Source organism: Lynx canadensis, chromosome F1 (genome assembly GCF_007474595.2).
Source record: "Lynx canadensis isolate LIC74 chromosome F1, mLynCan4.pri.v2, whole genome shotgun sequence".
NCBI classification, from domain to species: Eukaryota; Metazoa; Chordata; class Mammalia; order Carnivora; family Felidae; genus Lynx; species Lynx canadensis.
In genome coordinates, this window is record NC_044319.2 from 23,724,416 (window position 1) to 23,970,262 (window position 245,847).

General features: G+C 41.5%; 3 long non-coding RNA genes across 4 annotated transcripts; all 3 read right to left on the reverse strand.

Moving 5' to 3' along the window:
* Positions 1-96,930: 96,930 nt before the first annotated feature.
* Positions 96,931-120,809, reverse strand: LOC116737855. Its single transcript, XR_004343135.1, has 4 exons — positions 119,995-120,809; positions 111,258-111,388; positions 97,319-97,503; positions 96,931-96,993 (listed from the first exon to the last, which is right to left on the reverse strand). It is a non-coding gene; the product is annotated as an uncharacterized LOC116737855 (long non-coding RNA).
* A 4,281-nt stretch (positions 120,810-125,090) lies between these two features.
* Positions 125,091-149,740, reverse strand: LOC116737852. Of its 2 annotated transcripts, none has more exons than XR_004343130.1 (4): positions 149,701-149,740; positions 148,709-148,800; positions 133,261-133,445; positions 125,091-126,578 (listed from the first exon to the last, which is right to left on the reverse strand). It is a non-coding gene; the product is annotated as an uncharacterized LOC116737852 (long non-coding RNA). The 2 variants fall into 2 exon arrangements; XR_004343131.1 differs by lacking the exons at positions 125,091-126,578; positions 133,261-133,445 and adding exons at positions 139,721-140,195; positions 140,919-141,023.
* A 4,775-nt stretch (positions 149,741-154,515) lies between these two features.
* LOC115505134 lies at positions 154,516-219,794 on the reverse strand. The gene is made up of 10 exons (XR_004343109.1): positions 219,622-219,794; positions 217,967-218,063; positions 216,384-216,497; positions 192,388-192,463; positions 185,257-185,410; positions 183,425-183,488; positions 180,187-180,271; positions 179,385-179,681; positions 159,586-159,694; positions 154,516-156,125 (listed from the first exon to the last, which is right to left on the reverse strand). It is a non-coding gene; the product is annotated as an uncharacterized LOC115505134 (long non-coding RNA).
* Positions 219,795-245,847: the final 26,053 nt, after the last annotated feature.

Sequence of the window (245,847 nt, forward strand, 5' to 3'; positions counted from 1 at the left end):
CAAACATTCTAACTATAATTTTGAAAGAAAAAGGATATCCTTTTTGCTCAGAAAAGTTCATTTTTAAACTTCAAACTCATTGCTATTATAATTAATTTTCTTTCATTCCTAAAGTTTTAACTTCTAAATTCTTGGCACCAAAGGGTCATTCATAACAAGTTAAGTTTGAATTTTTTGTTTCCTATTTTTCTTTTAAGTAGATTGAATGTTTGCAATCCCCAAATTCCTATGTTGAAGCCCTAACCCTAATGTTGATGCTATTAGGAGGATGTAGACCTTTGAGAGATGATATAATGAGGGTGAGGTCCTCATGATGAGATTGGTGCCCTGACAAGAAGAGAATTCAGAGCTCTCCCCCACAGCACTCCCCCCCCCCCCCCCCAGGACACAGCTATCTGGAAATGGGAGCCATGAAAAAGGCCATCACCAAGAACTTGACCGTGCTGGCACCCTGATCTCAGACTTCAGCTTCCAGAACTGTGAGGACTAAATTTCTGGTGTTCAAGTCACCCAGTCTGTAGTATTTTGTTATAGCAGCCCAAGCTGACTAAAAATACGGGTTCCCTTTCTTATTGACTATCAAAAGGAAACCAAGGAAAATGCAGATTGATTGAAAAAAAAAAAAGTAGTGCATGCTACATATACCACCTCCTATAATTTCTTATCTTGATCTACATAAATTCATTTCGTGGGATTTGTTTTTAAAAGGTACTACTCTGAAATGTGCTTTCTTTGTATTTGCTCTGCTCAATAACAGCTAGCACTGATTGCTGTGTATTAACATAGCATCATGTAATTCATAATGTATGTGAACTCAGTTCATCTTCCCCGACAATGCAATCAGATAGACACTACTGTTCTCATCTTTCCCACGCAGATGTGGAAATGGGAGCACAGAGGGGTAAAGTGATGAATACAAGGCCAAGTGGTAGAGCCAAGATTGGCTCTCACTAGTCAGATGCCAGAGCCCACACTCTGTTAGAAATAGGTTTTCTCTTCAATCTCCTCCACTTTTTTGCTTCAATTTTACTCATCCTTCAAGGCAAGGCTCCAAGTCTAACTCCTAAAGGGAGGCCTATTTGAGTAGTCCCAGCCTCTGAGTCTGAACTTTTGTAGTATCCATAGTCTTCCTCGCATTTTTTTTTTACAACGTTATGCTATTGAGGACCTTCCACATCTTTTATGTTAGCTCCACCATCAAGATCAGTAGCTAGTGGTTTGAGACTAGGTGTGTGTGTGTGTGTGTGTGTGTGTGTGTGTGTGTGTGTGTGTATTTAAACTTCCTTTGGGGAGGGACCACAATGCAAACACAGGTAAAGCACCCAGCAAGCAGTTGTGGATTGAGGGTTATTTATAAACAGGTATGTTTATAATGGTTAATTCCAATGACACCACACAGCCTCTTCTGAAAGGCTGGGGCTACATCAGAGCAGGTAGTTTACAGTCAGTGCTAACAACTTGCTAATGGTTCTAATTGGTCTCTCAGTGATGTGTGAATTACTCTGAGTAACTTGCTTTTCTAGATCTGAAAATTATGACCTGACTTACATCTATTTATTTCTTCCCTGGGTTTCTCCTTAGGGTATGTATTTTCTTTGATCCCACTTTCCAAAGCTAGGTAGATAGAAGATAAAAACGAGGAACACAGTCACTTGAAGCAAGGAGTGTTAAGAACCCATAAACAAGGAGAGAGACTCAGCCCCATATAAAAGAGAAGAATGAAGGGGTTGGCAGGGATCTCAGACACCAGGAGGGGGTCAGCGAAGCCCCCCAGATTGTCTGCTTCCTCTCCTCATTTCACTGCCTTGCCCAGATATTGTAAGGTAGCTTTCTAGCATGGAGCCCCTTTTTCCAGGCCACACAACAGCTCCGGCTCGGTGGGTGTACCAAACGAATCCGTAGACACTCAAGTCACCCAGTTCTTACTGGTATCTGCTTAGAATATCATCCTACTTCCAGCCTATAATGTGTTCATGGTATTGTTATTTCACATGTTGGTCTTATCTCTCCAACGGATTATAAGCTGAGGGAACAGGAGGTCTGGCTTTCTAGATTTCTGCATCATGCACACAAAACCTTCCATAATTTGGGCCCTGCCTACCTTTGAAGATTAGGTCCCAGTTCCGGTCGCTAACTGGAGGCATGGCCCAGCTACCTGGCTCTTTGCTGGTTCCCATCCACATTCCACTATTACTGTCCTTAGGCCCTTGCACATGTTGTTCCCTCTGTGTAGACTACCCAGACCTCTACATATTGCAAGAGCTTGCCTGTCAACCGATCCTACTCTTTCTCTGCCATTCACCAGCTCTGTGGCCGTGGGCAAGCCATCTTGACCTCTCTGAACCTCAGGGTCTTCGTTTGCAACAAAGGGACCATCCTGTCTATACAGAGAATTAAAAATAAAGGCCTGGCATTTGGCACATTTAAAGAGCAGATGGGGATGCTTCGTGCAGGGCTGTTACTATGTTATCCCTGGTTCTTTATGGCCTGCCCTAAATGTCATTTGTTCTGAGAAGCTTTCCAAAATCTCTGTTGTCAGAATTGAGCTCTTCCTCCCCCACCTCCTGTTGAAGTTTTGAGCTTTCTTCAAGCCTTTGAGATTTGGGTTGTTTGTTACAGTACTTAACCAACTCTGACTAACACATGACAGATACGTATTTTGTAAATTGTACAATTTGGTTGTTTTTCGTATAATCAAATGACTGTATCACCATCACCACCATCTCATTCTGAAACATTTTTATCACCTCAAAGAATAGGAGGGTTTCCATTTTTTTCACATCTTCACAGATACTTGTTATCACAGGTCTGTTTTGTTGTAGCTTTCCTAGTGGGTGCCAAGGGGTCTCTCACTGTAGTTTGGGCTTGCATTTCCCTAATGACTAATCACGCGGAACACTTTTTCATGTGCTCTGTTGAAGTTTGCTTGTAATTCTGTGATGGCAGCTGAAACATCCAGCACTTGGTTACTCTCCACATTTCCTACAACCCTCTGCTTAAAACTTTGTAAATTGTGGCGCTGAACAAGTGTTTATTGACTGAGTTATTTAAACATTTTTATTTATTATTTTTGAGAGACAGAGCATGAGTGGGGGCAGGGCAGAGGGAGAGGGAGACACAGAATCTGAAGCAGGCTCCAGGCTCTGCGCTGTCAGCACAGAGCCCCACGGGGGACTCATACTCGTGAACAGTGAGGTCATGATCTGAGCCGAGGTCGGATACTTAACCAACTGAGCCACCCAGGCACCCCTATTTGACTAGTTATTCGTTGCTGATATCACCCAGTAGGCATCCTGATGTGAACTGACTATAAGAGAGAAGAATGGAGAAAAGAATAGACCAAAATATCGAAGAATCTGATGCCTATGATTCTGACAGTATACAAATATATGTTGAATAATGCTTTACAGCTATTAAAGATATCCTGGTATTTCTCCCAGCTGATCTGCTTTCATTGTATTTTTTTTCCGTGATTACTTGGGAGGATTCAATAAAGAAGTATCATGTAAAAATTAGGACTTTTTTGTTTTAAATGAGAAAAAAAAGAATTAAACAGGAAAATGTAATTTTCAGCTCATGATGGTAATTGGAGCACAAGGACTTTAGTAAAGCCCTTCATGCTCCTCCAAAGGCATTTTAAAAACAAGAGCAAACCTGTAACTATTGGAGACACTCAAAGTGCTACCACATTCTAGAAAATCTAAAAAATATATTTGTTAGACACTTTCTGTAAACAAAGTAAGACTCATTTGAAAGAAAGGAAAGACAATCTCTAATTCATGAAATGTGAAAGCAAGACTCAAGGAGCAAGGAAAAGGGGTTGGCAGTGAAGTCTCAGTGTTAGCCATGCTGGAGAGCTGAAGCTACTGTAGCCAGGGAGGAGTGAACTGATCCCTAGAGAACCTCCTGGAGGTGAACTAACAGCAATGCTCAGAGTTAGATCCCACTGCAGTGCTCAGAACCAGCTGCTTAGGGGGACTGTTGCACAGAGGGCCCAACCTAACTAACAGTGGACTACTTCATAACTGGAAAACCCAGCCACTTTCCAAGGCCGCAACACTCCCTTAGAGATCTGTGTTCGAGTTTCACGTCTTCCTCCTCAGGCTACTGATCTGATGTGAACTAGTGCCCTCGTCCAGCATGTGCATGGTGTTTCAGTTAGGCTTTATTGATTCTAAGGAATAGAGACTTAATTATACTAGCTTGAGTCAGAGGAACCAGGGAGAATTACTGCAAGACTCTCTAAAACATTGTGAGAAACAGTCCTTCTGGAAATTCAAGAACAAGAACCCTAGAATGACCAGACCTCCAATGTAAAGATGTGGTTGGGGCGCCTGAGGTGGCTCAGTTGGTTAAGCCTCCGACTCTTGGTTTTGGCTCAGGTCATGATCTCCCGGCTTTGCGGGTTCAAGCCCTGCATTGGACTCTGTGCTGGCAGTGAGGAACCTGCTAGGGATTCTCTCTCTTTCCCTCTCTGTCTGCCCACCCCCCCAAACTTGTGCTGTCTCTCTCAAAATAAATAAATAAACTTAAAAAAAAATAAACAATAAAGATGTGGTTCCACATAGCTTCTACCTGTCTGTCCCACCCTAAAGAATTGTAATGCCCCCTAGGCCTTCTCATAACAGGGGAAGAAAAAAAAAAAAAATATATATATATATATATATATATATATATTTTTATCTGTAATGATGGATGTTAACTAAAGTTATTGTGGTAATTATTTCACAATGTATGCAAGTCAACTTACTATGCCTTAAACTTATACACTACTATATGTCAATTATACCTCAATAAAACTAGAAAAAAAAGAAGTATAACACCAATGAATGAGAAAGATATTAGTATTGATATATCAGATGGACTCTAATTCATATATACATCAATCACAAGTTTAAATATTTTATTAGCAGTAAAAATTTACTTTGCAATGCACCATGTCATATTGACCTCATCTTGATAACAATGCAGGAAAACTGGAAATGAATAAAAAGGAGATTTGTTTTAATTTTTTTAACATTTATTCATTTTTGAGAGTGAGAGAGACAGAGCATGAGCAGGGGAGGGGCAGAGAGAGAGGGAGACACAGAATCCAAAGCAGGCTCCAGGCTCCGAGCTGCCAGCACAGGGCCTGATGCGGGACTTGAGCTCATGGACTGCGAGATCATGACCTGAGCTGAAGTCGGACGGTCAACCGACTGAGCCACCCAGGCACCCCAAAAAGGAGATTTTTTAAACACACAGAAAAACTTAAAATACTCTCCTTGTACATAGTAAAAATGAAAATTCAAATAAGTGGGAATAGATAGATTATGCCATCAGTAGTGTTGGGACAAACTGATAGCAGTATGTAAAATAACAAAAGTGAATTCCTACCTTGAGCAATATAGAAAAATAAATCCCAGATAGATGACATATATATTTATATTTTCTGCCTCAATGTCTTCATCTTTATTTTGTTATTTTTTAATCTTTTCTTATTGGAGTATAGTTGACATAGGATAACATATTTAAATGTGAAAAGTAAAGCCACCTTTATTTTCTCTTCAGTACAAAAAAAAACATAGGTTTAAAATTTTGTATAAACATTTTATACAAATAAGCAAGGCTTAACTAAGCAGAAATCATAAATGAAAAGATTGCTAGTTTTGAATGCATAAAACAATTGTATATCATAAAAACCTCATAAACAAACCGAAAAGTAAATGACACACTGAGATAATACTTGCAATATAGTTGATAGATAAAGGATTGGGCCATCAGTATGTAAAGAGTCCTATGAACCAATAAGAAAAGATGCAAATTCAATAGAAAGCTGATCAAAGATAAGACAAAATAATTCACAAAAGAGGAAATACAAACTTAATAGTTTGTATAAAAATTTTGTATAAAACAAATATAAAAGTTCAATGTTACTAGTGTTTAAAGAAAATAAATATGCTGCCATTTTCTCCATATCTGACTGGCAAAGATTTTTTAAAATTACTATCTCTAGGGTTGAGGAAAGTTTAGGGAAACAGACACTCTCATGAACTGCTGATAGAGTAATGTATCAATATATATCAAAACCATTAGAAGTTTGTATGCCCTTTGCCCTAGCAATTACTAGCCTTTTAGGAATTTATCATAAAGAGGCATGCAGAATGTATAGTATATACCATGCTAAGGCATTTTTAATGATATGGGGAAATGTATATGCTACATTATACTATAAAAGGAGATTATAAGAAGGTTAAAATATATACACATGTGCTTTGAAAAATATTAAATGTCAATAATGGTGGTTTCTGTGGTGGAATTTGGGGTAATTACTTTTTAAAATATATTTTTTCAAAAAAATTTTTTTCTTCCACTTTTCAAAGAGCCTAATTTATTATAGTTACAGAAAAAGGCTATTGAAAAAAGAGTCTACTCCTTTAAGAGTCAATTAGAGAAGTACAGCTATTGAGATTGGAAGTCACCTTTAAGATTTTTTAATTCAAACCCCCATTATGCTCCCTGCTAGACTATCAGCACTTCAACTCATGCTATAAAGAATATATATATTTTGGGGATGCTCTTTTATATCTATACACACACACACACACACACACACACACACACATTTGTTTATGTAACATTTTCAAAGGAGAATCATACAAATAATTCAAGGATCAGAACACAAGTCCTATGTGAACAGGTAAAGATGCTGGCATTCTAAGGATGAAAAAAAGGAGTGGCTATTTTAAGTCTTTGCTCTCTTGCAGCAAATATTTTGGCCATGCCTTTTCTAGGTTGACTAAGAGCCTGTAAGATACCAGAGCTGGCTTCTGTTGCAGTCCTGAAAATGCACTAGGAGACCTTCAACTAGAGAGAACACTATTAACCAAGGGCCCTGGCTCGCTGTGCTCTGAAACCTATTGCTGCGTTTGTGTGGAGGCCAAGCTTGTCTGAAATCTGGTGGTTTCAGACTATGGTTTTCCAGTGGCTGTTCCAAGCCAGTGACCAAATGCAGCAGGGATACTACAGTAGACCCATTCCTGAGAGACCCAGGACTCCTTGTACCCCTGACCTTGCCCCCAGTACACTCTGCTATTTGCTGAAACATCCTCAGGCTCCATAGCAGCAGCAAGGGACAGTTCCCCCAACCTTTAGTCCCTCCCGCCTCCTCTTCTGTTCTGACTTGCTCTCCCAGGCTTCTCTGGGTCCCTCCCTATTTTTTTCTCACTCAAGTATTTTCCCTTACAAAATCCTTGCATATTTAATCCCATCTTGGCTGTTTGCTTCTCAGAGCACCTAAGCAAACAACACTTCCCAGCAGAATTGAAATCCCAAGCTTTGCTGCCTCCCCTCCCCCTCCTTCTCACAGTCAGTCACCATTAACGTCCCCAGTGCATGCCAGTGAAGCAGAAGGGAAAGAGTCAGAATAGGATTAACGGACAGACAGCCTGTTGCAGTTTCAGGCTCTATGAGGTAATAGACATAGATTTAGTCACATCTCATCCATTCAGATCCATCTTCCATTTCCATTACTGTGCATTTTTCGTCCCAACTTCTTGGAGTCTGAATAAATTTCTGCTGAACACATTCACCAACGAGACCAGGGCTGTTCAATAGAAATATAACGTGAACCACATGGGTAATTTTAAATTTTCTAATAGCTGCACTGGAAAATAAAAAGAAACAGGTGAAATCACTTCTAATAATAAATTTTATTTAACTCATTTTGTCAAAACATTATCATTTCAACCTGTAATCAATATAAAAATTACTAATGATACATTTTACTTTTTCTTGTAGAATATCTTTAAAATACACTGTGTGTTTTATATTTACAGCACATCTCAATTCAGACTAAGTACATTTCAAATGCTCAGTAGTGCCACATGATTAAAGGCTGTTCGGGCAGTACAGAACCAGACTATAAATGCTGTTGATATGGGAGTGATTTTTTTCCTTGTCTTCTTGTCTTACAAGAGCAACTCGGACTGGAACGGGCATTTGGTAGATGCTTCATAAATACCTGGTTGATTATTGTGGAACAAATATAAATAAGTAGTTGTTTGTTGTGACATGAATGGTATAGAATGTGTGTGATATAAGGGTCTCTTACTCACTTGGCTGTAAGGGCTAGGGAGTAACTTGGATGATGGCCACAGATGAGGTGGGGACTGAGTCGTGTGGGGGTGCCTTTCACCTCCAGGTGGTTATTGACATCTGTGGAGGTGACTTTTTTGTACTTTATCAGGAGAGAACAGAAATCTGATTTTCCATGTGAAATCTTTCTGTTTTTAATGCCAGCAATCAATTCAAATTTAAAACGCGCATGGGTCAGTGTTAGCTTGTGGAACACAATGTTTGTGACTAGTACTCTCCATTATATGTACGTCCTTTGAAGGCAGACAAAATATAGTCACAGGTTAATTGGCATTAGCAAGAAAATTAAACAAAAAAATTCTAAAAGCTGCCATATTGCTTTTTGTGGGGAAAGGAGGGTGTCATATGTTCTTCAAAGCTTGGGTTAGCCTATGTCAGACATATTAAAATCCTGTGGTTTCAGCTATGGTTCTTCATCTCTCTCTAAGTGTGTACATATAGCTAGATATTTCTTCAACATTTCCCTGTAGAAATATAATTAGATGGGACACAACAGCTTTAAATACTTGATATCACCACTGCTAACTGAATGCAAGGGGCAGAAAATGCTTATTTAAATGAGACAATGTCCAAGTCCTTCCCACTCTCAACTACAAAAGAGCTTCAATCTTTTGTTGGTAGAGAAAGCCTGGCGGGAAGTCACTTTGTGATGTACTATTTTTGCACCACACCGCAGCTGTAACCCACGCTCCTCAGAATTTGCCTGAGGTTCAGAGTGGCCAACAGGCTGAGGCCCCATCCTACCGTAGTGTCACCTCTAGTGAAGGTTGAGGAGAGCATATGTAGTAAGAGATAACTCCCTCGATCGTGAGGAGTAGGCTCTGATTTGAAATATGTGCTAGTTCTCCTAATAAATACCTGTGCATCATCTAAGTTGACTGCCGCATCCATGTGGGTAGGAGATTAAGCACTGATTCTGTAGATCTGGGCTCCAAATGGGCGGAGTTGCCATTTCTACTGGAGGTAATTCCTCTGAAGACAGACATAACGCAGTGGCAAACCTCTGTGAGAAGGGTGAGAACCAACATTCCCTTCATCACCGGTACTGACCTGCTGTCACTCCCCCACTGGGTCTTAGGCAGAAGAGGCCATAGAGCAAGTCAAGAGAATAATTCAGGCTTTAACCCCAGGATCTTCTGATTCCAAGGCTTTTATTCTTCCATGATCCTCCCTGGTTACTGATGTTCATATATTGCCCTCATTGCTCTCTGTTGTGCCACAGTCTTGAAGCTGTTTTAGATCTAACTGGACTTTGCCATTGGATATAGAGGTGGAATACCAATGGTTGCAAAAGCTCATACATATTGAGGCTTTCAGTCCAGCACTAATGGTTTGACTTGAATCATTTCCGTTGGATCTTCATGGCATCTGCATGAAGAAGATGCTACTATTATGCGCACTGAACAGACATAGAAAGACACAGAAGCTCATGGAGTTTAGGTCACTTAATCAAAGTTGCAAAGCTAGTAAATGGTGATCCAGATTTGAACCTGGGTTTATTTCTTTACATTTATTTGTTATCTCATACCCTTCTGAAAGTATTTGAGGTTGGTATCATGAGCAGTAATGAATCATAGAATATACTTTTGTAAGAGGAAAAGATTCTAGTGGAAAGTGAGGGTGGGAGGGAAAATTCAGGGCAGGCTCAACCAAACCATCTTATACAGGGGGTGATACATCTAGACTAGTCTGTGTCTAAGACTAATTTAATTTAGGTTGTTAACTGGACATTGAGGTAATATTTTACTGGGCTGTCCATGCTTGGAGCCATCAATCACTCCTCTCTGTTCTACACCTATTCAATCCGTTAGGACTGAATCTCCTCAGATTTGTCTCTTCTCTGCCCTCACTGCTGCTCCCCAGTTCAGGTCCTCATCATCTCTTACTGAATATCAAAGTAGTTTCCCAACACATCTCCCTCCCCTTTTTTTCTCTCACCAAAATCTGGTTGCTTTTACTTCCTAAATAAGTCTTCTTTCCATCTCTTCTCCGTTTTTTCCAGTTCAGACCCTACCATCTCTTGCCTGGATATTGTGGTCATCTAACCTGTCTCCCCTGCCCCCTGGCCTTGCCCCATTCAAATCCACACTCCACACACCAACTGGAAAATATCAATTCTCTGTTTAAAATTACTTAATGCCCTTTTGTGCATCAAAGGACAATATCAAAAAAGCAAAATGGCAACCCAAGGAGTGGGAGAAAATCTTTGCAAATAACATGTCTGATAAGCAATTAATATCCAGCATATATAAAGAACTCCTGCAATCCTACAACAAAAAAAACAAATGAAATGACTCAGTTAAAAAATAGGCAAATAGTGGGAATGCAAGCTGGTGCAGCCACTCTGGAAAACAGTATGGAGGTTCCTCAAAAAACTAAAAATAGAACTACCCTACGACCCAGCAATTGCACTACTAGGCATTTATCCAAGGGATACAGGTGTGCTGTTTCGAAGGGACACATGCACCGCCATGTTTATAGCAACACTATCAACAATAGCCAAAATATGGAAAGAGCCCAAATGTCCATCGATGGATAAATGGATAAAGAAGTTGTGGTATATATATACAATGGAGTATTACTCGGCAGTCAAAAAGAATGAAATCTTGCCATTTGCAACTATGTGGATGGAACTGGAGGGTATTATGCTAAGTGAAATCAGTCAGTCAGAGAAAGACAAAAATCATATGTCTTGACTCATATGAGGACTTTAAGAGACAAAACAGATGAACATAAGGGAAGGGAAACAAAAATAATATAAAAACAGGGAGGGGACAAAACAGAAGAGACTCGTAAATATGCAGAACAAATTGAGGGTTGCTGGATGGGTTCTGGGAGGGGAGATGGGCTAAATGAGTAAGGGGCACTAAGGAATCTACTCCTGAAATCATTGTTGCACTATATGCTAACTAATTTGGATGTAAACTAAAAAAAATAAAAACTAAAATTAAAAAAAATTGAAGGTGAAAAAAATAGGCAAATAGGAAGATAGATATTTTCTCCAGAGAAGATATGCAAATAGCCCATGAGCACATGAAAAGATGCTCAACATCACTAATTGTTAGGGAAATGGAAATCAAAACCACAATGAGATACCACTTCACACCCATTAGAATGGCTACTATCAGACAAAAATACTAGAAAATAACAAATGTTGGTGAGGATATGGGAAACCGGAGCTCTTGAACATTGCTGATGTAAAATGGAACAGCTGCTGTGAAAAAGAGTTCAATGGTTCCTCAGAAAGCTAAACATAGACTTATCATATGATACAATAATTCCACTTCTAGGTATCTACCCCCAAAAATTAAAAACAGGGACTCACATAGATACTTGTCTACCAACGTTTGTAGCAGTATTATTCATAATAGCCAAAAGGTTGAAACATCCCAGATGTCTATTAACAGATAAATGCATTAACAAAATGTAGTGTGTGTGTGTGTGTGTGTGTGTGTGTGTAATTCAGCCTTAAAAAATGAAAACATGATACATGCTACAATTGGATGAACTTCGAAAACATTATGCTAAGTGAACTGACACAAAAGGACAAATATCATATAATTCCACTTCTATGAGGTACCTAGAGTAGGCAAATTCATAGAGATAGAAAGTAGAGGGGTGCCTGGGTGGCTCAGCTGATTAAGCATCTGACTCTTGGTTTCAGCTCAGGTCATGATCTCATGGGTGGTGAGTTTCAGCCCTGCATCAGGCTCTGTGCTGACAGTGAGGAGCCTGCTTGGGATTCTCTCTCTCTCCCCACCTCTCTCTGCCCCTCCCCCGCTCACTCTCTGTCTCTCTCAAAATAGATAAACTTAAAAAAAAAGAGTACAATAGTGGTTGGAAGTAGACTGAGGGTGGAGCAGGGGGAAGTGGGGAATTAATGTTAATGAATAGAGTTTCTGTTTGAGATGATGAAAAGTTCTGCGAATGGACAGTGCTATTGTACAACGTTGTAAATACACTTAATGCCACTGAATTGCCTACTTAAGAAATGGTTAAAATGGTAAATTTTATGTTGTGCATAAAATTTTATTTTACTACATTATTTTACCACAATAAAAAAATATTTACCGTCAATGGAATAAAGTCTCCTTAGCATGGCCAATAAAACCTTTCATGACATCACCTCAGGTTCAGTACCCCAGGTTCATCTCTTGCAGGTCTCCCTGGCCATGATAAGGTATTGAACTGTCCCTCCTTGCACCATGGGGTTCCATGCTCTCCTGCTTCATTCAAATCTCAACTCTGACTTCTTCCACCAGGAAGTCCCTCCCTCCCCTTGACTCCTCATGCTTCACTCAGCACCCCTCCCTGTACTTTACATATTGCTGAAACACACAAACTTCTACTCATTGCTTAACATGGAGTTTCATTGCAGTCCTTCTGGGAAAGCCCTCTTCCCTTTCTCTGGCAGGGTGGCTTCTTCCAGCATCATATTCCTGAATCTCTCAATGTTCTCTTCCCTTTGTGTGGCAATCATTAGTTCACTCATCTGTCTCTCTCACTAGCCCTGAAGCTTCTCCAAGGAGGAGCACCTCAACACACAGCAATATAATGGAGCAAAATTACCACTCAGAAACCCTTTGGTGCACATTTGAATGTCTATGAATGGCCACACTTCAAGACTTTGAAATTTGGACATGAGAAGAAAAGGCCTTTGTTGTCTTGGGAAATAGAGGGAGAACTTAACTGTACTTTCCCCATAAAAACCATAGACGGTCTTGTTTGCAACTTATGAGAAAATGGACTCTTAAAGACATCCATGGTTTGATTTCATTTTTGGTTGGTTGGTTCGTTTTTAGTTCTAAGGATATACCATGAAGATCAAAAGTTGACATTAATTCTAGCTTTAAGAAGAAGAAAAATACCAGGAGAAAAATAAATAAATAAATAAATAAATAAATAAATAAATAAATATTTAATAACTTCTCAAAAATGTGGTATTTTTCTCAAGCCATGTAACATACCCTCACTTTAAGTGCCATGTCTTCATATTTTTATTCTGACTTGTATTAGCCAATCTCTGCCTTCCTAACATAAATCATGATATCATCACTCCCTATAGTTTTCAGTTGTCTCGTCCAAAATCAAATGTTTAACTGAAGCCAAAGTTGTTCCTTTTTTAAAAAATAATTTAATTTTTTAAAAAAATTTTTTGAGAGAGATAGAGGGAGTACATGCACACACACAAGCACGGGAGAGGCAAAGAGAGGGAGGGAGAGACTTTCAACTAGTCTCCACGTTCAGTGCAGAGCCTGACACGATCTCACAATTGTGAGATCATGACCTGAGCAAAAATCAAGAGCTGGAGGCTTAACCGACTGAGCCACCCAGACACCCCAGCACAAGTCATTCTTGAATGTAAACTTCCATGAAAGTCTAGTACAGAAAGAAAGAATAATAAGTACAGATTCTGAATACCTATTACATATGCACTGCCCTCTGTTCACGCCGCCCCTGTGGGTTTGCTAGGGCTCCCGTAACAAGGTACCACCAACAGAGTGGATCTGAACAACAACAAGTTGTTGTCTCACAGTTTCAGAGGCTAGAAGCCCAAGACTAAGGTGTTCACAGGGTTGGTTCTTTGGAGGGCTTAGAGAAAGAATCTGTTCCATGCCTCGAGCATCTGTTGGTTTGCTGGCAATCTTTGTTATTTTTGCATGTAGAAATATTACCCTAGTTGCTGCCTTCAGCCTCACATGGTGTTTTCCCGGAGTGTGTGTGTGTGTGTGTGTGTGTATCCTTTTTTTTTTTAATGTTTGTTTTTGAGAGAGAAACAGACAGACAGAGCATGAGTGAGGGAGGAGCAGAGAGAGAGGGAGACAGAATCTGAAGCAGGCTGCAGGTTCTGAGCTGTCAGCACAGAGCCCGATGCAGGGCTTGAACTCATGAAGCGTGAGATCGTGACCTGAGACGAAATCAGATGCTTAACCGACTGAGCCACCCAGGCACCCCTAAATTTCTCTTTTTTTTAAGGAAACCAGTCACGTTGGATTAGGAGCCCACCCTAGGGCAGTATGACCTGATCTTAACTAATTATGTCTACGGTGACCCTCTTTCCAAATTATGTCACATTCAAGGAGTTAGGACTTCAATAACATGAATTCTGAGGGGCCATAATCAACCCACACCACTTCATTTAATCTTCCCAACAGCCCACTGAAGAAATGTGTCGCTATCCTCGTATCACAGAGGCTCGGTGAGATTGAGTAACTAACTCAAAGGAGAACAACCAGTGAGTTGCAAAGCTGGGGTCTGAAAGGTTGTCTTTCTGATTACAAATCACAATGACTTCTCATATAAGCAAAGTACCATTGCTTACAGTCTCAGCCTGATTTCTTCTAGGCTTAGTAACTACCTGTCAACTCAGTGAGCCTGAGCCTTTTCACTATTACACAATGATTTAGTTCCATTTCAAAATATTTACTGAGTGCTTGCTACTGTAAGTATTTCAGACACTGGGTTTAAAGGCGCTTAAAATGTAATGAAAGAGACAGACGTATAGGCAAGTCACCATTTCATAAGGAAAGCTTAACTGTTAGGTAGAGATTCAGACTGTTAAGGGATTAATACTGCTGTGGAGGGATTAATACTAATCAATAGGATTCAGCCAATAATTTTTATATCCTTGCGCAGATGACAAGGGACTGAGGGAAGCACATTTAACCCACACGTTTCCTATGCTCTAGTATGCTCTCCCCTCCTTCATGGGACGATTTGAGAAGGGCTATGCACCGAGGAATTCATTTCCGAAGCAGAATTAGCTTCAGAGAAGCCTGGTCTCAGCACGATATTCCTTTCTTTCCCTTGAGGTCATTCAATCTCTCTCAGTGAAGATGATCTGGTTCTTGAGACATTTAATCTTAGCATGAAGCAGTTTCCCTTCTTTGAGACAGATGATGACGTTTCCACAAGAAAACAAGAGGGCGTTTTCCTCCTTGCGCAGGCTCAACCTGAATGTCACAAATCGGCCCTTTTCTGGGGGAAAGGGCACAGGAGGTTGAATGAAACCCATCTTTTCTCTACTCTAGCTACCGGAGTCAGTCTGATGGATGAAATAGTTCCAATGAAGGAGCTTCTTCAAAGCGATGTTACGGTCCCTTGCCCTTGAAGTCATCCAAATAAACTAGTTACTATAGAACAGACACAAGTGCATGTGCCTCTCAAAATGCATGCCGTACTCCAGTATGTCACAGACGCTCAACGAGCAATGACGGAATTCTTCGGGCTCCAATAATAATCTTCTTGTGGACATGAAAATACCTGTTTTAAAATTTTTCATAGGACCAGATCGCTTAAGGTTCTGAAACTTCCAAACAGAGCAAGTAAAAGCAAGAGCAAGAGAAAGGGGGGGGGGGCACTTCATTCCTAAAAGGGGAGCTATAATACTTCCCACTCTGGTTTTAGCTAGATGTCGCAGAAAGAGGCTAGTTAGTATTTGGGTTTTGGCCTCAAAAATAGAGCCTCAAATATCTTCAATTCTCTAAATCCTCCTTGATGTGATATTTACAAATAATTAGAGTTTATTCATGCATTCATCCAAATAAACATTTATTGAATGACAATTATGTATCAAGCACCGAACTATAGAGAGAAGGTTTTGAGGAACTCAGACTCAGGATTACGGTATTGTCAATGTCAATGTTAACAACCACAAGCGGATAAAAATGTCAGCTGTTCTGTGGTAAGGACTATCCTTCATTGTGTCTGTGCCTGGGGTGGATGGGATTACCATTCTGTTGTAGGTTGAGGCAGTATCAAAGTTAAGGGCTCACTCAGGTCTTCATGAATAACAGCGGTATGGCACAAAAACAGACACACAGACCAATGGAATAGAATAGAAACCCCAGAACTAGACCCACAAACGTATGGCCAACTCATCTTTGACAAAGCAGGAAAGAACATCCAATGGAAAAAAGACAGCCTCTTTAACAAATGGTGCTGGGAGAACTGGACAGCAACATGCAGAAGGTTGAAACTAGACCACTTTCTCACACCATTTACAAAAATAAACTCAAAATGGATAAAGGACCTAAATGTGAGACAGGAAACCATCAGAACCTTAGAGGAGAAAGCAGGAAAAGACCTCTCTGACCTCAGCCGTAGCAATCTCTTACTCGACACATCCCCAAAGGCAAGGGAATTAAAAGCAAAAGTGAATTACTGGGACCTTATGAAGATAAAAAGCTTCTGCACAGCAAAGGAAACAACCAACAAAACTAAAAGGCAACCAACGGAATGGGAAAAGATATTTGCAAATGACATATCGGACAAAGGGCTAGTATCTAAAATCTATAAAGAGCTCACCAAACTCCACACCCGAAAAACAAATAACCCAGTGAAGAAATGGGCAGAAAACATGAATAGACACTTCTCTAAAGAAGACATCCAGATGGCCAACAGGCACATGAAAAGATGTTCAGCGTCGCTCCTTATCAGGGAAATACAAATCAAAACCACACTCAGGTATCACCTCACGCCAGTCAGAGTGGCCAAAATGAACAAATCAGGAGACTATAGATGCTGGAGAGGATGTGGAGAAACGGGAACCCTCTTGCACTGTTGGTGGGAATGCAAATTGGTGCAGCCGCTCTGGAAAGCAGTGTGGAGGTTCCTCAGAAAATTAAAAATAGACCTTCCCTATGACCCAGCAATAGCACTGCTAGGAATTTATCCAAGGGATACAGGAGTACTGATGCATAGGAGCACTTGTACCCCAATGTTCATAGCAGCACTCTCAACAATAGCCAAATTATGGAAAGAGCCTAAATGTCCATCAACTGATGAATGGATAAAGAAATTGTGGTATATATACACAATGGAATACTACGTGGCAATGAGAAAAAATGAAATATGGCCTTTTGTAGCAACGTGGATGGAACTGGAGAGTGTAATGCTAAGTGAAATAAGCCATACAGAGAAAGACAGATACCATATGGTTTCACTCTTATGTGGATCCTGAGAAACTTAACAGGAACCCATGGGGGAGGGGAAGGAAAAAAAAAAAAAAAAAGAGGTTAGAGTGGGAGAGAGCCAAAGCATAAGAGACTGTTAAAAACTGAGAACAAACTGAGGGTTGATGGGGGGTGGGAGGGAGGGGAGGGTGGGTGATGGGTATTGAGGAGGGCACCTTTTGGGATGAGCACTGGGTGTTGTATGGAAACCAATTTGTCAATAAATTTCATATTAAAAAAAAAAAAAGAATAACAGCGGTAGATATAAAGTACTCAGTGAGACATAGCTTTGTGTTGGAAACAAGAGAAAACTAAGAAAGGAATGAGTAAAAAAATGTTTCTCCCAACAGAAAAATCGCCAGTACTAATAGGTATGTTCTTGGAGTAAGCAGACACTAAGTATAACACAAGATTCTTTCAGATCTGATTATATGACTAACACAGATGTATTAATTAGGATGCTTTTGGCTATAAGAACAGACAACCTACCCAAAGTGGCTTAGATAATAAGGATACTTATTATCTTACATGACAATGAAATCTGGAGGTCAGGTGATATCTGAGTTCTTTAATTCAGTAGCTAACGAGCTCATTGTGGAGGCCAGATTCTTTCTATCTTTTTATTACATCATTCTCACTGTGTTGGCTTTTGGCTCCAGATGTATCCCCTCATGGTTGCAAGATGGCCATGGCAGTTCTAAGCATCATATCCTCACAAAACCGTATCCAAAGGCCTAAGAAGAAACATCTTCCTTTGCATGTTTTCACAGCATTTTGCACAGCAAGGAGAACCTTCCAAAAGCTCCCTCTGCGGTCTTCCTCTCAAATCTCATTGGCCAGAATTATGAATCACAAGCTTATTCCTAACTCAATCACTGACAAAGGAAATGAAATTACTATGATTAGCCTAAATGGTCAAGAGTTAGCCCCTGGGTCTGGAGAGGAGGCCAGGTTCCTCCCTTGAGGAACATGGCTATCTGACTCTTGAACAACATGGGAACACCTACAGCAGAGAAGACAGGCAAGGGTGGTAGGAGGGAATAGGTATAAGGTAGGCAACCAAAGGGACCACCACAGAAGAGTTACAAAGCAGAAGCACCTCTAGGCAAGGAGTGATTCCATTAAGTGAACCTTTTCTAATGACCACTGGGCTTGACCTTGCTTCACGGGTGAGCTTCTTTTACAGGAATGAGTTTTGCTGATCTTTAGGATAGCTGCTAAGGACACACTGTGCTGTATATTCTGCTGGTTCATATTACACCACCTTGACCTGAAGCCAAATTACGCATAAGAGTTCTAAAATGGTTTATGGCTACGGCAGGCTAGCTGATGTCATTTGTCAAATGTGGCACTCTAGAATTATCTTACCAATATAAAACCGTACAAAGACTTTTCCACAGAATATTTACAGGAAAATGTGATTTTGCAACAAGAATAAAACACCCTACAGCTTACTTGATGTGGAATAATGGAGCAATGGGTGCGGCCCATTGGAGTAACGGTGAAGAGAGAGTGGAATTAGTGACAAATGAAGATGTTTCAGGTTGAAACTCAGTGACGAAGGAAATATGGGCAGTGATTCTTGAGCTGTTCTTTCCTTGTAAAACTGAATTATGAGCTTTTTGAAATTGAGACGTTTGCTTTATATATGCAAATTATTCAAAGGTGGAAAGGACCATATTAATATACTTCTTTTATATCCCCAGTGTCTAGTGCTTTATATGCAGTACTGAATAGCTATCTTGATGAACTGATTGTAGTTAAGATTCCTTCAAGAAATTGTCAAAACAAGAAAAGACCCCATAGTATTGAATCCCTTGGCAATATTAGTATTAAGTCTTTCTTTGCAGATGCAAAGCCTCCCCCTCAGCTCTATACAATGGGCTTCCAGCTGCAAATGCACATTGATTCACCTGCAGGGCTTTCAACACCTATGGTTCCACCCACAGAGTTCCTGGTTCGGTATAGAGTGAAGCCTGGGTATTGAAATGTTTTCAAGCCCTCTAGGTGATTCTAACATGCAGTCAAGGGTGAACATCTACATTAAAATCACCTGGATGGTTTACTAAAACACAGATTCCTCTGTCCGCTTTCAGAGTTTCTGATTCACTGGGTCTGAGGTAGGGTCCAAGAATTTGCATTAATGAGTTCCTGGGAGGTGCTGATGCCACTGGTGGGGCTCACTTTAAGAACCCTGACTCTAGGGGCGCCTGGGTGGCGCAGTCAGTTAAGCGTCCGACTTCAGCCAGGTCATGATCTCACGGTCTGTGAGTTCGAGCCCCGCGTCAGGCTCTGGGCTGATGGCTCAGAGCCTGGAGCCTGTTTCTGATTCTGTGTCTCCCTCTCTCTCTGCCCCTCCCCCGTTCATGCTCTGTCTCTGTCCCAAAAATAAATAAAAAAGTTGAAAAAAAAAATTAAAAAAAAAAAAAAAAAGAACCCTGACTCTAGAGCATGGTATAGCCAACCCCTAAACCCATATGGGTCATGTGTCCAATCTGGACTGCTTTTTGATAGCCTGTGAGCTAAGAACGGCATCACGTTTTAAAAGGGTTGTAAAGAAACAAAAGCAAAACAACAAAAACAAAGAACATGGAACAAGGACTGTGAAATCTAAAGATATCCAATATCTGGCTTTTTCTAGAAAACTGCTCCCTCTCGAGACTACTGCTCTAGAGCATCAGGAAACCCTGATGGGAAAAAACAATAAGAATCTTAAAAGATAAGAGAAAAACTGGTGGGAAAAATTGTTCTAGTAGGTACGGGGGAAACTGTAAACATAGCTAAAAGATTATTAATCCCCTACTATGTGCCAAAAGAATGGCATACTTTTCATTTATCGTGACCACATCGTATACATTATTACTACTCCCATTTTATAAAAGATTAGGACATTGAGGCTTAAGAGACATTAGCTTACTAGGATATAAAGCTAGTAACTGACACAAATATGATTCAAAGATTTCTACCAACCACACTATGTCATAGAAAATGTTTATAATTCTGCTTAGAAGTGGCGGGAACTCCCAGAGTGAGTCTAAAAATATAATAAGTATTTAGAGCGGTATTTTTCCCCCCAGTGGCTCAACTCCATTCATTATTGACAGTTTTTCAAGCACTGTGCTATATAAAAAAAAAAACATAAAACATTACTCCTGCTCTCAAGGAACTTACTGTCTAGTGAAAGAAGCAGACATGGGAGGAAACCCATACAAAGTCCGATGAGGGCTTGAAGGACAGAGTGGTCAGGCAAGGCTTCACAGAGCAGGGCCCTTTAAGGATGTTAGTTGTCGAGATGGAAAAGCTCAGGAAGATTTCCAGAGGAAGTCTGAGGAAACAGTATTTTTATTAAGTTCATTTATTTAGAGAGAGAGAGAGAGAGAGAGCTAGCAGAGAGATGGAGAGAGAGAATCCCAACACAGGGCTTGATCTCATGAACCATTCGATCATGACCCGAACGGAGATCGAGAGTCAGATGCTTAACTGAGTGAGACACCCAGGCGCCCCAGAGAAAATACTATTGATAATCCAGTATAGGCAAATCCCAAAGGGAAGAATTTTACTAGCTTGCAGAGCCCCCCTGGATTCCTGCAGCCCATAGAGCTCACCATAGCCTCAGCCTCTGTCTATACCAATATGACAGCTAGGCAGCTAACAGAGAAGAGACCCTTGGCTTGCAAGGCTAGGAACAGACAGTGACCACAGCAGTGAGTGTGCAACAGTAAATGTTGGTCCAATTTCAGTAAAATGAGAAGCTTTCAATTCTGTTTCATGGTTTTGGGCAGTCATTTCCAAGCAAAGTTATTGAAAGAAGGGCTTATTTCAGTTAATGATTAGTCTGTTGATGGACGGGGAGAGTTGTAAGTGAGCATGTGATAATGATACAAGGCTTGGGTTTCATATACCACTTCTGGCCAGAACAATCTGAAACCACTAATTTTATATGTGCCCGATTTGCTGTGCTGAGTTGAGAAAGCAAGCAGGATTGAGTATCATTCCCTGATCTTGGCTTCAAGAGACTAATATTTTCACTTCTTATTTGAATTTGTTTTTAAAGGTCGAGGTGCAGATGAAGCCACTAGATAAGAAGTACTATTCTGATTGACTAGTACTGCGTTCTGAGGCTACAGAGATGAGTAAAATGGGAGACATGTGCACAAGGAATTTGCAGCCAGGGCAGGGAGGGAAGAAAGGCACAGAAAAAGATGATCTCATTAAGGCAGTAAATGCTGAGGACAAGCCAGAGCAACACCAGAAGCTAGAAGAGGAACCCCGAACCCTCCAGGGATTCAAGGAAGGCTCCTGGGGGAAGTGTACTGGGCAGAAAGCTTGCTTCTAAAGTCTGACGGGGATGCCTTTGACTATTTCTTTGTGACATTCTTTTTCTTTTTCCTAATTACAAGGCACATCTGACCCATCAGATTTGACCTGGCTTTTAGTAATTAAGGTATACTCTTAGAGAAACTGTATCATCCAATCACGGAAGTGCACCTGCCCCCTGGGGAGGTAAGTTGAGAACAGCTTAAGGACATGAAACATCAAAATGCAGAACCCAGAAAAAGTGCTAGGAGAATACTCATCTAATTTTTTTTTAATGTTTATTTATTTTTGAGAGAGACAGAGACAGAGTGTGAGCAGGGAAGGGGCAAAGAGAAAGGAAAACAGAATCCAGAGCAGGCTCCAGGCTCTGAGCAAGCTGTCAGCACAGAGCCCGACGCGGGGCTCGAACTCACAAACTGCAAGATCATGACCTGAGCCGAAGTCAGACGCCCAACCAACTGAGCCACCCAGGCACCCCCGGGGAGAATACTCATCTAGAAAAAGCTGAATGTTTATATGGAAGCATTCTAGAATTTTTCAGTTAGATCAGGCATTTCATTTTTTATTTCATGTGCTGCTTTTTAAAACTTGGGAGAATAATTTACGATCACTATGGAAAATTTTGGAAAATAAGGGGAAAATACAACGAAGAAAAAATTAGTTAATTAGCAAAACATAGATTAATGTTTTGGTATATTTGCTTCTAAACTTTTTCTATGCATATACAGATATATTGGTTTTAGGTAACTGAAACTACACTGTGTATATGTCTCTGCACACAGGTTTTTTTTTTTTTTTGTCATTAAACCTTATTTCACAAATTTTCTCATGATTTCACAATTTCATCAAAAATTTTCTCCATTACATGGTTTACTTATTTTAACCATTCCTTTTCTCTTTAGCCATCTAGATTCCCCCCCCCCCCACCGCCGCTGCCCCCATATCTTGGCCATTATAAATAATGTAATAAAATAATGTGATACATACAACCTTGTCCTCGTTTGCCTGGGAGCCTTAAAGGTTTTTGGCACATATTGCCAAAATGCTTTCCAGAAAAACTGTACCTTTGCCAGTATTAAATATTATTATTATTGTGGAAATATATACTAAAGTGATAGATCAGACTGAGTATCTCATTTTAATTTCCATTTATTATTATTAGTGTTGGCCATTTAAAAATGTTTTTAATGGTTATTTTTATTTTTTCTTATTAAAACTGTCAGTGTCCTTTGCCAATCTTTCTATTGAGAAATTACTTTTCTTACTGATTGTATGAGTACTTTATAAATGAAGGCTATTAAATCTTTACCTATTCATGAAAATATATTCTTACTTTCTATTTGCCTTTAGATTTTTTGTGTGTAGAAGTTTAACTTTCAGGTAATAAAATCTACCATTTTTTATTAATGTTTTTATGTTTAGATTCCTTTTTTAAACTCTGGGGAAAATAAATATTCATCTAAATTTTCTTTTAATTTTTGCTTTATGTATTAATGTGTTCAAGTTTATTTATTTATTTTGAGAGAGAGCAAGCATGAGCAGAGGAGGGGCAGAGAGAAAGCGCGAGAGAGAATCAGAAGCAGGCTCTGTGCACAGTCAGGATGGAGCCCTATGTGGAGCTTGATCACATGAACTGAGAGATCATGACCTGAGCTGAAATCAAGAGTCTGCCGCCTAACCGACCGAGCCACCGCTCAACTGGCTGAGCCACTCAGGTGCCCCTAAATTTTCTTTTAATTTTTAAAAAATCATTTCACTTTCTGCATATACCTCTTAAATTCCTCTAGAATTTAGTCTGGTTTATGGTATGTGGTAAGGATCATGCATATATCATTGAAAGAAGGTCCCAAATAAAGGCAACATTTTAAGACCAGGAGGTGTCTTTCACTCTATCTAAGTGAAGTTCAGTAAGAATCAAATATCACAAAACATTCAGAATTAACAAGGCCAGAGTTATATCACCCTGATCTGAACATGCAAATTTATCATTATTCAAATGCAAATTGTTTACTGGACAAACTTTCAAAACCTAAAGCCTGTTGGAGAAACTAACATAAAAGGGTTCTTGAGATTCATTTATTCAATGAATATTTATTGAGCACCTAGATGTACTAGGAACTGTTCTTAATTGGGAAGCATCTGGAATTACAATTGCTATGTTTGGGCACACAGCACCAGCGTGTGCTACACTATGGTGTAGAAAAACATGGTCAAGTTAATATGTTTCATATGTTCCCAAGAAGCAACTCTTCCAAAATCTAACTAATTCAGAAACGCCTTATTCTAGGACATAGCAATGTTATGAGAGAATACAATGACAGAAGTCTCTGGCGAACTCTAAAAATTACTTAAAAGGGAGAGAGGAAGAGTGTTATTTTATAAGGGCTTACTCAAGGATGATACTATTTTTTAGTATCACGGTCATTAGGAAGTTATACTATGTAGTGGGTTGGCAGTTGTATCCCAAATGTAGAAAATATTCTGCAAAACCATCAAATTCCTTCTGGGATTATTCACCCACACTTCTTAGTAGCCTATGTTCTTTTTTTGGTATCAAATTAGAGCACATTATCTTGGCCCACTATGAAACTGTCTTCACTGAATTATGCCTAAGGCTCATGCCCTTGGCATTTACTGAGGAATAGCCTTATGAAGTTCATTGCTGCATGTGTCATTGAAATAGGGACACTGCCTAACAAATCACTCATCCCTCATATGACATTCCATCCAAAAGATGTCCTTCCTCCCTCCTACCCTTCCTCTCTTCCTTCTTTTCTTCCCTCCTCCCTTCTTTCATTTCTCTTTCTTAACTTCTGAATCCAGTTAATTTATATTAAGTTCTAACAACATTAACTACATAAAGCCATGCCCCTCCCCTAGCTTGACTTCCTACTCCTTTTTATAATTCCTTAGTTCTGATTTATTTTTGTTTGTGTCATTTTATTTTCTAATTGTATTTTTTTGCTAACAGATCATTTGCTCTGATTCCATTATTGCCAATTCTAATAATTTTTTACTTCCTAGGTACCTTGGTATCAGGAAGGACAGCAACGGCATCAAGGTTTATGTTGTAAACCAGCACAGATCAAGAGCAATGGTTGCCTGGAGTGCTGTGTTAAGAAGGAAAGGAGCTCTACGCTCAATTAGCAATGTCTGCTCTGAGCATGGTATTAGAAACTGTTAGCACTTCTACCGGATATTTGACATTTATGTCTTAAGTAGAATACAGGAATACTGTAATAACAAAAAGGCATAAACAAGTTAATAAATTACTTTCTGATTTATGAGCCAATGATTTATAAGTTTCATTAGCCCAAATTCATTCCCCAAAAGCATGAATATACCTGTATAAAATGAAAAAAATTGGGCTTCTAAACTTGACATAGAAATGGGATCTTTTTTAGGGCACCTGGTTGCTCAGTCGGTTGAGCAAATGACTCTTGGTTTTGACTCATGATTTCACGGCTGTGAGATCGAGCCCTAAGTTGGGCTCTGTGCTGACCTTGGAGCCTGCTTGAGATTCTCTCTCTCTCCCTCTGCCCCTCTCCCTTGCTCACACTCTCACTCAAAAGAAAGAAAGAAAGAAAGAAAGAACAAAAGAAAAGAGAAAGAAATGGGGTCTTTTTCATAAATCTTACTAGCACTGGCTTCATGACTAGGTAAAATGGGCTCCTTCCTAGAAGGGAAGATTTAAGAAAACTGATCCCTAAATATCTCCTACTGACTTTTCAATATATGAATATTTACAATTGGCAATTCATTTCTGTAGATTCTAAAATCTAGCTTTTTAAATTTTTATTTCCTTTAAGTTTATTTATTTATTTTGAGAGAGAGAGAGAGGGGTGGGGAAGAGCAGAGAGAGAGGGAGAGAGAGAGAGAGTATCTCAAGCAGTCTCTCCATGCTGTCAGAGCCTGATGGGTGGCTCAGTCCTATAAACCATGAGATCATGACCTTAGTTGAAACCAAGAGTGGTGCTTTAACTGACTGATTCACCCAGTCACCCCTAAAATCTAGTTCTTTTTTTTTTTTTTAATTTTTTTTTTAACATTTATTTATTTTTGAGACAGAGAGAGAGACAGAGCATGAACAGGGGAGGGGCGGAGAGAGAGGGAGACACAGAATCTGAAACAGGCTCCAGGCTCTGAGCTGTCAGCACAGAGCCCGATGCGGGGCTCAAACTCACGGACCGTGAGATCATGACCTGAGCCGAAGTCGGACACTTAACCGACCGAGCCACCCAGGCGCCCCTAAAATCTAGTTCTTAATGACTCCTTTACTGAAAGACGAATAGTCCTATGGAGGGGTAATACTTTAGTTCTTACTAGCTAATGAATTGGTTGGCTGCTAGTTAGGAAGGAACTGGGAGAGTGGGAGTAGGGAGGTAGGTTAGGAAGATATGTACACCATAAAAAGAAGGGACAACAGAGCAATATTTTTCTTATTTCAGTCTTGTCTAGCTTAGTCTAACAGCTCACTTGAGGTAAGCACTGACTATGCTTATTATAGATGCATTTTTTAAAGTAAGCCCAACGTGGGGCTTGAACTCACGAGCCTGAGATCAAGAGTCGCATGCTACACTGACCGAGCCAGCCAGACACCCCTGTAGTTGTTTTATTATTGGCCATAAATAATGAGGCATGCAGTCATTCTCTAACAAGAAGTTGAAAGAACTATACAGGCAACCATTAATGACATAAATAACAAGTTAGCATATGCAGATGGAGAATTCTCAAATTTTTCAGTAAATACTTCTCCCAAATCCAACAAACATATGTCTGAGAGAAGCTTATTTTTTTTAAACTGGCATGTTAGAAGAAACGGGCACTACCATTCATTCATTCATTCACTGCATTCTGTGCATAAATGGACAAATGTTCCTTCTGCGCTTACAGGTGCACATTCAGTATGCGAAAGTAATGGAAGACACAGTTCCTGCCTCTGGGGAGGTTACATCTCGGTTGGGAGATGAGTGATATGTACATGAAACAACTGGGGAAAAATACCAGGCTGCGTAGGATCAAGTGTTAGAATGTTTAGTTCAGATTGCAAGCAGTGCAGAAATTCAAAAGCAAGAAAGATCGCACGAGGAGAGAAATCAAAGAGCAGTCACTCTGAAAGGGATTGCAAGAGGCTGGTCTTCATGTCTCAGGTGTCTCAGGTGGCAAATTGTGGCTCTTATCATCCTAAAACAACTGAAATCAAGCCTGTGTGATATTCCACACCTGCCCTGGACAATTCCAGCACATCTCACTCTGAGCACAGCCTACTAACCACCCACAGAAGGAACTCACCCATGGACCCTTGAAAGTTTTAGAATAGTTCAAAATTGGAAAAGCAAACAATTCCTATTCTTGGCGTACAAGTTCTTTTTGCTGAATTTTTTCTCCATTATTTATTTCTCTCCATTCAGGAGAAAGCAGCAAGCATGAGCTATGGGTATGGAGATAACAGGTATAAATCTCAATCTGCAAAGTTACACTCATTTTTTGTTCAAATTTAGGAAGATACTGATACAATCCCATAATCTAATATGCAATACATATTTGAATGTGTAGGCCAGCTGTTCGGTAGAATGTTCCTCAATTTCAATTTTTCCAATTGTTCCCTCATAATTAGTCATTTCATGTTTTATAACTCAACTTAATTTCTGTGTTATGCCCCCATCAGACCAGTCCCTTGCGTATGGCAACTGAAACTCCCATTTCAGGTCCTAGCTTGAAGGATTTATCAGGAGGCATTGCACTTCTTTCATGTTTTCTAAGCATCACTGAAATTAAATTTCAAAATTTCTGTCTTTAAAAATATCCCAAAGAGCCTATGAAAGATGCTAACAGCATGGACCCTTTCAACTGCACTATGTTGGTTGTATCTCCCCAGATCCTTCACTCTTTCAGGGATGGCCTTGGCCTCATTCCTACATGGTGGTGGAAACAATCTAGGTCCATTTAGAGATTCCACCACTCTTCCTCAGTTCATGACTGAGTTCTGGAGGCTTATGAGGCACTAGGTGTCAGGGTAGGAGGAGCCAATCTTCTCTATGAATTCAATTCTTCACACAGGTATAGATTGACACGCCATCATCGTGGTTGGTCCTTGGGCCTTGGTTCAAGAAGGCCACTTTGAAGATTGTCTGCCTGGCCCTTTGTGGACTTCTGTCTCTTTCTACTGCTTTCCTACAACATGTGGACAGCAGAAAACTCAGTGAGTGAAACTAAAGCCCTGCCTGCCCGTATTTTGCTGCCTCCCCAGAGCCCAAAGCGGGCAGAACCTTTCTCTGTATAAATCCTGGACATGTCTATGTGGTCTTCACTTCTCCTCCCCACTCCCAGCTCCCCAACTCCTCAGCCCAGAAAATCTTTTTTTCTAATCTGGAGCCAAGGAAGTCTTGCATTTACTCAAGACCAGTAGTTCTCATAGTGGTCCCAGGACCAACAGCATCAATATCACCTAGGAACATATTAGAATGAAAATTGTCTTCCCTTCTAGCTAACCCTACTGAATCAGAAACTCTTAGAGCAGGCTCTAGTGATCTTTGTTTTAATAAGCTTTCCAGGTGATTCTGATGCAGGATAAAGTTGGAGAACTACTGATCTGTACCTTGAGTTCTTTTTCTGCCCCTAGTGCTATCAGTTCTCAAATTTTAACATAGATAAGAATTACCTAGAGGGCTTGTTAAAATGGACTGTTGGGTCTTGCTCGCAAAATTCCTGATTCAGTAGGACTGGGGAGAGGTCTGAGACTCTGCATTTCCGCCCACTTCCTAGGTGATGCTGATGCTGTTGGTGTGGGGACCACATTTCAGAGAATCATTTCCCCAGAGGTCTTAGCTCCATAATTGTCAATCCTCCTCCTTCTATCATTCCTAGTAGGATTTATCTAATTATTATTGTCAATGTAATAAAATATATTTTGTAGAATCTGCTTATATATTGTTATTTCCAATTCAGGACCATGGATCACCAATTTGACATAGGCATATACTAACGTTTTTCAAAGCCAAGGTCTGATGTTAGGTCAAAAGTGCTTAAGATTTTTCACTCCTGGTGCCTCTCCAATTCAAAGGCTCCCATAGCTAGTCTACCTGTAAGATATCCCACAAGATTCAGAAAGAGAAAAAAACACTGTTCACCTTGTAAGCTCTGCTTTTCAAAAAACAGATCAGAGTTCCATTGGCTTCTTCCCAGAATCCAGAGATTGAGCAAAATATGGTTCTTGAGGAATACAGAGGAGTCAGAGAAAAGGAGTTGGACAAGAAGGTCAGAGGCAAATGAGTGAGAAAGTGCTTTGAATGTCAGCTACTGTTTCTTTAAGGTGAAGACTTTCTGTCACGGTTTGGGGCTGTAGAGAGAAGCAATTTAACCCTATGAAACCTTGTAGTAATTTTTGCTTTCAATATCCCCAGACTTACAGAGAAGAGAAGGTGACCACTACCTCTACTTTAAGTCTGCAGGACACAGCCACGTTCTCAGCTAGACAAGGAGCCATTCTGCCACTCTAGAGATCTGTGCTTATCCTACATTTGGTCTTTTTTTTTTTTTTTTTTTCAGGTGGCCCACATGGTTCTGGATGAAACTACCTATACCAAAGAACATGCTGAATATTTGTTAGCATAATTATTTGGATGGTTTGGCATCATTTATTAATACTTCCTGGCATTGCTATTATTAGGATAGTCCTGAGGGTTCCCAGAACATAAATAAGACTATTTCACATAAGCAAAGTTGCAAAGACTTTTCTGCTGAAACAGGGCTCTTGTGGCCATCATGGTGGTGGGTGCGGATTTCTTTCCTTACGCTTGTGTTCCAACAGAATGGGATTACTTGTGTTCTTCAAATACTTGCTGTGATTTTCTACCCCCATCTTTTTACCCTCCCTAACACTAAACACAGCATCTTACACTTTATAAGCACTCAAAAAATATTTACTGAGTTGAATTAAATTAAAATAATTAAGTAGAGATTGAAAAAAAATTTTTTAATGTTTATTTATTTGTAAGAGAGAGAAAGAGACAGAGTGCGAGCAGGGAAGGGGCAGAGAGAGAGATGGAGACACAGAATCCGAAGCAGGCTCCAGGCTCTGAGCTGTCAGCACAGAGCCTGACATGGGGCTTGAACCCACGAACTGTGAGATCATGACCTGAGCCAAAGTCAGATGCTTAATCAACTGAGCCACCCAGGTGCTCCAATAGTAGAGACTTTTTAAAAGTAGGCTTCACACCCAGAGTGGAGCCCAACAACAGGCTTGAACTCATGACCTTGAGATCAAGACCTAAGCTGAGGGGGCACCTGGGTGGCTCAGTAGGTTAAGCACCTGACTCTTAGTTTCCACTTAGGTCATGACCTCATGGTTCGTGAGTTTGAGCCCAGAGTAGGAGCTCCATCTCTAAATAAATAAATAAAACTTAAAAAAAAAAAAAGACCCAAGCTGAAATCAAGAGTCAGACCCTTAACCAACTGAGCCACCCAGGTGCCTAGAAACTTCTAATTAAAAATTGGAATGAAGACTTTTTCTATTCCACTCTTCTCTGTGAGCCCAACAATAACAAACCACAGAGAAGAACATGAAATAAAGCAACAGCAATGTCAGGGAACAAGTCTATTTGAATAGCTGTCAAATATAGTATTATGTGGACCAAACACAGGAGCACAGCAAGAATGGGCACATACCTTGACAGACCTTGAGCAGCACATGGGTTTCCTCGAAGTAGTTGGCCCTAGCTGAGGGCCAAACCATTATTCACTTTCTCGAATCAGTAGGTCTGACAGGGTGAAGGTGGGGTTTGGGAGCATCCCAAGCATGGTTTAGCAACATAGAGAAGCAGAAGATGAGGGGCTGAATAGTAAGACTTCTCATCTCTGCAAGAAGCTATCAATTCGATGGGATAGATGAATGAAGGTAGGTGATAATCAGCCCAACTGCAGCTTATAGATAAAGAAGACACCCAGGAACAAGAGTCACTAAATCACCACTTAAAAAAAAACATTGCATATAAGAGATAGGTGAACTTTCTGCTTACCCCAAAGGTAGCTCCAGAACGTTAGAATTTGAGAGCTTGCAGTATTGACAGCATGTGGCAGGAAAGTGTGAGAAAGTCCTAAGTCCAAGCTACCTTGTCTCTACTCAGTTTCTGAACCTTTCCCATGCAAACTTTTGTGAGTAATTGGTCTAGAGTTGGTCCCTCTCAATGTTGACTAATAATCAGAAAGTGGCCACAAAGAAAAAGGTACATGAGAAACAAAAATCCGATAAAAAGACATATGCCACAGACTATGTTTCCTCCCGATAGCAAGTAAATTAAAGAAAATGTGGTCTCTAGAAATATGATATTGAAGGGGAGATAAAAGTTCAAATGTAAGGTGAAAGAAGATGAACAGTGAATAGTAAAAACTTTGGAAAGAATGGAAGTAATATAAAGCCATTATAGATACAGAAGCTACAAGAGAAGCAGCATGAGTTAATAAGGGAAAGGAAGACAGGAGAGAGCCAGATAGAAAATAAAAATGTAAAAGAACATATTTAAGGAGACCCTGAGACAAAACACACACACACACACACACACACACACACACACACAGAAGACAATGGAAAGTTATTCTTGCTCTATTAGAAGAAAAGAGCAAATTAAATAGAAAAGAGAAAAGTGCTAACTGCACAGTCCTGCTTTTGTGGACAGCAGACTCGGATCTCCTCACCTCCCTTTCTTCAGGTCTCTGCTCAAATTTCACGGCACCTGTAAGGTTTTTCCCTGGTCGCCATATTGAAAATATCCACCCAGAGTCTATCTTTCTTCCCTACTTTATTTTTTTCCGGTGTCATACTGGACATAAAATTACAAGGAATGGGATTAACAGCAGTTGGTCACCAAAAAGACCAAGCCATGATTAGAAGCTTGGGATTTCCAGCCCCACCCCCCATTCTCCAGAGAGGGGAGAGGGGCTGGAAATGGAGTTAATGATTGATTACACCTATGTGATGAAGCTCCCATAAAAATCCCACAAGGGTGGGATTTAAAGAACTTCACATTTGGTAAAGATATGGAGGTAGAGAGGGAGGGGTGCACCTGGAGAGAGCACGGAAGCCCCGCGAGCCTTCCCCAGACCTTTCCCTCTGCATCTCCTCCATCTAGATGTTCATCTGTATCCTTTATCATGTCCTTTTACAAGGAAGTGGCAAATGAAGCGGTGAACAGTAACTAAACTGTCTTCCTAAGTTCTGTGAGCCACCCTAGCACATTAACTGAACCCAAGGAGGGGGTCCTCGGAACCTCTGATTTATGGCCAATCAGGAGCACAGGTGGCCACCTGAACTTGGGACAGGCATCTGAATAACTGTCAAATATAGTATATACATCAAATATAGGAGGTGGTGGTCTCATGGGACTGAGCCCTTAACCTGCGAGATCCAATGCTATCTGCAGAACCAAGTTAAATGGTAGGACACCCAGGTGGTGTCACAGAATTGCTTGTTATGGGGACGCCCCCACATCTGGTGTCAGAGGCATTGTGAGTGGAGTGTGGCAGTGGGGTCAAAGGGAAGGAGACACAGGGGGAGAGGTGGGTGTGTTTACATGTATTGTGAGGTTTATAACATACATAGAAAGAATGAAAATGTAGGCCAACAAGGTATTTGAGGGGAGAAGTTGGGAGTACACTTTTGTAAGGTTCTTAAAGTACATGAGAAATGTTATAAAATTATTTGAAGGGAGACTGTGATGAGATGAAGATATCTATTACCAACTGCCAAGCAACTACAAAAGAAAAAGAGGTGTGCCTAATACACAGTAGTGGGTGAAGTGGAATACTAAAAAAATTTTTTTTGGAAAGCAGGTAAAAGGGGGAAAAAAGAACAAAGGAGAGATGGGGCAAATAGGAAACGGATAGCAAAAGGGTAGATTTAAACCTAACCCTAGTCCATTTGTGTAAATGACACAAAAGAAATCCACCTTTCACCTAAAGACGTAAATATGTTACAAGTAAAAAGATAAAAAGCACTGAGCTAAAGAATGTTGACATGGCTATATGAGTATCAGAAAAAGAGATTTCACAACAAGGACTGTAACGCTTTTCAACTTGTGCATGCTTTGGTTAATTTTTAGAATTTGAAATGATTGTGGTTTTTTTTTTTTCAACAATTTTGTCCAGTTTTATCATTGGTTTTCTGGGACAGTATTTGCTGAGCTCCTCACTCAGCCTTTCTGGAAGTCCTGCCCCTTACCTGGAGTGTCACAGGAATGATTGTTGAATTTATTAAATGCCTTTTTAGTACGTGTGATAGGACACATTTTGGCCTTGTTGCTCTAAAGAATTACTTTGATAGACTTCCTAATGTACAACTACCTTTGTATTCCTTGAATAAATCTTAATTATTTACGTTGTTTTATTCTTTCATTAAAGGCTAGATACTATTTGCCTTTTTTAAAAAAATTTTTTTAATGTTTATTTTTTTGAGAGAGACAGAGACAGAATGCAAGTGGGTTAGGGGCAGAGAGAGGGAGACACAGAATCCGAAGCAAGCTCCAGGCTCTGAGCCGTCAACACAGAGCCCGATGTGGGGCACGAACCCACAGAGCTGTGAGATCATGACCTGAGCCAAAGTCAGGTGCTCAACCGACTGAGCCACCCAAGCGCCCCACTATTTGTCTTTTTAAAAAGAAAATTTTGGAGATGCCTGGGTGGCTCAGTTGATTAAGCGTCTGACTTGGGCTCAGGTCATGATCTCATGGTTCGTGAGTTCCAGCCCCGCAATAGGCTCTGTGCTGACAGCTCAGAGCCTGGAGCCTGCTTCAGTTTCTGTGTCTCCCTCTCTCTCTGCCCTCCCCCGTTTGTGCTCTCTCTCTCTCTCTCTTTCTCTCTCAAAAATAAATAAACATTAAAAAAAAGAAAAATAAAAATTTACATTTATGTACATAAGCAAGATTGCAGTTATCTATTTCTATACCTTCTTTACAAAGTTTTGGTATTAAAGTTGTTCAGGTTTTGTAAAATCAATAAGGAGCTTCTGCATTTTTTTCTATGGCCTAGAATCATTTAAATAACATTGGAACTAGCTGTTCTTTAAAGGTTAGGTAGATTTCAGCTATGAAACCAGTAGGTAACATTTTTAGTGAAAGATCTTTTTGACCTTTCTAGTGTCCTCTGTGATAATTAGCCTATTCAAAGTTTTTCATGTCTTCTTCTGTGGTTAATTTTGGTCATTTATATTTTACTGAGAAATTACCTATCTCCTCTATATCTGCAGATTTGTGGCCAAGGAGTTGGGTGTAGTTTCATTTTATAATTTTAAAAAAATTGCTATATTGTAGTTTGTCTCTTTTTCCATTAGTAATCTTTTCTACCTTTCTCTCTTATTTCCTTAAGAAAGTTTGCAATGGGTTATGCCTATTACTGATTCTTTTGAGATACTAGCATTTGGATTCATTTATTGTTCTACTAAATTTTGTTTCTCATTTGGTTAGGTTCAATTTTTATCTCTATAAATTCTCTCTTCCTAAATAGCAAAAAAAAAAAAAACAAAACTTTTCCTATTCATTTTCTAAAATCCTAGGTAGATACCAAATTTCTTCATCTTTCAGCTTATTTATTTATTTAAAGATTTTATTTTATTAAAAAAAAATTTAACATTTATTTATTTTTGAAAGTCCGAGACAGAGCATGAGCAGGGGGAGGGCCAGAGAGAGGAGACACAGGATCCACAGCAGGCTCCAGGCTCTGAGCTCTCAGCACAGAGCCCAACGTGGGGCTTGAACCCACGAACCATGAGGTCAGGACCTGAGCCAAGGTCAGATGCTTAACCGACTGAGCCACCCAGATGCCCCCTTAAGGATTTTATTTTTATAATCTCTACACTCAACGTGGGCCTCAAATTTACAATGCCAAGATCAAGAGTCACATGCTCTGCCGATAGAGCCAATCACGTGCCCCTCATCTTTCTTGCTTAAAATAATAAGGGCATTATGACTGTTTTTAAAGCTCTGAGTACACCTTTGGCTGTGTCAAGTAAGTTCATGCATGACATGTTCTCCCTTTTCATTACTTTCTATACAGAATTAATGATTTTAGCTTTGAGAACTTATTGATCTAATGGCTATTTAGAAATATGTGTGTGTGTGTTTTAAAATAAGCTCTATGCCCAACACGGGGCTTGAACTCAAGAACCCAGAGATCAAGAGTCACATGCTCTACTGACTGAGCCAGCCAGGCATCCCTAAAAGTATGTTTCTTAATTTTCATGTAGTCAATGCTTTTTACTTCTGGTCAATATTTTATTATTATTCTTAATTTTGATGGGTTATTTATAATCTCACTTTATAAAGTTTTCTTTATGAATATGTATATTATTGATTTCTGTAAATATTTTATGGTTTATGAAAATTGTATATTTTCCCCTAGAGCTTTTTAAAATCAATCTAAAATTTTATTAATTTGTATTTTTTGATATGCTGTTTAGTCCCTCTTGTCCTTATTTTGACTCGAGTACCAGATTCTCTGATTCTGAAGGAAGTATCCTGACATCTTTCACTCTGATTGCACTTTAAATAGGTTCTAATAGGTTTGCTTTATGTATTAAGCTCCTATGTTATTTGGCATAAGCAAGTTTATGACTATTGTAACTTCTTTATAAATATTGTGCTTTTTACAATTTTTTAAAATGTTTATTCATTGTTGAGAAAGAGAGAGAGGGAGAGAGAGAACGAGCAAAGGAGGGGCAGAAAGAGAGGGAGACACAGAATCTGATGCAGACTCCAGGCTCTGAGCTGTCAGCACAGAGCCCAACGTGGGCTTGAACCCACGAACCGTGAGATCATGACCTGAGTAGAAGTTGGATGTTTAACTGACTGAGACACCCAGGCGCCCCTGATTTTCAATTTCTTGAAATCGCTTTGTATGAGATGTTCTTATAACGGGATACGTATAAGGCTTTTAGGTATAGCACTGTGATAGTTGCTATCTCTTTTGAATCTGTTTTATTAAAGTGTATTATACACATAGGAAAGTACACAAATCATAACTACAAATAGTTCATTGCATTTTATGAAATGAACCAATCTTTATAACCACTACTGATTTGTGATAACCACTACAGATCAAGATATAGACCATCATTAGTACCCTAGAATGCTTCCAGTCCCCGACTCCCACAAAGTTAACCATTATTCTGATTTTCATAATCATAATTTAGTTTTGCCTTTATTGAATTTTATATAAATCAAATCATATAGTATGTACTCAGTTGTGTCTGGTATCTTTGGCCCAACATTATGTTTGTGCATTTTATCCATGTTTTTGTGTGTGGCAGTAGTTTGTTCTTTTATTGCTGTATAACATTCTATGGTATAAACATAATAACATTTCCTTGTCTCTTCTACCATTGATGAACGCTTAAGTTATTGTCACTTTTGGCAATTATAATGTTGGTGTGATAATTTTGGTACGTATGTGTTTCTGTACATACATAGGTTTGATCCACCAAGTCTATTCCTAGGTATGTACCTCACAGAAACTCATAGAGCTATATGCCTATGATCTGTACTCCTCCGTGTGTATGCTATATTACAATTTAATGTTGGCATAATAAAAGATAATAGAGGGGAATGCGAATAAAAAAATGAAAAAGCAGAAATAATGTCAGTCTCAATCAAGATTTTAAAAAATAATAAAAGAGTATTATAATACCGGAAAATCTATATGTAATGGAGAAATGCCAAGAAATTACAAGATGTCAGAGTTAGCACAAGAAGAAATGGAGAACTTAAATACATCAGCAAACACCAGTCATCATCTGCTGAAATGAAAATAATTACCTGCTCAAAGAAAAACCATCTCCCCAAATCTCAGATGGATTTACACATTAGTATTAACTAACATTTGAAGAGACAGCCAATATCTGTTTTATACAAATATTACAGAATAGGAAATGAATTGCCCAGACCATTCTGTGAGGTAAGCGTAATCTTGACTTCACAGGTATTTTAGGATAGCGCGAAAAACACATAGACAAAGAAAGTGATAGGCTTATCACACTTACAGCCGTACACGCAAAAATCCTCAATAAGAGATTAGTTATCCCTTTTATCCCTGGAATGGAGGGATGGTTTAACATCAGAAAATCTGTCAATATAATTTACCACATTAGTAGAGTGTTGTAAAAATATTATTAAAATATTAAATATTTATTAACTTATTATTAAAACATTTTAAAACAGAATTTTATTAACATATTAAAATATTTATATTTATTAACATATTATTAATCTCAAATGATGTAGAAAAGCATTTAATCAACCACAAATAAGTCAATACCTATTTATGCTAAGCCTATCAGGAAACAAGGAACTGAAGGGACTCACTTTAACTGATAACCCACAACAAAAACTGTACTCCTGGAAAACCTCAAGAGGTACCTCTTGGTAGATTGGGAACAAGAAAAGGGTACTCAGTATCATTGCCAGTGTGTTCCATAACACTGGAGGTCTTTTCCAAGCTGTCAGAAGGGGAAAAAAGAGGTGCACACATTGGAAGGGAAAAACAAGAAGCCTTTATTATTTGCACCTTGGTGGTGAGAAAGTACTGCTTAAAAATATTCAGAAGTGCTAACAATTAATTTTATCAAAGCAGAGACTTGCTATTCGAATAAGGAATAACACTGATACAGTTGACAGATGATAGCTTGGGAGAAAATATTTTCATTGTTTACATCAATCAGGGAACATTTATAAGCATTTACAAGAAAGTCTTGCAAAATCAGCAAGAAAAATCAATAACCCTGGTGGAAAAAACAGGCAAAAGCCATGATCAGGCAAATCCCAGAAGAGGAAGCCAAAAGGGCACACAAAAGATGCTCAAATTCATTAGCTGTCATAAACGTCCCACCTATTTGAGTGGCAAAATTCAGAAGGCTGGATAATGCTTAATGCTGGCAGGGACATTGGCAGGGGGAGATATTGGCCCCGTTATGCACTACTGGGGGGAACGGAGGCTGTAGGCATTCGGGAGAGCAATCTAGCAGTACATTTCAAATTAAATATACAAGATTACCCAGCAATTTCACTCTGGTATGTATCGCAAAATAATTCTCACGCAAGTCCACAGAAGTGTGACATTTACCGCTTATGGTGCCGAGGAGCGGGAGCCAGTGTAACTTGGGTGTCTGTCTATCCATCAGGGTGCAGATAGTCTAAGGTGGCGGATGCGCCGGAGAGTTCTATGGAGCAGCCAGAAGACTCAGACTAGAGGCGACACGCAACTTGCAGCAGGGAGGGATCTCCACAATACGACACTGAGTGAAAAAAGTCAGAAGCCGAATGTGATTTACTCCACAGTATCATTTATATAAGTTAAAAACGTGGGTATATAAAGCCATCAACAAACAACTTATAATAACATGTGTAAAACACATTAGAATGGTTGCTCACATTACGGGGAGGAAATGCAGGTGGGGAATTTGGATCAAAGGACATAAACAGGCCAACCGACTAACAAACAAAGCGAGCGGGGGGGTCTCATGTGGACGAAAGATGTTAATGTACCAACTGAAGAGTATGATTGACACAACTCCTTGCTTTTGAGTTCCTTTTCCCAGACAACAACGGCAACAATAACAAAAAGCCAATACTAAACAATGAGAGGTTGAGAACTGGCGGGGATTGTTATCCTAAGTGTAGCGGGAAGAAGCCACTGGAGGTTTATAAGGAGTGAGTGAACACTCTTCACAAAGACCGTTACGGCCACTGTCTGATGAACGCCTGAGAGGAAGCAGGTGGCCAATTAGGAGACTCTTGGCTCAGGTAGGAGACTGACGATGGCCCAGATTAGTCCAGAAGAAATGAGATGAGAGAAATGGGCATATTCAGGCTATATTTTGGAAAGAAACCTGACAGGAGCTGCTGAGAAACTGAGTGTTGGTGGGGAGGGAAGGAGAGAAATGCAGGACACCTAAGCTTTTGTCTTCAGCAACTGTGTGCTGCCAGTGAAATTGGGAAAGTGGGGGGGAAAAAGAGGAAATCAAAACTTCTGGTCACTTAGCATGTTCAGTTCGAGATGCCTACTAGAGATTCAAGTGGAGATACCGATAAGACAGCTGGATGTATGGTCTGAATTCAGGGAAGATATGCATTTGGGAGTTGAATCAGTATGCAGAGAGTTACGTATTTGGCTCCAACACTCAGTAGTTATGTCACCTTGGCCAATTCGTGTAATTTCTGGGTCTTAATTTATCTATAAAATGACAATAATATTGTCTCTTTCCTAGCGCTGTTATGAATTTTAATCAGATAATGCCTCTAAGGAATTTGGCACAATGCCTGGCACATAATAAGTGCTGAATAAAAGGCCCCTATGACCAGGGAATAGTGAAGGGAAAGACAACGGCAGGTGAAAGAGGTTGACAGTGGAGTGATCACGTCAGAAGTTTTAGGCACAGTAGATAATGTTCAGTAAGTGGCTATTAGGGGCCTTTATGCAAGGAGTGATGTGACCCGGCATCGCTAACAATATCGACAGATTATTTAAGTATTCACAGTCGATATTGTTTTGTCAGACTGTAGATAAACAGTCTGGGTTGTTGTAAACACAAACACACACATTTTAAAAACCCTGATTATATGAAAATGCGCTTAGAAATGATAACAAATGAAAACATTTTTATCTGAAAGGTATTAGGCTAGACGTGACAGTTCCTGAATCTGCAGTATTGTGAGGGCTTCTCTGCTAGTCTGTGCGTAGCTCTATTTTGTACGTTGACTGTTCTTGAGGAGTAAGCAACGGGAGCTTGGGGACAGCTGGCACTTTGTAGCGAAGCAGAGTTCCGGGCCCATAAAGTGAAGCATTGGTGCTTTGTATTTCTCATGCTGCATTAACACAGATGCTGAAGTCAGATGTTGCCCAACATTTCAGAAAATATCTTCATTCCGATGTAGCCAATGGCTTACATGTAGCCAGGAGATGATTCAGTTTCAGAAAAGTTACTTTTCGTAGAAGAACTATATAAATATCTAGTTATCACACAAAATCTTGAGCTTGTTTGCTTTTCGGGTTAGGTGTGCTACCGATCATCTATACTTTCCTTACCATCGGCAGGCCCTGATGAGGTAACTGAGCAGAGGACCCTGGTGCTTCTGCTTTCCCATTTCTCTTTATTTATAGACTTGATGTAACGAGTGATGATGGGCCTCCACAATTCTTTCAGCTGTTCTTATTAAGCCCACGAGTGGGACAATTATAGTGTCACATCTGGAACACTACAGGGGAAGGTTTCCATGAAGCGCTGAAAAATCCCAGTGGCTACAGAAATGGGAATGCCCTATGATCAGTTTTCCAGTTAACTACTGCTGCGTGACAAAGTACCTCAAACCTTGGGGTTTTAAAACAGCAACCTTTTTATCATCGCTCACGATACTGTGGGTAAGGAGTTCAGGCCGGGGTCAGCTGGGCGAGTCGTATGATGCAGATGTGCCTGTACCGTGTGATGTTGTGTGGGGTCATTCAGTGGTGTTCACCCAGCAGTTGTCTGGTCTGGAAGGTCTAGGACATTTCCACTCACATACTTGGTGTCTTTTGGAGACTGGCAAGAAGGTGGGTGGGGCCAGCTGGACTGTCACCTCCTCTATGGAGTGTTAGGGCCTCTCCACGTGGTCTCTCAAGCAGGGTGGTTTGACCTTGTAAGGCATCCCAGGGCCCCAAGAAACCAATATAGTAGCTTCCAGTCTCTTAAAGGCTATCCCAGAACTGGGATAGTGCCATTTCTGGTTTACTCAATTGATTGAAGTGCTCACAGACCAACCCAAATTCACAGGAAGGAGAACTAGACTCCATCCCTTGATGAGAGGTGTGTCAAAAGATTTTAACCCACACAATTAGGGACAACGATTTGGATTTAATAGTGACCAAATCGTATGATAGGTGGCATTACCTGTGGTGAGAACACAGACTCTAGAGTTGGACTATCTTATAACTTCAGCTGTAGGACTTCATACATTTTTAAAAAATCAATATATGGAGATATAATTCATATGCAATGAAATGTATTCACATTAAGTGTTCGTTTTGGTGAGTTTTGACAAATGTATATACTTGTATAACCACCAACACTATCAAGATAAAGAACATTTCCATTATCCTAAAATGCTCCCTTGAAGTTGTTTCCAGTTCACCTAGAAATCTCCAACCCAAGCAACTACTGATTTGCTTTCTATCATTATAGGTTAGATTAGTCTCTTCTAGAGTTTTCTACAAATGGAATCATACAGTGTGCATTCTTTTGTGTCTGACTTCTTTCACTCAGCATTTTTTTTTTTTTAATTTTTGAGAGAGAGACAGAGCGCAAGTGGGGGAGGTGTAGAGAGAGAGACAGAGACACAGAATCCGAAGCAGGCTCCAGGCTCCGAGCTGTCAGCACAGAGTCCGACGCGGGGCTCAAACTCACGGACAGCTAGATCATGGCCTGAGCCGAAGTCGGACGCTCAACTGACTGAACCACCCAGGTGCCCCATCACTCAGCATATTTTTAAGATTCATCCATTTTTTATATGTTTCACTGTTCCTTTTTATTGTTCAGAAGTATTCTATTATATGGGTATCTCAAAATTCCTAGCAAATAGTGTACTAGTTTACTATGGCAGCTACAACACATTGACAGAAACATAGAGGCATAGACAACACATATTTATTGTCTTCCCGTTCTGTAGGTCAAATGCTCGACATGGGTTTCACTGGGTTAAAATTGAATTATCGACAAGACTGTGTTCTTTTCTGGAGACTCTGGTCATGGGGAGGCTCTGTTCTCTTTCCTTTTCTAGCTTCTACAGGGCATTCACATTCTTGGCTTATGGGCACCCTTCTTCCATCTTCAAAGCCAACAACAGTGTATCTCTCTGTGTCTTCTATAGTCACATCTCCTTTTGACTGTTTCCTCTTTTCTACTTCCCTCTTCCACTTTCAAGGAATCTTGTGATGATACTGGGCCCACCCAAATAGTCCATGATAATCTCCCTAGCAGATTGGCTGATTAGCAAACCTAATTCCATCTGTACTTTTAATTTTTCTTTGCCATGTATCATAACAGATTCACAGGTACCAGGGATTAGGCCATGGACACCTTTGGGGGCCATTATTCTGCATACCATACATAGTAAGTGTTATAAAAGTGTTAGCCTTTCTTGGTATTAATATTACCATTACTACTAAATATCCTTAGAGTTAAAGACTTGCATTCAAATCCTGGCTTTTTCACTTATCAGCTTGGGCAAGTTAAGCCTTTTCTGAATTTCCATTCCCTTAGCTGTGAAATTTCAGACAATCGTATCAGCCATATTTACAGAATGTTTGTGAGGAACACCTGAGACAGGATGAGTGAGCATGCCGATATCCCACCTAAAGCAAACACATCTGATTTCCAGTTAAAACAGTAAAGTAAACATACCAAATTATCTTATCTCCCTATGGGAATCCCACTAAAGTGAAGTAAAGGAATAAAAACATGAGCAAAAAATACCAGCAAATTGTTGATAGAGGACAAAGGAGTCAACAAAACGATGACCTACGTCCTAGCGGAATGAATACCACTGAGAAATGCGCTCATTTGCCTGGCAGGCATCTGGGAAGGAGAACGCTAACAGGATCGGGCTGCAGAAGGTGTGGATAAAGCCCCAGGCTGGAAATAGGGGACTGATGGAAAATCTGCTAAACGTCTAGGCTTTTCTCAGAAGACCAGCAGTTTATTCCCTGGAGAAATGGAACCAGAGAGGTGCTTGGTGGAGGGCAAGGGAAAGAATTATTAATGGAAAACCCAAAGGGCCAGCAGTCAGGTACACTACGTCCACCCCCACTACACACAAGAATACAAATTTAAAGAATTTTTCTCTGCAGAAACCAAGTGTCCCCAGAGAAGACACTTTAAGATACTGACATACGGGGCACCTGGGTGATCATTCAGTTAAGCCTCTGACTTCAGCTCAGGTCATGACCTCGAGGTTCGTGAGTTCGAGCCCCACATCAGACTCTCAGGTTGGATCCTCTGTCTCCCTCTGTCCCCATCCCTCCCTCGCCTTGTGTACTCTCTTTCTCAAAAATAAATAAACATTAAAAAATTTTTTTAAAGATGCTTCCTCATAAAATTTCCAACTGGCCTTATTACTCTGCAGTGCTAAGAACTGCCAGCCAACTTTTTAGTGCCTCACTCAGACATGAACAGTCAAGGATCGTGGACTTTTAGAGAAAGTCTTCAACATGAAGGACAGAGAAGGAAGCAAATAAACAAGAAGAAAGAACTTGGACGAAACAGAGGCAAGGCAGGAGCAGAGTAAAACTGAAAATAATCGTACATTCTCAGAGAAAGAAGATATTGCATTGATTAGGAAGAACGATATAGTGTAAAAGCGTAAAGCCAAAGAACAAAAAAGTTCTTGGGTATTCAAAATATAATTGCTGAAAATCAAACGAAACCCTTACCTATAATTGGAAAGCAATAGATGATGTCAAAGTTTATAAATCGGTAGATGACAGTATACTATAAGCATGTTATTTGGAAATATGCAGCAAATATTCAAATAATCAGTTTCCCCCAAATCAAAGTTTTAACTGGACACTTTTGGACTAGAGAACTGGGAGCTACAGATCAGTGTGACAGGGGTCAGATACTGTATCACATTTCAACTTCAAAGATTTTTACTTCCATTTGTGTTTTTTTTTTCAAGTAGGCTTCATGCCTAGTGCAGAGTCCAATGCTGGGCTTGAACTCACAAGCCTGAGATCAAGACTTGAGCTGAGATCAAGAGTCGAATGCTTAACCAACTGAGCCATCCAGACACCCTTCCATTTGTCTTTGTTAAAAATTATTACAGGGGCACCTGGGTGGCTCAGTCGGTTAAGCTTCCTACTTTGGCTCAGGTCATGATCTTGAGGTTCCTGAGTTCGAGCCCTGCATCAGGCTTTGTGCTGACAGCTCGGAGCCTGGAGCCTGCTTCGGATTCTGTGTCTCCCTCTCTCTCTGCCCCTGCCCCGCTCATGCTCTGTCTTTCTCTCCCAAAAATAAACATTAAAAAAATTAAAAAAAATTATTACAGTAAAATACACATCATGTAAAATTTACCATTAATAATATTTACCACATTCACAAGGTTGTGCAACCACCACCATTATCTCATCTCCAGAATATTTTCATCAATCCAAAAGGAAATCTTGTAACCTATTAAGCAGTCACTCCCCATTCCTCATTCCTCCCAGCACCTGGAAATCACAAATCTGTTTCCTGCCCCTATGAATTTGTGAACTCTAGATATTTCATACATATGGAATCAAACAATATATGGACTTTTGTAAGTTGCTTCTGTCACTTACCATAATGTTTTCAAGGTTTAACCACACTGTAGCATATAGTAGTACTTCATTTCTTTTTATGACTGAATAATAGTCCATTGTATGGATATACCACATTTTCTTTATCCATTCACCAGTGTATGGACATTTAGGTTTGTTTCTACCTGTTAGCTATTGTGAATAGCACTGCTGTGAACATTTGTGTACAGGTTTTTGTTTGAACACCTGTTTGCAGTATTTTAGAGTATATACCCAGAAGTGGAACTCCTGGGTCACTTGATGATTCCATGTTTAACTTAATGTGAACCCACCAAACTTTTCCTTGGTGGCTATACCATTTTACATTCCAACCAGCAATGTACAAGAGGTCCAATTTCTTTACATTCTCATCCACACTTGTCCATTTGTCTTTTAATGAAATAAAAAACTTATGGAACTCTAATATTTATTTATTTATTTATTTATTTATTTATTTATTTAGAGAAAGAATCCCAAGTAGGCTCAATCTCATGACCATGGGATCATGACCTGAGCTGAAATCAAGAGTTGGATGATTGAACTACTGAGCCACCCAGGTGCCCCTTGGAACTCTTAATAGAGCTAAAAGCTATGTGTATGTAGCAATGTGACAGATTATAATTATTAAAATAAAACAATGAGGTACCACTAAGAGACAATGATGAGAGGAAAATTGGGGGACTACCAGGGCCTTACCAGATGTATTAATTTCCTGTTGCTTTTATAAGAAACTACCACGATCTTAATGGCATAAACGAATAGAAACTTATCCTCTGCAGGTCAGAAGTATGAAAGGGGTCCCACTGGATTAAAATCAAGACGTTGGTAAGGCTGTGTTCCTTTCTAGAGGCTTTGGGGAGAACCCATCTTCATGCCATGACTTCCTTGTTCACTTGGAGGGATTGCCAACGCTCCTTGACTTGGGGTCTGTTCCTCCATATTCAGAGGCAGAAGCGCAGCATCTTGTCTCCTCTCTGACCTCTGCTTCCATCCTTATTTCTCCTCTCTCTAACTCTGATCCTCATGCCTCCCTCTTACAAGGACCCTATGATTGTATTAAGCTCACATGAATGTCCAGAATAATTTCCCCGTGTCAAAACCCCTAACTTAATCACATCTGCAAAATCACTTTTGCCATGTAAGGTTACATATTCACAGGTTCTGGGGGTTTGGATGTGACATCTTTGGAAGGCTATTATTCAGCCTACCACACCGTGAAAACCACCGTAGACTAGTCTTACTCCTGGAGAAGCAGCCAGAAAAGGCCATGTCAAGTAGGAAGTGGCAAAGTGACTTGAGAAGTGTTCAACCTCCCAAGCTTTAATTTTCTGTTTTGTAAAGGGATAAACATGCTATCTAATGTACATGTTGGGAAAATAAAATAAGAAAAACACATACTTATGCTACTCATATTTCCAAGAACCCTTACTGCTCTTAGCAAGCTATGGGCAAAGCTCATAGCTGCAAATTTTAGATATGACATTCCTTTGAAGTCTCATGTTTTATCTGAGAAATTCATGTGAATTATGCATTATAGTTAATAATAGATGTGTTTGTTTTAATACAAAGTAACATTTTAAATGTCTCACCAGCAGGAACAATAAATGGATGCTCTTTATTCTTTGATCTTGTATACCCCTGTCACATCTCTGACGATCTCTGTTTGACAAACAACATTATATAAAAGAAAGCACCTTATAAGCTATCGTGGACAAAGAAAACTCATATTGTTAGATTCAAATATCAAATATTGAAAACATCACATTGGCCTTAGCTCCACATACTGAATCTTAAGAGATAAAAGGGCATTCTTCTCCCCCCGCCCTCAAAAGTTAGGCAAAGCAGAACTCTACAAAATATATGATTCCTAGAATTTACCTTTTATTAGTACAGAATGACTTGTTCTTGACTGTAGTGTGGTAGGTTTCTTCAGTTTGGCTGATTGTCAGAGAGGTGTGTGTGGGGTTATTATCAAGGAGAAATACATGAAGGGGAATAAATGCCAGTGTATGTGAGTTTGGGGGATACTGGGATGTCTACCCCTCCCATAATCTCCATGAACTTCTTGAAAATAATTCATTGAGATGGCCAACTGATGTTTTCTTTATCTTCTCTGGAAATTTGTGCAGCTTCAAAAAACATCACTTTCCCTATCCAGATCACTACTGTCTTTAGAAATTCCAGAGCCGTCATTTTTTTTTTCTTAATTTTGGAAAGAGAGAGAGAGAGAGACAGAGCATGAGTCAGGGAGAGGGGTGAGGGAGAAAGAGAATCTTAAGCAGGCTCCACATTCGGCACAGAATCTGACACAGGGCTTGATCCCTCGACCCTGGGACCATGCACTGAGCTGAAATCAAGTGTTGGACGGTCAGCTGACTGAGCCACCCAGGCACCCTCAGTACCATCATTTTTTTTAACATTTATTTATTTTTGAGACAGAGAGAGACAGAGCATGAACGGGGGAGGGTCAGAGAAAGAGGGAGACACAGAATCTGAAACAGGCTCCAGGCTCTGAGCTGTCAGCATATATAGCCCGACGCAGGGCTCGAACTCACGGACTGCGAGATCATGACCTGAGCTGAAGTCTGCCGCTTAACCGACTGAGCCACCCAGGTGCCCCAGTACCATCATTTTTAAATCAATAAGATCAGTATCCACAAGGGTGCCGTGAAAAGAGAATCTGGGGTCCCCAAGACCTCTTGCAAAATGGCAAAGAATTGGATGTCTAGGACTGCTAGAAACCTTCCCAGAGAGATCCGTGGGACTTGTGTGTGTTTCCTTCATTTGGTCTTAAAGTGGCTTTGGATCTAGTCACCTGATTAGCCAGAGAAAGAAGCAAAAGGAGCAGATTTCATCAGGGACCCCAGAAATCATTTCCATAATAAATACCACTAGAGGAATATTTCATCTGCTTGCAACTTCTTTTTAATCTCATTTATTTCTTTTAGACTGTATAAGAAGGACTTGGAACATGACCCCTTCTGAAGAAATCCTTAAAGAAAGCAACCCCCACCTCTGCTGTCCAGCAATTGTAAAATGCATAGTAACATTGCTCTTAGAAGGATATTGTTTTAGCACATTAAATGATAGAGATATATCACAACAATTGTATCTTTTATTGAGAAAATTACCATCTAATTTTGGGAAATAGATGAGCTAGATAATATTCTAAAATGTGTAGTCAGGGTTTAAATGGCTGAAAAATTGAAGTCTAATGAGGATTTGTTACTGGAGGAAAGGAGGAGCTTGGACAGGGCACACAGAATTGCTAACGGCCAGTGTCAAAACAAGCATTCACAAGGGCTGATTGAGAATCCGCAGAATAAAACAAGCAGACACAGGCCTTTGTGAGTTCCTGTGATTAAACAGCTATAGGGGAGTCGGGTCTGCCTGCCTAAGAAGGCGAAAATGAGTGGCTTACAGCAGGAATTTCAAAATAATATTCCTGCCAAATAGCCCTTTTTGATTATTTTCCAAAACACGAAAAATGTTGCATGTTTTTATTTATGCCATGTGGGAAAATAAATCCCAATTCCTTTGCCTTCTACTCTGTAATAAATGATCAGTTTGCTTTTGCTTCTTTTTGGTAAAATGGACGAGTCCTAAAATGCTCTTAACTCCATTCTCATTCAAACTCTGTTCTCAAGCAAGATAAACTCGTTCCCTCTTTGTCCTCCAATAACCCGACCAGTGTTCTATTTTTACCTCTTAGCCCTAGAATGAATTCAGCTCTCAATCTGAATTTTCCTCACCTTGCCCATGTTCTCAGGAAACTCGGAGACTTACGCGTTTCGTTCACTAGACGCAGTACAATTCCCACTAACTGGTCACTGCTTTGAGCTTCACCTCGGGTTTCCATTATTCATACATCAAATTGCTTCTAGGGGTATGACACTTTGGACGTGATTGGAAGGCCAAGTGAAAAATATTTAGCAGTGTCACATGACAAGGCCACTTGGACAAAAGGACTTTGTACATGTGACTTCACACAATGGAAAATCATGAACTTTTTCTCACCCTGTGAGTGGCGTTGTGCCAGAATAAACTTAGAAGCTACCCTCTGGCATGATTCTGGAAATCTTTGCAGTTCTGATATGTGGAGTTTTTATACTAAAATATAAATTAACATTGGGAAGAACTTAATTATTTTCTATGGATTAAAACTATATAAGCTCCTAAATCTTGTTCAAGAACACTACCCTCTTATAGGCTAGAAATTTTATTCATTACTAACATTTTATTTATGTGGTATTTTTTTCACATTTGGGAATATATGTAAAAGATAAGAGCATAATATAGCAATAAGAATGGAAAAAACAAAAGAGCAGATTTTATAAATTTTAATTTCTCTCTCTTTTTCTTCTCTCTTCTGGTTGTTTTTTTAATCAGGCTTTCTTTTACTATATTCTTTTTGCACTTTTTCTGTATCTTCTTCTTCTTTATCTTCCTCTCTCTCTTTCTGGATTAAGCCCTATAAATTCTTTGATTCTCTGCCTGGTCTTTCTAACCACCCCTATCGTTTTCTCTCTTAGTTTGGGATAAGGTTTCCTCCCCTCCCCTCTCCTTTTCCTCCTTTCCAGGATTACTTTAAGGAACAAATCAAAGCACACCTGGCGGGAGGTCCAATCCACCACCGCAAGTAGTGAGATAAAGCAGCCAGGACGCAACAGCAGAGTGCATGTAACACCCTCCAAAAACATTTTTCTGAAGTGCCAGGCCTTGGACAGTGTGTGACCCCTTTTTAATACAGTCGTGCTGGCAAGGGCAGGACACATAAGAAGATATTAAAACATGTGCAGGACAGAAAACTAGCCAAAATGAGGAGATGGAAGAATTCTCCTAAAAAGACATTCCAGGAAGAAATGACAGCCAGAGAACTGCTCAAAACAGATATAAACTATATTTCTGATCAAGAATTTAGAATAATAGTCCTGAGACTAATAGGCGGGCTTGAAGAAAGCATAGAAGACAGCAGAGACTCTATTGCTGCAGAGATCAAGGAACTAAGAAGTAGTCACAATGGATTAAGAAATGCTGTAGGGGCGCCTGTGTGGCTCAGTTGGTTAAGTGTCCGACTTTGGCTCAGGTCATGATCTCATGATTCGTAAGTTTGAGCCCCGCATCGGTCTCTGTGCTGACAGCTGGGAGCCTGGAGCCTGCTTCAGATTCTGTGACCCCCTCTCTCTCTGCCCCTCCCCTGCTCATGTGCTCTCTTTCTCTCTGTCTCTCAAAGATAAATAAACATTAAAATTTTTTTTAAAAGAAATGTTGTAAATGAGATACAAAATAAACTAGATGCAGTGACATCAAGGATGAGAGAAACAGAGGAGAAAATAGGTGAAATAAAAGATAAAATTATGGAAAATGATGAAGCTGAGAAAAGGAGAGAAAGAAAATTACCAGACCACAAGGGGAGAATCAGAGACCTAAGTGATTCAATGAAACAAAATAATATTCGTATCATAGGAGTTCCAGAAGAGGAAGAGAGAGAGAAAGGGGCAGAAGGTTTATTTGAACAAATTATAGCTGAGAACTTCCCCGGTCTGGGGAGGGAAACAGGCATCTAAGTCCAGCAGGCACAGAGAACTCCTGTCAGAATCAATAAAAACAGATCAACACCTCGACATATCATAGTGAAACTGGCAAAATACAAAGATTTTTTTTTATTTTAGTTTTTAAAAACTGTTTATTTATTTTTGAGAGAGAGTGAGCATGAGCTGGGAGGAGGCAGACAGAAATGGGGACAGAGGATCCAAAGCAGGATCTGCACCCATGCGGGGCTTGAACTCATGAACTGTGAGATCGTGACCTGAATTGAGATTGGAGGCTCAACTGACTGAGCCACCCAGGTGCCCCACGAGAGTAGATTTAAATTCACTGTTCATTTAAATGAATGTTGTCTTTTCAGAAAACAACCTTTTCCAGTTAAAGATGTATTTCTGGAGCCCCCACTGTATGCTCTGAACTGGGTTGGGTATTATGGAGAATACAGGGGACTAAAACAACCTAGATCCTACTTTCAAGATTAGTTTTGTAGAAAGAGGCATGCAATAAAATTAAGGAAAAAAACAGGAAACCTACAGTTAAATTTAGTACATGCCAGATACTTTATATACTTTGTCTTTTATCTTCACAGCAATCGTGCAAAGATATTATCCTTCTCAATTTATAAATAAGAAACATGGTTTAGGAAAGTGAAGTAGCTTCCCTGAGGTCACTCAGCTGATAAGTTGCTAAAGCAGGATTCACATTCAGATGTTTCTAACTTCAGAGAACCAACTGCTTTTCACTATACCCAACCACCCCTATTTCGAACATACCAGTTTGCTTCCTGGAATGAGTCACTCTATCATTCCATGTATTAATTTCTTAGACTATAAAATGAAGAGGTTTCTTTCCTGGAGTGGAAATAGATTCTATTGTCTTTAGACTAACCCATGAAGCACCAAGAGACCAATATCAGACGGGATGTCTAGGTGGGGTCCCCAACCTCCACACTCAGGATGAGGGCCATTAGTAAAGGGAACACACAAATTCTTGGTAAGTGAATTAGTAATATCTGAGAGGCATGTAGATTCACTCAATATTCCAGGAGGGTTAATGAATTTGTCCTGAGCTACCCACTAGCCCCTGTTTCTCTTAGGAAAGCTCTTTTGCGCTTCTACCTGTGAGAGAGGGTCCTGACTGAGGGTACCATGTTGGATTGTGAATGTCATTCCTCTGAGAGGGTGGAATGACTGGCCTCATTCAGGGGCTCAGCCTGGTGCAGGCCTGATGATGGCCATGCTCTAGCCAGCTTAGCTGAAGGATATGTGTGCGAGCATAACCACTCAGTAGCATAAAGTACCACTGTTCAAGCTATCACAAGAACCATCATCTACTAATCGTCACAAGAACTAGGTGTAAGACATTTTGTCCTTTGGGATTACCGCAATGCAAAGGAAGCCACAAACCCTCAAAAACACAAGCAAATTAGGTTGATGAACTGTAATATAAATGAATAGTAGTTATCCAAGGCAACATTTAAATACAGCTGTGAAGGAAACAGATCCAAGCCCTGCGCTCATGGAGCTTACATTATAGTGGTAAAAGACAAATAACAAGTAAACATCAACAAAAAAAGAATCTTTTTTCAAAAGATAAGGTCAGTTATCTCAGTATATTACTGACTTTGCCCAAGGTTTTAAAAGCCTCCTCTGCCATTATCAAGTTTCCATATATATGCAGGTCTACAAATGAAATATCTATTCTGTTCCCTAGTTCTATTTACCCATCTCTGCTTACACTCTTGAATACTCTCTAGCTTTGGAGTAAAATTTGATATATGTTATAGCAAGACTCCAAAATCATTTTTCTACAAAAGTGGCTTAGCTGTCTTTATTCCATATTCCTCAATATAAATTTCAGAGTCAACTCCCTGTTGGGTTTTGATCAGAACTGCATTGCATTTATAGAGCATTTGGCAAGAAATGCTTTCTCAATGATAATGAGTCTTCTCACAGGATAATGGTGAATCTTTCTGTTCTTAGGTTTTCTCTAACATCTTTCATTACATTTTTGTTATTTTCTTCATAAGTTCTTGCACATCTTTTATTAAATTTATTCTAATTTTTATTGCTATTGTTGATGTTCTTTGTTCTAAAACTACTTTCTCTAAGTGTTTATACTGTATATGGTATTCCCACTACATAGGAATGTAATTTTTTAAAATACTGATTTTATATGTATCAATTAAACCTGGTGAACTCAAATACTAATTCTGATACTTTTGGAGCAGATTCTCTGAGATTTTCTATGTGGATAATCATATTATCTTAGAGCAGTAGTTCATTCCTGGGGGTGATTTTGTTCACGAGGGGACAGTTGGGCATGTCTGGAGACATTTTTGGTTGTCACAACAGGGGTGTCACAATTTTATAATCATTGACTCCATAATTATTTAGTGAAGTCCTATTGTGTGTCAGGCCCTATTTGAGGAGTTGAGTATTCAAAACAAGTATGTTCCTATCCACAGCAAATTTAGTGTTTAGTTTATAGCTTGCAAGCAGAAAACATAACTTCCTTCAAAGCACTCATGGAAATATAGAAAGTACAGAAAGTAACCGTATAATAGACCAAAAGAAAAACTGACAATGTTCCGAAGGGCAGAAATTATATAAAATACATTCTTTTGCCACTATTAATAATAAATGTTTAAGAAAGCAAACAACCCCTTGACAATCAGAGATCATGTGTCCTTAAACACTGTATGTATTTTTTTTAAAAAGAATAAAAAGAAGTAAACCTAGGATATAACTGAATAAATTAGAAAAAGAATAAAAAAGGAACCACAAACATGACAGAAAAAAATCCATTAAGATTAAAGCAGACATTAACTACTTATTAAGCAACAGAACAAAGCAAAGCAAACAAAACCAGTGGAATGAACAAATTTTAAAAGCTCCTTATTTGAAAAACACCAAAGGAAGGAAATGGAGTATCTTTATGGTGGAGAAACTGGCAAACATGACCTCAGCTAGGTGACCAAGGTCAATATCAATGGTGATAAGTCATGTTGACAATATGCATCTTTGACATGATGCGATCAAGATGGTCTTTATCCTTGTGGTCCTCATCCCCCAAACCCATGATCCCAGCCTGGTCATGAGAAATCCCAACTGTGGAACATTCTAAACAATGTCTGGTCAGTATTCTTCAAATTGTCAAGGTCATCAAAACATGTGAGAAACTGTCACAGCCGTGAGGTGCCTAAGGAGACATGACTACTAATTGTGATGTGATATCTTGGAATCCAAATCTAAAACAGAAAAAAGACATTTGTAAAACTAAGAGAATATGAGTAAAGTATGGATTTAGTTAACAGTAACCTATCAGTATTGGTTCATTGATTGTGACAAATGTATCATACTCATGCAAGATAGTAACAATAGAGGGAACTGGGTATGGAGTAAATGGAAATTCTGTACTATCCTTGCAACTCTTCTGTCCATCTAAAACTATTTGCACCAGTTTCCCATTGCTGCTGTAACAAATTACCACAGATTTATTGGTTTAAAATAACACAACTGATTCTCTTACAGTTCTGGAGGTCAGAAGTCCAAAATGAGTCTTAGGGACTAAAGTCCAGGTGCTGACAGGGCTGGTTCCTTCTGGAGGCTCCAGAGGAAATTCCATCCCTTGTGTTTTCTAGTTTCTAGAGGCTGCCCACATGCCTTTACTTGTGGCTACATCTCTCTAATCTGTCTTTCTGGGATCATAATGCTTTGTCCTCTGTCTGACCTTCCCATGTCCCTCTTATAAGGAGCCTGGGATCACAGAGGACCCACCTGGATAATTCAGAATAACCTCCCCAACATAAAATCCCTAATTTAATCACATCTGCAGATAATCTATTGCCATACAAGATAGCATTTACCGGTTCTGGAGATTAGGACATGGACACTTTGGGGACCATTGTTCAGCTTGTTCTAAAAGAAATAGACTATTCTAAAAGAAAAAGGTTATTAAAAGAAAACAATAGACAAATGTTTAGAAAATCGAGTTGAGACAAAAGGGGGCACACAAGTAAATACCAAAGACCAAGGAAGATATAAAAACAAACATAGAGATTTTAAGACTATCAGAGAATAATACATATGACTGAAATAATACATTTCATCGTCTACATGAAATGCTTGCCTTCCTGGGGCAATAGGGTGTTATGGAAAAACATTAGAAAAAGACCCAGGTGTAAGTGGAAAATGTTGTCAAAGAAGGCTTGGGGACAAGACTTTTTATAATGACCATAATTCCTATTTATTGAGTGGTACTAAGTAATGGACAGAGCTGGAATTCAAACCAGCATTTTTCTGGATTCAAAGCCCATGTATTTTCACAGCATGATTTTGCCTCCTGTATGCATACGGATCAGTCTTTTCATTATTTCAAGGAACAGATTTTTCCTATTGTGTGTATTCTCTTTCAGAGCATGGAAAACTACCCAACTCATATTTAACTCTCCAGAACTATGCAGTACAAGCTGCAGAGACAGGCTTCTCTCTCCAGCTGTGTGATCCTAGCCTCAGTTAAGAACCTCTTTGGGCTTTAGTTCCTTATCTGTAAAATATAGATAATGCTATATCTAATTTTTAAATGTTGTAAAAATCATAACGACAAAATGCAGTGTTTGGAATGTGGTAAGCACTTGCAAAATGATCACAACTGCCATTATTATTACCAGTAGGAAAGCCTAACAAAGATAGGATAAAAAGAAACGAACTAATTTTTTAAAAATTGTACTGATATTTATTGATATTTTTTATTTTTATTTTTTTGAAAGAGAGAGGGCAAAAGTGAGTGAGTGGCAGAAAGAGAGGGAGAGAGAGAATCCCACGAGGGACAGAAAGAAAGAGAGAGAGAGGGAGAAGGAGAGAAGCGGGGCTCACCTGTCACGGGGCTCAAACTCAGGAACCAACCGTGAGATCATGACCTGAGCCGAAGCAGGACACTTAACTGACTAAGCCACCCAGGCACCCCTGAACTAATATATTTTAAAATTCTAAATGATTTAACAACCAACTGAAGTATAAAAAAAATTTGAAAAAAATAATCCACCACAACCAAATAGAAAATGCCAGTTTAGTTTAATATTAGGAAATGTATTGTTATAACATATTGATAGGTCACAAAGAAAACCCATATGATCATTAAATTTTGAAAGACATTGGTAAAGTCATTTCTGATGGAAAAAATCTCTTGGTTACCTATAAATAAAAGAATCATTCCTTAAAACATTAAAGAATATTTTACACTGGTAGCTCATATCATTATTTACGTGAAAACAGCAATAGAGACATTTCCATTAACATCAGGAATAAAGCAAGAATGTCTTCTATCTTCCCTATTGTTTAATAGTAGAAAGCAGAAATAAGAAGTGTGATTCCTGGAAAGGAGGAAACAAAGTTACCATTATTTGCAGATGATATGATCATATATCTAGAAAAACCCTAGAGAATCAGCTACAAAATAATTAGAAGTGAGTTCAGCAAGATGAATGAATATAAGTATCAATGGCTGTCAAACACATCAGCCACAGTCAGAAAATATGAGAAAAAAAATCTCTTTCACAATAGTAGCAGAAATATAAAACACCTAGAAATATAAGCTTAATAAGAAATGTGTCAGACCTTTGTGGAAAATATCGCAGTACAACTTCAAGAAACAGAAAATAAGGCTTGAACGAAGAAAGGCATACAGCGTGTCTGTGTGGACTGTTAGAAATGTATCAGTTTTTCTCACATTAATTTTTAGGTTTAATGCACTCCAATACACTTTGGATGGAGTTTTTCTTTGGGAGATTTGCTGGAAGAATAAACAGATGAGAACAGCAAAAGAAAATTTGGAAAGGAAAGCAAATGAGGAGGGGTGAATTTGTTCTACCAGACAGTTGATACATATGGTAAGCAGTGGTATCGTCACAAGCAGGGATCAAGAGAATAGCCCTCAAAAAAAGAAATCACCCTGTTAGACAGAATGATTTGAGACACTGTAAAGGTGACATTACAAAGCAAGAGCAGGGAAGGATTACTCAATAAATGGATTATGGGAAATATCTAGCTGGATCCTTACCTTGCGCCGTATGTCACACGTGGTGATCAGTTCCAGCCACGTCCCTGTAACACAGCGTATGTCACAAATAAAACAACACAAAGAGTGGAGGAAAGTAAGGATTGCTCTCAGAAGAAGGATTTTTTGAACAAGGAAAAGATGAATAGATTTGATGAAAGAAAGTTTTTAACACTGTATATCAAAACTATCACTCCTTAAACTAAAAAGAAAATGTCACAGAAAACATTAAGTGACAACCTTGGAGAAATGCTTGCCACTGATGGCAGGCAAAGAGTTGGCAACATTTTTTGCTCAGTTTTTATGAATCTGTAAGAAAAATACTAGCACTTTAGGAAAAAAAATGTAGAAGAGGGCAGAGGCAATTTATGGAGGAATTATAAATAGTTTTAAAAAAGGAGAGAAAGTTAAATGTCCCTAATACCCTCACAAATCCAAACATCACCTCTCACCGAATTGTCAAGTCAGGGATAGAGAGGGTCAGCAGGTGGACAGTGTCAGGTAACCCTGGGGCAGGGAGTGTCCCATGGTGCCATCTCTCCTGGGGAGATATTCAGCAGTGTGTTTTAGGAGCCTCAAAACCCCTGGTCCTTTGGCCCAAGGATTCTTCGACAATTCTGTCATTAGAAATGAATAAGAGGGGTGCCTGGCTGGCTTCGTCAGTAAAGTGCGCGACTCTTGATCTCTGGTTGTGAGTTGGACCCCCATGTTGGTGTCGAGTTTACATAAAAATAAAATCATTTAAAAAAAAGGAATGAAAAAAGAAATGTGGACAATCCTTTTTGCAGAGGAATGTTCTTTATATTCTACTTATAATATCAAAAACTGGAAAGAAATTAAGTGAGAAATTGTATTGGCGTGGTTAGGCTATGGTCCATTGATGGTTCTGAAAAAAAAATCCGATTTTGAAGAACTTAAATGATATGATAGTGTTTGCAACATAATTTTTAAGTAAAAGTGTAGAACTCAAAATTGCATCCTAGAGAAGTTATCTTTAGAATTTAGGGTAGGGCATTTTTTGCTGGAGACTTTATTTGCATTTTTAATACTGGAATGTTTCTAGAAGTAGATGCATTGCTTCCAGAACTGAAGAAATAGTGTATGTGGGTCTATGTGTACTTAAGATGCAGTGTGTATACTCAGTCAGGAATTAGTCGAACTTTGAAAATTGGATGTGGATTTCATTGACATTTCAGGATGTTTTCTGTTTTATTTTGAAATATACACTCTTCTCTCTTTCCAGGCCTATTCTGCTTTCTCTAAGAAACATGGTCCTATATGCAGCCCTTTATACTTATCCCCGCACTTTTTTCTTTAAGAGAAAGGAATATATTTAAGTTTGGATTTTCTTTTACAAGTTTATTAAAAGATTTTGAGATTTCACTTTGCTAAAAATGAAAAAATGTTAGAGAAAAAAAACGCATACTTTGTTGCCTAGGTAGCGGAAATGCTAATGCCATCAAATGTAAGATTTCTAAATAAACCTATGCCTAAATTAAAGTGATATTTCCAGATGGTTAAAGAGTTAAAAGGACATGGAGAACACTGGAGAGTAGAATCAGGTAGTGACTTGGAATGAAGAGGAAGAACTGAATCAATATCCACATGAAAGCAGTTCACTGGAGACGGCAAACACGGGGATAATCCTCACTAGAGCATCTGGGAAACGTATTCCGTTAACTTTTAGACTTTTACAAATTTCTATAATAAACGGAAAAAACTGAAAGGTACAGGAAAATACAAAGATAAAAACTCATCACCAACAACCCTATCGTCTGTTTAGGTGGAGTTACTTCCGATTTCTCTTCTCTTTCTCTTTCCACATCCTCCCCCCACACATTATTTTAAAATTATTTACTTGTAACTCTGAATAAAATTTTGTTATCTGAATTGTTTTTCAGAATGAACTCTTTGAGGAGAAGTTGGGTGTAAATTCTTTAATCTCTCATCTGAGAGGCCCCGGTTTAATGGCCAGCTCTCCTCATGTCCAGCTGCCTTAACTCAATCACTCAGTCTGAAGTGAAATCTGACAGTTGACAAGCCCTACACATGCAGAGGGAGTTTTTATTGCCTCTTCCTTGAATATGAAATAAAGATTTATTTAACAAAGATTTATTAAATACCTGCTAGGACCCAGATAGTGTTCTGGGCACACAATGGTGAAGAAAAAAGATCAAACTCCCTGTCCTCTTACATTCTAGTGATGGAAGAGGAAAAAAAAGTAAGTGAATTATTTTGTTTTATTTTTTAATTTATTTTAGAAAGAAAGAGAGAGAGAGAGAGAGAGCATAGTGGGGAGGGGCAGAGGGAGGGGAAGAGAAAGAATTCAGAGCAGACCCCACACTCAGCCTGGAACCTGATGTGGAGCTCGATCCCATGACCCTGGGATCATGACCTGAGCTGAAACCAAGAGTCCAATGCTTAGTCGACTAAACCACCTGGACACACCAATTATGCAGTGGTTTAGAGACTGGTGTGTGCTCTGAATAAAAATAAAGCAAGGAAGGAAGAGAGACTGAGCACTGGGCATTTCTACAACTTTATCTGGGTGGTCGAGGAAGATCTCCCTCTGATGTTGGCATTTGTCACTAGAGAATCACTATAAATTAAGTAGTGAAATATATAAATTCCTACAAAAAAAGGACCTACCTGATGACAAGAAGGCTTAGTGAATGTTTGTACACACCTAGACATAACAGCGTGGAATTTGGGTTGTGGGAAAATAGCATTTCCAGACATAGGGGCAGGATTGGAGGGTGGGGGAAAGGTCAAATGGATGACATCCAGATTGGCAGCAAATTTTTCAACAGTAACAGTGAATGATAAAAGAAAATGGATGAATATCTTTGAAGTATGAAAGCAAATGTCTTTGATTCAAAATATAATGCTCAGCCACATGATCAATCCAATAATAAAACATTCGGATATACAAGTGCTTTAAAAATCTACCTTCCCATGTAGATTTTCAGGAAGTTACCTGATGATGTGCTCCTCAACAAATTGAGGGTATAAGCTAAGAAAGAGTACTGATGGAAAAGGAAGTTTAGGTAGATTCAACAGAGGAAATAAAAATAAGTACTGTATTAGTCAGAGTCCTCCAGAGAAACAGACCCAATGAAATGTGTCTATATAGCTAGAGATTTATTATGTGGTATTGGTTCACCCAATTACGGAGGAGTCCCACCATCTGATGCGTGTAAGCTGGAGAACTGGGCCAGCTGGTGGTGTTATCTGAAGGCCTGAGAACCAGGAGATAAAGGGCAGGATAGATGTCCTATACCAAGCAGTCAGGCAGAAGGAAGGCAGTCCAAACTTCCTTTGCCTTTTTGTTCTATTATAGGCCCTCAGTGTCTTGGATTATACCACCCCAAAGGGGGAAGACTGTCTACTTTTCTCAATTCACTAGTTCAAATGCTAATCTCTTCTAGAAACACCCTCATAGATACACCCAGAACTAATGTTTAATCAGATATCTGGATATCCCATGGCCCAGTTGACACATAAAACTAACCATCACAAGTACATAGGGAAAAAGAGGGGTCAGAGGTAATTTTTTTTAAGTTTATTTATTTTGAAAGAGAGAGAGCATGAGCTGGGGAGGGGCAGAGAGAGAGGGAGAGAGAAATCCCAAGCAAGCCCCACACCATCAGCACAGAGCCTGACATGGGGCTCAATCTCATGAACCATGAGATCATGACCTGAGCTGAAATCAAGAGTCAGACGCTTAACTGACTGAGCCACCCAGGTGCCCCAAGGGATAAGAGGTAAATTATGGACTTGCTTCAGCAGAAAGCCAATAACTAATCTAATGCTAATGTTGATCAGTCAAGAAATAATGGAAATAAGCTGAGAGATCATGGTTACTATCTCCATCTACGACGGTGATGATGTTCTTGTCAATGGAAACTGTAGAGAAATACTTCACCATCCACCTGGCAGTCAACAGTGAGGAGCTAGGTGAAGAAGGAGAACACAGCATAGTGATAAAGCAGAAAATGTGGAAGTGATATCAGGGCTATATGGTTTGAACTTTAGTAGAGCTGAGAGTATTTCCTGAACTAAAAGGGCGAGTACTTACAAAAACCTTCCATGGAGAGTGGGGGGCCTAGGCAAGGAAAGAGGGCTTGAGGGCATTTTCCCTGCCAGCCTATCATGCTGACACAAATATAGACAAGATAAAATACACTCACACAGTTTTCTTTTGCTTGTAGTTTAAATTTACACAATACTGTGAAAGCTAATTTATCAGCATTTCACTCATTAATTCAGGGATTTTTATGCCCACTATATATCAGGTGCTATTGAATTGATGGAACAATAAAGATAAAAAGTCTCTTCCAGCAAAGATAAAAGTAATCATGTTAGGGACTCTGGTGAGGGGAGATAGGCATGTAATGATTAAATTGTATAAAATGTTATAGATGCTGGGACAAAATATGTTCAGGGTCCAAAACAGACACTAAGATAGAAATGGTTCCATTCTGTTTGTGGGAAGAGAAGTTCACGAACTGCCTGATAGATGTGAGAATTGTGCTGCCTTGAAAAAGAGCCCACCTGGGGCGCCTGGGTGGCGCAGTCGGTTGAGCGTCCGACTTCAGCCAGGTCACGATCTCGCGGTCCGTGAGTTCGAGCCCCGCGTCAGGCTCTGGGCTGATGGCTCAGAGCCTGGAGCCTGTTTCCGATTCTGTGTCTCCCTCTCTCTCTGCCCCTCCCCCGTTCATGCTCTGTCTCTCTCTGTCCCCCCCAAAAAAATAAATAAATAAACGTTGAAAAAGAGCCCACCTTCATGTCTTTGCAAATATAATTATTCTTTTATGACTCTAGCCTAAGGATGTAATCTTAAATAAAGAAAAAGAATTAGGCAAAAACAAAGCAAACTAAAACAAACAAAAACCTTTCTTGGTGAGTCAGCTTTAAAAATATCCTATAGCACTTACTCTAAGATTAATACTCACTATTAAAATTTTTTTAATGTTTATTTATTTTTGAGAGAGAGAGAAACTGGGAGAGTACCAATTGGGGGAGGAGCAGAGAGAGAGGGAGACACAGAATCCAAGGCAGGCTCCAGGTTCTGAACTGTCAGCACAGTCTGATGCAGGACTTGAACCCACAAACTGAGAGATCGTGACCTGAGCTGAAGTTGGACACTCAACCAACTGAACCACCCAGGTGCCCCAATTAATCCCCCCCATTGAATAACATTTGAGCTAGTGCGGTTTCTTCATCAGTATATTGGAGAGAACAATGCCTATTCTAAGGATTATGGTGAAAAGTAGAAAAAATATACAGATAGTTCTTAGCATATAACCGATACTCTGAAAGTTTCTGGGATGATGATGATGACAAAAATTTGTCTATAAATCTTCAGTGGTGCATAAATGTCAGGTGAACTCAGCATTCCACATAAGAACCCTTCAGGGAATCACAGAACCTGGGAAGGCTGGAGCTGGCACGTGACTTAAAGACCAGTCAGTGTTTCTAATTGTGTGTGTGTGCGTGTGTGTGTGTGCGTGTGTAGGAAACTGAGAGACACAGAAGTTTAATAGTTTGCCAGAGAAATCTGCATGGAGCCTCAGAATGTTACATTCAAGACCTTGAAAAAAGACTTCTGTGTTTTGAAGCAAGAGACGCTGGTGAATTTGAGAGCCCTTCACTTTTTCCAAATTATTCCAATAATGTGTCAGTAAAGTCCTGTTTGCAAATCACAGACACAATGTATTTCAGGAATCTTTTATTTTCCTTTGAAATCAGTTGTTGACCCATCAGTCATGTACCAATTGTTCTAGGAGCTGAAATGAGAATACTCAAAGCTCACATCTTGGGATAGAAGCACTGCTTGGATCAAAGTGATGTTTTCCTCTTTAGCATTACATCCTCGTTCTAGGCCGTTTCCTACTGTGTCTGCAACTGACTATGTCCTGCAGTTGGTAAGGGGTTAAAGGAGACATTAGTGGTATAAAATAACTTATAGAAAGGAAAACATTATAAATTCTATTTTCTTTTGTCATATCTGACAAATAAGGAAGAAATTGACCTCAGTCACTATTAACCAGGGTCTATGTAACTCGTGGGCAGAGCTGTGATCTCTTCCCTGTAGAACTGTAGTCAAAGGTAGGAAGCATTTAATACACTTCAGCCTATCACATGCATCCTTTTTGCCCTGGGTCCCCCTCAAGAGGAATTCTGCCTCTCTTATTTACACCTCCTTTCTCCAATGTGCTAAAAACACAGGAGTTCACATTCTTTGAACTTCAGTTTCCTCAACTCTATATATGGGATATTAATATCTTCATTGGTATTTTGTTGAGATAATTTAATTAACCTGAATAGTAAAAACTATTGGATATATGTATCTATGTGAGAGAGAGAGATAGAGGGAGAGATAGATAGATAGATAGATAGGACAAATACTACTTACTTTTCTGTCCCTCCTTCTCTGCTTCTTTCCTCCCTCCTTAATCCCCTCTGCTCTCCCCCCCCCTTCCTCCTCCCTCTTTCGCTTTCTTTCCTCCACCTTCATGCTGCCCAAATGCATTGATTCCACTACCCAGCATCCTGCAATGATCACACCAGCCATAGTCCCCACACTTGTGGGGCTATGTCTCCCACTTTGTAAACTGGAAGAGAAGCATCTGTTTAGAGGCTTGGACCAAGACCCTTCCATCTCTAAACTTCTACAATTCTTTTTTTTTTTTTAATTTTTTTTTCAACGTTTATTTATTTTTGGGACAGAGAGAGACGAGCATGAACGGGCGAGGGGCAGAGAGAGAGGGAGACACAGAATCGGAAACAGGCTCCAGGCTCTGAGCCATCAGCCCAGAGCCCGACGCGGGGCTCGAACCCACGGACCGCGAGATCGTGACCTGGCTGAAGTCGGACGCTTAACCGACTGCGCCACCCAGGCGCCCCTACACTTCTTTTTTTAAGGCACCAAGCAATCCACTGTTAATGGTGGGAACGTTACCAGGGACACTTTGGTTATGAACATTTTTGCTTTGGGATTTGGGCTTTAAACAGCTTCTGCTTAGAATCATTCATTCCATTTTTTTTTTTTTTTTTTTAACGTTTATTTATTTTTGGGACAGAGAGAGACAGAGCATGAACGGGGGAGGGGCAGAGAGAGAGGGAGACACAGAATCGGAAACAGGCTCCAGGCTCTGAGCCATCAGCCCAGAGCCTGACATGGGGCTCGAACTCACGGACCGCGAGATCGTGACCTGGCTGAAGTCGGAGGCTTAACCGACTGCGCCACCCAGGCGCCCCTCATTCCATTTTTTAAAAAGAGAATTAGAAATCTGCCTAGGTGGGAAAGAGCATACATTTCCAATGGTGATTTTTCACATTGTTCTGAAGGCAAGAAACTAAGATTGATTTGTATTTTTTTCATTTTCTAAAAAGAAGGGTGGACGTTCCATGTGCTCTTTTTATCTACAGTGGATTTGGGGTTGAAACAATTCTTCAAAAAGATAATATCTTGAGAACTAACCCGAAAGTTTGGTGTAAGTGGATTGTATTTGTACTAGACTTTTCATTATTTCAAATTCCCATTAAACTATACAACATTGCTCTGTGGTATTTAGTGTTTCACTATTCTTTTCCTCCTAAGATTTGGGGACCTGGATTTACAAAACAAAATGAACAAATAAAGGGAGCATTTCTTGGGAATATTTTTGAAGTAGAAAGTTATTTACTTAGGTGAATACTGTGTTTCATTGCACCTATTTCAGGGAAAGAATATAGACTCAAATATATCATGACAGCAAAAGAGCTATCATGAGTATGGGAAATGAAAATGGGGTGTTAAGAAGAAAAAATTTTCCTTTACGCTCCAAGCTTGCCTAGGAATTAAATCCACATGAGACAGATTAACACAAGAAAATCAAATTTAATTATGTACATATGGGGAATTCACATAAACATGAAAGATTCCAAAGACGGGCAAAATGAAATATATACGTCACTCTGAACTAAGGAGAAGGGAGTAGGGTCCTGGGGTTTCAAAACGAAGGAAGACAATTCACACGGAAAATGGAAAGAGTAAATATTTGGTAATCAAGTGTTTGTTGGGCCATCCAGAGACAATGGGACACAGAGGAATTTTAGCAAACCGTCTTTGCTAGGTTCCTCCCTGTCTACCACACCTAATTCAGGGTATCCTATGGTTATCTGTGGTGATAGCTTCCTTCCTGGAACAGGTACTCTCTCTAAATTCTTTTAGGCAGTTAGGGGGAGAGGAAGGTCAAAAAGAAAAACTTCTCGAGTCTTCTGTTTCTTAAAAATAATCAGCCTCAAATAATGCCCATGCCAAAGAGACACATTTTGGGGTGGCAAGTTTTGCTCTCCTGCAGGGGCAAGGGAGAAGACAGAGAGGGAGGCGAGCAGGGAAACAAAAGACAGCGATGAATGAAAACAGATTCTTTCCTAACCTCACAGGCCTGGCAACCCTCAACCTTCCATATCCAAGTTTTGCCTAAGGAAGATTTTAAAATTCACAGTAGATATTATTTACCTTCTCCTCACACTGGGTGATTGCCTGACTTAATGTCAGGATGAAAGCTTGGGTTTAAGGTTTGGGCCAGGCCCTTGCTACTTGAATGATACAGAAGGAAAAGTGCTGGATCACAGAGAGGAAGAAGTGAGAAGGTGATGAGTACAATAAAGCTTTGTCCACCCAGCGCTAAGTTTTCCTGGGGGGTCCTCTGTTCCTCAACCTCAAACCCCGGAAGGAGCTTCTGAAGGAAGATGGTCTCAGTTATATTTTTGCCCAGGCATCTACACAATCAAAATGATCTGCCCAGATGAATATATAAGCAAAATGTGCTTTGCACATGTGACAGAACATTATTCAGCCTTTAAAAGGAAGGAAATGATGGCACGCGCTACCACACGGATGAACCTTGAGGACATCATGCCGAGTAAGATAAACCAGTCACAGAAGGACACAGATTGTATGATTCCACTTATATGAGGTACCCAGAGTAATCCAATTCATAGACACAGAGAGTAGGGTGGGGGTTGTCAGGGACTGGGGGAGGAGGAAATGGGGAGTTATTGTTTAATGGGTACAGAGGTCTAGCTTGGGAAGATGAAAAAGTTCCCGAGACAGACAGTGGTGATGATTGCATAACAGTGTGAATATACTTGGAACTGCTGAACTGTTCACTTAAAAGTATTACAATAGTAAATTTTATGTTTTGTGAGTTTTACCACAATGAAAACAGCAACAACAACAACACCAATAATAAATAATTACTTTTTCAGGACAGAAAAAGTAGCAATGGAGAAAAGTTCTTTACAGAAATAAGTTGCCTCCAGATGAACTAATGCAAGGAAGTGAAGAGAAAGAGAATGATTTTTACTGTAAAAGTCTCCTGCTATTTCAAATATTATGTTCATGTTATCACACTCAGCAAAAACTCTGTAGGACAAATATCATCAGGAAACCGAGGCTCAGAGGTTACTAGCCTGCCTATTCTTACAGTGTGGGGGTGGGCCACGTAAGGAATTCGATGCCAAGCCTGCCTGTGACAAAGCCCACACTTTTCTTGTGCACTGCACTTTCTTTAAAGGGCTAATTTTCGTCGAGTTTGAAATACTGAAGATCGTAACTCCATATGTAGGAACATTTAAGAAGATGCAGACATTGCTGGGATATGGAAAGCAAGGCAAGAAGAAAGAACCCCTCACAAAATGAGAGAGATGGCTAGTCTATGGCAGCATAAGAAAGTCCCTGGTAACTTCTAGAGATCGTTTTGGGTTTTTTACCTCTCTTGACTTCTTTTTCTTTACAATTTTTTTTCTTAGCATTTTACTTTATTTTTGAGAGACAGAGTGCAAGTGGGGGAGGGGCAGAGAGAGAGGGAGACACAGAATCTGAAGCAGGCTCCAGCCTCTGAGCTGCCAGCACAGAGCCCCACACAGGGCTCAAACTCACCATGACCTGAGCCGAAGTCGGACGCTTAACCGACTGAGCCACCCAGGTGCCCCATCTTACTCTCTTGACTTCTGAATTTGAAAGTTCCATAGCACATATGTCTACTTTTTTCCCCTAATCTGACAAAAGGTGAGCTGGCCTTTTCTGGATGTTTTAATGATAATGGGGGGTTTGGCATTAGTTTTGATTTTGAGAGAAGAGAGGACCAATTCAAACAAAAGACAGCACAGCTCAGAACTGAATTAAAAACTTAGGGATAAGGCCTTATCTTAATATCAGCTATCTTCCCAATGGTCTTCATAAAATGAGTAAATTGGTCGGTGACAGAGCGCTGGCACTGGAATCACAGAAGGATTTGTCTGTCATTAGATGCTCTCCAGTTGTGTCACTTTGAACTCTTCTCTTAACCTCTGTGAGCCCCAGTTTCCTAATACATAAAATGGGAATAATTCTGCCTGATTTGCAAGACTGTTGAAGGACTGAATCACGTGAAAGAAGATGGTATGTGTTGAAGTGCTTGGCACATTTTGATTTAATGTAAAGTGGTTGATAATTCAGCAGGCAAAAGATAATTTATTTTTCAAGCCAGTGGTCTTCTGGGTATTAGAATAAGGGTAGGCAAGCTCAGCCCTCCCTAGATCTCAGATAAAGTTACTGATGTGAAAGGGAAAGTTTATTTATTTATTTATTTATTTATTTATTTATTTCTAATGTCTACACCCCCAGTGGGGCTCAATCTCATAAACCTGAGATCAAGAGTCACATGCTCTCCTGATTGAACCAGCCAGGAGCCCCAGGGATATGTTTACTAAAAAAAAATTAAGCCTTTTTATATTCTGAAGCAAAAAGGTAACCTGAAGAATATTAACACCAAATGCAGATCCAACATACAAAATTAGATGGTGTCCTGCCACCATATTGTACTTTAGGCTGGTTATCTTTTTTAAATGTTTATTTATTTTTGAGAGAGAGAGAGAGAGAGGGGGAACAGGGAAGGGGCAGAGAGAGAGGGGAACAGAGGACCTGAAGCAGGCTTTGCAGTGACAGCAGAGGGCCCCATGTGGGGCTTGAACTCACAAACCGGGAGATCATGACCTGAGCCCCGAAAGAGTCAGATGCTTAACTGGCTGAGTCACCCAGGTTGGTTATTTTAAAAAATCTCCCCATCTTTTTTTTTATGTTTATTTATTTATTTTGAGAGAGAAAGAGAGAGCATGAGCAGGGGAGGGGCAGAGAGAGAGAGAGAGAGAGAGAGAGAGAAAGAGAGAATCCCAAGCAGGCTCCATACTGCTAATGGAGAGCCAGATGCAAAGCTCCATCCCAGAAACCATGAGATCATGATCTGCGCCTAAATCAAAGTCAGATGCTCAACTGACTGAGCCACCTGGGCACCCCTAAAAATCTCCCCACCTTAAATCTTTAGGAAAACTGAGGAATACTTTATAGCACAAATATTATATTTATTAGCGTTTCACATGCTAATGTTCACAAAAGGAATAGTTCACTTGACTTGAGCCAACAAGTAGCTGGGCAGATTTAGAACCCATCTGTTCAAAGTGAGATTAATCATTAAAATATAAAGCCACCACTTCTTTTTAAGGTACAATCATTGGCTTCAGCAGAGTGAAAATTCTCCAAGCAACTGGGCTTTACAGTCTCTCATCAATTGCTTTGCAGTAAATGAGGGTGGTTTATAAAACTAGTTTTGCACTCCTGGTCAGAGCTAGTTGGTCAGTGTCAATTGCCTGAAATGAGCCAGGAAATGGAAAGGTTGATGCGTTTGGTTTTTTTTTTAATTTCTGTTAAAGTGTTCTGTATCTGTATTCTTAATGTGTACATGAGCATTAAGATAGGCAGAACTGCAGACTCCATCCAGCATGACAGAGATCTTCCACATCACTAATTGCCCATCCTACTTCATGGAGGGGGAGTCACGGCCGGCTAGGAAAATCCTAACAAACCTGTAGAGAAACGAGAAAATGGATACCAGCTCCATAAGTGCACAGCTGTTAGCATGCTTATGATCATGGAAATCATTAGCTCTTTACTGGCAATGTGTTTTGTTTTATTGCTCTCTTGGAAGACAGTAATGTTACAGAATATTGTAAGTGTGGGGCAAAGCCGGCTTGCCAGCATTTTTAAGAAAGAAGAAGCAGGACTGTGTCCTGCTTATTCATATGAAAATTCAGCCACATTGGACTTCTGGGTTAGCCCGTTAACATTCCTAAAAGACAAAAGAGCAGAAGATCTTATTTTTTCCTCTTTCATCAATGAATATTTAGAATGGTGCCAATTACAGGGAATAAATGTAGAGGTGGCAAATGTGCCTCTCTATGGAGTATGGTGAAATTGTGATTTATTTGTTTATTGATGACAACAGCAGTTGAGATCAACTGGAAATCTGGTAACATAGCACCAGCTATTTTTTATGAAAATATCTTCGTTATTCTCAGTTTTGACATTCATACTTTTAGGAGTCACAGGGAGGGAAGAATGCAAGCCAAAAATCAAGATTATAGGCATCCCCCCACCCATGTCAAAATGTTCCTGATAAAATCAGGTCCCTCTCTTTTTCCCTCACTCCCTGCCTGCTTCATGCCCAGAGGTGGGTGATAATAGTTCAGGACCTGAGCTGAATTTGACATCTTAATTGGATCACCCAAGTCATTTGGAATCTGCTGAGTGCCAAAATTCCAGTGATGATTTGGCATGTGTTAAAAAGTCACTAAATAAGGACATAATTTCATCTCACTTCCTGTCCTCTCTTTTTGCTCAAGCGGATACTCCACTGCTGGGTGCTCATCTGTTCCATTCTAAGACCCAAGAGCCACACCTTGACCCCACCTCTCTGGGATCTCCTTCTCTTCTCTGGTTCCTTTACATTTAAACAGACTTCAATGATCCCCTTCTACATCTCTGAAAGAGTTTGTGTTTTTAACTAGATGCCAAATGATGGAACTTAATGGCACCAGCTTTTTTTTTCCCCCTACTGTTAACTGCTCATTCCTTATTGTAGTTTGATATTGTTATTCAACTACTGTAAATAAATGCTAATTAACAAAATGTCAATTGACTTTCAAAGCAGCTGCAGATGGCTTTTACTTCTCAAGAAACAGTTTCATCTTTATCAGCAACAGATGAAGACCCGCCATATCTGACAACGCAGTGATCCATTATGGCTCCAACATATGCATTTTAAATTAGGCTCAATACAATGTCTACTGAATGATATATTTTAATTGATTAATAATGCCTAATGCGATTTTAATAAATGGGCCTCATTGGGTGGATTCTAAATATAGTTAAAAGATATTTTTTTAAGGCGTTACCAAGAAAAGGGAGGGATAGCAATGACCGTAAGAACAGACTTACATAGAGTTGTCTCATAGTTTCTTCATTTTGAAAAAAGGATGGACTCAAAAAGGAAAGGGCCAAGAAGTTATTGGGGCCAAGTAAATGTTTGCAGAATAAATAAGGAAACTCCACTTCTGAAAAGCAGGAAGAGCCTCACTAAATTTGAGAAATTTAGAAATTTGCAGACTAACCTAAAACTTGAAAACACAGATTAAGGAAATGTGTCTTCCCAGACATTGGACTAGAAGCTTACACCACAGGCAACATGCAACAGCCAGGTTCTCTTACTTCAAGGTCCAGACATATTCAGAAGTGTGATCTGGGTAGGCTTAGCCCTAAAGTAATGAAGCCTGAAGACCTTTAAGTAGCGTTGGAAGAAGATTCTCACGCATCTGAGAAGGAATCTAGAATGAAAATTTTTCTTGTTCCTGACAAAAGAAGAAAGAGTAGAGCAGAAAGATAAACATTTTGTGTTTCTATTTTAGGAAGCTCACCCTACTTCTCGTTAGAAGGGAGGATCTCATAGGCCACGTCTCCTGTTGAAGACACCCAGGAAATCCGTATAAAACACAAAATACACATTTTTCTAAGACATCGAAGAGCAGCCAAGGTATCTAGGACTTGAAGGGTGTGAAGATCCATGAAAGGGAGAGGCTCATTAAGGTGAGTCCAACACTCCCTGTGCCACATTCAGGAAATGTGACAATTTTCGGCCTGAAAGGAAAGGCAGTGATGCTAAGAGGCAGAGAACTTAGCAGAGATTTCAGTGGTCTTGTGCAGCTAGAGGGACACAAACTGGAGTTCACAGCTGCTGAGGCCGACAGGACCTGAGGAGCCAAGATTGTCTGACAGGAGAGGAGGAGAACCTTTCACCTGGAGGCATTTGTTAAACTCTTAAGGTGTGCAGGCACGAAGCCAAAGAGGAAAGCAGGCAGAAAGCAAAAAGGAGTTTGAGGCAGTGTCATGAGGGTGAGGAGATTAAAAATCGGAGCTCAGCAATTTGCCAAGGAGGAGGAGCTCTAGCAAATACCGCAGGCTCTCGGTTGATATGCCAGAGGTATACAAAACCTTAGTAAGATTACAAGTTACTTGAATCATCTCACTTTTTGGGGTTTACTATAGCTGTCCATCAGAGGATAGGATAAATCTCCCCGGAGAAACATGACATCGTCCTGAACATCTACAGTTTTCCATAAACAGTGTTGTATATTCCATAAAATATTACTAGAAATACGAAGAAACAGAATTAAAAACAAAACTGACAATTGAAGCAGACCCACAGTTAACCTAGGTATAGGATTAGGAGACATGGACTTAAAAAAACTGATTAATGTGTTCAAGAGACATAGATGTCAAGAGGGAGAATTTTATCAGAAAACTGAATTCTGTAAAAGAATCAAATGGAACTTCTACAACTAAAGAATGTAATAACTGAAATTAGGATCTTAATAAAGGGTTTAACTGCATATTGGACATAACAAAAAAGAGGATGTGTTAACTGGTTGATAGGTCAGTTAGAATATTCAGACTGAAGTACACAGCAGAAAAGGATGAAGAACACAGAAAGTCACAGAAGTGATACGTGGACCTTGGAGGAAAGATCCAACATACATATAATTGGAGTCACAGAAACCCTGGGGAGAGATAATAGATCAGAAGCAGTAGCTCAAAAAATAACAGCTGGGATCTTTTCCAAAATTAATGAAATATATCAAAGAAGTGTTACAAACTCCAAGCTGTATAAATACAAAGCAAATCACCATGATTAAGCTCATAACTGTAAAGCTTCTGCAAACCAAAGTCTTAAAAGCATTCAGAGAAAATAGACACATTACCTTTAAAGGACCATTAATCAGACTGATAGCTATTTTCTCAAAAGAGAAATAAAAGCCAGAAAGCAATGTGATGATATCTTCAAAGTGCCAAAAGAAAAAACAAAAATGTCATGCTGGAATTGTTTATCCAGTAAAAATACCTTTCAAATATATTTTCAAATACATTTCTAGACAAATTCAAGCAGAGAATTCCTCACCAGGAGACCTGCACTAAGAGAAATGCTAAAGGGAATTCTTTTCTGGGAAAGTTATCCCAGAAATCCAAGAAGGAATGAAGACCAGTAGAAAGACTAGATGGTAAGTGTAACGTGTACTGATTGTCTTATGGGACTTAAAATATAGACGGAATTAACATTCATGAAAAGCGTAACAGAAAATTAGGGCAGAGGTTTCAATTGGACTATATTATAGGAAGCAAAAAAAAAAAAAAAAAAAAAAAAAAAAAGAATCCTATTGAATTGGTCAAGTCCTGAGGGTCCGTGTGAAGGCATCTGTACAGAGTTCAATCACTGTGAAGTTAGTTACTAACGCGGTTGGGGGACCTTGGGAGCGTCAAGCTAAGGGCAGAGTATGGGGCTGTTTGAGGAGCACGATTGTGCAGCCCTCTCTCTGAGCAGTGGGACTACCAGGGGAGCTAATATTCTCATGTACAGACTTTTCAATAGTTTTAGATGAAGAAATATATTTATTAGCACTTCTTTCATTGTTTTTTCCTCTACTCTCAACTTTGTTCCTGTTTGGTTATTAACCACAAGGACTCTTTGATCAAAGTAGCAGGCTGTTCTTTCTTCATTTCATTATCTAGAGCAAACTGAAACTCAAGGGAAGAATTGGAATTCCACTGCGGCAGATCAAGTGGATGTGGTCATAGATCAAAATTCCTGGACAGGACAAAGACATCAGTGTCCTAGTGGCGTGGTGAGGAATATGTAGTCAGGGGGCAGAACGTGGCATCAAAACTGGGTTAGAGATTGTCAGTTTGATGTGGAGACGGGGTGAATTTTCCTCTTTCCCTTAGCAATACAAACACCTATGACCACCAAGTTGGCCACAGATTGAAAAGTTTGTGGGACTTTAGGTTCCAAAGAAATAAATTTATCTTTTTGGGTACCTACTACCAGTGGAATATTGGCCACCTTCCCCCCCACCCCAAAAATGGGGCTTCTAATATCTAATTATCTCCTTTGGTGTGTCTAGTCTGCTGTTAAAAACTTGTATTAAGTTTAAACTTTTGGTTATTTCATTTTCCCTTCTTATAAGTTCATTGGTTCTTTAAAGAAAAATTTACACTGTCATTTTTTTATGGCTTTCTGCTATCATGCCTGTTCTTTTTTTTTCCCTTTAAGAATAGTAAACACTCTTGCTCTGTAACCTGTATCTGATAACTCTACCAGCTAAATATTTGCAAATCTGTTTTAGTTGACTTCACGGTGCTTTGTTTAATTGTAACCTTACGTTTTTGACTATATGCTAAGTCCTTGTGCTTGGAAAATCATTTATAGGAGTAATTTGAGGCCCAGGATGAATTATATATACCTTCCTCCAAAAAGAATTTATTATTTGTTTCTGAAAGATGTCTGGAGGAACTACCTCCTTAAACCAAATTTCAAGGCTTGAGGGTCCTTGACCTACCTGGGGATATGAAATCCACCTGTTTCTTTGCAGGAAGGCTGCTTCACTTCTGGCTCTTTTACCCCAGGGGTTATTTCTTTGAGGTTCAACTTTATCATAGGGGTGATTTATTGGTAGACGTGGTAGCTCATACAGTCTCTAGGCTTTGATTTCTGTCCTGATCACTCCATAAAGTCACCAAAAGTTCCATTTTGCCGGGATCAGCAGATAGTATCAAGGCAGAAGTTGCTTCTGTGCTTTCTTACTCATTTCCCTCCATTTAGGTCTGCTAGTCCCTTTCTAATGTGTTAGTTTTGGGGTGCTTTTAAGTAGGTGCTTTTCGTATTGTATTTAGCATTTTTGGTTGTTTTTATTGGGATGGCTGGTCTGGATAACTCACCTGCTTATTCCCAGAAACTTAAAGCCCGTGATAAAAAATAATCTGCGATATGAAGATATTATCCCACAGAATTTGCAGTTCAAGTAGTTAATATGCACTTTATAAGCTGACAATAGCTGTTAAATTGTCAGTTATTATTGCTAGAAAGTGGAAGACAGGGGACCCAGTTATTATGTGCTGGCGGCCATGTGGGGGCGTGTCATCCCCTCGGAATGACTTTGGTTTTGCAAGCTCCCACTCACTATTTGGCCAAAGAAGAAAACTTACTATGGCTTTACTACAAAGCAGAGATCGCCAGACTATGACCGATGAGTCAAATCTGGTCTGTGGCCTGTTTTTATAAATAAAGTTTTGTTGGAACCCGGACACCCTCATCCATTTGCATGTCGGCTGTATCAGTGTTCCTGTTATAAGGACACAATTGAAGAGTCGAAGCAAAGCCTGCATGGCCCACAAAACATACAATACTTATTCTTTGGCCCCCTGCAGGAAAAGCTTGCTGGAAGTAGTAAGTTTTGCTGCGAAGCATTATTCCTCGGAAGTCTGCCTGACCAGTTTACGTGCTGGGGGCAGGTCAACACTACCCACTTATTTTCTGCATTATCTCCCTGCAATTTTAATTCCGGGAAGCTCGGACTCGATATAATAGAGCGTTCAGTCATACTGAGAAATTTAAATAGAAAAGCACAATAAGAGCAAAATATAAAGTATATCTTCAAATAAGTAACACAGAAATGAAATCATTACTCTTTAAAAAAACTTTTTTAACGTTTTATTTATTTTAGAGAGACAGAGTGCAAGCGGGGGAAGGGCAGAAAGCAAGGGAGACACAGAATCGGAAGCAGCGTGCAGGCCCCCGAACCCGTGAGATCCTGACCTGAGCCCACGTCGGATGGTGCTTTGTTCAACTGTAACCTTCAGTTTTTAACCCACTGAGCCACCCAGGCACCCCTGAAATCATTACTCTTAAGCAGGTTCAGAAGAACTTTCTTTTCCTCGCACAGGTATTAGTTCACTTAGTTTTTTAGCATTTGTTTTTAGAAAATGCATTTCCCTCTTCATTTATAAGTTGGATTCTTTGCTTTTTCATGGCTCTACTTCTCTGGGCTGTGTGGAATAGAGAAGGCTTAGAGGAGACGGGAATTCACAAGCAGCAAGGAAAGACAAAGGCAGGCCCCGATCGTTTGTGATGGTGTGGATTTTACAGCTCTTTGTGAGGCAGGGGATCCAGCAGGCATTAACAGCAAAGAGCAGTGTACTCTCTGAGACAGTTCCTGCCTCTCAGGAGTAACAGGAGAGACCTTAGCAGAAACATCAAAGAAAGAGAAACTGGAAGAGGAAGTTATAATCAAAGCCCAGCACTGCGTTTCTCTTTTCCTCAGCACCAGCTCCAATGAACAGATTCGCTGATCCCGTGTATGATGTCAATTAAGCTACCGCTTCGGCTCCTAATTGCGCATAGGCTTTCTATACATAGACAGTGGTGATGTCATCCGTGCTACCGATGTTAAGACGCAGAACTGTCTTTCTGAGGAATCTTGGTTTAACAGTGACTGCCACCGAGTCAAGAAGATGACCGGGTTGAGATGCATCTTTCTGAACTGAATCAGGAGTCTCGGAAAATGCACTACCCCACGGGGAAAGTGTTTGTGTTGCTAGATCAAAAATAAGGAACGTGATAATTTCGCCCAACCCAGGGGCCTGTTGGCCAGACGCCTTCCAAGACGTGGAGAAGAGTGGATCCTAGGCAGTGGATCCAGAAGTGAGGAATAAAGAAAAAAAAAAATGAAATCATTTCTTTATAGAGAATCGGCTGCCTTACATGCTTGCCACTTTGTTTATTAATCCATCCGAAATTCCCTGGGGATTTGGAGCTGGCTCTTTGCCTGCTGATGAGTCTGTAACTCTGCGACAATTAACTGTAATGGCTTGGAGACAGACCCTTCTAAATCACCGCCTGGTCCTGGGCTGCCAAAAGCCGTCTGCACCTGGGTGGCTGGCTAACAGCACCCCCATTTTATTCCATTTTCCATGTGGAATTTACTGTCCTCCGTCTTCGCTGGAGAGCCAAGACTGCTCTAAATTCCCTTCTGTGATGTGGAGGGGCAGGAAAGGGGAGGCTGCAGCCCGAGAGGGGTGGGAGGGGGTGGCTATGTGGGAAAAGCTAAGGGGCTCTCTTCTCTAGGACCAGGACACAAAAAGCCCCTCTGTTCCCGACCACCTGGGCTCACCAGGCTCGTTATGTGGGAATCCGAGGCTGGCCCAGGCAGTCAGAGGACCCAGGAGCGTCAGAGAAGGGAGTTCCTATGCCGCCAATTCCCGGTGGTGCCGGTGCCGGGTGGGAACTGCGTGAGGCCGCTGGTAATTTTCCGGGCACTCAGCATGCCCCGCGGTGCCCGGCACAGGAGCGCGAACACAATGGCCACGTGGCCGGGAAGCCAGATGGGCCCTATTTTAGGCAAAGGCAGAGAAGGGACCGCAGGGTCTGGATTTGCTTAGCTCCTTAGCCTTGCTGCTCTCCCTCTGTCTTCCCACGCTGGGTTTACCTTTCAGTGATCCCCAAAGGGAGGGCACATCCCAGCAGGTCCCCTGGAAGCTGTAGATGTGCTGATTTGCACCCTACTTGTGCATATTTTTATGTGGGCTGGGAAAACAGATGGCTCCATCCAAGTCGCTGAAAACCCAGCTGGTTACTGCTGCACTAGAATGACCTGAGTTTGGGGATCTGAGTTTTCCCTGCCAGAGCCCTGGGCAAGCTGGGAAATGTGTCTTTCTGAATTGAGCACAGATGAGGTCTGAATCACTGTGTCCCACCCTCTCCTGTGTGCTCTGGGGAGCACAGGCACGGTGACATTAAGCACAGCACATTACACCCAGCATCCCTGCTCCCTTACATCCTTTTTTTGAATTAGGTGGGTTAAAAATTAATTTTAAAATAACAAACCAACAACAGTCATGTTCCTTTCTTTCCTATTTCTTCTTTTTTTCTTTTTATTATTTTTAAAATGTTTTATTTATTTACTTTGAGAGAGAGCGTGAGCAGGGGCAGGACAGAGAGACAGAGAGACAGAGAGAGAGACAGACAGAGAGGGAGAGAGAATCCCAAACAGGTTCCATGCTCCCAGCGCAGAGCCCAACACGGGGCTCGATCTCAAGAACCACAAGATCATGACCTGAGCTGAAATCGAGAGTTGACCGCTCAACCCACTAGGCCACCCAGCTGCCCCTCTTTCCCACTTTTTAAACCAAACCTGCACCCCATCCCCCTTTCTAGGTAATGACATAGACTTCCATAAGAGAAATTCAGAAATCATTTCAACCCAACATTTACTGAGCTCCTATTTTATTCCAGGAATTATGGTAGGCACTGGAAATACAAACTTGAATAATACATGGCCTCTGTAATGGGAAAGCTGCAAGTCTAGCTGGAAGAGATATGTGTGAAAAGAAGACAGCTTTTAAATAAGATATAAGTGCTCTCATAGAAATAGGTAGAGAGTGGCATGGGAACATAAAGAAGGACAGATTTTTTTCCCCTTGGGACGAGTAGAACGAGCCCTGGATGGGCGACGGGTGAGGGAAAGTAAGACTTTGTCTGCGGCAGTCACGCCTGTGAATATGCACTCCTGCTTAGACCCTACTGGCTGTCACAGCATCGGTGCCCCAGCTCTTCCTATCTAACCTCCATGTCTTCTGGTGGTGACCTCTGCTAACATGATCCTGGGGAAGCTGACCCCATCTCAGCTTCAGGGGCAGATCCCAATAAGTCTAAGACAGTCATGGCAGCCATGTTCCCGTGAAGGTTGGATTTAGAAATGGGTACAGGACCAAACTCTGATCAATGACACATGACATCTCCTGTGGGGTATCTAGGAAAGCTTCCTCTCTCCTAAGAAAACAATATGTGAAGACATGGCCCCCCTCTCTTCCCACAGATGTTGCCTTGCTTCAGCTAAGCAAAGGGAGGGTGTTCGACAAATCAAATCAATATAGTTTGTGGGTTCAAGTGTAGCCAGAGCAGGAAGTCCCACTGCGAGGTGGCTGGAAATACCTGCTGAAGGGCCTTGGATGCATCAGGGGTTCTACTTCCCAGGGGGCAATGGGGTCATCTCTGCAGCGATGGCCATGGCATAACAACAAGGAAACGTCTTAACTCAGGCTGATCTTGTGCTGGGGTAAAAAAATGGTGCAGGCAGGTGAGATAGTGCAGCTCTAAAAACACAGGTGGCTCCTTGTTAGCAAAGATTGTGGCCAAATGACACCCTCCATGGAAATCCTGAAGCTTCACACTAGCCTTTTTTAAAACAGTGTATTTATTAATTTTGATAGAGAGAGATAGAGAATGAGCAGGAGAGCGGCAGAGAGAGAGAGAGAGAGGGAGTGAGAGAGTCCCAAGCAGGGTCCACTGCTGTCAGTGCAGAGCCCGACTCAGGGATCACGAGATCATGAGATCATGACCTGAGCCGAAATCAAGAGTCAGATACTCAACCAACTGAGCCACCCAGGTGCCCCTGCACACTAGCCTTTTCAGCCACTTTTGTTATCATCATCCACCATTAAAATAATATACATAAGGTGCTTGGTAGAGTTTCACAAACACGGCAAGTGCTCAGTACGTGTTAGCTGCCAGCGTTATCACAGATAGCAAAGGATCCTTTCTGGATGCCAAGGACAGCAGAATAATTTACAAAAATAATCCTGGGGGTTCTGTCTCCCCTTCTCTGCCAGTTGGGAAGTCGGTTTGCCTTGTTGCATTGTTGCTTCATTTACAACGTTTGTCTTCTGTGAGTTCTTCCCCCTACCGTTGGGCCAACTGGAGTGGTGTCACCGCATGCGGGGCCCCGGCTGCCGGCTGCATTTGGCCTTTATTGGTCCAAATCCACAAATTTAGGTTGTCGATCACACAAGTGCGAACCTCTTGGCTCTGTGTCTGGGCCTCTCTGCTTTCGGTTAGACAGGAAACCAGCGTTGGGCAAACCTCCAAGGTTTCAGATGGGCCTTCTGTTCAGATAAGCTTCCAAGGATGTTTCTGCTTGGGAACAGTAACAGCTCAAGTTCTTTCCTGGGTTTTGTGCCTCTGTGACATACCAACAGATTTAGAACTGACGTTATAATCGGAGTGAAAATGCCCACATGTGACTTGAATTAAACAGACCTCTGTGGATCAGAGACACAAGGCTAACTAATCTCAGGGTGTTAAGCTAAAATTCTCTGAGAGGCACCAAGCATCTACCCTGTCAGAGATAAGTCCTTGGCCTATGTGCTTATTTTTAATTGAGTTCAGTTTCACTTTGGGATACAGAGAGCAGTTTCCTTAGTGCCTTTGAGAAGCAGGGTAGGGAAATACGTTTTGGGTCCCTCTGCCCTGAGTTCAGATCCTTGCTCCAGCCCTTATTTGGTGTGGCCAAGTTATTTAATTTCTTTGATCCTCAGTTTCTAGTACCTTTCTCATAGGATTATTATGAGGACGAAATTAACTATGTGTCAAATGCCCAGAAAATGATAGACGTTCAACGAGTGGTAGGTATTGTTTCTAGGTCCCAAAGGAGAGGAGATTGCGGTTGTACAAATTTATTTTACAAATTCAGAAAAAAATCATGCGAATAAAAGTAATGGGATCTAGAATTGAGAACTTGCTACACGCTAGGCTTTCTTCTACACATTTACATGTTATGACTCATTGAATCCTCATAACACTCTTTATTATCCCTGTTTCATAGATGGAGAAGCTCAGGCAGTGAGAGTTATAGATTGTGCCTCTGTGATGATTATTCAAAATAGGTTATTAGTGCTTTTGATGGGCCAATTTGCTCAAGAGAACACATTTTTTTCAGACATTCTCATCATACTTGGTTCTTTCTGGGTCTTTCTTATTGGTTACCCAGTTTTAAGAATTTCTCATTGTCCCCTAGAAGCAATATATTAGGGACAAGTTCTTTCAAGCATTGCTAAAGCTAATAATAGTGATTTTCGCTCAGTTTGGAAGAATGAACATACCCTTGAGGAAAGGAAGTTCCTACTCTACCTTTGCAATAGATTTGGTTTTATCAAAAGCGCAAGAAAACAAACTGACATTAAAAAACAAACAGAAATCAACAAAGAGAGAATCTCTGCCAGCATCCAACGCTTGCCCCTTTTAGAAACAGCCCTGACTAGGTGTGGCCAAGTTATTTAATTTCTCTGATCCTCAGTTTCTAGTACCTTTCCCATAGGATGATTATGAGGACCAAATTAACTATGTGACAAATGCCCAGAAAATGATAGATGCTCAATAAGTGGCAGGTACCCTAGGCAGACAATGAGATCTTTTCATCCAGGTTCAGATTCACTGAAATATGTGAAGTTGCAGTATCTGTGAGGATTTGCTCAGTGGATGCTCTTTTTTTAAAATTTTTTTTTAATGTTTATTTATTTTTGAGAGAGACAGAGACAGAATGCGATTGGGTTAGGGGCAGAGAGAGAGGGAGACATAGAAGCAGAAGCAGGCTCCAGGCTCTGAGCCGTCAGCACAGAGCCTGACGTGGGGTTCCAACTCATGAGCCGTGAGATCATGACCTGAGCCGAAGCCGGACGCTCAGCCGACTGAGCCACCCAGGCGCCCCGCTCAGGGGATGCTCTTTGAACACCTACTATGTGCTCAATTTGAAGGGTTCAGAGATTGTAGACAGAGCATGTGTCTTTGGTCAGATTTGAACTTGAAGGATTCTAAAGTGAGGCCTTTCCAGCCAAGAATCTGAAAATTGAGATTCAAGAATGCCCAATTCCAAGAAGCACCATGCAACTGGACTCCAGAACATGACCTTGAGCCATCAAGAGGGCCACTTCTCATCCATTCTTTCGCTTCTCCTTGCCCTGGTGGGGTCCTTCAATTTTGTTTTCACTTATCAATTATCTGAAAAATGGCTCTCAAAATATAATTCATGGGACTCCAGTTGGTAAGACCAGTTTCTTAAAGTGTTTATGCTTAAAATCGAACAATAACAATACACTTCTCCACATATAATTGCTTATTTTGTCCTATGCTTTCAAATCCCATGCAGTTGGCTCCTTTTAGCATTATTACTCTTACCCCACCTTTTTCTTCATTCCCCAATACTCTACAAGGTCCTACCTCTTCCTGTCAAAGTTCTGTATCTTATATCAAGGCCCTGATACCAGGAGCATTTCCATAAACCATAGCTGAAATAAATTAAAAAATTTTTTACCATTATAATATTATTGTATTCACCCCACCAAAGCAGTTGAGGTGCTGAAATGCTTTTGAGGGCGAGTAGTTGATTGGTAGCATCCCTTCTCTGTCAAATCTGCCTGAGGATGGAAACCACTAAGAACAAGTGGTCTAATGACCTCCACCTGCCAGGACTGTCTTGGGTCACTGCCATCCAGTGGGTTTCTGTGAAATGCCACAATGGAGCTGTGATGCCATTATTGCTAAACCTGTTGCCCTAGTTGATATCTGGGAATGGCTGGCGTTGTTTATGCCTCAGATGACCACATTTTAATGATCCAAGAAAATGAGCACAAGTTGCCACTTCCAGTAAATACTAATTATAATAACTAAGTGCAAATGGAATTGTCGGTGAAAATGAACTCCTTTTGATTGCAGCCTCCCTGATTTACTTTTGCTGCAGTGGGAACTCTTGCTAAAGGCTGAAAGAACAGCTCATGTTACAGACGACAGCCACCTTTCACCTCCCATCAACTCTGGAAGGTGCGAGCGTATCCTGGTCAGGGCTCTGGACTTCCAGCCTCCCAAATGAAAGTACATTCTGTACTAGCCAGGAAACACCAGAGATCTGCATCCTCAAAAACATGCCATTTGTTTCTATGACAACACTGGAAACATGCAAATATTATGCATTTAGCAAAATCCCACATGTTAGAGAGCAAACTCCTGGCTGTCTGAGATGTTTGACAGGGTTCAGTTTTACTTGTCATATTTCTTTCAAGTCTAGCATTTCAAGCAAAAAGGATATTGGTTGCCTTAGGTCAAGCTTTGACTTCTCCAACATCCTAAAGGGAATTATGTCACAAAGTTCTCCAAGAATTTGCTATCAGGACTTTGTTCAAAAACTCTCAATGGCTTCTTTTTTCTTTTCCTTTTTCTTTTTCTTTTTTCTTTCTTTCTTTTTTTTTTTTTTTTTTTCATGCAAAGTCCAAACCCTTGAGGACTGTGCAACCTGGGACAAGGAACCTTTCTACCCTTCTGTATGTTCTCCATTCCTGCCCTTTTCTCAATACCTAACACTCCAACTAAATGGTGTATAAATGACTTTTCTCTAAAAAACTTTTGTACTTTTGCATCCCATGCAGTTTGCTCCTCTTAGCACTATTACTCTATTCTACACTTCCCCTAATCCCTCAATTCCCTCCCTCCCTGATTCTACCCTCTCCTGTTAAAACTCCTGCATCCTGAATCAAGGCTCTGATTCTATGAGTCCTTCCACAAGCCAGAATACATTTGAAAAATTTACCACTATTATAATAAGAACCTGGTGTTATCACCTGCTTACAGTTTATTCACTTTTGAAATCTTTTGAACTTCTTCATCCTGGAGCTGGCACATAGTATACACTCATTAAATGCTCTAATGTGTGCTGGGTTGAATTAAAATAATGGTTCTGGTTTACTATGACTATCATTATTAGCATTACCAAAGTAAGTGTTCTAACAAGTATCTTAATTCTATCCAAAATAGATGTACACATGACCCTTTTGCATGGACCAATTTTATTTTTCCTAGATGAATCCAAAGCTTGTTTCTTGTCATTTTCTACTCTTTCAATCCAGCATCCCATAACATTCCTATCAGTCACAGTGAGTAAGGCGTATCTTTCTTCTTAAGAGGTATCAACAAGTTTGTTGGATGCACTGCAATAGGTAAGGTGAGAAGCACAAAAGAAATATTATACATTGTCTCAGGAGCTTACAGTCAAGTTGGGGAAAAGATACTAAAACATATGCATTGTTTAGGGAATACCGAGCGGTCACGGTATCAGCTAATAATGTAAAAGGAAACCAGGGAAAGAAGAGTTAAGCGGGGACAGCGGTGGTGGGGTTAGACATTCTCGAGAGATGATATTGACATGAGCCTTGACAATAGGTAGGATACGAGGCATACATTGGAGGTGAAGGCGTTGTCTGCTGACAGAGAAACCGTACAGAGCCACACAGCTGGAGGGAGTGGGGTGGGAGGGCTGTGGGTATGTTGATGGCATAGGAAAGGACACATCCCACTGAACTGGAGTGGAAAATCTTTGTTGACTGGGTGGAACAAGGAGGGTAGCAAACAGATTTAGGATAAGTAGTTGAGATGAGTCAGATAATGAATAAAATAAGGATTTTAGGGGAAAAAAGAAACACAAATAGGGAGCCATTATAGATTCTTGAACAAGTGCTAGGAAAAAGCAAGTCTTTCCCTTTATGGACATTAGTGTGGAAGCAGATTGCAAAATTGGTTGGAGGTGAGAGAGACTACCAAAGGGGAAGCAGGTGAGGAGGCCAATACTGCCTTGTAAGAGGGAGGTGAGGAGGTCAAGGCCTAGGATGGCAGGGGACCGCATGCAGAGTTGAGAAGGACCACAAGGGATTCCAGAAGAAGAAAGGACTCACTCTAGGAAGGGAAGGAGTCAAAGAGGAACCACCATTCTGGCTTGGCAGCTTTTGTAGCAAAGGATAGTGATTTGCTTTTTTCTTTAGGGAATACTGAGAAATTCTGTCTCAAAACAATATTTTTGGATGATGGTTGCACAATTATATATTAAGTATTGATCAAAACTTATCAAGTGTCTATAACCTTCTAAGTTCTGTGAATGCAGAGGCAATTGAGCATACATTTCTGTCCTCAAGGAGTCCAAACTTAGTGGTAGCTGTGGTCATAGGAAGGAAGAGTGGATATTATCAGGATACCTATCAGAAGGCTTTCTGAAAGAGGTTCCTTGAAGAATGACCAGGATATGATGAGGCAAAGAGGGTGGTTATGAATGGAGCCTCCAAGTTGAGATAGAAGCTTGAGCAAAGATGAATAGAGCTGAGAAACAGGGGTTCTACAAGGGTACTGATGATTGACATAATAGGTTTTGCAATCCGCATGCCAGCATGATGCTTTGATAGATTGGACTCTTGCCCCATCCATCATCCCGCACCTACCAGGAGAACAGCAAAGGAATGTCGAACAACAGCAGCAGCAACAAGAACACCAGCAACAACAACAACTCAGGTATAGGTGGAAGCAAAGAATCCACCTCTGAAATTTGCCATAAACAGTGAAAGAGTTTGCTGTTTATTCCTGCTGCAACTGATCTTGAGCTATTTAATGATGCATCTACAGACAAGGGGAAAACATTCTGCAGTGAGAATACAAATGTGAGCCCTTTGTCTGGCAGATGAGGTAGGGCAGGAAAACTGTAGTTGGAAGTGAAATTCTGTAAATCTATACTACAGCCAGTAGCCCCTATGGATATGGAAATTGATTTAGTGCTACTAACCTTCTTGGTTCTGAATACATTACCCAAATACCATCTAAGCATCTAGTGGGCTAAGTGAATGTTAAGACTGATCTGCAAACAATTTTTTTTTTGCAGACAACTCATTGAGGGCAGATGTTCCTTGGTTACGTCAGATAATCAAAGCTAATGAAAGGACATTGCATAAAAGCATGCTTATCATAGGCGTGAACAAACACATCATCTCGGCAAGAAGACGGCTTTTCAAGGAGTGTTATCTATGTTAGGGACATGGTATTATAAGCTGGAGTTTTCCTATTCCCTTGTGATTCTTCTGATGTTTTGTGCGTTTTAAGTTGATTTGCTACTGGAAGCATATAGTGGTTCATGGTATGGTCTGTAGTGTAAGGAAATTCCTCCTGAAATCCCAGAGATCCTGATGATGTGATTCATCTTAGACGAGGTCTGGACATCAGTATTTTTTTTTAAGCCTGAACTTCTTTTTTTAAATGTTTATTTATTTTTTAGAGACAGAGAGGGACAGAGCACTAGGCAGGGGCGGGGGGGGGGCAGAGAGGGAGACACAGAATCTGAAGCAGGCTTCAGGTTCTGAGCTGTCAGCACAGAGCCTGATGCGGGACTCGAACTCACGAACTGTGAGATCGTGATCTGAGCCAAATTCAACTGCTTCACCAACTGAGCCACCCAGGCTCAGTATTTTTTTAAAAAGTATTTTTAAAATACTGGACATCAGTATTTTTTTCAAAAGCTCCCCAGCTGACTGCAAAGTGCAGCCAGGGTGAAGAGCCGGTTCTGACCAAGAGGACCCCTGGAAGGTGGACATTTGGACCTAGGGTGTTAGCCTAGCCTACAGGTGAAATCCGCACAGCTGTTCCTGGGCTCCCACACTCCATGCAACATGACACTGTGCCCCTAAACCCTGCTGAGTCACTCCCACCCAGGCAGTGACGAATGGGAGCCGCAGGCTCGAGAGTTCCTTTTTCCAGTTATTATCTCCTACTTTTGCTCCCGATCTGTGGCTCCTACAGAGAAAAGGTGCAGGATGGAGAGATGGGGGGCTGGGGGGTGGCAGTGTGGGGGGTGATGAGGGTGGGGGTTGGGTGGAACTCTGAGGCTAGTAGCCTCAGGGGTGAGTCAGTCATTGGAGCTTTTTGGAGACAGGCTGACTGCAGCTGGCAGGGAGCCTCTGAGGAAGCACCATTGCTGGGAGGGGGAGCTTTTTTGGTGAGTACTTCTCCCCTTCCCATTTTGTACATGGATCTCCTGCCCTAAGGTGACTTGTGGCCAGTGCATATAGGGACAGACTGCTGACATCTCCTCAGGAGAAGATGAATTATCATTCCTATCTCACCTGATCCCAGTGGAAGAAACAAGTGTGCAGGACAGCACGGGTGGGGCGAAGGGGAAAGGGCTCCAGGTGGGAGAGTGGGCTTGTAATTTATGAAGATAGAGACCTGAAATATCATTTTAAACAAAAACTTTAGAGGTTCGCTTCATTTGCTTTTCTGAATTCTGCTCTGCTTGGGAAAAGCTTTCTAGTGCATTCCTTTTGCTTCAGCAAAATATCTTAATCTTCAGTCTCAGCCTTTTTTTCTCTTATTCTGTCTCCCTTAAGGAAGACAGAGATTCGTAACAGATAGGCGTATAATTAAAATGAATGACACAGTTACTGCCTGGCTTCCTCTCCTTCTGGATTATAAAAATACTGTGAGACCTGGGAGGACCCGAGGGCTCAGCCAGGCCTCTGTCCTCATTTTACAGACCAGGGAACGGAGCTCCTCAGAGTTGAGGTTACTTGTCTAAAGTCACATAGCTAGTTGGTGCCAGACATGTCTCCTTTAACCTCCCTTCATAGGTATTCTTTTCCATCCCTTCAATCATCTTGACAACTTTCCTCTGAAAGTTGCCCTTCTCAGCTGAAGCTCCTGGAATTAGACACACGATCCCAGAGGGGCTGATTTTATCTGAGTAGAAAGAGAAGATTGCTCTGGTGTTCCTACATTCAAGTCTGCATTCCAATACCACACCAGCTCCAGCGGTTATTTCTGACAATGACCCTCTGGTCTATTTCTGACGTGCTTGAACACACTTTCCCCTCTCACGTGTCCCGGGTCTGGTTTTTCTGCCCCAAGTATAACGTTGCCCTTATTGAGTCACGTTGTGCAAGGGATAAAGCCTCAGATGTTCAAAACTGCTTTCTTTCTGGAAACACAAAGCACCTTTCCGAACTACCAGCCTCCTCGATGCTTCGGTAAGGGAGGGTAGGCTGCCAAATTCCAGCTTGGTGGACAGACAGATTGAAGCCTAAGGTTGAATTGATTTAGCCTGAATGACGCATGGAGATGGCTGAAAATTAGTCTGGAAAGCAGTGAGATGTCTTAATCTCTCATCAGCACTGAGCCCACGAGTCCACACTTAGGGCGACCCTCCCCCTCCCTCCCTGCCCTCAATTCTAGCAAATGCCTCTTGCTTTATTATTACAGTGGCTCTCCTGTATTCAGTGTACATGTTTTCCATTCCATGGCAGATATGACACAAAGCAAATCAAAGATGCTGAAGCCTTGCCCTTGCAGGAGTTTACAACTCAGGAATTTTTAAATAATTGGGGGACCTGTTAATTTTAGACCCCATCAAGCTACATTCCTATACATAGGATGATGTGCCACCTCCACGGTGCTCCCTGAGCATTTTGTACATTATTTTCTGTCCCTGCACGTATCCCACTGTCTTGGACCTGCTTACCAGTCTCTCCCGCTGCCATCCGCACCCCCGCCCCCCGGAAAGCCTGGGAGCTACAGCCAGCAAGGTTTGCCTGCAGGGACGGTCCGTGCATGTTTGTGGAATGGGTGTATGCCCCAGAAAGGTGCCTCTGCAGGCCTTGCCCTCATCTCCGGGTGCCACAGTTCTGCTCTCTTGGCTGTGTCCCACGATGACAGAAAAGCACTCCCCATATTGAGCTTGTGAGTTCTGCTGAGGAGTTTGGATTCTGCTTCATCCTCAAGCCCACGAACTGGTGGCTGACTTCCAGGGAGTGGCTGTCTCTGACACTTAGGGCTGATACCTGTCCCTGTTGTCTCATGTCAAAGGGTCACAGGGTGGATATTAAGCAACTATGACCCGGAGTAGAGCAAGGAGTAAATGACTGCCAAGCTGACTCCATGAATTGGATGATTTTGGTACCCAGCAAAACTGCCTTGGAGAGAAGACGTATCCAATCAGTGTTCCCTGACAATTGTGATTATAATCTCTTCATTGTCTCCTTAGAGGTCTCCTGAGGAAGTCTCCTGTCTTCTGCAGTTTCTCTTGCTTCATAAAGTCTAAACCAGACCGCTGAGGACACAGCATTCTAAACACTGAGCTCTCTTGGGATGGTGCCCAGAGCAAGGTTCTGGGAACACAAAATATTTCCCTAATCCCTAGGGTGAGGCTACTGATGGCAGCAGCCGAGGTGAAATCTCAGCATGGGGCTGTGATTACCCTCTTCTGTCCTCTTTCTTCCAGCAGGGTTGTAAGTAAAGCCAGTGGCCAGCCCTCTGCAGCTCCTCCCCAAAGGGACAAGTGGCCATTACTGTTGGCCAAAGCCATGCCCCGGTGCTCAGAACTGCTGCACGTGTACGTGTGAGAAGATGATGTCACTGAAATAATCCTACAACTAGCTGGCATTCATCGAGCAATTTTTTTGTTTTGTTTTTTAAGAGAGAGAGAGATTGCATGCAAGTGGGGCAGAGGGAGAGGGAGAGAGAGAATCTTAAGCAGACTCCACAGCCAGCACCAAGCCTGATGCAGGGCTCGATCCCATGACTGTAAGAAATCAAGAGAAATCAAGATTTCTGAGCCAAAATCAAGAGTTGGACGCTCAACCGACTGAGCCACCCAGGAGCCCCAAGCAGTTGTTATGAGCGGGGCTCCTCGGATGGGTTATCTGATTTAATGCAACCCTCTGAAATGGGTACTTTTTTGTCTGAGTCACAGATGAGGAGGGTACGTGGATTTCCCACTGTCACACAGTTGAATACACTGCAGAATTGGGAATTCTAGCCAGTATAGGCAAGGTGCTCATGGGCCATCCTGTTTCCATCTCATGGCACTGCTTCTCCGATGGTTGGCAAGGTAACCTTGGGAGGATCAGGTCTAGAGAATTACCAAGGCAGCAGGATGGAAAAGCAGCAGAGTCAAGAGTTCATCTGGGGAAAACTGGAAAGGTAGCATGCATGCTTTATCCAACAGATAAAGCTCCCACACGGTGACTCGATACTGACTAAGGTTCTTAAACAAAAAGTTCTGTCGGGGAGGCCCAGGGATGAGGTGCACGGCCTGGCAGCCTTTCTAGGAATCTCAGATGCATGAGTGTGTGCCTGTGTGTGCATAGACACACATTCAACATGAAACAGTTCACGAACATCAAAGGCACAGACAGCCTTCTGTTCCCTTCGGTTTTCTGGATTTCTGACGATCTGCGGTGTATCCAGACAGAATTCAACAGACTGAAATTGCAGATGGGAAGTCAGTGGCAAGACTCAGAGAGGAAGCTTCAGGCAAGAAACTCTTTGCCATTTATCTGGAAAGTACCTCAAGAGAAACACAGAGCCTTTTCTTTCAAGCCATGTGAACCAAACTGAGAGCCAGTGAGCCACTAGGCAACATGGAACACTGGATATGGGAAAGGATTCGCCAGCTATAAGGAGCCACACCGCAACTTACTCCCTCCATCTTAGAGCTGACCACTGCTTCCTTGGCCCCCGCTGCAGCTTATACATTCCTTTTAAGTGACTCCTATAATACTTTATTGCATCTACTTGTTAATATTCCATCTCCCCTTTTAAACTGCAAGCTACTTCAGGGGTGAGTTTTTGCCTCACCCCTTGGTGACTATGAAACATGGAAACTCAGTAGTTATTTGAGGACCTTGTATTTTGGGGTGTTGTTTTCGTTTTTGTTTTTGTTTTATTTTGGTCTTTTGTCAACCAAGCCAGACAGAACATTCTGCTTCTTCCTATACCTGAAATCTGTATTTCAGTCATCGTGAACTTGAACTGATGTGAACCTAGAAGGTCTTCGTTCAAGGTGGTCAGAAAATGAGCCCAGGCTTGGAAGTCAGACAACACTCGGTTTGGGCTTAATTCCTGGCTCTGCTACTCACTTAAAGGTTACTTGATTTTTCCACCCTTCAGCTTCTTGTTTGTAAAATGGAATTTCCAGGAACCTCAGAGAACTATTGCAAGGTGAAGTATTATTAACACAACAATCATAGGGATTCTTTAAATTTTTTTTTAATGTTTATTTATTTTTGAGAGAGACAGGGACAGAACGTGAGTGGGCTAGGGGGAGAGAGAGAGAGAGAGGGAGACACAGGAGCAGAAGCGGGCTCCAGGCTCTGAGCTGTCAGCACAGAGCCCGACGCGGGGCTTGAACTCATGAGCTGTGAGATCATGACCTGAGCCGAAGTCGGACGCTTCACCGACTGAGCCACCCAGGCCCCCCTGGGATTCTTTAAAAATGTACATTAGACCATGCCACCTGTCTGCTCAAATCTGTGCAATGATTTATTATTTCACTCAGAGTAAACTCTTTCCATTGACCTGCCAGGCCGTGCAGGAACTGGCCCCCATTACTGCTCTCCTCTTCTCAGCCATGCTGGCCTCCATTTTCCAGCGAACACTCCAAGGACACATTTCCTTATGGCCTTGTCATCGGCTGTTCCTTCTGCATGGAGCCCTCTTCTGCAAGATACCCATGTGGCCAATATCTTCAGCTGTGTCAAGTGTCACCTTCTTCTCAGTGAGGCCTCCCACCATCATCACCTGATTTCAAATTGCAACCTGACCCTCATCCCCACAGTCCTGATCCACTGGGCTCTGATCTATTATTTTTCCAAAGGACTTACCCCTTCGAACATCGTCCCCACTTCCCTATGTGTGTGCGTGTTGTCCAGTGCCACTCTCACCCCCAAATATGATTTCACAGGGGCCAGGATTTGTGTGGGCTTTGTACACGGATATGTCCCAAGTTCCTAGAACGGTTCCCGGCACACAGTGTGGGCATTCGGTAAATGACTTTTGAATGAATAATAGTTGAGTGAAGATAGTATAGAGCCTGGCGCATAGAAAATCTCCATAACCGAAGTCGTCATCCCCACCGCCTCCGTGGTCATTGTGATCATACTCATCCTCATCTTCATCATCACTGAAACCCCAGTGACTTTCTTAAAGGGCCCTGAAGAGAATGAAAGAGTGAGGGCATATAATGCGTCTGGCACCAGGCTGATATACAAGTACTTGGTAAATGTTACTTCCTTTCCTCTTCTCTTTTGTAGCTTGTTATGTTGCTGCTTTTTTATGGAGGACCCCCAGGACGGAGTTGTAAAGCAAAATCAACTACCCAGTCCACAAAGAAGTGTCACGTAGGGCCATTTACAGAGTACTTGGGAACTTTTTTATCGCTATGATTAGCTGAGCATCAAAATTGACTTTATGTGACTTTGCATTCTCTTGATCATGATTCTCTATATTAAGCACACTTAATAACTACTCCTTTTTCTAGAAGTGACAAAGAAGGAGGAGGAGGAGAAAGAGAAGGAAACACTACATTTTTGTTTTCAGAATGTCTGGGATTACACATATACCGGGGGGAAATATGCCTATAGAACAAGAAAATTAAATTATCAGTTTAAGGTTGAGCATTCTCAGGGCGCCTGGGTGGCTCAGTCGGTTGAGCATCCGACTTTGGCTCAGGTCATGATCTCGCGGTTCGTGAGTTTGAGCCCCGCATCAGGCTCTGTGCCGACAGCCCAGAGCCTGGAGCCTACTTCGGATTCTGTGTCCCCCTCTCTCTCCGCCCCACCCCTGCTTCTGCTCTGTCTCTGTCTTTCAAAAATGAATAAACATAAAAAAATTTTTTAAATAAATAAATAAATAAAATTGAGCATTCTCTAGAAAGTTCTAGAAGCATAAAATCATACTGAGGAATACAAAATTTTCATCCAAGTAGCTAGAAATATCAGGCTACAGATGTTTCTGAGCCAGCGAGATAGTCACTTTTTGTTTTACATTGTTTTTTTTCCTTCTCTTTCCTATGTCAGTGTGGGGGGAATTATTTCGAATGTTAAGCACGTGCTGATGTGCAAATTCTGCCCATTGATAGTTAACATAAAATCCAGTAATGACATCTCCGTCTCTTGGAAGTTGCCGAGGATGCACTGAAAATGCAGAGATCTTGGGCAGGACAGGCATCAGCAAGACGACCTCCCTCCGGCTGTCAAATCCAATGTTCACTTTAGGCTGGAAATGCACCCCCACTGCCCTTCTTTCCTTAAAACTCCAGACAGTAGTGTATGGCTCGTTCATCCTTACACTTTCATATAACTTATTTTCTTTCTTTCTTTCTTTCTTTCTTTCTTTCTTTCTTTCTTTCTTTCTTTCTCTCTTTCTTTCTTTCCAAATCAAGCAACCTCAAATGCTGCATGGAACAGCTCCAGCAGTTGTTCACGGAATTGTCTTTGCTGTCAGCCTGGTGTTGTGCCATTTTGTTTTTCTGTAAAATGCTTTTACAAGAAGGCATGCTTATCATGTCACATTAGAAAATCAAATGGCTCTTTTATAAATTCGATACTTCTCTGGTTGAAAATCATGCCCAGATGCCGAGTCTTTTATCATGTCAGTAAATATATCTTCTGCATAACATGTGAATTATCTTAATTTCCTACCTGCCAACTTTTCTCCAGTTTAGGGGCTATCCAGATATCCAAGGTTGATATCCAAGTGATAGCCAAGTGTATTTTGTTAGGGGTGGTTTTCTGGTGACAAAGCTAGGGTGGGATTCATACCCACATTTAAGTACAAAATTCAAATGGTAAACAGATGCAAACATTAGTCCTAAAGGTCAGAGGCTGGGCTGAAGTTAGAATCCTAAAGCCAGGAGTGAGACTTAGATAGAACTACAGCAAACCAAGAACAAAGGTGTGGCCTGGAGGGATAATTATCTCAGAAGCCAGAGAATGCAAAAGCTAGTAAATGAGTGGGTTAGGTTATCCTAAAGGGCAAGAAGCAAGGCAGAGGTGAAGGCAAAACCCATTGGGCAGTGTTTAAGACTGAAAATAGTTTTTAGTTTGTTTTTGTTTTTGTTTTTAAATAGAGCTTATTGGGGCACCTGGGTGGCGCAGTCGGTTAAGCGTCTGACTTCAGCCAGGTCACGATCTCGCGGTCCGGGAGTTCGAGCCCCGCGTCAGGCTCTGGGCTGACGGCTCAGAGCCTGGAGCCTGTTTCCGATTCTGTGTCTCCCTCTCTCTCTGCCCCTCCCCCGTTCATGCTCTGTCTCTCTCTGTCCCAAAAATAAATAAACGTTGAAAAAAAAATTTAATAAAAAAATAAAATAAAATAAAATAAAATAAAAAACACCTAAATCAGCCTACACTCCTGGGAAATGCCTTCCTGTTTAAAAAAAAAAAAAGAAAAAGAAAAAATAAATAGAGCTTATTGAACACCATACAAAATGGATTAAAGACTTAAATGTAAGAATGAAACTCCTGGAAGAAAACGTAAGGGGGAAACTTCAAGACATTGGTCTTGGCAATGATTTCTTGGATATGATGCCAAAAGCACAGACAACAAACGCAAAAACAAACAAGGGGAACTAAGTCAAACTAAAAAGTTTCTGCACAGCAAAACAAACAATGTAGCAGAGTAAAAAGACAATTTATGGAATGGGAGAAAATATTTGCAAGCCATATAGCTGATAAGAGGTTAACATCCAGAATACATAAGGAACTCCTTTAATTCAAAAGCAGAAAACAAATGACATGATTTAAAAATGAGCAAAGGACTTGAACAGACGTTTTTCCAAAGAAGATATAAATGGCCAACAGGTAAGTGAAAGACATTTAACACACTAATCTTCAGGGAAATGTAAATCAATACCTCAGTGAGATATCAACTGATACCTATCAGGGGGGCTAGTATCAAAAAAACAAAAGATAACAAGTTTATGAGGATGCAGAGAAAAGGGAACCTTTGTACATTGTTGGTGGGAATATGAAACGGTGCAACCACTATGGAAAACACAGGTGTCCCTAAAAAAAATTAAAGTAGCAATAGCATTATGATCCAGCAATTCCATTTCTGAGTATTTATCCATAAGAATTGAAATCAGGATGTAAAGAGGTATTTGCATTCCCATATTCATTGCAACATTATTCTCAATAGCCAAGATACGGAAACAATCTAAGTGTCCCACCAACAGATGAACGCACAAAGAAAATGTGGTATATACACACATACAAAGGAATATTATTCAGCCTTAAAAATGAAGGCAATTCTGCTCATGTGGAACAACAAGGATGTACCTTAAGGACATTATGGTAAGTGAAATAAACCAATCACAGAAGGACAAACACTATAAAATAGTCAAGCATGTAGAAACAAAGAATAGAATGCTGGTTGCTAAAGTTGGTGGGGGAGAGGTAAGAGAGGGTACTTGCTACTCATTGCATATACAGTTTCAGCCATGTAAGATTATGAACGGATCTGTTGTACATCATGATACCTATAGATAACAATACTGTATTGTGCCCTTAAAATTTTGTCAAGAGGGTAGATCTCATGTTAAGTGTTCTTGCCACTTACAAAAAAAAACCTTACTGATTTTCTCCATATACCTGCATGATCTTTATAGAATATTTGCAAGACATTTTAAGCACGATAAAGAAAATACAAATCATCCTCAATCCTACCAGTAATTCCAATCACCAGAAAAACCCACACATGCCATTTTAAAAATTGTATGTTTCTAGACAGCAGCATGACACTGATTATCGCCATGATTTATTGAACACTTACTATGTGGTGGACACTGATTTAATGGCTTCGCATGTAATTACTTCACTTAATTCTCAAAACACTCCTGTGAGGTAGGAACTACTATTAACCGCACTTTGCGCATGAGGAAACACAGGCACTGAATTTAGAAACCTTATAAGACTACCCAGCTAATAAATGGTGGAGTCCGGGATCAGAATGAGATTGATTCTACTGTACCCACATCAAAGAATTCAATTTTAGATAAACATATTTCATAAATCAAAAAAAATGTTAAAAAGTATATAATAAAAGTATCACTCCCATCTTTGTCTCCATGTGCCCCATGTCCCCACTGTCACAGGTAACCACTTTTATCAGTTTTTGGAATAGTATTTAAAAGTTTCTTATGCACATACAACCAAATACAAATACATTGTTTATTTTGTTTATTTTTGCTTTGCTTTTTAAAAATAAACTTTATTTTATTTTATTTATTTGAACCTTATTTTATTTTAAGTTTATTTATCTATTTTGAGAGGGTTGGGGAGGGGCAGAGAGAGAGAGGGAAAGAGAGAATCCCAAGCAGGTTCTGCGCTGACAGTGTGGAGCCCAACGGGGGGCTCGATCTCACAAACCATGATCCTGAGATTCTGGAATAGCCTTCAAGAGTGAGATGCTTAATGCACCGAGCCACCGGGTGCCCCCTAAATAGACTTTATTTTTTAGAGTTTTAGGTTCACAGCAAAATTGAGTGGAGAGTACAGACAGTTCCCATATACTGCCTGTTCTCTCATATGAACAGCCTCTCCCATTGTCAACAACCCCTACCACTGTGGTACATTTGTTGCAATTGATGAATCAACATTGACACATCATTATCAACCAAAGTCCATAGTTGACCTTAGGGTTCACTCTTGGTGTTGAATGTTTGATGGGTTTGGATGAATTTATAATGACATATATCCATTACAATAGTACCACACAGAATAGTTTCACTGCCCCCCAAATTCCCTGTGCCCTGCCTAGTCGTTCCTCCCTTCCCCCAACCCTGATATTTTTATTGTCACCATGGATACCCCTTTTCTAGAATGTCATATAGTTAGGATCATACAGTATGCAGTTTTTTGAGATTGGTTTCTTTCACTTAGTAATACATATTCAAGTTTCTTCCATGTCTTTTCATGGCTTGACGCCTCATTTATTTTTGGTGCTGAAAAATATTCCATTGTCTAGATATACCACAGTTTACTTATCCATTCATCTACTGAAAGATATCTTGGTTGCTTCCAGGTTTTGGCAATTAAGAATAAAGTTGTTATAAACATTGTGTGAAGGTTTTTGTGTGGACATAAGTTTTCAACTTGTTTGGGTAAATGCCAAGGAGGGAAATTGCTGGATGATATATATGGTAACAGTGTGTTTCATTTTATAAGAAACTGACAAAATTTCTTCCCATGTAGCTGTCCCGTTTTACATCCTGACCAGCAACGAACAAGAGTTCGGTTGCTCTACATCCTTATCAGCATTAGGTGTTGTCAGAGGTTTGAATTTTGGCCATTATAATAGATGTGTAGTGGTATCTTACTATTTAATTTACTTGCTTATTTTTTTAAGTAGTCAGACACTGAGGGAGGACAGCAAAGGGAAAGGATTCTCATAGGAAATACATTCACAGCATACCTCATTTTTAAAATATGGTGTTAACTACAAACTCTTGTTAAAATATTTTTGTGGAAATCTACTTCTTGTGTTTTAAGCATTCTGATTTGTTATACGACTCTGTTAATTATTGTTTTAATTTGCAACTCCCTAATGACATATGATATTGAAAATGTTTTCATATGCTTACTTGGCACTTACATATCTGTGTCAGTGATGTGTTTGTTCAGGTCTCTTGCCCATTTTTTAATTGGATTGCTCATTTTCTTATTGTTGAGTTTTTAAAGTCCTATATATATTTTGGATAACAGTTCTCTATCAGATATGTCATTTGCAAATATTTTCTCCCAGTCTGTGACTTGTCTTCTCATTTTCTGACTGTTCTTTACTTTTTTTTTTCTTTTTAATTATAAGTTCTAGCACAGGGTACACATTTTTCTGGATCTTACTTCTTCACTTAATGTTATATGTTGGGGGCGCCTGGGTGGCTCAGTCGGTTGAGTGTCCGACTTCAGCTCAGGTCATGATCTCACGGTTTGTGGGTTCAAGCCCCACATCGGGCTCTGTGCTGACAGTTCAGGGCCTGGAGCCTGCTTTGGATTCTGCGTCTCCCCCTCTCTGCTCCTCCCCTGCTCACCCTCTGTCTCTCTCTCAAAATAAATAAAGATTAGAAAAAAATGTTTTAAATATTATATGTTGGAGATTTTTTCATTTGAGAATGTAAGGAACTCATCCATTCTTTTTTCAGAGGCATTCTATTCCATCGTATGACGTTATCTTGACCAGCCTCTTACTGAGAAACACTGGGTTTTTTCTAATCTTTGGTTAAGGCAATGTTGCCATGAATAATCTTGTATGCACATCATCTGGTATGAGTGCAGGTGTGTCTGTAGGAGGCAGCTTACATTTCTTCACCGTGTTGAGCTGTGTATGCTTATGGCATTTTGGCAAATCATTTACTGCATGCCCAATATTGTGTGGTTTGCAGGTGTTTCGTAACTGAGGTTGAGCTCTCTGTGGTCATAGAAGTCTCTACTCTTCAGAGATTACCTGGGGATCCAAAAGAACTTCACACTCTGCTCTGAAGTCACACCGACTTTCTGGTTCCTTCTCACCTCTGCACTTTCACACAGGCTGGACTGCTTGTCCACACTCTTCCCCTGCCAACTCCAGCTCGTCTCAGCCTAAATGCCACCTTCTCAAAGAAGGTTTCCTTGTCTCCCCTAAGTGATATTGCTTCCCTCTCTGGCTCATCCTCATAGTTCTCTAGATCGTCACAGCTCTCTAGATCTTGCCTTTGTATGACCTACAATAACCCTAATTTGTGTATATTTAAATGGTGATCTGTCTGCCATTGCTCCATGATGGCAGTGACCTTATTAGTGACGTTTGTCTTATTCCATCATAGCACTGACATCCACCCCAGAGGTTTAAAACAGTACCTTCATAGAATGAATGAACTTCAGATCATTAAGCAACTGTCTTCTCATTCTTCAGGTCAATTCCATCTTTCAAAAAAATGTTTTTTAAAAAACGTTTTAACGTTTTATTTATTTTTGAGAGAGAGAGACAGAGTGTGAGCAGGGGAGGGGCAGGGAGAGAGAGGTAGACACAGAACCTGAAGCAGGCTCCGGGCTCTGACCTGTTGGCACAGAGCCTGACATGGGGCTCGAACCCACGAACCGTGAGATCATGACCTGAGCTGAGGTCGGATGCTTAACCCACTGAGCCACCCAGGCGCCCCCAAAAATGTTTTAAAATTTTAAAGTTTTGCTTGCGTTAAGTCAGGTTTGAGAAAAAGCAAACACTTCAGCTGGCTCTGGGTTGGGGGACATGACACTTTCAAAGAGACAAGCCAAGCAGTAGCCACTGGAGTCAAGAGAGCATCAGCTTATATGTTTTCCAGAGACTCTTAGATTGACCATCAACTGAAACAGTACCTGGGAACTAGCCAGCCTTAGTTTCCAAACATCTTTTGTATACCAGTCCCTTGTACATGTCACAGCTCAGTTCTAACGACTGGGGTTGCCATCTTATATTCTGGGATTCTGATTGCTAACCTCTGGTAACTTCTGAATGGGTACGTTAAGAGAAGTGAAAACACGTGTTATGGCCATATGGACTGGTGACTAGAAAATATTAGGAGGAAAAACAAATAGAATTTTGCCTCCAAATACCTATATTCTTCTCAGGAGAGGGAAGGGAGTCACATATCCAATTCTTGGGTGAATCCTAACCTTCTAGTAAACAGCTGAATGCAATGTTGTAATTGTCATGACACACAATCCCTCATGAGCTATGTGCAACGCATAAAGGGATTCCAAGAACAAAAAGGATGACATTTGTTGTTATGAAAGTTCATGTTTCTGAATATTAGGGAAAAAAAATAGGCCCCAAAAGATGCTGCCAAGTCTCCTGTGCATATTTTCTGTATAAACTTACTTATTCTGATTCTGGACCAATGGCATTTTCTTTTTCCAAACACTTTTTCTTTCACTTAGCAAAAAATGACTCATAAGCTGCTCCAGAAGAGGTCAATGATTTGGTTTAATTACTTGTCCAGGGACATGAGGAGAAGCTCAGGTAAATAAAGAGATGGTTTTCTGTAAGAGAGTAAGCATGCATATGTTAACATTATCTTCCCTCCCACAGAGGCCCTAAACGACAGAAGAGGGAAAATAAAAAAAAAAAAAAAACTCTGCTGATCAGCATTTGTATTTCAAAGATTAACAAGCTACTTCTTATTAGAGCTCCAGAGAGTCTGGGAACTTCAAACGAGATAAGATTTGATATTGACAAACGGTGTGCTTCTTCCCAGGAAGATCATTTCAAAATGTACATGACTTCCTTGGCTCTGCCCATTCATTCCCCATCACAAGGCTATAGAATGCATACCACAGGGCACTAAATGACGTTTTTATAACCTACCTTATATGTAACCGAAACTACTGCGGGTCCTGTATGTGTTCCGCGTCGGTGGAGGCAGTGTCTGGGTGCGACGGAGAGTGTCCATTCCGGGGGCAGGCAGGTGTGTGCCTCCTTCTCGCCTCCTAAGGTGGGACCGTGGGCCGCTTTCACCGCCTCTTGGAGATTCAGTGTTTCCATCTGTAAAACTGGATTGTTTGCATGGATTAAAGAAAACAATGCACATAAAGTGTTTACCAGCTTATCTGGCATATAGTTAGCATACAATAACCAGCACCTGTTCTTACTGTTACTATTACCAGGCACTTCTTCAGTGCCTGATATGGCCCCTTGCCCTCAACAATCCAAAAATCCAGTAGCAAGACAAGGCTGGACAAGTACGAGGATAACTAGAAGTACAAGGCCCTGCGCGATCCCTGCCACTGATTATTTGAATGAGGTAATAGCATATCTTGCCACAAAGTCTGAAATTTTTATGTAATGGCAGGTGGAACAGGATCATGCTTTCATATATTTTGCTATGTTATTTCAACTATTAGAATTATTAAAGATTTTGCCTCCTCTGGAAACATGGTGGGGGAGGGGTGCATCTGGCTTCCTTCCTTCCTTTTTTTGATGTGTTGATGGCATTTTTTTTTCCCTAATGAATTTCAGTTTACTGCAATGTGATTTGACCTTACCAGGTCACTATATGAGGTAAAGCGCATCCTGTTACGTGTGTTGGGTGTTATAAGAATAAGCTAAATATGTTGAAAGAGGTGTGAGAAGATAGTATATTCATAAAGAAAGGATGGGATGCTCTGTCAGTTCTAGTCCTCTGGGAAGCAAAAGCCAAGATAAAGTAACCAGTATGAGAGATATATGGGGGTTAACGGCTGTGAAAGATAAAGGCCCGAGGGGACAGGAGGAGCGGGGAGCCTTCAGTCTGTGATGCAGGTCTAACAGCTTTCAAAGGGGAGGGGAAGAGCTTCAGACTGCGGGCCATCTGAGAATGTCTCAGCCAGCCCCCTGGGTTATTGGTGGAAAGGCTCTGGGGTCCCCACCATGCTCAGTCATTGCCTGCGAGCTTCCAGTGAGTGAAGGCTCGGGGTGGATGCTGCGGTGGATTCCAGAGATCTGCACCTGTGGGCGCTCAGTCAACCACACCACTTCTAGCAGGTTCTTCCCAGAGGGAGATTTGAAAGGTACACCGCCACAGCTGCCATCCGTGGGCTCCAAAATGGAACAATCGCAGAAGAATAAAGAGCTCCCTGGGGCTGAATGATGACTGAAACTAGACATTCAATTGAAAGATTGAAAATTAAGGTTGAGAAAACCTCTCAAAATGTAGAATAGGTCAAACAGATTGAAAATATAAAATACATAAAATTGTAAAATGAGGCATTCAAATAGTAATCCAGGAAAGCCATTTTTTTATTAATTAAGGCTTCAGAAAAAAGGGAGGGAGATAAGAAAGAAAATTATATTACAAAGAGAAGTTCCTAGAACTGAAAACTAGGTAGAGCCTTCCCCACAATGAATTTAAAAAAGACCCACACCTGGATACATCTTCATAAAATCACCGAACACTAAAAAGAGAACATTCCTCAAAGCTTTCAGAGAGATACAACAGTTCACATGCAAGGGAAGGGGAATCAGATTGTCACCAGACTTCTAAAGAGTAAGTCTGGAAGCCTGAAAACAAAAGATACAGTACTTTAAAGATGCTAAAGAAAATTATTTATATCCCCAGACTGGCCAATAATGATTTCAGCATGAAAGCACTCAGAAAATGTAATTTGCAAACAATTTGTCTTAATTCCTGGAGGATGTACTACTCCACATAATTGGGATAAAAAAGAAAAAGGAGAGGTGCCTCGGTTGAGCATTTGACTCTTGGTTTCAGCTCAGATCATGATCTCATGGTTTGTGAGTTTGAAGCTTGCATCGGGCTCTGGGCTCACAGCACGGAGCTTGCCTGGGATTCTGTTTCCTTCTCTCTGTCTCTTTCTGCCCCTCCCATGCACGCTCACTCTGTCTCTCAAACAAATAAAACTTAAAAAAAAAAAAAAAAAAAAAAAAAGGAAGACATAGGATTTGAGAAACAGTCTATCCAACCAAGTTAAAACAATGATGGGAATTTTCAGGGTGACATTTGCAGCAACTCTAGAGCCCCAGTCCCCACTGGAGCAAGACACCAGATGGGACCAGGAGGGAAATCTCTGTGGAATAAAATATGTGATTAAAAATGGCATTAATTGAGAATATTAATAAAAGTTTGAAATGCCAACCTCTAATCAAATAAGTAAGGGCAAAAAAGACTCAGAAAAACAAAGACTATAAGAAAAGTGCTGTGCAATAAGAGGCAATCCAAAATGTGGTGTCAATTTAGGCAAATGACATAATGGAAAAAGGGAAATCTATTTGGCTTTGACGCTAGAAAGAGCTTCTTTAAAGTGGCCCAACCCTGGCACTATAAAGCCTAGAGAAAATGAAAAGTAACCCTAATACACTGCTTTGCGAAGCAGTAGACAGTAGTTACATTGTTATACTAACGCAAACACTGTTTATTCATTTTTAAATTTCAGAGTCAATCCACAAACAAAGCAGGAATATTGGTGAAATCTCAGGACAAAATGTAATTATGAATAAATATTGGATGATGCAAAATAATATAGAGCTGATAGATGGCAGTGGGGGTAGGGGAGATATGGAAAGGAAGGGTAAGGCAGTTTTCCAAGTTGGAATGACTCAGTAGAAAATCAATGGAAACAAATAGTTTAATCATATTATTTCATGTTACAAAAGTAATCAATGGAAGAATTAAAAGTCGTATGAATACTAAATATTGGGAAGAGGATGCAAAAGGGAATGTTAATGCAAGGTAAATTTTCATTTCTTATGCATTAATTGATCATAATTATAAATGATAGTAAGACTACAGCGTTATAATTATAGTACCTACACTTGTGGAAATAACTAAAGAGTTGAAAAGAGAAACAATGAAAAGAGATGAAAATATATCAAGAGGTAGTTGGGGAAATACCAAGCTTTATGAATTCTTTATTATTTGATTTTTACCACACACAATCATTATTTTGATAAAAACTGAAATTAAAAACAAAACACTTAAATCTTAGATTTTTTAAATTTATTTTTAATTAATTTATTTAATTTATTTTTTATTTATTTTTTTATTTATTTTATTTTTTGTTTATTTATTTTTGAGGGAGAGAGAGAGACAGAGCATGAGCTGGGGAGGGGCAGAGAGAGAGGGAGACACAGAATCCGAAGCAGGCTCCAGGCTCCGAGTTGTCAGCACAGAGCCCAACACAGGGCTCGAACCCATGAACTGTGAGATCATGACCTGAGCCAAAGTTGGAGGCTTAACCGACTGAGCCACCCAGGAGCCCCAAAACTTAAATCTTACCTTGTTTAAGGCAATAGTGGTTGCCATAGCAACATTGTATCATGTAGATTTAAAACCCTTTAGGTTTTTTGTCCCTTCAGTGGGCAGAAGATTATGTAGCTCATATGTCCACTTCTTCCCCTCCGTCTGTCCCTCTGCCCCACCTTCCCCCACCCCCAACAATATTCCAGAATGAATAAGAAATTGGCATATTTCTTAAGGAGACACAAATAGTCACCATTTTGAACTGCCTGCCGTAATTAAATTATTATATCATGTCATAAATAAAAATGTGCAGGCATTGGCATATTGCGGGCATTAAATTTGTAGTGACAAAACAATTAGAAGAATATCCTATAGCCACTGACCTGGATATCATCCAGATCTCAAGCCTGTTTCTTATTTAGTTCTCTCTTTGGGCTTTTCAGGGCTCAGGAAAAAAAAATGTATAGTTTTTAATCTCATTTTTGGGTCAGTAGTCAACTTGGTTAGGGAAATGGCTGTCATTGCTAACATCATCATCAGAGCACATGAGAACAGCTTCTCTGTTATTCAGAAGGTCACCTTGCTTCCAACATCCTTCTACAGCATAAATGGTTAGATCCCAGAACATCTAGAGTATAAGCTTCCCTCTGGGGCATTTGAGCCTCTTGAAGTATGACTAGCACGACGACAGAGAGCCTTTCCTTATATGTTGGCTTTTACAACTTTGTTAAGAGCCAGAAAGAGAATCTTTTGCCACACCTGCTACCAAGATTTAATCCGTGAGAAGGACACTGGTCATTCTCTTTTAGTCGCTGTTGAGGGGCATGTCTATGTGCCTCCTGCCATGTTAGGAAATTTGCATGTATTATCATTTAATTTTCACAACGATCCTGGGAGGCAAGGACCATTATTACAGCTGTTTTTCAAACATAAAACTGAGCCTTAGGGGAATCAAATAGGTGTTAAGTAATGGGTCCAGGATTTAAAGCCTTTGTGCCAGTTCCAGATTCTAGACGGTGGTCTACTGTAAGCTTATGGTTTGAGTTTCTCTTCATTAATCTAAAAGCTCTTTACCTCAGTGATACTTTAACAAATATACTATTCTTCTCTGTTTATATCATCTTGTTTTATCCCTATAGGCTCATCCTTTAAATTTTTTTTTTCTTTTTTTTACTGGGGCTCCTGGGTGGCTCAGTTGGTTAAGTGTCTGACCCTTGATTTTGGCTCTGGTCATGACCTCATGGTTCATGAGTTTGAGCCCCACATTAGGCTCTGTGCTGACAGTGTGGAGCCTGCTTGGGATTCTGTCTCCCCCTCTCTCTCTGCCCCTACCCCACTCATGCTGTCTCTCTCTCTCTCTCTCTTTCAAAATAAATAAATAAACTTAAAACAATATTTTAAAAATGTATGTAGTAAAATTGACCAAAATAACTTCACAGGCTTTATTGCTACTATTGTTTTGTGCACTGAGAGTATATCCCTTCTGCTTTTTTCTAGCATTTTACATCACACAATCTCAACTAGAATCTGTCTTCATTTACAACTAAAACATTTCTTTGGAAGGGAAGGACTAATTCTGAATAATCAGATCCATTAAGTAATTTAAAGCATTTTACTCCCATAGAAACCTAAAATCTGTCTGTATTGGATAAAATTCTCAGAACACTTTTAAAACATAAGTTGAAATTTTGTATCACTTCCAAAATATTGAAGTTTTAATTTTTTAAATAATTAAGCAAGAAATTAAATGGCAAATTATAAACACAACATGTTGGTTTTAACAGCACTTTCATATTCATTTATAATGTATGAATATTTAAACAGCGAAAGTTTGGATAATCTACATTTTAACATATAGTAACAGTAATATGTAGTATCCAATGAGTAGATGCAAAAACAGTGCTATTCTATTAAGAGATTAAATATCGGGACGCCTGGGTGGCTCAGTAGGTTAAGTGTCTGACTTTGGCTCAGGTCACGATCTCATGGTTTGTGAGTTTGAGCCCCGCGTCGGGCTCTGTGCTGACAGCTCAGAGCCTGGAGCCTACTTCAGATTCTGTGTGTCCCTCTCTCTGCCCCTCCCCTGCTTGTGCTCTGTCTCTCTCTCTCCTTCAAAAATAAATAAGCATTAAAAATTTTTTTAAAAGAGATTAAATATTGAGTGGAAGAAGATGTGTAGTTGGGTTTTTTCTTTATTTATTTTGAAAGAGAGAGAGAGCAAGTGAGCATGAGCAGTGGAGGGGGAGAGAGAGGGGGAGACAGAGAATCCCAAGCAGGCTCCACACTGTCAGCACAGAGCCCTGTGTGGGGCTCAAACTCAACAACCATGAGATCATGACCTGAGTTGAAACCAAGAGTAGGACACTTAATGGACTGACCCTCCCAGGCGCCCCTGTAGTTGGGTGTATTTTGTGTAAGTGAATTTGATTAGGCAGAAGTCTGTTATTAAGTGGGGAAAAAGGCAAACAACATGTCATTTGTGTTTAAAATTTTCACTTGTGGGCCAGTTTATTCTTTTGCAGGAAGGAACAAAAATCAGATTTCTCTGAATAAAAATAGATTAATGGCATGAAAATAAGACAGAACATAAATCCGGATGTTTGAAGTGTTATCTTGACTAAGTATTACCTCTAGTTTTTTAAGTCAACTTTATTTAGAAATAATTTGCATACAATAAGATGTACATACTTTCAGAATACAGCATGATGAGTTTTCACAAACGCTTACAGCCATCAGCCAGCCACCTTCATGGTCAACGCATAGAACATCATTCCAAAAGTTCTCTGATGGTTCCTTCTAGTCAACCTCTTCCCTCCACTCCCAGACCCAGGGAAGCACTGGTCTGTTGTCTGACACTATACATTAGATTCATCTTTTCACACATCAAACCCAGTAGTTTGCGTGTCTACGTGTGGTTTTCTTACCTGCTTAGTAATCAGAATCCTGCTTGGAACAGACTATGCTTCTGGGATTTGTAAGTCAGTTAATCATCAAATCTAAGAAAATGTGAACCATTACTTTTACAGAAATTTTTTATGTACCTTCTTCACTTTCTTTTCTTTCTGGCATTTCAATTACATAGATGTCAGACTGTTTTCTATTATCCTACACATCCCTGAGATCCCATTTTTAGAAATATTTTTATTTAATGTTCTTAAGTGATAATTTCTATTAATTTGTCTTCAAGTTCACTGATTATTTCTCCTGTCATCTCCATTCAGGTATGAATCCTTTCCAGTGAACTTTTCATTTAAGTTGTTGTACATTGTAGTTCTAGAATTCTTATGTTTTTTAAAAAATAGTTTTCACTCCTCTGTTGAGATTCTCTATCTGATAGCTCACTGAGACCACATTGTATTTGAAATCTTTAAAAATATTTATGGTTGCTGCATTAAATCTTTGTTTGCAAATCAAATCTTTGGACCATCTTGTAGTCAATTTTTATTTTCTACAATCTTCCTCTGATTTTTGTTACACCAGGAGGCAATTCAATTGCTTGCTGAGCACCTTAAATCTACACAAACATGTTTTCTGCTTTCTTATGGTAGATATGTGGAAGGTGCTGGTGTTTTCTAAGACTCTGTAAACTGGGTAGAGTCAGCTTCCAAACTCTGATGGCTCTACCAATCAGAAGTCTTGTTTTTAGGTCTTGTTACTGAGTCTATTGTAGGACTTGCTAGATCATGATCCTTAGTACTAAAGCATGGTGTTTCTGGTGTCTCGGCTGGATACCCAGGGTGTTAATGAGGTCTCTACTCTCTGGCTGGGCTGGCACACCAACATTTCCCAGCTTCATCTCTCAGATCCCTTTGTCCCACTCACATAGAAGCCACTCTCTGGTAAACTTAGAACATGCACAGCCTAGTCCTTAGCCAAGGTCAAGATTTTTGAGTCTCACTTCTGTGTAACTCCTCCCTACCTAGTGTCTTGCTTTGTCTTAAAGATCCTAACTAGTTCAGCATCTCCAAACTCTGACGGTGTCTCCAGGCAGAGAGAGATGGCAATCATAGGGATCACCTTGTGAATTTTTCCTGGTCTCAAGGACCACAGACTTGTGCTGCCTGTTGCTCAAAGCTTGACAACAGTTGCCTTATACATTTGGTACAGTTTTAGTTGTGGAAGGGGGGCTAATCCCACACCGGCTATTCTGCCATGGCTCTAGTCTTATCTATAGTTTTAAGGAGCTACCTGATGAAATCTGAGATCCATTAATAACAACATCTGAGATTTTTATGGTGATATTGAGGTGACTGGGAAAGGAAGATATAATAACTAAATTCAAAAAAAGAAATGAGAGGGGTGCCTGGGTGGTGAAATCGGTTAAATGTTGGACTCTTGCTTTGGGCTCGGGTCATGATCTCACTATACTAAGATCAAGCCCCTCATCAGGCTCTGTACTGGGTGTGGATCCTGCTTAAGATAAGATTAAAATTTTTTTAATGTGTATTTATTTTTTTATTTATTTATTTTTTTTAAATTTTTTTTTTCAACGTTTATTTATTTTTGGGACAGAGAGAGACAGAGCATGAACGGGGGAGGGGCAGAGAGAGAAGGAGACACAGAATCGGAAACAGGCTCCAGGCTCTGAGCCGTCAGCCCAGAGCCCGACGCGGGGCTCGAACTCACGGACCGCGAGATCGTGACCTGGCTGAAGTCGGACGCTTAACCGACTGCGCCACCCAGGCGCCCCAATGTGTATTTATTTTTGAGAGAGACAGAGACAGAATATGAGTGGGTTAGGGGCAGAGAGAGAGGGAGACACAGAATCCGAAGCAGGCTCCAGGCTCTGAGCTGTCAGCACAGAGCCCGACGCGGGGCTCGAACTCACAAGCTGTGAGATCATGACCTGAGCCAAAGTTGGACGCTCAACCAGCTGAGCCACCCAGGTGCCCCCCTGCTTACGATTATCTTGCCCTCTCCCTCTGCCCCTCTTCCCCATTCTTGCTCTCTCTCCCTCTAATAAATAAATACAATCTTTAACATAAAGAAATGAGAGTCAAATTATGGACCAAATGATCACGAGACTTCCTAAAATGTACATTATGTTTCTATCTTCAGTGTATCTTCCTTGGAACAGCCATCTTCCACTCGCTTCCTGGGTTATGAGTGGTTTTCAATTGTGGTGCCTACCTAACCACTCCCAGTCACAGATGTGGGCATGCTTGTCCAAGCTGAGCCTATCAAAATATTCCACTCCAAGGACTCCAGTGGCTGGTGCAGGAATGAGCACCCAAACAGTATCAGAATATTTCCTGAGTTTAACACATGGCTATTGTAAGAGAGATGTTCTCTTTCTTTTGGGGTTGCTGCCTGGGAAGATTTGAGCTGAATCTCTTGACAGACAACTTGCCCACTAAAAGGCCAGAGTCTGTATAATAGGGCTTTGTCTGTCTTGGGCTGCTCAGCATCCAAACTTTCTTCCAATTTGAGATTTCTACTGTGTGACTCTTGGCAGGTGGCACCTTCCTGCCACGCACCCTAGTTAACCAAACATTCTCTATCCTTACCCTCTGGAAGCTGTGCTTCAGCCAATTGGATTGAGTCTCGTCAATCCAACTCTCTTACCCGAGACTGCAGACAGGAAGGCTGTGATGTGAAGATGGAGGAAGAGTAGTGACCATTTGTACAACAGTAGAGGACTGGAAAATGCAATGAGAGCAGTTCAGTGTCCAGTGATGGCCCCTTCAGACGTATTGGCAACATGCACCGGGGTGGCGCTGACAGCACATGGGCCCTTTCTGGACTTGGTTGTGCCCACAGCTGTCTGGGAACCCTTAGGTGTTTGCCTGCTTTTCTGTTCCTGGTTTTCAAGCCTTCCTGATAATCCTGTGAGCTACCCAATAGCCTTCTGTAAATTCCTTCTTTGTTAAAGTGTGTTTGACAGACTGCTAGCTGTCCCCCAAAATGTGTGTATAAGTGGCTGGAGGAAGACAGATGGATACACACACACACACACACACACACACACACACATCTCGAGATCTCGAGATCTCGAGGTGAAGGGGAGAAAGGGAAAGAAGGAGGAAAGTCAAGAGAGGGAGAAAGAAAGGGAAAACTTTTGCTTTTCACTTTATATTATTCTGTACTGCTTAAATGTTTCAGAATAAGAAGCATGTATTGTTCTCAACCTTTTTTAAAAAAAATCAAGTGAAGAAGATTACCTTGACCTCAATTATCCAGACTTCAGCTGCTGTATGTCTAAATGCTCTCACTATTTCTTTACCAATGAAATTATTCCATAGACAATGTAATGCAGGGCCTTGGATGTGCCGTTCTTCCTGAACTTCACTTTGAAAAAGAGAGCAACTGCTTTCTGTGAGGTCTTTTCCTTCCAGACATTTTGGAGGCAGGAATTTATATATAGCCCTCTGTGTTTTGAGGAAGGAAAAAGAACTTCTTCTGCATTGAGTTTTCCTTGGAAGATTTTCCCATTTGCTAAAATGTACTTTCCTCTACAACTGTGTCTCTCTCCTTCACTAGAAATTTCTCCACTGTGAGGAAAACTCTTTCCCCTGAGCCAGTATTCAGCCAAGCTGGTGGTTTTTATTTGTTTAGTTTGTAATTTTTTTCATGAACATGGCATGTGAGTGACTGACACACATATAATGGTTTCTTTGCTTTCCCTACTTTTGGACCTATACCTTCATTGGAGTTATTGCAAAAATGGCATCTGGGTAACCACTGGCAAGATGAAAAGCGATATATAAACCACATACCCTGCCACACTAACATTTTGTCCAGGATGTGATGACGACCACCTCTATGTTTACCCATAAAGTCCTGATGAAATGATAGGAAAGTTATGATTCCTTCATGGCTAAACCCTTTGGATCAGTGCTTCATCACTGTGACCCAATGAAATCCTCCCTGTTCCATATAGTTCTGTGTATATATGGTACCTCTTTATTTTTATTAGTTGTATAATATATACGTCCTATAGTGCAATTTCACACATAGGACTTCCTTTAGGCCTTGCAGCTCAAAAAAATTTCCCCATAAATTCCACTTGGGATTTGGGATTAATTTGGGCTAAACTGGCTACTTTAAAATACGAATGTCCTGCTGGGTGGTAGATTCCACTTCTCCTCCAGTAAGAATTATTTAACTAAATAATATGTGTGTAGAGTCTGCCCCAACAGACCAGTCCTTTACCTTTCTCCACCTGCTCTGTGTCCTGAGTTACTGATTTTTATTGGCCACATAGCCTCGCTCCCTTGCCTTCCGGATTGGGCAGGTTTAGTCCATGGACAGTTCTGGGAGGAGATCAAAGGGTGGAAGCAAAGAGAGATTAGGGTATTTATTCCCCTGGCTCCTTCCCTCCTGGGCCATGACTTGGCACTGGCTGTGTTTCTCTACCTAAGGCCATAGCCCTTACCTGGCTTTGGTAACTGCTTCCTCCAATCCTTGCCCCTTTCTGCTATTATTGTACTTAGGGAGCTTTATTATCCCTTGTTGATTTCATTTAACCCTGCCCATATCTTTGCCTCTTCATTAACTATTTTCCAATCATGGCTTTTGTTTTTTTTTTTTAATTTTTAATGTTTATTTACTTTTGAGAGAGAGAGAGAGAGAAAGAGGGAGAGAGAGAGACAGAGCATGAGTGGGAGAGTGGCAGAGGGAGCGGGAGGGACAGAATCGGAAGCAGACTCCAGGCTCCTAGCTGTCAGCACAGAACCTGACGTGTGGCTCGAACACACACACTGTGAGATCATGACCTGAACATGTTTAACTGACTGAGCCACCCCGGTGCCTCCAATCATCACTTTTAAATGTGCTATTTCTTTTCTGACAGGACCCAGACTGATGCAGTGATCCCACTATGAATGGCCTCAAGAAATAGATCTCCCAAACTGTACATTGGGATTGTATCGTGTGGAAGGCAGAAGGACACCCTCCCCAAAATGTCCACATCTTAATCCCTGGGATCTGTGAACATGTTAGGTGGTAAAGGACAGTTAAGGTGGCAGATAGAATTAAGGTTGTCTATCAGTTGACCTCAAGATAGGAAGATTATCCTGGGTGGGCCCAATGCAATCACAAGGATCCTGAAAGTGGAAGAGGAAGGCAGAAAAGGAATCAGTGCCAGACTGGTGTGAGGTAAGAAAGACTGACCAGCTGTTTCTGACCTTGGACATGGAAGGGTGTCATGAGCCATGAAATGCAGCCAGTCCCTAGAAATGGAAAAGTCATGGAAAGAGATGCTTCCCTAGAGTCTTCAGCAAGAATACAGTCCTGCTGATACCTTGATTTTAGCCCAGTGAGACCCGTCTCAGAGTTTTGACCTACAGAGTTGTAAGATAATAAACATGTGTTGTTTTAAGTCAATAAGTTCATGGTAATTTATTATTGTAGCAATAGGAAACTGATACAGGTTGCTAACACATTCGATGAGAACATAGAACTTTCTTCTTTTTTTTTAAGTTTATTTATTTATTTTGAGAGAGACAGAGACAGTGCAAGTGGGGGGGGGGCACAGAGAAGAGAGAGAAAGAGAGAGAGAATCCCAAGCAGGTTCCATGCTGTCAGCTGCAGAACCAGATGTGGGACTGAAACCCACAGACCATGAATTCATGACCTGAGTAGAAACCAAGAGTCTGAGACTTAACCTACTGAGCCACCCAGGTACCCCAGAACATAGAACTTTCTTGATGTAAGAAAATGGAATATGTATAATCCATAGTATATTATTAAAATTATTACTAGTAACAGAGATTGGGATGCCATGCAGGTGAAGGGCAAGGTATTAAAAAATCATTTAGCTGTGGTCCTTAGGTGCTATGATGACAATGGTAATTTTCAAGACAGTGGGGTGAGTTGGCTTTTTCTGTCAGTCCTAAATAATGTACACAGATAAAAGTACGGATTTAAAGCTTTGGAGATACAGTCAGGGTATAAGTAGAAAGTTAAAAAACCTCTCTGGCAGCTTTAAACAATGCCTAGGGGCACCTGGGTGGCTCTGTTGGTTAAGCGTCCGACTTTGGCTCAGGTCATGATCTCACCGTTCATGAGTTCAAGCCCTGCGTCAGGCTCTGTGCTGACAGCTCAGAGCCTGGAGCCCGATTCAAATTCTGTGTCTCCCTCTCTCTTTGCCCCTCCTCTGCTCACACATTCTCTCTCTCCTTCAAAAATAAATAAAAAAAAAAATAAATAATGCCTACCTTTGAGACATGGGCTGGGAGTATTTGGGCAGATGCAGAAAAGACAAAGAACTCTGAACCCCTAAATTGTCTTAAAACTTTCTTGCATATAAGCACCCCGATCCAGTTTAGGGGTTGGAGAACAGAGAATTGGTGGTAGATGAAAGAAGCCATGCCTCTCAACTTAGTCCTCACATTAGCCTCAGAAACAGCACTGTGCAACTGTTTTATGTTAGTCATTTTTTCCCCTTTATTTCTCTGAAACCTTATATAAAAGGCACTGGTAATGGCTGACATCTGACATTTAGGTGGGATTTTGGCTGAATTCATATCTCCTACAATGAATGGTAGCTGTGGGTCCTCTGTATTGAGGATGTAAGGTTTTTTTTTTTACTCAGATGAAAGGATGCTGAGGCAAAGTGTGGCTTAAGGTGAAAGTGTGTTTCCATTTTTCTCCACCCTGCCTTGTGTCCTGAGAAGCTGATCTTTATAGACAGCATCAACCAGGCTTCCTTGTCCTCTGGCTTCTGGCTAGGTTTGGCCAATTTAAGGCACTGGCAGAAGATTAGAGGATGAGCTGGGAGAGAAAGGGCAGGGGATTTACTTTCCTGCCTCCCTCCTTGCAGGGCTACAGTTGACTACATTTGCCACAGCCACTATTTTAGAAACATAGCTAGAGACCCCAGCCCATGCTGGGCAGCCTGGGTCTACAGCTTGCTGTTGTTTCTACAGTTTCCTGGGGTCCTTCACCTAACCCTTTCTGGGTCTCCTTAACCTTGCCTTTACTTTTCTAAGTAGTCCCTTTATTAATCTCTTCAAATATCCCCTTTTTCTTTCTGGAACTCTCACTGATACCATCATCATCATTGCCATCATCATCAGAGCAACTAACATTTACTAATCACTTATTATGTTCCAGGCACTGTGCCCAAACTTCTCACACAAATTACTTATTTTATCCTTACCATAACTTTATGGTATGCATGACTATTGTTACTCTGTTTTAGAGATCAGGAAATTGGCATTTAGAAATTGGCACACAGCTTTCCCAAACTTACCTAGCTAGACAAGATTTGAATCCAGTCTGCAGCATTTGAGAAAGCATGGTAGAATAAGTATAGAAGACAGGTTTTGAAATCAAAGACACTTGGTGACAAATATCAAATGATGATCTGAGCCAAAACACTTAATCCCTCTGAGCTTAGGTTTCCTTATTTCTGAAATGGGAACTGCCTTGCCTCAGCTAGTTAGAGCTGTTTTTTGCAAGCAACAGAAGCAACACGAGCCAATCAAAATGACCGGATTCCAGGGAGTTGTGGAGATAGTAACAACTAATGAATGCATTCTTCAAGGCGTCCATGTTGTCAGTTCCAACCATCTTCCATCCGTGGCTGACTGCTCAAGACTCAGATTCCCAGGAGAGGGTGCCTACCTGGTCTGGCTCATGTTACTTTCCACACCTTTAATTCAGTAGGGTAGGTCATCAAGTATTCATTCAGTGATGGAGAGTTCATCTCCCAAGGAAAACTGGTGTGATTTTACCTGAAAATGGGGTAAGGGATGCTGTAAAGGCAAAAAGGAAACAAACACTATAAAACGTGGTTTCATGAATTCTACAAAAAGTAAAGGAGATAGTTTAGGCAAAGCACCTGACATAGGAGTCAGGGCTTTCTCTTCCCTTTTGCTGAAACATTCAGAAAAGGGGCATTTAATAGTAGTATAAGAAATGATATTGAATAGAATTTATCCTCCACTGGCTGTTTCTGTTGTCTACCTCCTGATAGTAGACAGGAACTATCTGATGTTAACCTCCCTCTTATTCTGCCCAGTGACTGCCAACCTTTCCCCATAATGCCTGTGTTTATATAGATTTCTCCCCATTGCTTATAGGCATCTTTCTATGGTCTGTCCATACTAATGTGCTAATCTGAATCATCTCATTGGTGAGCATCCTGTTTTTTCTCCATCGTTACATTTTTTAAAATTTCAAACATATAGAAAAATTAAAAGAATCAGACAGTGAGCACCCATAAACACACCACCTAGATTCTACCATTAATATTTTAGGTTATTTGCTTTATGGCATGTCCATCCAACTGTCTTTCCATTCATACATCCATTCAAGCCCCTGTTTGACAACATTGTATCTTAATGGATTAATAAAGATTTTTTTTTACAATGAACCAAAATCTTTCATATCAATGTTAGCAAAGAACCAAATGACAGAGGTCCCAGCAACAACTAGGGGTTGGGCCAGTATCTGTTGGTTAATGCTTTGAATAGAAGAAGTTTTTAAAACATTTGTTTCTCACAGAATGTAACCATCTGTTCTTTCTAACAGGTTCTTGACTTCTATCATTTCTAACTATGTCTCTAAAATAGATTTTTCAGAGAACTGCTTTTGGAATGATTGGGAAAGTGTTCTTGGGAAGAATTCACTGACTGAAGTGAGCCAAAATCAGAAAAGTATACGGATGGAGCATTTCCTATGTAATAATAATAATGATAAGTTTTGAAAAATGTCTGGTCACCAAAAATGTCTGTCAGGAGTCAAAGACTCTGAGAGGGATGGTCCCAATCTTGAGAATCAGATAAACAACTCAACTCCTCAGGGCTACTGGAATACCAAGATAATTTACACACCCCACATTGCATTCTATTCTTACTGACTAGGTTTCACTGTGAGACTTGTGGTTTCATTCAAGCTCCTGAATTCAAAATTCAAACATCTGGGTTTTTGTTGATTTGCATACTTGTTGAAAAGAGATGGTGAGCCAGTGCTGGTCAAATTTTAGGTGCAAAGGTAATAAAGTGGAAGAAACATAACATAGCCATTTTTGAAGTGTAAATACAGTTCACATTTAAGTCTACAAACGGAATGTCTAGTCTTGGTGCCATTTGTCTGTGTTCTGGCATGAGATTTTTATATCTTGATGGGTAAGTAGAGGTGGATGAGTGTGTTTTGGGAGTACTAAGGTGGAATTAGCAGGTGGCTGAGGAAAACTTGCTGAGAAAAAAAGGAGATGGAGGAATAATTCTGCCAGCAGGAGAGAGAAGGTCTAATCTGTACTGGAAAGAATAGTGAAATGTAAATAGAATCTCAGGACATGTCAACGAAGAAGAATAAAGATGAAAAGGGGATAACATAGAAGAGAAATGCAAACAACACCTAAATAAGTGAATATAGACTGAATGGAGAAGAGACATCTCTGAGTTTAGGTGAGAAATTCTCAAGTAACCAGGCATGCTATGATAAAGACTGGCCTGGGGTGACAGGATATAATAAAAAAGAAATGAGTACTATAGACAGGTAAAATACCAGGGAGAGGTTCTTATGTGCTTAGGCCAATCAGCACAGCCCATCAGCCTAACCCTAGTCAGCTCAGACGTGGCCACAGAACCTTTTTAAAAATGCTTGGATAGAAAAGTACTCTCTTCTGGTTGGTATGCTGTGTGGACCTGAAGCTTGGAACTGCTGCAGCCATGTTGACACCATGAGGGAAGACAGCCTTATGATGATGCTTCCCCTTGAAAGACAGAAAAACCAGGTCATCCAGGACAACACCGAGCCACTGATCAACCTTCTCTGAAATTCAAACCACCCCGGGATTTAACACATTCAACCTCATCATTGAATAGCTACAAATTGATAATGGTGTCGGTGTAGCCCAGAAGGCATCACTAACATAGTTAATGGTGCCAATTTTACATCCTTATTGGAAAATAATCTTCTACCACATCCTCTGGCACATAGACAATGTTCAGTTAAAATATAAGTGGAGGGGGAAAAATCTAGCTAAAAGCCAAGGTTCGAAGCAAAGGTAAGATATCATGTTTGTGACAGCAAAGTGGTGTTGAGTAGGGGGTTTGTGGCCATGCCAATGTAAGGAAGAATTAGCAAAAAATTCCATTTTTCCCATTCACCATTCTGTAACAGAGATAAAGCACCTGAGGATATAGAAATAGTGATCAGAAAACAGGTTTTCTCACATTTTCTCAGCTGCTTTTTCAAATTCTTTCCATTCTTGACAGTCAGCAACTCACAAGATAGGGAGGATAGTACACTTCTCTTCTAATTTTTCAGGGCAGAGGGAACTACCTAAAAAGGAAAATAATGTTCAATAGTGTAGTATGGGAGCTCAGTTCTGATGGTGACTTTTTTAAGGAACCATTATGTCCCCAAATAGTCTCTACCATCGGTAATTGTGCCCCCTTCTCCAAAGCATGGGTGATAAACTAATACAGTCTTTCTGAGAGGCTTGGAAAATCTGCAAATGCAAACTACTTTAGAAATAGTCAGATACTAACTGAGTAGAGAGTAGAAATTACACCCTAGAGGAAATAAAAACAGCATTTTTCTTAGTCTTTATTTCCAAGGTTTGTGTACAAGGCTAGCGTTTTTCAGTGAGTGACACTCTGGAGTCCTTTCCTAATGACCCTAAACAAATTTCAGAGATCAAGCAAAGCATCATTTTGGTTAATAAACAAGGTCATAAAGTGAATATGCCAATTTCAAAGCTACCATTGTGTGGGGGAAGTTTTTTCGTTATGAACTAAGCATATTAACTTTTATGGCAGCTCGTTGCCTTCTGAGAGCACTCATGTATCCCATTTATCAAGGCTGTGTGTAGCCTTGAGATGTGCATGCGTATCACTGGGAGACAGAGAGTTAATAAATATGGTGCAAATTAAAAAGAGTCTCACCTATGGGGAGAAATAAATGAGATGAACAGAGTGATTAAAGAAAGCATCTTACTCAAGCTGAGTACTGAGGCAAGATTCTCTAAGAGCTACAAGGAAGCATGAGTATAAATAGTGGGAAGGACAGAAATTACCTATGAAGTAAATATCTGATGACTTCTAGGGCTTAGCCTGGAATAACAGAGAGGTCAAGGTTATCATTAAAGCAATGTATGCACTAAATATATAAAGAGGTAAATGAGAAAGTCTCTGTCCTCCTAAGATTTATACTCTACTTAGGAAGACAGGTTATGCACATGGAAAGGTGCTATAGCATGCCCAATATTGACACTTAAGGGTTAAAGGAATTACAGTCCTAATGGTGTGGGAGCTTAGAGGATTGCTGTGGGCTTGGGTACCTGGGGAGAAAGAGGTGATTCTAAGCTGCGCTTCGCAGAGAGAGTAGTCCCAAATGGGTGAGTGGATGAAAATGTATGTGAAGGGAAGTCAGAAAGGAAGAGGGAAAAGACAGATGAGATGGCCCCCCTGGTACTTCTGGGACATCTACAGACCCCATGAATTTCCTCATCTCTCCCTTTCAAGCAATAATACTGCATTAAAGGAAGAGAATTTGAATGAATAAAAGGAGGTCTTCTACAGATCCTCAAAAAGAGCAATTCTATTGTAGTGCTAGCTTTCTATGATATCTATGTGTATATTTGCTATATCAACACAGAAGTTACAGAAAAAAGAAAAATATAGGCTCTAATCATAATCATGACGGTAACTGACTAAAACCCAACAGGTATTCTTTCCAACAATTTAAAAATAGCAATAACATCATCATCCGAGATTTGAATTCACTTCAGGCACAAAGTAAAATATTACAAAAATAATTTCCCGGACACCTACTTAAGGGGAGATTTCAGGTCAGAAATCACATTAAGGAATTAGTTACTAAGCACCAGGACAAATCCATTAACATGGCAATCTTTGTGGTCATCTGCCATATCGCCAACACAGGTCTCAACATCATCACGTGGACAGGAGGGAAAACATTTTAATATGGGAAATGATGAGCACATCTTCTGTAAGTATCAAAGATCTCAGAGATCTTTCCTGGAATTACTGAACTATTTCCATCTTTTTAGTGAGAAATACCTCTTTAGGAAGGCAGCAGTTGATGTCATCCGGACTGTCGAGTCCTATTAAAGATGAGTTCAACTCAACCACCTTGTAAATAATAATATTCTCATCACTTGAAATATTAAAGCCATGTGTACAGAGCTTACATCATGACATTATCTTTTTAATTTCTTCCCTCACCTGTAGCAATCTCTTTAGCCTCCCATCTTGGAGGATGACACCACCATCTATCCAGTGACCTAATCCAATAACCCAGATGCCTATGTTTTTTCCTCACTGCAATTCCTGCTTCTTTCATTTTCACTCCCTTAGTATTCTCCCTGTCTGTGTCCACCACCCTATCCCTACTACTGCCATTAATCAGGTTCTCACCATTGCACAACTGGAATATTACAGTCTCCTAACTGGCCTCCTTTGCTCTCCTGTAGCCTATTTTCCCTAATGAATCAAGAGTAACCAATTCTGATAAGCACGATTCTGTTAATGGTACTGGCATAGGATAAATCTTTCACTGCTTCTAGAAGAAGGCTCAACTAATTCAGCTGGGATAGAAAAATCTTCATGATCTGACCCATCTACTTCATGAACCTTATCTCTTATCACACCCCCCATTTCTTATCTCACAGTCCAGCCAGGATGAATTGTTTTCGTGATCTCTGAATGCATCCCATTCCTTTGTTCAGGCTGCTCTCGTGTGGAATGTTCTTTTCAGTGACCATGTCTACCTGGCCAACAAAGCCCACCTTTGAAGGCTCAGCCGAAGAATTATCTAGGAAGTCCTTCCTGTCCACTCCTTTGAGTAGAATTATTCCTAATCAGTGCTCCCGTTAAACCTGCCCAGTCTTCTGGTATCACACATACTCATTGTGCTTTCTGGTTTCCAGGTCTGTTTTCCTTTTTAGGCTGAAGATAAGGGATGATGATGCCATATTCATCCCCGTATTGTATTCATATTTGTGTTGCCAGTTGGTTCCATGTTAGGCTTTGCCAAAGAGAGCACTAGAAAGAAGTTGCAAGACGGGAGGAGGAAGAAGGGACTTGCTCCTTCCTGTCTGCTACTTTCTGGCTTCTTGTCTGCTTCCTGTTCCTGTGAGCAACGCTCCAGCAACACTTCCTTGCCTTCCTGAAGTAGCAGCTGAATCCCGTTTGCAATTTTTCCAACCCTGGCAGAACAAGCCTCATTGTTTCCCTCAAAGGGACGCCAGCATGAACCAGCTGCCCCCGATCAGAGGGCTGGGTCCCAGTCTCCAGGGAATCCTCAAAGCCTCAAAGTTTTAATAATTCCAATTTCTTTCCCTGTTCTCCCAGGTTTGGAGGTGGGAGCTGCTTCCTGCAGTTGCTACTTCGCAGGAACTGTAGAATTCTCTTTTTATACTTTCAGTGATCTAGTTAACAACCACATCTGGCTAACAACTCTTTTTTTTTTTATTTAAAAAAATTTTTTTTTAATGTTTATTTTTGAGAGACAGCACGAATGGGGGAGGGGCAGAGAGTGAGGGAGACACAGAATCCGAAGCAGGCTCCAGGCTCTAAGCTGTCAGCACAGAGCTTGATGGGGGGCTCGAACTCATGAACCACGAGATCATGGCCTGAGCTGAAGTCGGACGCTTAACTGACTGAGTTGCCCAGGCGCCCCTAAAAAACCAAAATCTTAAAAAAAAAGTTTACCTCCAAAACATGCACTGAATTAGAAATGTTTTTGCAGGGAGCTTTATTCAGTATAACTCTATTCTCTAGGTCTTAAATTTGACATCATTGTTGCAGAGAATTGACATCATCATTCAGAGAATGCGCAATGTTGGCCACTTCGCACGGGGCCTACACCAGACTGTTTGTGACCAGTCCCACCCTGGACCAAGAATGCTCTTCTCATTCCAGCCCCGTTATGACTAAGCCCACCATCTTGATCATCCGAGCAGATTCTCAACTGGTTTGTCATCTGTATATGTTTTCTGCTCTTTTCCTCCCCCAGCCTGAGAGCAGGATTATTTCACTGTTTCTATGAATCCCCCACAGCTCAGCAAATATTATGCAAACAAACACATGAAGGAATTAGGTGAATAATCAGGCAAAGAGAAAATTCACTTGCATTGACTTACCACTGTTTATTGATTGGAAGACTTTGGGCACAATAGCGCTTGATAAAGATTGTTAATTAATCATTCACCAGTACAATGTATGATCCCCATTTCTCGTGAGTGATCCTGACTGCCTTACTATTGTTTTTGGACCTAGATCTCTCAGAGGAAACATTAATTTCTATTAATGGTGACAGAGGAGGCCACAGAAGGAAGAGCATGAGGTTGGAGTCAGAAAAAACTAGGTATAGATTCTGAAATTGCCACCTGTATGACCTTGGGGGCAAGTTACTTAAGCTCTTGGAGCCTCAATATCCTTTTCTGTAAATTGGAATAATAATAATAATAACAACAACAAACACCTATTAATTGTTTTATACCAGATATGTTCTAAGAGTCATACGTTTATTAACTAATTTAATCCTTACAACAACCCTGTGAGGTATTTACTATCACTACCCCCATTTTAGAGACAATCTCAGACAGGTTGAATGGCTTGTCTAAGATAACCCCGCTAGGAATTCTCTGGGTCCAGATGTAGAGCCAAGCAGTCTGGCTCCAGAGCCCAGCTTCCTGACCATCTGCTGGCTCTTTCCTGATTACCAAGAATCTCACTCAATGAGCTAATACATGTTGAGGGCATGGCCCATATAAGTGCCGCATAAATGGTGCTATTCTGGCACCCTGGAAGGGAATTCAGAAAGAGCTTGGATTCAGTAGCGTAAGTTCAGATTAGATTTACCATTGAAAGGACCTGACTGGTATGAACCGTTATTTTCGTTACAAACATTTTGGCAAAAGCGTCGGCCTCAAATAGTAGCAGAACATTTTCCTCCCATCCTTAGCGGTCAACGTGGTGAAAGGTATTTAGTTCTGTAGTGTTTATTCTGTGTTCCGTTGCTAAGGAAAAGGTGATGTAGCCAGATAATGCAGCGACAGGCGACAGCTGAGCCATGTAAAGGCAGCGTCCTGAGCCCTGAGCAAGCCTTCTCCGAGCCAGCACTCACTGCCTTTACCCAGCTCTGTTTCTTTCCAGTACCTCCCACCGCCTACCATAATGAACTCGTGTGTTGTCTGTCCTCCCACAGAAATGAAGTCCCCGTAGGGTCAGAACAGGATCGGTTTGGTTCCCTGCTGCACGGCCTTTGCTTAAAACACCATCCTACCGAGAGCGGGCTCTCGCCTCGGTACCTGCTGCACAAACAGCGGGCACTGTCTTCAGTACCGGTTTTCCAGAAAATACGGGACGAGTCTCCGTGCACTGTGGCTCATCCTCATTTCTGATGGGGACTGGGGACATGATCTTAGAACATAACTACAAGCAACAGGTCAGAGACAGTGCAGAGTCAGAGCCTGTATCTCCTTCAGCGCTTGGGTGAGGCTGCGGCTCCAGACGGGAGAGCCAGATAGGAGCCCTCCGAGGCTACGGAGAGGACAGATCTGAAGGAAATATGGAGGTGGGGTTGATGCCAGCGCCTCGAATCAGGTCTGCTTTGAGAAATTCCGCTGAGAATTTAGTCAGGAAAGTGTCTCTCTCAAAAAACCATGAGGAGTAAATAGCTCTGGGATGTACTGTTTTGCTGTGGCTGCTTGGAAGCTTAGGGCCAAACTTCATGCTCAGAAATGGTAGTAATAATTGTTTAGGCCACAGTTTTAGTATCTTTTTCTCTCTCTGATATACATATATATATACATCTATAATATGTTTATTATATTTAATATAAGAATAAATATTTATCATGTATATTTATTTTGCTTGACATAAGAATAGATTTGATATATAAGATATGTGAAATCTGATATATATGCATTCTGGGTTTTTTTTTAAATTTTTTAGGGTTTATTTATTATTGAGAGACAGAGAGAGCATGAGCATGGGAGGGGCAGAGAGAGGGGGAGACACAGAATCCGAAGCAGGCTCCAGGCTCCGAGCTGTCAGCACAGAGCCCGACGCAGGGCTTGAACTCACAAACCGTGAGATCGTGATCAGCTGAAGTCAGACGCTTCACTGACTGAGCCACCCAGGCACCCAAATCTGTTTTTATTTTAATAAAGTTATTACACATATCTTTCTGTTTGGAAACCATCTCAAATTTTAAAAGTAGGATATAAACGTAGATTTCTGAATAAAAAAGAAGTCAGAGAAGTCCTGAGGGTCAGGATGGTGGCCCCGGAAGAAGCCTCTCTTTCCTATTCCCCGGCATGGCATGCATTTCTGCCCCTCACTGCGTTACCCCCCTCCCAATCTTGGCCCCAGCTCCGGACCTGCAAGGAGTGTCCACTCGGCACATTTCTCTGCGTCCACCTCTTTCTCTACATCACTGGTACCAGCCACACATCCAGCAAATCCGATCCCGTGCTCTTCCATTTAACCTTCTTCAGGATTCCTCACTGCACAGCAGAGAAAAATCCGTTGAGCCAAATAAACCCTCCAGCCATGTTCCATGTCATGTCTTTCTCCAAATTTATGTTTAGTCAGTGTGATTCTGTTTATAAAAATGTATCGGATATCTACTACATGCCTGGTTCTACGTGCCCTAGAGTTACAGAACGGTGGGGCTTAGCTCTTTCTGGGAAGTCCTGCAACACCCTTGAGGTCATTACCTCTCCATATACTCTATCTTGTCTATCCCATGCATTCTTTTGTTATTTAGCTCCAATCCACACTGTTGGACATGGACTTTCTATGGCTTGTGGTTTACTTCTTCTGCTTGACTCTGCATTCATGGAAAGCAGGAGACATCGTTCATCCATCTCCACGACTTCAGAGTCTAGGGGCTAGCACACAGCGGGTGTTGATAAACACATATGTGTGTATATAATAATTTTTTAATGGTGGAAATTAAAGGCATGAGAAAGAATACCCAGGACAGTACCTTTCACACGGTATTTACTCACTGAATGTTTGTTTATGGGAAGAGAAAATGAGGGTCAGAGACACCCCGTAACTGAGAAAGGGAAAGGGAAAAGTGGTGAATGGGTTGCATGAGAGACAAATGTCCATGTGTGAGAATCATGTGTTTTGGAAGAAGAACAATGACTGAACTTTCAAACATGTGTATTTAGTTTGATTCAGTAAGTATCCTTTTTTTTTTTTTAAGTTTATTTATTTGTTAATTCTGAGAGAGAGCATGTACGCGGGGAGGGACAGAGAGAGAGGAGAGAGAGACTCTCAAGCAGGCCCTGTGCTGTACTGTTAGCGCAAAGCCCTATGCGGGGCTCGAACCCATGAACTGTGAGATCATGACCTCAGCCGAAATCAAGAGTTAGACACCTAACCTACTGAGCCACCCAGGTGCCCCTCAGTAAGTATTTTCTGGGGCGCTTGGGTGGCTCAGTCAGTTGAGCGTCCGACTTTAGCTCAGGTCATGATCTCATGGTTCATGGGTTCGAGCCCCAAATCAGGCTTTCTGCTGTCAGCATGGAGCCCAGAGCCTGCTTCAGATTCTCTGTGTCCCTCTCTCTCTCTCTCTCTGCCCCTCCCTCACTTGCTCTCTCTCTCTCTCTCTCAAAAATAAACATTAAAAAAGAGAATAAGTGTTCTAAAAATTTTTTTTAGTTTATTTATTTTGAGAAAGACAAAGTGAAGTGGGAGAGGGGCAGAGAGAGAAAGGGGGAGACAGAGAGAAAGAGAGAGAGAGAGAGAGAGAGAGAGAGAGAGAGAGAGAGAGAATCCCAAGTAGGCTCCACACTGTCAGCACAGAGCCCGACTCACAAAACCATGAGATCTTGAGCTGAGCTGAAACCAAGGGTTGGATGCTTAACTGACTGAGCCACCCAGGCACCCCAAAATAAGTATTTCTTAAACATCAACTATAAATAGGAAAGCTGACTGGGCAGCTGGGGTTTGAGCAACACGTGAGCGGATGCACACTTGTGAAGTGCTATTTCATTACAAGTGTGGACTCTGGAACCGCATGAGCCCTGGTAGAGTCTTACCAACCCCTTGCTGCGTAACTTTGAGCAAGTTACATAACCTTTTCAAACCGGATTTCCTATATAAAATAAGGATAAAAATTACCTAACTCACGGGTTGTAAGTTTGAAATGAGACAATTCATGTGGTACGTAAGGGACGTAGAAAGGATGTGGCAAATATTAGCTGTCAGTACCGGTAACCAAACGAGAGATAAAAACCATGGTCCAGATTTATCTTCTACTTCACAGAAAGAGCCACATTAACTCCTCATGTGAGTATAAAAACGTTTATCAAACACCATGATGTTTAAGCTGAACCATATGAAATGATCAACATTCAACTGGTTTTTGACTTATTAAAATGGTAAGATCCTTTTGTGGCCCAATATTTCCTGCACGGTCCAGTTGGTCACGGGCCATTTAGAGGCACATCACTTAATTTCCTCCGTCTGCTCTGACATCTTTCCTCTCAGCCAGCTTGTTCATTTATGCTCGTTCACGATGCGTGCCCTGCTTACTTCCAGAAAGGACCCGAGGAGGCTCGACCCCTGTAGCCACGAGGCTGTCCGTGTGGTTTATTTGGCAATTAATCATGTGCCGCCCTGTGACAAATCCTCTGTTGTCTTGAACTGTTATGTAAATCTTGTACTGGATTTAGCTGTTTCAGGCCAAAAGCTGTCAATAGTGAGAGAGAACAACTTGGCCACATTGGAAGCAGACTGGAGAGTGTATCGCGTGCCTTGCAGGGCCCTGGCTTCAGGCGCTGGGAACGGGAGCCTGGGGAGGAGGAAATGCAAGAATTACAGGCCAGTGAGCTGTCACCAGCACCCAGACAATGGCCCGAGGGCAGAAAAGGACTTATTCTATTCCACTTGATGACGTAAAGAAGTAGGATCCACCAGGAATCTTGACCAAGAGGGTGGAAGTTCCCTTGACATGAAAGAAACCCCTCTCATCTCTTCTAAGAAGGAAGAAGAACCTTTTTAAAAGAGTGATATTCAGGAGCATCTGGGTGGCTCAGTACGTTGAGCCTCTGACTTTGGCTCAGGTCATGATCTCGAAGTCAGAGAGTTCGAGCCCCACATCGGGCTCTGTGCTGACAGCTGGGAGCCTGGAGCCTGCTTCGGATTCTGTGTCTCCCTCTCTCGCTGTCCCTCCTCAACTCACACTCTGTCTCTCTCTCTCGAAAATGAATAAACGTTAACAAAAAAATTTTTTTTAATTAGAAAAAAAAGAGCGATATTCAGGAGACAGCACTGCAGCTCAATTAAAAAAAAAAAGTACTTTCTAGACATGGAGCTGCCCAAGAGGATATGGCATTTGTGAAAGGTTGAACACTACTGGGCCAGAAGATACTTTATTTCCAACTCTTGCCTTGTTTTCTAGTTTTCAGACTGTTGATCCCAGGCCGCTCTGCACATCCCTCCCTGTTCTCCAGGTGGTGGGGCACCTCCTTCCCCTCCCCCACCCCGCCCCATCTCAAGGGCTGCAGAACAGAGGGGCTTGGGCCGAGGAAACGGCAAAGAGCTTCACCGAGGAGCAGGTGGGCCGGGAGGGCTGCATGGAGGCAGGCAAGACGGTCTTACTGATTTCAGTCACAGCGTCTGAGCCTAGAACCCACCTCTTAAACCTTGACCGAACTTCCTTTTGGCCGCTGTTTTCATGCACAGCCCGTGGCTTAAAAATGCTCACATACGCTCCTCCTGATTACTATGCGCTGTGGCGTCTCACACTTTCGGGGCTGTGTCTCTGCAGAGTGAAAGGCAGATGACAGGGAGCTTTTTGTCTTTCATATGCCACCTAGACTGTGACATGCCCCCACGGACAATCCGGGCAGCAGTGGGGCTCTCCCTTTGGTGAGAGATGTGACATGTGTCAGAAAAGGGAGCTGGCTCCCTCTTCAGAAGCTTGCTTCTTGCCGGGTGTCTGGGAGAGCTACGAGGTGGCTCACTTTGTCTGCCAGGCGAACAAAGGTGAGGCGAACCCCACCCAGCGGACCCCAGAGCGGCAGCACTTCTCAGCAAGGGAACCGGATATTCACGATCTGTGCCTCCTGGTCTCAGCCTGACACCCAATTTAAACCGTGACCTTAAGCAAGTTACCTTAACCGTCCTGAAGTCTGTCAATAGTCCCGGGGAAGAGGTAATAAAATGAATGGTGATACACGTCAATAGGTAGTAATCGAAGCTGACTTTTACGTATGGCTTTGCATACATAAAAGTGCCCTAGGAAGAAAAGATGGTCTGATTCTTCCGAGTGATTTCCATAATGTTAGGCTGGCTCCCAGATCATGTTATGGAACTGTAATACAAAGAAGGTGATATCTGCACCTTATCTTCTTAGCTCATCCTGCTTTGTTTGTATTTACATGGCTGTCTAAGGGGATACCATCAATATCCTGTGAGGAAAAACCTGTCTGTATGTCAGGGTCTGTCTGTCTGTCTGCAGCGTTCGTGTCATGGTAACATCCTCACAGCATGCCAACCAGGATGTCAGAGGACTGGGCTTCATCTCACTGTGGATTACAGTGAGTGGATCATTAACAGACCAGGAGCTTCCCAGTCCCATATTCTAGTAAACCTGAGGTTGAATGCAGGGTTGTTTTTGTTTTGTTTTTTTACTGTTTATTTATTTATTTTGAGACAGAGAGAGAGAAGCAAAGAGAGAATCCCAAGCAGGCTCCATGCTGTCAGCACAGAGCCTGATGCAGGGTTTGATCCCATGAACAGCGAGATCCTGACCTGAGCTGAAACCAAGAATCAGACGCTCAACCGACTGAGCCACCCAGGAGCCCCCATGAATGCTGGTTTTGACAAACTAAAGCAGAGATATGCCCCTTGAGGAAAAGCACGCCCAAGAAGTTCAAAACCATTTGTCTCTTGTTTTCTTTCTTTCTTTCTCTTTCTTTCTTTCTTTCTTTCTTTCTTTCTTTCTTTCTCTCATTTCAAGGAAGACTGCTGCTAAATTTAAATTAAAGAATTTTTTCCTAGGCTGAAGTTACTCTTGCACTCAATAATCTGTTACTGAGCATGTGCTAAGTACTGTGAGCCCTTCTTCTCAGCACTGGAGATGTTAAGGATGAAAAAACCACGCTACCTGAATGCAAGGAGCTTACAGTCCAGTCAGGAGGACTGACAAAGACATCCAATCCTAGCACAGGGTGCCATGTGTTGTGGAGAGAGGAAAGTCCAGGGTGCGTCCAGTGGGAGACGGATGAGGGGCATTCAAATGCAGTGGGAGGAATGACTTCTGGTCAAAGATGACCAGTCATCTCCACATGGTTAATTTCTCTTTCTCTCCTGAGACCAGGGAGAGAGAACTGATTACAACCATCGATTGTAATGACATCAAAATTGTAAGTATAAACCCACAACGATGTAGAAAATGGGAGAGGTACCTTCAGTCAAGAGTCTTTTAACAAATCAAAGGAAGAGAGAACGTGGATATAGAAGGGATACTGAGGAATTATGGAGGAAGCAGCTGCCCAGAGCACTGAAGGCGGGTGGTGAGGGAGGGGAGCGAGGGGGGAGGACACGACTGAAAGGGGATGCTCAGAAGTTAGGACCCAGGCTCGACAGACTGAGCCGGCAGGAAACAGGAGGATTCATCAGAAGTCTTTATGAGAAAGCCTCTTTATGAGACCACTTCACTCCCCTCTGGCATATTCAGCAGCTGAGCGTCAATCTCTCAAATAAATTAGGGTGTCCTTCAAATCGCTGGACGGCCCCAGAGAGCAGACCTGCACCTTCTAGCATTTAGAAGTCCATCAGAGGAAAGTGGGGGTAGAAGCCTCATGCAGGGTTCTGGGCAGTGAGCATTTTGCCCCCAGGGGACATTTGGCGGTGCCTGGAGAAGATAGTTTTGGTTATCTGGGAGGACAACTAACTTGGGGGAGGTAGACCCCAGAGATGCTGCTAAAAATCCTGCAATGCACAGGAGAGAGAGCCGCACAACAAAAGAATTACCTGGCCCCAAATGTCATTAGCGCCGAGTTTGAGAAACCCTGCTCTGACATAAAGCCCTCCAGCGTATAAACCCCACACAGTGCTCCGTTACCATTTCAGCAACGTCCCATTTCAGACATGCGGGTCAACTTCACTAAGTGTCTGGCCGGTGCTAGACGCTGTGAGGGATGCATTATGACAGATCCATGAGACTGTCATTGGGAGCAAGGGGACATGGGTTGTCTCAGTGCTGCTCGGAAAACTCTGAGTGCAGCTAAATGTTTTAAAAAGAAGGAAGAGAGAGCACGAGAATCAAGAAGGAGCAAAGAAACCGCTCCCGTTGCACACTGTGCATGACAACGTGCACCCAGAAATGGCCAGCAGTGGGGCAAAGAGCAGGAGGAGGAGACTTTCTGGCCTCCAAGGGGGCAAACCTACTGAGGAGAATCAGTATCAGAAGTCAGGAGTTCAACTGGGATTACAAGCAAGAAATAGGGAAGGCCCTTGCTCCCTGACTCCGGGACAACACAGACTTCACGTGGGTGGGAGATGAGATGTGGAAGAGTCGGGAACCCAGAGCTGACTGACCCGGGCAGGCATGGCGCTTGGGACGGAAGGGACCGATGCATCGCCCGGTACTGGGCTCACAACAGAGCAAGTGCCTTCGGCGGCAACTGGGTGCTGGCAGCACCCGCCTCTTCCTCTTCTTGGCCTCCTTTGCTTCTTTCTTGTAGGTCCAGTGCCCAGTGCAGCAATCAGAGGTCATCTGAGAGGACCGACCCGCAGGCTGCGAGGTGACGCCAGTGCACCTGCAAGAGGTGAATTCAGAGCTGGTGGGAAAGTGGAATCCCGGCTTTGGTTGGAAGTGGGCCATTCTGTGTGCTCTTTCCTGCCGACCAGTCCCAGGATGGCTCCGCAGACCCACCACTGCTCTCCAGGGTGTTTTGACCGCACAAACCTCCTTCACAAGTCACCCTCTAGATGCTTCCTGTTTTGTCGAAATAAAGCAAGAAAAAAGAGTGAAGATACCTCTAGGGGAGTTCTCAGGGAAGGCCTGAAGGTATTCTGGGACAGCAAGGGTGAAATTCTGATGATCCACAAACAAAAACAGGGCCCCCTTCCGATCTCCACTGTTATCATCACTGATGAGTTACTCATTCTCCAAGTTTATTTCATGGGTGTCTGAAATTGAATCAAGTATGACCATCTCAGAAATCTCCCTTATTCATGGTGTACATCTGGCCAAGCGGGTGATAAGAAAAAGGCTGAATGCCTCAAAATTTGTGCTGGAGTTGGTACAACCTCTATCATGCTTTTAGGGTACAAAACACTGACCTAACCTGGACACATAATTAAACCGCAACCTTATTTGCTGCTTTAAGAAACACTTTGGGCCTGGGTAGTTGATCAGAACCAGAAATAAAAACCCTCCCATACCAAAAATGTGGGAGAAAGAACTGCATGTTATTTAAGTGCTGGGCACTGTCCTAAGGACTTTGTTCTGGCATTTTAGTCCTCACAACAGCCATCTGAGTTAATATTACTAATCTACTTTATAGATAAAGAAATCAAGGTTCTAAGATGTCACTATAACAACCTAACATGTTTTTATTAATTATTAAGCCTTCTATGTCGGGACTGAGCTATCCTCTGGCGGAAATAGATAAAATGATGCAGTCTCTCCCCTCTCTGTAGGATATGGATGTGTACACTGTTAACTACATACCAGAAATATTACAATGGAAGTGAGAGCTCCTGGAATCTGCCCAAAGGAGTAAGGGACAATGTCATAGTGAGGTGACACCAACTGACTCTTGAAGGAATAGGGACCTTCCAGTTCTTCTCCCTACCTGACGCTTTACTCCTGTACTATTGAAGAGTGATATCTTCAATTTCCATAGAAACTCCCTACAGGCAGGGCACCTGGGTGGCTCAGTCGGCTAAGCATCCGACTTCGGCTCAGGTCATGATCTCACAGTTTGTGAGTTTGAGCCCTACGTCGGGCTCTGTGCTGACAGCTCAGAGCCTGAAGCCTGCTTTGGATTCTGTGTCTCCCTCTCTCTCTGTCCCTCCCCCACTCGTGCCCTGTCTCTCTCTCTCTCTCTGTCTCTCAACAAGAAATAAAACATTAAAAAAAAAAACAAAACCTCCCTGCAGGCTAATTAGAGACCAGCTTATAATTTAAAATAGGTAGACCTTAATATTCTCTGATGCATGCCAATGTCTACTTCCTGTTGGTAGAGTTCTATGGACCATCAAGAACCTTTTGGGGATCCTCAAGAAAGTCTGATAAAATAGTTTACTAGCTATATGTTACCACTCTTTTTTTTAAATCATAGGAAATATTTTATTACTTAAAAAATTTTTTTTAAGTTTATTTTTATTTATTTTGAGGGAGAGAAATAGAGAGCAGGAAGGGGAGGGGCAGAGAGAGAAGGAGACAGAATCCCCAGCAGATTTTATGCTGTCAGCACAGAGCCCCATGTGGGGCTTGAACTCACAAACTGTGAGATCATGACCTAAGCCGAAGTCAAGAGTTGGTTGCTTAACTGACTGAGCCACCCAGGCACGCCTCCTTTTTTTTTTTTTTTTCTTTTCTTACCACTCTTTCTTTTATGCACCAGCTATATTTACCTAAAACACCACATGGGGCAACTGAACCATCACTCTCTTCCATTTGCCCTACTATTGCTACTTTGGAGGCTACAATGCCCTCTGTCCCTTGGCTGGTGTTCTCAGACCAGCCCTGGACAGCCTGTTAATGGCCTTGCCAGAGTTTCCTCACTGGAGTCCATTTCTGGAGGACAGTAAAGGAAATGAGGCTAATGTCAGTGGAAAACTGGGTAGTTCCATGATGGCAGGACCTCTGACCCAGAAATACTATGATTTCTCCAGTGATCAACATTCCTTTTCAAGCTTTGGTGGAAACTGAAAGGAAGAGTCAGGGCTGGATGTGAGAAAGCAGATTTTCATCCCAGATGTTGCTTGGTGGCAATTGCTTCCATCACAGAGCCGGCTCACAATATTTATTGTCGTGACACATATCGAGACATCCTTTTCATACCATTGGATTGCTTTGAATAAAATGTTAATTCATAGTATGTGCCTTAACTTCTTCTAAAGACTTTAAGTTGACCATTATTGGTAGAGAAGTCAGTGCATGGGCACCAACAACGTGGTTAAGGTGGCTCGTGGACTCTAGCTCTCCAGAAATAAGAAAAAGCTGAAATTCCCTTGGCTTGCCTGGAGACCTTACCGAATATTAATGTAATGGGTTCATAATAGGCAATATAGTTCATTTTAATTAGAATCCCACAATCCTAGAAATTAAGTTGAAAAAGAACTATTAGGTCATCTGGCCTATCACCTTCCCTATTCTCTCCTCAGTGCAAGATTGTTCCCTGGGGTCTCTCAGAAATGCATGGATTGGTCTACATTTAAACGACTGCAAAACTATGAGGTTTATGTCATTCCCCTTGGGAAACTATTACACAGTCTAATGGATTTCACTGTGATTTCTTTCCCCAGAGATTCAGCCCAAATTTCTCTTTGCTTGAGTTTGTCACCTTTTATTTCTCTTTGAATACTCAGATTCAGAAACATCACAAGTAAGAATGACCAAATCTATTTTCTACTCTTCAGCAGTAAAAGGTGGGAATCTCAGCCCAGACCACTTCCTCAGTTTCACGTTTGTAGGTGAGTTGGGACATTACTAACCCTTTCTAACCACTAAGATACTCTCCTTTCCTCATAAAAGGAATCCACAGACTCACCAGGGTGGGGACAATTTTGAGTTCCGATGGTAGTGGCACATTTGACATGATTCTTGCCACCCTGCCTTGTCCAATCTGCCATATATAAACGAGGATACATGTGCCAAGATTTGAGATGCCCTCTGCATCTTGCTGAACAAAGAAAATCATTCTGGCTTTTAGGGGATAGAACTTAAGACTCTACATTTATTAGCACCATTACCAACCAATTAAGCTACCATATTTTATTTCCTAGGATGACACCAAAAGAATCTTAGAAGTGCAAGCTGGCTAGGTCAATAAACAGGTATAAATCCCCATGTCATCTATTTCACATATGTTTGTCTGCATGTACAGAGAGAAGCAGCAGCACTGGGAGAGAGACATGAAGGAGAAACAGCAGCAGAGCCACAAAAGGAAACACCCCCTGCATTTATAAAGGACAACTGAGTCACATGTATGGTGGGACTGTGATGCATTAGAACTCCTTAATTGAAGAGAAAGGCCTCCCTGGAGATTTTACTTCCTCACGTTTGCTTTTGGTTATTATTATTACTAGAATATGACAGAGACAGCAATGCCCTAATCTGGGAGAGGATCATTCTTCTGAGTAATGCACAATGCTGCAAAAACACTAATGAATTCAGAGCACAGCCAAGACTGAATTGCAAGCAATGGTCCCTAAAGGTAATCCCCCCGAATTATTATACTAGATGGCAACTCAGACTGAGTGAGATGGATGGGAGGAAAATGACTCTTGGAGTGTGATTTAATGGCAAAAAAAGGCATAGTGAACATATGACCAGGCCTCCATTTCTAAGGATAGGCCCTTTCATCCATTCATTTTTTTTCCATCTTCATTTACTGCAAGCCCTTCTGGAGCCATGCACTGTGGCAGGTGCTAGGGGCACTTGTCCTGGGCTGTTGGAAGGAGGTGGCAGGTCATATATTAGCACTTTAATGGCAAACAGTTATGCTTCATCTTCCTTTGTGTTGGAAGTAGGAGCCAATTTAGAATTTTTAAAAATGGACTACAAAATCCTGTAAAGGGGGACAAAGTAGGAGAAAACAACATAACGAACACTTGGGTGCCCACCACCTAACTTTATCAAACCTTAACATTTTGACCTATTTACTATTTTTTTAAATAATAAAAGATTACAACTATACTTGAAGTCTCCTGTGCACCCCTTCTCTAAGCCATCCTACAGGTGGCCATCATCCAAAATCTGATGTTTGTCACCCTCCTTCATGTTCTATACTACTCCTCATGTAGGTGTCTTATGTGTCTATCTTTGTTCAATTTGTTTTACTTTTTTAATTTACATCCAAATTAGTTAGCATACAGTGCAACAATGATTTCAGGAGCCCCTTACCCATTTAGCCCATTCCACCTCCTACAACCCCTCCGGTAACCCTCCGTTTGTTCTCCATATTTAAGAGTCTCTTATGTTTTGTCCCCCTCCCGGTTTTTATACTATTTTTGCTTCCCTTCCCTTATGTTCATCTGTTCTGTGTCTTCAAGTCCTCATATGAGTGAAGTCATATGATATTTGTCTTTCTCTGATCTTTGTTTTACATGCTTTCTGTAAATGTTTACATATTCAATTTTGAGGGAGAGAGAAAGAGGGAGCGAGCACAGGAGGAGTGGAGAGAGAGGGAGAGAGAGAGAATCCCAAGCTGACAGTGCAGAGCCGGACAGGGGCTCCATCTCGCGAACCATGAGACCATGACCCGAACTGAAATCAAGAGTCAGACACTGAATCCACTGAGCCACCCAGGCGCCCTGTTTTATATGCTTTTAAGTTTTACACAAATGGCATCCTATCGTCTCTATTCTTCTGTCATTTGCTTTTTGTCATTCAACATTACGTTTTGGGGATTTATCCGTGTTAATACATGTAATTCTAGTCCATTCATTTAAATTTCTGTATGATGTTCCATTGTATGGCTATACAATAAATTATTTGTCCATTCCTGATGATCATTTAGGTCATTTCCCCTTTTTTACCTGAGTACTAACAGTGTTGCAATCAACATTCTTCTATAAATCTCCCATGCTGATGTGACACTTTCATTAGGTTATATGCCTAGAAGTGGAATCTGACTGAAAGTGGTCATAACTAGGTACAAAGTAGTATGGGAGGATTTGTGTCTATTATCCTTGCTTATACTTGTTTTGATCAGACTTAAAATTTTGGTCAACATGATGAGTGAGTAATGGTATCTCATGGTTGTTTTAATTTGTAGTTTGTCAGTGACTGGGGACCTTTAGCATCTCTTATGTGTTTATTGGTAATTAATGACTATTGTTTTATGTTTTGCCTATTTTCTATTTTTTTCTTGCTGAGTTGTAGTGTTTTTTTAAACTCTGGATACAAGGCTTTTATCAATGGTCGGTTTCCAATATTCCCTCCCAGTGTCTCTCTTAATCTTTATTTATGGAGACATTCTTCAAAAAAAGTCAGTTTAAAATTCAATGTTAGTGTAGTCAAATATGCCACCACTTTCCATTATGGTTTTTCCCTTTATACATTGTCTAAGGAATCATTCCTTAGCCCTTAAATCAGAAATGCTTTCCTATATTTCCTTATAAATGTATTACATTTTTGCTTTCATGTAGAGCTTTTTAATGCACTGACAATTGATTTTTGTGTGTGATGTGTTTTTATTCTTCTCCGTCTGGATAACCAATGGTCCATCCCTCTTCTGCTCTGTCATACCAAACTTTCACTTAAGGATGGGATATTTTAGTTGTTGTCCTCCAGTCTTTGGGTCTATTTTTCTATTCCTGCACTGGTACCACCTCTCATCACTGCTGTAACACTCTAAGAAGTCTTGACATCGGGCAAGGCTAGTTTCCTACTTTTTTTTTTTTCAAAACTGCCTCTCTTTATCCTTTGTCCTTTGCTCTTCTGTATAAAACTTAAGATCAGCTTGTCAAGTGCTATCAGTTAATGAATAGACTAGACCCATAACTCCATTCATCTGAGCTAGTTTAATTTTGCTCTGCTATTACTGCACTAAGCAATAAAGAAATGCCAGACACGACTCTAAGTGTTTTATAAACATTGACTCATTTAAACCTCACCCAACCCTGTGAGGTAGGTACTAATTATTATTCCCTTGTTCTAGTTGAAGGGACTGGGATTGGTGATATTAGGTAGTGTGGCCAAGGTCCCTGGGTTATTATGGGGCACAGCCAGAGCACACCTGCTTAAACTCCTTCTAATCACACTCCAGGCCTTATCTGGACATACAAAGCTTCAGAAAATATTTTGCACTTACTGACCATGCAAGCAAATTAAAATTAGTATCCTCTTTATTTTACCAAAGAAGAAACTAAAGCAAAGACAAGGTACATGATTTGTCTGATACCCTAGACAATGTCCACCACAGAATGGAACTCAAGTCCTTTGACTTTCCCTGTGTGAAAACCCACCCCTTCCACTGCTACCCCCTGGTGTCCCACCAGCTCTTGCCACTGTGTTTTCCAGGCCAGACGCCTGGAATGCACAAGTAAGAGGCTGCAGTGAAATCCTAGTCTCCACGGAATGCTACTGAGCCCTCAGTGGGCCATGGCAATGAGCAAGTGGAAATCAACTCTAGAGGTGAAATGGCTTCGTCAGCCTATGGTTTCTGGGATGCTCAGGGACACTTTCGTTTCATTCTGAAAAACGAGTAGTGAGGTGGGAGTGGAGACTGACACAACAGAGATGTCTCCTACCTCTGACAGAGCTTGCCAAATGGCAGAGCTTGCACATTTTTAAGGAAATGCATGAAGGAGGTTGTAAATGCTGGCAATAGTGAGGCCAAGTCTGTAGGAACAGATTACTCGAGAAGTAATTGAATAAGAAAACACTGGGTAGGAGCTTTGAAGGTAGCCAAGAGAAAAACATGCCATACAGAGATACTCACCGACCCAGGCTGCTGGTTGGAGGACAGACCCCGTCAGCAGCAGCTTTCCCTTTAAATTTGACTCGGCCACCACACGTTCAATGACATTGAGCAAGTCATTCCAGACAGCCTGGGCATCTCCATTCCCTTCTCTGTGAGAGGAGGCCCATGAGGGGCTTTTACTAAGGTGAGGAAATCCGTGTAGTCTGGAAGAAAGAATGCAAGTCCATCGATGGGCTCTTGCTCTGCAAGGGATATGGGGGACACCTAACCTTTTGAAGGCTAGAAGTGAGGAGGGCAGTGAAGAGTCACAAAATAAACAAAGTGTACGTTGGGTTCATCTGAGGACAGTTTGTATGCCTGAGAGCTTGATCTCCTCCCACGTTTTTCTTTCACTGTCTTTTACTGCAAACAAGTTTCGGCAAGATGCGTATTTTCTCCACACGTCAGTCCTTCATCTCTGCTGTTAGGATTATGGTACTGCCGGTCCTCACGGGGGACAGCACATGTGAAGGCTAACATGAGGTACTATGAAGTCAACACCTACAGCGAGTAGAGGAAGGTGAGGAAGACTGGAAGTGGGATTAGAGGGCACTCTTGGGTGGTCTCGGCTCCTCCTTCACAGCTACAGGGGCTGGAAAAACATTGCAAGCCAGCCCCACATCTCAGAAGAATTATAACGCTGGCCAGAGGCTCCTTCTAGAGCATTCTATGCTGGCCCAGCCCTGCCCTCTGGAATGAGTCTGTTTCCTACTGGTTTTCATATTAATGAGGTAATTATTGTGTGTGTTTACACACCTGTGCCTTATTCTCAGCCTCTCTGAATTCTTCTCCAAGCAACGTGGTTCCCTTTGCCCTTCTTCTAGCAGGAAGGGATTCAAAGGAAGCGTGGAGAAAAGGTTTTCCTTTCTTTAATTTTAGCTTTAATTCCTGACTTTATCTTTGGTCATAATATTTATAGTCTCAGCCACCATAATAGTAGCCACTATTTACTGTATTTTCTGAGTATCACTCAGATCTCAGATAATCAAATGAAATTTCAAACCGTTCTCACATGTACCTTGCTCTTCCAGATAATCTACGAGCAAATGAGACCACAGCCCTATGGATTCTGTAACCAGCACGACACCCAGTGGGCAAACTTGGGGCAGTAGGCATTGGGCTGGTGTTCTTTGAGTTCTGCACATAGTAGGAGCTGTGGCCACATGATAGGTTGGCAATGAAGCAACAGCCAGAGCCAAGGTCATGAATCGTGATTTACTCAGTTACTGAGCCAAGAATTATACAGCATTAGCTATAAGGAGTTTTTACAGTAAGGAGCACTGTAAAGCAAGAAATGAAGATGTACTAGACGGGATCCCTTCCCTCAAAGACTTCCCTTACTGGCGGTGGAGATCACGCCTGTTGTGTGCACACACACGCACACATGCAAAAAAGTAACCAGACTTCCAAAGTGTGATGTCTTATAAGTGACATAAACCCAGTGCTCTAGGCCTGAAGAGGGGAGAGAAGTCAGGGACAGCACCCTGTAGAAGTGAGGACCTTTAGGCCCTAAGAGATTCAGAGTTGAAAGTGAGGGACACGAATCCAAGAAAGATGGCTAGAATACAGGATTCATAAGGAGGAGCGGTAAGAATAGAAATAGATGAGGAGAGAAGGTTTGTATGCTGGGTTAAAGATTATGCATTTATCGGGTAGGCCATAAGGAGCCACTGAAAAACCTCAAGGAAGAGAAGTCTTTGTTAAGGACTTGGGGAAGAGAGGAAGCCATCCATCAGAGAAGACTGTAAAAGAAACACAAGTTTGAAAAGATATACTGAGTAAGAATCCAGGGTGAAGAGGGAAGACAGCTGAGGAGGGACCCTTGATGTGTCTGAAGCTAAGCTGAAGTGGAAGGGCTGCTCTGGGAACCAAGTGGGGAGAAGTGAAAATGGCACCCGGGGGTAAACAGAAGGGAATTTCCTTGTAGCATAGGAGGATCCTGCGCTTCACAGGCCCAGGCGGCGGATCCCAGTAGGAGAAGACAGGACTCCAAGTGAAAGGCTGTCTCTGCTGGCTCTGCAGGTTCCTGGCAGTGTGGCTTCGTCAAGTAGTGTAACCTGTGGGAGGCTTTGCCTTCTCACAGCTGAGATGGCGGTCATTGCTCCCGCCTTCAAAGCGACTGAGGTAAAGAGAAGTGTGGGTATGTGTGTCTGTGAAACATTAGGGATGGGGTTTTAATTGTCTTCTTCATGTGGGGCTGGGGGGACAAGGTGCCACATGCTGACTACGTGCTGAGGGACGTCAGGGCACACAACCCTGGTTTGCGCTAGTGCTTCTATGGAGAAGGTGACCAGAAACGCTGAGTGGAGGTTGCGTGGGCAGGAACCTCTCTAACGGGAGCACTTTGGTTCCCTGTAGATAGAAAATGGGCCACGTTACTGAACAGGGAGAAAAGCTGGGAGTCAGATGATACTTGATTGTTGGGAGGGGGGTCAGCGTACTGAATGTAGTGCTTTGAGGAGCCCCTTGCCCTCACGCCTGACCCTGAGAAAAATTTACCAAAGGTCTTGGGGCTTTAAGAAACGTTAACATTAGGGAGGTTGTGGAAAATGCAAGAGAAGCCTGGGGCTGGGGCCAGGAGGGACTGCCCTAAGGATCCAGTGCCTCCAGGTGAGGTTTCCTCTTCAGACCAGGATAACCTCCGGCCTCACTGCTTCCACCCCCAAATGGCTCTTCTGAGCTCTTCCTGACCCCTGGGAAACATCCCCAACACTTGGTGGTTGCTGACCTGCTTCTGGTCCAGTATATCCTCCTCTTTAAAAAAACAAATTTTAAGTCAGTGGAAAGCGTATCTTTTCCCTAATGGGGTGGCATCATAAGCCTACTTTCCATGAAGCAGTTAGAAGTGAGCAAAGAACACAAGCAGTGGAAACTCTCATTCCAAACGTACAGCTGTTCCAGAGCAAGAACCACGCTACACGGCCTGCCTGCCCGCAAATCCTGAGCACCTGACATGGCATTCCCAAATCCTTGAGGACTCCGGAGGGCATGTGCCCCGGGAGACCCCCAGGATTCTGACAGCAGAGGAAAGCTAACCAGTGACCCAGCTTCTGCCCCAAACCAGCGTCTCCTGAAAGGGGGATGTGCCAGCTAGCACCAGGCACTCTGTTTCAGTCCCTATCCTTGAGTGTTCTGGCCATCCATGGGACATAGATACCTTCCAGGTAACAAAATGCCCTTCATGTCCAAAAGAATGACCTAGAGTTGTAACAGACAACACAGTCCAAAGTTACTGAATGATACCAAACTGCAACTCTTGGAATTTGACTTTGCAGGCTATGGATGTTTCAAACTAATACGACACATGTGCTATTTATTTATTTATTTATTTAAGAGAGAGGCTTGATCCCATGATCCTGGCATCATGATCTAAGCCAAAATCAAGAGTTGGACGCTCAACTGAGCCACACAGGCGCCCCATATGCTAATTCTTAAATAAGAAAACTACAATGCCTACCACCAGATGGTTCAGAGAATGACCAGGTTAATCAAGGATTGAAAGGGGCTGGTGAATATTGACATTATGAACTGAAAATGTAAATTAGAAGCAATGCCATGGGCCAAAGGAGGCAGAAGGTAGATATATACGGAAGTAGATAATTAATTAGGTTTTGGCTACTATTAAGAAACCAACACAGGCCAAATCTCATTATAACTGACACCATTAGACTAGAAATCTGGGTATTAGCAAGATTATTCAAAAGTCCCTGGTTGGCCCCTTTGTGTATAAGGCAACGGACAGATTGCTGGTGCCCTAGTCTGAATGATAAATTGACTCTCCCTCAGTTCTCTCCTTAACTAGCTGACAAGTCCTTGCTTACTGACTCAGTCTGTACATCTGTCAAATGGGGACAGTAACGCCTGACCTGCCTCCTACTGGAGAAAACGATGCCATATCACCACAAACCTAGTAAAAACTAGCATTTGTACTCATGTAGTACTGACAAAGCATTTTCAAATAGTTCAGCCCCTTTGATCCTCATAATAAGCAGTGGTGAAGACTCTTTCAGACGCCAGACACCCTTTGCATGACAAGTATTTTGCAATGTCCTCTTTACTAATACAAAGTGAAATCAACTGAAAATAAGCTTCAGTACACATATGATTTTTTAAAAGATAAGTTTTTGATAAAAGGAAAATTATTCATTAAATATGCACTCGGGAACTCAACCCGGTTCTTCTGAGGCCACTGCCATTATCTTTCCAGAATCCTCTTAAGTTATTTTTTAAATTAAAAACAACCAAAATTAATGTTGTTTAAGAATTCCCTAAGGCCATCATGTTTCTCTTCTCCAAAAATAAGACAATATTGCTTTTTCATCACAGTACCTTGTTCTAGCAATCCTGGCCTTGCTGTATTGGTCAGTTCTACTACAGTGACAAATAATCCCCCAATTCTCAGTTGCTTACAGCTGACTTACTCATATTACTGAAGGTTGTGGGTCGGCTGCTGCTCTGTCAAGGGTGTGGCTCAGCTCCAACCTGTAAGCCAGCTGCTGGTCTGCACCATGTGTCCTTGTCCTACAGGGATTCAGGCTGAAGGATCACAGGGTACGTTATGCCCATGTAAGAGGAAAAGAGCCAGACAGCCGGTGATAACCCACAATGCCTCTCAGAGTGTCTGTTTCAAGAATCTGCACATAGTCACATGGCAACAGTCAGAGATGTACAATCCTCTTACAGGGAAGGGGAGGTGAACAATTGCAAAGTGCAATGCAATCTGTCATAACTGATCAGATCAGGTGTATGGGACCCCAGGCAGTCCTGCTAACAGACTTGAGCTGGCACACAGAAACGCTTGCCATCCTTCTCGAGCCCAAGGGTCACAGATTCAGTCATTAATGGGAAGGGTAGAGACTGTGGCAAAGAAAAGAAGTCTTACCTCATTTAAAAGAGCAGCTACATGGGGGCACCTGGATGACTCAGCTGGTTAAGTGTCCTACTCTTGATTTTGACTCAGGTCATATATGATCTTGTGGTTCATGAGATCGAGCCCTGCACCGGGCTCTGTGCAGAGCTTGCTTGGGATTCTCCCTCTCCCTCTCTCTGCCCCTCTTTTCTCTCTAAATAAATAAATAAACATTAAAAAAATAAAAAATAAAGGAGCAGCCCCTGTCAGCCCTCGGAAGTGGTACAATGTGCAAATGAACACCCAAGTCCTTTGATCTCTCAAGAAAAGTCAGAAAATCTGATATTTGTGTAAAACCTCCTATTTTTAAAATTTTTGGAAACTCTTTTCGTTAAAAAAAAACCATGACTCTGCAGACCGAACAGAGCATCCCAAATCCAAATTTGGATCACAACTTAAAAGTTTTCATACTGTGCTTTAGGGAAGTTTTAGGGATGTGACAAACTGGACAGGGGCTGCTGTCCCAGGAAGGAGGTGAACAGATTTCTTATTCATTTCAGTGACTCAGAGAGAGTCAGTGCTCACCTGGCCCAGAGTCACTCAGACTCCATTAATTGACTCAGGGCTCAGGTCATGGTGTTACTCGTGGCCTTTGGTTTTCCTGTCCTGGGTTTGCCTGTCTGAGCTGTGCCACCTCCCAAGAGACACCTTTCAGGCTGATTGACTTAAAAATTAGAGCTCAGATGGCAAAAGAAGGGGGGAATAATAGGGCGAGAGATTGCACTCATTTGCCTCTTTAAATTTTAATATGGAGCGCGATTTGTTAACAAGGGGGAGGTCCCGAGGTACTGAGGGGTATCAATAATTCAGCAGAGGCTGTCAAGCTGCAAATAGCTGCATGGTGCCCAGCTGATGCTCCTGCTGGTGACACTGGCTACCCTTTCAAGCTTTAAGAGAAAGGGCCAGGTTTCCATCATCCAGCCCATTTCAGTCCTGTCTTTCCCTAGCTCCCAGTTCCTCGTGGAACTGGAGGCGACTCTACTGGAGGCTGTGACCATGTACAGACCCCGAGGATAAGAGTCCATAATGCTAAACTGCTCGCAGGTTAAACATAAAAGTTCCCTAAGGACAATGGTCAATGGAGCTCCCGTTTGGTAGGATCTGTAGTGCTAAGGCCATCTCCCAATCACATGAGTTTACTGCCCGGGACTTAATAGAGCCCTATCCCCCAGCCCCAAGATGAACGTCACTCCTTCCTGTGTGCCAGATCTCATTTCTCCCCCTTCTTTAAGAAACTTAACAGAAGACCATAGGGGAAGGGAAGGAAAAATAAGTTAAAAACAGAGAGGGAGGCAAACCATAAGAGACCCTTAAATACAGAGAACCAACTGAGGGTTGATGGGGGTGAAGGCTTGGGGGTGGGGGGTGAAATGGGAAATGGGCACAGAGGAGGGCACTTGTTGGGATGAGTACTGGCTGTTGTATGTCAGTGATGAATCACGGGAATCTACTCCCGAAGCCAAGACTACACTGTATACACTGTATGTTAGCTAATGGGACAATAAATTAAAAATAAAATAAAATAAAACTCAAAACTCACCTGGACCTGGTCACTGAGTTTCTTGGATGATAGCACCCCTTGGCCAGGGCAGAGGGACATAGTGGGTCCCAGCCTAAGATACTGGAGTATGTAGCTCTAGAATCACATAAATCCATACATCCCCTCCCACCAAGATATAGGCCTTTGGGCAAATTTCTAAAGTCTTTGAGCTTCAGTTTTTTTCATTTTTTAAAACAAGGATAAAAATACCTATCTCATTTAAGGATCAAATAAGATAGCATATGTAAATTTATTATGATTATTATTACAACTTTCTGAATGTGTCTCCAGTTGTCTCCTTCCTCACCCTCTACATGTTGCCACTTGAGGCCAGATGTCCCACGGGTGACACGGGGCATCTTTAGACCAGAGCACCAGTGATACAGCTTCTGTTTTTGATCAGGAGGAGTTGAAACAGAATTAATGCCAGCCAAATGGTAACAGGGGCTGCTTTGGGCCTTTGTCCTAGAAAAGCGAGTGATAATCAAACACACAGTGTCAATAAACTCAGCTTTCTTTGGAAGGCCCACCAAATGTCAGTCCCAAAGGGCATTTAGCAATGTCAAGACGGCATTCATTTCCTATCATTGTTGCTGGGCAGACACAAAGCTTTGGATCCTAGACAGTCTCTTCACATAGCAGGACAGGTCAAATAATGTGGAGAGAGCAGGAAAGGGGGCAAATGCTAACCCAGTGGGTTCTGTTTAATGTTCCACATTGGCTGGGATGGATTTCATAAAACATTAGCAGCTGATGCTATTAGCCAGCAGTAGGTCTGGGAAATGCTGTTCAATATTTTTCCCATTTCTGAGTGAAAGAGAGAGCTGAGAGAATAATACTGTAATAAGGAAAGCTTTGCTCCTGGCAAAGGGCATGTCCTTCCCCCCCCCAATGTTATTTGGTCACTTGCTTGAGAACAGGAAACAAAAGCAGAGCTGGGGATGAGGGTGAAGCAGAGGGAAGCATTTGTCCCTTAGAGTAAGGTAAAAATGTTTGTCTACAGTTTTAATAATTTGCTCTTCTATATTATAATTTTGGCCAATTTAATGCTTCAGTAAAGTGTGAAGTCCCTATATCACTTTGAGAAGTCGTGTCATGTGGAATAAAGGGGTGGAAGAACATCAGAGAGTTTTCTTCTTCCCCATTCACACCTTTGCTGGTTCGTTAGTCAAGGAGGCAGACTCCTACCTTATCCCCTGGTCCAGGATTTCCAGGTAGTGAACGTGAATGGAGTCTAGTGCAGAGTGGCAGTGAGAAATGTCAGGAAGGACGGACAATAAGCCCTCTTGTTTCCTAAAACATACATAGGAAGATACAGAACACAAAGAATACGAGGCTGGTAGGAATAAAGGGGAGGGCAGACAGGCTGATGCTGGGGTTATGCATTCATAGTCATATAAAGAAAATCCAAATATGAAGGACAAAATCCAAATATGGTCTGAATATGCCATGATTTTTTACTTTTACTTTTCCCTGGAAAGTCTTCTGTGTTCAGAAACATCTCTACTGGCCTGTCACGGTGCCTATAATTCCATCAGGAAGTTGAATGTTTTAGTTTATAGGGAACTTCCACTTGGAAAAAAACACTACATATTGTCTTTGACTTACGACAAATTAGGGTGGATTTCTCAATCTGTCCAGTGTGTCCATTCCTCTGCCACTACTTTATTTTCACTTTTGCCATTGTTGCTAGGTTAGTTTGACAGCCTTTTTCCTCACTGGCCTCCCTGCCTCTGGCCAATGTCCCTTTAAGCCCCTTGTCCACAGACCAGCCCAAATGGTCTCTACTAAAGGCTAGTCCATACCTCATCCACCTGCTTCAAACTTCAAAGGCTTTTTAGCGTTTTCAGAAAACAGACTGAATTGAATGATACGGATTGCAACAGTCTCTGTTGACCTCTCCAAACTCACAACTCACCCCATCATCACCCCCATTCTGTGAACTGTTTACAGCTCCTGCTCTTGTCCCCAGCCTCTGTACCTGCAGTTCTGTCTGCCCCGTGTACCCTTCCTGCTCTGCTACCTCCCCTGGACAAACCCTATGAAAGCTTCTGGTCTGGATATGGGGCTCCTCCGATGGATTTCCATGGGATTCTGCACAAATCTCTATCACAGCACACGTTGTTCTATTATTGTTATGGTGGCCTCATTGTCTGTATCTCCATGTAGACTGCATAGTCCTCGAATGTTGACTTATGTCTCCCTGGCATCTACCCATGGCATAAGGTGGTTCACAGTCAATGATTTTTGGATGAATAAATACATTACTATAATAAGAAAACTAATGCTCAAAGGAGTGTCACTCAAGCTGTTTTATTACATGAGTCAGACAGGCACCTATAGTTTTTCTAGTTAAGATATTAATCTTTTCTTCCTAATCAAGACACAAAATTATCTACATGACAGAAGATCCCATAATTGTAGTTAATGAAGTTGTGAAGGATTGGGAGGAAATATTTGTGACATATATAAAAGGCAATGGATTAGGAGCCACAATATCTAAACAGGACCTCTACTCCAATAAGAAAGCATACCATCAACCTTGTATAAAAATAAGGAAAGATAAATATTCCATTTGTAAATAAGGAAGAAAGCATGTAAAAAGATTCCCAGTCTCAGCAACAAATAAATAATCACTTTTCACCCAACCAAATTGCTAAAAATGAAAAAGATTGATGAACTCCAGTGATGGTGATGGCATTAGGGAACAGGCTTTCTCTTACACTAGTAATAAAATTGTAAGTTGAAACACTTTAAAAGATTTTTTATTTAATTTTTTTGAAGCCATTCTTATTATCAATCAAAATTTAAATACATATTCCCTAGGACCTAGTATGATAGTTTTCTGTGGCTCCTATTTCAAATTACTACCAATTTAGTTGCTTAAAACAACACAAATTTATTATCTTTCAGTTCTGTAATTCAGAACAATGAAATAAGTCTCACTAACTGAAAATCAAGGTATTGGCAGGATTATACTCCTTTCTGGAGTGTGAAGTTGTGAGGGGAGAATCTGTTTTGTTCCTTCTACCTTCTAGAGAGCACCCACATTCTTTGGCTGGTGGACCTCTTCCTCCATCTTCAAAGCCAGGAACTTTGTTTTTTTTTTTTTTTTTTTTTTTTATATATATGAAATTTATTGACAAATTGGTTTCCATACAACACCCAGTGCTCATCCCAAAAGGTGCCCTCCTCAATACCCATCACCCACCCTCCCCTCCCTTCCACCCCCCATCAACCCTCAGTTTGTTCTCAGTTTTTAACAGTCTCTTATGCTTTGGCTCTCTCCCACTCTAACCTCTTTTTTTTTTTTTTTTCCTTCCCCTCCCCCATGGGTTCCTGTTAAGTTTCTCAGGATCCACATAAGAGTGAAACCATATGGTATCTGTCTTTCTCTGTATGGCTTATTTCACTTAGCATCACACTCTCCAGTTCCATCCACGTTGCTACAAAAGGCCGTATTTCATTTTTTCTCATTGCCACATAGTATTCCATTGTGTATATATACCACAATTTCTTTATCCATTCATCAGTTGATGGACATTTAGGCTCTTTCCATAATTTCAAAGCCAGGAACTTTGGGCATACTCCTTCTTACAGCATGATCTCTCTGGTTCTGTGTTCTACTTTGTTTTTCCTTCCTTCCTTCCTTCCTTCCTTCCTTCCTTCCTTCCTTCCTCCCTCCCTCCCTCCCTCCCTCCCTCTCTCCCTCCCTTTCTTCTTTCTTTCTTTCTTTCTTTCTTTCTTTCTTTCTTTCTTTCTTGCATAGCGCGTGGATGGGGGGGCAGGGAGGAGCAGAGAAGGGTAGAGGGAGAGAATCTTAAGCAGGTTCTATGCCCAGCACAGAGCCCAAAGCAGTGCTCAATCTCAGGATGGTGAGATCATGACCTGAGCCAAAACCAAGAGTCACTTAAGCAACTGAGCCATCCAGGGTCCCCTCACTTCTTCTATTTTTAAGGACACTTGTGATTATATTAGGTCCATTTCTGACTAAGAATCTTAATTCCACCTGCAATATTAGTTTCCCTTTGCTGTGCAACCTAACATATTCACAGGCCCTAGGGATTAGGAGATTAGACATTTTGGGGGGGAAGGGCATTCATTATTTTACCTACCACTCCAAGAAGTTCCACTTTTGGCAATATACCCTATAGAAATATACATATATGTATATGTATATGTGCCCAAAACTGTATGATCAAAAAATTGGTATTGAAGTAGTGTTTTTAATAGTAAAAAAATGGAAAAAGGTAAAAAGGAAAAAAAAAACCTATCCATAAAAAGGAGAATAATTATATAACCCTATGTGATGGTTAATTTCATGTGTCAATTTGACTGGCCCATGGGTACTCAGATATTTGGTCAAACAGTATTTAAAGTGTCTCTGTGAGAGTGTTTTTGAATGCAATTAACATTTAAATTGGTAGACTGAGTAAAGCAAGTGGGCTTCTCTAATGTGGGTGGTCCTCATCCATCACTTGAAGGCCTGAATAGAACAAAAACGCTAGGGGGTGCCAAGTGGCCAACTCGGGTCATGATCTCGTGGTTTCATGAGTTTGAGCCCCGAGTTGGACTGTGCACTGACAGTGTGGAGCCTGCTTGGGATTCTCTCTCTCTCTCTCTCTCTCTCTCTCTCTCTCTCTCTCTCCCCGCCTCCCCCCGTCTCTGCCCCTCCCCTGCTGGCACTGTCTCTCTCTCAAAATAAATAAATTAACTTAAAAAGAAAAGAACAAAAAGGCTAACTTTTCCCATAGTGAAAGGGAATTTCTCTTGCCTCATGGCCTTCTAACTAGGCCATAGGTTTTTCCCTGCCTCCAGACTCACACTGAAATATCAGCTCTTCTTCGGTCTCAAGCCTGCAGGCCTTCAGACTGGAACTAAACCACTCGCTCTCCTGGGTGTCCAGCTTGCTTAAGTCACCCTGAAGATCTTGAGACTTTCTAGCCTCCACTATCATGTGCACTACTTCCTTATAGTAAATCTCCCCCATCTCTAACTCATACATACTATTGGTTCTGTTTCTCTGGAGAATTCTGATTAATATATCCTATAGAAAAAGCACGCAACCATAAGAAATAAGAAGGCAGAGCTTTGTGGACCAACGTAGAAGGATTTTCATGGGATAGAGTTATATGAAAAAGGGAAATGTTGAGTCTGATCTAATTTGTATAAAAATCAAAAGGGACATTTATAAATATATAAACACACCCTATATATAAACACACACTCTATATAAATGCGTAGAAAAAGGACTGAATGCTATATATTGGATGCATAACAACGATTATCTCTGTGATTGGGAGTTGGATGGGGGCCCGGTGGTGAAAGGGGTTTCCATCTATACTTATTTCAACTGTTTGACTCTCTTACACGAAAAAGTATATATGAATTATTTGTGTGATTTAAAAAAAACTAAGACCATCAAAACTCAAAGAAAGAATCCATTTGTCCCAACTAATCGAATTTAAAAGAAATTGGCTTACAAGCTGCAATACCCATGAATTTACAAGGAGGAAGGTTTCTTTCTAGTGACTGGAATACCCTTATCTATTATCAAGAGAATATTTTTCTAATAAAAAAAATATGTAAGAAGCCAAATCAGTGAACAGAAGGGACGTGTTAAGCATGAAATCGGAGCACATAAAGTCAGATGTCCTTGAGGGATGTTTTATCTTAGCTGAGGTTTTTAACTCCAATGAATTATCCAATTGAGCCTAACACTTGGGCCTGTAGGCACAGCCTCTCTTTCTGATAATAGCTGTCTCTCTCTGCTCTGAAGAGTCACTTGAGAATTACTGGCAAACTCTCACTCTCCCACTGTCATTTTGAGAATCTCCATTAGATCCACCTTTCCTATTTGCACAAAGCACTTGCACTGTGTCCACTCTCTTTCTTAACAGATTCTATCAGACCATCTTCCATCGCTTATGCTGTTTTTAGTTTCTTGGCAGTGGAGAGAAGGTCATTTGCATTCCCCCAGTAAACACAGAATAGAATGGGTAACCTCATTTTCTGCCAAACAACCATGTCCATTCATAGTGGGGCTTTTTCTCCCCACTTGTCTCCCCAACCTTGTCCCTAAGATCTGTGCTTTTAACTTACTTTGGGAAACTGAACTTCTATTGATTCAACTGAATCATCTTCCTGGCTATAAGACCTTGGGTCATGTCATTACTCTTTGCCATAATTGTTTGTTTATTTCTTTTTATCTAAGATAAGGAAGTCATGGCAGTAAAACAGGAATACTCCTCAACTTTTGCCACCTTGCAGTGCCACTGAGAGATTAAAATGAGGAAACCCTCACCGATTCAATGAATGTTTGCCGAGGTCTTTTGCTCTGCCCAGCTCCATGCTTGGTTCTGGGGATGCATAAAAGAATAAGACAGTCCCTGCCTTCATAGTGCTCACAGTCTCATGAGAAATACATCTCATGAACAACTGCAATACAGAATAGTAAATGGTAACACAGGGTGTTATATTACACCCTGGAGGGGGTAGGGTTAAGAAAGACTTGGAGAGATAACTCTTGAGCAGAATCTTGAAGAAAGAGCAGGAAATAGGACAAGGTGAGAAAGGCATTCAAGACCAAAGGGACAGCGTGTGAAAGCCATGGAAGAAGGGACAGGATGGCAAGAGTCTGATTGGACATAGGACATGGTAGATTAAAGATAGCCCTAAATTCTTTGACACACCCCTCGAGGCAGGGTTACATTTGAATGTGGGTGGGCTCTGTGACTGTTTGACCAATGGAAGTAATGCTGTGCCACTTTTCAGGCCCAGGCCTTAAGAGACCTGCATATTCCACTTCCTGTCTCTTGGAACACTGTTGGAACCCAGCTACCACACTGTACTGTGAAGAAGCCCAAATAGAGAGGAACTGAGGCTCCCTGGTCAAATGCCCTGGGTAAGCAACCTGCTGACAACCAGCGCCAGTCTGTCAGCCACGTGGGTGAGTCGTCTTGGTAATGGATCCAGTCCAGGTAGAGCAGGTTTGGTGAGTAGAGGAGGGTGGGTGTTGGAGGGGAAATAATAGGTTCAGGCTGGGACCTATTGAGTTTGAGAGGCGATGGGTTATCCTGGTACAGACAGATGGTGTAGTGGGACTTGTAGATCTGAAGCTGAAGAGAGAGACTTGCAAAGGATTGTTGACAGGAGGAGAACGCATGATCAAGGATCCAAATACTTATGGGAAATACACACGGTGAGAAGAGAAGGCTCAAGGGAGACGATCGCAGCAAAGGGGTATACAGGAAAAAACAAGTCTATGAAGAAGCCTCTGAAGAAATAGGAGAGGGAAGTGGTGCAGAAAGTCCACTCTTTCTGCTACTAAGGAGCAGCACTTTTGATCACAAAGAGGAGCCTCTGCGGAGCAACGCAGGTTCATGCTTCACACTGAGCACGAATCGACTCCAGGCAAGCCTCCACGCTAGGCAAGCCTGGGCTCCCTGGGTCCTGCTTTATTACTAACAGGGGGAAATAAACTCAGGCTGAAACTGGAAGCATTACAACCCGCACGCCAATCACACGAAATCCTTCTTCCCCTCCTCTCCCTAGCTATTCGAGCTTCCCCTTACAAAGCCATTAGGGCTTCTCCCTGTCTGGCAACACATGCGGAGTGCCCTTTGAGAAAAGGACAGGAAACCAAGAAGTGCACTGGTGTTCTGCCTCTGAGCTAAGCATGCAAAGAGGCCTCTTCCATTTTTGTGAAGCTTTTCTTCTCCAAGCTGCACACCTAAACAGATGGGGGAGCAATGGTTTATTGATGCAGGGGCGCAGTAACTGTAGGAAAGAGCGGATGAATATTTCATGGGCACCAGTAACAGTTAATAAATCATGAGGTGCTACAGCCGAGTGGGCCGCTCATTCCGCCCTGGACAATGGTTGCTCAGCTCTAGTCAAGTGGAACCTCCTTTTCTGGCAAGTCCAATCTGTCCTGAGTGCTGCAGGGAAGCTTGTGTGTCATTTCTGTGGGCCTTGATTTCTCAATTCAATACATACTGAGGATGGCTAGCAGTTCTATTTTTAGCGACTGTCAACTCGATGGATATGACGTAGGGAAATTCACAGAAAATTAGCTTAGGAATCAGGAGACTGGGCTTCTGGTCCCAACTCTGCTAGCTGTGTGACACTGGACAATATACTTAATCTCTCTGAATAATATTTTCCCATCTCTAAAATGAAGAAATGGATGGATTGGTAATCCTGAAGTTTCCTGTCAGTTTTATGATTGTATGGAACAGTGGGTTTCTTGAAGTTACAGTCATTGACTCATGATGTTGGTGATTGTTTCATAAATAATTATTGATAAAAGTGTGTGTGCTGTGTATTTTGTTCATAGGGAACATTGACAACCTCCCTTCTGTGTCTAGAGACAAGAAGCATTTACGCTTAACCTTTTGCTTTTTAATGTTTATCATTTATTTCCAACTTACTAGGATAAAAACCCACTTTATGCAGCTGATACGCCTAACTTTTGAAAAAGACAGAACACAGACCTACTCAGTCATTAGCTTTGGCAACAGTACCATTTGGCCAGGCTCAGTATCTGACGTCCATTTATTTATCTATTTATGATTTAAAACTTTATATCCAAAAGTTAATTTTATCTGAGTATACCGGTAATGAAAACAGCAACGGCTGGTCACATAAACAGAAGTTTCAGCATTGTCAAAATTGCCAGTTTTAATAACAAAAATAACACTACCACCGTTGAATGTTTACTCTGTGTTAACCTTTTATAGAGTATTTTACAAACATTATTCTTGTTATTTCTCATTAGTCCCCAAATAATGGCACACTGATAAGAAAATTGGGCTGAGAAAGATGAATTTCCTTGCCCAAGGTCACCCAATTAGCGAGTGGCTGAGAAGAGATTCAAACCCTAGCCTGTCTGATTCCAAATACACTATTATTGTAACAATACATAATAGCTAAAATTTACATTGGATTTACTATGAACTAGAAAGTAAGCAGCTCACCCATTGGGATAATCTCCATCTTTCATCTTCTTTGAGCTTTTCTGCAACCTTGTAAGTTGTAGAACATGGATAATAATGCAAATGATCCTTATCTATAGAAATGCAAATAAATTGATTATCGCCCTATGGGTGGGCACATCTTGCATCTATTCCTAAATTCATTTCTGAAGTCGGGTCCCCCCTATTTCTATGTGGTTCTTGGAGTTCTTTAAGCCAGCTAGAATGACTTATTGGTTCCTTCATTTATTAAATTAAACACAATATTTGACATGTCTTCATCTTACATTTGTAGGACAGCCATGATTTTACTTTCTTTTTTTAAATATTCTTTAACAATATACAGCGCACACACACTCACAGGATTCTCAGAGAGGCGGAGAGGGATGCAGTTCAGCAATGCAGCTGCTGCTGGTGGTGTATGTGAGCACAGCAGGAGATGAGAGGCCAGGACGCCTCTTCAGGCTTTTCCACCCCTCCTGTGATACGGTGGGGCCTGTTGCTAACTAAGCTGGTGGCAATCAGTGGCTTGGCCGCTCTGCCTCTGGGCGGCCTGTCTAATGATGGCTCCTCCACCTCTCATTGCTGCAGCTGCTGCCAAAGCATCACCTAGCACTGCCTCCTACCCTGCAGGTCCTTTGTAGGGTCTTTCCATGGCCTTCCAGAGCTCTGCTCTCTCCAAGGGCACTAAGGACAAGGACAGTGGACACTAAAGGGCAGAATTAACCAGCTTCCTGGGACCACCCCTTGTCTTTTCGGTAACTGCCTTTCAGATTTAAAGATTGTAAAGCCCTACATAATGAGCATAGACCTGTGGACTGTGACAATTAAGTCACCACAACAGTGTTTCTCATACTGCATGCCATGGAACACTGGTGTTCCACACATAACCTGCAGATGTGCTGTGAGTAAATGGAAAGATACTTTCAAATCTCATGATTCATAATTATTTTATCATGATAATGAAAAATAGTGAAGGAATTTCATTGCCTTACCTTTCAAGATCAAATTAGGTTTTTTTTTTTCTCTCTTTTCCCTCCCTTCCTCCTTTCCTTCCTTCCTTCCTTCTTTCCTTCGTTCCTTCCTTCCTTGCTTCCTTCCTTCTTCACCCAAATGTTACTTTGGGGCTTTTGTTGTTGTCCTAACAAAATAAAGAGTTTTTAAAGAAACACTTTACAACTCTATGCATAAAAATCTCATCAGTGGGTGTCCTGTGATATCAAAACATTAAGAAATCTTCTGTTACAGACCAGGAGGTGATGAGGGAGCATGAGGCAGGCTGTGGGGCAAAGCACAAGCTAGCACCCCCTCCCACCCAGGTGGGATCTGTGTGATATTCCTTGGACATTCCTAGCTACCCAAGAACAAAGGAAAGGGGTTTAAGTGCTTGCCATGGTGATGTGGGAAACTGAGGCAAATGAAAAATTAAATTTCCTTACTGCCTACAGCCCATTGACAAGTCCTTGAAACCAGCAGAGTGACCTCCCTCTAGGAGCTCAGCTGCCTCCATGATGACATTTTGCTGGGGGCAAAAGAGAACCTTGGCTTAATAGTGTCCTGACCTCGAGGATCCTGTAAGTCTATTTCCTTTATCTCAACTGCCCCAAGATATGTGCTGGCAATCATACTCCAAGCTTATGGCCCCCTGACGTGCATCTGAAGGGTCTCATGACTGAGGTTTTATTAAATGGTACTAAATGGTGTTTCCCTAGCAACAGCTAGCCCCTCAAGGCCCTGGAACTTTGCTTCCAAAATTCCATAGAGACTTACTCTAGTTCTGACCCCCTCCCAACCTGAGGGTAGGTAATGAGTTACCCATCAGGACCCCAGTGCAGCTCTTCCTGCCCATGGGTCCTGTCCCCATGCTTTAATAAAATCACCTTTTTGCACCAAAGAGGTTTTCAAGAAGTCTTTCTTGGGGGTGCCTGGGTGGCTCAGTCGGTTAAGTGTCCGACTTCAGCTCAGGTCATGATCTCACAGTCTGTGAGTTTGAGCCCCGTGTCGGGCTCTGTGCTGACGGCTCAGAGCCTGGAGCCTGCTTCCGATTCTGTGTCTCCCTCTCTCTCTGCTCCTCCCCTGTTCACACGCTGTCTCTGTCTCAAGAATAAATAAACATTAAAAAAAAGAAGAATTCTTTCTTGGACGTGACCCCATGAACCCCCACTACCCCCAAACTTCTTCATGGACTATATTTTTAAGGTATAAAACTCTTAAGTGTAAGACTTCTGAGAAGAAATGGAGATCTTTTTAGCAGCACAAAGGTTAAACATAGTTCTCTCCTTTCAGTTTGGGAACCATGAAAACATTCCTGCCCCTCTCCCTCACCACAGGACAAACTAGAGTAGGAGATACATTTGCCAGTTACCAGGAGGATGTCACATTTCACTGACAATAAGTTGACAAGAGAAAAACTATGTTCCAACCAGGTCTCTAAAGTGGTTGAAAACAGTTGTTGAAGACGCTGTTCTCAAAACCAGAGCTTCAACCAACTGTAAACAGAGAGACAGAATTCTCTGCAGTTGGCATTAAAATCCTGACCTGATAATTCTCTTTCTGATGCAAACCAGCTTAGAAACAGAAGAGAACACACAGAAGGAATTGACTTTTGAATGTTGGTGATCTTTAAGCATCTAGAGTTAGTCCTCTGTATATACTTGTTTCCTATGATTTTTAAGTCACTCCCTAGACTTCAACTACCTTCTTTATGGAACTGAATTCCACTTCCCATCTCCAGCCCAGATTTTTTGCCTCAGGGGCAATGCTGCTGGATAGCTGTTCGGATGTCATACAGACATTAATTTTTTTTTTTTTTTTTTTTTTTACTTTATCTTCCTCCTTCACCTCTCAAATGAGTTCTTCCCCTTACATTCTGTTTTGGAGAATGACACCATCATCCACTAAAGACATTGGAATCATTCAACCCATTACTAAATCTCTTATTCTACCTCCTAATTATGTCTCCAGTATCTCCCTTTCTCTTCACCTCCATTTGCCATTATAGCCAATCAGAGCCTCATAATGTTTCTTGGTTCCTAAAAGCTCATTTTCACTGGTTTCCCTGCCTGCTGTACACTGCCTTTTAGTCACTTCTCACCAAAGGCAGATTGACCTCTCTATGGTATAGATTTAATAATGTCACTCCCCTTGTGGCTTTCCATTGCTTTTAAGATAGTATATTTCATGATCTGAACCCAGTTTTCTAGTGTAACCTCATATTTTGCCAACTTTCAATTCTACGATAAATTATATTCCAGCCACACTAAATTGCTTGTGGATCCCTAAATATGACACATTCTCTATCATGCCTATGGCCCTCTATCATTCTACCCTCTCTGCCCCTTCTACTCCTCCAACCACTCAGCTAACTTCTTCCTCCAGGAAACCTCCCCTGAACCTCCCAGTCAGCTTTTAAGTGACCCTCTCATGTATGCACAATATATCTGATGTCCCCTCTATCAAATCCCTTTATACTCTACTGGAATTGCTATATGGAAGGAAAGCATTTAGGAAAAAACCTATACTTCTTTCCCTCATATTCTCTGATAACCCTGCTCTTTCCCCATTTAGAGCAGAGGGGCAGTCTATACTCACTACCCTCCAGAGTTAGGCTGTTCAATAAAAAATCCAAAGAGCAAAAAATGAGTTAATAGAGCTTTTTGAGTTTCCCCAAATAGACTCAAGTTGGCAGTTCATTGTTTATGTTCATGTTTATTCATTTTTGAGACAGAGATAGAGACAGCACATGAGCCTGGCAGGGGCAGAGAGAGAGAAAGGACAGAGGATTCAAAGGGGACTCTGTGCTGACAGCGATGAGCCCGACGTGAGGCTCGAACTCATGAACTGTGAGATCATGACCTGAGTTGAAGTCAACTGATTGAGCCATCCAGGCACCCTGGAAGTTCATTGTTTAAAGAAGAATATTTTTAAGGATCAAAGGCCTAGGTCCTAAATTATTACAGCACAAAGTTTCTTTTCCCTAAACTGATTTGGAAGATCCTATGGACTGCAGCCAGAGAAAAGGGAGGCTGGAGCAAGAGATAGTAAGCCGTTGATGAATGATCTGAGGGTGGGCAAGGGTGGGAGGGGAGAGGCTATGAGAGAGGGGGCCTGAGAGGGCAAGAGAACACTGAGAGTTTCACTTCTCATATCCAAGAAGGGAACTCAAGGAGCTGGGAGTAAGTTGGTGAAAGGGCCTCTCAGTGGGAAATGGGAAGGCACCGTGTGTCCTGAGTGAATTGGTGACTGGAAACCAGACATGAGCCCACACACCACAGCAGATGCCCACATGCTAAACAATGATGTTCCTTCCACTGATGTCATGGAACTAGTGGAATCTAAATGCTGCCCCACGGAGAAGGGCGTGGGGGAAACCCTGAATTATCTATTACTCTGCATTGACCAAGAGTAAACTTCTCACTACATAGTGAGAGATCAAGATAGAAATTAAATATGATTATAGAAAACAAGCTAACCAGTTTTTGCTGTCCTGAATTTATACCCTAGGACTCCCACTCATGGCATCTATTTAAAAGCCAGCTCTCTCTACTCATCTGGAGACTCACTGAACTCAGGGACCAGTTGTATTCATCTTTGTAACCTCAGTCTGGGAGTAGAGAGTCCGTAAATGTTCATCAGTTGAAAAAAAATGAATGAATGACCTGGATGATGAAAGATGAGGATCTGGACAGAAGAAGGCAGAGTAATTTCCCTTGATCTGATGTGATGGTCCTTAATGAAACTGGAGCTGAATATCAGAAACAAATGGTATATTATCTGTTCTTTTGTCTGTTAAGGTAAGTTGGTTCAAATAACTCTTTTTTTTAATGTTTATTCTTTGAGAGGGACAGAGAGAGAGAGAGGGAGAGAGAATGAGCAGGGGAGGGGCAGAGAGAGGGAGTCACAAAATCTGAAGCAGGCTTCAGGCTCTGAGCTGTCAGCACAGAGCCTGACGTGGGGCTCGAACTCACGAACCGCGAGATCATGACCTGAGCTTAACCAACTGGGCCACCCAGGCGCCCCAGTTCAAATAACTCTTAATTAGCTGTATTTATTTTTCCATATATAATGTGAATTTAATCATTCTCATTTAATCCTCTTGTTGACAATGTTATAACTAAATTGAAGATTTGTTTTATTGTCCACTTGTTTTTTTAATGTTTATTTATTTATTTTTGAGAGAGAGAGGGGGCGGGGGGGGGGGGGCAGAGAGCGAGGAGGACAGAATCCCAAGCAGGCTCCTCGCTGTCAGCTCAGAGCCCAACACGGGGCTCGAACCCACGAACCTTGAGATCGTGACCTGAGCTGAAACCAAGAGTCGGATGCTTAACTGACTGAGCTACCCAGGCACCCCTGTTGTCCACTTGTTATGTTGTCTAATTTACTTTAAAATACTTCAGCATAAGGGGCGCCTGGGTGGCTCAGTCGGTTAAGCGTCTGACTTCGGTTCAGGTCATGATCTCACAGTTCGTGAGTTCGAGCCCCGCGTCGGGCTCTGTGCTGACAGGTCAGAGCCTGGAGCCCGTTTCAGATTCTGTGTCTCCCTCTCTCTGACCCTCCCCCGTTCATGCTCTGTCTCTCTCTGTCTCAAAAATAAATAAATGTTAAAAAAAAAATTAAAAAAATAAAATAAAATACTTCAGCATAAGTGTGTGTGTGTGTGTGTGTGTGTGTGTGTGTGTGTGTGTGTTGGTTTTATTCTATATGCTAGGAGTACCTAATTAACATTCCTAACCTGGGATAAACTGTCCAGAGGTGCTTAGTTAAAATTTTAAGAAGCCCACTCAGGAGTCTACTCCAGAGTACTAGGAGTGCTTCAACGATGTCTATCTCTGTCTGTAGTCAAGGGTTTATTCATTAGCATAATTGGAGTTAGAAATAGTTTTTCAAAGGCAATTGGAATAGTGTTCAGTATATGTAAACTGACTCGCATGGTACAGACACCCTCACTTGTGCATGAACCTCTCTTGTGCAGCAGCCTAATATCTCTTGGTATGATGCACCAGCCTAGAAGTCCCATTCGGTCCTGTGTCCCATCTCTTACTAAAGGACTTATTGTCTGATTCTGACTGGATGGCTAGCTGATCCTCCCTAGAGAATACTGCTGTATCTATCACTAGTGAAACTGTCATGAAAGGGGACTGGCAGAGTGACCAAGGGAGGGAGCCAATAAGAGCATATTGCATGACTCTTCGTGTCTGTTTGCTAATAAATGTTCACATTTGTGTTGCAGGATTTGGTTTGAGATTTGCTTTTCTTGTAATGTACCACTTTGTAACAAGTTTATTGGGAATGAGACCTTGACCCTTCCTCTCTCTACCTTTAGTCATTAGAGGTCACCGTTATTTGCCAAAAGAACCCAACAGTTGTAATGAACAAATTGGTCTAGATTAGTTGACAACACAACACTTAATACAATGCACATTATCAACACTTTTTCTGGATTAATATTTTAGTTTTCTGTAGATAGAGATATAGATACACACAGATATCACAACTAAAGAACTCCCATATTGTTTATATTTTGAATACCCTGACTCTTATGTTTTCATTGCCAGGCTGACCCTGGGATAGGTCATCCACTGAAATGTTGCTGTACTCCTCATTTGAATTTCTTTCTGTCCCAGACTTTATCTTACTTATCTCTGGTTGAACACACTATAATATCTCCTAGAATAAAGCCCTCATCATTGTTTGCTGGCCAGAATGTCATATAACAAGATAGATGAAGGACTACGGTGGTATCAGAGTCTTCCTCATTGCAAATTCTATTACCCACTGGGATCACAGATAATCCCTACCAGAGGGAAAGAAAAAACTCAGTATTGTCATGAGGTGGTAGACCCAGGTCCAAAGTAACTGGGGGCAAAATTACAGAACAGGTACCTTGTGAACATCAGCTGAAGACGGAGAGGGAGAAGACTCCTCTGATTGTAGGCTGCCTTCCCATCACTGGGTAGACAGCAGACTAAGGGAAGTATTGTCCAGCTTTGCTGGGAGTAAGGAGAACACCATGGAGAGAGGATGAGTATCCCAAGAGAGCATCTTTGTAACAAGTAGGTTTTTTTTTTTACCTTGTAGCCATATCTGCCGATAAAATATGAGGTTGAAGCATTACTGTTCTACTCACCGCAGATGAAGACTTGTGCAGAAAGCATGGCACCTGTCATCCCTGGACTGCTGTTGCTGAGGAGAAGCCGGGACCCAGTGCAAGCTCTGAAAGAACTAATCTGGCTGCAGAGGCTGGCACAGAGGTCCAGAAAGACAGTAGGTAAGGCACAGCTCAGTCACAGGTCACTGAATGGCCAGCACCTGGTGCAGGGTGTTGTTTTGATGGAAGCCATTTGAGTTACAAACCTAGTCAGACTGTCTTAAGGAAAGGAGGCAATTCCTGAAAAAGGTGACAACAGGAACTTCAGCCAGGCTGTAAGAGAGAACCAGGGATGGCTGTTATGATAAGCAGCTGTTCTTTCCATTTACTCACAGCCCCACAGTTGTTCATCTGAGATTGCTGGTTCCTGCCCAGGAGCTTCACTATTCACTCTTGCATTTGCTTCATCTCCCCAAAGTGACTCGGTTTTGCTTTCTGAAACACTGTGGGAGCGGCTGGACACAGACTGGCACGCAGGGGGAGATGCTGAAAAGCAAAGGTGATGTGGAGGGGCGCCTGGGTGGCTCAGTTACTGGTTAAGAGTTCAACTCTTGGGGCGCCTAGGTGGCTCAGTTGATTGGGCGTCCGACTTCAGCTCGGGTCATGATCTCGCAGTTTGTGAGTTCAAGCACCACATTGGGCTCTGTGCTGACGGCTCGGAGACTGGATCCTGCTTTGGGTTCTGTGTCTCCCGCTCTCTCTGCCCCTCCCCCACTTACACTCTGTCTCTCTCTCAAGAATGAATAAACATTAAAAAAAAAAAAGTAAAAAGCAAAGATGAACCCTTACAGTGGGGGCTCAGCTCTTGACCTAAGTCACTCTCTGGATCATTCAAACCATCATCCCGTCCCTGATCACTGCCCCCATCCCTTTCCTGCTACCACCACTACCACCAAAGGTCCCACTGGCCAGTCATTCTAGAGCAGCATTTCCTGCATTTGCCAGATCATCAGAATCACCTGAGGGCACTTATTAAAAAATATCCTCTGGGCGCCTGGGTGGCTCAGTCGGTTAAGCGTCCGACTTTGCTTAGGTCATAATCTCAAGGTTTGTGGGTTTGAGCCCGGTATCTGGCTCTGTGCTGACAGCTCGGAGCCTGGAGCCCACTTAGGATTCTGTGTCTCCCTCTCTCTCTGCCCCTCCTCTACTTGAGCTCTGTCTGTCTGTCTGTCTCTCTCTCTCAAAAATAAATAAGCACTAAAAAATATTTTAAAAATACACATCCTCAAGTTCCTTCCTAGAAATTGTGGGGTGGGGCCCAGGAACCTCTATTTTTATTAAATATCCCTAGGCCATTCCATAATCAGGCAAACTTGAGGACTGCACTGGAGCAGTTCTACAATTTTATTAGCATCAGAATAAGCTAGGTGCTTATTACAATGAAGATTCTTACCCTAGAACCTCCACAAAAGATTCTATTTCAAAAGCTGTGAGGTAGGACCCTAGGAATCTGCAATTTAATAAACACTCCTAAGATTATGATAAAGGGGTTCACTGGCTAGGCTTTGAGAAGCATTATTTTAGAGAGAAACCCATCTCATTATGCAGACTCTCAGCCTACAGGCAGTATGATATGGGAGTAGCCCTTTTTCCACCTACTTCTGTGATGGAAAGACTTTGGCCTTTGGGGAAATCCAAGGCCATAGAACCCAAACCACTGGGCAGGACAGGAAACTGGCAGAATGGTGACAGAAGTAAGTCACAGCAACAAAGGTAGATCTAACTCTTACACAAAAGATACAAAAAAAGTTGCATTTAAACCAGATGTGGGTCAACAAGAAGACAAAGAATTGCTCACTAAAATAGGGAGCTCTTACTGTATGCTAAGTGTTCGAGCTACGCTATCTCATTTAACACTTGCAACAATTTTAATTTGTATTTTTGACAGGATAATAAATTTATTCAAACGCACAGCAAGTAAGTGTCAGAGCCTGGTCTCAAATCTAGGTCCTGTTGAAGTCAAATAACATGGTTTTACCTGCCATGATGTACTGTAGCTGGGCACATGGATTACTTCTGAAGAAATCCACAATGTGATGTTATTATACACACTAGGAGAATTAGGGATTAATAAAAGGGAACCTGAATTTGATCACAAAATCCTTTTGCGGTAAAAATAATCCATCTCCATAATTTACCAATTTTGTGAGCTCGGATTTTAATAAATCGTGTTTTATTAAAATTCCACACCTGTATGGTTTAGGAGAGCCCTAGGGCTCCCCCAAAGTGAACATAATTGAAAGACGCAGAAGTTATGTAAAAGGAAACCAGCTAAGGATCTGAGAATAAGTAATTTCCCATTCCTGCGGAAACGCCACCACTGAAATAGATCAGCAGTTGATGCGGCGGTGGGTCCTGCGCCGCCTCAGTGGGCATCGCATTCAAGGAGCCTGCTCCGTGCGTCTTCAGAGCAGACCCTGCGCCATCCGCACTGCACACGGGTCCTCTCACCCACGCGTCACCGGCCGAAGCGGCGGGGCGCAAGGCTGTGTTCCCCTAGCTCTGCCCGGTCCGATGCGGGCTTGCAATAGTCGCTAGGCCCGCTGCATCTGTCCCGGCCGCACGAGGCCTCCGGAGCCCAAGAAGAGGCAGGGGTCTGACCTCCAGTTTTCTGCAAACTCTCCGTGTGTTGAGAGCAAACAGCCATCGTCAACATGCCTCCTGCTGACTTTGCTTGGGGGAGGAGCTTACAAGTGCCCAACGTACTTTTCAAAATCCTCACCTTGAAGCAGTCCTTTAAGATACAAGCCTACAAGGAAGGGGGTGTTGGGGTTGGAAGAACAAACCGGGCAGCAAGGTGTGGTGGCTAAAGGACAAAGGAGGACTGAAAAATAGAGCTGTGGCTCCAGCTCCACTTCCTGCCCCGACCCCCGTCCTCCCTCAGCCGTCCACAGCAGTTCCTTTGTCACAAAGAGGGCTGTGACTCTCTGGGAAAGGCCCTTCAGTTTGCTTTTGGTCCAACCGGATCATAAGCACAGACAAGAAACCAGCGCTCCCTGGAGCAGTGTGTTCCCTTGAACTCTTTCAAAATGGATGGCAAGAATGGTAACATACAAGTCATTCCCAAACCGCAGACCACCCAGAACCTCCCTGCTGTCAGGGAGCAGCCAGAATAATTGTTTCCTAAGCAGTTGACTTCTCTAGGTCTTTCATTAGTCACTTTATTAACAAGTATTTATGGGCCACCGACTGTAACCCCAGCACTGAACTGAACGAGAATCAGAAATATAAGAGTTACCCTGGGGGCCTGGGTGGTTCCGCTGGTTAACCGTCCAACTCTTGATTTCCGCTCAGGTCAGGATCTCAGAGTTTGTGAGTTCCAGCCCCGGGATTCTCTCTCTCTCCCTCCCTTTCCACACACCCCCACTCCCACCCCACAAGTGCCCACACTCTCTCTAAATATAATAAATCTCTGTAAAATAAATAAATAGAAGAAGAAATATAAGAACTGGCTGTGCCTGGAAGAATCTCTCTGTTTAGAAGAGTAGGTCATATAATAATGAGGGCACAATGAACAGCAGTAGGATTTGAGTGCTACCATGAAGAGAACAAGAGATACCCGCTTTTCCTTCAGAGAAAGAAAAGATATTAACATGGACCAGAGACATCAAGGGAGGCTTCATGGTGGTGGCAGGCCCTGAGCCTATTAGGATTTGGAGAGCAAGAGAAAAAAGTGCCAAGGGCATTCCAGTTGTGGAGAAGGGGGTGAAAGGCATCTCTTCTTTCCACTTACCAGAGTTTTCAAGGCCAGCTCAGATGTGGCTTGCTCTTTAAGCCTTCCACCACGAGGAATGTGAAGATTGATGCCTCCAAATTTCTTTAAGTCTTCAGAGAAAACAAGCCTAGTGTATGTATAGTTACATAAAAGCATCAATGGGATTATATTACATCAGTGGCAACTTAAGTATCACAGACTTTTTTTAAAAGATACTAAACAGCATAGAATTTTAAAAGCTAGCCACCAAATACCTTCCCCTTTCTCTTTGTTTGGATCCATTTAAACTGTTAACTTCTAGGGGTGCCTGGGTGGCTCAGTCGGGTAAGTATCTGACTTCAGCTCAGGTCATTATCTCACTGTTCCTGAGTTTGAGCCCTGTGTCGGGCTGTGTGTGGACAGCTCAGAGCCTGGAGCCTGCTTCAGATTCTGTGTCTCCCTCTCTCTCTGTCCCTCCTCCTCCTCTCTCTCTCTCAAAAACAAATAAACATTAAAAAAATAAAATAAATAAAATGTTAACTTCCAGAGGAAATAATTAATTGAGTTGATAAGAGCAAAAGCACCTTTCTATATTTGGTGACTTATTTCCTCTGGACTGTATAAACCAAACAGCTGCATTTAGAGCAGACACATAAGATTCCATTATAATTACAGACATTCCTAACCTGCTATTTTTCTGAACATTTGAAACATCAAAAATGGAGCTGAAACGATAGTTGGCATCCTATTTGATTACAAAGAGGCAGTATTCTATGATGTTAGGTGAAAGCTATATTGAAACCTTACACCTGCCTGCAAATAGAATTTTAACTGGCAATTTGGCTTCTAGGTAGTGTATTATGACTTATAAAATAATCTTTTTCTTCTTTCACAAAGAACACAAGGCCACAATTAGTGCCAAGTCTCTTCCCCAAAATTACTTGGCAGTGTTCCCAGATGTTCCACCAGCCTTATAGCAGAAGCTTTCCAACCTATTTGCTAGGTGGTGCTTTAATTTTTTTCTTCCAGTTTAATAACTTGCAATATGTCCCCTCCTTCCTGGTATCATTGGACAAGAGTATTTTCAACTCTTCCTTCCTGTCTTCTTTTCTCAGACCTGAGGTCTTTCTGAGATTGACCTTGTTAATCTAGTCTGTTACTCTCTTCAAGCCCACATGGTTATATTAATCCCTTAAACAAGCACATCAAGCTGTAGGAGATTCACATTCAGTTAAAAGGTATTCTCTAACCTGCAAGTTTCTCAATATATTAATAAATGTTTAATGAGCTAAAGGTTCTGATGTCAAATAAACAAAATTCTGCACACCCTCTACAGTCTATCTGGGGATTTAGAATGCCCATTAGCTGAGAAAAAACTTAGAGAAATCAAGCAGGAAATAAATCTGTTTTGGTTAAGAAAAACTGATTTGACTATAGAATCCTTTCCTTCTCTTTTTCTCCCCCCCTTCTCTTTCTTTCCTTTTTTTTTCTATAAGAACATAATAATTGCAACTATAATAACAATAATAATGATGATAAAAGTTAACATTTACAGCTATTTCTATCCTATCCCTTTAATGATTATCCTAGAAATTTTAACATGCATTAACATGTTAAATAATTTTACTCTTCTTCAGAACCATATGAGTCTTCAAATGTTTCAAGCCAATCATCACCCTCCCTAAGCAATATGCTATCCTCTCTTGATATGTAGCCTCACCAATTAGACATTAATTTTGCCATTGTACATAGTCAATATTTATGCTTTCCATTTTCATACATCACAAATCTTCCTTCTGACGTGATACACCTTCATTAGAAGTTCTTTTGTGAAGATGTGTTGATAGTAAACCATTTTGGGCTTGTGTCTGAATATATCTTTATTTTGCCTTTACTTTTGAATGATTGTATCACTGAATACAGTTGACCCTTGAAAAACACAGGAGTTAGGGGTGCTGACAGTTGCAAATCTGGGTATAACTTTTGACTCTCCCAAAACTTTACTAATAGTCTACTGTTGACCAGAAGCCTTACCGATAACATAGCTGATTAACACATATTACGTATGTTATATGCATTATACACTGTATTCTTACAATAAAGGAAGCTAGAGAGAAGAAAACATTGTAAAGAAAACCATAAGGAAGAGAAAATACATTTATAGTATTGGACTGTAAAAAATCTATATGTAAGTGGACATGTGCAGTTCAAACTCATGTTTTCTGAGGATTAACTGTATAGAATTCTAGGTTGAAAGTTATTTTCTTACAGTACTCTGAAAATGTATTTTCAGTTCTTTTGGGTTCCACTGTTGTTTCTGAGAAGTCAGCTATCAGTCACTGTAGATGTCCTCCTCTCTCTCTCTCTTTTTTTTCCTTTCTGGCTGCTTCTTTTCTCTTCTCTGTGTTTTCATTGTTTTTAATTTGTCACTCATGTGTATTTCTTTTTACTTATGGTGTTTGTTACTTTGGGGAACTTCCTTGGTTTAAGGTTTGGTGTTCTTAATCCCTTCTTGAAAACACTCAGTCATTATGTCTTTTAATATTGTGTGTCCCCCATGGTTATTTCTTTTTAGAACTCAGATATGTAAGTTGGATCTGTTAACTCTTCTTTCCCTGTTTCTGAATCTCTTTGCCATATTTCCCTTTGCCTTGTCTCTGTCCCACATTATGTGTAATTTCTTCAGCTTTAACTTCCAAATCACTAATTGTTTCTTTAACTGTGTTTAATATAATGTTAAGTCAATCTATCCAGATCCTACTTTCAGTTATTATAATTTTCATTGCTGTAGATTCTTTTCAGAATTCTTTTTTCTAATTCTATTCTTTTATATGGATTTATACATATTTATTTTTTATTATATATTTGGTATCTGATAATTATAATATCAGTTTTTGCAGGTCTGATTCTGTGGTTTGCTATTTTTGTTGAATCTCATTTATGGTTGTGTATTTTCTCTATGTACAGTAACATTTTGGTGAGTGCATGGAACATACAACCTTAACTACGGGATTTCTTTGAGGTTTGTGTTAAAATAGAAAACCACAAGCCCAGAATGGAGTCAGTTATGCTGGACAAAGTCACCAAGTGGGGCTTAATATCTAATCCAATTGCAGTTTCAACCTCCCCAAGAAATATAGCCTTAACCAGTCAGTCAGGAATTTTCTGGTCAGCAGCAATGAGGTAATCTGTCACATGGATCCTGTTTACCTACCCCCAAAAGATGAGGTAATCCATTTAATAAAACTCCCTGTCCTACCCCCTACGAGAAGGTGACCTTGCCGGAAACAATCCTTTCTTTTCTTTTGCTAATTTGTTCTGCCCCATTTCTGTCTATGAAATCCTTTCATTTGGTACAGCTCCCCAGAGCTCCCCTCTGCTTGTTAGATGGGATAATGTTCAATTCATGAATTAATTAATAAACCAATTATATCTTTAAAATTTTCTCAGTTGAATTTTTGTTCCTTAACAGTTGTAAAATTTGCTTCCTCAGAGAGGATTTGTTTATTTCTGCTGGAGAGGGACAGTTGCCCTACCAAATATAATACTTATTATTAAGCTATAGTAACTAAGAATATGTGGTGTTGGCACAGGGATAGACAAATAGATCTCAGAAACAGATGTTCACATATATGGCAAGTTCATATATAATAGAGGTAGCATTACACACAGTAGGCAAAAGATGATGTATTCAATAAATGATGCATGATAATAAAGAAAAAGAGATCCAAATGGTATAAAATTATATAATTAGAATTTAGGTATAATTAGAATTTCCCTATTTATTATTCATGTTAATCATTTTTTATGGACTTATTATTTTTTAATTTTTTTTAACATTTATTCTTTTTTGAAAGACAGAGTGTGAGTGGGGGAGGGGCAGAGAGCTAGGCCGACACAGAATTTGAAGCAGGCTCCAGCACAGAGCAGCTGTCAGCACAGAGCCTGATGTGGGGCTCAAACCCATGGAACATGAGATCATGACCTGAGCTGAAGTCAGATGCTTAACCAACTGTGCCACCCAGGTGCCCCATTTTTTCATGCACTTATTGAGCATTCTTGTGTGGTTTGTGTTTGTGTACTGATTGATCAAGAGAGTTCTCTGTATATTCTGGAGAGTTCCTTGTATATTTTGGATATAAGTCTTATGTGAGATGTGTGCACTGTAAATACTGTCTTCCCTGTTTGTGGCTTGTCTTTTTTTTCCCCCCCTGTGGCTTGTCTTTTAATTTTCTTAAAAGGGTCTTTGAAAGAGCAGAAGTTTTTTTTTATTTTGATAAATTCTAATTTATCATTATTTCATTTAGGGTTTATCCTTTTTTTTTTTTTTTGAACTAAGAAATCTTTGACTATCTGAAGGCCATGAAGATGTTTGCCTATATTTCCTTCTAAAAAGTTTTTTCTTATTATCTTTTTAATATCTGAAGGATGTGCAGTGATGTCTCTTCCTATTATTGATTTGTGATTTCTGTTTTTTTAATCTTAATAATTCTGACTAAAGGTTTATCAATTTTATTGATTAAATAAATTGCTTTTGATCTTACTGATTTTTTAAATCATTTTTATTATTTTCTATAACATTTCAATTTACTCTTCTTTATCTAGATTTTTACACTGGAAGGTTAAATAATTAATTTTAATCCTTTTCTTTCTTTCTTTCCAGAACATGCACACAAGTTGGGGAGGGGCAGAGAGAGAGGGAGAGAGAATCCCAAACAGGCTCCCCACTGTCAGCACAAAGCTCAACTCGGGCTAGATCTCATGAACCAAGAGATCCAGAATCAGACGCTTAACCAACTGAGCCACCCAGGCGCCCCTCCTTTTGTCTTTTTAAATATAAGCTTTTAAAGCTATGAATTTCCCTTTAAGAGTGATTTACACACTAAACAGCTAAGTGTTTTAGCTATGTCTCTCTAATTTTAACATGTTGCATTTTCATTGTTATTCAGTTCTAAATGTTTTCTAAATTCTCTTGTGATGTCTTTTCTGACCCATGGGTTCTTTAGAAATGCTTATTTAATTTCCAAATATCCAGATACTTTTTTTTTTATCATTTCTGATTTAATTCTTATTATAGACAGAGACCATGATTTTTTATTTATATATTTTTTAATTTATTGAGATTTATTTTATGCACCAAAAAATGGCTTATTTTAGTGAATGTTCCAGGAACACTAGAAAAGAATGTATATTTTGCTGTTAGGTGAATGAAGTATTCTATTGATCTTGATTAGGCCAAGTTGGTTGACAAATTTGCTCAGGACTTTGATATCTTTGTTAATTTTTTATATAGTTTCTGTGTCAATTACTGAGAGATAAAAATTGAAATCTCCAACCATATTTATGGATTTTCTTATTTCACTTTCAGTTTGGTCAACTTTCGCTTCATATATTTGGAGGTCTATTTTTGGGTGCATTTGAGCTGTTATATCTGCATGGTAAATTGACTCCATCATCATAAAATGCTCCCCATTATCCCTGGTAATATTTTTGTTCCAAAGTCTACTTCAGCTTTTTTATTAGTTTTTGAACGGCATAACTTTTCCATCATTTTACTATTTTTATAACAGCTTTATTGAGATATAATTCGCATAACATACAATTAACTCTTTTTAAAGTGTGCAATTCAATAGTTGTTAGCATATTCATAGCTGTGCAACCATCACCACAACCAATTTTAGAACATTTTCATCACCTTAAAAAGAAACTATAGGGGCGTCTGGGTGGCTCAGTCGGTTGAGCGTCCGACTTCGGCTCAGGTCATGATCTCACAGTCCGTGAGTTCAAGCCCTGCGTTGGGCTCTGTGCTGACAGTGCAGAGCCTGGAGCCTGTTTCAGATTCTGTGTCTCCCTCTCTCTCTGACCCTCCCCCATTCATGCTCTGTCTCTCTCTGTCTCAAAAATAAATAAACGTTAAAAAAAAAAAAAGAAACTACACATCCTTTAGCAGTCATCCCATTTTCCCTATTCACCCAGACCTTGGAACCACTAATCTACTTTTGTCTCTATAGACTTTCCTCTTCTGAACATTTCATAGAAATGGAATAATACAGGGGCACCTGAGTGGCTCAATCAGTTAAGCTCTGACTCTTGATTTCAGCTCAGGTCATGATCTCATAGTTCATGAGATCGAGCCCCATGTCAGGCTCTGTGCTGATGGTGTGGGGCCTGCTTGGGGTTTCTCTGTCTCCTTCTCTCTCTGTTGCTCCCCCGCTTGTTCTCTGTATCTTTCTCAAAATAAATAAAAGTAAACTTAAAAAAAGAAATGGGATAATACAATATGTAGCCTTTTGTGTCTGCCTCCTTTAGCATAATATTTTCAAGGTTCATTCATATTGCAGATTATATCAGTATTTTTTCCATCTAATAATTAAATAATATTCTACTATATGGATTTACCACATTTTATTTATCCATTCATTTGTTCATGGATATTTGAGTTGTTTTGGCTATTGTGAATAATATTATGAATATTTATGTACAAGTTTTTATGTGGATATACATTTTTATTTCTCTTGGATATATACATAGGAGTAGAATTGCTGAGTCACACAATAATTCCATGTTTAACATTTTGAGGAATTTCCAGATTGTTTTCCAAAGTGGATGCACCATTTTACATTTCCACCAGCAGTGTATAAAGGTTCTAATTTCTCCATACTTTTATCAACTTTCTATTGTCTTTTTTATTCTAGCTATGCTAATGGGTGTGAAGTGGTATCTCACTGTGGTTTTGATTTGCACTTCACTGATGGCTAATGATGTTGAGCATCTTTTCATGTGCTTATTGACCATTTGTATATCTTCTTTGGAGAAATGTCTATTCAGATCCTTTCCCATTTTAAAAATAGGTAATCTTTTTTTATTGAGCTGTGATGCTTTATATAGCCTAAACACAAGTCCCTTATAAGAGTCCTGATTTAAAAATATTTGTCTCATGCTGAGGATTGTATTTTCACATTTTGGATGGTGTCTTTTGAAGCAAAAAGACTTAATTTTGCTAATATCCAATTGATCTATTTTTTTGTTGTTTGTGTTAAATCTTCCATCATATTCCTTTAAGGTATCTGTGTCTTTACATGCAAAATGGGTTTCTTATAGATAGTGTATGGTTGGATCTTGCTTTTTTATTAATCTGAGAATTTGTCTTTTAATTGAAATATGTGGGTCATTTATATTTAATGTAATGTTCAATACATTTGGATTTAAACCTATAATTTTGTTCTTTTTTTCTACTCATTCTATCTGCTATCTATCTATCTATCTTCTCTCTGCCTTTTTTTTGTTTAGTTCATTATGTTGTAGCATTCATTTTATCTCTATTTTATCAATTTTAGCCTATCAATTTTATGTTTATTTACTATTTTATTACCTATACTTAAAAGAAAAACTGGTTGCTCTAGGGTTTATAACATACATATTTAATTTATCCAAACTACCTTCAATAATATTATATCAATTGACATATAAGACATTTGCATTATGTTTCCACTTCCTCCTCTTTTCTTTTATGCCATTAATGTCATTTGCTTTATTTATACATCTGTTATAAAGCAAAGAAAACATTATTATTATTATTACTGTAAAAGGTTAATTATATTTTAAAGAAATTTTAAAATGAGAAAATAATCTTTTATATTTATCTACATATTTATTATTGCCGATTACTCTTAATTCTTTTAAATAAATCCATGTTTTCATCTTGTGTCACTGTCTCCTATTTGAGCAACTTTTTTTCTAACTTTCTTGTAATGTAGTCCTCTTGATGATGAATTGTCACAGCTGTTGTCTTAAAAAAAATGACCATATTCTGAAGAATATTTTAGTTACATATGGATTTCTAGATTGACAATATTTTTCCTCCTTCAGTATTTTATTTTTCATTATTTATTTATTTATTTAAATAATTTTTTAATGTGTATTTTTCAGAGAGAGACAGAGACAAAGTCTTAGTGGGGGAAGTCAGAGAGAGAGGGAGACACAGAATCTGAAGCAGACTTCAAGCTCTGAGCTGTCAGCACAGAGCCCAGCTCAGGGCTCGAACTCATGCAAGCTTCCATGCTCAGTGTGGAGCCTGATGTGGGGCTCCATCCCATGACCCTGGGATCATGACCTGAGCTGAAATCGAGTTGGACACTCAACCAACTGAGCTACTCCGGGCACTTCCTCTTTTAGTATTTTAAAGATTTTGGTTCATTTTTCTTTCTGGTTTACATAGTTTCTGACCACAGGTATGAATAATTCTTAACTTTGTTTCTCTGTATAGACTATCATTTTTCTTTGGCAGCTGCTAAAATATTTTTCTTTATCACTGGTTTTCAGAACTTTATAATGTGCTTTATGTCACTCCAAATGTGGGTATTACTATGTGTGTGTGAAATCTTATGTGAGGTGCTTTGAACTTCTTGGATTTGTGGGTTTATAGTCTTCATCAAATTTGGAACTGTTTCGGCCATTGATTCTTCCAACATATTTGCTTTCCCTTCCTTTCTCTCTCCTTATTCTGGGATTCAGGTTACATGTATCTTGGAATTCCCAATACTGTCTCAGAGGTCACTGAACTTTTGTTCATTTTTTAAAGTTATTGTTCTCTCTGCTTCATTTTGGATAGATGCTATTGCTATATCTTTTCAAAGTCATTAGTCTTTTCTTCTGCAGTGTGAAATTTGTTGTTCATCCTATCCAGTGGATTTTTTCATTTCAAATACTTAATTTTTCTACTCCTGAAGTTCATTCTAACTTATTTTTTATATCTTCCATCTCTTTTCTCACATGTTCATGTCTTTATATACTTGAACACAATATTAATAACGGTCATCTATCATCTGTTACTTCTAGCATTTCTGTAATTTCTGGATCTGTTTCTATTGTCCTTTTTCCTGGTTAGAGATCACATTTTCCTCCTTCTTATAACTAGCAAAAGAAAAACTTATTGGGTCTGTGAATTGTACATTGCACATTGCACAATTGTACATTGTAAATCTTATATTCTTGAGTGTCTGGATTTTGTTGTTCTTTTAAAGAGGGTTGGGTTTTGTATTCATAGACACTTACATCACTCTCAAATCAAAGTAATCTTCCTGAGGACTATTTTTAAGCTTTTCTTAGTAGTGCTAAAATAGTTTTCACTCCAGGAATTGTGTCCTACTTCTAAAGTGTGACCTCTCAAGAATCCCTACTAAATGTCCCAGGTGATCTCCAAAGATTCTCCACCATGGATGATCAAGTTTGAAAACCTTCATCTCTATGCAAGCTGACCCTCCCTTCCCAGTATTCTTTGAACAGTTTGTGCAATTTCACTCTTTTCACGTGTGGCCAGTACTTAACAAAGATTCAAAGGAATCTTTTATTTTTTTAAGATTTTTAAAATTTAATTTTTTTTAATTTACATCCAAGTTCTTAGCATATAGTAAGATTTTGTTTTTAAGTAATCTCCACACCCAATGGGGGGCCTGAACTCAAAACCCCAAGTTCAAGAGTCATATGCTCTACTGACTGAGCCAGCCAGGTGCCCCTCAAAGGAATCTTAATGCAGATTTCTGGAGTGCTTTTTTCTAAAGCTTCCTCATTCCTGAATATGTTTATAAAATTCAATAGATGACCATTAATTCTTAAAAGTACCCTATAACAAACAATGAACCTGATTATCATACAAACAATAATATGCATTACTATGTTATTCACTTTGATAATTTACATATACTTAAGTCAATAAAGTAAGTGAAGAAATGAAGTATTATTTCTTTGGTATTTACTAAGTGACAAGTAATTTTATTATTATCCAAATGATAAGATACATTACCAGTTTCAGCCTTGCCATATTGCTTCATGTTGTTCAATAACAATTTCTAGGTGGCAGCAGCAGCTGCCAGAAATTCTGTACTCCAAATTCTTGCTCTCCTTAAGAGCAAATATAGGTCCAGGCCATTTCAGGTAGCAAAATATGCCCATCTCAGTTTGGATTCCCCAAAATCAGAATCAGAAAAGAAATTTCAGCACAAGTAATTTATTTGGGAAGTGATTCTATGAAGAACATTATGGGAATAGGAAAATTAAACACAAACGGGGTAAAGCCAATAAACTGTGAGTTAATGAATTGTGGGTGACTGGGGCTTAATACTTCTGGGGATGTTATAAGAAAAGGGATGTAATACATCTGAGAACTGTCCCTGTGAGTGAATGAAAAGCTGAATTTTTCATCACCTACTCCCATTGGTTGAGGGCAGTTCCTAGAGTGTTGGCTCTCAGCATTTTTGGTCTGCTCCAGTCTTTAGAGCATAAGAGAATATGGTGAAGCTTACTCTTGAAACTAGACAATGCTCTCAGGAGGAGAGTCACAGGAATCCACCAAAGTGTGTGGGAACCACTGGCAGGTGACCTTCAGAATAGATGAAGGGGATATGGGTGGGGCATCACCAGGGTTCCCCCTTTCCTTTGAAACAGGAACTCATTCAAATCTTCTTTTCTGTTTACCCTAATCAAGCACAACCACATTAAACACCAAAAAAACAAGAAGGGTAAGATAAGTCACTGATGGACACTTGACCCTGTACTATGTTGTGGAGTAAGGACAGAAACAAAACAGTGACACCACAATTGCTGAATGGGCAAAGGTTATAAAAAATATTCTGTAAGCAAACCAAACTTTTGGCCTTTTCAGCAGATTCCTTCCTTTAACCTTCTGTTCATCTGGCATGAGGTTTGTGGTGCACCTGGGTCTCCATGGCAGTCAGACTCATGGCTATTGTATTTATATTAGCAGTGGGTATGTGTGGTGTGTTTTTTAAAGGAAGTGACATAGCCCTTAAGTCTGTTCCCAGAGGATAGTTGTGGCCATTATTCTCCCAGTTCTTCATGCTTTGCCCCAAGGTTTGTGAAGGGGAAAGATTTCCTATAGCAAACAGGTGGCACAAAGTCTAGTCAAGCCAATTGCCATTATGATCAACTTATTTTAAGGCCTGAAAGAGCCCTGTCCAAACTAAAGCAATATAGTCATTATTTTATCATTAATTTTAATTTTTAAGTGAATTCTTAAAGAAATAGTTATCAGGATAAATCCATAAGAAGACAGAGTCAGGGACCTCATGAAGAATAATTTCATGGACACATTCACCATCACCATATCTAAGTCTTGAAGTTCTTTGATAGGATAGATACCTTTGTTTCTCCAATGAGAGATAAGTCTTAATTGTCAGTAGGCCCGCAATAGTTAACAATCTGATTTAATTAATTAATTAATTCACTCAATAGCGTCAAGCATTGTTTGAGGTGCTGGGGGTTGTGAACAAAAAAAACAAAATCTCTGAGTTCATGTGGCTCATAATTAATTGGGAGAGACCAATAATAAATAACTAAACATATAATAATCAAGTATCATAATTGCTAAGGCTTAAATCAAGATATAGAGTATCAGGAATACAGAAATGCTGTCTTGTTATTTGTAGTAGATGGCTTCTCTAATAAAGTGAGTTTTGAGCACAGCAAAAATTAAATAAAGTAAGAATGATGCCAGTCATGCATATATCTGGAGAAAAGTGTTCCAGACTGAAAAATAGCACATGCAAAGACCGTGAGGTAGGCATACGGCTCAATTCAAGAACAACAAAGATACCAAAAACAAATGGCCTAAAGGAAGTTATAAGTAAGAGAGAGAGGTCAGAGAGATATTTGGGTGGGGTTAAAACACTTGCAAAGCACATAGAGCCTATGAACCAGTGAAGGAATTTGGTCATTTCCCCGAGTGACACATGAAGCTACTGGAGGATTTTTAACTTATACTTTTAAAAGAGCCCTCTAGCTACTGCAGTGGGACAGAGTTGGAAAACCTAAGCAATTAGGATACTATTAGGACAATCCAGGCAAGATGATAGAGACTTGGACCAGACCAGTGCAATAGTTATGGAGATGGCAAGAAGGCATTGAATTGTAGGTGTAGTTGATAGTAGAGCCACAGAATTTGTTCAAATGAATATGGGATAAAGAGAGGGATCAGGATGATTTCAAGATTCTTGACTTAAGCAACTGGAAGGGTCGAGTTGCCATTTATGGGTGTAGGGAAGACTGGGCAAAGCAGGTTTGATAGGGAGAAATCACACCTTTGGTCTCGGTTAGTGTTTGAGATGTCACTTAGAAATCCAAGTGGGGATGTCAAGTAGATATATGTGTCAAGTAGAATATATGTGTCTGGGCTTCTGGGACAAAGTCATGACTGAACATATAAATTCAGTAATCACATTTAAAGCCATGTGACTAGAAGGAATCACCAAGGGAGTGAGTATAGTTATGGAAGAGAAGAGGTCCAATAACTAAGTCCCAGGCTTAGAGTCAGGGAAAAGAGAAGGAACCAATAAAAGAGACATTGAAGTAGCTACCACTGAGGTAGAAGGAAATTTAAGAGAGAATAGTGTACCAGAAACCAAAAGAAGAAAAGATTTCCAAGGAGGAAGGGAGAGAGAGATCGATTATGTCAATTGCTGCTGATGGGACAAATAAGAGGAAGATAGAGAACTAAACATTGGATTTGACATCAGCATCATTTGGATGGCAGTGACCTTGACAAGTATGGGGTAAATGGCTAATATAGGATTTTTTCCTGAAAATGGGTTTCTTTATTTTAAAAAAAGAGTGAACTGAGCACCTGAAATGGAGTGAAGAGGAAGAAGGTAAAGAATGATGAAGGATGTTTGAAGGAAATACAACAAACTTCAATAACTACATGCAAGTTTTCTCACTACCTTTGGCCTCAGTTTTCAGAAGTGCCCAATGAGAGAGTTGGTCTCTATCCTCAGTTTTATCTTCTGAATAATGGGAATATTTTTTAAGTTTCTTTCTTTTTTTTTTTTAATGTTATTTATTTTTGAGACAGAGAGAGACAGAGCATGAACAGGGGAGGAGCAGAGAGAGAGGGAGATACAGAATCTGAAACAGGCTCCAGGCTCCGAGCTGTCAGCACAGAGCCCGACGCGGGGCTCGAACCCACGGACCGCGAGATCGTGACCTGAGCCGAAGTCGGACGCTTAACCGACCAAGCCACCTAGGCGCCCCTATTTATTTCTTTTAAGAGAGAGAGAGAGACAGAGACAGAGACAGAGACAGAGACAGAGAATGAATGAGTGGGGACAGGGCAGAGAGAAAAGGAGAGTGAATCCCAAGCAAGCTTCACGCAGTCAGCGCAGAACTTGACGTGGGGTCAGCCCCATCAGCTGTGAGATCATGACCTGAGCCAAATGAGGAGTAAGGCTCTTAACTGATGGGGCCACCTCACCACCCCTAAATAATGGGAATATTGGTTGTACCTATCTTATAGGGGTATGCTTGGGGTTCAATGAGTTAAAACATGTGAATTATTAAATACTTCCTGGACATATTAAGTTCTTAATAAATGTTTGCTATAATCATTGTATTGTCACATAATATTCTTATTTTCCCTTTAGCTTGGACATTTCACGACTCTATGTCATCATTATCATCTTGCTTAGAACCAGCCACCCCCGATGGCTAGTTCTAGTTTTGTACTGATATGTAGGGTGGATTTGCTTCCTGACAAAATATTAGTCACGGCTTCCTTGTTGTCTTCGTAGTAAGAGTCAATTATAGATCAGAATGAAGTAAGTAAAAAAAAAAAAAAATGAGTTGGGATACTTTTCCCTTGGATGAGTGGTCCTTTATTGATAACCATGGATGAGTAGATACAAGAGGCTTTAATCTTAGGGTTTTAATCTTAGGTCCACTTGGCTTGAGATAAAACATTCTCTTGGAAAACTGGTTCCTGAGTGGCTTTGGAAATGGCTGCTCTCCACAGTTTATATTTTTTTGCCTGGTTGTTTTTGTAGTGTTTACACTGTCCTCTCCAGCTAAAATTGCTGGGCTGACTTTGTTTCATCTGGACTTTATATTACACCATAATGATTAATCCACTTTGTCCGTGCCAAAAGCAGCTAGCATTTAAGTACCACTTGTAATTTCCACATCCAATGAAGTAATTCATCCTAGCCTGCAGTTTTTACTTGATAAACGTCCAATCTTTGTCTGCAGTGCACCTGGGACCTTTGCTATAGCATCATGATGGTGAGAGATTTTTAGAGTTCATTTCTTGCTCTCTTTCACCCCCTATCCATTTTTCAAATCTGAGGAAGGGTCTTTATGGACATGGGTCTGGTATTGACCAAATTCACAGAGAAAGGAAGGGCCAAGAGAAGGTGACAATCAGTTGGTGTCTCACTGAATTTGATCTGTCTTCCCTCCCTGTGGCAAGGATGGCAACAGGGAGCTGCCTCTTTGCCATGGCACCCAGTCAGTGAGGTGAGTGCTGCTGCAGAGGAGAGGGTGGGAACCTTTGGCTTCCCCTGCCCTGGTTCCTCAGGATACTGTCCAGACTCTTTGAGGTGTGTGTGTGTGTGTGTGTGTGTGTGTGCATGTGTGCGTGATGACTTTATTTGTATTTTCCAGATGTGGAAGTGGAGATTCAGAGAGAACTGTGTGAGAAGTCACACAACCAGTACGTAGTAAAGTCAGTAAACTCAGGTCAGGCTAATTCCAAAGTCTATGTTCTTAAACCCTGTTCAATACTGCCTCCTGACCCAATCTTATTTTTTGAAGTATACAAGTAAGTGGCTTTTAGAGAGTTGGTGCAAATCACTGCAATCAATTTTACAATGTTTTCATTACTGAGTAGAAGCTGTGTACCCTTTTTCTGTCTCCCTAAACCTACCATTCTGCCAGCCCGAGGCAATCCCTCCCCTACGTTCTGTCTGCAGATTTGCTTATTCTGAACATTTCATATCAGTGGAATCATACAATATTGGTCTTCTGAGGCTGGCTTCTTAGAATTAGCATAATTTTTAAATAAAGACAATATTTTAAGAGCAATTTTAAGTCCAGAGAGTTCCCATATACTCCCAGCCCCCACAAATACATAGCCTCCCCCATTATCTCCCACTAAAGTGATACATATGTTATAACTGATAAACCTACACTGACACAGCATAATCACCCAAAGTCCATAGTTTACATCAGGGTTCACTCTCAATGTTGTACATTCTCTGGGTCTGGACAAATGTATAATGACATACATCTATCAGAATAGTATCATACAGAGTATTTTCACTGCCCCGCCTATTCATCCCTCCCTCCCTGCCCCCAAGCCCCTGGCAACCACTGATCTTTTCACGTCTCTATAACTTTGCCTTTTTCAGGATGTCATATGGTTTCCATGCAGTATATAGCCTTTTCAGATTGGCTTCTTTCACTTAGTAATATCATTTAAGTTTCCTTCGTGTCTTTTCATGGCTTGATAGGTTGTTTCTTTTTGCCACTAAGTAATATCAATTGTCTAGATGTACCACAGTTTATTTACCCATTCCTCTACTGAAGAACATCTTTGCTGCTTCCAAATTTTGGCACTGAATAAAGATGCTGTAAACATCTGTGCACAACATTTTTGTGTGGACATAATTTTTTAACTCCTTTGAATAAATACCGATGAGCAGGATTGCTGGATCATATGGTAAGAGAGTGTTTAGTTTTATAAAAGACTGCCAAACTGTCTTCTAAAGTGATTGTACCATTTTGAATTCACAAGCAGTACATGAGAGTTTCGGTTGCTCTGTATCCTCATCAGCATTTGGTATTGTTAGTGTTGTGGATTTTAGCCATTTTCATAGGTATGTCGTGGTATCTCGTTGTTTTAATTTTCATTTCCCTAATAATATATGATGTGGAGCATTTTTTTCATATACTTATTTGCTATCTGCATATCTTCTTTGGTGAGGTGTCTGTTAAAGTCTCTGGCCATTTTTAAATCCAGGTGCTAGTTTTCTTATTGTTGAGTTTAAAGAGTTCCTTGCACATTTCAGATAACAATCCTTTATCAGACATGTCTTTTGCAAATATTTTCTCCCAGGCTGTGGTTTGTCTTCTCATTCCCATGATATTGTCTTTCACAGAAGTCAAGTTTTTAATTTTAATGGAGTCCAGCTTACCAATTATTTCTTTCATGGATCATGCCTTGGGTGTCATATCCAAAAAGTCCTTGCCATACCCAAGGTGATCAATGTTTTCTCCTATTATTTTCTAGTTTTTTAGTTTTGTTTTTTGCATTTAGGTCTCTGGTCTATTCTGAGTTAATTTTTGTGAATAGTATAAGGTCTGTGTCTAGATTCCTTTTTTTTTTTTTTTTTTTGGCCTGTGGATATCCAGGTGGTCCAGCACCATTTATTGGAAAGACTACATTTTACTATATTGCTTTTACTCTTTTGCCAAACATCATCTAACTATATCTACTTGCATATATTCATTGACTCTCTATTCTGTTGCATTGATCTATTTGTCTATTCTTTTACCAATACCACACTGTCTTGACTGCTGTAGCTGTATAGTAAATTCTAAAGTTGGCTAGTGTGAGTCTTCTGAGTTTATTCATCTCCTTCAATATTGTGTTTGCTATTCTGAGCTTTTTGCCTCTCTATAAATTTTAGAATCAATTTATCCATTTCCACAAGATAATTTGCTGGGATTTTGATTTCGATTGTATTGAATTTACACATCAAGTTGGGAAGAAGTGACATCTTGACAATACTGAATATCTCTCCATTAGTTCAGTTTATTTAATTCTTCTCTGATTTCATTCATCAGAGTTTTGTAGTTTTCCTCATAAAGATCTTGTCCAGCTTTTGTTAGATTTGTACCTAAGTATTTCATTTTGGGGAGTGCTAATAAAAATGGCACTGTTTTTAATTTCAGATTCCACTTGTTAATTGCTAGTATACTGAAAAGTGATTGACTTTTTAAATATTAACGGTGTATCCTAAAACCTTATGATAAGCACTTAATTAATTCTAGGGTTTTTTTTTTTTTCTTATTGATTCCTTCTGATTTTCTACATGGACAATCATGTCCTCCGCAAACAAAGACAGTTTTATTTCTTCCTTTCCAACTTTTATCTGTTATTTCTTTTTCTTGTCTTATTACCTTAATTAGGAATCCCATTACAATGTTTAAAAGCAGTGGTGAGAGGGAACTTCCTTGTATCTGATATTGAAGTTTATCACCATTAAGTATGATGTTAACTGTAGGGGTTTCTGTAGATATTCTTTATCAAGTTGAGAAAGTTCCCCTCTATTTCTAGTTTACTGAGCATTTTTGATCACAAATGGGTATTGGATTTTGCCAAATGTTTTTTCTGCATTTATTGATACGATCATGTGATTTTTATTCTTTAGCCTCTTGATATGATTACATTACTTCATTTTTAAATGTTGAACCAGCCTTACATACTTGGGATAAATCCCACTTCTTCTTGGTATATAATTCTTTTTTATACATTGTTTAATTCAATTCTCTAGTATTTTGTTGAGGATTTTTCCATCTATATTCGTGAGGAATATTACAGTTTTCTTTTCTTATAATGTCTTTGATTTTGGAATTAGGGTTATGTTGGCCAAATAGAATGAGGTAGGTAACATTCCTTCTGCTTCTATTCTCTGAAGGAGATGGTAGAGAATTGGTATAATTTCTTCCTTAAATGTTGGGTAGAATTTACCAGTGATCCATCTTGTTAGATAAGTATCCCAAAATATAGAGCAAAAAAGCAGAGAAGTGAATTATGAGAAGAATGAAAAAAATATGGAGAAGTAATAGAAAAGGGCATAAATCTAATCAGTATGATTTTTAAAAGGTCAAGAATTTATCCCAAAATATAATAGAGGAAATTTTTCCATAGCTGAAGACAAATAAGAATCTTATGAATGTCAGCAACTTGGAGGTACCCAGCACAATTAATACAAAAAATGTTCACACTTAAATACATCCTTGTGAAATGTGTTTAAGCCAAGGTTAAAGACAAAAATATTTCATGGGGCGCCTGGGTGGCTCAGTCGGTTAAGCATCCAACTTCAGCACAGGTCATGATCTCGCGGTTCATGGGTTCGAGCCCCGTGTTGGGCTCTGCGCTGATAGCTGGGAGCCTAGAGCCTGCTTCGGATTCTGTGTCTCCTTCTGTCTCTGTTCCTCTCCCGCTTGTACTCTTTCTCTCTCTCTCTCAAAAATAAAGATTAAAAAAATTAAAAAAAAAATATTTCATGCTTATGTGGTGGTGAGTGAGTAGGACAAGTTAGCCTTGCTGGAGAGAAAATCAGATTGACATCAAGCTTTTCCATTGGGATAAGAGAGAAACACATTCAGAGTTCTAATGGAAATTGATTTTGAACAAATAATTTTATACCCAGTAAAAACTATCAATGAAATGGGAGAGTAAAATGGTAAAAATAATGTCCTTATATGAAATATGATGCTTCGTGAAATAATGATTTTAGAATTTATACAGAAGGATAAAGAAAAGAGAAAGGCAAGCCATACAAATAACAATTGCCCAAGCCCAACTGCTTAATACAAAGTAAAATTGGAAAAAAAATACAAAAATACATGCAGTAAAAAACAACAACAAAAACCCAGCAAAATGATATTGAAAACCAGGTTTCACAAATTAGCAACCCAAACTACATTAGCAAATGAGGAGGCCTTGGAAAGAATAGCTTCAAGAAGAAGTAAATTTCTTCTAAATTGCTGTAAATTTTAAATTATTATTTTAGTAAGAAAGTGAAGGCATATGATAATAATGCATTATAAAAATTCAGTTCCCTGCTTCCTCTATTTCTCCCTCCTCCTCCCAATTTACATCTATGCATTTCCTCCTTCCTTCCTTCCTTCCTTCCTTCTTCCTTCTTCCTTCCTTCCTTCCTTTCTTTCAGTAGACTCCATGCCCAACATGGGGGCTTGAACTTACAACCCGGAGACTGAGAGTCACATGCTCTACTTACTGGGCCAGCCAGGTGCCCCTGGGCATTTCTTTTTCTATCAGCACAGGTTAAATGAAATAGTTTCATCACTTTTTCTCTGAGTCCACACATATACATTAAAAGGTAAGCTCTACGAAGGCAGGTTTTTTTTTTTCTCTGTTCTGTGCATTGATGTATCTTTAGCACTTAGCACAGTGCTGGTACTGCATATGCAATCAATAAATATTTTTTTATTTGAATGGAATGAAATTGTATAATCAATAGTATTCATCTAATTAAAATATTATAAATTCTGGCTGTTTTTAGACTTAATACATGGCCAAAACACACCAAAATTAATTATATCAGAAATAATAAATTCTATACATTTGACCATGTAAATTAACTATATGATGAACTGACTCTGTGATACTGTGACCAAGAGAGGAGGAGGGAAAGGTAGGGCTGTTAAATCTCTCATTAACTTAGAGGGAAGTATTGACATCCTGCCTAAAATTGATGGATCAAGAAATGGAAGGTTGAATACATTGTACAAAGCTATCGACGCATCTAAAGGAATAATAAAAAAATGAAATATATCTGGCAGTGGTTGTTGAAGGAAAGTGTAAATGAGCCAAGCTCCTCATCTTTCATAAGGGGGCCCATCAGCTATACTTTGAAGCTGATACATCAAAAATAAAGGGATAATAAATTATTGTTGCGGAGGTTCGCCTCAGAAGGATTAAAAATAGGAAACTCTTAAGCTGTTACTTCTGTGGAATGCCATAGAGAAAGACCTTTACTTTTTAAAAAAATTACTCTCTAGTACCAACTGAATTTTATTGCCATGTGCCCATACTTTAAAAGTGACATTTTTAATTTAAAAATAGTTTCTAGAAAAAGAGAAGAATTTTTAGGACAGAAAAAAAATGATCCAACTGTTTGCAATTACATACTGTCTACCAGCAAGGACCATCAAACATTTTGCAAACATTATCTGATGGCGAGTGTCAGAATTTACATTTGCCAGATGGAGAAATTCAGACAAAGATGGAGGTGACTTACCCATTTTCAGTGCATCTGTGACCAGCCAGTGATAAAACCCAGGCTTCCGGGATTCTGAGTCCAAAATAGATTTGGATTCATTTCTTCTTGGAAAAACCACCACATATTAGTATGATGATAGTTAAGGAAGAAATCCAAACTAATAGATGGCACACTCTGTGTTTAGGGCTTGGAAAATGCCTGTATTTTTCCATCCGATAATCTGGTGCCAAAATGCACATTTTTGCCTGTCGAGAAAAAGGTCAGAGCTTCTCTGAAGCACCTGATGGGAATATATATCAATTCAAGAAGTTGTGCCTACAAAGATAAAAAATGATAATCACTGTAACAACCACAATACATTTGTAAATCTCACTATATATGTATGAATAAAGATTCCCACCATTTGTGGCTACTTAGAAAACTATATATGGTTAATTAGCTTGATGAATAATTCTGATTATTCGGCCGTATGCCTCTATTATTAATTCAGACCACTAGCACAGGTGGAAAGGAGGAAAAATATTTGACTGATCTGGCATTATTTTACTTATTGGTTTCCCTCTTAATGTGAATTTTAAAATATTTACTTATTTACTTATTTGCCTGGCTTCCCTATTTAGTTAAAACTCTGGAAGGGAGAGAAGGGGAGCCCATTAAATGATTATAGCAGATTTCCCTTGTTTTGTCACTACCGTTTCCTCTCCCTCTTCCATCCTACCCCTAACACCACACACAAACACTTCTGCAAAGTCGCCTGTATCAGGTGATACTGGCCCAATGGCCAAGATGAGCACTGGACCAAAGCAGCTGCAGAACTTACATGAGAATTTGCGAGACGGACTTGTGAGAGCCAGACTCAGTGTGGCTGCTTTCTTGAGAAAAGAAGAGCTGTTTTAGGTCAAGAGCTGTCGGCAGCCAGATTTTCCAGGGTGTCGAAGAGAAACAGAGAAACGAAGAAGAAAGTCAATGTACAGAGTGGAGCAGAGGTGAGAGACAAATACAGTGACCATGAATTAACCTTTTTTGTAATTGTGATAGAATATGTACAATGTAGAATTTACTATTGTGATCCTTTTTGAATGTGTAATTCAGTGGCATTCAGTACATTATATTGTTGTGCAACCTTCACCAGCATCCATCCCCAGAACCTTTTCATCGTCCCAAACTGAAACTCTACCCAGTGAACAATACTTCTCCAATTCCCCCATGCTCCCAGCCTTTGGTAATTACTCTTCTACATTCTTTCTCTATGAATCTGACTATTCTGGGAATTAATCATTCGTACCAGGGTATTGTTGAGAGCTGCATCAGTTAGCAATTTATTGTCTCTCAGATCCGAATTCACCCTTCCATACAGGTTCCACAATAACAAATGGAATTCCTTTAAAGCATTTCTCCCCTACAAAGAACACCTGTTGAGGTTTCTCAGGAGAGGGTACTAGAGGGATAATGCAGGAGGAAGGGGCCTTCCTGCTGGTTCTGGCAGCCGCATTGTCAGTTGGTGGTACTCTATCCCAGCCACAGGCTCAGAACTCATGGTCCCTTGGTGACTTTACAGCCCCAACCTGGCCAGTGATCACCTGGCCGTGTTGACATGGACATGGTATATTCCAAGCCTCCTGTCCGCAATGGCACCCCACTCTCTCTTCAAGCTCCTGTGCCAGACCACTGGCTGCAGATTTTCTATGCCCAACCTGTGCCCCAGAGAGTTGCTTCCTGCTTGCTCACGCATTGCAGACCAGCTCTGGTCTGGGCAAATCTCTCTGCCATCCAATGGTTGCAATTCCAGCCTTGGGAAGGGGGTCCCCTTTCATATCTGTCTCTCCTTAGGTGCTCTCCCTTGGCCCTAGGATACCACATAGAGTTTCCCTATATCTTATAATTGCTCTTTTATCAAAAATTTAAAAATATTTATATTAAGCTTCCGTTATTTAAGTCACTGTGTGGTTTCTGCCTGTTGTTTACATCTGGCAGATGTAAACCAGGATAGTTCTGTGCAAACTAGGGTGTGTGTTCACCTCCTCTAGGGACGGAAGGGAAAGTCCTGACTGCATTTGAAGCTCTGGCTGTAGTTTATTTCTCTTTTTTTTTTAATTTTTAAAATAAGTTTATTTATTTATTTAGAGAGAGAGAGAGAGAGAGCAGGGGAGGGGCAGAGACAGAGGGAGAGACAGAATCCCAAGCAGGCTCTGTGCTGACAGCTCGACGTGGGGCTCAAACCCACAAACCATGAGATCATGACCTGAGCCAAAACCAAGAGCTGGACGCTTAACCAACTGAGCCACCCATGCACTCCATAGTTTATTTATGAAGTCTACTATGTATCTGCCCTTGGGTCTTGAGACAAATTTGTTTCTTCAAAACAAATTCTAGCTTTGTCTTTAAGTGAGGTTAAATGTGTTTCTGTTACTTGAAACTAAGGGAGGCATCACTAATAAAAATGTAATTTCACATTCTTTCAAATATGGCTCAGAAAAAGGGATAGAGGGATGAAGAAAGACTACCTAAAACCAGAAAAAAAGAAAGGAAGACTATGCCAAGGGTTAACATGGCAGCAAATTCTCAGTTGAGCTTGATGTTGATGTTAGGTCTTCAGGTTCTGTGACTCACCTCTCTTGTCACCAGTGGGGGAACTCATACAAAGGGAGCTAAGTGGGGCACTGGCTGACCCAAAGATTCTGAATGCAAAGAAACAAGGCTGAGGTCGAATGAAGCCTCTTACTCCCACTGCAACCAGACCTTGAGACCTGCTCAACTCAGTGTGTATCTGAGAGTTGGGTATGCAGAGTCAACCCAAGTTCATTCACCAGGCACCTTTGAGGACCAGGGCTGCCTCACATCCTCAACTACCAGGGGATAGAGTAGGAGCCTGCTATCTAGCAGCACACTTCCAGTGAAGGGAACATTCTGGACTGGTTTTGCTCAGCAGACAGAGTAAGTCCCTGCCCATTACTAAAGCATGTCCCAGGAAATGTCAGACTCTTGCCTATCACATTTGTCTTTTTTTGTCTGAGAAGGGGTGCTCAATGGGGAGGAGACAGAGAGGAGAAATCTTCCTCCCCTGCATTTCTCTTCATATGAAGAAAATACCAAAATGTTGGTGTTCATTCCCTCCTCTATGAGCCAAGATGCGAGACCACTTCTCAACACTACTATTACTATTTTCCAGGCCAAGCCACCATTGCCTCTTGCCTGGATTGCTGTGGTAGCCTCCTCACTGTCTCCTTCCCCACTTCAGTCTATTCTCAACCTTACAGCCAGAGTGATTCCATGAAAATAGAAGTTAGCCTGTATCACTCTTCTCTTGGAAACCCTCCATTTGTTTCTCATCTCAGAGCAAAAGCCAAAGGACTTACTTTGGCCTGCAAGGCCCCACACCATCTAGATTCCCATGACTTCTCTGACTTTATCTCCCACTAGTTTAATGTGGCAGACTCACGACAACAACTGGTCCTAATTCTCCATCCCTCACTATACTCACACCCTTTGCAGTGTGACTTCGACAGTCTCCCCCAAAAGAAGTGGGATTTGTTCTCCATCCCTGGAAACTAAGCTGGTCTCATGAATTTCTTTGGTCAATAGAATGTGCCATTGTTTCAGTTCTGAACCCAGACCTTAAGAGGTTTTGTGTGCGCTGTGTACTCTCCCCCCTCCCCATCTCCTCTCTCTCTCTCTCTCTCTCTCTCTCTCCCCTTCTCTTTTCCTCTTTCTCTCTTTCCTCTCTTCTTACTTTCTTTTTCCTTTCTCTCCTCCTCCTCCTCCCTCCACACTCCTGCTATGACATAAGAACAGAACATCAACCTACTGGAAGATGCGAGGCACACAGACATATGGAGCAGAGCTAAGTCAATCCAGTTGTCTTATCTAAGACTGAGATGTGTGAGGGAGCCCAGACAAGATCAGCAAAACTGTGCTGACTTGTAGCTGACTGCATAGGCATTGAGTGAGCCTTGACAAACTCAGCTCATCTCAGCAGAACCACCCCAGTGATCTTTAGACTCATGAGTAAAACTAAATGATTGTGTGCCACTGAGGTTCTGAGGTTGTTTGTTACTCACCATTCTTGTGAGATAGATGACTGATACATTCCTCTGCCCATTCTTCTCCAGCCATAATTGCCCTCTGGAAAACAGCAGTCACATTCCTACCTCAGAGGCTTTGTACTTGCTGTTCCCTCTGGCTAGAGTCCTCTTCCCTGACCCACCCCACCCTCAATAGCTGCATGCCTTGATCCCTAACCTCCTTCAGATCATCTCTCCAATGTCACCTTCTTAGTGAGATCTTGTCTGGACATACATAATATGATCTTCTAACACATCCTTTTCTCCCTTTTGAACTTAAAAACATTGTTTTAATGTTTATTTATTTTTGAGACAGAGAGAGAGAGAGAGCAGGGGAGGGGCAGAGAGAGAGGGAGACACAGAATCCAAAGCAGGCTCCAGGCTCTGAGCTGTCAGCACAGCCCAACGCAGGGATCAAACTCGTAAGCCGTGAGTTCACGACCTGAGCTGAAGTCTGACGCTTAACCGACTAAGCCACCCAGGCGCCCCTCCCTTTTCAACTTTAACTTTCTCCTTAGCACTTGTTGCTATCAAATATATTTTACGTATTCCTTATTTTTCTTGCTTATTATCTAACTTACTCGAAAGCTCCTTGGAAGCAGGGATTTTTGCCCTTTTTTCATTCGTTACTCTATTCCCATGCCCAGAATTATGCCTGGCACATAATAACACAATACACAAATAAGTAAATCAAATAAGTAAATGAATGGGTGTGACTTCTCCATGGAATGATAGAGATGATCGGAAAATGTTTTCTTAATTTTTAAAAACTGGAAAAATTAAAAATCCCTGAATTAAATTTGTTTTATCTAAGTTCTCTTCCACCGCCATGATCGTAGTCACAGCCACCCTGACCTTCTGTCTGGATTGCTACAATTGCTTCCTAACTAGTTTTTCTGCACCTGTCCCTGCTCCATATAATGCATCACAGCCACGGTGGTCTTTTTAAAGAGAAAGCCCGACTGAGACGGATATCCTTAGCATTGCCTAACAGGACCTGAAAGATTTGCTCCTCCCTACCTCTCCACCCTCAACTCTTCTTGCTAGCTCATCGGTCCTAAGGTTCCTTAAAATTGCCATGACCCTTCCTGCCTCAGGACATTTCCATGAGCTGTTCCTACCCTCAGGGAATGCTCATCACCATCACCATCATCATCATCATCATCATCATCATCCCTTTGCCCAGTCAACCCCTATTCATCCTTTTGATCTCGTCTCAAGGATTATTTCCTCAGGAAAGCCTTCACAATTCAATGTTTTTTTCTTTAAGGCACACAATACGACTTCTAACGGTAAGTTTGTGTGGCTTGTATGATGTCTGCTTTTCCCAACATACTGTAAACTCACTGAGGACTTAAGCTATTCACCAGGTCATTTGGATGAGTTTGGCCTCAGATTCACCTAAGCCCTTTGTAGAGACTTGCAGTGTCAAACAGGAACCCATGAAGAAAAGAGCTTTTGCATAAGGAGTTGAGTCTTCCAGGAAAGACTCAGCCCTGATGATATTTTTGTTCCTTTCTGAAGCCACAAAGGTCTATAAACCATCCCTCCCCATGACCACCGCCAGTCCATTAGCAGTAGAAGCCAGAGAGAGCATTTACATTCTAAGGGGTTTGTACTGAAGAATGACACCTCTCGTCATTCTTGCAATGTCACGATTTATGCAATCAAGTCTTGCTTTAGAGGACAGCCATTAGCCACAGGAATGGGCACAGCAAGAACAGCAGAAGCAGTGGTGATTAACCCTAGCTGGGATTTTAGTCTTCTATTGCCGTGAACAAGTTGCCACAAACTAAGCAGATTAAAGCAACGCGAATTTATTATCTTACAGTTTCGTGGATCAGGATCCAAAGCACAGCTTCACGGGATCCCAGCTCAGGGTCTCACAAGGCTGCAGTCAGGGTCAGGCTGCAGCTCTCATCTGGCACTCGAGGTTCTCATCTGAGCTCATTCAAGGTGTTGGCAGAATTCAGTTCCTTGTGGCTGCAGGAATGAGTTCCCCATTTTCTTGCCAGCTGTCAGCTGGGAATCATGCTCAGCTCCCAGAGGCCAGTGGCTCTCCTTGCCACATAGGCCGTTCACCACATGGAGGTTTTTAATTTTTTCCAGGCCAGCTGGAATGTACTGTTCCGACTTCTCTGTGACCAGTGGAGAACGCTCTCTGCTTTTAAAGGGTTTACGTGACCAGGTCAGGTCCACCCTGATAAGCTCCGTTTTTGCCATATAATATAACATAACCATGGGGGTGATAGATATTTCACTGTATTCAGAGGTCCTTCTGAACTCAGGGGGATTAGACGGGCACCACACTGGGGGATCCTGCCTACCACAGGCAGCTAGGATGGCTGATCTTAATAACAAAAAACTACTGAGGTTATATTCTTGCCAACACTGTGCTAATTACATTTCAGCATTTAATCTTTAAAATAACCTATGAGGTAAATTCTATTACTCTCCTTGTTTTACAGGTGAAGAAACTGAGGCTCAGAGGCCAGGTGACTTTGTCTAATTTCACACAATCAGTAAGAAGCATAGCCTACATTTTGAACTTTGGTCTTTCTGACTCCAGAACTCATTCTTTTTCACTTTACCTCATCGAAGCTGGTTCTCCTGTAACCAGCAGAATGATGATTGTCAGTATTTATGGCTATAAATACTGGTAGTCCTGCCCACACCTCAGGAAATAGGTTCTTCATAAAAATGTTCTTAATTAACCTTTAATTAACTAAAATGTGTTATCCATATCCTACGAAGAACTCTAGTTGATAATCACTTTAAACTCTTAGTGGAGTTATTGACTCAAGTATAAACTGGTGTTAAAAGCTTTCGGCATAAGGTTATTGGGGCACCAGACATTTGTACAGTATTGCCAAAATAACACCACCCAGTTTACCTTCCAGTCACAAGGGTGAAAACTTAGTGCTACAATGGAAGGGTAAGATTGCCATTTGCCTTAAGTTCAAATGCTAGGATCCCTAATAGTGGGTCGGTCAGAACATACTTATCTTACGACAAAATGCAGTATGAATTTCACATCTCCTATGATACAATCTAGATAACAAGGTTTAACCTGAATTCATTATGACTTTGCGTTTGACTTCCATTTTATGAAAAATTAAGTGGGTTAGAGAAACAAGCTCTAGAGAAACACAGAAAAGGAACTAGTCACATCGAGAAAATGGGATGTTTTATAGATAATTGCCCAAATCCATTTAACAAGCATGATATCGTGTCTTTTGTCTATGGCAAAAGAGCTTAAGAAATATCCATGTAACGACAATCGTGTATATTCGTGCCTGAATTGGTCCTTAACTGGACAAACCAGCTAGAGAGGACATATGGGGGATGACTGAGGAAATACAAGGTGGACCAGGTATGAGATTAGATGTATTGACATGGAAAGTTACAGATTATTAACCTTAGAGAAAGCAATTACAAGACAGTCCGTAACAATTTAAAAAATAGTATATTTCTCATTTTGAAAAAGATATGTAAGAATACATAAGAATTCTGGAAGGGTATACAATAAGATTACCAGTGGTAATCTCTAGTTGGTGGAAATAGTGTTTTTATTTTCTTATTTGTTGTTTACCAGTACATGTGATGCTTTGCAATTATAAGATACTTTAAAAAAATATATATGTTAAAGTTTACTTATTTATTTGAGAGAGAGAGCAAGCGAGAGCAGGAGAGGGGCAGAGAGAGAGGGAGAGAGAGAATCCCAAGCACGCTCCATGCTGTCAGCACAGAGCCCAACACAGGGCTCGATCTCATGAACCATGAGATCATGACCCGAGCCAAAACCAAGAGTCGGAAGCTCAACCAACTGAGGTGCCCCAATGATAAGAGATTTTTAATTTAATAAAAAGGAAAGAAAGTCATCAGTATATAAGTTTTAGCCTAAGCCATGGGAGTAAATGAGATTGCTCAGGGAAGGGGCTATCCAGAATAAGAGGGCTAAGACCACAGCATTCAAAAACATCAAGATTTCAGAGAGAAGACCAAGGAAAGAGAGCTAGTCAGAGACTGAGGATGAGCCATGAAAGAACAGAAGAAGCAGGAAGGCCAGGGAAGGGGAGGTTTCCAGAGGAAAGGATAGTCAGGTGTATCAAATGCTAAGGATAGGCAAGCAGGATGAAGAATAAAAGGTCACTGACTTCACGGTAGGAAGTCAACAAAGACTTTTGCACGTGGAGGGATAAGGAACGAGAGGTGGTTCTTGTAAGGAGTTGGTAGTGGGGGAAGGACACAAGACAGCAAGTAGAAGTCAGTCGTGGTGCCCATCTTTGCACGAGGAGGTGAGCAGCGACAAGTTGCCACTCAGGTGTGTTCCAGGTAAAGGAAACACTGGAACACTGCTCCTTTACCCAGCGAGAGTGGCGCCTCCTGCAGGATGTAAAGGGAAGGCTCTATGAAGCCGGCAGAGCAACAAAGAGTTAAGCAACGTGTCGGTAGATTGGAGAAGGCCAGTGGGAATGGAGAAATTGAAAACCTAAGACTCGAGAAGGCAGGATCATTTATAGCACAGGATGCCCAGGCCACAGAGCAGGGAACCAGGTGGAGCACAGAGGAGGCCGGTGACCCTGTGCAGGACTGAGGCTGGCTTCCTCTGAATCAGAGTGAACGTTCAGGAGCCAGGACCAAAACCAGGCAACTCTCACCTTCTGTTCGAGTCACCAAACTGGTGATGATTAACAATGATAAGTATACTTGGAAAGCAGGTTTTCTAAGGGACAGTGTGCTGGTTTTTAAGTTCTGCAAAGCCACATTAGCAGGCACTAGACCATGTGGGCCTCGCACATTATTGGAGTAGGAGGCTGCCCACATGATGGGATTTGAGGGGTGGCCCATCACCCCAGGAGTATCTCCCATGGGTTTTTCTTAGTGATAGGTGCTGTGATGAGTGAATAGACAGTGGAAGGTTTGGGGTCAGTAGATGAGTTTATGGTCTATCCTTTCTGTCACGTATACTTTTTGAACTTCAGTTTGACTTGCTTCAGTGAACATTTATCAAATACCCACAGGGCGAAAAGGGCACTGTTCTCAGTACAGCCCATGACATTTCATTTGATCCACAAACTGGGTGAAGGGGCTGGAATAATCTGGGGCTGTACCTGCAATGAGAAATAGACAACAGTTCTTGTGTGCCCGGATCAGAGAATTGCCTCCCTGAAAAAATAAGCCTGAAGAAAGAACAAAGGTGCCATGTTAGGTCTGATCGTTTCCTTTCTTTCTCTGTACTCTCTTCCCATCGCCCCATCACTCAATCAGAAAGCCCCGATGTCCTCTGGCCTCTTCTGCCCCATCCAGTCCTGCCTTGGTGCTGCTGACCACACAGCAAACTGTCCCCGGGTCAGCAGGTCTCAGATGTGCCTGCAACACTCCAAACTGGGGCTTCACAGAGACCACAGACATCTTCCGAGGGACTCAGCAGCTGCTCAGGGTCGTGCAGCTCAGAGTGCATTAATCAAATGTTATTATTCCCCACCGCTCTGTTTGCTGTGTCAGTTAGATCTGGGACAAGCTGTTGGTCAGAGGGTTTGCTCCCTGGTGCCTGTTTGTAGACACGCATCTTCCCAATTTATCCTTCAAGCAATACTTTGTAGGACAAGACCGGTATCCCCCATTTTCCTCACAGCTTTAGGAACTCTGGGGCTTTGCACAAATGTGTACAAGGTGTAGAGATTCCAGCCAAGAGAAGAGAGTGGGAAGGAACACTGCAGCGGGAGGGAGGGCTGGAAGGTGCTGGGCCATTAATTACAGCTCAGTGGGGACAGAGAAGGAAACAGCAACTCGGAGTGGAGCTCCAGAGCAAAAGCAAACAGGACGGTTTTAATGAGAAAGTCCCTGAGAGGAAATGACTCAATGGTTTGGAAAGAGTGGGCTTCAGAGAGGCTGGAGGCAACATGTGTGGAGCCCCATCCATAGGGAGGGAGTGGAGTCAGCCGGGGGCAGGCAACTGGGGAGGGGCACGCAGGACTTTCTTTTTGGCACCCAGAGATAGCAATCAGCCTGTCCACTTGGGGCTTTGCCCCACATGTCCATGGATGGGAGGGAGTTGGAGAAGGGAGTCTCAGGGCAGGAACAGCTGTTCCATCTGCAGCAAGGTTGAGAAAACCCTCTTGATTCTCAGTATGGCGGTGCGGGGTGGGGAGGGAGGCTGAGATTGCTTGGTCAAGGATCTGTTTGGAAAAGGTGCCGGAATATCCTGGGGCTGGGCTGCAATGAGGGATGCACAACAGCATTTCCAGGGTCTGGAACACAGAACTTGCTCCCTAAAAAAAATGCCGACAGACGAGCAAAGATGATCGTGTTGCAGTCTTGGTGTCTGCATCAGAGAGAGAAGCATTTTCTGATTCAAAAGTCAGGGCATGGTAACTGAGAAATTTTTTTCCCTAGTTTCTGAATTTCTGCACATGGAATGCCTTAAGACGGTATAAAATGAGATCATACTTATCATAAATGTACCAAAATGAATTCATTAAGAATTGTAAAATTGTATGAAATTGGAAGTGCCCTGGAGAATCTGGCATGAATGAACACTGTGTTTTGAAACAAAGCCTATCTGAGCAGAGCTCAAGGACAAAAGTCTTCACAAATCATGAATTCATTAGTTTCTTCATGAATCAGGAGTTAGGGGAGAGGGGAAGTGGGGAGAACAAGTTCCCTTCTGCGGGGTGGGGGGTGTGGGCGGAGAAGCTAAAGTCCCTCTGGTGTGTTCAAGGTTGTGGATGCTGGGGCCGGGGACCTAGCCTTGAGCCCTTGCTCTTGAGCGTCCTAGCTGCGTCTCGGGCAAATCTGAGCTCCCCGATTTGCAAAGTCAGGACCGCACTGAGTCCACCAGGTGGCTGTGAGAATTCCAGCCATTCCACTGGGTACCTAGACCAGTACCCGGCATGGATGGGGCATGTCTAAGATAGCAGCTCCTTTCCTCTCTCCACCCACACTGAGTGATATAGGGAAGGATGTCCCAGCTTGGAAAGGTGTCAGTCACGGAAAACACCCTGCGGTTTAGCAGACATTTGGGAACTCCGTCCGAAACACTCCTCTCAGGCAAGTGGGGGAGGAGAGAACACGGGGCAAGTCAAGCTGTCTGCTGCCCAGCACCCACCACAAACCAGTAACGGGTTGGGCTTCTCACTGGCTGGAAACCAGCACAGAGAGGAAGCAGCAAACACTATGAGAGGAAACAAAGTTTCCTGTTCAATGAGAGGTGAGCAAGAACCTGGCGATTCTGGAAGAGCAAAAGAACAAGGGCAGTAAAGGGAGGAAAACATAAACAAATGAACTGTGGAGCCCCCGGGGTGCATTTTATCTGACCGGAGGAGCAGCCTGTTCAGAGAGGATGTGGGAACCTCGATTGTGTTACAAACCATCACGAGGAACTTCCAGCCTTAGCTGATCCAGCAGGCGGCTCTTGCAGCAACTTAAAAGGGCATATAAAAGCCACTCACCAAGGCCCTCCTGCAAGGGGACTGGGGAGGTCTTGTCATTTCCACCCAAACCTGGCTCTCAGCGCTGTCACTTCTGCATACCCTGGCTTTTTCTAAAAAGGTCTCTGTCTTTTCAATTTCATCATTTACACCACTTGCTTCAATGATTCTCAACTTGGCATGTTGCTCCATGATTTCGCTACTTTCTGAGTCACATGCTTTTTACCTACATTACTAGTGGGGCTTGGGGTCCAGCCTCTGAAGGAGGTTGCCAAACCTTCCCATTCCTTTCCCAAGGCTAGCCAGTGATGCGTGTTGTCAGAAACGCTCTCTGCCTCAAAGTCTCTTTTTCTAATTCTAGATAATCCTTGGAGAAAGATCTCAGGCTGGGCCATGACTAAGAGTTCAAGACCATTCAGATGAATACGTATTTGGGCATCTATGATGTGGCCGGCACGATGGGGGAGTCCAAGGTGAAGACTTATTTTTGACTCTCCAGGGCTTTGCTGCCTAGAGGGAAACCATATATAGGGTCTATTTGTTTTAGTACTTACTAAGCACTAAAGTAAAACGGGTTCATTCTTGGTGTTTTATTGTATAAGTTAATATGAGAAAGAATGAAATCTGGCCCTTTGTAGCAACGTGGATGGAACTGGAGAGTGTTACGCTAAGTGAATTAAGTCACACAGAGAAAGACAGATACCATATGTTTTCACTCTTACATGGATCCTGAGAAACTTAACAGAAACCCATGGGGGAGGGGAAGGGAAAAAAAGAGAGGGAGAGAGCCAAACCATAAGAGACTCTTAAAAACTGAGAACAAACTGAGGGTTGATGGGGGGTGGGAGGGAAGGGAGGGTGGGTGATGGGCATTGAGGAGGGCACCTGTTGGGATGAGCACTGGGTGTTGTATGGAAACCAATTTGACAATAAATTTCATATTAAAGAAATAAATAAATAGCATGCTAATAACATAAATGAAGCCTAACCTAAAGCTACACTAGGTCTCTTACAGGCAGGACACGTGCCAGGTAAAAGAGCAGGCTGCTGGTGCTCTTTCCAGGCTGTGGAGGAAGGGTTGACCAGAAGTGCCCCTTTCCCAGGTGAGGGACTATGTCCACAGATTCCTGGGAACCACAAGCAGGTTCCAGGAAGCGTTATCACAGAGGAGTTTGGGAGGGCACCAAGGAGCACGTGTTACTGAGAACAGACGCTCTTTCCCCAACTTTCTCCTGCTTACCCTGCTAATCCTGGTTCACAGAGACCTTACCTCCTATTGCTCGTCTCCACTTTAGTCACTTATTCAGGAAGCAGCAGATTTGCCGTGTGTCAGCTACTGTGCTAGGCTCCGGGGACTCAGTCCTTGCCCCCAGGGAACTTGCACTGGAGAGGACCATTGCCTTTGCACTATATTCTCAGCTTCTCATTCTTTTCCACAGATGAAGTCTTTAGAATCCTGCATGGAATTCCCACCCTCACTTTTGCAGATAAACAATCAAGCCTCCTTTTATTTGCTCAACCACATACCTCGAAGGGGACGTGCACGAGGTGCGTCATTTCCTCCAGGATTTTTCTTGGTGCCATCTGATTCTAGGCCGGGAACCTGCAAAAAGCAAGAACTTTGGAGTGAGGGAGACATGGATTGGGACAGTGCAGTGCCTCACACCAAATCCCCAGGGGATTTTGGACAAGAGCAAGTGTTAGCATTAGTAGAGGTATTGTGTAACAGGACACGATGGCTAGGACGTTGGGGATTTCCTGATAAGGCAAGCAGGTCTTATTTTCTAGGGTAAGGTAAGCTAGTTAAAGCTGAGTTGGAGGACTGTGATTGGTGTTTGTTAAGTTTCCTTGACAAGTGCTTCCCATAAATGCAGGCTGACTTAGGTTCAGATTTGTGATATGGGCAGGTCCACTGAAGTGGCCTCCATTTTGTGGGTCCCCAGATACAAATTAACATTATCATATTTTCGGTAGGGTTCCTTGGAAGCAGAGCCTGAGGCAAAGTTTTGGGGACATGTGATTTATTGATTTATTCAGGAAAAACTTGTAAGTGACAAAGGGAAGCAGAAAAGTGAAGGAAAGAGTAGAGCAAGGATGTGGTCTCAGAAAATGCCAGACGTGATCCATAGAAAACTCTGAGGCATAAGTGATATCACAGAAATCTTCTCACCACAAGGCAAGAGGGCCAGACTTCTGTGGGTTGGGAAGGTGTGTGTGTGTGTGTGTGTGCGCGCGCGCGTGTGTATGTGTGTGGGTATGTGTGGGTATGTGTGGGTGTGTGGGTGTGGGGAGGCTTGACCTCACAGCTGAGTCATCTCCCATTAGCTGTAAGGGAAGCTGTGAGCTGTTAGCACATGGCTGCTGTAGGATGGGTTCACCAGCATGGTAAAAGGGACGTGGGTGGGACAGCAAATGAATCCATCACACATAGGTTCCAATGCAGTGTTCACCTTCACAAGTTAGAGTGACCATTATATCAGGGGATTGTGAAAAGCCCCTGGTACAGTAACTGTCCCTCCCTCTCCCTTCAGGCATTACGAGGCAGAAGATCTTGACAGACCAGCCCAATCCAAAAGCCTACCTGATTCATATGCTGGTATGGCAAGAAAGTAAATCCATCACTGAAACCTTATTCCTCTGTACCTCCATCCCCAACCACATGGAGGAATCCAGCCTGCACCTGGTCTCCTGCTCATCCAGGGCTTTGACTGTTGTCACTGCCCCCAAAGAATTAGTGTCTTTCCTGCCTAAAAGTCGGTCCTTTTGATACCTCTAGAGCAGTATTTCTCAAACTATTAAGCTCTAGTTTATTGGGGGTTAGGGAATGGCAGGTAGAATAATGTCTCTCCTAAAGATGCCCGCATCTTAATTCCTGGAACCCGTGACTGTGTTGCCTTACATGGCAAATGGAACTTTGCCGATGTGACTAAGAGTACGGACCTTGAGATGGGGAGGCTATCCTGGATTATCCAAGTGGGCCCAACCTAACACATGAGCCCTTAAGTTGAAAATCTTCCTTGGCTGTGGTCCAAGAGAGATGAGACAGAAGAAGAAGGGGGAGAGATTCAAAGTTTAAGAGGGTTTTGACATAGGAGCCAAGGAATTCGGGAAGCCTCTAGAAGAAGCCGGGAATGGCCCTCAGCCAGCAAGGAAACGGAAACCTGCGGTCCTATAACCACAAGGAATTCAATTCTACCAAGAACCAGAATGACTAAGGGAATGAATCCTCTCACTGAGCCTCAAGAAAGAAACACAGGCATACTGACACCTTGATTTTATTCTGGTGAGACCCACATCAGACTTCCAATCTACATACTGTATAATAATACACTTGTGTTGTTTACGCTGTTAAATTTTTGGTAATTTGTTACAGCAGCGATAGAAAACTAATGCAGAGGTCTTGATCAAGTTAGTTTAGGAAATGATGCTATAGATTATAGAACATACTACTCACCTTGTTATGAGAGAGTCATAGTAAAAACAAAACCAGTAACAAAACATTAATTGAATCAGATAGCAGATAACTTGTTCACTACAAAGGGAGAGGCTGACGCTATCTTGATTCATAATTCTGTGTTCTGATAGCATCACATATTTTGTGCAAATAGAGGGCCGCAGACCCACAGCATCACGTTCCGTTGTCATAGTTACTCTCTGAAAAGAAAGATGCCCTGACAAAGACCAGATTGGCTGCAGTAAGGGGTGGGAAGGTACCCTGAGGGTAGCCAGATGCTTCTACATTCATGTCAGAGACATTTTTCCGAAGTTTGTATGCAGTCAGCTCTGTCCCCAAAGGAAAATGGTCATTTACATTTAGAAAACAGGAAGCCCATATTAATGATGGATACTTTCTGTTGAGAATTTGTCCTTCCATCCTAACACTTAGGAAACCAAATATCAACAGCAAAAAAAAAAAAAATGTTTTGAAATGGATTTTGCCTCAGATTAAGCACAACTACTGGCAACTTCATGTACCTCATTTCTTACCCTTCTCCAACTGAATCCAGCTCAATCTAGCTACAGCTTCCTGTATGAACACACCAAGCTTATCCCTCTGCAGGGACTTTATACCTGCTCTTCCCTCAGCCCGGATTGCCCTTTCTTCAGATGCTTGCATGCTTCACTCCCTCCCTCCTTCCCTCCGTTCATTCAGGCCTCTGTTCAAATGTTCCCACTTCAGACAGGTCTTCCCTAAGCACTTTATCTGAACTAGACACTGTCTCCAATATTGTCAATGTCCTTTCCAACTTTATAGTTCTTCATGGCATTTCTGTATTTATTTGAGTAGCTGGTCATTGTTTCCCTATCAGATTGTAACCTACATGAAGGCCAGGCCCTTGTCTCTTATTCACTGCTGTATCCCTGGTTTCTGGCTTGTGGTGAGTACCTCATGAGATTCAACATGTGTTGACTGAAGGCATTTCTTGGAGTCTTGGTTCTCCACTGCCATACTAGTCACCCTACCTCACCCAATTTCTTCCAAACCCACGTTCTTCCCCTAGTCCAATGCAATTGGTATGGAAGATTGTATATTTCAAAGAGAGTCACCATAATGTATATCCCAGTTCACATGTCCCTCTTACAAACTGATGTTGATACTTCTTTGAGGAGTGTGTTCGTGTTCTCTCCTCTCGAATCTAGGCTGGTCTGTGACTATTATGGGACTATAATGGGACACCATGTGACTTCCAAGTCTTGGTCATAAAGGTGAGACAGCATTTACCTTGTTTACCTCATTCTTAGGCCTCTCCCTCCAGGAACACAGCCCCCATCCTGTGTAAAATCTCAAGCCATGTGGAAAGGCCATGTGTAGATGTCTTGACAGCTGAGCTAAGGTCCCAGATGACAGCCTGAGGTCCCAACTTCCAGACATAGGAGGAAGCCTTTGAGATGACTCCAACCCCAACCACTGTCTGACTACAACTGTAGGAGAGACCAGAGTGAGAACCACAAGCCAGTCAGACCCCCAAAATCCATGGAGGACAATAATAAAATGATCATTCTTGTTTTAAGCCAGTAAGTTTAAGGATGCTTATTCTGTAGGAATAAGTAACTGAAACAGATGGGATATGAAATGGTCTATTAGAAGATCTGATTTCTAATCTGTCTTCTGTGCCATTCACACTTGCCAGTCCCTCTTCTTCCCAAAGACTATTTCCAACGTACCAAACCACAGCAAAAGTGTAGCCATCTTTTCTAACCTTCACTCTAGGGTGATTTAGTGAAATGTGCTTATCTTCAGGAATTATGCTTAGAAAAAAAAATATATGTATATTATATATATATAATATATGTGATATATATGATATATCACATATATTATATATATGATACATATATATATATATATTATATATATATCAAGATTTTCCTATTATCACAATTCAGAACTTTCCTAGATTCAGCCACTCAGAAGATTAATAAGTCACCTAGGACAGCTGGATTAATGAACTTCGCCCCATTGTTCGTCTTCTCAGGCCCAGCCCCATGCCACTTCCTGGTGGCAGTTCCTTTTCCAGAAGCCTTATCAGATGAAAGCCAGTCAAACTCACCTCTGCAGCAGGGGCAACCCCTCCTAAAAGGGTGCTCAACTGCTTCTGCCTACCAGTACTTACTCAAGGGCAGGGGCAAATCCCAGAGCCCCATCACCTCACTTGGCTGGACCCCATCTGGGAGGGGTATTTATCTGCGGTGGGGTTGGATAACAAACTTGTGGTCAGAACCCCTCAAATGCAGTTAAGCACTGAGTCTGGAAAATAAGCTGGAGATGGAAATATATGCAAAAAAGTACAGTGTCTGTCGCTGGGGGAAGAAAACAGGGAGACTGTATGGGTAGGGGACATAGAATGGGTCAGTCTGATGATAATGGGTAAAATCATGAGGTCTGGATTTAGGTGGGCCTGAGTTCTAATTCTGACCCTGCAACAAGTCCCTCAGCATTTCTCAGCCTCAGTTTCCTTAGCTGTAGAGTGGAAGCAGGAATAGAACCGCCTCATAGGGGTGTCATATGGACAAAATGGATGGTGTGTGTCCAAGCCAGCACTGGGAAACGCTCAGTCAATGGGAGCTCTTGTCTTTCACTGGTACAGATCAATAAGGCTGTATGGGGAGTTGGTTAAGGCTGTAAGAGTCTATACAACAATGTATGGAGCCAATGTGGGGAGCTCTGAAATGGGCAAGCCTCCCATGTTGCCTCAGGGATGCTGGACAAGAGTCTTGGGCCTTTTATATTCCTTTTCCCCTGCCAGGACTTCCACCACCTCCTCTGGAGTTGCCGCTCTTGCATAACTTTTGAGCCACTAAAAAGTGTAGGCCTCTGGGACTGACACCCTGGGAAAATCCTGCCTCCATCCTCTCCCCTATCTCATCTGAAGGTTGGCTAAGGGGCCAACTCACAACACTTAACATAAACACCAGAAAACCCACTTAATGCCCTTGGTTTCCCACGAACTAGTGGTGGGACAGTGGCATTTGCACAAAATGACATGTACTAAAATAGGCAGCTTGAAATATTCCTGGCAGATGGTGCTAAATATAGACACAGTGACAGATTGGCCCCACAGCTCTTCCCCCGAGCGTTAAGAACGTGCTAGAGCCAAGAAGCTCCTCTTTTCCGGATGACTGTGGCAACAGCCCCAGGCTCTCACCATGCCAGAAAGCTGCTAAGATGTAGAGACGGGAGGTAACTCTGAGAGCGAACACCAGCACCGTGATGTGCAAGGTTCCCACATACCACGAGTGCTGGAATGAAGAAAAACGTACACATACAAAGTTCTGAGGGACTGGAACTTGTTTATTGGACCTTCTGAAGGATCAACTACTCTTCCAAGTGGTGTCTTTCATGAGCAAAAAATCGCTGAATGAAAGTAGAAGCAGTGTACGATGGTTGAGAGTGGAGGTTTGGGGGCTCAGGGTGCTTGGGTTTGAACCCTGGTTCTGCTCCTTAGTAGCCATATGAGCTTGGCCAAGTTACTTAACCTTCTGGAGCCTCCTTTTTTGTTTAATCTGCACAATGGGATAATAATAATATCTATTTCGTGTGAAGATAAATAACAATGTATGTAAAGTCCATGTACAATGCCTGGTACAGAATAACTCCTGCTTGGATGGCAGCTATTTTTTTTTTAAGGCTCCAGGCTCTGAGCTGTCAGCACAGAGCCCGACATGGGGCTTGAACTCACAGACTGTGAGATCATGACCTGAGCTGAAGTCGGACGCTTAACCAACTGAGCCATCCAGGCACCCCAGATGACAGCTGTTTTATTTAACAGACTAGGAAGGAGAGAGAGGTACCTAAATGGCCAAAGAGTTTTAAGGCTTAGAAGTGTTAAAAAACAAAACTCAAATGAGTACATTTTAACGATCTTATTGGCTTTACTCAATGATTCATGAATCAGGCAGCATCCTATCTGGCAGATAAAAAGGAGCTCCGAGGGGCTGTACAAAATGAAATACTTTTACAGGCAGAAGGGAGGAGGACAAGAAAGTTATACCAGCACAAAGCAAATTGGTAGTGGTAGAGTCACCTGTCTTTTTTTTCCTTTCTGTTGCAAAAGTTAATGTGCTTCATCAAACAGCTTCTTAAGGGGAATGATTGAAACCAGTGCTCTACAAGGGCACTTCCCTAAGTTTTTCAAAATTATAAATGGCCAAATGTTCAAAAATAATAATTAGAAGTATCATCTGCAGCTTGGTTACCATTTCACCCAATTAAAAAAAAAATTACTTTACGGTCACCTTTCGTTAGGGGATGATAGGATCTATCAAGCAGATTATCCTACTAGTGCTGACCAGGTAATTCTAGATTGACTGGTTTAAGGTTCCATGCCAAGGAAAGGCTGAAATTATAATTAAGTTAAGTAGCAATTCTTGGTTTGGTGATTTGGGGCTTAGCATAAGTGACTCCATTTTGGGCCTATTGTCTCTTTTTAACAGAGGAATACTTTGGATAAGAATGAAGGCAAAATTAAAAATAAAGTCAAGCTGCAATATTTTCTATATCCACTGAGATTGTATTCAGAATGGGCAATACCAAAAATAGCTACCTAGTGGAAAGTGATCACTCAGTGGGTAAGGTGCTGGTGTGTGAGAGGCTGGCTTCCATGGAAGGGAGGAGATGTTTACAAAGGGCTCAGTCATCATCTTAAAAGGAGGGACAAACCTATCTCTTCATAACTGATAAGAACTAGGACTTTGAACCCTGTGAAATTTGTTATCTGACTTTCCACACAGTAAAACATTTAAAAACCAGGAGGACTTTCTCTTAGATTTTAATGATAGCATATGCCAGTCTGTTGCGGATGAAAGTAGGGGGTCCAGAAAATGGGCCTGTGTTCTGATTCTGTCTCTGCTGCATGTCAGGCTCTGTTGTGGCTATGCTCCTGTCTCCTTCATTCCAGTTTTGTTCACGACAAGTTCTGGAGGTAGAATTTCTCAGTATTTTTTTCTCTGTGTGCTTCTAGGATTGTGTCCCAATTCAAACTGAATTGTCCTTGAGGGACTAGAACACTCCTGACAGCCCAAGTACTGCCCTTTGGAGCCAGAGGATTCTTTTCTAGAGGATTTTCTTGGTGAGAGGTTGTGGTAAAAACAACCTCTGTAGGAGAATTATGAGACTATATTTGGGCTCTGGCTCCAGAAATAGTAGGCCAGTGCATGTTCTCATGATACAGACTTGCCTATATCCTTACATCCTGTATTAGTTAAAGTAGGTTAGCTGCAGTTACAAACAAACCCAAACGTTTCAGGGGCTTAACAAGGTGAAAGTTTCTTTCTCTCTCAAACAAAGCCCATTGGCATTGAGATGGGGAAGAGGAGAGGTGGGGAAGAGTAGAGGTTGCATTTCTCTGCTCCATATACTTATTCAAGAACCCAGGCTAACAGAGGCCCTACAATTTTCAACGTGTGGCTTTCAAGGCTGCCTGGGTGTCATTATCCAGCTGACAGACAAGGTGCACAGAGAAGCACGGTGAGGTGTTTTCATGGGTCAAGCCTAGAACAGGTGTATAATTGTGTCACTTCCACTCACATGCCATCGGGTAGAACTTAGTCACAGGACCATATAGATGGCAAAGGAAGCTGGGAAGGGCAGCTCAGCTGTGTGCCCAGGAAGGAGAGATCAGGAATGTTGGTGCTCGATGAGTGCTGTGTCACACTTACTGAAGCTAATTCAAGAAGCCAAGTGACCCTTTGAAGCAACATTTTGAAGAAACTATTGAACTTGTTTTTCTAATTCTGTGTGCTGTTTCCACTCAATATTTGAATTAGATTTGTTAAATAGTTGCTTCTAATCTTTATTTCTTCCTGTTAAGTCTTGTTGTAATCAAAGAACATCTCAGTTTCCCTACAATAAAAGTGGAGCTGATCTGTGTCTCACAGAAGTCTGTTTCTTTATGAATGGCATGGTGACTGAGTACCTCCTTTTAAGAAGAAAACACCAACTATTCTTTAAAAGAAAGCTTATCTTAATGTAAGACTCAGAGTTTTGCACATTACATCATTGCTGGGGTTTTAGTAGAAACTGCTAATGAATATTCCTGCAATGCTGTTTGAATCTGTTGTATCAACAGGCTGCAAAAGAGCCTAGTAGACAAAGGGAAAAAAGAAAAAGAGAGAACACTTATGAGAGGCCCAGTCCCATAATGACCATTTATTAAGCTCCCCAGTGTTTAAGTAGGAACTGCCAGATGCTTTCCTCATTCCTACTAAAGTAAGTTATAAGCACAAATATCATGATATTTGTATGTTTAGAGCATTCCCTTATCTTTATGATCATTTACAAAGACATTAAAAATTGCTCCAATATTCATGAAACTAAAATCATACTTCTAAGGCTTTAAAGCCCTGACACAAAATTCCATTATAGTTGAAAATTGTAATAATATTGCTGAATGTACAGCCTACTGTTATGCTAAGATATGAATACAATAAAATTTAATATACACTTTACCCTGAACATACTTCTATTTGACACTTCTTACACTTTATCACATTTAAGTTTTTCACTTAATTTTTTTACATGGACTAATAATCCTAAAACTTGGTTGTGCTTCATAATCACACAGAGAGCTTGTGGAAACTCCTGGAACCTACCCGGGACCTGCTGATATGAGGGGTGGGATTGGGGCCTATGTATTTTTAACAAGTTTGCCGGGTGGTTCTGATGCACACAAAAGCTGGAGAACCATGCCTGGCGTGTCTTAACACTTCCAGCATCTGGCATATAGTAGGCACTTAATATATCTTTGATGAATGAATGACTGAGTGGATGAAACAAATAGAATAGTACTCTTACAAATAAATTTGTTACTGAGTCTGAAGCAAGAAAATAAAATTCATTGAGGATTTGGGGGCGCCTGGGTGGCTTAGTCGGTTAAGCATCCAACTTTGGCTCAGGTCATGATCTCATGGTTCGTGGATTCGAGCCCCACGTCAGGCTCTGTACTGACAGCTCAGAGCCTGGAGCCTGCTTTGGATTCTGTGTCTCTGTCGCCCTCTGCCCCTCCCCCACTCACATTCTGTCTGTCTGTCTGTCTGTCTCTCTCTCTCTCAAAAATAAATAAACATTAAAAGAAATTAAATAATTCATTGAGGATTTACTGCCACAAACATTAAACATAAAAACGAGAAATAATTTGATTCCCGGGAATGCTGCTCTGATAATTCAACTTTGTGCAATGCTTGTTTGTCGTGCTTTACTGATATCAAGTATTCAGGTTACTACTCATAGATTGATAGGAGGGTCATCAGGAAAGGGTATGTCATACTTAGAGGGGGACCCAAGAATTGGAGTAGAATAATTTTGATGAAAACACAGCATCTGAATAACATAAAACTTGGTGTCAAGAACAATTTCAAGACCACCCATTTAATGAGAACTTATACTTCAATGAAGGTACTTTACTAAGAGTTAGACTCCCCCAAAGCAAGGTGTGTCATGAGAATGGTCAGTTTCCAGAAAGCTGACAAACACTGTCCTGTATGTAATATCTTCCCAGTTTTCTTCCTACCTCTCTGGATGCACCTTCTTTTTCTTTTCAGGCCCCTCATCCTCTACTCAGCCATTTTCAATTTTTAATTGAAAAGTGAAATTTCTCAAAGTTTTTCCCGAGGCACTCTCCTCTTCCCATTCTCTAGGGCATATTATCTATTATTCCAAGAGCCTTAACTATCATATATTTATTCATGGTGCCCAAATTTGTGTTTCCAGCCCAGACCTCTACTCTGAGCTCCAGTTGGTTACACAAATCCTAGAAAAACAGTTTACAAAACTTAGGCCTAACTTCAATGAGTAAAAGAAAAAAATATTAATCTTTTATTTTTCACTGATTGAGCTTATAGATATGTAAAGTATCTATGTGCCAGATACATATAAAACATCTTAAATTATATGCCAAGCACTCAATAAATATTACATGATGGTTTTTTTTTCCCTCCTGATGTTGTTTTATAATGTAGCCCTCTGAAAGCAAGATAAACATAAAAGTTCAGATCTACCTCAGGTGTACATCCGAGTAGACAGTGTCAACCATGCTAAGGTGGGATGATATCTGGCTGGGATCCTGAACACAATCTCAGACCAGCCACCTACCTCTCTCAGGTTCAGGAAGGAAAAGCATATATGTAGGAGAAAACCATTCTGTTCATTACTCGGAAGTTTAAGTCCTACCTTGCCCTCTTCACTTGGGAACTAACCCCCAATGAGATATCCAAGGCCACCTGATGTCAGTGGGGTTCCTTTGCCTGGAGAAGGAAACCAAATAGCCCTGACCAAGATCAAGCACAGTAGCCCATATCCTCAAAACTTACCTGCAGTCCTGATTCTCAAGCATCTGCCACTTTTATGACTAAGAACGTGGAAGGAGGGATAAATCCAAAAGAAAGGCATGCAGGGAAAGGGAGAGCTTCTACTTGTGGCCAAAAGCATATGCACCCCTTAAGTCTCCCACCTTTTGCCTTGAATCTATCTCAGTATTCCCACTGGTGTTGACCCATTTCAGATCTCCTCCAGATGGTGGGGGTGAGGAGTTTTGTACTGATCCAAGAGAGTAGGGGATGTCATTTGTTTTGTAATGTTTTTATTCTTCTGACAACTATATTTTGAGTGACGACTATGTGTCAGTCACTGTTAAAGGTACCAGAAATACAGCAGTGATGAAAAATGACAAAAATCCCTCCCATCATGGGGATTATACATTCTAGCATATAAGTAAAATATATAATAGGTCAGATGATGATAAGTCCTATGGAGAAAAATAAAATAGGGAGGGTGGAAAGGGAGTGCTAAGCTATCACAATAACCTCAGCAAGAGATAATGGTGTTCAAAAATGACAGTTGGGGATTTTAATACCCCACTCTCAATAATTGATAGAACAATTAGAAAATCAGCAAGCAGGGCACCTGGGTGGCTCAGTCGGTTGGCGTCTAACTTCAGCTCAGGTCATGATCTCACTGTTCGTGACTTCGAGCCCCACGTCAAGCTGTGTGCTGACAGCTCAGAGCCTGGAGCTTGCTTTGGATTCTGTGTCTCCCTCTTTCTCTGTCCCTCCCCACCTCTCTTTCCCCCCCCCCCCCCCCCCCCCGTCTTCTCTCTCAGTAATAAATAAACATTAAAAAAGAAAAGAAAAGAAGCCAAGCATATAGAAAATGTGAACAACACTTTACCTCACTGGTATTTATAAAACATTCCACCCAATGACATCAGAATAGACATTCTTTTCAAACACACATGGAACATTCTCCAGAACAGACCATATGTTAGGTCATAAAACAAGTTTCAATAAATTTAAAAGGTATGAAATCATACAAAGTGTGTTCTCTAACTACAATGCAATTAAATTAGAAATCTGAGGAATTACCAAATACTTAGAAATTAAAGAAATACTTCTTAATAACCCACTGTCAACCAAAAACACCAGAAGGAAATGTTTTACATTATTTTTAGCTGAATGACACTGAAGTCAACAGATAAAGATTTATGGGATGCAGCTAAAGCAGTGATTACAGGGAAATATATAGCTATAAATGCCTACATTGTAACAGAATAAAGATCTTCAATCAATTACTTAAACATAAACCATAAGAAACTAGAAATAAAGGAGTTAATTAAATCCAAAGAGTTAGAAAACAATGAAGTAGAAAACTGAAAAATAATAGAGAAAGTCAATGAAACAAAAAATCTGTTCTTGGAAAAGATCAACAAAGTTGATAAATCTCTAGCTAGACTGATTAAGAAATAGAAAGAGAAGACAGGAGTTCTCAAAATCAGAAAAAAAGGGGCAATTTTTACTACCATCTCTACAAAAAAAAATAATAAAGGATTATGAGTAAATATTACGAACTACTTTGTATCAAGTCAGACAACTTCTGTGAAGTGGACAAATTTCTAAAAAGACACAAATTACCTAAACTAACTCAAGAAGGAATAGAAAATGTAAATAGAATATTAAGTAAAAAATTGAATTAGTAATTTTAAATCTTCCCACAATGACAAAGCCAGGCCCAAGTGGATTCGTTGGTGAATTCTACCAAATATTTTTTTTTTAATTTTTTTTTTTTTTGAACGTTTATTTATTTTTGGGACAGAGAGAGACAGAGCATGAACGGGGGAGGGGCAGAGAGAGAGAGGGAGACACAGAATCGGAAACAGGCTCCAGGCTCTGAGCCATCAGCCCAGAGCCTGACGCGGGGCTCGAACTCACGGACCGCGAGATCGTGACCTGGCTGAAGTCGGACGCTTAACCGACTGCGCCACCCAGGCGCCCCATCTACCAAATATTTTTAAAAAGAAATATTTTAAAAAGAAATAATTCTAATTATTTACAAGCACTGGAAAACAGAGGATAGGAAACACTTCCAAACTTATGCTATGAGCCCAGTTTACCCTGATATAAAAGTCAGGCAAAGATATTTTAAGAAAAGAAACCCACAGACCAGTATCCCGCAGGAAAATAGACACAAAAGTCTTTAGGATTTTGACAAAGTTAAGTCCAGGAGCATATGAAAAGAATTTTTATGCCATCACCAAGCGGAATTTTTGTAAGGTTGGTTTAGCATTCAAAGAGCAATTAATGCAATACACATATTAGTAGAATAAAGGACAAACATATGATCAACCCTGTAGGTGAAGAAAAAGCAATAGGTCAACATATTGATAAAAACAATACTTGTACTTCTTTTTCCACCATGGACTGTTAACTGCAGATCATCGTTCCTTCGGAAATTCTGGGAAAATATAAGGAGAACATACACACTCATGTGCCACGAAGACCCTTGGCATGAAGGCCCCCAACTCTATTGCTGAGGTCCTTGGGCCTGAAACTGGTAAGCTATCAGTTGAAATGCAGTGAGTTCTCCTTGGATGATAATATTAGTCTCTTGGGGTACCTGGGTGGCTCAGTTGGTTAAGCGTCCAACTTCCGCTCAGGTCATGATCTTGTTGTTTGTGAGTTTGGGCCCCGTGTGGGGCTCTGTGCTGATGCAGAGCCTGGAGCCTGCTGTGGATTCTATGTCTCCCTCTCTCTCTCTGACCCTCCCTGGCTCACACGTTCTCTCTCTCTCAAAAATAAATAAGGTCAGAGGATGGCTCTAATTGGAGGATATGAAGCGGTGTTTGCAGGAGGAAGACTCCAGAGTCCTCTGAAAAAGGGAGTGAGGAAAGTCACATTACTTTTTATAAATCATTACAGTCTGTCCAAGGGCATGTTGCTCTCAGCCAGTCCTTAGGTAGGCTCCCAAGTCCCTGGGGCCTTACATGATTTGCCCCCCATGATATCTCCAGCCTCATCCCTTAATACTTTCCCCCTCTCTCTGCTCCAGCCACATCCTTCTCCCAGCCCACCAGACGTGCCCCGCCTCAGGGCATCTGCACTGGCTGTTTCCCCTCCTTGGAGTGTTCTTCCCCCAAATAACCATATGATAAACTCTCTCACTTTCTTCAGGATTTTACTCACAAACCACCATTTCAGGGAGACCTTCTCCACCGACCTTTTTTTAAAATTGCACCCCTTTAACCCCGCCAATCTCCCTTCCCTGCTTTCTTTTCTCTATACTATTTATTACCACCTGACATACTATGTATGCATTTTCCCTTTTTATCTTTGTAATTGTCTGTCTTTCATTGATCATCTATCTAGAGACTGTCTTTAGAATCCGAAAGAACATATTCCTATATTCTCAACCCTTTAGAATATAAGTTCCATGAGGGCAGATATTTTTGGTGTTTATTCAAAGCTGTTCACCCAGAGTCTGTGACAGTATCTGTCATTTAGCAGGCCAGTGATAAATATCTGTTGCATGAATGAACAGCTGACAACCAGAGAACAGGAAAAGCAGTGGAGCTCAAGCCAGGACACCCAGAGCGTAGCTCTAGAGACCCCTTAACCTGAATCCCTGTCTACACCCAGGAGCTCTGTCCCCTCACACCCCCATCCCCACCCCGTCAGCAATACCCCACGGCTTTTCACACCAGTGTGTTTCAGTAAGTGACTCCGATCCTTTGGAGCCCAGACCATATTTTCACCCTATCTTAACATCTTGCTAAAGCTCAATCTTAAAACCAGTCGGTCAAGAACGCCTCCTGGGAATCACACCATTCACTCAGCTCCTGCTATTCTAAAATTGCTTTTTTTTTTTTTTTTTGGTCTTTAGAATTGTGCTCTGTTCTTTTGCATTTCCGACTGAAAGAAGGGACTGTCTCTCACTTGCCGTCTTGTAAGAATCCAGCCACCAAAAGCATGACCAAAATATTTTTTAAACACATGTTTTAGTGGGAGAATGGTTTTCTTGTGTCCCTATTGCACTCAGATGCTCCACCCGACTCCCGTGGATGTGGTGTTTACAGCGGCCTGACAGTTCGCTGTAACAGCTCCGATTTAGATCCAAGGCCTGCTGGGGGACCACCTACAATGTCAGGCTCTTTGTCTTACCCACAGACTCCCAGAGTGTGTAAAAATTTTTGGAGACTGGTTTCCCATTAATTTTTTTTTAAAGGCAAGAAAAAGAAAAATAGAACAATCCTAATGTAAAACCCGACATTTCTGTCCTGTCAGCAGCATGTAGCTTTTTATCTTCTTCATTTATCGCATATGCTGCCCACTCCACCCCCCAACCCGTTCATTTTTCTGCTTGCTTGTTTGTAGTTAGTTTCCAGTCCCAAATGTTGGAGTTGGATTCTACATTTCATTTATTAGTGTCACTGCAGAAGCCGCACGTTTTCCTGAGCTCATTCATCATGCCTCCTCCTCTCTCAGCCTCACGTTAAATATGCAAGGTCTCATTACAGTCATAGCTGTCGTGGTCTGCGGGAGGAAATAAAGGAAAGATTGCAGGAATACAACATTACGACAGTCTGCCTTGGAATTAGCCATTCATTTTCCATGCAGCCAGAAAATTTGTGGTAAGTCACTAACTAATTTGTGAAGGTCACCATGGAGGTGCTTCCAAAAATGCTGAGATACAAAACTCTCTACCTTCAAGGGATTCCTCAGCAAGCGGCGGACATCAGAGAGATATGAAAGAAATAGGTAGCAGATGACAGGTACCTGAGTGAGTTGGGGCTTCAAAAGAGTGCAAGATCACTTCAGCTGGAATAGTCAGAGGAGGTCTCATGGAGACGGTGGCTTGGTGGTGGCATTTGAACTGGGACTTGAAGGATGAGTAAGGTTTTTAAAAACAGAGAAAGGAAGGCAGAGGAGAAAGAATTTTAAGGGGAGGAAGCAGTATGAACGAAACCATGGAAGCAGAAGAACTTAGCTTGTATTTGAGGATGATAAAGTTAATTTGTATATGGGGACCTACAAAATGGAAGCCACCCTGGGACTCTGCCCACGTCCCAAATCTAAACCCAGGTCAGCCTGGTCTTATGGGAAATACCTGTCAAGGAAACCTAACATACTCCAATCACCATCCTATGACTCAGCTTTAGCTAGCTTACTTTACCCTAGAAAATCAGACCTGGTAGCCTTATCAGGGAATTCCCCAAATCCTAGTCAATCATGCCCTATTTCTGAGTTGCTTCTTCTAAAGCTCTATAATGCTCACTCTTGCCCACAATCCCTTGGAAAGAGTCTCCACTGCTTGTGAGGCACTGCACTGCCCCAATCTGTGGACTGTCTTCTCTTGAATAAAGGACATCAAACTCATTCCTAAATTTTCTTTTGTCATTTGACAAGGACAGGACATCTTCAAGTCCCAGAGGCTCCTTCATTTGAAGCACCCAGAAAACAGAGGAACAGTATGATTTCCAAGTCTTACCCAGAAACTCTGCAGGAATGTGCTTCCCAATTCTGTCAGTAGGACTAGCTCCTTCTCATCCTTCAACTCTGAGATTCTATGTCACCTCCTCAAAAATGACCTTCTCTGACCACCACATGTACAAATTGGACTCCTTCCTGACAAATGTTACCTCCTTCAGTGCCCCTTCTTTTAAGTGGTAACATGTACCATAGTTTATAGTCATTATGTTGATACATTTACTTGTCTGTCTCTAACAGTTGCCTCTAAAGTTTCTTTTCTTTTTTTTAAAGTTTATTTTTTAAAGAGAGAGAGTGAGCAGGGGAGGGGCAGAGAGAAAAGGAGGACAGAGGATCTGAAAGGGGGCTCGAACTCACGAACTACAAGATCATGACCTGAACCAAAGTCAGACACTTAACTGACTGAGCCACCCACGTGCCCCCTGCAACTAAAGTTTCTGATGGCAGAAACCATATCTGTTTGCTCAGTGCCTGAAAAATAGTAGGAGCTTAATTAATTTTCAGTCGTTGAATGAATGAGGAGACAAGGCTGCAATTAAGATTTTCAAGATCCCTGGGTACTTTTGCTTTCATTGGCTCCTTCTTCCATAGGATATATTTCAAATTATGTTTTATAACTATGTTGGTATACATATGAACATAATCCAAGGTGGAAAATGTTTTTTGTTCTGATTTGAAATAAATTAAACATTTTATGGACCCCAAAAGCACTGTGGGCCCCAGGCATTGTGCCTCCTGTTCCTAATGGATAAGTCAACCCTGTGAATAGCAAAACGTTTTTAAAGATTATTAGGTAGCAAGGCTAGACAAATAATATGGAATAAGATTATGGAAGGTCTTGTACATCTTACTTTGAATATTATGCATTTGAACATTAGAAGGTGTGATATTGTAATTTATAATAGGAAATATATATATTTGGTCTTCCTCCGTGTTTCTGGCACAGATTTCCTGAAACCCTTGGAATTTCCTTAGTGATGGATGTGATAATGGTGCTTTTGTTATGCTAATGAGGTAACTTTTGGAAAGCCCTAGGTATCCAAAGGATAGAAGGGGTTGCCAGAGGAGCCAACCACAAGATTAGAAGGCTGAAACTTTCAGCCCCGTTTTGACCTCCTCCAGGGAGGGGAGAGGGGCCAGAGATTGAGTTCAACTGCCAATGGCCAATGATTTAATCAGTCAGGCCTATATAATGAAGTCTCATAAAAAATGGAAAGGATGGGGTTCAGAGATAGGTTGATGAACCAGCACACTTCCAAGCGCCAGTGGCTGGCCCCAAACTCCCCAAGGACAGAGGCTCCTTTGTTTGGGACCTTGCGCTTTGAATCTTTTCATCTGGCTGTTGATTGGTATCCTTTTTTAACTTTTTAATTTTTTTTTACCGTTTATTCATTTCTGAGAGACAGAGACAGAACATGAGTGGGGGAGGGCCAAAGAGAGAATTCCAAGGAGGCTCCAGGCTCCAAGCTGCAGCACAGAGCTTGATGTGGGGCTCAGACTCAAGGAACATGAGATCATGACCTGAGCGGAAGTCAGACGCTTAACCAACTGAGCCACCCAGGCGCCCCTGATCGGTATCCTTTAATATCCTTTGTCGTTAAAGTGGTGAACTAGTGAGTAAACTGGTTTTGTGAGTTCTGTAAGCTGTTCCAGCAAACTAATCAAACCAAGTTGGGAGTCATGGGGACCTCTGATGTATAGCCAGTCTGTGAGAGGTTTAGATGACAACCTGGACTTGCAACTGGCATCTGAAGTGGGGGACAGTCTTGAGGGACTGCGTCCTCAACCTGTGGAATCTGACGCTATCTCTGGATGGACAGTGTCCGAAACGAGTTGAAGTAGAGGACACCCAGCTGGTGTCAGAGAACTGGTGGTGTGAGTAAGAACTCCGCTGCCCCCTACACACACACCCACACATACCCACATACCCACACACACACACACACACACACACACACACACACTGGAACTGAGTGCAAAGCTTTTTAGTAGGCAATAAAAATCATGAGAGATTCTGAGCTAAAGAATAATATGGTTTCAATATCCCAGCGCCACTGTATGAAAAAGCCATAGGACGAACAAAGGAAGAAGACGTTAGTCAGGAAGGTTCCAGAATGTGGTCCAGACACCAGGAGGTGAAAAGGGATCTGGACTGTGGTACCGATAGTGATGGCAGTATTGGAAGAATAAAAGCAGAGCTGGGAGAACCTGTGACTGTCTCTCATAGCCCACTAGGGAGGGTACATTCAAAGATGGCTGTGGTTCTGGGTCTAGACTGAGAGAATGGTGTGATCGTGAACAGAAACAGTGTCATCCAGAGAAGAGGGACTTGGTGGGGAACATGATGGATTTGGTTTGGGACACGTTTTGGGGATGGGATGCTGGCAGAGCCACCAAATGGAACTTAACAGTCAGACAGAAATGTGGGTCTGGAACTTGGGAGCTTCAAATTTTTAAACAACCTTCAGCCAACGTCAATGTTATTAAAATCATAGTATATGAATAATGAAATCAGAAGAGAGCACTTCTAACCAACCATTCAAGTACTACCTCCTCTCTGGGCTGGCTGAATTGTCCTAGTAACTAGGGACGGTTAAGGGGGTCCCTTGAGTTCCCTGCCTCTTTGTTTTTCTTAGGCAAAGACATGAAAGAAATTCCAGTGAATTCTATTATAACAGAGCAAATCCAGTGAGTTCACCCTTACTCTAAATTGACTCTCACCAAATGAGCTAACTGACCATAGATGGGTAGCGTTAAACTTTTAATTAGAAGAGGCTTAAAACTCCTATTTCTATAAACCTGATAGGCAAGTATGAGGCCTGCAGCATTTCAATTAGGAGCCTGCCGAGGAAAAAGTTCGTTGGGAGAAAGGCAACTTCTTCATGAGAGGCTGGGCCCTATGAACAAAGCTGGAACTATGGGAGCTTCATGGCCCCCAGTCTCAAAGTTTGCATCTGGTGAAACAGATTCTAGGGCAAGCAATTTCACCCAACCTCCATTCCTACCTGGCATGAATTTTCAAAAAAAATTTTTAATGTTGATTTATTTTTGAGAGAGACAGAGTGTGAGTGGGGGAGGGGCAGAGAGAGGGAGACCAGAATCTGAAGCAGGCTCCAGGCTCTGAGCTGTCTGCACAGAGCCTGATGTGGGGCTTGAATCCACGAACCGGTGAGATCATGACCTGAGCTGAAGTTGGCCACTTAACCGACTGATCCACCCAGGCGCCCCTGGCATGAATTTTTAACGTTAGAATCAAGCAGTAGGAGTAATGGCTCTCCCTCTGGGTGGGATTTGAGCAATCTATCCCTTTCCTGGAAAGTTCTTCTGAGATATTAACATTTTTACATCCTACCATGAAACTGGGTGCCAGTGTCTTTTCAAGTAATCTGTGCCTCTGTCATCCTATTTGTAAAGTGGAGGAAATATTGTACATCTCAGGGGACTGTGGTGAGGGTTCACGGAGTTACTTTATGTAGCACTTTATGTCTTATGGTAATTTATGTATAGAAGACTGCCTGGTTGATAGTAAGTGGTCAGTAAATGCTTTTTAACTTTTAGCACACTAGCTCTCTTCTCTTCCTCTACATTTCTCCCCTAAAAATAGAAATTGTATGTATCTGCATCAAAGTTACTTAAGAGTTTGTTTGAAGGCAGAATCCTGGCTACCACCTAAGACCAAGGAAATCCTGACCCCCTAGGAATGGATCCCAGAAATCTGCCTTTGAACAAATTTTCTAAGAGATTTTAGTCTCCCTGAAGTTTGAGACCCACTAGTCTGCTGGGTTTACAAGAAGTACAGATGAAATTTCTGCCTTGGCCTCCATGTCCTGATCAGTGACGGAACATATTCCATCATCTAGAAACCCAAGACCTGAGATGTGCTGACTGCTCAAGGCATGGAGCCTGGGTCGGAACAATGCCAACAAGACCGCTCTGAAGAATGTCCAATTCCTTCTCCACCCCTCAGTCTTGTTCTAGAACTCGACCTCATGATCTAGATCTGGTACGATCCATTCCCAACCTGCGGCCACTGGAGGAAGCCTCCCATGCCCATCAGTTTTCCAAGAAGGAGGTCTGCTTAGAGACCCTGGTGATGCTTTGAATACATCTGTCATCACATCAGTCAAGTCATATACACAACATACATGACCCCAGCTGCCTCCTGGCTGGGTATTCTCTGATTCCCGGGCACGTCAGGGTATGAGATGATTAATTTTGAATCACAAGCTCACTGGATGTGACATTCAAATTTGACCCCACCGAGCCACCTTACCCCACAGCGGCTATTGCGTGCCTCACATTTTAAATATGAGAATCTTGCCACATCACCAGAGCAATCACAATACACATTAATAAGTCCTTCTATTTCTATAGGACTTTATGGTTGGTTATCAGAGAACTTTCACAGCCATCACCTAGCATGACCTCACATTGGGAGTTACAAAAAAATAGGAGTCCACGCTGCTTCATTGAAAGTGGAATCGCAAGGAGGTTTGAGCGACTTACCTAAATTCACCTAACAGGTGAATTTGGAGGCTAACATGGAGGTGACACCCATGCTCCGGAACCCCTGGCATGGGTTTGTCTTGTTACCGCACACTGCCTCCAGTCACTGTAGCCCCAAGGGCAGAGAGGAGGTGAAGGGCACTAGCTTTGGGGTCACACTTTGAATCCTGAGTCCATCATTCCTTAGCTGTGTGACTTTGAGAAAATCTACCTCGCGGAGGTGAGATGAGGGCAAAATGTAAAGCACCGTGCTTGACACACAGTGAATGCCCCATAGCTGTTTTGTGCCATTATTATTAACAGTAGGTATCACTGACAGTCAGTGATGGTGGTTCTGATCAAAAAGGCTATGATTTTGTCTTCTCCTATGCACCCTTTTTGGGTAAGAGGACAAAATAGTTATTATATTCCATTTTTGTCTTTTTGTTTTGTTTTCTTTTAATAAAACAGAGAAACCTTTTGGGACTTATTCTCCAGTTTTCAAAAACTCTAGACTGAATCATTATTATGTGGTGTTATGTTTGACTCAGGGAATAGAACTTTTTCCCCAGAGGACAGAGTGCTATATTCTATCCCAAATCAAATGAGTTCAGCTACTCTGTTTTGTTCCGTTAACTTTTTGACTAATGTTAAAAGCAAATGCTTAAGAGATACACTGGATCAAATGAGTGGGTGAGCCATGATCAGGCAAGAAAAAGATGTTTGTTGTCTGAATTTCCCTGATAATGTGCTCGAATTGGTTTAGTTGGTCCCTGACCAATTTCTAAACAACATCTAGAAATTCTGAATGAAATATTAAAGAAAGAAATTAAAAGGTTGATACTCAGGGAACCATCTGCCTTAGATGATAGAATTATCACTTTGAGTGAATTACATTCAGAGAGATTTTAGGTCTCTTCTCACAATCACTTCCTGCTAACAAGTCAAGTCATTGCCATACCTTGCATTTTATTCCACATACAGCGTTCCCCAGGAACTTAACAGTCCCTTGGGGGAGATTGCAAAGTGAGAGAGGTGAATGAACTAGCCGTCAGGCTAACGGCCATGGAGGTTCTGAGTGTAGAGCAAACCCCCAACACAGGTGCCATCCTAGAGGATAAAACACATTAAGGCAAGAGCTGGTACTCTCCGTCTTTCTAATGAGGATGACCCTCTTCCTGCCTGCCCCTGCCCCTCCCATGCAACTCCCTAAGGCAGCTGGTACCCAGGGAATTTGCTCACATCCAGACAAATAAAGCATGAGAAAACAAGACCGTGAGCATCAGAGCAGCCATCTGACATGCAGAGAAGTGACCCATGAGGGAATGTAACCCAAGAAAATAACTCAGAAGAAAACAAAAAGATTCCCAGCAGCACTATTTTTAAGGGTGGGGGGGATCTATACAGAACTAAAAACCACACCAGTGTGTGGAAGGGCCCAAAATGTCCCGATGGAAAGCGTGATGGAACACTATACAGCCATTACTCATAACAAGTTTATGGACTACAAACATGTAGAAATGTTTATGTAGAATAGTACAGAGTGGAAAGCCACAACTAACAATGTCAAAATTAATTTATGTGACTGCATCTAAGTGCTGAACACTGCTATAAAAGAAATCTCCCAACCAAGAGATTAGAATCTTTATGAGTTTATCTTATCTCAAGTTAAATGGATCACACAACTATATTACCACATTTCTCTAGTGAGTTCATTTTCCCAGTCTTGTAACTGCTCTGTCCTTTCTCCACTAGGGCTCAAACTTCGCAGCTCTCTGACAACAGAATCCTAGGAGGCATCTGCTACCCTTGCTCTGCCTGCACGAATTTGGCGACACGATCCTTCTTTCCTGGGTTCCAGCCACATGGGCCTCTTGGTCTTTGAATTTACCAAATGCTCTGCTTTCTCAAGGGCTTCCCCCATACTCTTTCTGCTGCCTTGAAGTCCCTTGTCTCAAGTCAGTCAACTCAACTGAGTCTCATATTTAGGTACCTCCACTATTAGCCTCGCTCATGGCCGTATGCACTTTTTCTTCACAGCACCTAGCGCGCTTTGTAATTTTAAATGCATTTGCATAATTATTGGTTTACAGTGTCCCCCTCTCCTAAATAGACTGTAAGCTCCATGAGGAATAGTAATCTGAGCTGTTCATGATCTGATACCTACCTGGTATACACCACAGCACTGGGCCTAGATTCCTTGTCTCATAAAACTGTGCTGAATGAATGAAGAGGTGGATGAATGGATGAATGAAGTGATATGAATATAATGTAATATTCAGGAGGCTTTATTTTTTTCCACAAAAATATACCATGTGGTGTAGACTACTAAATAATACCTTGCTCTCATTTGAGTAGTGCTTTCTATTTTTCAAAGCATTTTCCCATACAATAATAAGTTTTTTGATTCACATAAGCCTATGAGGTAGACATTATTCCAGTTCCACATTTGAGAACATAGAGGTTCTGAGAAATTAAGTAAATGCCCCAAGCTGAACTGTGTGGTACAAAGAGGTCTGGGATCCAGACCTGCTAGATTCAGGCCAAGGGTTTGGACCCTCTGCCTCTATGGCTCTGACTATGTCACTGTGTCTACTGGGAGGTACACTGGGAGCACTGAAGGTGCAGAGGCATTATCTTGATAGGTCCCTGCTGCTCAGGAATGATGGGAGGAGGTGACGGCCCTACGGTCTGGGCAGAGGATCCTGGCTTCACCAGGTGGGGCTGGAGCGGTGAGGCGATGGGCAGCGAGCCTCAGACATGGCTCTCAGCCCCTCTTTCACAACAGCCTGCAGTTGTTCAGTGCCTCGTTGCTCATGTTACTCAGGCAGCGTATCCAACTACTGATTAGTGATAATTGCACCGGTGGCTCCATATGGGTGGCCCCATAATTGCACCGGTGGCTCACTAAGCTCGGACGCCACACAACAGAATGGATTGAGCGTGGGCTAGTTCCTGGGTTGAACACCAAATGACCCGGAGAAGTCAGAGAGAGCCACCACGTATATTTCCACACCGACTGTCACTCTGGCAAAGGCATGACCCTGTTTATCGTACTGTTTGCCTTGTCTGAATATTTACAAAACTATAAGCTCACAGGGCACAGATGTGGTGCCTAATCCTGAAGGCAGAAAATCTTTCCCTGTGCCATATGCTTTTAGCACATACTTCATCATTTCAACGTTCACATCCTGTTAAAGCCCTCACTTCCGTTCAGCCTCTGTCTACAGCAGTTTTCCACAAGGAACTTGATGACAGCTGTGCCTGTCGGGAAAACCAAAGCCTCATTTTTCTGTCTTCAGAAGCATCTGAGGACTGTGATACTTGCCACCACTTAACAAGGTGGGTTGTAAGGGCGGCCGTGTCGAGGCTGGTTATTTCTTCCCTTACAGAGAATTCCAGAATTTCGTAATTCTTGTGCTGCCTCTAGGCAAATGGCAGGTAGTACTTGTTGTTGGCTGCACAGGACCAAGGCTGAGAGTCACCCCAAACAACAACTAAAACAAATTAGGAGTTGAATGCTCATTGCCTCTCTTAATGCTTTTTGTATTATTAAATTACTAAATTTTTTGCATTATGCTTTTGTATTGCTAAAAGAATGACATAGTTATTATTAATAACATAATTACTTGAGAGGACCCTGTAAGATTAAAGCAACTCCACTAATGAAAATAGCTACCATTTTTAACACCTTGTCTCTGTTACATTTTTCATTTCTCGCAATAACCCTTTGCAGTAATCAGGAAAATGCTGAGATGCTAAGATAGATGCTAAGATAGACTTACCCAGTAAGTAGTGGAGTTGGAAGTCAGGAGACTGAGTCTGTTCTCAAATGTGTTATTAAGTAGCTGTGTGGCCTTAGGTAAGTCAGTTTACCTCTCTGGGCTTCTGTTGCCTTCCTAGAGAAAGGAAGAGCGAGTTAGACTTACAGATGGTGCAGGTCCCTTCTTGCTCTGAGTGTTTCATGCTGAATTTTATTGCTCTCTTTCATCAATGATTGATCTAGTTCTTATTTGGAGTCTTTGTTTTTGTTTTTCTTAAGCTGCATAACTTTCTCATCATCCAACTCTCGACTTGTCACGCAGAGATGGTTTCCCTGACCAATCCTGCTGAAATAGCCTGTCCATTCTCCTCCCCTCGTTATTACAAACTCTGAACACTTTAGCATGGTACATACAGTTGTCACAAATTGGCCCCCATTTTCTCCTCCAGAACCCAGAAAATGATCAATAAATCTTTGTTCATTGAACTAATGAATGAATATATCCAATGTGTTACAAGTTCTTTTGATTCTGCCACAGAAAACTCTAGTTTTGTGCTGTTCAGTGTGGCTGTTCACATGTGGCTATTTACATTTAAATTAACTAAAATTAAAAGTTCAGTTCCTGACTCTCACTAGCCACACTTCAAGTATTCAAGAGCCACATGTGGTTAGTGGCTGCTGTTATGGACAGTGCCGAACAGCAATTCCATCACTGTAGAAAGTTCTATTGGACAGTGCTGGTCTAAATACTGGCCCGTCCTCTCTAACCCTACTGTGATAGTTCACCTGGATTCTTATGTCTCAGCCTCTCAGTTGGGCTGATCGTAGTCTCCTTCCTCGCTAGTCCATTCTCCACTCCGCCTGATTCATTGAGTTCATTTAACGAAGTAGCAGATACTTAGGAAGGACCTTCTACATGCCAAGTCTTCACAGGAGACCGAGTTGCTCACAAGTCACACCTAGTCCTGACTCAATGAACTTCCAGCCTAGAGATCCAGTGTGTGTGTCATTCCCATGCTTAAAAACCATTGTTGGGTCCTCTCTACCAAAGCACCTTAGAGCGTTCCCAGAATGCTGGGCTCTGGAGGGCACAACTGAGAGACTCAACTGTATTCTCAGGAGGGGGCTAACCGAAACAACAGTTCCTGTGTGTGTGTGGAGGGTGTGTGTGTATGTGTGTGGTGTGTGTGATGTGTGTGGTGTGTGGGGGGGGTGTGTGTGTGTGTGGTGGGAGGGCCTGGGCCCCGTGGGGTGCACTGGTACTTTCCGGCCCCTGAGGTGGAGGGCCTCCCCCACACCAGGGCTCCTGTTTCAGCTCGCCCTGGTCACCTCTCCTGCATCTTCTGGAGGCGGGCCTCACCCCTACCCTTACTGCTGTCTCCTCTTGTCAGTGAGCCCAGTCACACCCCAGGGCTTTCACACAGACCCTTCCCTCAGTGGGGTTTCCTCCTCGTTCTTTTCACCTGACCAATTCCCATTCGTCCTCCCAGGCCCACTTCTAACGTCCCTTTCTGTGAAGCCTTTCCCAGCCACCCAAGAGGAGTCAGGGGTTCTCCTTCCTGTGCGCCCACAGTGACCTGCTGTTAGGTCTAGTGCAGCACTTACTGTGTTAAACCTACTAGCTGTTTATATACACCTCCCTCCAGCCGAGCCGCAGTCCTCCAGATGAAGAACTTCTTGTTCATCATGGTGGCTCTGCTGCCTGAAATAGAGGAGGCCCCTCGTAAATGACTGGGGATGGATGATTAATGAACGATGCCTGAAAGAGTGAGTGAATACATGTATGAAAATTGTGAAAGTGCCCGGCCTGTCTGCAGTTCCCCAGTGAGACTGCACTGGTTCTAGAACTTCTAAATGGAATAAAAAGACCATAACTGTCTACTTACTCTTATCAAAGAGAAGATGTTAATTTTCTTAACATTCTTATTTTCAACCTACTCTAAATGTCTCTTTGCCCTTTTTTTTCCCATAGGCTAGATTTTTAAAAGAATTTTCTGACCCCTTGTCTCCTCAAGGATCAAATGCTTCCTTTCTAAAGGCATGTGTCCCAGCATGTCCTTTCTTCTTTTTAATTACTATTTTTTAATTTTCTTAATGCTTATTTATTCTTGAGAGAGAGAGACAGAGCAGGGGAGGGGCAAAGAGAGGGGGGAGACACAGAATCTGAAGCAGGCTCCGGGCTCCGAGCTGTCAGCACAGAGCCTGACGTGGGACTCGAACTCAAAAACCATAAGGTCGTGACCTGAGCAGAAGTCGGACGCCCAACCGACTGAGCCACCCAGGAGCCCCCGCATGTTCTTTCTTCCAATTGGAGATCGCGTTGTGCTACTTACGGGCTCCTCCTCACCCGCAGGGTCAGGACTCCTGTCAAAACTGCTGTACACACAATATACAATTTCTTCAATAAACATTGTTACACCACTAGGTGAGTGTTTCAGAAACTAATCAGAAACAGGCCTAACATTTCTTAATTTTTCCAAACCCTTAAAAACATAATCAAGGGGGTGCCTGGGTGGCTCAGTCGGTTAAGTGAATGACTCTTGGTTTGGGCTCAGATCATGATCTCACCGTTCGTGAGCTCAAGCCCTGCATCTGGCTCCACAGCTGGCAGCACGGAGCCTGCTTAGGATTCTCTCTCTCCGCCTCTCCCCTACTCATGCTGTCTCCGTCTCTCTCAAAATGAATAAATAAACTTAAAAAAAAAAAACATTGGGGCACCTGGGTGACTCAGTCGATTAAGCGTCGGACTTTGGCTCAGGTCATGATCTTGAGGTTTGTGAGTTTGAGCTCCACCCCAGGCTCTGTGCTGACCGCTCAGAGCCTGGAGCCTGCTTTAGATTCTGTGTGTCTCTCTCTGCCCCTCCCCTGCTCTCTCTTTCTCTCTTTCTTAAAAATGAATAAACATTAAAAAGCAAGCATACAAACAAACAAAACTCCACAATCAAACCCAAGAGAGTTCCACAGAGGTTCCCTTCCAGGTGCCCTGGGTGTGACCCTTGATTCACCCAACCGCTTTGTTATTTCTTCAGAGGAAGGGAAAAGGCGTCCCCTAAAGCCCCTCAGCAAGCCAGTTCATCAAATGAAATATTGATTAACCCATTCAACTACCTCACAGACTTTCTGAGATTCAAATAGCTTTTCCTGCTATTTCAGGATATTTTAAGTAAGCGGATTAACCTCCCTCACATCTGCTTCTCCAGATGATTCTGCAGACACATCATCCTAAGAAGGGAACTTGTCTTTACCAAAAGTATACAGACCTGGCTTTCTTGCTTTCCCCAGGGGTTTGAGCTCCATGCCTTTTATTATAGATTGGGGAAGAAAAAATTAGGTTGGGATGCATCTCTAATCACCATTCCTCAGCGTTTCTTCTGTTAAACTTGCTACTGTCAATTACACAAGAAAAAAATTTCATCATTAGAAAATCCTAGTTGCTAAATTCTTTTTTAGTAACTTAATCAGCAATACTCAGAGGCTAAGCTGCATCTAGCCCTTGCTGTACCCAAGATTTTGTTACAATTCCTAGACTTGTTAGATTATTTTCTGGTAAGCTCCTGTTCTGATTTTAGAAATGATTCAGTAATGTGCATAGCTGTGACCAAGTCTACATAAAGGTGTCAGATATGCGTGCTTGCATGTGTGCATGTGTGTGTGTGATATCCTCGGGGTTTCAGTAGATATTAAGCCACAACCAGGTAAGGGAGTTTTGTAAAAAATAAAAGCTTGCCAGAGACTCAGGACTTCCCAACTTTTGAGGTCTCTTCTTTTATGACTCCATAGTAACTGTTTGTGTGGCTCATGTGACAGCAAGCGTGAAATGATTAAATATAATCCATCCCTGGGCTGTTGCACTTTAGGTGAGTATTGAATGGCTGTGGTTGTCTTAGTCTGTTGGAATTGCTCTAACAGCATACCATAGACTGGATGGCTTATAAACAACAGAAATGTATTTTTTCACTGTTCCGGAGGCTGGGAGTCTGAGACCAGGGTGCAAGCATGGTCAGGTCCTGCTCTGGGTTGCAGATTTCTCCTCATGGTGGAAAAAGCAGAGACAGGAAGCAAGCTCTCTCATGATTTTCAAGGGTTCCATCCTTTTCAAGGGATCCTATCTCATTCTCATTGCCTCCAAAAGGCCTCATCTCCTAACACCATCACATTGAAGGGTAGGGTTTCAACATATGAATTTGTCTGTGACAGTGGTTGGCTATCCAAGAGCCTTTCCCCTCCTTCTTTACACACAAAGTCCACTTCCAGTAAAGAGACCAGTGACTCTCCCAGTTGCATTACAGGCAGCATAGGCAGTGACCCTATCCTGACCCATAGTATTAAAGGGAAACTTGCTAGAGGTGGGGTATATATTCTGGAAAAGATTTCCCTCCATTTTATTTTTTTTGAAAAGAGAGAACTCTAATGAGATGAGCTTTCTCCCTGTCTTTCTTTGGATTTGTAGTATGAAGACAAAGAATGACAGATAAGTCAATCTGGAATCCTGACAACCTTGTTACTGTATTAATTATGCCTAGAAACAGCTCCCTGTTTAAGCCAGTAGTTAGTTAGATATTCTGTTTACCATATCAGATGATTCGATGGATTGTGGTGTTACAAAGACAGTTGTATGTCTATCTTTGTAACATTGCAGGAAATCCATATTCAGTTGTAGTTTACTCTTCCCTTCACAAGCAAAGAGGTATTTATTCTTTTTTTTCTCATTACATGGAAGGCCAAAGAAAGAATATAAGGAGCAGGGCACCAAGACATAAAGAACATCAAGTGCTGAGTCTGGAAAATCACAGGACCATCAGCAAATAGGCTGGCAACTCAACAAAGTGAATAGCCAGTATTCTGCCATGCATTAGAACAAATCAAGGTCTCCTTCAAGACTTAGAAAGGTTGTGTATAAAAGGAAGATCGGATAAGAGCATAAACAAAGACCAAAGACCCTGAAGATGGTAAGAGTCCAGAAGCAAGAAAGCAATTGCCCAGGGGAGAGAGACCACAGTGGGATGCTAAGTGTAGGCGAAGAAGGGGATCAATGGAATCCAGAAAAAGAGAAACTTGAAGTCTACATCAGACCACTGCCTTCTCTCAACTAAGCTCAGTAATTACTGGGTTTCGGTAATTCTCAACTAAATTTTTACTTTTCTTTTTTTTAACGTTTATTTATTTTTGAGACAGAGACAGAGCATGAACGGGGGAGGGTCAGATAGAGGGAGACGGAATCCGAAACAGGCTCCAGGCTCTGAGCTGTCAGCATAGAGCCTGACGCGGGGCTCGAACTCACAGACCGCGAGATCATGACCTGAGCCGAAGTCGGCCGCTTAACCGACTGAGCCACCCAGGCGCCCCTTACTTTTCTTGTAAAGACCCAAGGTAAAGTGCTCCTCAGCATATTGCTGTAAATAGATACCGGATATGTGTGGGTCTGCTTTGATTGTTGAAATAAAGATTCTGGTGCTCTTTCGTCAGATTTTTCTATCAAGGTGAACACCTTTCTGGGGGTATTGCAATTTAGATGTTTATTAAGCACTTGTGTTAGCTGGTGGTACAATAGCTACCTCCAGAGATGATTAAACAGGCACAGCCAGGGAAGGGAAGATGGCTCCATCTGTCCACTAACGATGCCGGCAGCCCTGAGAGAGCTCCAGGCATAAGGCAATATGTCACATCCCAGTTACGGGTATCCCGTGGTGGTTTTAACAGGAACCAAGGTGCTATACTAGTCAGCTGGCCTCTAAGAATGGGACTCCTTGACCTGAGGCAACTAGAATTAAACCACTTCTCCAGAAAAGAAAAAGTGGATTCTTCGATATGGCCTACCCCCTTTCCTCACATTCATATGCCAGTTTTTTTTTTTTTTAAGAGAACCTCGAGTTCCTAACAGGAAATGGATCCAATGCTTTGTAAAAATTCATGTGAAAACAAAACAAAACAAAACAAAACAAAACAAAACAAAACAGACAGAAAAAAAAACCCTCAGAGCTGTGAATGAATGCGTACAAATGTCCTCATAAACTGAAGCCCATGTGAAATATGGCTGATCCAACCCATCGGGGAATAGTGAGTCTTCCCACAAGGCCCAGCTTGCTTTCGAGCTAAAGATGGAACTAGAAACTCCAGTTTATATCATCTGATTCTGATCAAGGGCAGAGTCTTTTGGCCATTCTCTCAGCATTCAAAGACTGTGGTATTATTCCCCCGATAGCACACAAATGCTCCATGAGTCGCAGAGTCCCAGTGGGGATGTAAGCCTCCGGTGAAAATGGGAATTTCCATGGAAAATGTGACACAAACACTACCTTTCGGATCTCGAATGAATCAGGTTTTACACCAGAAAGACTTTTCCCATTAAAACTGTACTTTGGGGAAGTGGCTTTCAAAGGGCTTCTGGGCTTCCCTGGGGCCCCATGAGCTGTTCTTTTCTGTTCTGTTCTGTTCAAGTTTAAAAAGGGGAACAATGCAGAACAGTGGGAAGTGTGTGGGCTGCGGAGTCCGATCTGGGTTGAAATTGGAGGCTGCTGCTTCCTCATTGTATGATATTGGACAAATTAACCAGTTTCTCTGAGCACCTACCATATACAGTTGATATGAGACAATATACGTAATGTATCTAAGGCAACACAAAGGATCAGAGTGTTAAAGCAGACTCATAAAAATAGAGACCTTGACCAGCATCAAGCTTTACTAATAATTTCAATGAAGTAAACAATCACAAAACCCAGGTAAAGCAGCCAGGGGTCCAGGACTCATGCAAATCTTCAGGCCTTTCATGCCACATCAAGACACTCTCTTACCCAGATCAACAGAAAACCTTTAAGCCATGTACGTGGCCACATCACCTATACAGAAAAGAGCCATCATCAAGTATCTTCACATTATATTCAGATAGTTGCATAACTCACGTTACCTTTTCCCAGGACCCATGCTCTCTACATCCATAGATTCCAGGTTTGCCACAGATGAGCAACCCAGGCAGGACAGGTACCTCCTTCCAAAAGCATTTCATAGATAAGAACCTGCGCTAGCCATACATCATTAGTGTGTTTACATGAAGATTTGACTGTTACCTTCCTTCTTCCTTTCCCATAGGCCTCCCCCTGCTAAAGAGAGAGGAAGGATCGCAGGCTTATTGCTAAACATTTCCTGCCCAGCACCTAACCCCAGACTAGGACATGAAAGGTAGTAGCTTTTATCATATTATTTAAAATAATAACTATAATATAGTTATGTCTCTACTTCCATTTCTGCCTGACTTTCCAGGTCCTGCATAATTCAGCCTATTTCCTGCTACCACGCATCTTAGGCTTCCCTTCCCCAGCTGATGCAATTCTCATCTCAGCCTTTTTTCCTCTTGTTCTATTCCACTGTCCTCCCCATTTCTCAAGGACAGTCATGGGCCCCTCCCTCCTGGAAAACCTCCATGCCCACTTCTGTCCTCTGGTTTTGCCCTTTCTACCATCTATAATCCATGTTCTAACACTGAACCTGGAGCATCTTATATCACACTGTTCCTTACTTTTGCATGTGTGACAGTGTTCCTTCTCCAAATAGATTATAAATCCCATTAGGGCTGAGAACTCTGACTAACTTCATCTGAGTCACTTATCCCAGGAAGCATTCCTTGATCTACCTTCCCAGCAGACATGGTCTCCCTGGCACTGACCTCATCAGCACCCCACTTACCATATTACGATGTTATCATAACTTCTTATAATTTCTGATTTCATTGTTGCCTCTCTTTATGAGCAACAAGCTCCAGGAAGACAGGGTCATGCTTCTCTTGCTCACACTTATATCCCTAGTGCTTTATATAATACCTGCCAAGGAGTAGATAATTAGTAAATATTTTTTAGAGAAACAGATTTTCCAGTAGTACAACTAATAGAGCAAGGAGCCTGTTAATTTAGACACTGAACATATTGAACATCTATGTTGGGTACTCGGAATGCACAGGTGAACATGATTTCCATCACCTGATCTCTGGACTGAGCAAGTTTGAGTGAACTTCTTTACTACCACTATCTTGGGTGTCCACATATGTACAAAATAGCTATGCAGATAGAATCAAAACCAGATCTCACCAGTTAAGCCCAATGAGTGAGTGGGATGAAAGGAAGAAACCAAAGACATGTATTTCTGAAGGGGTACAGGTGCTTTCCTGAAGTCTTCCTGCTCCTGCTGGCCCTTCTTCCTCCCCAAATGGCCTTTAAATAAGATTCACCATTGACCCCAGTCCATTTGAAAATCCCATAGCAATCCTTAAATTCAGCTTTAATTAGTAGCTAGTAGATCTCTCTCTTGCCCCTCACTTCCCTGTTCCTTATGAGCGGTACTACATTTGTGTAGGCATATGCTAGGGCTCCTTTCTGGAAACTTATTTTTGACACAATCTGAGCAGCATTCCAACTTGTTTATAACAGATTTTGGCCACGAGCATAACAAATTCAAAGCTACATGCTAATTTACTACAATGTTCAAACCACATCATAATATATATTTAATTTTATCCATCTTTATATCACCCTATATAATAAAAGATATCATACTGTCATTGCTTTTTTTAAAAATTTTTTAACATTTATTCATCTTTGAGAGACAGAGCATGAGTGGGGAAGGGGCAGAGAGAGAGGGAGACACAGAATCCGAAGGAGGCTCCAGGCTCTGAGCTGTCAGCACAGAGCCTGACGCGGGGCTCGAACTCATGAACTGTGAGATCATGACCTGAGCCTAAGTCGGACGTTCAACCGACTGAGTCACCCAGATGCCCCGTTGCTTTTCTTAAGATAGTGCACTTCTCATGGGTTTAAGGCAAGGTGAGACCATTCCCCAATCTTCTGAGAAACCAGGCAAACAATGAATTTGGTGTTTATTAGTTGTATCTTATAAGTTTCTCTTAAAGAGAAACTCTGGTGGGCCAATCTCTCAACTCTTTCTGGGAAGGGGGGTTGGAATTATGGAATGAAGGCAGACAGATTCATATACGATTTTTTACCAAGCATATAAGGTGATTTCCTTTCCTCCCTCCCTCCCTTCTTCCCTCCCTCCTTTCCATCCTTCTTTCCTTCCTTCCTTCCTTCCTTCCTTCCTTCCTTCCTTCCTTCCACCCTTCCACCCTTCCACCCTTCCTTCCTTCCTTCCTTCCTTCCACCCTTCCTTCCTTCCTTCCTTCCTTCCTTCCTTCCTTCCTTCCACCCTTCCACCCTTCCTTCCTTCCTTCTTTCCACCCTTCCTTCCTTTGCTAAATTACTATTTAGTGCAGCTCAAGATGAGAAAGATTGTTCCGTTCAGGCTTTCACCTACTGAGGCTACCTTCATGGTGTTCAAACTAAACTTGTCTGCAATATACACTGACATCACCAGCTGCCTTCATCCATACATCAGAATGACTGATTCTCTCGAAAACAACCTGCATATTGCTTCTTTTTCCTCATTTCATCTTTCTTCCCACTAATGCTCCTCTCTTTTTCTTCCCTCATGGAAGGTCACTGCCAAATCCTTTGGTACTCTCTTCAAAGACTTTCTCCATGCTCTGTCCTCCTCTGTGGTCATGTGTTAGGAATGAATTCTCTGCTCTCCCATTAAACAGGAGCTCTTTGAAGGCAGGATCTGTGTCTCATTTGCCTTAGCATCCCCACTGCCTTTAAAAGGGCCTGGAACCTGGTGAGTGTTGAGTAAATGTTTGGGTTTAATGAATATGTTGAATCAACATTGAATCAAAGAATACTTAGTGTCTGGGAGATACAAAAAGAAGTGAGTTTAATGAACCATATTTTAGCACTTCATTCATCTGCAAGAGAGGAATAAATGGCAAGAAATCCTATAGGCCACAACATCATACCCTGTGAAGCCAGGTTGATGGAGAGGCAGTGACAGCAAAGGACAATAGAAGTTTCAACTGTGCCTTATGTCGTCTCTGAGGACAATTGGACAACATTGATTTAAAGAAAAACTTAAGGGGAAAAAAACAGACAAAAGAATCCTTTCAACTGCTTTCAATTAAGCCAAGGCAACCCCCTTCCCATTTATGAGAAGTCACATTTTTTTCCCTCTTTCTACACCATTTAGAACTCTGACCAATGAGCCCAGATGGTTCTGTTTTCCCAAATGGATTTATGGATTTTAGTACCATATCCAACGCATGAATTTGGATTGAAAATACAAACAAAAAGAACTGTAGTTGCTTGAGCGGCCTCTTCTTCCCCCTCCCCCACCTGCTCACAGGAGGTCCGTAGCCCAGAAGTCCACGTGGAGGGGCCAACAGAGGTGTCCTGAGGAATGTAAACAACATTAAGAAACCAGAACCTCAGAGTTTTAGTGAAAGAATAGAGTTTTGGGAGGTCCCTCACCCTGATGTGCCCATGAGTCACAGCTAGCTGTACTTCTAAAAGGCCATTATTAGTTAAGGCCTGCTTGAAGTAAAATCTGTCTTATACTGTAAACTCAACGCTGCAATTCCTAAAACAGACCAGCCTGGCCTGCTTCCAGACTGCACAGCCTAAACTACAGAGAGAGTGAAGCAAACACAATTATTTTATTAGCGCCCCTCTGCGCACGGTCCTGGCCTCAGGCACCGGGCCATCTCAGACATTCCCTTAGCTCATCCTCAGGACACAGACGTTTGCCTGATGTATAAGTTGTTGGCATGAGCATGTAAAATTCCTCAGAGGAAAGATGCAGGCATATTATTTGACACAAACCATTATGCCTTATACGCAGAAATAGGATTGGAAAACTTCAGTGAGTGTGGTTTGCCTTCTTTCTGATGTCCTCAATTTCTCGTCAGGAGCTTAAAGGGGATTTTCAAACTGTTTGGTATCAGCATTTCCAGATTCTCTTTCTCTTCTAGAAAGGTATTCTTATTGGATGCAATAAGTAATGACAACAGCTGCACTTAATGAATCCCCACCTTGTGTCAGGCTCTGTAGCAAAGCCCTTTAGATGAGTTGCCTCCATATTAGTCTGTTAGGGTTTCCATAACAAAAGCCACAGCCTGGGTGGCTTAAGCAACAGAAATCAATTTTCTGACAGTTTTGGCAGCTAGAAGTCTAAGACCAAGGTGCCAGAAAATCTGGTTTATTTTGAGGCCTCTCTTCCTGGCTTGCAGACGGCCACCTTCTCACTGGGTCCCCACAGGGCTTTCCCTCTGTGCACCCAAGGAGACAGAAAGAGATCTCTAGAGTCTCTTCCTCTTTTTATAAAGACACAGGTCCTATTGGGTTAAGGCCTAACCCTACAACCTCATTTTAACTTGATTACCTCCTTATAGGCCCTGACTTCAAATAGTCAAAAATGGGGTTAGAGTTTCACCATACGAATTTGCTGGGGGGGGTGGAGGGGCTCAATTCTGTTCATAACAACCCCACTGATTCCACACTATGAGCTCAGGAAGTCAGGGGCATTCTCTCCTTTTTATTGTCTAGTAAACTGAAGGTTAAGTAATTTGTCCAAGGTCTCACTGCCAATAAATAAGTTGGTGGTGGTGTTGCTTTTTTCACGGAAGGCGAAATGGTGATATGGAAAGTTCATTGGTATGAATGTAGGGTTGCTTATAGAAACATCTGAAAGGAACAAGCAGGTGAAACGAGAGCAGGGAAGTGAATTCGTGGCAGGTCTACTCGGTGAGGTAAGTCACTGTGCTGAGCTCTGGGGACACAGACAAGAAGACACGGTCACTGTCTTTCCGGAGCTCACTGTCACAGCAGCAGTGAAGGGAGTCTTCCTTCCCAGGCCCTGATCTGGGTAAAACTGGGGAACAAGAAAATGTCCCTTTGGGCCCCTTCCTTGTCTGAGAGACCCTTCTGGTCCCCCTTTGGTCCCACTGTCCTTAGAGGCTCCCTTTTGTGTTCATCTGTGACCTGGTAGCTAGCACCACAGATTACGTAAGGTCTTCAATGGTGGTGACTCGTTTCTTAATGTTCTTCCTTTACTCCCACCCCTATCCAGAACTTTTTTTTTTTTTTTTAATATTTCTTCCATTAAAACCTCTTTGCTCCAAGTCCCATTCTCTAGAGGCAGGTCTCTTAGCTAGGAAAGGAAAGGTCATAGCTCATTTGTTAATTCTCCTGGGTAGTGTACCGACATTTTATTGGTGGCCTCTAGAGAACTAGGAACTTGTGACACAAATTTCAGGCACCATGGCAGGCAGCACAGTGGGAATTTTTGTGAGGGTAGGTAGGTCTGTCTGTGGATATCAAACTCACAGTGAGTGAGACATCATCCACCCTGGGCTTTTCACAAATAAAGCTATTCCTGCTACTGCACAGAACTGTGCTAAAGGGTGTGTCACAGACCCTGTCAGTGCTTCACTCACATCACTTAGACCTCACATTTCAGAATGAGGAAGGCCACGCTGTTTCTGGTTGCCTGCCAAGGACATCCCTGGGAGTCGCCCTCAATTAAGGACTCTCCAGAGATGGAGTATAAATACCTCAGTTCTCTCATCCCCTGGGTGGGATCATTCTGAGACATGTGTTTTACTCCGTGACTCACATTTCCCTGTGGAGTTTCAGTCGCTCACTGTGAGAAATAGCATAATAACATACCTACTACTGGCTGCCTTCCCTTCTCTGGATCACTTCTCCACTGCCGAATGGCAAATGATGTTTCCTGTGTTTCACAAATCAGCTGTTAGCACTAAAGTCCTTTTCTTATTGTCAGCTTCTGGAGAGACCCAAGTTGACACAGGAGCGCAGCTGGCCAGCGTGTGCAGGGCTGGCTCTCTCATGATGCCATGTGGTTGGCAGCTCTCTACTCCTCCCTCCTCTGTATGGCTGTGGAAAGGGGGCGGAGAGCCCACAAGAGCGCTGGTCTGCCCGTGAAGGTGTCTGGAGAGGGCAGGCCCGGTTTATGGTGTTTCCTTAACCATAGACCCTAATTCTCTGAGTGGGATCTTAACTAGGGTTGGCTCTGTGGGGGCATGTACAGGGCCCTGGGAATTGATCTGTTTCAATAGAATGCCTGGGGTTTGGAGTCAGAAAGGCCTTGTTTGGATTCCAGCTCTACCACATATGAGCCATGCAGCTAAACTTCGCTGTATCTTGGTTTCCTCATCTATAAAATGGGATAATAATTACTCTCTCAAAGGATTGTTCCAAGGATGACAGTAATAGCTAATCAGGCTCCAAGGGGCTCACATGAAGTTAATGTAACTCAAAATAATCTTAGGAGGGTGTATCACAGTTCTCTTATCCAAAACCCTTGGAACCAGATGAGTTTTGGAATTCAGAATTCAGATTTCATAAAGATAACAGGATGCACGTAACATATATGGCAGAAGCCCCATCAGGGTCTAAGGGAGTCCTCTAGACTCAGTCACAATATTTCTGCACCAAAAATAGGAAGATCTATACTGTGTGGTAATGCACATGAAAGTATCATTTTAGAATTGCAGATAAAGGATTATGTCCCAGAGAAGTTAAGCCACCTGCTCAAGATCACACACTAGGATTCGAGCCCCAAAGACTAGTGCCAGAGTCCCTGCTCTAACCACTATACAGCACTGCCTCCAGTAATGAAATCCTCTCATCAGAATGAAGGGAATAAGAGACTTGTATCTGATTCACAAGGTAGGTGAGAGCTGCTTTTTATTAATATCATAAATAAATTTATATAGGTTATTTCTCCCAGAAACAAAATTAAAGATATGGTCTCATTTGAAACATTAATGCTATAAAATATCAGGCTACAAAACATAATAGCTACCATTTCTTGAAAATCTACTGAATAATTTACATATATCCATCTCATTTAACCCCCATAAGAACTCTAGAGATAGGTTTCATTAGGATCACCAATTTTATAGATGGGGTTGACTAGCTTACCCAAGGTCCCACTGAAATAAGTGGCCAGGCAAGAGATCCAGTCTGGGACTGTTGATGCCTGTGCCCCTTCCACACATTGCCCCAATGGGCAGGTATGTGCTGCTGACCATCATTGTGTGGTCTGCCTAAGGTCACAGGAGAGCCAGCGTCCAGAGCATTGACCACTCTGGACTTCCTACCTTGGAAGGTCTTGGAGTGATTCTGGGGTGGAAAGTGCCACAGCTCAATATAATTTCTTTTTGCTGCCCACTCTTGCCACTCGGAGAAAAGAACAGTACCTACTGTTCACTAGAAAATGCAAGGGAATTGATTGGAAAGAATTTTATCTTATTCCAATCCTGTCCATAGTGTTGTACCATTCTATATTTAGATAAATGCCTTGCAGAGCCAAAGAGACAATAAAAACAAGCTAACAAGGTACTAGACTCATGCCGGGAAACAATAAGAAGCTGCAAATTCCCTTTGCCCAGAGAATGACTATTAGAAAACAAGAGACAATAAAAACAAGCAATCTGTGTGCTTTAAAGTCTGGGGCATCTCATACTCTTGGGGTGGTTGAAAAAGGATGAGGCAAACAGGGTCCTCTTCTGCCTTTACGGAAATGAGACTTGAAGAGGGGGAACCTTTTCAAGTTTTAGTCCAAATGACTTGTAAAGTCAGGAAAGAACATCAGTGGAGAAGTCATGGGCTTGCTGGCGGCATCGCCTCAATGCTACTACCCCACAGACCAAATTTGAACCCTCACATTTCAAAAAGATGAAAATGAGTTTGAAAGATAACTGAGGTTCATTCATTCATGGGTCTGAAGGTTTGATACATTACCAAGGTCCAAGCTCCTCATTCCCCATGAGAACCCTACTCTGGGCTCTTCCAGAAGGTTGTAATTCTTCCATTATTTAAAGCAGCATGCTGTGATAATTAACTGTCTCCCACCACAGTTATTTGTACATGTCTTTTTAAAAAATTTTTTAGTAAATTATAAACTCTTTGAAGGTAGAGAACAATCCCTAGTTATTTTATAACCTTTCTGGAGGCTAACATGACATCTACTAAACTGCGATTTTTAAGTGGACCTCTGTTGCTCAAAGCCTTTTTCAGGCATATCTTTGACTAGTTGGGGTCAATAAGTATTTTCTTTTCCAGTCCCAGAAAAGCATCACATTTTTGGACTGTATCTAATCCCTTTTCATTTTATTCTCAAATACACCAAATCTTGCCTGAGCATATCTATCTCACTAAACACAGTAAGTGACAACCAGGATCTGGAGACAAAAAGCTTGTCTGGCACCTGGCCTACCTTATAAATTATCACTAGCAACAGATTTACCAAATTCTTTGCCCTCTCTTCCATGGGTCTCCATCTTCCCAGCCTTCCATATCAGTGTCTGAGCCACCCACCATCCAACTACAGTCAACACAATGTATGTTAGGTTTCTCTGCCATTAACCCTTCACCTCAAAGTGCCAATTTCTAAATTCACTGGAGTAATTAACACTAGCTTGATATAATAAATAAACCCTAGGATGTCAGGGACCTAACATAAAATAAGCTTGTTCCTTGCAAAGTAGGTGTTGCTGGTGACAGAGATGGTGGAGAAGGTACATACCCTCTCCTAAAATTCTCACTCCAGGAGTGACACACAGCAGTCATATTCTATTGTTTCCATGTCACATGTCCACACCTATATGCAAGAACAGCCTTATAGGTGTTATTGCCACCAGAGTCTAATAATCATCATAGCTAGAATATATTACGCATCTTCATTTTGCAAATTATATACTTTAATTATCTCATCTAATATGTACAACAATGCTAAAAAGTAGGAATTATCATTATTTTAGAGATAAAAAATACATAAATATATCACTAAGCCTTAGTGCCTATAGCCTATACACACACACACACACACACACACACACACACACACTACTGGGGCTCAAAGGGGATAAATAACTTGTTCAAAGTCACATAGCAAGTGGCAGGTCAAGATGTGAACCCAGACTTATATGACACTCAAGCCCTTTTCCCTTCTTTTGTATCATGTAGCAAGAAATACATAGATCTGCTTTGAGACTGGTCACTGGAAAGGATTAGGGACAATGACTCAAGCTGGACCTTGAAAAGTAAGCATTTGGCCAGCCAGAGAGTATGGCAGACTGGTGGAAGCCATAATATGTGCAAAGGTACTGAGGCCTGAATGAGCGTGGTAGGTCTATGGAAGACTTATCTTAGAAATAATTATGATGTTTAGATGGTATTTACCCAAGTTCCTAGGAATACCCAAATCATGTCCTCAACCTTAGCTACTCCTCTTCAAAATTCCACTGAGGGAGCTATCTACCTATAGAACAATTGTAAAGAAAAGCAAAGTAAGTCCTGTTCTCAGCTGAAGTTGGGCTCCTACACCATTTATCCACACACCTATTGATGCAGAGCCTTCGTAGGTTGTGCTAGGGCAAGCACCTGAGTAAGCCTGAATGCTCGGAGCAGGAACACCTTTTCTCCCCATAAGCCCAAACCCAACTTCAGGATTTCACCGCATCTCATCTGCCATCAACGGAGATAGAAAACCAAACAGGTAAAAATGCTTGATGATGCAAGGTGAGACCCACAGGTTAGCTGGACATGTCCCAAGCAGAAAGGCCCTGGCTTTCTCCCCATTTATGCCATTTGGAAGCAGAAAGGAGAGCTAGATCTAATAACTGCTTCTTTAGCACAGGTGAGAAAGGTACCGGTGAGCAGCAGAGAGAGCTATACCTTTGTACATGACCTTTTTGTCTAAATCAACTGTACTGAGGTATAATTCACATAGAACAATATACACTTACTTTAAGTGTAAGTTTGAGGAGTTTTGAAACATATAACCATACATGTAACCTCCACGATCAAGATACAAAGAATTTCTATCACCCAACCCTACCAAAAATTCCTTCATGCTTTTTTTTTATTCCATGGCCCCCACCCCAAGCCCCAAGCAATCATAGATACATTTTCTGTTACCATAGATTAGATTTGCCTGGGTTTAAGGGTTTCATATAAATTGAGTCACATAAGGGGTGCCTGGATGGCTCAGTCGATTAATCAACCCTCGATTTTGGTTCAAATCACGATCTCATGGTTGTGAAATTGAGCCCGGCATTGGGCTCCATGCCCTCTCTCCCTCTCTTTCTGCCCCTCCCCCACTCTCCTCTCTAAATAAATAAATAAGTAAACAAACAAACAAAAAAAAAACATTAAAAAAATGTTTTTAATTGAATCATATAGTATGAACTCTTTGGGCTCTGACTTCTGTTCAACAGAATGTTTCATGAGTCATTCATCTTGTTGTGTGTATCATAATTTTTGTTCCTTCTTATTCCTGAGTAGTATTCCATTGTATGGATACACTACAGTTCATCTATCCATTCACCTACTGATAGACATTCAAGTTGTTTCCAGGTTTTGGCTATTATGAATAAAACTGCTATGCGCACTTGTGTATAAGTCTTTGTGTGGACATTGTGCACGAACTTTTAATGAACAGCCCATGACCTTTTAATGGACTTACTGGGAAACATGGTCCAGTGTCCTAGAATGTCACTGATCTATAGCAACTCTGTCCATAGATAGGAAAGAGGGAGGAGGGATAAGAAGCATGATGAAAGAGCATCCCCTCTCTTCTACAAACTTAAAGCATATAGCTCGATAACATCCATGGGTAATGCATAGTACATCCATTTTATCTTACATATTTCTCTCCCATTTTCCCTCACTTGTTTTCTTCTTGTACTTTCTATTTCATTTCATTCTTCCTTCAATTTTTAAAAATAAATGTTTAGTTTTGAGCCCTGGAAAACGTAACATTTTCTCATCACAAGACCTACTACCCTCATAAATGACTTTGATGTTTCATCTTGTTATTAAATACGGATCTACTTTAAATAATCTTCAGTTTATTAGGAGAGTCATCACCAAAACATGGCCAGTTGCGTCTTTAGCTACTCCTCTCCTACCCCAATTGTGAGGCCTGAATCTGCCAGGGGAATATGTCATTTTCCATACGGTCTGCTGTTTTAGGTCCTAAAAGAGTGAAAGGTCTTAGCACCTCCCGTAGCTCTGTCCACCTTCCAAATACGAAATTAATCAACAAATAGGGTCTGACCCATTATAGAAGGGGAATAAAAACAAACGAGCAAGCAAAGCAAACAGAAACAACCCATATGAACAATGGTGGTTACAGTAGGAAACCTAAGTAGAAAAATACAAACAAGCATGATATATAATGGCATAAATAGACCGATGTCAAAAACTGGTGGATTGTGGGCCGATTAGAGCCCACAGACATATTTTGTTTGGTTTGCAATGCTTAAATACAATTCATCCAATATTTAAAAGTCTGAAAAGTTCACAAAAAAAATCTGCATGCACAAAAAATCAAAATATCTGGCAACTAGGCTCCTGCTGCCACTTCACGAAAATCTCCGGGAGCTGAGCCTCAGCTGCTCCCATTGGCCGAGCACACTGTGCGCCCTCTGCATTCACTTCACTCCTACAGGTGCCCCGCTTGGCCCTTGTAGGCATTTCAGTCTGCAACCCTTGAGTTAAGGCACCATCTCTAGTCTTGAAGAGGAAGAGGTTACGAGTCACACTTCACTCACAGGACAGGTACTATCAGAGGTGGAGACAACATATGAGGTAAACGACCACATTCCAGGACAGGAATTCTTAACTTCTGATGCCTTATCAGACACTTCCGCTTCCTCCATTCCTCCTCAATGACACAACACAATGTTTGGGCCCAGGGGCTCCTGCCTCCCTCTAAGATGACCACTCGGCGTGGCTCCCATAGCATCTCTCCTGCTCCCAAGCAACCAGGTCACTGGGCTAGGAAAGCAGGACCCCCAGCCTGGTGCCCACTGCTCAGAGGCCTATACATGAGGCGGCTCTGCTCCTTCCTCTCAGCTAAGTCTGCCTCCACAACAAGAAACTGAGAGCCTGGAACTTCCCAAACTGCTCTGTAATTTCATAGTAATTTTACATAGAAGGTTCTAATAAGTTCTGTAATGATTCTACTTGAAGCTGGGTTTTGTTTTCTTTTTTTTCTGCTAAGCTCCAGATTTATCCATCCAGTTGTCTGTGAGATATCTCTACCTCTCGCCTGCACAATTTTTTCAACCAAAACTTTTCCAAATCTACATTTGTAATCTTCCTTTGCCACCTTCCCAGGACAAAATATGTTGTGTCCTGTGTTTCCTTTTTATATCCTGTCAACCACTCAAACCTTGGAATCATTCTAGGCTTCTCTCTCTTCTGACCACCTACTTCCCTCCATCCAAGAAATCACTGAACCAATTAGAAACCACCTCCTTGCTATCTATATCTTTTTTTCCCCATCTTCATTGTAACCAGCCTCATCCAAACTCTCACACAGAATATTCCAGTAGTCTCTTTTAAAAATTTTTTGTAATGTTTATTTATTTTTGAGACAGAGAGAGACAGAGCATGAGCGGAGGAGGGGTAGAGACAGAGGGAGACACAGAATCCAAAGCAGGCTCCAGGCTCTGAGCTGTCAGCACAGAGCCTGACATGGGGCTCGAACTCACGAGCCGTGAGATCATGACCTGATACGAGGTTGGACGCCCAACCTACTGAGCCACCTAGGCGCCCCAGAATATTCTAATAGTCTCTTAGGCCAGTCATGCCTACTCTATCCCACCAGGTCCTAAACATAGGCAGTCAGAGTGATTTCTAAAACAGAAGGAAGTCTGATCATATTACTCTTCAGCTTAAGTCCTTTATTGGGCCCGCTATTTGCATGATGGATTCTGCCCAAAGTACTTTCTCAGTGACTGGTTCCTGGCCTAGCTCTCAAGACTTAAATTGTCCAATATGGTGACCATTAACCACATATTGCTATTGAGCACTTGAAACAGTGCTAATCCAAATTGAGGGGGGCTATAAATACAAAATACATCTCAGATTTCAAAGGGCTAGTAAGACAAAAAAGAATGTAAAATATCTTATTAATAACTTTTATATCGAGTACATGTAAAAGAATATTTTGCATATGCTAGGCTAGCAACATATTATTAAAATTAATTGTATCTGTTTCTTTTGATATCTTCCAATGTGGCTACTAGAAAACTTAAAATTACATTGTGGTTCACATTATCTTCTAGATGTTTTCCTCACCACGTCTTTCTACCCTTCATCTTTTCCACCTGGTACTCTGCTAACATCAGGCATGCCAAATGACTAACAAAGCAGGCCACCGTATTCTATAATCTTATACAGTTCATTTTAAATGAAAATTAGAATGCCCTTGAACTATCACAGCCCATTCCACCTGTGGTGGTTTAAAAATATATGCACAGTCTCCTTTCAAAAGGTAGACTCTAATTTTTCTCCCCTGCATTTTGGACTGTACTTAGTGACATGCTTCTATGAATGAATAGAATAAAGCCAAAGTGTCACATGTGTTATAAAAGGCATTCTCTTTCCTCCATTCCCTCTCTCTCACATCATTCACCCTGAGTGCAGCCAGCTGCCACATCTCTTTCTAGAGAATCACACAGGCCTATGGAGAGTTCCACATGACGAGGTACTGAGGCATCCTGCCAAGCATCTTGGATCCCCTGGCCAGCCCTAGTCAAGCCTTCAGAGGACGACAGTTCCAGCCAATGTCTTCATGATAATTTCATGAGAGATCCTGAGCCAAAGCCACCCAGTTAAGCAGGTCCCAAATTTCTAAATCACAGAAACTGTAAGGTAATTAATGTTAGCTGTCTTCAGCAGATGAGTTTTGGAATAATTTGTTACACAGCAAGAAATAACTAATACACTACTCGCACCCCACATACCCTCCCCACTCCCACATTAGGAAAGGAAAATAAGAAAGGAAGTTGTTAAGAGCTCACACTTAGGTTTCACTTACTTAGATATCAAGATTTGGTTCAAAATCATCCCCTCTGTGAAGACTTTCCTAACAAACCCCAGCCAATTCTCATATGTCTATACTAATATTTTTAATTTAGAAAATTTTGTGTACATTTTGAAATCAGAGTTTTAACTAAAGACATATGTCCTGTTTTTAATTTAAAAATAAAGTTTTTTCACGGGCCCCTGGGTGGCTCAGTTGGTTAATCGTCCGACCTTGGCTCAGATCATGATCTCGCTGTTCCCAAATTCAAGCCTGGTGTCAGGCTCTGTGCTGACAGCTCAGAACCTGGAGCCTGTTTCAGATTCTGTGTCTCCTTCTCTCTCTCCGCCGCTCATGATCTGTCTCTCTCTCTCTCAAAAATAAACATTAAAAAACATTTTTTAAAAATAAATAAATATATATATTTTTCCCTCGGGCGCCTGGGTGGCTCAGTCAGTTGAGTGACTGACTTTTGATTTTGGCTCAGGTCATGATCCCAGGGTCATGGGATCAATCCCTGGTCAGGCTCTGCCCTGAGCACGGAGACCGTTTGGGATTCTCCTCTCTCTCTCTCTCTCTCTCTCTCTCTCCCTCTGCATCTCTGCCCTGCTCACGCTCTCTCTCTTTCTAAAAAAAAAAAAAAAAAAAAAAAAATTATTTATTTTGAGAGAGAAAGAGAGAGTGGGGGGGGGGAGGGGCAGAGAGAGAGAGTAAATAGAGAATCCTAAGCAGGCTCTAGTTAGCACCCGATGTGGGGCATGATCTCACAAACCATGAGATCATGACCTGAGCCAAAATCAAGAGTTGGACAACCAACTGAGCCACACAAGCATCCCCAAAATAAATTTTTTTTCTGAATACAAAAGTGATAAATACACATGGTAGAAATTTTGCAATAGTCTAAAAAGAAGAGAATTTAAATTACCTAAAATGTGATCTCACTGAGGAAAACACTATTAATATTTTTAATATCCATTTTTGCATATATTTTTTACATAAATAGGGTTATTTTGCACATGCAGCTTTTCATCCTCTTTTTCTCATGCAGTGACCTCATTTCTCAGTTCCATGACCTCCTCACTTTAGTTACTGACTCCAGGGTCAAGCTGTAGTTTGAACACTTGCTACTAAGTGTGGTTCGTGGACCAGCTACACTGGCAACAACTGAGAGCTTATTAGAAATGCAAAATCCATCATGATCTCACTTCAGGACATTTGCACTTGCTCTCCCTTTGTCTATAAGGCTAATCTCCCAGTTACTCGCTGGGCTCATTCCTTCACTGCATTCTGGTCTCCGCTCCAATGCTGTCTGCAGAGAAAAGCCATTCCTGACTATCCCACCTGAGGTTGCATTCTGGTTGCACTCTGTTCCCTTACTCTGCTTTACTTTCTTCAAGTATTACCATCACTTGACGTTATTTTAGATGTATTCATTTTTTTATTTCCTGCCACAAATATTTTTGGAACCCCCACTATGTGTCAGGCACTGTCCTTCCTACAAGCTTTGGGAACACAGAAGGGAGCAAAATACACCCTACATCCTGCACTCTAATGTAAGCATGCTATATAGATATGTTGTTAGCTATTATTTCATGTTTCTTTACTTATTCATCCTTTCAGAAGAGGCCCAATCCTCACCATCAACAGAAGGCTCCATGCCAGGTCCCATGACTTAAACCCACCCTGAACAGTCCAGCTTCTCTTTAGAGGGAATTTTTCAATGTGCTTTTGTGCTGTGTTGAGCTAAGTTTAACTTGGTTGTTTGAAACTCCATGAATTGTCCCGATACAATTTCCCTGCAGTGGAAATTTCCCTTACTTGTTGTAAGCTTCCAGCTACATAGCGAGTCTTATTCCTGTGCAATTTATGTAAGTTCAAAGGGGTTCCCAAAATGGGACCAAAAATTTTTATCATCATCATCATAATTGTCGTTGTCATCACCATCAGCAGCAGCAGCAGCAGCTACAGCAGCAGCAGGGTTAGGGCTGATAAAAATTTCCAAAGACAGAGTTTATCTTTAGTGTCTTCTTACTTCATCTGGTACCTCCTTCTTACACTCCTGCACATCTAGGTTCCATTTCTTGGAGGCCTGGCCCGCAACTGGTTATCATGTATTCCCTCCTAAGGTGGCAAGGTGCACCTCAATGGGAAGGGCTTGGAGACCACAAAGCGGGGTGGGTGAGGAACACTAATAGCTTATTATGCACCAGGCTACCCTTATCCCCACACAATCCTCTCAATGTGTGAGGAAAACACAACCTAAAAGGACATACTTTGTCCATCATTTTCCAGATGAGAAAACTGAGGCTCAAGGAGATTACGTAACCCTCCCACATCACCATCTCCCACTGGATGGTCTGAAGTCAGCTCTGCCTTCCAATCCTCCTGAGCCTCAAAAATTCAAAGGAGCACATTTCTGATGATGGATTATCTAAAGCCCAGAATGGAGGGCGTTTTTTAAAAAACGGGCAGAGGTGGGAGCAAGTGATGTAGGTATTGATGACACAGGGTCCATGCAGCCAGACTTCTCAATTACAGGTGCACCAAAATGCAGAGACAGACCGTATCTCAGGTAGTGCCTGCACTGATGCCTTCATGTGGCAGAAGGGCAATGGCAAGGCCCAATGTGGAGGAATTATACTCATTTAAGCCTGAAGAATTAAGATTACAACCTACAGTCCAGGAAAAGCACACCTACGTGATTATATTTACAGGAACCAGATTTTCTAATAGGGGATGAGAGAAGAGGTAACCAGTTTTTGCCCCTTTATAAAATCACAGGGGCGCCTGGGTGGCTTAGTCCGTTAAGCATCTGACTTCAGCTCAGGTCATGATCTCACAGTTTGTGGGTTCGAGCCCCGCATTGGGCTCTGTGCTGACAGCTCGGAGCCTGGAGCCTGCTTCAGATTCTGTGTCTTCCTCTCTCTCTGCCCCTCCCCTGCTCATGCCCTGTCTCTCTCTCTCAAAAATGAATGTTAAAAAAAAAGCATTTAAAACTGCAGTATCCCCCTCTAAAATCATCAACAGAAGTATCATCACCATAATTTTATAGTTGAGTAGGAAATTACCATTTCTAAGAGGGATTTCTAAATTCAGCAGTGTTCGCATGTCTTCATTCCCCTCCAGAATGGTTAAATGAAAATGAACAGCTTTAGCATAGAACAGAATGTGTAATAAAATATTAAGTAAGCTTTTCAGGCAGATATATTTTGTTTAGAAATCCCCGTCTTGATCCCTAAAATTAACTAAGGCAAGGGATCAAAATATAACGGATCTCATAGCATAAGCATGTTTACATGAGCATATAGCATGCGATGAGATCTCCGATGGCCCAAGGAACTTAGGGCTCCTCTTTCTACATGGGGTTCACAGGGCAGAGAGGCTTCCAATACATGTCCTGTCATTAGAATGGGCAGGAATAGGACTGGATGATGAGCAGTCCCTCTCTGAACATTTGAACGTCATCAAACAAAACATTTATTGAGCTCCTACTCTGTGCCAAGTACTGCACTACTGACAGGTAGGATGTGGTTTGATGGGTAAAATAAGATGTACACTCGGAAAGTTAAATAGTTCTTGTGAGTATAAATACGTGTTAATGATAATGAACACCTTCTGTTTGTGAATGTCACAGGATAATATTTTGATATATTAAATGATATGTTTTCCCTTCTCAGTAATTCTTGTTACCTGTGAACCTTTTCCCACACAGGATTTCTTGGCACACTGCCTCAGGGATGGGATTAGACTACAGAACAAAGGAGGCAAATTCTTGCCTTTTGAATTTCAAAACCTGAAATCTTGGTAAAAACAATATGTTTGGAAGAAAAATAGATCTGGAAATGGTTATAGTTTTTTTTCTAATCCTAAGATAAGATAAAACTGGGGGGTGGGGGGTGGGGAATGGCAGGGAGAGTAAAAGCAGAAAAGGTAGACACTTGAATGGGTCACTAAAGAGCTTATGTTTGTCTCCTCTGCCCTGACCTCATTGGACTGAGTTCCTGGTGTAGAGGAGACACAATATAGTCCAGGAAACTGGGCAAATCCCTCATTTTGTGAGGGCAATCTGTGGTCAGCACCCAGCCTCTCATTTCTGGCTGCTGCCTCCAGGCTCAGGGAAAGCCTCACAGACCCCAGGCCCTTAGGGTCACTTACCCCGCATTTTGGGGACACGGCAGAGACTGCCTGGCTGAGGACGTGTATCTAGATGAAGAGGACCCAAAACAGCCTGCAAGTTACCCCCATATGCCCATGGAGTTCAGGGACAGAACAAAATATTTTCCAAGTGCCCAAGAGGAATAGATGGGACAGACTCAGAACTGAAAGATCTTGTGGCCCGGGGCTGGGAGGACACAGTGGTAACTTGTGTGGGACACAGTCACTGTAGTGTGATGTGAGCAGCACAGCAGATGGCAGCATGGACTGATAAGAAACCCTGAGGACTGGTTATCTACCCCCCAACTCTCTCTCCCCATCCCATGCTAATGCACTCTGACAGCTCCCTAGATCTGTACAAATACATCAGGTTCATGATTCCTCCTGATAATTATCCATCCCAGAAAAGAAGCCCCCTTGGGTTCCCTCTCACAAACCCAGCCCCATCTATACATCCACGCTTAACCAGCTTCCTTCAGAAAAATTCTCACAGGGTTCAACTATACTCCTGACATGGTAGGCACATTGTTTTTTCATTCTTAAGAAATAAAGAGAAGACCAGGCAACATATCCTGTGTAACAGCCCATGAGACATCGCAAGAGTAGGTCTACAGTGATCCTAGGTTCCTGATACCTACAATATCTCCCTTCTTAGCTCAGATTCTAAATCTAGAACCTGAGCAGAATGGTGGGGAAAGTGTCTTCCAAGCTCTCCTCTCCTTGTCAGCCTTCTAAGTTGCCCCTTTTCCCACTTTCGTGATGCCTGGTGTCCAGTGCTTCTTGCAATGTCCCCATCTTCCCACTGCAACCTGAAACTCATTCACATTCAGGTTAAGGAACTTAGAACAGCATGAGGTTAACCCCTCCTCCTCCCCTGTTTCCACAGCCAATCAGTTGTTAAACCTACCTTGTCGCTATCTCTCCTCCCCTTTCCGTTACATGGAAATGCTGTTCTCTATCTCAGTCCAGGAACATGGCAGAATTGCACTTCCTCTCCTCCTTGAGGCTGATCTTGGCCAGCCATGTGACCCTTTGGCCAATGAAAGCTGGGCAGAGGTGACATGTTGCTTTTGGTGGAAGTGGTTAATTGCAATATGTGAGACTACAACACTTTTTTCCGGCCGCTGGAACCGACAACATTTCAGATGGCAGAGGCTCTGCTGACCTGATTCTCAGAGTAAGGACTCCAAGTCTGTGTCCAATGGGTGTGTAATGTGACCAAGAAATAAACATTTTTTAACTAATTCACTGGTTATTACTGCATGTCATCAAGAGGGCATGACCACTGGTTGACCCAAGAGCTGGACCAGGTAATCAGAGGCTCCTCACCCTCTCCCCTATCCTTGGCATGAACACTCTGCCCACCATTCCTACCAGGGAAGCCATTTTCAAGGATGCAGGTTTGACAGAGCAATGTGTTGTTGAAACCATCTGAACGATACATGTGACTGAAGCCAGTTACGATTTTCGCAGAGTGGGAGAGGAGATCTACTTATCTTGCAGCCACCCAAGATAAGCCTTGGATTTAAGGTCCCTTGCTTATTAAAACTGCCATCTACCAATCTGGAGTGCTCTGCCTCTCTCTGTTCTCTCCCTGCCCAGTGTGTATGGGGGCCAGTTTTGCATTTCACCCCGGGAAATCCTTCAGCCGTGAACCAACAGCATCATAATCTAGCTTATCCTGACTCATACACTTGGGTTCCTGTTGAGCTTCAGGCTCTCATCACTCACCTGAGCTCAAACACACGCTACTCAAAGTGTGGTGTGCACACTTATGGTATCCATAAAATATGGCCGGTTTGCAATGAAGTGAGTACAGATACTAAGAATAAACATTTAGAAATTCTTATAGCAATTTATCTGATTAATTTTATCTGTTCAATCTAATAAGATATTTGGGCTTACAGTCTCTCAAAATCTTAGCATTGTGCCTCACCCATGGGGTACTAGAAAAATGTTTGTCAAGTTGGATCAAAGCTTCATGATTACGAAGTAGAATTACAATAGGCGTTCAAGCAACAGCAAGCAGATCTGGGGAATATTTAAGGTGCAAGACCCTTTCTCACTGAGTGTGAAACGATCATTTAAAAGTTCCTAGAGTCTACTCTGTACCAACGCAAAAGTTAGCTCCAACAAGCAGGGAACATTCCTGAGCTCTTTCTCACTTAACACTAAATACTGTTTTAAGTTTGCCTGCAAAACAGTGTGGGCATGAATGTATTTATTCTCTGGAATAAAACTTTGTAAACATATTGCCTCTGAATATGGTTTTCCAAATTATCCACAAATAGCTTGACATTTGACACTCTTGTTCAAGAGCACAAGAAGTTAATATAAGTGATCCCTAAATCTCTTCCCAACTCCCTCCAGGACTCACTAGTTTTCTCCCCCAGAGGTTTTTTTGACATTAATACATGTCTCTGCACCACACAAGAAACAGGCAGCATGGCATCCTGAAAAGAACAGTGAGCTGGGTGTTGGGACACCTGGTTCTCGCCCTCACTGCCCACTCACTTGCTACTACTACACGAAGCCATTGCTTAGCTACTGGATGCACTAACTTCTCCTCCTAGTAAGTGAGGATACTAAGTTAATAACAACAAGTACGTAACATCAGCTCTGCTGGGAGAATCAAAATAAAGAATACAGAAGCCTTTGGTCATAAATAAAGTGCTATGCAATTGAAACTTAGCCTTTATATAGAATACTGCCTTGGAATGCTCTCAGATTATCTTGTACACATGGATTTTCTCCTCTCTGGCCAGACAGTAAGTCCTTAGAGGTGTACTGTGTAAGATCTCTTTGTATGCTACCTTTGGGATGTTCTGTCCTTTGGGACAAATAATATACATACAATGATTGTTTGAAAACTGTTCAATTCACCAAAAGTTGTTGAACCCCTTCACCATCAAGTCAAATGCATAAACTTCATACACTGCATGACAGATATTCCTCCCTTACTGACATCCTTTCAGAATTTTGGTTAAGGAGAGTTGTAATTGGTTATCTGAGTTCCTTGAGGGAACAGGTCATATGTCATTAACCTTTGTATCCCACATTTACCTTAGTGTTGCAGACACACAGAAGGAGCCCAGCTAATGTATGAAGATAAATTAATAAATGCATGGAGTGACTTTAAGGAAATACTTCCTAATATTACCTCCATTCAGTCACCCCGAAACCTAAAAAGCCAACTTTTGTTTGATTTTGGTTAAACTGGCTTTCAATTTCGCAGAATCCACCAAAACATTTTAAAAGTCCACCTGCCCAGTAAGTCACATGATTTTTCCATCCTCTGTCCTTAGCGAGCACAAGCAGTTCTTATTCAAAGATCATTAAAAGGATTAGGTTGCAAGAGTGAGAGTGGTAAGGAATGGAACAGCTATCAGTCTGGAAAGAAAGGAAAATTGTACTAACTGTTCAGATACAACACCATTCTGCACAGTAAACAGAGTGCGGTGGAGGAATAAAGGGCTTCTATATAGAGGAGCTATAAGCTCTGGCAAGACCCACTGTGCTGCACTAGTGAAAAGCTTCCTGCTGGGGCTGCAATGGAAAACATGACCTCACAGAGGAGTTCAGAATAGACATGCTCAGAAAAAGATGACACATCAGAAGTTTTTGGTTAAGTCATTTGGTTCCAGGCATATAAAAGTTTCAGTTAAAAAATAATGCAGGTCACATGAAGTTGGTAAGAGATTGCTATTCTCATCAGAGCTTAGAATTCCAAAGTGCCTCTGCCCTCATGTTCTTCACCTTTAGGAACACATTCATCTAGAGAGGCCCACGCCCTGGAAAGCAAAATAGGTTATTCGGAGTCACTGGATCTAGATTCGCCAATGTTCCACTGATCCATCCCAGCACAGAGGGCTCACTGACTAGGGACTCCAAAGAACAAAGGCCAAGACAGCACTGGAGAGAAGTCAGCAATGCCCTTTCCCCGGTCCTGCTCCCACATAGAGAGGACCCTCTTATAGGGAAAGTCTGTGTTTATTAGGGCAGCAATTTATGTCTTTTACCAACATTATTAGCCAGTTCAGTGAGTGTTTCAGAGCTGGGGTCTCTTGCTATGTGATGGGACCTTGAAGTTTACTTAATAAATTAGGCTTTTGCAAGGAGAAAATGAAATGTGTCACTTCATATGGTTATGAATAAAACCATAGTCTAGGAAAAACACCCACCTCCCCACCCTTGCCCCAAACAAGCTTTTATTTTTCAATATAGATCTACATTTTGCACAAAGCATGAATCAAGTCACATATTTAATGTCAGTAGAGTATAATTTTACAGGCAGGCCAGAAAGGAAAAGGGGGGATGTAAGCACGTAAAACTTATTTATATTTTTTATTTATGTCTACTCCCCACAGATTGAAAAGAAATTTTCAAGAGCACCACTTCTGAAGCTAACCTACTCCCAGTGCCTGAAAATTTGGTGCTTATTGAGCACTGCCCTCTGGTGTCCAAATGGATCCCTTTAGTTTGCCTTGAGGCAAAACAGTAAGCCTCTCTATAATTAAACTAGTCTACAATCTGCATTCATTTTTCACTAAATATTTACAGAGAGCCTAGTACATGCGAGTTTGTGGAAGGAGATGAGATACACAGATGTAAAAGAA